The sequence below is a fragment of the Schistocerca americana genome, unplaced genomic scaffold, assembly GCF_021461395.2.
Source record: "Schistocerca americana isolate TAMUIC-IGC-003095 unplaced genomic scaffold, iqSchAmer2.1 HiC_scaffold_14, whole genome shotgun sequence".
In the NCBI taxonomy this organism is placed as follows: domain Eukaryota; kingdom Metazoa; phylum Arthropoda; class Insecta; order Orthoptera; family Acrididae; genus Schistocerca; species Schistocerca americana.
In genome coordinates, this window is record NW_025725481.1 from 1256401 (window position 1) to 1544758 (window position 288358).

Below are 288358 nucleotides of genomic sequence, written 5' to 3' on the forward strand. Positions count from 1 at the left end.
GTACTGTTGTGATTATGACGCTACTGTTTGTAGACTTCATCTTCCTATCTGTAAACCCACCCATAAGTGTGATCCACTGGTAGTATACATTCTCGTAGAATGGATCCCTGGGTCTCGAAGGTGAGTGCATGGGAAATATTGTACCGTGTGTGTTCATGAGGAATGTGTTAGGATAGAAGGCCCTGAGCATGCTGTGTGCTAAGGTGAAAGAATTGCCAAGGGCACAAGAAAAGCAGGATAATAAAAGTAGAATGTGATATGCGTTCCAAGAGATCCAGTGGCCTGTTAAGTCAAGAAGTAAATAAATAGTCTAAGAAGAAATATGATGAGTTATGATAACATGTTAAATGCAGTCTCTAAACCGTATCGTATAAGCCACCAGATACTCTTGTGATGGGATTTTTTTCTGAAAAATGTGATATGGTATTCGCTCGATGTCGTAATCTTAGATGTAAATCTCTTCCAAATGCGGGCCCAGAAGCTATGTCTGACTATTGCAGTGGGAAGTGTAGTGCCATTACTATTTTGAGGGCAAATCTGTGGGAGTCTGGTGGCAAAGCTTTGATGCAAATGATTGCTGCTGGCATGTGCGTGGTTTCGGCGTTTCATTTACAGTGACAGGGCTGTTTATCTGTTTATCCAACTTGAGACGGACCAGGCTTGGCGCTGAAAAATCTGCCAGCACAACCGTAACATAAGGTTCCTGCATATTGGCAAGGAATTTCCTCCACTGTCAGGCTTCAGTGGTGTCCAGAAAGCGAATGAAAACGGCGCATTGTGCATGACAGGCGCACTGCTGGCCTGTAGCACTAGCTGTCGTTTTGAAGCCAGCAGTGCCAGCAGAACACGCAGGCTTCACCCTCTGAGGGGACGATGTGGAGCCGTCAGCAGCAGCCACAAGTTGGGGCCTCTCTCTCTCTCTCTCTCTCTCTCTCTCTCTATATATATATGTATATATATATATATATATATATATATATATATATATATATACCTTGCTGCCACGACGGGGTGGGGCTATCCCAGGCTCATTTCGTCTTTGGGATTGGTGCCCGCCCAGGGCTCAACAATGGCAGCCGCTTTCGGCACTGTCTTAAGGGGAGTGGCCGCGGCGCCCACCATCATCCACGAGGACATAGCCGCCTGTTGAGGAAATGGCTATTGCTGGGAGTATGCCATCTGTCAGCGAGCGCAGCGGAGGCAGTGTGACTACGTCATAACTCACATAACGGTGCAGTAGGCACAGGCGTCATCAGTCCTGGGTACACGTCTCACAGCCAGCCAGCTGCCTCCACGCCGGCCACGCAACGCCCACCAGGATCTGAGTGAAGTAAATCGTTTTTTTTTATTTTTTCATAGCTGTGTTTCTCTGAGTTGCCGTTCGGTTCCCGGCTGGGGCGAGGATTTTCTCCGCTCATGGACTAGGTGTTGTGTTGTCTCCATCATCATTTCATCCCCATTCGGCGCGTAGTTCGCTCAATGTGGCGTCGAATATAATAAGACCTGCACCAAGGATGCCGGACCTGCCCCGTAAGGGGCCTCCCGGCCAATGACCCCAAACGCTCATTTCCATTTTTTCTGAGTTGCCACCCACCTGCAACTTCGCCACAACCCTGCACCACACACTTTCTCCCACTGAAGCCACCATATTCCTCCCGGGGTTTACTTCAGTATCTATAAGCATGGGATTTTACCTTGCTCGTACACTTGCTAATATTTTACAACACAATGCTCAGAACTATTTCTTTTTATAACCATTACGAATGGGTTAGTGAAATTCGTTATTTCACGGATATGTGGATGACATACTAATTTTACTTGGTGTATATATATATATATATATATATATATATATATATATATATATATATATATATATATATTGTTTTCTCTTTACATTTTACATTCTGCCCAAATTTCCCTTATTCGTATGCTGTGTTTCTGCTTCTGTTCTTCGGGCCATTTTAGGTCTTGTGTTCTCTTCGGCTTCTCTTTTTTCCTGTTCGCCCAGTGTTCCTTCATCCCTTGACTGTGTTCCTGTCGTCTCTGTTCAGTCCATTGTGTTCGTTTGTTGTGTACTGTCTCTTGTAATTTGTTTTTTCTGATTAAGTTCCTAAGGAGTGTTTTGTTTTGTATTGTTTCCTGTGTGATGTTGAGTTTCTCCATCCCATTTCCTACTTCATTCATCTTTTTGTTGTTTTTCCTTGTGCTAACCCAGTTAAAGATCCGTCTCGTTATCCTATGCGATGCTATTCTGCTGAGGTGTCCGTAAAACTGTAGTCTTCGTTTCACTCTTCTCTCTTCATTAGATACGTCATTTCTTCCTGTAATGTGTATTGTTTCTCCTAGGTCTTGAAGTTTTCTGTTCTGTGTATTGTCTCATATTTTGTGTGTCGTGATGAGTGGTTTTGGGTGCTCATTAACTAACTTTTCTGGTATGATACCTGTAGTCCGGCCTTGGCTTCGATTTCGTGTAGTTCCTCTATGGCTCATATTGTCTCTGTTTCTCGTACCGTTGCGATGGCTAAATCGTCTGCGAACGCCAGGCACTTGACTCTTACTTTTCCTAACAGGACTCCTTTCTGTGTCCTTTCCCATTCTTCCACTATTTTGTCCAGTACTACGTTGAACAGCAATGGCGAGAGGCCTGAGTCCTTTTCTGACTTCGAATTGTTCTGAGAGCTCTCAACAGAACTTCACTTTAGATGTCGCGTTTGTTAGTGTTTGCTGAATTGTGGTTAGTGTCTTCTTATCTACTCTGTATTCTTTCAGTATTTTAAAGAGGGTTTCTCTGTCTATTGAGTCGTACGCCTTCTTGAAGTCGACGGAGGTGATGATTATGTTCCGTTTGTGTTGCAGTATCACCTCAAGGTTCCATATCTGTTCAGCGCACGACATGTCTTTACGAAACCCAGCCTGGTATTCGCCAATCAGGAGGTCTGTTTGCTTCTCCAGTCTATTTGGCAGTGCTTTCGAAAGTTCTGTAAATGTCACAAAATATTTGGGAAAATTTTGGGATAAAATAAAAAACGCACATCATACAATCAACTTGCCAATAAGTGTCAAAGCAAAACAGAATGCTACCACGTATTTTTCACAAACTAGAACAATCCCACAAATTTACCCATTCCATTGTTTCTAAGTTAAAATGCGGTAGCCTAGAGAAAATATGTACAGGGCAGAGAGGAAGAAATTTCGAAGCAGTATTCACAGAAGTTCTGAATCACACAGACATCAAACTGTCTTCATTTTGCTCACACCTAAACCTCAGAAAATGACACAATATGATGTCTGTCAGTCCTCACAGCCGCCAAAAAAGGTAGTTTGCTAAATTTTTTAGAATAAGTATAGAGTTTCAAAATTATGAGGAATCACCCTGACATATTTAGAACGAAAAGACCGACTTAAAACGTAGAGACATTTATTGAAAATTGTAAATGTTGAATGTGGAAGTAAATACCTTGTGTTTAGAAATTCCATATACAAGAAATAAAGTGATGTTTTGGAATGGAGAGAGGAAAATTCCTTTCTTTCTTCTTCTCCTTTATTGAGGAATGAAAGAATGGTCACCAGTAATTTTTTTTATTTACCGCGTAACATAGAATATCAATACAGAACTACAATATTTAAATGAATAAATTATAATTAAAAACAATAAAAAATTTGTATTTGTGGTATGACAACGAAAAAGACTGAGTGGGAAGATAAATCTGCGGCTGTAATGTGCATGACGAGTTAGCTATCTCGTTGTTGGTCTTTGTGAGAGGCCCATAGGTGTTTTTGTATTACTCAGCTGATGTTCACATTTAAATATAAAGCAACGCTTGTTATCGTGCGAAATTCATCAGATGTAGCGGCAAGTAGCTCAGCAGTATTGCAATACAGTGTATCAGTTGTCACGCAAAATACAGATCGCTAGAATAGTAAGTCAGACGTATTGTATCATGAAAGGGTATTAGGCCACATAATAGCAGAACAAAAGATAACCACATTTATCCTGATTTGGCTACTTGGTTCATATGCGCAAACGAGAACATAGAATGTTCTGGATTCGACATAAGAACATCTACGACAGTGACCAAAGGTTGCCTCTCTCTCACACTCCGCAGCATGTGCATCTATCCATGTCCGCCCCCCCCCCCCCCTTCTTCCTTCATGTTTGCAGTGTCGTTATTAATTTTAGTTTAACTAAATATGCTGTATGGTTAATGCTATTACTTTTTATGAACTCAGTGTGTGAAAATAAAGTGATGGAAAGGGTTCAATACAAATAACTGAATCAGGTGCGTTATTCAACTTGGGATTAACATACGTAGCTCAACTGAAAATTCTATGACGTTCATTACGGCAGAGTTACGTGGAGAGATAATGATTCTCAAACCTACCCCAATTCTGTAAATGAGTGTTTTCACTTATTTGATGTCGATGTAATACGTCGTTTCAATTTAGGTAAACCACGTCCGTAATTTCAAGCTTGCACACACTAGAAAATACAGTGTAATTGTAATAGAAAAGCGGCAAAAGTTGATAGTAAATTGCGAGAGGGAGTACTTTAGTCTCTGAACACGTGTGTAGGCGAAATGGGGCAAGAGTTTCCGTTTCTCCCGATGATTTAGGTTTGTTTAGTTTATCTAGAAGACTGTCGAAATTACTCCTGCAACAGGCAACCGCCATTTCGTTCTCCAAGAGATTTAGCGCGCCATCTGTGTTGCTCCCGACCGTGAGTGTGTATGACTTCTCATGTCTTCTTATTTGCTATGCTACTTACCTTCATTTATTCTACTCATAATGTTTAGAGCTCTCAGGCTCTCTCTCTCTCATCTATCAAGGCTTCCACTGTGATACTCATTGTACTGAACGTTGGGAAGTGTTAAGTCAATGTCTTTTACGAAAGAATAATAATAATTCTCGCAGTTGATCACTGTATAATGGTAACGTCAGTGCTATTAATTGCGTGGAATGAGTATAGCTACTTACACACAAGATTACATACTCTCATACGCAATAATTTGTGTCTCATTAGACTTACCTCAGTTTTCTTCATTTGCGTTGTGAAGAGATCCAGCGGCATATACGGATAGTCGAGTTTCTGATTTGATTTAAATGGTCATATTTTCATACCGGCGTTCGTTGTTCTATAGTTATGATTACAGCTGCGTTATTAATCATGATCCATTACGCTCATAGTGGTTTGTGGCAACATGTGCTAAGAAAAACACATGCGTCAAGTAAATGCTACCTCATGGCTGTGTTAACACTGTTAATCAGTTACATATCGAGTATTCTATAATTGAAGATCTGTTTTCTTCCATCACAGGTACTGGAGATTCCTGCTGTGCTAGCCGATGCTGAAATGGAGAGTAGGAGAGACCTCTTAAGATCAATAGCACCATACCACGCCTTCTGCAAGGTTTTCGGGCTGACGCCGTTCACAGTGGACACTGAGAGGTGTGAGCTACGGAGGACACGTGCTGGTACACTGTACGCAGCGGTTGTTCTCCTTATGACCCTGGTATCATCAACACTTGTATGGTACTGGGTGCAAACTTTGCACGTCAGAAGAAAGGATTTCTTAAACTTTGTGTGGCTGGTTGCCTATGCTGCGACCCTCTACGTCACCATGATTACGGCGGTCGCTACAGACCTATTTCGAAACACCCGCAGGTATCAGAAGATCTTCACACTGTTGTCATATCGGGACGGCGGCGTCTTGGATTCTCATCGTTTCTCCAATGGGGCAGCAAAGACCTCCTATGTGGCAGCTTACGCCATGTCACTAGCTCTGCTCGTTGCTCTTGTTACATTGGATTGTTCGAGGAACGGCATGAGCTGGAAACTTATCCCCATACTCTTCGCAATTGTATTGTACCAACTGCTGTTTCCAAGTACGTGGCACTTGTTCTGGTGAGGGGTGACATACGACAACTCAACCAGTGTCTGGGAGCTTCGGAGCAAATGATCAGCCAGCGCCGACCACTTGCAGATCGGTACCGGAAACTGAGGAGAGTCTACTCGGCACTGTGGCACATGTCGCAGGAGGTTCTGTCGGCGCACGAGCCATTCTTAATTTCTTGCATGGCGACAGCACTGTGCAGCATTTCCTGGAACATTGCTGCAATAATTTTATTAGAGCGGGATAGATGGACACACGTGATATGTATTTTGTTTTTTCGTGGCAGTCGTCACAGGTGTTAATGGTAACGTCGGCCTCGCACGCGCTGTCCAGGGAATCTGCGCAGACAGCTCCTGTCCTGTGCCGGCTACTGGTGGGTTCGAATCTCAGCAGCACAGAAGCGGTGGAGCTGCGTCGCTTCTGGCGCCTGGCACGCAGCCAAAGTCCCGCTCATCAGCTGTACGGCGTCACTCCGTTGGATCTGCGGATGTTGGTGACGTCCTTGTCCTTCATCACAACCTGTATTGTCATACTGTCGACTTTCTGGGCAGTATTCTGAAGAATCACTAGTTCTAAGAATTAATAAGAGCAGTATTGCTAAAACAGTGATGCTATGACTACGGTTTTATAGAATATATCATGTGTTACATTAACTTGTACTTGAAGTGTAGGACACTATTTAATTTATTTATGTTACACGTCTAGTTCCGTTCAACAATTTTGAAAAACAGATCTCTGTGGTCATGGAATACCTCAGTTCATGATATTACAGTAGAAAAGGAGTATCAGAGAAAAGAAAATATTTGTGAATCCCAAAAATACGACAGAGTATGAGTTTATATAAACGTAATCAATAATGTAACACAGGAATTAGTTTATTTTGCAAGGAATTTCTCTGCTGAATAAAAGGTGTGACGCATGAGGAAACTCTTCAGCTTGGATTTGAAAACGCGTGGATTACTTCTAAGATTTTTGGATTTTTGTCGTGCTGCGCAATACTGCACCCCATTCTGTAGAAGAGTGAAGGCGGTACAATCCAAATGCAGGTTGGCTTTCTGCCTGGTATTAACTGAGTGAAAACTGCCAACTCTTGGGAAAAGGCTGCCATTTTTAAACAGAAACGAGATTAAAAGTCATGCTGGGTGGACCATTTCAATCTATAAATGTGAATAATGCGGGATAGAGATGAGATACAGCAAATTGTTTTAGGTGTAAATTACACGCACAAAATGATACATTATTCAAGATCATGGCTAGCTCAGTGACGGTAAATAAGCAAATATGTTTTTTGTTCTAGTAGAGATTATTCACATAAAATAGAGAAGGGCACAGCAAAATATAACGTTCGATACCAACTGGAAGGAGCATCCCGACCAATGAGAGGAGGGGACTCATTAAACGACTTGTAAATCAATGATCTACGTTTTATTTATGTTTATTCTGTTTTGCAAATGCCCCAATAAAACCTAGACACTGTGATACCTTTATTTTTACCAATAAATTTATTAATTAAATCTTAAAGACCAAATCTATGTTTGCTCTTTCCAATTGCAACAACACAAACAGCAGTTTCGGTGAAACAAAACTCAACCTTCGATAACTGCCTTTAAAATTATTGTTATGGTAATGATACCAACTCAACCTTCGATAACTGCCTTTAAAATTATTGTTATGGTAATGATACCTGACCCCTTGCACCCCTTCCAGTCTGTATCTAACAACGTAATTTACTGTATCCCTCCTCTATTCCGAGTTAATCGCTACTAGAATTATAAAAGTATTTGCTTATTTCATCTTAACTGAACCTTACCTTGACCATGAATAACGTATCATTTTGTATGTGAAATTTTTCGCTCTTTTCAAATCCTGAAGCAAAAATTAGTGTTACACTGCTGAAAAACTCACGTTAACCTCCAAACCACCAAGAAAATCGCTTTCAGGTCACGGTAATTAGTAGCAATACATGAACCTCTTTGCCACCTACGACTTCTATCTAAAACATTTTGCCGTATCTCATCTCTGTCCCGATTTATTCCTTGAGAGGCCAATACCAGAACATCCAGACTAACGAACAGAGGTAGACAATAGGTTCTCGAACATATGCCACTTATTGCCAGAACCGCCCGTTTCTGAGTCAAAAATGCCCTTTGCGAATGAGAAGAGCTACTCAAAAACTTAATATTATACATCATAAGCAAATGGAAATAAGCAAAGTAGCCAATTTTCGGTCGATCTGTCACTTACTTCAGATACTAGCAGCATTAAGTCTTTTAAGAAGATCTTGAACATCGGCTTTCCACGATAGTTTAGTATCTACCTAAACGTCTAGTAATCTGAACTGTTCAGTCTCACTAATCTTATGGCCATTCTGTGTAATTAGAACGTTAGGTTTTGTTGAACTCTATGTTAGAAACTGTTAAAACTGAGTTTTAATACTATAACGATTCTGCTGTGATGAGGTCATTATTTTTCAAAGTAATATCCTTACTTAACATTGCACACAGTAGCTACAGGGTAGGAAGGAGACGTATTCAAGTCTTTTGCGTAAAATAGCCAGAAATGGTGGTATGAGTTTCATTGAAAACCAATACCTAACATTCATCTTCGCTAACTGAAGAACTAGAGCAGCTCATGAGTCTCAGAGACGGTGGGCCTCTGGTGTACAAAATGCTCCCCAAATCTAAAAGCCATAGTGCTTACAAGCGGAATAGAGTCAGTCATGGTGCGAGAAATGCAAAATTCACGCATCCACGTACATTAACCGACAGCAGAAGTAGGTGACCTCTCCCATCGAAAAGCGTGCGCGTTTTTGGTATAGAAAAAGTGAATGCTACTGCTGACCACCATGTCCCAACCGAACAACTGAACCGATTCTTCACATTACCCTCAAACACAACTGATCCACAAACAAAATAGAGTCTCATTGTTATCTTCATGTCGGGTAAGCTACTGTAGCCACGAAAAATTCTTTTTAAAGCATGCTACTTTCAATACCGTCAAATAGGCCATCGTGCATATCAGATCAGCTATTACTGGACACGATGGTATCACGACACAAACGATGAAGCACGTAAGTGACCCACTAGTGGCCACTACAACAGATGTCTTCAAGCACTCCTCAACAACTGTTGTTCTCCCAGATATCAGATCAGCATCTAGTGGACACAATGGCATCACGGCACAAATGATGAAGCTAATAACTGACACAACACATGTCTTCAGCCACTCCTCAGCAACAAGTGTTCTCCCAGATGCCTCGAAACAAGGACTAGTTAAGCCCCTAACAGGGCGACTCTTATGTTCTTCTTATAGTCCAGCAAACTTTTGACACTGTCGACTTTGACGTTTTGCTTGTGAAACTTAGCATCCTCTCTCGTCAAGCACAGTGCAACGGTTTCCCTCACACCTGACATCTCGACAGCAATGCGTCATATCTGGCACCATACATTGACAATGGAGGCAGGTTGTATCACGTGTGCCCCAGAGTTCGGTATTAGGCAGTATACTCTTTTTACTGTGATGTGTCATTGGTTTTGTCTTCCTGCAAACACCACGTGTACGCTGATGACATCCAGCTGCATCTAAGTGCAAAACGAATAGACCTGAAAAACAGCTATCGGGAATCTCAATATCCATCTCTGCGCATTATCAAAATGGTCGCAGGATATAGGATTAAACTCAACCCAAACAAAACACAAGCCGTACTAGTAGATCATTCTAGGCTCATTAGCCCGAAATATCGGGAACCGCTACCATCTTTAACCCTGTATGGGAACGTATGAGCTTCTCTCCTTCGGCAAAGAGTCTGATAGTAACTTCCATGTGCCCTGCACAAATACTTCCATTTACTGATTACACTGATATTATACTGCAAGGGAATTCTCAGGAAATCTTATGCTCTTGGAAGTGGTTATGAACGCCTCTGTTCGTTATGTGTCGATGTTCGAGTCTCTGATCAGATTTCACCATCGTATGTGTAAATACACAGCTGGATGCAGACAAGCGCAGAGATTTCCATACCATTTGTTTTCTCTGCTGTTATATGAACGAACACTGTCCCTCATAACTCTCCTAAGCTTTAACACTGTTTTTTTGAAAAAAGTAACAGTAACACGCGTTCCCGTTAGAGCAAAATCCTTTTGGTCTCACTCCACCGTTCGGCCATTTTCTTGTGTCATTCTTAGTAGCAGTGACGCAACTGCGGAATAACGTCTCACGTCATATTAGAGAAGTGAACAATATCTCCAGTTTAAGAAGACAGTTAATGACATATCTAAAAGCAATACTGATTATTACTATTGTCCCTGTACACAAACGTTACCTTGCACATACTTCATTCGAACCAGATCTCTCTCATTTCCAAGTATTCTTCGATGGTCCAGTCTCCTTAAATTTCCTTTCCTAAGAACTCGCTATCTCAGAGCACGTATATTTTGTACACCTATAGTTTGCTAAATATCTTCCACTGTTATTATTGTGTTGTTATACTGTGCAGACTGAAGCGACGAGTGAAAATTCGTACTAAGGCCAGGATTCGTACAGAGACCTCTTACTCACTAGGCAGATCCGCTAACTGCTACGCCACCCTAGAATACTGGCACTGCACGACTGCATGGACTATCCTAGCAGGCTTCCAAAATTCCGTACAGGCCTCAGCCCACTTCAGATTCAGCCTACATATATACACCGTAGATGTTTGAGACTTGAAAAGGTCCCTGGAATCATATAGTTTCATTTGATTAAAGAACTTATGCCTCGGTTTGGTTCGACGCTGAGGTGATATTCCAGTACAGTCGGACAGCCTCTGCAGTGCTGCTGTTAGTGTCTAGGGGCAATAGCGTGAGGTCTGAGGGTGGATTGGCTTGAGTTTGGACAGAGGAGGGAAGTGCGCCAGGTTAGCCCGCGCAGATGTGCGAAACCACTGTGCCAGGGTGGCGCGGTGGTTGGCGCGTCTGCCTGGCGAGCAGGGGACTTGGGCTGGAACTTTCGTTTCTCGCTTTAGTCTGCATGAATACATCATAGATGCCTGAGACTTGGGAAAGTCTCTGAAGTCATACAGCTCTATCTGACCATCATTATTATTGTTATTATTACTAGGAATATTAGTAGCAGTAACAGTAGTAACATGCTGCCAGTATTCACTTTACTAGTTCATTATCAGTACTATTTCCTCACAATGCCACAACAGACATTCATATTATCTTAATATTATTTGCCTTATTAAAACTGTTATTTACTAGGTGACAGAGATGTAGAGAAGGCACTGAGTGTTTGAAACCCTGGTGTGATGTAACAGAGGGATTCACGGTCGTTATCAGATCAACCTAAAAAATTAATAAATAGAAAATAAAAGTAAAATAAATGAATAAATATCACTCGAAATATAACAGAGGGTTTGACAGTCGTCATCAGATCAAGCTTAACAAATGAATAAATTGAAAATAAAATAAAAAAGTAAAATAATAAATATCACTCTAAAACATAGGAGGCAAAGTAAAACTGCTGCTAGGTTAACAGTAACAAAAAACAGAAGGTATATTGCTGGTAGCAGAGTGGCGGAAGAGAGGCTGTAGAAGGCTGTTGTCAGACTGAGGCTGGAGTTTGCCAGTGAAGATGGATTGTTCAGCGGACCTACGGGAATGGCCAGGGGGATGCCGGTCCACCGGAGCAAAGAAAGAAGGCCGCGCGAAACATCTGACGTGGCTACGTGCAGGTACTTTTCCACCAGGCTATATCCTATTGGACGTTATCTCAAGTAACCAGTTTCTGTATCGCGAAACGTCTAGGGCTACAATAATTTGATGGACGTTTGTCTTGCTAGAGTCCACAGTCCTCTAAATAGTTAACAAAAATAAATTTCACAGAATCTGTGCTTCTGCACTTCAGAAACAAGACGGTGCAGGAATTTTAAAACACAGTACCAAGAATTCATCAGGAGTTGGAAAAATCAAACTAAATATTCCACTTGAGGAACACTTAAAACATCATACCCTTTATCCAACCAACTTAGAACGCGATATGAAAATAAGTATAGCAAACGTCCACAACAAACACAAGAACAGCATAATATTCAGAAAGCCTCAGGAGAGAAGAAAAACGTTTAAGGGACTAGACACACATCGGCACAAACAGCCTGCTAAACTTACTAGAAGAAATGAAATTGTAAATATAAAAATCTTAAAATGGTAGCCACCGAGGTGGCGGAGTGGTTAGGTTTACCGTAATTTCTCTAAATCGCCTGAAGCAATGCCGGGATGGTTCCTCTGAAAGGGCACGGCCGGCTTTCTTCCCCATCCTTCCTTCATCCAATGGGACCTATCACTTCCCTGTTTGGTCCCATTCCCCCTAACCAACCAACCAACCCGAAATGTACACAACCATGTTAAAACAGTACATACTACCATGTTAAAAAACGCATGCATTGCGACACAGGGATGGTTCACTGATAACACAAAGAGGTATTCAACAGTTCGTAATAACATTCAACAGGAGGAGACAGCATTCGAAACATCAAGTAAACAGATGTTCGTTTCCTAGCTTGCGAAAACGAAATATCGTATGGCAGAAAACAGAAGAACAGGTGTAAAAGAGGAGAAAGAATGAATGTTGACTAGCATGTACGGAATTTGTAACCAGAAATTTATACTTCACTATATCATAGATAAGAAGAAAGTGCTGGAACTGTTTATAACCTCAGTGCACAATGTCCAGAATGTAAATCAAAACAGCTTAAACGTAAATCCACATACATTCCAGGCCACTGAAGATGCCTTGCAGATAACAAAGGTGAAATGCATATGAAAAAAAAAAACATATATAATGTGACCTATGCACATCAGTGACAAGGGGACATTCTCAAGTATCAATAAACGAGCCTAATAAAACTTGGTGTGTGTAGAGGAGGCAAAATAATGCAGTATGTATTGCTTTTGTTTCTGTGTAGCGTCACTTTCGAGCGCTAAAACACATCCCGAAAAGTGATGTGGAATATTTATATAGAAATATTTCTCATATAAAAGTTCACATACAATTAGTGTTCATGAAACTGATTTTTGTAATAACTGTACTTTTCGCAAAATATACCAACACCATTAATGTATTTTGAGAAATGGAAACTTTTCTTACAGGATTCAATTAAAGAAGCTTTCAAGCGACATATGTCCCTATATAATAAAGCTTGGATCCGAAATACCATTTGTGCAAAATTACCTATACACAACATGCTGACAGAGTAGTTTCTATGTTCCTCATTAACATAGCGAAACATTCTCTATTAGTGATTTTATTTATTTTAATAGTATTTGTTTCATGTATTAAACTGATATTTTACATTTTACATTCTTTCCTTTGTTTCTTAGTTTACTCTTTTATGTATGCATATTTTGTTATTTGAAAATAATAAGTAATTCATTATTATGTTACAAATCATTTCATTAATGATATTTTGTAAATAAAGGCTTAAAATGTAACGTTTTCCTACACCATGCACATAAAATGAACGGAATTTCTTCATATAATTTACGTGACAGAGAACAGGAGAAAGTTGGTGATTGAAATGTCGTGAGTAGGTGCTGGCTCAGCGAAAGATATCTTCCTTTTAATGACCACCACCAGAATTCGTGTATCATATCCGTGACACTCCCTTCAACATTCGGCGATAATACGAAACGAGCTGCCCTTCTTTGAACTTTTTCGATATCTTCCTTCAATCCTACACTACTTGCCATTAAAACTGCTACACCATGAAGAGACGTGCTACAGACGCCAAATTGGACCGACAGAAAGAAGATGCTGTGATATGCAAATTATTAGCTTTTCAGAGCATTCACACAAGGTTGGAACCGGTGGCGACACCTACAACGTACTGACATGAGGAAAGTTCCCAACCGATTTCTCATACACAAACAGCAGTTGACCAGCGTTGCCTGGTGAAACGTTGTTGTGATGCCTCGTGTAAGGAGGAGAAATCCGTACCATCACGTTTCCGACTTTGATAAAGGTCGGACTGTAGCCTATCGTGATTGCGGTTTATCGTATCGCGACATTGCTGCTCGCGTTGGTCGATATCCAATGACTGTTAGCAGAATATGGAGTCGGTGGGTTCAGGAGCGTAATACGGATCGCCGTGCTGGATCCCAACGGCCTCGTATCACTAGCAGTCGAGATGACAGGCATTTTATACGCATGGCTGTAACGGATCGTTCAGCCACGTCTCTATCCCTGAGTCAACAGATGGGGACGTTTGCAAGACAACAACCATCTGCACGAACAGTTCGACGACGTTTGCAGCAGCATGGACTATCAATTCGGAGACCATGACTGCGGTTACCCTTGACGCTCCATCACAGACAGGAGCGCCTGCGATGGTGTACTCAACGACGAACCTGGGAGCACGAATGGCAAAACGTCATTTTTTCAGTTCAGTTTACAGCATCATGATGATCGCATCCGTGTTTGGCGACATCGCGTTGAACGCGCATTGAAAGCGTGTATTCGTCATCGCGATACTGGCGTATCACCCGGCGTGATGGTATGGGGTGCCATTGGTTACACGTCTCGGTCACCTCTTGCTCGCATTGTCGGCACTTTGAACAGTGGACGTTACATTTCACATTTGTTACGACCCGTGGCTCTACCCTTCAGTCGATCCCTGCGAAACCCTACATTTCAGCAGGATAATGCACGACCGCATGTTACAGGTCCTGTACGGGCCTTTCTGGATACAGAAAATGTTCGACTGTTGCCCTGGCCAGAACATTCTCCAGATCTCTCAGCAATTGAAAACGTCTCGTCAATGGTGGCCGAGCAACTGGCTCATCACAATACGGCAGTCACTACTCTTGATGAACTGTGGTATCGTGTTGAAGCTGCATGGGCAGTACCTGTACACTCCATCCAATCTCTGTTTGACTCAATGCCCAGGCGTATCAAGGCCGTTATTACGGCCACAGGTGGTTGTTCTAGGTACTGATTTCTCAGGATCTGTGCACCCAAATTGCGTGAAAATGTAATCACATTTCTAGTCACTTCTAGTATAATATATTTGTCCAATGAATACCCGTTTATCATCTACATTTCTTCTTGGTGTAGCAATTTTAATGGCCAGTAGTGTATTTGATGTGGATACTACACCACGCAGCAGTGCTCCAGAAGAGGCGGACAAATGTAGCGTAAGTAGTCGCTTTAGATTGGGTTGGTTGTTTGGGGGAAGAGACCAAACAGCGTGGTTCAAAAAATGTTCAAATATGTGTGAAATCTTATGGGACTTAACTGCTAAGGTCATCAGTCCCTAAGCTTACACACTACTTAACGTAAATTATCCTAAGGGCAAACACACACACCCATGCCCGAGGGAGGACTCGAACCTCCGCCGGGACCAGCCGCACAGTCCATGACTGCAGCGCCCTAGACCTCTCGGCTAACCCGGCGCGGCCAAACAGCGTGTTCATTGGTCTCATCGGATTAGGGAAGGATGGGTTGGGAGATCGGCCGTGCCTTTTCAAAGGAAGCATCGCGGAATTTTCCTGGAGCGATTTGGGGAAATGACGGAAAACCTAAATCAGGATGGCCGGACGCGGGATTGAACCGTCGTCCTCCCGAATGCGAGTCCAGTGTGCTAACCATTGCGCCACCTGCTTACATTACCTGTTATATGTTAAGTGTTTTACCAATGAATCGCAGTCCTTGGTCTGCATGATCGTTCCCTTTTATGTTATTCATAGTTGTAGCTCCAAAGTATTTATTTGAGTTTACAGCCTTAAGATATGTGTGATTTATCGTTTAACTGGAACTTAGCCGACTATTTTTAAAGCTCATGTGCATGACATCACAATTTTCATGAACTCTAGTCAATTGTCACTTGTTTCACCATGTAAATATCGTGTGTAAATCGTTTTGCTATTCCTTGTGATCATTTCATGGCATTATATGACGGTAAACGATAGCATCATCAGCAAAAAGTCTTATAGGACTGCTCAGATTGTCTCCTAATTCCCTTACGTAGACCAGAACAAAAAAAGGGCCAATAACACTTCCTTGGGGAACGCCAGATATTACTTCTCAATTACTCGATGAAGTTCCAGCAGATAAGAGGAAGTGTGACTTTCGTGAGAGGAAATCGAGAATCTTGTCAGACAATTTGGAATCAATTTGATTGCCCCTCTCGATAACACTCATTAGTTCATGTGAGTAAGAACCAAGTTGCGTTTCAGAACAACTCTTATTGCATGTTGGCTATGTGTTAATAAATCGTTTTCTCCAAAGTGATTCATTATGATCGAGCATACCTTACAGACTACATGCAGTCGCCATCTTCGCCTTCAGACTCGCTTGTTAAGTTCGTCACTGTCTTGTCGCGTACTCACCGTTATCAAGGTCTGTGGAATACGAGGTGCAGTGTAGCACGATCGGGCTCCTGACACCTGGCAAACTGAGCCTGCAGGTTCCGACTGGACTTGTAAGACTGGTTCAGGGTACGTTATGCCGCAGCCCTGCTGCTGGGAGCCCGCTGACCGCTGCTGTCACATCGCACCTCCCTGCCCGCCCGGAGCGTGCCTCGCTTCTCACTGGGACCTATTACATTGCATCTGTACACACCTCTAGGTGAGTGCATTAATGTAAGTGTGCGAGGTAAACTAAAAGCTAAACTCCATCCAAACAGGCCTTGATGGTCCAACGGTACCGACCGGCTGCCGTTTCATTCTCAGCTCATAGGCATCACTTGATGCGGATATGGAGTGGCATGTGGTCAACGCACCGCTTTCGTGTCCGTTGTCAGTTTTCATGACTGGAGGCGCTACTTCCCAATGAAGCAGCTCATCAATTGGCCTCACAAGGGCTGACCGCACACTGCTCGCTAGCAGCGCCTGGCAGACCAGTGCAGACAAGTGCTAGCTAAGCCCGACGTCACTTAGCTTCCGTGATCTGACAGCAACTCGTGTCACCACTGTGGCAAGGCTGTTGGATTCAGGGTGGGAAGCAATAACTACAACGGGATGCAAAAAGACAATGCCACCAAATTTCTTGCTCGGTTCTGATTATCGCTTCAGATATTACACGCTTTTCATGTTACTCAGTCCAGTTCGACCTTAACTGACGAAGGCTCTAAGCCTTTGCCGCTACAGTGATCAGAATTCTACTGTGTAACATGGTGCTGTGTAATGTAACTGTCTCGGTGTGTGAGAAACAGTGCCCGTAATCGAGTTTGCATGATGATTGCCTGAAATGCAGATCGGCCCTGGATGCACGATCACATAGCCAAATCAGTTAAGGCACTTTCGTAAACTGGGAAATACGGGCTCAAGTCCAGGTCTGGCACAACATTTCTTTTTGAGCGTGAGACTGATTGGCTCCTTAGCAGTATTGTGACAGGTGCCGAAAGCTACATTCACCATTTTGACTCCGAAAACAAGAGAGTATTAATCGAGTTCCACTACAAAAGATCACCAGCCATGCTGCCAGGAGGGAAAGTCACACACATAGTACTGTAAGATGTTCAAGTTCCGGTGCGTTTGGTATTCACTTCCAATGGCACCACCACTAGCTCTGGAACGGACTGCGAGACCCACAGGAAACTGAAAGCACGAATTCGAAGAGGTCGTCCATACATGGAGCATCTTCTCCTTCAACGTGACTACGCTAGAACACACATGAGCCCTGCGGCATTTGCAGCAATCCGACGCGATGCCTTCGCTGTCACTGATCATCATCTATGCTGCCCCACCTCGATCCGCCCCCCCCCTGCCCCCTGATTTTCGTCTGTTTCCAAAACATTTACTTCCAAACACTGTTGATGACTTCACTTTGATAGTGGTGAAGCGGTACAAGCAGTGGCGATATTGTCGCTCTGTCAACAACGTTAAACACTGCGACGGAATCAATGAATTCCGCTCTCCTCACGAGAAATGTGTTCGTCGCCAGTTGAGTAATAAATATTTTCACGTGAAGAATAAAAATGATCAATGTTAATAAACTTTATTTAAAGGGTTTTGATATCGCACATAAAAAATTCCTAGGCATCATTTTTCACAATACCCTCTTGTATTCCATACATCGTATAACTGCGTAGTACTGGTTTGTTCACATAAAAAATGCAGCTATTGACAACGAGAGAGGAGAAGAAGTAAGGATGTATCCTTTTCATGCAGACCATCCAACTTGCAGATACTTTCGCACGTTCTCACAACAGCTCAAAAATCATGCAGAGCACTTTTCTCTAGCAGTTACTAATATTGTAAATAATTTTTCATTTTATGGTAAATATCAGTGTACGGGAATAGTCTAAGATATGAAGATTCGAACAAAAATTATTATAATAATTTCTTGTAATGAGCATTCCGTAGGTCTACTCACTCTGAGGTAGCATGTCCTCTGGCATTGCCCACAACTGCTTCATATACTACATCTGACCCTTCTAGATTCTCGTGCTGATATTCCGATATAAACTCAAAAGAATAAATTCCGTGAAACAGGGGAAATAACTTCCCAAACTTATTAAACCTAATATCATCCATCATGAAGCCCATGTCATGTTCTTTATGCCTTGGCTCCAGATACCTTTCCGTCAAAAGCCGGCTGAAGTACACTGCCAGAAAAGAAGTACACCCTTCTACAGGTATCCAGTTCACTTTCGATTTATTATTGCAACAGTGCATATTAAGTACAAAAAATGATTACACTTACAGATCAGTAGCAGGAAGCATAAGTCGTTCTAAGGTACCAGGCATCGACCGTTGGTGTGACACCCGTATTACTTCGTAGTGCGGCGCCCACAGGCGGCAGCGTTGCGCTGACCCTGGCATGCAGTCGATCGTGCAGGTGGCGTGTACTGTCCTGGGATACGCCGTGCCTCGCCTGGTCGACCTGTTCACGCAGCTCTGCGAGAGTTGTCGGTTGACGAGTCGCACGAGTCACTTCTCGCCACGTCACACCGCACAGGTACTCGACTGCTGACGGGTCTGCTGATCGTGCTGGCCAGGGAAGTTGCTGCGCGGCATTCACAGAACGTCGACTTTCACGGGCACTGTGTTAGCGAGCATTTTCCTTTTGCAACAACACATCGCCCTCCCATTGCAAGAACGTCGAAAGAACGTGTTAACAACACTCTACATAAGCATCTCCTCCAGAACAAAAGGTGAATGAAAGTTATAGCTTATCGCACCCCAGACCATGGGGCCTCGAATTAGGCCAGTGCGTCTTCGACGAATGCACTCTACGAAACAGAGGTCAGCAGGTCAGCGCCATAAGCACGAACGACCATCGCTTGCATGCAGGCAGAATCAGCTTTCATCGCTGAAGAGCAGCTGCGTCATTCCACCTTCCAGGTGATCCTCTGACGTCACCAGTCGGGTCTTGCACGTCGATGTTGTGGTGTTGGAAGGGGATGATAAATAATAAAAAAGGATAACGAATTTTTGGCCGTATATGTACAAAATTTATTGTCAAAATCGATTTTTCATTAGTAAATTAAATTTTCGATTGATAGGAATGTCCTATGTCCTTAAAAATGTCCCTCAGTATGGCCTGGTGTTAATTGCACTGAACTTGCCTCTAAACGAGTGCCCCCTTCCTACTTCGAGTCATACAGCCTTCCGCCAACACGTGCTTCTCGACGTAGCAATTCAGTGGAAATTTCGAGCTAAACTCCTACTCCTGCCTAGTTTTTCAGAAGAGCCAAAAGCTGTTGGTTTCTCCAAATCCAAGCTGTGGCCGCTGGACTGCGGCTGGGCTGGACCTGCTTTGCAGCACCGGGCTTCACTTTCCACTCCTCCTTCTGTAGAGTCTCAACGGCCCGAGCCCCTACAGACGTGTACTGCTGAGAGACGGCTTTCAGCCGTCGGGCCCGCACCCCCTGCTGTGCCACTGACTCCGGAATGTGGCCGCCCCAGCGACGCAGGCCCTCAGGCAGCCCAGAAACGCTGATCTATCCGTGACACGCAGCACGGAATGGCCCGCTAGTTCACAACGTCCGTCCTTGTTCCGTGTCGTTTCTCAGCAAAAACATTGTGGCGTACTCTGCTTGCCAATTATACCTTGAGCAGGTAAACAGGCGATTAGTAACGTCATCCTCATTGCCTGCTTATGTTAAGGTTCTATATGTGGTGTCACCGACAGGCACCACACTTGCTAGGTGGTAGCCTTTAAATCGGCCTCGGTCCGTTAGTATATGTCGGACCCGCGTGTCACCACTATCAGTGATTGCAGACCGAGCGTCGCCACACGGCAGGTCTAGAGAGACTTCCTGCCACTAGCCCCAGTTGTACAGCCGACTTTGCTAGCGATGGTTCACTGACAAGATACGCTCTCATTTGCCGAGCCGATAGTTAGCATAGCCTTCAGCTACGTCATTTGCTACGACCTAGCAAGGCGCCTTTATCAGTTGCTATTGATCTTGTGATTCATGTGCCGTCAGACCGACGTTCACCATTAATGGATTAAAGTTAAGTATTCCACCAGCTACGTCCGTTTTTCTAAAGTTTAATTTCCCCGTCCTGTTCCAGACCTCACGCCAGCACGCGTGCCTTTCGGCTTCCTCTTGTAACCCGGTGTTGGCTCTCCCGCCAACCCACAACACTATATAACTTGAACTGGGTCTCTTACAGCTAGTAAAATACAAGTGCTGTACCTCTTTCACAGCTGCCACGACGATCTTGACGGGTGTCTGCGTTATGTGGACATCCAGAACCTTATCTGCACGTATGAGAATATTCGTGTGACCACTGATACTGGCACGGTTACGCAACTGACGCAGCACACTCATCCTGTGTGGAAATTCTCCGAAAGCACCATCCCACCACCCGGAAGGCCACAATCTGTCCCCTTTCAGACTCGCCCATTTGGCTGCAGGAAGCACGTGCAGCTGCCTGCGTGATCCCTACCTAAGCACCAAACTGAGCCTCCTTGCTCCTATCAGAGGGTAGACACAGATGGCTCTGTGGTAGCTGTGTCACTGCACTGTATGTCGGCGGACGACGTTTAAACCATTGTCAGTACATCTGCTGTCCGTCAGGTGGTGCATGTCGTCACTAGATGACATCTTCTTACATACCGAGTCAACTGTCCAAATAATTTCAGCTTGGCGCCAGTAAGGGTACGACCATCACAAAAAAATTCATTCCTCCTTTTTTGATTGCTCTCTACTTTCGAAAATATTGCTTTATTGTTTTAAAGAGGCTAGGTAAAAGCTTAGGGCATCTATTTGTCATAATAAATGTTTATTCGTGCCGTTTTTAATTTCTGAATGTGGGTCAAAGGGATGCTTCTGGTTATGAGGGTGACATTAAGCGCCAAAGTAGCATGTGACGAGTTCTTCGTATGTCATACTTTTAGGAATACTCAAAGAAGTCATGAAACAATTTCATAAATTGCGAATGATTAATAAAAGCACCAAAGCAGAAGTAAAAACACTGTCATGATGAAATAATGAATTCATTAAATGTGTGCTTGTCATACTTTTAGTTTTCATTGCAGGCCTTCCATACAACACTTTTCCGATTTCCCTTCCGCTACTAGGAGGACCGAGCAGCCCCACGCGTGAGCGCCTCAGCTGCAGCGCGAGTTTCTCGCAGCGCCGCCTCCGAGCAGCTGCCGCGGACACCAGCTGATCATTACGTGCGTGCCGACTGCCTCTGCCACAGGCAGTCACTTGCTCATCTGTCACTGCGGGAACTCGCCCTCGCTCCACGTACGGCCCCCGCCCTCAGCCACAACGACAAGTCGCCAGCTGCTCCCCCTCCCCCCCTCCCCACCACTCCACGCCACTCTTCTATGGAGAGACAACCGCCGCTAAGGTATAATACACGAATCAAAAAGGAGAAAAAACTAAATTGTTGTTACTATCGAGATCTTTTGCACAAGAGTAAACTTTACTGGTTGTAGCACTTCCACTATCAGTGAAAAATACACCAAAGAATCCATAACAGACTACACGAGAATCAGTTTAGGTATCGACGGCGAAATAAACTTACGTAGAAAAAGGAGACTGCACTTTGCCGAAGACCACAGGCATCGGTCGCTAATGCGCTGTTCTGCGACGAAAGCAGAGTGAACTTCCGTGGTATTTATGTTCGTACCGGGGTATGGAGAACTCGTGAGGAACGTAATAAGGAAGCTGCAGTGTCTCCAACAGTCAATTATGGACGGTACTCTATAAAGCTGTGGTAAGGAATTACCGCGTACACTGGAACAGAATTGGTTATGGTCCACAGGAGGCATAACACACGTGTAATAGGGGAGAAGTGTATCAACGAAATGCTTGATCCCTTGTACAACCTTCGGCACAAGATGTTGGGTAAAGATTTCTTCTAATGCACGACAACGCTCGTGACCATGTTGCAGCTCCAGCGCAAAATTTTCTTCGGCGACACAAGATCAGTGTTCTAGAGTGGCCAGCATGTAGTCCCGAGATAAACCCCATAGGACACGTATGGGATTTACTGAAGAAAGAGTCAGGACGCGTGCAAATCCTCCTGAACCGCTGCAGCGGTTGCAGGGAGCCTTACTAGTGGAGTGGCAAGGAACACCACAGGATTTCATTCGAAAGCTGATTCGAGGTGTGCCGAGACGCTGTGCTGCCATTATTGAGCAGCAGAGGTCAACACGGGCTACAAGTGTGCATCAAGGCAAACAAACCTGTTTTTAACAATATTTTGAGAAGTTAATGCTGCCACTCACCGTATAGCGGAGATGCTGAGTCGCAGATAGGCACAAAAAAAGACTCTCACAAATAAAGCTTTCAGCCATTAAGATCTTCGTCAACACTAGACACACATACGCACACACACACACTCATGCAAAGGCAACTCCCACACGCAACTGCAGTCTCACGCATCTGAAACCACACTTTTTTATGTGCAGTAAGATCTACTTCACTTTTGTGCTTCTTCACAGTTTTCTATACAAAAAATGAAGCATTTTCTTGTGATAAGACGTGGACTGTGGTGTAAACTAAGTTTTTTTTTTTTGTAAAATCTAATATATTGACGTGTCTGGGACACCTGCGCAATCTCGATACTTCACCAGAAGGGGATGAGAGTGACACTCATCGAAACGTCACGGAATTTCGACGCAGCCGCCAGGACTGGAACTAGAGAAGATTTTATCAGTACCAGTAACGTTCACCCACTAGCATGGCACGTTTAAAAGGCGGAGAGGGATACATGACAAGTGAGTATTGTTATTCTTAGCCAAATCTTTGACATCAGTAACCTTTTGCTGTAATATAAAAAGGGTTGATAGATACACACAAAAAGCCGGTCATGGATGGTTGGATGAAGAGGGTTGTACGGGCGCACGACGGCAAGGTCTTCAGCGCTCGCTCATTAACAGATTGAGACGGGTGTCATCAAAAGACTCAGAACAGAAGGTAAAACACAGGTAACAAGGTTGGAAAAATATGGGCCTACCCACATCGAAACGTGGGACGGAGCATGCCGTCAACAGTAAAACATGGACAACAGAAGACGAAAGTGGTAGAGGGATCTAAAACAATATATCAGATGGAAGTGGCCGGCTGATCGCAAGGAAAAAAGGGAGGAGCCAGCCACTTTGCAGTACAATAGAACCTCCAGCCTAAAAGTTTAGGCCAGAGTCCAGACACATCACAAAACTTTAGAAACCTAGACACACACGTCTTATCATTAGCTAAAACACGGGGCAGATCCCCATCAACTTGTGCTTCTGCCCTTGCATCACGGTATAAAATGCAGTCTGTTAAAATGTGGCGGACAGAGATCTGCACACGACAAGCATCACAAAACGGGGGATCCTCCCGCCGTAATAGAAAGCTATGTGTGAGGACAGTGTCCGATCCGAAGACGCGTGAGGGTCACTTCTTCCCGCCTGAGCAACCGACAGGAGGAACGCCATGGCCGAGTTGTTGAGTTCACCAACCGCAATTTATTGGCCGTCACCGCCAGCCATTCTTCCTCCCACAACTTCATGCACTTCTTGTGGAGTGCAGAAATGACAGACTGCAAGCGAATAGTACACTGGACCACATCCTGCTCTCTGTAGGCTTCCTTGGCAGCCCGATCTGCCTGTTCATTGCCCCATATTCCTACATGACCAGTCACCCAGCAGAAGGACACCTCCTTACCCCGCCTCTGGAGCAAGTACAGTTGGTCATATATCAGCTGGACCATCTCCTTAGTTGGGTACAGATTCTGTAATGATTGTAAGGCACTAAGGGAATCGGAGCAATCGATTGCCCCGAACAGGATTCATCTGCTCCAGTGCCTTCAGGATCCCGTGGAGTTCCGCTGCGAAAACAGTATATTCATCAGGGAGGCGAATCCGGGTAACATGACCATCGAACACTACAGAACAGCCAAGGAAATTCTCCTGTTTGTAGCCATCAGTGTAAACGACGGTGAAACCGTGATGCGCATCTAAAATGTTAAAAAACTGAGACTGGAATGTAAAATCTGGTGTACTATCTTTCATAAAATTAGTCAAATCTAAAATAAGTGTGTCTCCGGAGTAGCCAAGGGGGAAATTTGCTCCAACCACGACGGAAAACCTGAAGACCAGCCATATCCATCGCAGAGAGGCAATCCTGTGCGCGAATCCCATAGGGCTGCGTCGCTCGTTGCCGGTTATGAAATAGCCGTGCCAGAGGAAGCTGAGCAACGGTATGATATGCTGGTGTGTCAGGTGTGGACAAAGTTTTATCCGCCTGGCGCACCGTAAGTAGCCGTCGCCGCATATGAAGTGGCGGTTCACCAGCCTCTGCACACAGGCTTGGTATGGGACCAGTTCTGAATGCCCCAGTAGCCTACCGAAGCCCTTCATGGTGCACAACGTCCAACATGTTTAAGTGTGAAGGCCTCGCAGACCCATACACCGTGCACCCATAATCGAGCCGAGGTCGCACAAACGGCCTGTAAAACTGGAGCACACAAGTCCTGTCGGCTCCCCATGTACTGTGGCTAAGACATTTTAAAATACTTAAAGCGTGATGTGACCGTCGTTTCAGGTCTTTAAGATGAGGTAACCACGTAAGCTTCGAGTCAAAAACGAGACCCAGAAATCTCGCCGTGTCTTTAAAAGTAAGGACAGTGTCCCTCATCCTCAACTCAGGGATGGTTAAAATCGAACGAGAACGGTGAAAATGAACACATACGGACTTCTCGGTGGAAAACTTAAAAGCACTCTTCTGCGCCCAGTCATCCAAACGTCTGAGAGTAAGTTGCAACTGATGCGTTGTCGTTGGAAGGCTTGAAGAAAAACAAAACAAAGAGAAAACATTCACAAACAAGCACCACTGGACAGGACTTTGCACTATAGAGGTAGTGATATTAATAGCTATGACAAAAACAGTCACACTTAAAACGATACTCTGAGGGACACCGTTCTCCTGCTCAAAGCGGTCAGACAGGACGTCACCAATTCGGAATCTAAAATATCGTCACGAGAGGAAACACTGAATGAAATAGATAGAGAACCACGAAAACCCCATTCGTGAAGCTGCTCCAGAATGAGACACCTCCAAGTGGTATCGTAGGCCTTCTCGATGTCAAAAAATACAGTTGGTTACCAAAAAATTACAGGTCAGTGGATATGGAAACATATTAAGTAAGTGAGTATTGACGAAGAAACGTGACACAAAGAAGAAAATGTACAAGGATGTCAAAGCTTTTCCAGCAGTCAAGACAGGAAGACCTACATGGTTTACATGTTCGTCTTCAACAAGGTATGGCAATGTAAAGCGGTTATTCGGTGTCATGCGTAAATCATAGGAACCCACCAATTTCATATTTGATGGAGTGGAGGTGGAGCCCCTCCACCCCCACACCGGCAGGGTGGCCAACTCGAAAGGTCTATCGCCATCTGTGCATAAGGGTTAGTGATCACTAAAGTGAGGTGTCGCAGGATGTGGGTACTGCGATGTTTGCGTACGTCTGGTTAAGGTTAACCATTTATAGGTGCTCATCTGGAGATAGATTGGGTCGAAAGTCGAACGAAGGGAAGTGGTTTGGAGGGCAGAGGCAAAAAAGTGTGATAGTTAGGTCGGGTAGTAAGAGCAGTAGCGGATGCCTTGCTGACTGCGACAGTTCATGCAAGGGTAGATTTTTCGAAATATCGTGCACGAAGATATCGTGTCAGTGCCGTGGTCGTTATAATTAAAGGAGACCGGTGCGGCAGCGCAGTGCGTTGCCTCGAGGCCTCTGCTGCGCCGCTTCGTCAGTGACCTGGCACAGCATCACCGGGCTGGTGCTGAACAGCTGCAGCTCGCTGTCGGCCGGCGCCCCCTGCTGCTGCGTGGCGAAGTTCTGCCGCAGCCGCTCCTCCGGCAGCTCTGCTTGCTCGGCGGACTGCGCCGCGGTATCACCGGAGAGCTGCAGGCCGTTCTCTCGCGCATGCGCGACGTAGGCTGCCCTTTTGGCTTCTCGGTCCCTAGCGGGTCTGCCCCACGGCGGTCGGCGTCGCCGCCGCTACCGTTGGGGCGGCGTTCGTCTTCACGGCATCCTTCCCCTGCGGCGCTGCTGGGGCGGCCGGCGGGGGAGGCACCAGAACGCCCTTCTGCGAGGCTGCAGGAGCGTTCGCACGGGTTCGAACTTCTGCTGCACGGAGGCCTCGGGCGAGAACTGCACGCAGCTGCGTCAAGGCCCCTTCCTTCTCTGCAGCCAAAGCGGCTTTGAGGACTGCTGTGGCCGTCTCCACGGCGGTGCTGATGTCGACGCCGCTGCTCTTCACAGGGGCGCGGGCTGCCATTCGAACGTCTGCCTCCGGCAGGTCGTCCCCGATTTTGGCCGGAGGAGCTGCCCTCGGCTGAGCACGGCTGGTCTGCACCCGCCGTCGTCGCCGACGTCGTCGTCTCTTCCGCTGCGTCGGTGCGGCCGCGGTCGTCTCGCCGTCTTCGGCGCGACTGCGGACTGAAAAAGCCGGGCAGCCGAGCCAGCTGGCGACTTGCGGGCCGCCACACCGGGCGCAAGTCGGCGAAGCTTCTCTACCGCGGTCGCAGGCGCGGCTGTCGTGCTCTCCAGAGCACTTGACGCACCGCGCCGCGTTGCGGCAGTACTTCGCGACATGGCCGCACTGGCGCTGGGGGTCTGTGGCGGTGGGGAGAGCCTCCGTCGTAACCGGTAAACCCAGCAGCTTCCGCAAGTCGGTCACCCTCGTTGTTGGCCGTTTGGACGGTCACGGCACAGGGCGGCGCTCTCTCCTTATTGGTCTGGTTGTGTAGCCTTGCGGTTGTGTTAGCGAAACCTGCTCGCAGCAGCCCTTGCCGAACCGTTGCTTCGTCACAGCAGCAAGGCAGCCCCCTTAGGAGTGCCTCGGTCGTCTTCTTCCTTCCATCGGAAGGCGCCTTTTCACGCGTCGGCGGCGCGTCGATAGTGTGGGCGGCCACAGCACTTCTGATCGCCCTGTGGTCGGCCAGGTGTGCTGCCCGAACGCAGATCAGCGAGTCTGTGGCGACAGGCCCGTAAACCACCTCGTTCTTGGCGCAATTCGTCATTAAGTCGAACAGCGCCGTAAACCCGTCTTTGCACTTGACATACGAAGGGGGAACAGGCTGCGACTCATCTTCTCGGGTCTTCCTTGCTTGATCGGCAGACTGAGTGATACGCAAAACCGAAGGCCCCCTAGTGGCAGCAGGCTTCCTCTGCGCGTACGTCTTTCCCATGCTGTGGGGCGCAAGACAAGACAATTTGCTGGCGTTGTGAGAACTACACAAACGACAATTTGCTTTTCGCGGCGCCCACAGCACATAAGTGAATATGGAGCTGTCCTCGGCCGAGAAACCGTAGCCCGCAGCGGCACCGATGCGCGCGCCTCCCTGGCTCAGGCCGAACCGCCGCGCGAACCACTCCGCATCACTCCTGATCTTGTCACATGGTGCATTATCGTACTTAAAAATGTCTCTGGCGTCGGGAAACACGATCGTCATGAGGAGGTGTGCGATACTCCTTGGCGCGTCATGGCGTCTTGCTAGAGCTGCACTGGATCCACGGATGCCCACGAGAACGTTCCACAGCGCGTAAAGGAGCCGCCGCCAACTTACCGCCGTCCTGCAGTGTAGGTGTCAAAGAGGTGGTCCCCTGGAAGATGATGGATTCGCGCCTTCTCATCGGCACGATGAAGATGGTATCGGGATTCATCAGACCGTGCAACGCTCTGCCACTGCACCAACGGTTCAAATGGTTCAAGTGGCTCTGAGCACTATGCGACTTAACTTCTGAGGTCATCAGTCGCCTAGAACTTAGAACTAATTAAACCTAACTAACATAAGGACATCACACACATCCATGCCCGAGGCAGGATTCGAACCTGCGACCGTAGCGGTCGCTCGGCTCCAGACTGTTGCGCCTAGAACCGCACGGCCACTCCGGCCGGCACTGCACCAACGTCCAGTGCCGACGGTTACGTGCCAATTTCAGTCGTAGCTGCCGATGTCGTGGTGTTGAAATTGGCACATGCATGGGTCGTCGGCTGTGGAGGCCCACAGTTAGGAGTGTTCAGTTCTCTGTGTGTTCAGACACACTTGTACTCTGCCTGGCTTTAAAGTCTGATGTTACTTCCGCTGCAGTTCGCCGACTGTCCTGTCTTACAAGTCTGCACAGCCCACGACGTACAACATCCGTAATGAGATGTGGCCGCACACCCCCACGACGTTTGGACGTGGTTTCATTTTAGTTCCGCCACTTGTTGAAGACACCCACCGCAGCACTCCCCGAACGTCCGACAAGTCGTGGAGTTTCCGAAACGCTCCTGCTGAGCCTCAGGGCCGGCCATCACAATCTTCCCTCGATCAAACTCACACAGGTCGCGCGGCCTCCCCATTCCACACGCGGACAGCACGCCCACATATACTACGTGCGCCGTGCGTGTCTCTGACTACCACTCATTCCTAGCCAGTTGACGCTGGTGTCTTCTTGAGTCGTTTATATCGACAGTAGGCTGGTGATCACAATGTCCTGGCTCATCAGTGTATATCATTTATAAATGTATACGCTGTTGAGCGTGGCTACGAGACGATGCATTCGCCCGTACAATCTACTAACTTAAATATTTGTGTTTAATCCAGTATGGGGTTTTCTTATCAATGCTTCCGAATATTGCCTTTGTCGTATGATACCTTTTACAAGGAAAGAGAATCGACAGTAAACCAACACCGGCAACAACAGCTCAGGAATACATGCTGACGTCGCAAGTCGAATATAAAGAGATGAAGAACGTGTATGCGGATATTGAACGGGTAAGTCAGCATGTAAAGAGAAATGAAAATCTAATAGTCATGGGGGACTAGAATGCGGTTGTAGGGTAAGGAGTAGAAGAAAGGGTTATAGGAGAATGTGGGCTTGGTAATAGGAATGAGGAAGAAAGCTTAAATTGAGTTCTGCGATAAATTACAGCTACCAACAGAGAATAATATGTTCAGGAAACACAAGAGGATGACGTATACTTGCAAAAGACCTGGAGATACAGGAAAATTTCAGTTATATTATATCATGGGCAGACAGAGATTCCGAAATCAGATAATTGATTGAATGACATATCCAGGATCAGATATACACTCGAATCACAATTTAGCAGCGATGAAGAAGTTTAATGAGCCTAGTCAGGAAGAATCAACGCTCAAAGAAGATGGATACAGAAGAACTAAGGAATAAAGAGACACGCTTGAAGTTCTCAGAGTATAGATACTGCTATAAGGAAACGTTCAGTAGGCAGTTCAGTTGAAGAGGAATGGCTGTCTCCAAAAACGGCCATTATAGATGTTGGAAAGGAAACTGACGGTACAATGAAGATAACTGAGAAGAAACCGTGGCTGATAGTAGAAACACTTCGGCTGATCAGTTTATCGATGAAAGAAGGAAGTGCAAAAATATTCAGGGGAATTTAGGAATACAGAAACACAAATCTCTTAGGAACGGAATAAATAGGAAGTGCAGGAAAGCTAAGACGAAATGGCTGCACGAAAAATGTGAAGAAACCGAAAACGAAATGATTGTCGGAAGGACTGGCTCAGCATATAAGAAAGTCGGAACAGCCTTCGCTGAAACTAAAAGCAGGGACAGTAACATTAAGAGTGCAATCTATTCCTCCAAATGAATACATAACATTCTATGAAAAACCCACATTCACAAACCTAATCACAATATTCCTTAGGGGATGAAACTGATGGAATTCAGAAGTGGTAAATCTATCGAACAGGATCGGTTTCGCACTTAAGATTCGTCGATTTTCGCGCCGCCTAATTTTCTTCCACGTATTCCTGAAAACTTGCATAACGGTCTGGTGACAGTCGGGACTGCTGGGACCTGTGGGCCAGGAATCACGATGAGGAAACAGCTGGGAAGACTGTTGCTTGGAGAAAAATGTGCGATGTTTATGCTGGTAATAATTGGTATCTGGCATTTAGTAACTAGAAGCTACAAACCTGCCCAAATATCCGACCGCGTTCATGCACCACTTCAGGGATTCGAGAAGGTGAACCTGCCTCAGATTGAATCCCCCTAGTGGATTAACGACAAGCGCTCGTTAGCCAGTCATCCTATAGGTGGTTTTTACGTGGTTTTCCACAGACATCTAGGTAAATACTGGGGTGTAACTTCTGTCCCACGTCAGATAGTACTACAAAAATGTTTGGAAGAAAGTTATCGCACTCAAACATGAACAGTACACTACAAGCAGACAGATCTGCTGCACAGACTCTGTCCCACGGGGAGCGATGGCGTTAGGGAGGGAATCCGGTCGCTAGCAGTCACTATCATTACTTTAAACCATATAACAATATCGATCACGTAGGAAACTGGTAAAAGCAAAAGTGAAGGAGAAGAACCAGGAGATACATAGTACTTCACTTCTGTGGGAAGGGAATGAGCTGGGGCCTTCACTTCTGATGGGACGAGTGTGCTACATGAAAGCCAATAAGATGGTTTGCTCTCTGGAATTACTTTATGCTTTGTGGCGTGGAGATTGTTGAAAGGGAACTGGAAAAAAGTTGTTAAGCGTTGAAGTACAAAAGGTAGGTGGAAAGTGCTGATATAACATATGCAACAGATCAGAGCGGGAAAGGATTGGTGGTAGAATAAGGCTGACTGACAAATTATCCTCTAGATTATATTCTTATTTATTTCTATACGGAGTAGAATTGAGACATGTTGTATATATGGTTCTCGGGCGAGGCTTCTGATGTCATAGTGAAAACTCCACAATATTTCGTCAGCGCAACTGGCCGACATCTTCAGGTGCGACGAACACACTGCTAAGGCAGGACCAGACCCCTTATTTATGCCAGTCTTGGGCAGGAAGTGCGCATGCATGGAGGCGCCAAATTCGATGGCCAATAGCGACGATATCAACCGATAGCTGGAAGGACAGCAGCGCCACCTACAGGATGAAGAACCAAAGACTTCGGCGCACGCGCGGAGGCTGCCGCCGCTGCTCTGCGCTGCCATCGGCCGCCCCAGCGACCTCTGTCGGAAGCCGCAAGCAAAAATGCGCGTCCACGTAGGCGCCTTGATTATCCTCCCGTTGTCAACAGAATATTTATATTGCGGGCGAATCGTCATCCGTTTTATGACCAATAGCACTCCTGTCTGCTCGAAGCGACTTCAATTTGGCCAGTGCTGGATCCCAAGCTGTACTAAGCTGAAAGCCCGTGTCTCTGTTTACAAGATTCGTCGAGCTACGTACTTCCACTGCTTCCTTAATAACACTGTCCCAGTACGAACTCGTCGATGCGAGAATTTTGGTATGTTGATAATTCATAGAATGGCCTGTACTGAGACAATGCTCGGCCGCTGCAGACGTTACTGGTTGCTCCAGACGAGTGTAGCGTCTGTGTTCAGTGCATCTCTCTTCTACAGTGCGACAAGTTTGTCCGATGTACGACATGCCGCAGCTACAAGGAATCTCGTAAACACCGGGTTTTCTTAGGCCAAGGCTGTCCTTAGATGAGCCCAAGAGAGCTCTGAGTTTTGCCGGCGGACGAAAGACACATTTAACTTTATGACTCTTCAATAATCATCCTATTTTTGAAGAGACACCGACGGTGTATGGCAACACGACCATTCCCCTTTGTTCTTCGCCTTCTTCCACTTCCTCACGTTGGGTAACCCGCTTCGGTTGCAAGGCACGGCGAATCTCCCGTTCGGAGTATCCATTTTGTCGGAAAGTGGCACGTAGACTGGCATAAATAGGGGGCTCTGGTCCTGTCTTAGCAGTGTGTTCGTCGCCCCTGAATATGTCGGCCAGTTGCGCTCACGAAATGTTGTGGAGTTTTCACTATGACATCCGACGTCTCGCCCGAGAATCATATATTCAACATGACCGTCGGGAAAGCCTCAAGCAACACAGAATTGGGACATGTACCCATCATCAGCGGTACTTGCGCTACAGAGTACATTTACCTCAGGTGAAGAGTGTTCCATATCAGTTTTTTATAGTTCAACGTACAAGCTACGTGTACAGCTTTTAGGATTTGCGAACGATTTTTGCCAATAATTTACCCATTATTACCTCAGCATATACCAGTGATATTCAGCACATACAGTTGAGTCATAATTCGTGCACACTGTTTGACAGAAATTATTTACTCAGGGATGTCAATATATGGAGTCTCAACCTGACAACCAACACGATTGATGCACTCAAATCAACGTGCAACAGTACAGTTTTGTGATAATTGTCTGCTACTAATCGAGTTGACACAAACGTTCTGGTAAATGCGATAAATTGTTAAAAGAGTTGGCGGCCATCTGTAATGAAATCATTCTACAAAACTTCATCACACTTCTGTCGCCGACTGTACAACGTTCCTTAAGCTATCTCCATTCTTCCCTGTTCACATCTCTTTCATCTGTGAGTATCAACAACATGGAATAAAAAACTGTAAATTAAGATTGTTCATATTATTTTGAATCGCACTGTAGATTTTGTTAATGTTTAACTGTCAAATTTGATGTAATTTACATCCAAAGGTAATGATTACCTGGACTGATCTCAGACTATACAAATTCGTTTATATATTACATTATTTTTGTTAACATAATATCATACAAAAGAATGTATTGCAACAACAGACACAGAAACATGACTGCTAGCGGCGATTATAAGCTCAGCATTGATAAGCTTGAAGGACCTGACGACTGGGCCAAATGGAAATGGCATATTTCTATGGTGCTACGTTCATATGGACTAGAATATATTATTAACGGTACACGTGAACGTGTAGAGTTGCCGCAAGATGCGACAAGTGAACAAAAAGAAGCGTATGTGGAATGGCTCAAGGACGACGCAAAGGCAGCAAGTCTTATAGCAAGTGCTCTAAGTAAACCTGTTGCAGAACTCGTCTTAACGTGCAAGAATGCTAAAGAAATCTGGGACAAATTACGCTCCCGATTTGAACGTAGCAGTACTCAGCGTTTGAATATATTGATTGAAACATTTTTCCGTGTTAAACGTGATGAATCGGAAGATATTAGTGCACATGTGGCCAAACTGCAAAAGTTATTTGTGGACCTGAACGATGAATTATCAAAACATGAAGAAAATACGCTATCTGAAAGACTCTTAAATGGTCGAATTTGTCTACACTGGGAAAAGACTACGACAATTTTAAGGATCTCTGGGATACGATACCGACAGAAAAGCAAAGCTTGAATTTATTGATTGAAAAACTCTGTACTATTGAACTGCGTGAACAAAACGTTAATGGAAGTGCAGCTTTTGTCGTTTCTAAAACATGAAAACGGCAAACAAGTAATCAGCAAGTATAGATGACGAAGTCACAATTAAAACAGAAATAAATGCAAACAATTAGGTCACTGGGCAGCAGAGTGTCCACAGAACACTCGTGAAAGCAATAAAAGAAAAGAGAAGAAGCGAGACAGTGAACACGCTGCATTTACTTCATACGCTATGGGTGTGTGTACCAGTAATCACAGTGACCCAAATAAATGGTATTGCGACAGTGGCGCTACAAATCATATCACTCCCAACAAACAGTATTTTGTTTCGTATAGTGAATTTGATGTTCCTCAAGCAATTTCATTGGGAAAACAAGATGTGAAAATGTGTGCGTACGGTCAAGGAACAGTGATGAAAAATATTATTTAAAGGCAAGAAAACATTTTATTAGCTTTGTAATTACACCCTGGATACGAAAAAAACACATTTACTGTAAGAAAATACACAGAAGTTACACACAAGCCAAGAATAAAGATATTGACAGCAGAGTTATGGAGCAGCACATAAATATAGACGTCAAGGAATTTTTTCGTTTCTTTTAACACTTCCTCCAAAAGAAAAAATCATGAAATTATTGCTTTGTCTCTTGCATGCCAATTTCTGAACATAGAAAATTAAATCGAACTCGTTCAAGAGGTTTCGTCAAAATATCTGCCAACTGGTTGTGTCCATCAATGTGTTCCAAGAAAATCTCACCGTTCAGATATCTTTTACGAACATAGAAATGTCGGACCTCTATATGTTTAGAACGTCGATGATATTCTGGATTTTTTGCCAACTTCAATGCACTAGCATTGTCAATGTAAAGAACTGGAGGCTGCCCCGACATTTCCACTAATTCTGATAGCAGACGACGTAACCAAACTAACTCTTTTGCTCCTTCACTAGCTGCAATTATTTCCGCCTCGGTTGTGGATGTGGCCACTACTTTCTGCAACTGACTTGTCCATGACACTGCACCACCTGAGTACTTTGCAAGAATTCCAGTTGTTGAGCGCCTTGTCCGGTTATCACCTGCGAAATCTGTATCAGCGTAAATCTTTAACTATTCTTTTTTATTATATACAATTCCAAAATTTAAGGTCCCTTTCAAATATCGGAAAATGCGCTTTACTCTATTCCAGTCTTCAGTGGTTGGTTTCTCCACATCTCGAGCAGCTTTATTGACTGCAAAAGTGATGTCTGGACGAGTTACTGTTGGAAGGTACGTGAGACAACCAATTGCTTCACGGTGGGGTACAGATGACGAAACTTATTCGTTTTGATTATTGTCCTCACGTCCAATAGGAGTTGAGATTGTACTGCATTCTGCCATTCGAAATCTTTGCAGAATTTCTTCTGTGTATTTCTCTTGACTTATCATTATTGCTCCATCTTCATATTGCTTTATTTTTATGCCAAGAAAATTGTCAAGACTGCCAGTTGTTATTTCGAATTCATGTTGTAAAACATCCATAAAAAAAGCAATTTCTTTCTTGTTACTGCCGACAATCAGGCCATCATCAACGCAGATTGCCACATAAACGCTATTTCCATTTTGTCTACGATAAAATAGGCATGGGTCTGCATCACTGTTTGAAAAACCAGCTTTCTTCATGAACTCAACAAAACGTTTGTTCCAACAACGTGGCGCTTGCTTCAACCCACAAAGACCTTTTTTTAAGAAACATGCTCGGCCTGCACCGTCTTCGAAACCCTCTGGTTGTTCCATATATACTTCATCTTCAAGTATTCCATTCAAAAAAGCTGTCTTTACATCGAATTGTTCTAGCAGCATTTTCTTTGAAGCAGCTACAGCCAACAGAGTTCGTATGGTGTCATAACGTGCCACAGGGCTAAAGGCGACGCCATAATCAATTCCTGCTTTCTGAATACAGCCTTTTGCAACCAATCTGGCTTTAAAGCGAGTACCTCCATTGACTGCAACCTTTCGCCGTAGAACCCAGCGGTTTTGCAATACTTTGGCATTCTTCGGACGGTCAACCAGCACCCAGGTATTGTTTTCCTTAAGTGATTGAAGTTCTTCACTAATAGCTTGCATCCATTCTTCCTTCTCGTTTGACTGCAATATTTCTGAAAAACAGTTTGGATCTTTGTATCCAAGTGCATCAACTTCTGTTGCCATACAAAATTCACCACTTTCCATCCAGGTTGGTTTTCTTCGTTGTCTTTTATTCTTCTGTTTCTCTTCATTAGAAGATTCAGCAGCTTCTGCTTTTAGAAATTCTGTTAATTCTTTATTTTCTTCAGATTCACTCGGCTCTTGACTTTCTCTGGAATCGAGAGTGCCAATTTTTTCTTGAGTTTGGCTTCCTCCAGAAGTGTACAGCCTAGGAGATTTACATTGGTTATCTTTAGATGAATTCGGATCATTAAATTCTTCCCGAGGGACTTCAAATTCAACATGATCACTATGTAAATCACAAACAATTTCTGGCTTAAATTTTACATCGTGACTCAACACCACTTTCCTTTTAGATGGAATCCAAACTCTGAACCCATCTTTGTCATTAACATATCCAACAATTCGTCCAAAAAATGCCTAATCATCAAACTTGGAACGGAATTGTTTGTTAATGTGAACATAGCAGCCTGTACCAAAAATTCTGAGATGATCAAGTCGTCCTACTGGTCGATTAAACCATAGTTCATAAGGGGTTTTATTTTCAACTGAAGATTTTACAGTACGATTTATTACGTAGACTGCTGTGCTACATGCCTCTGCCCACAACCCTTTTGGTAATTTACTCGGATGTATCATTGACCGGGCAGCTTCAACAATGGTCCTATTTTCCCGTTCAGCCACACCATTTTGTTCAGGAGTGTAAGGAGGAGGAATCAGTAGCTCTATTCCCCTGTCTGCAAGCAGTTCACTGTTATTTTTATTGTTAAATTCGTTGCCACCATCACATCTAAATTGTTTCACAAGATGTTCATTAGTTCGTGATTCATTTAAAAACTGCTTAAGCACAGTACACACTTCACTTTTGTGTCTTAAAAATAAAATTCGACGAAATTTACTAAAATCGTCTTTGAAACATACATAATAATGCTTGCATCCAAAAGATTTCGTGGTCATTGGTCCATTTACATCCGCGTGGATTAATTCACCAGTACTGGTAGCGCGTATTGTTCGTGTTTTGAATGGCAGCCTATGCATCTTTCCAACCGCACAGCCGTCACAATATTCACTCTTGGCATCTTCCACATTAATGTTCATTTCTTTTAAAATATTCTTCACATGTCGTTTATTCTGATGACCAAACCTTTCATGGTACACTTGCAATGTTTCGGATGAAGTCATCAAGCTCCTACGATTCATTTTTGCATTTCTAACAACACGCATGTTCAACACATAAAGTCCATTTTTCACATAACCTGTCGTAACAATATTGCCACTGACTTGTTTTCGAACACAGACATTATTATAACTAAAATTAGTACTGTAGCCTCTGCAGGCAATGGCTCTCACAGATTAGCACTTGCATCAGGGACGTATAAAACATTGTCCATTCTAGCATTGTACCATTTATTGTTTCGTCGGATTTGGATGTAAACAATTCCTTGACGTCTATATTTATGTGCTGCTCCATGACTCTGCTGTCAATATCTTTATTCTTGGTTTGTGTGTAACTTCTGTATATTTTCTTACAGTAAATGTGTTTTTTTCGTATCCAGGGTGTAATTACAAAGCTAATAAAATGTTTTCTTGCCTTTAAATAATATTTTTCATCAGGTTATGGGCCCAGTACACGTGTAAAGGCAAACAACACAGTTTAATTAAAACAATATTTGAAATGAGCGTGTGTCTGTAAAGAAACATGACTGCTAGCGGCGATTATAAGGTCAGCATTGATAAGCTTGAAGGACCTGACGACTGGGCCAAATGGAAATGGCATATTTCTATGGTGCTACGTTCGTATGGCCTAGAAGATATTATTAACGGTACACGTGAACGTGTACCGTTGATAATATCTTCTAGGCCATACGAACGTAGCACCATAGAAATATGCCATTTCCATTTGGCCCAGTCGTCAGGTCCTTCAAGCTTATCAATGCTGACCTTATAATCGCCGCTAGCAGTCATGTTTCTTTACAGACATACGCTCATTTCAAATATTGTTTTAATTAAACTGTGTTGTTTGCCTTTACACGTGTACTGGGCCCATAACCTGATGAAAAATATTATTTGAAGGCAAGAAAACATTTTATTACCTTTGTAATTACACCCTGGATACGAAAAAAACACATTTACTGTAAGAAAATACACAGAAGTTACACACAAGCCAAGAATAAAGATATTGACAGCAGACTCATGGAGCAGCACATAAATATAGACGTCAAGGAATTTTTTCTTTTCTTTTAACATATTACATTATTTTTGTTAACATAATATCATACAAAAGAATGTATTGCAACAACAGACACTTACAACAACATGGGTGATATTTTCGACTATTTTTTGTTGTTTAACACTGTCTCTTCGTTGGAAACAATGACAGGATGTTTTGTCAAGCGTGTGAAACTTCGTGTTTTAACTAAAGTAGTTAGTTTGGTACGTTTTCCATCAGTTGCTGGGACTACCAGGCATTGTTTTATGTCACTAGCTGAATGTTTTTGTGTCTTTAGATGTAAACTAAATAAAGAAAGCAGAGGTTGAAAATACCGCTTCAGTTGTAAATTACTTTAGTTTCACACGACCAGTTTCGGACTGTTAAGAGCCCATCCTCAGGTGTCGTAGCTGTGCTGTGGTCCCCAATCACTGCGTGTACCAGACGCGGTGTGCTTCCTATGAGCGGAGAAGAGGGAGAACAGGGAGATAGGTTTCTGTCAGTGGCGTTCACATCTTCTACGGATATTGTTTTCATTTCTTCGTACCTTTGCCATGTATGTTATCTCAAGGCTATGCCTCTTTAACTTATAGACTCCCTAGTGAGTGAATTTATAGCACTATTCCATGGAATGACAACTTCGTGTTCTGGTGTGTGTTCTGATGTTTATTCTCAGCTTGGACATTTCAATTGAGCGTTTGATATCATTTGATAATCTTCTCAATAGGAAAATCTTCGTACTTTCTGTGAAATAAACACTAACAGTGTAATAGTAACTGATGAATGGAATACTGTAGGAGGCATGTTCAAAATAGTCTGCATAAAAAGAATCGACTGTCCAACAAAAATAACGTGATTTGTACAAAAGGACATCCAGCTACTTGATTTCTGTCCAAATTAAAAATTTTACTTGACAAAAGAGAAAGAAACATATTGTAACATGGTGAACCCATCTGCCAATAAACTGTAGTCACTGCCAAAAATTCATAAAGAGAGTAACCCTATCAATCCAGTAATAAACTGCAAAGTAGTTATTTATTCTGACTAAAACAAAGGTAATTTGTATACTTGCTCATGACTGTACATATGGAAATCAGTGTACAGTGAATAGTTCTAGTGGAGTGACACAACAAATTACAGACATCGATATCCCATCCTATTTAAAACATGTTTTGTTAGATAGAATCAACATGTACACCAACTCAATAGTCAATGAGACCATTGAAATTGCCGAAAAGAAGGTTCCCACACGTCGTACGTCGAACGCAGTATTTGTGGGGGAATTTTATTACTTTACTAAAACTGTAACTTTCCTACAACCATTCCAAGTTCAGTAACCAAATATATGTACTAGAATGCAGTTTAGTAATGGGAAACCAGCTTGCTGGAATACTCGCTAATATTTCACTACACCACACTGAGAACCAGTTCCCTTATATCCATCCTAAATGGATTAATATGATCCGTTACCTCTACAAATAGGTAGATGACACACTACTGTTACAAGACCGATCAGAAACGTAAATAGAGATGTTCCTCAGAATGGAATAAATTACACAAAAATATAATCAATACGGAATAATAGATTGATACTCATCACATGAGGAGGCGCTGAGTCACTAAGAGGCTCAATCAAAAAGACAGCTGAAGTATTGAGCAGTATAACAATATTCCTCTTCGGAAATAGAAAACACACACACACACACACATTCACTCGAGCACAACTCTCATAAAAATGGCCACTGTTTCTGGACGCTGGAGCCCGACTTATCATGAGCCAGGCTCCAGTGCCCATCGGCAGTGACCAGGTCTGTGTGAGTTTTTCTTGTGGGAATATCTGTTTGTTTTCTTTTTCTGAAGAAGCACTGTCTTAAAGCTCAGTATTTAGCCTGTTTTTTCATTGTGCCTGTCTGCAACTCAATGATTCCTTTATGCGGTGAGCGGCAATACACTCGTCCCACATTGCTGTTATTCCAGTATTTGATTTCACACAATAATATATTTATAATCGAACATGAACACCACGATAAAATAAACTTTCTAGATATAAGTCAAATAGCAAAGTATTAGGAGAAAACGATGGCTACGATCCCATGTTAGCCAACAAAATTTGTATTAAGAAGCTACACGTAAATGGAAACAAAATTAAGGACAGCATTACGCTAACAAGAAAACATAACAAAAATAGCTCATTTCACTGCCAAAGCACACTGGCAAAAAATTTCAGATCAAATATAAGTTGCTAAACATGTATATGAGAGAAATGGAGTATGAATTCCGATGTTTCCACATGAATTAGGTTTTCTTGGCTTATCTTGAAGATTGCCGACACTACTCCTTCAAGTCGAAATCGCCACTTCCATCTCGAACTGATTTAGTGTTCCGTCGACAATGTTCCCGGTTATGATAAAATATTGCCTCTTGACGTTCCTTCTTTTCAGTCTAATTTATTTTCATTTACTTACTTACTTTACTCAGAATTATTTAAATGTTTCAGGCTCTGTATGTGGTGTAACGAAGACTCACTAAAGACACTCATAACAGTAGATTTTGCAATGTGCTTGATGGGTGTTTTTTACGAAACAATAGTAGCACTTGTAGTAATTAATAAACATATTACAGGGAAGTCAGTCTTATTCGTTCTGTTAAGAGAACATAAAACAAACAGAACTTACCTACTCCTCATACTCAACAATTTATGAATGATTCGAATTGTCTTAGTTTTCACTATTTGCGGTTTGTAGGGAAGCGATAACTATACTGGACTGCAAGATTATGTTTTGTTTACCTATTTGACATGTCGAAAAATATTGATCATCCCTGTAGTTACTCCATTATTACCGAAATGGTTTTTGAAAACATACGTTAAGGAAAACTCATTTGTCATGAATGTGCTATCTCTGAGCTGAGTTTAGTCTGTTAATCATTTCTATGTCGATAATTTAAGATTTGTTCTCTATGTAATGCAAGCAACTTTCTTATTGTAACTGGGGACATGTTTTCTTTTATCACAGGTACTGATGGTGTCCTGTAGTGCTATCCGATATTGAAATGGCGAATAGAAGGGACTTCTTAAGATCTGTATACGATACCACGCCATCTGCAGGGTTTTCGGGCTGACGCCGTTCACAGTGGACACTGAGAGGTGTGAGCTATGGAGGACAAAATGGTTCAAATGGCTCTGAGCACTATGGGACTCAACTGCTGTGCTCATCAGTCCCCTAGAACTTAGAACTACTTAAACCTAACTAACCTAAGGACACCACACACATCCATGCCCGAGGCAGGATTCGAACCTGCGACCGTAGCAGCAGCGCGGCTCCGGACTGGAGCGCCTAGAACCGCACGGCCACCACGGTATGGAGGACACGTGCTGGTACACTGTACACAGCGGCTGTTCTCGTCATGAGCCTGATACTAGCAGCGATTATGATAAACTGGATGCAAGCAATGAACGCGATGAAAAATGATTCCATCACCTTTGTGTGGTCTGTGGCCTATGTGATGGCATCCCACGTCAACACGGTGGCGGCGGTAGCCATAGACCTGTTTCGAAATACCCACAAGTACCTGAGAATACTCACTCTATTGTCTTACCGGGACAGCGGTAAGTCGCAGTGTCGCCATTTCTCCAGCACGGCGGTGAGGATCTGCTACAAAGTGCTGTACGCAGGCTCTCTCGCGCTACGTGTAGTTGCTGTGACGTCAGTATATCTGATGGAAGGGATGAAATGGACGTATACGTTATCATTGTTCTCAAGTGGTATTCTACCTACAGCTGTTTGCAGGTATGTGGGGCTCGTTCTTCTTGTGAGGAGTGACTCGCGCCAGGTCAACCAGCGTCTGAGAGCTACAGCCCAAGTGAGATGCCAGCGGCGACCACTTGCAGACCGCTACCGCGATGAGAGTCTCTCCGCACTGTGCCACCTGTCCCAGGAGGTTCTTTCAGCCCACGAGATAGTCTTAATGGTGACTGCACTGTGCAGTATATCTTGGAATGTAGTTGCCGCAGTCTTAACACGTCAGCAGAAACAGCTAGTGGCGATACACATGTTGTTTCTGTCGTGGCAGTCGTCACTGGTGTTAATGGTGACAGTAGCCTCGCAACCGCTGTCCAGGGTGGCGGCGCAGACAGCTCCTGTCCTCTGTCGGCTACTCCTGGGTTGTCCGCAGCTCGTGGTCGTGTGGTAGCGTTCTCGCTTCCCGCGCCCGGGTTCCCGGGTTCGATTCCCGGCGGGGTCAGGGATTTTCTCTGCCTCGTGATGACTGGGTGTTGTGTGATGTCCTTAGGTTAGTTACGTTTAAGTAGTTCTAAGTTCTAGGGGACTGATGACCATAGATGTTAAGTCCCATAGCGCTCAGAGTCATTTGAACAATACTCCTGGGTTCGACTCTCCGCAGCTCAGAAACGTCAGAGCTGCGCCACTTCTGTCGCCTGGTCCGCAGCCAGAGTCCCACTCATCAACTTTACGGCGTCGTTTGCTTGGATTTGCAGATGTTGATTGCCTCCTTGTCTTTCTTTACAACTTGTACTGTGATTCTGTTAACTTTCTGGGAAGCGTTCTGAAAAAAGGACAGCCTGCTAAATATTGTTACAGCACTATTGGTGAACAGGGACTCTTCATCACTTAAATTCTATAACTGTGTTTCTATGATTAAGAGCTATTAAGAGTCTGCAGCATTTTAACAGATGAGACCATTCTTCTTCAAAGTGTTTCCTTGTTTAGCATTATACTAGTATAGCACAGCGAAGGGGTGCGCAGATGGACGTGTTCAACTCTATTGTGCAGTGTATCTAGTTACAGGGTCTAGTTTCGCTCAAAACCAACAGGAAATCTCCCATCGATTGAAACAGGGAACAAAACTGCTGCAGTTTCCACACTGAATTACATTTTCACACAATTGGTAATTATTAATAGCACGAGAGAAATGAATTACTTAAAATTATAAATCGTACGAATTTGTAATTCTTGGAACACACGTGAAGTTATTTCACGTAAAAGAAAGAGAAAAGTTCAGGAACAACAACTGGAATAATTTAGTGGGGACAGAAGCTGTGTTCCTCAGAAGGAGGCGGAAGGTTGACAAAGAGGTTCAGATGCGACACGGAGCCACAGTTACTAACAACAGGATGCGACAACAGAAGAAGACCAGAAACATTAGCTGACGCGGGTGAACGTTAACGGTGTTTCATCACTTTATGCAGTTGGACGTCAAACATGATTTATTGCAGCTGAAAAAACGTACCGCATCAAAAGTTACACTAGCCTTAATCTCGGACGTTAACGTAACTGCTACTTGCATTGTTGCATAGCGAAATCGCGGCACTACAGCCTTGAACACCACGACAGTCTCGAGAGACCATCATAAAACGTAATCAAGCATCAATGAAACGGAATCCATGTCGCGATCTCAATCACTGTTATTACTTGCCTTGACACAATCAGATATGTCTCAAGCAACCCGAGTGAATCATTTTTCTTTTACACCATATGGACATACATATTTTCTTTCAGCTGGCCAAGTTCTTCAAATAACTCTCACACCAATTCCATCGATAGTAATAGATCTACAAACACAGACACGGTGCAGAACAAGAGAAGAGTAGAAAACAACATATAGCATGAAAGACAAAATATGCACTGCCTTGGCAGGAAAGACTTTGAACTTTCTACAGTCTTCACAGACACGGTCAGTACAAGCCGCTGAGCATAAAGATGGTAACCTCACTACACATTATATTCACTTTAATGCTCACAGTGTACCCACTCTGGCTCAAATATCGAACAAACGAAACATCTGTCACATCATATACTCATCTTTACAGACCAGGACACAACAATTGCAAATCATAACTCACTTTTCAGTATACTAGGGCAGAATCGTCTCGTCATTTGGAACACAGTAGAATCATAAAGCCATATCTCAAACGTCCGCAAAATATAAATATCCACAACATATCAAATTGTGCCCACACTTGTCTTGCATACGAATTGCTCTCTATCAAAGACGAATGTTACTCATTCAAGGGAACTATCATCAAGTAAAATATCTAGTAAAGGCTAAACATAACTGGCATAAATCCACCTTTATATCATGCACAGTGTGTACTGAACCTCACTAGATAGATAATATCCACTTACAATCACACGTCACAGTTTCAGACTCACAACAAACAAACGAAAATTCCTAAGTAGTATCATCTCATTATATCATACATTATTCTGATAAACCCAATATCACTACATCAAAATATTCATAACAATGATTCGATGAAAATGGACGTTAATCAAATGCAGATCTGACACTCCAACAAGAAACTGCACAGTGCATGCAGAAAATTACATCATTAATGAATAAAACAAAAATAAGAAGGTGTTATGTATCTATGTGAGACATGGTAATCACATCTCTAATTAAATCATCATGTGTAAGAGCACTTCACTCTGTCTCACTCGTCCCCATAATCAAGAAAAGCACTATAAATTGTCTCATCAATAGTACTCCTCAAGAACATTAAATTGCTCATCACATGTTCCACTATAATAATAATAGTCATACTGCGCAACAGCAAATCTCTCAAATCCGATGGCACCTGGAATATCCAGAAGAAAATCCATCCAAGTACTAACCAAGCCTGACATTTTTTAACTTTTTTTAATCTGCGAGATCCAATGTGGCGAGCTCATTGGCTATATCACCACTCATACAGAAGAAATTATTTATACATCAGGCTAATGCCTCAGTCATGAAAAAAAATCTATGAAACGTGAAAATATACTGAAAAGAGAACACGTGGAATGGTCTCGATAGAAAAAGAAACTTAACTGGCACATAAGTAAAACACCAGACATTTTACACTAGATACCTTAACATCAGAAAATATGGTAGCTTCACACTATCACAAAGTAAGATTTCGACTTGACACTATATCAATTTTATATGTTCCTATTTGTTCTAAGACTATTGTTTAGCTTCTGATTGATACTGGGGTCATTAGAGATAGTTATCCAGTAACAGAAAGAAGTATGTGCTACATTTCAGGAAAAAAAATTTCATGTTTTGTTGTTTATATCCTTTGTTGGGGCAGCATTCACATAACCACTGTAGGTGTGAAGTAACTTCTCTTTAAACTTCAGTTTGCTATCTCATTATTTAATAATACAGGCCAAGGATGGAAAAACCTTTTTTGCTGAAAATACCTTATTCTTATGCTTTTAGGGTGGGAAATCTTAATAATATACTTAAAGAAACTGTTGTTGTTGTTGTTGTTGTTGTTGTGGTCTTCAGTCCTGAGACTGATTTGATGCAGCCCTCCATGCTACTCTATCCTGTGCAAGCTTCTTCATCTTCCAGTACGTACTGCAGCCTACATCCTTCCAGGCGCTTCAGTCAAGAACCGCGCTGCTCCTACGGTCGCAGGTTCGAATCCTGCCCCTGGCATGGATGTGTGTGATGTCCTTAGGTTAGTTAGGTTTAAGTAGTTCTGAGTCTAGGGGACTGATGACCTTAGATGTTAAGTCCCATAGTGCTTTTAGCACCTGCATCCTTCTGAATCTGCTTAGTGTATTCATCTCTTGGTCTCCCTGTACGATTTTTACCCTCCACGCTGCCCTCCAATACTATATTATTGAACCCTTTATGCCTCAGAACATGTCCTACCAACCGCGTTTTGTCAGGACTGGCTCTCCCAAGGCCGTCAGTAGTTCTACTGGAATGTTGTCTATTCCTGTGGCCTTGTTTCGACTTAGGTCTTTCAAGTGCTCTATCAAACTCTTCACGCAGTATCGTATATCCCATTTCATCTTCATCTACATCCTCTTCCCTTTCTATAACATTGCCCTCGGGTACATCACCCTGGTATAGACCCTCTATATACTCCTTTCACCTTTCTGCCTTCCCTTCTTTGCTTAGAACTGGGTTTCCGTTTGAGCTCTTGGTATTCATACAAGTGGTTCTCTTTTCTCCAAAGGTCTATTTAGTTTTCCTGTAGGCAGTATCTATCTTAACCCCTCTACATCCTTACATTTGTCTTCTAGCCATCGCTGCTTAGCCGTTTTGCACTTCCTGTCGATCTCATTTTTGAGTCGTTTGTATTCCTTTTTGCCTGCTTCATTTACTGCATTTTTATATTTCCTTCTTTCATCAATTAAATTCAATATTTCTTCCGTCATCCAAGGATTTCTACTAGTCCTCGTCTTTTTACCTACTTGATCCTCTGCTGCCTTCACTACTTCATCCCTCAAAGCTACCCATTCTTCTTTTACTGTATTTCTTTCCCCCATTCTTGTCAATTGTTCCCTTATGCTCTCCCTGAAACTTTGTACAACCTGTGGTTTATCAGTTTATCCAGGTCCCATCTCCTTAGATTCCCACCTTTTTTTAGTTTCTTCAGTTTTAATCTACAGTTCATAACCAATAGATTGTGGTCACAGTCCACATCTGCTCCCTGGAAATGCCTTACAATTTAAAACCTGGTTCGTAAATCTCTGTCTTACCATTATATAATCTATCTGAAACCTGTCAGTTGTATACATTGAAGTAGGTTGGAGATACCGACAAAAAACTGTATCCCCTACCATTTCTTCATCCTTTGCAGTTAAATTTATAAAGCAAAGCGATTTTTTAAAGAATTTGACAGCTTTTATATAGTTAAAATAATTTAAAAATGAGGTGTAATGTATGTAGATGACGTTGATAACACTGCCGAAAAACATTTTCTGGGAAAAAAAGGCCGATTCTATTTTTATTTTAACAGATGGTGTTTTGTTTACTGTCAACCTAACCTCACTTTACTGTTTCCTGTACATGTGCTCAGTGCAATATCTAATTGCCCTTGTAAAAGCTCTGCTGACAGTTGTTGTTATGTTCATGGTGAATTTTGATTAAAAAACACAGAAGAAACATTACAGACTTTGTGAGAAAGGTTTATCTATCATTCTTTGGATATAAACTTGGGGATGAAGACAAATCTTGGGTGCTGTACAAGGTATGTTATCTGTGTGTTGAAGATCGGAGAAAATGGCACAAAAAGGAGAAAAAAGCCTTTATATTTGCTGTTCCCATGATGTGGAGGGAGCAAAGAAATGATTCCGATGATTGCTACTCTTGCAGTGTTGATATTACTGGTCATAATTCGAAAAACATGAAGGTATTAAGCTATCCTAACCTTCTGTATGCCATCCAACAAATAGGGCATGGTGCAGTTTTGCCAGTTCCTGAACCACCATATGATTTAAATTTTATTCCAACAGAAGTATTTTCTGATGAACAATCTGATTTAGATGAAACAGGTGATGATGAATTCCATTGTAATACAGGAAATCTACAGCCCAAATTGTTCACTCAGACCGAGCTTAAGAATTTGGTTAGGGATCTGTGCTTCATGAAAGAAAAAGCTGTATTGCTTGGCTCTTGATTAAAAGAAAAGAACTTATTGGCAGTTGGAACCAGCATATACATGTATATATAGAGAGAGCAGCAATTTTCCAATTTTTTTTAACAAGAATGTGAATTAGAGTACTGCTCAGACATTCCCGGTTTAATGAATGAGTTTGGTATTGAATACAAAAATGAAGACTGAAGGCTGTATTCATCTCAAACTAGTTTAAAGTCAATTTTATTACACATTTGTAACATGTATGCATCTGTACCTGTTGGAGAAAGCTATGAAAACCTAGCAATAGTGCTAAATAAGACAGGATATTCTGCTCATGGTTGGATGATAACAGGCGATCTAAAAGTAATACACATGTTCCTTGGTCAGCAAGGTGGCTTTACCAAATTTCCCCATTTACCATGTAACTTCGAATTTTTGTACTGTATAATAAAAAGTATATTGCTCGAAAACTATAGGTGATACAAAAAAAACTAAGGCTATATATTGATTCAGCTCATAAAAATTTATCAAGAGCAGCTATCAAAGTAAAAAGCAGTTTTTCAAAAAAAGTTTTCGTTGGCCTTGTAATAGTTTCCCTTCAACAAGGCCCATGACAGGCTCTGTGCCAAGTTCATCACATTCTTCCACTACCATAATGACCCCTAACTCCTATTGTACACTTAATTTAAATAATTCTAACATAGATTCATCTCTCAATGCTGGTTTTACATGTACTGTGTGGTCAGCAGGTGCATCCACCAGCTCCACCTAACACGCTGTGAGCTCAGCCACAAACACTGGCTTGCACTGGGCTATCCGAGCTCTGCTTACCACTGACAGGCAGCTGGGCTACAGCAGTAGCCAGTTCATCAGCCTTGTATCTTTCCTGAAATACTATTTTCTCTCATCTGACCACTCAGTATAGCTACAAGTTCCTCTTGCACTAAAGCAAACGAACACAAGTAGAAAGCATAAAATATTGCAGTACACATTTATTACTTCAGTTCTATTTCCCAAAACCATGGTTTCATGAAATCAACCGAACCTATTAATACGTCAGGCTTCATAAATAATGATTTATCTACACACAAATAATGGCACCAGAAAAGAACAGGACAGTAGTTTAGTTTAGCAATAAGCAATGGAACTGCACTTGGCCACATGTTAATGTAACATTCCTCTTAGTGTGTACTCAATGGACTCTATTAACATCGTGAGAACAGGAGTGCATATACGTGTGTATCAGTTATTGTGTCAGTATTTAACAAGCAGTATAGAAAAAAATAAAAAATCACTGTCATGAGAAACTGTGTATCGTTAGAATTAAAATGCACGACTAAAACAGTTTTTCACTCGAGTATTTTGCAGAATATATAAATTACTGTTCATTAACCGAGACCAACTTAAAATGAAGTTTAAAGATCGAGTTAAAAAAGAAAGTACCGTCACAGCAACGGCACGTTTTAAAATATGCATTGCATTGAATAAAAGGGGCACATGCTGTGTGATCTTTTCGCAGATATTGTTGTTCTTGTAGGTACAGAACCCCTATATTTCCGAATATTATTACACATGTTTAGTGGATTAAAGTAGTTGTTTAGAAGTAGACGGACACGTACGCTGGAGTTTGCAATCGTCGGAATATTTGTTCGAATTCATCGTACGAAGCAAAATAAGTGAATAACAATGTTAATGGTCAGTTCAGCGAACTTGTAACACGGAGTGTAATCCACGTAAATAAATCGGCAACCGCAGAGACAAAGAAGAAAAAAATTAAAAGCCTATGTATGAAAGAAGAAGTAATCGTGTTACTAATAATCAGTTCAAAAGTATTCAAGTAATTTAATTATATTACAATAGTTCCCTCAGAGCAGGACTATAATAAGTTGTAGAAACTTTCTTTCTGTTATTGTATGGTTTTGACTCACACTGGAAATATTGAATGGAAGACAAAAATAACAGGTGGTGTATAATTAAAGTCCAGCTACCTACAGACGCCCACTGTGAACTGTAATTATCGTATGGCAGCGAAACGTCATAGATACGAGGGTTGGAACATTCATAGTGGCAAGTATTTGTTTACAACTCGTACAAAATAGATGCGTGTTTCAAAGTTTTACTCACCTTCAAAATGGTCACCACCGTCTTATATAACCCGTTGACAGCGATGTGGAAGTCGTAGGATACTCTTAGCAGTGCCAGTTGTGTTGACAGTTCGAGCGGCGCGGCCTGTTGCCCGACGAATTTGTAGCAGTTCTGAAGCGAATGCCTTGAAGTGTTTTCTTCAGTTCAGAAATCGAGTTGAACTTACGAGGGCTTAAGTCAGGGGAGTGCAGTAGGTGGTATAGCACTTAGCAGCACCATTAGCCAAACAAATCAGTACCAGCTTTCATTGTATGTGCTTTAGCATTGTCGTGCAAAATGATGTCAAGTCCTGTAGAAAGTGTTATCACTTTGTCTCTATGCTGTTCATTTTTGGAACACAACCTACGACCAGTTTAGTGGATGTGGTAAAAGAAATATATGATTAATTATGTTTTCAAATAATAACTAAACTGACATCTAAAATACGTAATAAAATGTTGGAGAGATTTCTACCAAGTTTTCTGCTGACATATGAACTAAATGTGATCAATTGTCCACTAAATTATTGGCGAAATTTCCACAAAGGATGAAGAGTCTTGTAATGATATTTTTACACAAATAGTGGATTTATCGGCGGGCGTATCAGAATTAAGATTAAAGTGTAATACCCCGATAACCGATGTTACAAATTTATCGCTGCAACAAACGATATGTTGTTCTGACAAAATGAAGTGAGTGCTGAAGTAACTACACTGAAAGATGTAATCAGTGATTGTCTGATAAATGAAACGATTGTCTGAAGAGATCAAACGTAATGGTAAGACTGTGCGTAAATTAAATCTTAAAGTAGAAAAATTTACTAGTGAACAACAGGATAACGTTAAACTGCTATTACAATCACAGCTACTCAGCTATGATAAAGGTAATTCTGAGTGGCATCCAAACAAAGATAAGTTTGTAAATGGACGTTTAGATTCTGAACTGTCACACGTAGTTCGGCAGTATGTGAATGAGCGATTGCCACAAGGAGGCAGTCCAGCCAAGGTCCTTAACTGAGAAAGTAAACAATTAAAGGTCTTAGCGGATAGAGACTTCCCACAGTGGCGAGAGAATTACAGGTCACAAGTCCAAGAAATGCAACAGGAATTACCCAACGTCAAGCAATATGTAAATAGTTTGTCGCATATTAGAACTAGAGCAGACGGCAGCTCTAGCCTTGTGCCTTGTGGGCATGAGCTAAATCATAGTGGTATGTCTCCTATCGATGTGTTGTATGGTATGCGGATAACGCCATAATTATCGTCTGTCCTACTGGATGAAGGCTTAATCAAACATAGGCAGTTTCAAACATTCATTCCTGAGAAAAAGTGTTTATGCTGTTGTATAGATTAAGGATTTTCAATGTGTACTGCCCAGGTCATTTACGGACAAACAGAACATACATTACCTTACAGGTTTCATACTGGAGGAAGACATCCCTTGGGCCACAACAACACCTGACAATTGGCAAGATTATGCTCATTTTGAGCAGGCATTTCTAGCAAAATATTTGTCTATTTCTGTGCAAGAGAGACTTACGAATGTCTTTAGCACAGAGCCGTTTAACAGCAAACAGGGCAGACTCCATAAATATTCTGAAAATTATATAAACAAGACCAGGTACTGGGACGACTTTTATGGATTTCCTTGGCCTGATACAAGAAGAGTCAAGAGCGGACAGCCACCGGAACGATGGTGTGGCTCAAGCTTCGCCATCGTAGACACAGTTGCGTCACCACAGACAACACAGTACATTGAGTGGCACAGTCGGGGCCGTCTCATATGCAAAATTCGCTGTAAACAGACACAGGCCCGCCAAGGAATAGTAAAAGAAAACGATGTGACACTCGATGCTCTCTGGCTTATTATGGGTATGGAACTGGGGACCGGCTGAATTATCATAATAACCTTGACAACAATGGAAACAACCCTAGGTGTATTTCCGCTACAGGAATTGATGAGCAACACTAAATACTCGATAAATATGATAGACACGAGATGTAGGAGTCAACGGTGGAACATATATTTACCGTTAAAGGAGACTGGCGGAATAGACATCTGACTGTAAACATAATTGTAGTGCAAACGAACCACATTTCTCAGACACTGGGTCAACAACCTAGACAAGGTTACATTAAGCCTTCAAATGCAGAGCATGGGTTGGTTCTGGAGGCATCGTAGGAAATACACCTAAGCTGCTACATTATAATGACGATAATGATATCAGGGAAGAATTAGTAATCAGTCACTTTAAAAGTCATGTGCAAAGCAAGAAATTGCACTGGTTACTGCACATGCGCTAGTAGGAAATATTGCAGCTGATACAGGGACAATGGTAAATATTAGCTCCATCAGTTTGAGTAATAACCCTCTCAAGAACTATTGACTTCTGGATGCTATTGGGGTTAAGTCACAGTATTTCAGCATCTAGGCACTACTAGAAGTAACGTTAGAAAATTGAGTAATATTATGTTTGTTCTTAATCACATATGGACTAATAGTCAAGTTTATTTCGGTCCCAGACGTTTTACATGCGAAGAACGCGGTAATAACCTTCTCCATGGGTAAATGCCATTTGAACGTCGACAACCTAAGAATCCAACAGATCTTGAAAAAGGCAAAAGTAAACCCTCGTAAGTACTGCCAAGAGATAAAAGTTCAATTAATTTAACCCAAAAGAGCACCACGTCTTCACACAGTGGTCAAGTTGATGATACAGGGAGTCAATAAAGTAATTCACTCTATCACTGTTGCCTCACGCATTGAGTTAGTAAGCTTAGTGCTGAAACATGTACACATATTTAGTGAGTGACCTGGTTTCAAAACCACTTACCGATATCGCATCAGTGTCCATTCGGAAGAGATTTGTTGCTACAGTACATATTCCATTCCATTGTCAAAGAAAACAGCAACTAGTAATGGAATGAAACACATGCTGTGCGGTACATAACGGAGCCACCAATTGCACCACAGAGTCCGTTGTTAGAGTTGCGAAACCTGAGGGCAATGTTCGTTTGTTTTAGGATGTGAGGCCAATTAACGAAACTATCTTTCCTGTACAAAATCATAGATACTGCAAGAGGAATTACACAATTTTTTGGAATTACATTCGTCACTAGTACTGGTTCCCGAAGTTCCTACAAGAAGATAAGACCAACCTAAGAATACAGGAAACACACGGCCATTATTTACGTTGTTAGAAGCTATCAGTTGTGTGTGCTGCCACTTGGCTTACATGTAAGCGCAGAAGTAATCGTAACTGCACTGCGCACAATATTGGATCCTGAACTACTTGACCATACACAGACGGGAGAAGAAGATACACAGTCACCCGAAAAGACACAACACAAGTTTTCAAAGGCAGAAGTAAAAGCTAAGTTACAAATATCAGAATTTGTCAGCGAAAAGATTAAATTTCTTGGTGATGTTATTACCTCAACTGGAATTACACCTGACTGTGATAAAAATCAATGCCACCAACAATTTTCCATATCCAAGTATTAAGATGCAACTTGAAACACCCTTGGCTTTATTCTAGTATTTCAGTAGATTTGTATGTGATAAGTTTTTGAATAGTTCAAACTTACTAGCTCTTTCAAACAAAAATGCGCTATGGATATAGACGACTGATTGTATGATCCACTAAGAAGAGTTAAAAGAAGCCTTAGCAAATTACTATATTCTGCATAAATCAGATTTCTGTCTAGTTATCGACATACGAAGTCACATGTGATCCCCACTCTACAGAGAGAGGTGCTTTGGAATCCACTGTTTTGGTGCATGGTGGAGCTCCACCTCACACTAGTCATGAGGTCAATCGCTTGCACAGCAACACATCTGGAGCAAACAAAATCATTAGCTGATCGTTCCAAATTGTGTGACCACAAGATAACCAGGTTTGTACACTTGTGATTTCTGACTATGTGGCTACTTGAAGGACAGAGTTTATCAATGGGACACAAACACATGTTGGAGGCTGAAGATGAGCATAGAGACGGAGGTAGTCGAATGCCGCATGAGAAGTTTCGGCACCAGTAGAGCTATAACTAGCGCTTCGTAATAAACCGTGACAGGCACGTTTATTAGAAGGTGACCAGTTTCGATCATCACACGACCATTTTCAGACCCACAGCCATATTGATGGACGATTCCTGTGTGTGGAGCAAGACCCGCTGAATGACGACAATCAGCAATTGCCTATCGTCAGTCAGTGCTTCCTGCTCCACAAGGAGATTGTCCATCAATATGGCTGTAGGTATGAAGACGATCACGTGATGATCTAGACTGGTCAACTTCTAATAAACGTGCCTTGGGATCTAGACTGTTAGGATTTATTCCAACGATTATATTTTGTTCGCTGATTTCACCGGTGATGTTTTCAAAACTTTTATCTCTAGTACAATCCTGCCTATCGTGGATGAATTTGGCTGTCGAAGTGGGCTACATTCTTAATCTGGGACATAACCACTGTTTGCCATTAACAAATGTTAGCGACTCATCTAGAAATAAAAATATGTTACTTTAAATGGTTTACTTGTTATTTCTCTTCCTCATGATCGTACGAGCAAGGAAGATTGGTGTTTGATCGAGTGATCGGAGATGTGGTGCGAGGTCGTACTAGGACAGGACAGGGGAACAAAACCGGCCACGGCCTTTCAGAAGTAAGATCGCAGCGTGTGTCTTAAGTAATTTAGGAAAGTCACAGAGATGCTCAGACGAAGATTTTGACCTTTGTCCTCCCGACTCCGAATCCAGTGCGCTAACCGCTGTGCAGCCTCGCTCACTTACACTGATGGACCATCAAAACAGGCTGACCAGATTTCCAAAATCAATATACTGGACACAGCTTAAAAGATGAAATGAATGGACATTTTGCGTATATTAGATTTTTGTCAAACTACTTGGTTTACGGAACAACTACACAGATCATCGAACAAAATACCTTGCATTACTAATCGAGTAAATACTTTACTGTTTTATCGTTGCGACATGCAAACACAGTATATCACTTTAATATAACTAAGTCCTTGACTAGGGTAGAAAATTAACTACATAGGATACTTATTTTGTCCTCGCAATTGGTCTGGAAGATCTTCAGTAGATAGTTTCTGAAAATGTTTCTTTCTTATATTTTGCAGAAGAATGTATGTCATTATGAAAGTAGCTAGGATGATTGCAGGTACTAGTAGATGGGAACAATGGCAGGAGGGTGTCCGCAATGAGGAAATCAAAGAAAAACTGGGAATGAACTCTATAAATGTAGCAGTCAGGGCGAACAGGCTTACATGGTGGGGTCGTGTTACACGCATGGGAGAAGCAAGGTTACCCAAGAGACTCATGGGTTCAGCAGTAGAGGGTAGGAGGAGTCGGGGCAGACCAAGGAGAAGGTACCTGGATTCAGTTAAGAATGATTTTGAAGTAATAGGTTTAACATCAGAAGAGGCACCAATGTTAGCACTGAATAGGGGATCATGGAGGAATTTTATAAGGGGGTTATGCTCCAAACTGAACGCTGAAAGGCATAATTAGTCTTAAGCAATGATGCTAATGATGATGATGATGTATGTCATTCATGAATTTTATACATTTTCAAGCAGAAATTTACAAAAATCAGCACATGAATAATCCTGAAAATGTATCTTACTTCTGTGATGTTTGAAGCTTTCCCAGCGTACTGATTATTCCATAAAAACACGGGAGAACTGCCGGATATCAGTAACGTCCTACCACGATATTTCGGCGCAAAGTCTTCTGGCCATCTTCAGGTGAGTACCACTGTAATAGTACTGGCGAGTACGCGCTGAGCTCCGCTATTTAAAGCCGTGCAGAGTGATGAAGACCTATAAAGGACGGAACAAGGAAGAGGCAGAGGCTTTCAGGTCGATTGCTTATCTGCCGTTTATTGCTAATATTTCTTCACATATAGGCAGAATATTGCGAAAGTATCAAGTGAGATTTATCTTCGCCCTCCTTCCAAAATTTCATCACTGGTGGGATCCGTTAATGACGACCAGGGTCTGCGTAAATCAGGTGTTTACAAAATTCCGTGTGAATGCGGCAAACAACACGAACTGTGCAGGAACGCATTGTGGAACACCAACGGCATACTCGCCTTCTCTAAACCACCAAGTCTGCAATCGCCGAACATTGTACTTCCATCGACTATTCCACGAACTACAATGACACAAAAGTTTTGGCTTATACATCAAACTTTTGGAGTTCGATTATCAGTGAATCTGTGGAAATAAGATTGTCTGACAACGAGACTCTCATCAATCGAGATAGCGGTTATCAGCTAAACTCTGCCTGGAATCCTGTTATAGAGATACTTCGCAGTCGACGTAGTTATCTGCATAAATATGAAAATCGACCTGATATCGACACGCCAAGCTTTCACCGTGGAGGGCGCGAGGCGCAGCGCACGGAGTTGTTATGAACGCGCACGCTGAGCAGCGCATGCGCAATGTCACCTCAGTGTGGCTTTAAATAGCGGAGCTCAGCGCGTACTCGGGACATCTCCGGCGGTACACCGAAAGGTTACCGCCCTTCGATAGTGCAATTTTCGCGCTAATCGAAGTGTTAGGGGTTACAGGTGCCCGCCAGCCAGCCAGCCAGCCAGCCCAGCAGCAGCAGCAGCAGCAGCAGCAGCAGTTTCCCGGTCCCGGCCTGCAGCAGTGGTCCCGCCGCCGCCAGCCAGCCAGCCAGCCAGCCGGCCAGCCAGCCAGCAGCAGTCCAGGCAGCAGCGGCAGCAGCAGTAGCAGCAGCAGCAGCAGCAGCCGCAGCCGCCCCGGCCCCGTCCGCGGCAGCAGCGTTCCTGCCGTTCGCCGTCGCCGTCGCCGTCGCCGTCGCCGTCGCCGTCGCCGTCGCCGTCGCCGTCGCCGTCGCCGTCGCCGTCGCCGTCGCCGTCCGTCGTCCCCCAGTGTGTGTCCTGTCCTTTTAGTGCTGTGTTTTTTCTTTCTTCTCCTTGTCGTCATGTCTGCCCCCACCACCACCGTCACAACCACCACCACCGCCATTGTGTATACGTCCCCTTCCGCCGCCTCCACCACTATCACTTGGTGTGCCCAGTCCCACCCCCCTCCTTCCATCCCTCCCCTCCTCTCTATCCCTTCGCCCTCGCCTTTTGTCGCCCCCTCTCCCGCCTCTTCCTCTCGTTCTGATCCCTTCCCCCCACTCCCCCAGCCTGTCACTGCCGCTCCGGCTCGGGTGGTGGCCCGTCGGGCCACTGCCCACGCCCAGCTCTCCCCGTCGCCATCGCCGTCGCCGCCGCCACCACCACCACCGCCATCTTCATCGACTTCACCGTCGCCGTCACTGCCACCTTCGCCTGCACCGTCACAGTCATTATCTCCGGCGCCGACTGCTGCGTCCGTGCCGGGACCTGCCCGTTCCCACCACCTCCCCATTGTTCCCGTCCCTCTTATCACCACCCGCCCATCTGCCGCTGTCAAACGCCCTAGTGCCGCCCCCACTCCCTCTGCTCCTAAAAAGGCTCCACCCCGCCCCCCATCCCCACCCCAAAATGCTATGGACGTCTCCCCTCCAGGCCCCGCTCCCTCCTCCTCCTCCTCCTCCTCCTCCTCCTCCTCCCCACCCGGTCTCTACAAATATCTCCTGTCCCGTCCCGATCCTTCATTCCTCGAGGCCCGGAATCTCTCCCTCCTCCTCCGCCAACATTTCCCTGGCGCCCCCATCTCTCTCCTTACGCCCAGACAGGATTCCGTTCTCATCTCCTCCCCCAGCCCAACCCTCCATACTGACATCCTCTCCCGCCTCCCCATCACCCGTTTTGGTCCTAACGCCTCCCTCACCCCTGCTCCCTCCCCATCTCCTACCCGCCAACCCCAACCCCCGCGTCGCCCGCCGACCCTCACCGCTGTGATCACTCGGCTTAGCCCGTCGATCACGGAGGAGGAGGTGTTGGCGGAGCTGAAGGCCCATCCCACCTTGGAGGTGCGGGCAGTCCGCCGCATTTTTAACGCGACTGGCCCCACCCGCCTTATGCGGGTGTTCTCTGAGGACGCCCCCTCCATTGACCGTCTCCTGAAGGAGGGTGCCCTCCTCTTCAATCAGCGGTACAAAGTCGACCCCTCCCGTTCCCCCCCTCAATCCCTGCGCTGCCAGAGATGTCTGCGCTACAATGCACACACAACAGCCGAGTGCCGCGAGGCCCCCACCTGCCCGCATTGTCGCCAAGCGCACTTCCTCCGGCAGTGCCCCAACCTCCAATCCCCTCCCTCCTGTAATACCTGCAGCCTCCCCCACCCTACCTACTCCCAAAAGTGTAAAGCCCGGCCCCCTCCCACCACCCCTGAACTCACCGTCCCTGTCCGTCCCCTGGACGCCCCCACCCCTCCTGGCAATTCCCTTCGTCCACCCCCCACTGCTGAGGACATCATCAGGTTCCTCACCATTGTCCTCCAAAACGTCCATCCCTTTCAGCGCCCCCACACCCTCCAACAGATCTCCCTCGCCGCCCGTTCCATATTCCACCTTAAAATGTACGCCACCTATTCCAATAACCAGGCCCATTTCACCTTCTCCCGCCTTGACACCCTCGTCTAAATCCTTATCATGGCGCGACAGCATCGTATCCTTTTCCACAATATCCGCTCCCTTCCCGCCAACAAGAACCTCTTCCTGCACACCCTTGCTACCCACCGTGTGGATGCCTTCCTCCTCAATGAAACCTTCCTCCAACCCCACCACTCCATCCACACCTCCCCCTATCTCCTCCACCGCTCCGATAATCCCCTCCCAGTTGCGCGTGGCGGAGTTGCCATTGGCCACCACCGCCAGATCCCCGTTCGGCTCCAACCTCTCCTTCCCGACCCCACCAAACACCTGATCCTCAGTCTCTTCTTCCCTGGCCTTACCGTTACCTGCGCCACCATCTATGTCCGCCCTAACGCCCCTCTTCCCTTCGACTTCCTCTCCCACATTGACCGTACCTTCTCCTCCTACGTGATCGCCGCCGACCTCAACATCCATAGTCGTTCCGCCGCCCAGTTACGGCGGTGGCATCGGTTCCTCTCCTCCCTTCAAGGCGACCTCATTCCCATCCCCCAGCACACCCGTCCCGAATCCAACTCCACTCCTGATGTTATCCTCTCCTCCCCCAACCTCCTTGGCCGCATAACGGTGGATGTCCTGGAACCTATTGGTAGCGACCATCTCCCTGTCCTCCTCACCGTATCGGACGGTCGTCGCCCTCGCCCCGACCCTCGTACTGATCCTCCCCCTAAGTATGTCCACGATTATTCCCGAGCCGACTGGAATGCCTACCGGGATACCCTCTCCACCCAGGTCGATAGCCATCCTCTCACCTACCACCACCCTGACGATGTCACCCATGCCGCCTCCTTTCTCCAGCAGACCTTGTCTGAGGCCGTGGAGGCCCACGTTCCTACTGTCGCCATCCACCCCCACCGTCCTACCTTACCCCCGCAGGCCGTTCTCCTCCTCCGTGAATCCCGTCGTCTCTACCGTGCCTTCCTCCGCACGCGTGACCCGGACACACTACGACGCCACCGGCAACTCCAGCGACACGTTCGTAATTTGCTCGCGGCTAAGAAACGCCGGGACTGGCGACAGACATGCACCCGTTTAAATGAAACCCTACCAATCAACTCGTCCAAGTTCTGGTCGGCCTTCCGTCGCCTTACCGGAACTAAACCCTCCCCCTACTATCCTCTTCTCCACGATGATCACCCCTTCCCTGACGCCCTTAGTAAGGCCAATCACTTTGCCTCCTACCTCTCCGATGTTTTCTCCATCCCCGATGATCCCCAGTTCGATTACTCCCTCTTCCCGGATATCCGCGATCGAACTGACACCTCTGTCCCTCCCCTCGCTCCTGGTTTCCAGTACTTGGACAACATTACACACACGGACCTCAATACCCCTATCACTACACAGGATCTCATTGATACACTCCGCACAAAACGCAACACCGCTCCTGGTCACGATCGTGCCACCTACCGTCACCTTCGTGAAGCTCCTGTCTCTTTCCTCTCCACCCTGGCCAGGCTCTACAATGTAGTCCTGTCCACCGGTTACTACCCCGACCTGTGGAAAACCTCCCGCATCCTCATGTTCCTTAAACCTGGAAAACCGCCGTCCGCCGTCTCCTCTTACCGTCCTATCAGCCTTACCTCGGTCTTCAGCAAGGTCCTGGAATCTATCCTCACCCGCCGCATCCACCAGCATCTCCGCCAGAACCGCCTCCTTCCCGTCACCCAGTGTGGCTTTCGGCCATCCTTCTCTTCCGACGATCTTCTCCTTCACCTCACTCATCTCCTTTCCGAACAGCTTAATTCCCGTCGCTCCGCCATCTTCCTCTCCCTTGACCTCGAACGCGCTTATGACCGCGTCTGGCATTCCGGTCTCCTCTTCAAGCTCCAAACCTTTGCCCTTCCCATTACCTACGTCCGTCTGATCGGTTCCTTTCTCTCCCGCCGTCCTTCCTATGTCACCATCCATAACACAGATTCCTACACTTTTTTTCCCTCCGCCGGTGTGCCCCAAGGCTCCGTCCTCTCCCCCCTTCTGTACCTTTTGTACACGGCGGACATGCCGCCGCCGTCACCCCCCGTCCACCTTCTCCAGTTTGCCGATGACACTGCCTTCCTTGCTCTTGCCCCCACCCTGCAACGCTCCCAACGCCTTCTCCAATCCCATCTTGACCGCTTCACTGCTTGGTGCAACCAGTGGTTGCTTAAGGTCAATCCCTCCAAAACCCAGGCGATCCTTATAGGCAAAACCACCCCTTCCTTCCGCCTCCTTGATTTTTATCTCACCGTCTATGGCCGTCCTATCGCCCTCACTCCCACCCTTCAGTACCTTGGCGTCACCCTCGACCGTCGACTCTCCTGGACTCCCCATCTCCGGACAATCCAAGCCAAGGCACGTTCCCGACTCCGTCTCCTCAAGCTCCTTTCCGGCCGAACGTGGGGTCTGGACCCCTCCACCATCCTCCACACCTATAAGTCCCTCATCCGCCCTATCCTTTGTTACGCCCATCCAGCCTGGATCTCCGCCCCCCCTTCCTTTTATAAATCCCTCCAAATCCTTGAACGCCATGCTCTCCGCCTTGCCTATCGCATCCGTCTCCCCTCCCCCACGCGGATCCTGTATGATCTTATCCCCTTCCCTCACCTCCTCCTCTTCCTCGAAAGGATACGAATCCTCTACACCTCCCGTAAACTCGATCCTCCTCACCCACTCGTCTCCCCGATCCTCTCCCACCCCCGCCCGCTGCCGCGCCTGTACTCTCATGTCCCACCCGGTCTCCATCTCTCCACCCTCCTTACCCTCTCCCAAGGTGGCTTCCGCCAGCTCCCCCTCCCTGATGGTGCCCTCCTCCCCTCCATCTACCCCTCCTACCAACTTTGATCCTCCCGCCCTCCTCCCGTGCTTGCTCCTCCAGGCACCCTCCCTCCCTTCTCTTCCTTTTTCCCTCCCTCCTCCTTTTCTCTCCCCTTCTCCCCCGGGCCTCCCCTCCCCTGTACCTCTCCCTCTTGCCCCCGTCTCCCCCGCCGTTGGCATCCTCTTCTCCCCTCTCCCCCCACCTCCCCCCTGTTCCACTCTTGGCAGGTCCCCGGACTCGCACACGCTACGTGGACTTTCGCGCGCCGGAGATCGCCGCCATCAGTGTCTTGTGTGTGCCGTCGTGTTTCGTGTTCAGTGTTTCCCGTCACGCTCCGTTGTTCACCAGTGCCATCGTCTTCTTCAGTGTCTGTGCGTCGTCTCAACAGGTTGCAGTGTGGTTTCTCGTCAAGTGTGAACGGCTCCGTGTTTGTCTCTCTGTGTCTCCTATTTTATCGCCCACCATTTTGTGACTTTTCTGTTTTTCTCCTGTTTCTTGTGCTTCTTTCGCATTTGGCTGAAGAGCAGCGTAGTGTGCTGCTGCCAGCCTGCTTATTGTATAGGCATTAAAATGACAATAAAGTAAAAAAAAAAAAAAAGCGTACTCGGCAGTACTACTACAGTGGTACTCACCTGAAGATGACCAGAAGACTCTGTGCCGAAGTATCGTGGCAGGATGTTACTGATTTCCGGCAGTTCTCCCATGTTTTTATGGAACTGTCTTACTTATAGTTATTTTCTTGACAGTTTCCACACTAAACCTCTTCTTTTGTCTGGTTCGTCAAGTGTTTGCGATCGAGAATACCATTTATGTAGTAGCGTTAGTGCCAGGTAGGGCTAGCAGAAATTCAGTAACGAGCTGGAAACTCCTGTTGAGATGCAAGGAAGTTGAAGATGAGAGACCTCCTCCAGTTTATTTTAATCAAGGAGTTCGTTTTCTTCGTCCCTTGGGTATGACCACATTTGTTCTCCATTTGGTTATGCTGCTCATTTCGTAATAACACAGTATTTCAAAATGTACGGGACGGTTAATGAAAAACGGGACAACATGCGTCCCATATGTATTTTGTGGCGCCAAAGGGACTCTCAAGCTAAACAGGGGACGATCCCGTAAAATACGGGACGTGTGGTCACCGTACATTAAAGGCAGTGCTGTACTGGAGGGCGATGAAACAGTGCGGCGCAGTAAGTGACCGGTCTGACGTCACACCTTTTACCAGCCGTCGAAGAAGGATGGCCTGCACGGTCCAGACCTGCCCTTTTCATGGCGGCCGGACTGTGGGTCGCTGATATATCATAGAGATCGCTGTCTAGAGCATGCTGATGACAAAGATCGCTACCGAATTTTGTGGATTGTGGCTACCTGTAAATCAAGTAGTGTGCAAAAAGTCACTCGGTAATTCAGTGATGGACAACACAAACCGGATTCTTTCAGGAGCCTTCCGGAACCACATCATACTTTTGGAGAAAGGAAGCCGCAGCGAACAACGTGTAACTCTGCCTCCTGTGCTTAGTGGACCGTCATAAGCGCAGGAACATCGCTGCCGTGTTGGTATGTGGTCACCTGGAGCGATAAGTATGCCTTGCTGCAGGACCACATCTCGTATTCAACCGAGACGCCAAGTAGGAGAGATTTATTAGCTTCATTATGAACCACCACAGACTGTGTGTGCACGAGGTGAGGCGTTGAAATAAACTTGTTGTTTAACTTCTAAACTCAGCCAACCACACGCTTCAAGTTTGCAAATTGCCATTGACGTACCGTCTGTAATCAACAAGGCTTCTTGATGTCTTCTTTATCTCATAAACGATGCCATTTGTAGTTTCTACTGCAATTATGTTTACGCGGTGACCACGACCTAGGCGAAGACACGGCGCAATATTTGTTTGTCTACATTATGTTACGAAAGACAGTGTCCAACTCTAAAATAATACACTGGTATAAAAGCCTTTGAGTAAATGTGCGTACGAGACTCACTACATGAATATAGATAAAGTATATGATGGAATGACATATAGAATTCTGGTACATCACACTAATGGTTGTTGTTTTCTGTTTCATCGTGGAGCTGGAATCAATAAGCGGCTCCAGATTCATTCTTAATATAGTGGAAGGCTAATAAATGACAGTCGCCTTTAATCATATAATCTTCCTGTTCCATCACAGTTTAATTTTGTATATATTTACGATGTACCATCTCTTGTCGTTCGTTCACAAAACGCAAAGTCAACTGCCCCAGTATTTCTGTGGCAATTTTAGCTATCACAGCGGCCGAATAGCGTTTCTTAAGGACTCAGAACAGGATCTGCGAACTCTCGGTAGAAAGGTTAGTGCTTGCTGGGCCAAATGATTTACAAAGCTAATCAATGACTGTGTAGCACGAAATTCTGAATGGGAGAAATGAAACTACGTATCGCTGCGCCTCGAAAAAGTTTTGTGTGGGAAATATAGTTTTTTTTTTTTTAAGTTTCACCCAGCCGTAGTCAGTTAGTAGCGATGAGCACAGCCGGTGTGCTAAAGAAGTAAGCTACAGGGCAGTATTGTTGACACTGCGAACGGAGGAGCTTTGCGGCACCTGTCACGGCTGAGGCACACGGGACCGCTAACACTGCAGCACAGTGTGGCCCAGAGTGTGGTGAGCAGCCCGGCTGTGCTTCATTCCCCAACCCCCCTTCCCCAACTTATTTCCCAAGAAATCGTAGGAAAGTATTAAATCAAGGCATCCTGTAATGGAAACTTAGAAAGACTGTCCTCCTCACCTCTTCCCTCCCCTCCGTATCTTCAACCATTCAGAGCAAAGTACTCTTTATGTCGATCACTATATTAAAAGTCTATGGTGATGGAAACAGACAAGTGCGTATTTTACTCCCCCTCATTTCTCTAGTCTTTCCAGTTCGTCACAGTGTAGTATGAGAACATAGCCTATTTGCATGAATGGGAAATTAAAAATATCTCCCCATCCTTTCCCCGAATCCTCCCAAGTCCATATTTCTAATGAATCATAACACAGGATTAAAAGTCCGTTATGACGGGAAGAGATCAATTGCGTGGTTTATACCGCATGACCCTCCTCTCTTTCAATAAATAACCATACTATAAAGACGGTGGCAAATTACGTTATTTCTGATGCATTCATGAAGTAAAAATTAAAGCCTCTTCCTCTCCTAATCTCCACTCAATTGTAATGACGGAAGCACATCGATTGTGTGCCTGAAACCCCCCTCCCGCGAATACCATTCATGTTTCTAACTCATCAGTGTAGTGTTTAAATGCTGTACCAGAGATGTAGTAAAATCTGTGGAACCTATACTTGAACGTGAAAAATATTCATTGTTTACTACGAAGTCAAAGATGTGCATTATTTCCAGCAAAAAAATTGTGTCAAATTACACAACTAACGTACAGAATGATTGTGTATTTTATAATATACCTCCTTGTGTTTTACTACCAATCCCAGGGAAGTAATAAAATTCCAAAATGATTGAAATTGATGAGTTTTATGTTTTATGCCCCACACAACGTACAGTAAATGCTAAACGGTAGACATTAAGCATATTATGGCAAACAGTAAATGCTACACAGCACAAACTGTGCAATAAATACTAAGTGGTAAACGTCAAACAGTGAACACTGAATGCTAATGGTACATACTAAATGCTAGACGGTAAATACTAAACCCTTAACTCAGACTGCTAAGTGGTAGACACTAAATTGTAAATGCTGTATGGTAAACAGTAAACCTTGAACACCTAACGGTAAACACACAACGCTTAATTGTAAACACTAAACGGTAAATGCCCAACAGTAAATCCTAAATGATGGACAATAAATGGTGAACTTTAAATGGTGAACATTAAATGCTTAGTGGTAAACGTTAAACACTGTTGAAATATCCGAGTGTAAGTACAGACCTCTACGAAATTTATCATGCGTAAAAATTGTGTTTAAATTATTTCTATGAAGTCAGTGCTGTATGTGTACATTAACACACCTCTGGAATAATATTAAAAAGTGACTCGAAGATCAAAGTTATGCATATTTATATACACACATATATCTGTATCTCTTATATAAAAAATGCTATACTCTTGTGTTGCCACTATTGCAAAGTAATAATTTCATGTCTTTCTCCGACTGGCTCTCTCCTCATCTCTCTCTCTCCCCCCCCCCCCCCTCTCTCTCTCTCTCTCTCTCTCTCTCTCTCTCTCTCTCTCTCTCTCTCTCTCTCTCTCTCTCCCTCCCTCTCTCTCTCTGTCACACACACACACACACACACACACACACACACACACACACACAAAGTGAGAGACAGAGAAACAGAGAGAGAGAGAGAGAGAGAGAGAGAGAGAGAGAGAGAGACAGAGATAGGAACAATACTGTATCATAATTACTTTATTATTTAATAACAGATTACTGAGGACGAAAGGGAAAGACAAACAATATACTGAAGAGCTAAGAATTTTTTTAGATAAAAATTTTCTCAGAGAACTGTTACAATCTATAATGTTGAAATATAGGAATTTCATGCACATTATTAATCGTTTTCCACACTTTTTTCGTATTGTCTATGGTAAGCAGCAATTTCTTTCGGTCTGAGATCGTATTTGAATTAACTCGAGTAGGCATCCAGAATTTCACTGCTGGATCTACGTTAACGAAATCGAAACAGTACTGAATGGCATTTTGCGTGCAATCTGTGCACATTACAAATAACATATTTCAAATATCGGTATCTGCTAGCTACTTGTACTGGAACAGAAACTTTACTGTCGTTTGTAACATCGTAGTCTTCTAGAACAGCGCCGTACTTGGAATCAGTAAACCACTGCCCCTGAAGCGACTGTCTTATGTGCTCAGTGACTACTATAAGGGCTTTTAACTCACCAATGACCTTTTCTGTGAGACAGCGTCTTGAATATAGCAAGGAGTCACGTCAGTCTTATCACAGATCTAATATTAACATGTCTTATAGAGGGTAGTACTTTGTGAATAGAAACTGATATTTTCTGATAAAAAATTACCTAATAAAATTTTCTAAATCGACTGTGCCTGTGTTTTTGTCTCTTCTACGATATATTATGCACAGTCTACCACTGTTGAGAAAGTATAGTTTAGTGAGACTGATGATCGAAAATTTTGATGGCAGATACACCTTGCAATCCTTAAGATGAACCAGCACCGTTGCTCCAAATTTGTGGGAAACATGTTCTGTGCTCACTATTTGATGGCCCCGCCCCTTCTCCAATGCCGATAGGGCATACCGCACTCCTCAGACACTTCCTGTTTTGTAATGTGTTACCCCTGTTTTCATGTATTACGATAAGTAGTCGATTAGCAAAGCGTATAAATTCTTATTAGTAGCAGGAAGGTTCAGCATCAGATGAAAACTTCCTAACGAATTTTTCCCGCATTTATCTTACGCCCTCCTCCTGAATCAGCATGAAAAGTATGTGAGTAAGAGGCATTAATCAGTCAGTTAATCACGATATCAAATAACGTTGCCATAGCTTCCGAACTGTTTGTGTTAGGACGTTAAAACTGCACGGTTGGCTGCGAGCCATGATTGGAATTAGTATGCGCTGTATGGTTTGCGTTAGTGACAAAGCCCGCTTTCATTTCGATGGGTTCGTCAATAAGCAAAAGTTGGCGCATTTGAGGAACTGAGAATCCGCATTTCGCGATCGAGAAATCTCGTCACGCTCAACGGGTGGCTGTGTGGTGTGCAATTTCCTGTCACGGAGTAGTCAGTGCGATATTCCTTGATCGTGCGGTAACTGCCGAAAGCTACGTGAAGGTTTTGGAAGATGATTTCATCCCCATTACATAAAGTGACCATGATTTCGACGAGATGTGTTTCACGCAAGAGGGAACTCGACCCCAGCGAAGTAGGAGAGCGTCTGATGTCCTGGAGGAGCACCTTGGGGACCGCGCTCTGCCTCTGGGGTACCCAGAGGCCACTGCGATGGGCCTCGATTGGCCGCCATATCCTTCGGATTTCAGCACATGCGACTCCTTTTTGCGGTGCTATATTAAAGACAAGGTGTACAGCAACAACCCTAATACCATTGCTGAGTTGAAAACAGCCATTGAGGAGGTCGTCGATAGCATAGATGTTCCGGCACTTCAGTGGGTCATGAAGGATCTCGCTATATGTCTATGACACATCATCGCGAATGATGGTAGGCATATCGAATGTCATAATCTGCTGGTATATCCAAATACCTGTAGTGACGTTTACATGTTGAATAAAGTGTGTATCTGCCGTAGCTTGTAGCTAATTTACGTTTCTTTCATACAGTTCGATAATTGTCTCCCTGTACCATTCCCGGAGACGGAGTCTCTCTCTCTCTCTCTCTCTCTCTCTCTCTCTCTCTGTGTGTGTGTGTGTGTGTGTGTGTGTGTGTGTGTGTGTGTGTGTGTGTGTGTGTGTGTGTTGGAAGGGAAACCTAGTTAAGCAGGCGGATTTTGATGGTCCAAAACAAAACCTATTGTTAACAAAGGTATTGCTGCAAAGCATATTTTTAATGAGTACGCCATAAAAATTGAAGTGGCAATGCACGTGTCATAGGTTCGATGGTAATGTGATCCTACTCAGCATTCACTGCAGCCATGTGGCTGATAATTCTGCGGCGTAATCTCTTACAATGACTGTAACCTCTTCTTGCTCACATATCTTGCCCTGTACAATGTAAACGTAATCCTGACTCAATTATTTGATTAACATTTTCAGTTCATTTGAGAAGCAAATATGACCTCTCACACATTATCCAATCTAAATCCACACCTGTAATCTGTCTGTGAACCACTTTCAAATGCATGGTAGAGAATACGTCCTATTGCAACGTTTATTACTGTTCGTTCCCATTCCATTCACATACGGAATGTGTTAATAATTATTCTTTAAATAACTCATAATGCCTATTGCAGAGGTATGTGGATATGCAGGTATCATTTAGTTTTTTATTATTTTTAAAATTAAATATCGAGTGTTTTTAGCGAGTTATAATTTTTTCGTTATTTAATGGTTGTGCTCTTTTTATAGATGTGGTAATAACCTCTTTTTTTCTATCCAGCCCAGTTTAAGTGGTATTTTTGCCAGCTATTATTCTTTCATTTGCTTTGCCATTGATTCTATAATCTGTGTTGAAAAACTTTCTCTGAAAGTATTTTTTCGGTGTCTCTAAAATCCACTGACTTTAATATTTCTTTTCTACTTGCAAATGTTGGAAAGGTTCCTATTTGAGCATCATAATGCTTTGGTAGAGTAGGTAAAAGCCATTCTAACCTTTTGTTATGCGTGGCAGTAATGTGATCAGATAACTGTTTAATTTTGTTCTGCATTATTCGTGGGACTCCTTTAAACTGTTTCTCGGTAATATGGTTTTGAAACTATTTTCTGTTCTTGTTACTTCTTCAGTCAGAAAACGATTTTTGTAAAGATTTGTTTTTAGCAATCTGACCCAAATTAATTCTAATTTACTTTTCACCTTTTCCGCAGAGTGAAACGTACTTTTAAGGTAAATTCTTGTTTAATTCGTCGTTACGTTGTGTTTAGTACATACCTTGTTAAAAATAATGTGTAGGATACACTCCTTTATTTTCTGTTTCGTATCCTGTAATATATAGGTTTCCTACAGTGCGTGATGGGGCATAACTTGATTGAATTTTCCTGCTTTGAGAATCCTGAAGGAGTGATCTGTTATACTTGCTAAAAGCATTCAACATCTTAGATCTCGTAAAACACTTCTTTATTTACGACGACCAGTTTCGACAGACTTGCTGTCATCTTCAGGTCTGTAAGAAAACACACATACATGGAATATGTTTCATAACATGAGTTGTGACGTAATATTTGACATAAAAGATTTAGTTTGGCATTACAGAAAACAGAAGTTGAACTGTACATTTACATACCTAAAACTCTTTTTGTTGTGCAACGTTTTCATTTTACATTGGACCTTACGCCAAGTTGTTATGTGGATAAAAATCAACGCCTCAGCAAGTTAGGAGTCAAACTTAGGCATAAAATAGAAGACCATGAGAATAAGTATAACTGCATAGGTGGCTATAAATTAAAATGTGGTAAATGCAAAAGATTTTGTGTCTTTGATATTTTACACAAGTTTGCGGAGCATAGTGGAAATTATAATACCACTAGCTTCAGTGAGCGCGTAAGAGAGTCCAAGCCCAGTATAGTTAATATAGAGCATGACATGAAAATTTTACGCTATTCCCCTAAGGCTGGAAAATTAGACATTGTTTTAAAATTACAAGTATATAGCCGAGGAAAAAGACAAGCAAGTGATGTTCTTAATGAGCAGTTCGAATTTGTAGATAACAATTTCTTCATCCTGTATAATAATGTATTCTAATACTTCCCTTTAACACCAGCAGTTTTATGCCTTTTCTTATATGAGAAATTAGTAACAGAGTATGATATAAATGACTAACCTGAAAGCGACTTTACATTATATGATAATATTCGTCAGCACTTTCGATAATGATTGCTCTACCATCTTCCATATGTTGGAAAAACCCTTATCTTTTATTTTATTCATGTCACATGGCACACAGAAACATAGCATAACGTAAGTACAGACTTTTAAAACTATGCTGTAATACAGGCATGCTGTATGTTGCACACTACTTAAACTATATATAACATATCTAAATAATATTAAATACTTCTGGCGCCTATAAAATATGTTGCACTTTCACATTTTTAGCCTTTACCTTGAAATGTTAATTGTGGTTTCTGTCCACCACCCACCACAACGCACTATTATGTTCAGTAACAGTTTCACACGAATTTCTTTGATATGGTCTCTCCTTACAAATATGTTACATCTTGAAGTCATCTATGTAACTAATTTACAATTGCTGTAAAATCATACTACTGTGTGAACCAGTGAGAAGCAAGATATATCGAAACAATTTTTAGCCTATGTACTAGCTTCACCTAACAACGGAATCTCCCTCTGACATCCCCCTCAGTTTTAGTGATAAGATGGTCCAGTGAAAAGTCTGTCAAAATCTGAACCTAGATCAAGCATTAAAATAAGAAGAAGGTATACTGAACTGTTAAGAAAAAGCGAAGTAGAAACAATGAGCTGTCCAAGCTTAACAAGTTCAATATTCAGCTAATATTTATAGCTGCGGCGTCGTGGTTAAGTGTTCAAGGGTTGGACTGTGTTCAAACCTCCATCAGCACAATTTTGTTCTCTGTATTCGCTGTATTCAAATTTGTGTACGTCTCGTGGTGTAACATCCATTTGCAACAGCGGGATGTAAGGAAGGATCCCATAACGTAAGGTGTTATTATTGTATATTTATGTCAGTAATTTGCCATGTTCTAAAAAAATTAAAAGAAAATTTGACTGCACATATGGAGACAAGCTATGTCAGCTGTTAGATTACACCATCTCCTAGTATCCATAATGTTACTATATGTACATTGATACTATGAGTACACCACATTTCTCACAATGTAAAGATCTACCAAGACTCTTTATCTTAAATGAGTGTAATCTTATGTTTTTAATGTTTGAGACTTTTTGCACAAATATAATGGCACTTCTTAGTTATACCTTTAATTACCCTTCTGCAGTTACCCACCGCAGAAATGATATGCACCCCAAGTTGTCACTATGCTAAGATCATTATTCTTAGAAATATTGTACTCCAAACACAGAAATAGGAAAGCAGCCATGTTGCTACCTGCATAACATAAATAACAGGTACTATTAGTTTTTGTCATGGTTGGTCACATACTGCTGTTTATGTGATAATTTCTCTGTCATACGTATCCATATACATTTTCCTACATTGCAGTACAACACCTAAGTGTGCACAGCCCCACATAGCAAAATATGACTGGCGCCTGTCTATAGCAACTTTTGTGAAGAAAAACTCTGTCCATCTAAAGGACGATTATCTATGTGGCATGCTTGAACTGTGGTTGTTTCTAGTCTCACCAGGCTCACAATATTGGTATTCTACGCTTTTACACATAGCTGTATGTGAATAATTATACTTCAAGGTCACAATAAACTAGTTGGAAAGATTTGTACATATTTTGTAGTTTGAGGGTATTTAATGAACCTATGCACTGCAAGTGCAACTCTATCATTGTTCAGGACGTATCCTACCAAACCCACTCTCGCCCCACTCCCTCACCATCACCTGCAGCAATGGACCTGTGCGCTTTCGCGACTGTTGCTTTGCGGTATGGATGCGCGACAACAAAAAAAAAAAGAAGTAAACTGTTGCAAAGTAAATACCTTAATTTTTCTATTATGCATGCAGTAGTAATAACATGCGAATTGGAAAATATGAATAAAAATGTGATTCAGTTGTAAGTAAAGTGCAGTTTTGTAACTGTTATTATTCGTAAAGGTCACTCATTAAAGTAGTTAAATCTAAATGTGAAAAGAATATTATTTACAGTCTCTTACACGGTGCTGATGTAAGAGTCACTTAGCGATTGTAGGACGCTTTACAAATGTTATCTTTTGCAATGTTACCGGTCAGGTGTACCTTATACACCGTTTCTAGCGGATTTTCACTGTTTAGATTACGTCAAGCTTACTTAAATAATGTGCTGCTGTGTTCTGCGTTCATGTGATGTAATATATTTGTTAGATCACATGAACGCAGAACACAGCAGCTCATTATTTAAGTAAGCTTGACGTAATCTAAACAGTGAAAAAAGCCCATGTTGCCATTATATATATATATATATATATATATATATATATATATATATATATAAGTAATGGCAACATGGCCATTTGTTAAAGATGCTCTATGTTTTTTTTAAATATTTTAGTTATGGCAAGCCTTTTATAATGTGCTGATTTTTATAAACATGACTACTTCGCGTGACACGCAACTTAAAATAAGCACGTTTCTAAACAAAAAAATTTAAGATATGTAAATTTACAGTTCCACTCCCGTTTATGTAATGCCAAACTCAAACGTTTATCACAAATGTTGTCTCTTAAATCATATTATGAGACTTTTTCCGTGTATATGCTCTTTCACACAGACCTGAAAACGATAGCAACGTCCGACGGAACCGATTGCCTTACATAAAGCGATGTTTTATATGGTTTGGGCTGTTGAGTGTTTTTAGGAAACAGATAATAAGTTACCATCTAAAAAGGTCACTGTGGTAAAAACGAATTACGTAGACTGTGAGATATTGCAAATAGAAGCAATAGCGAAAAGACCATGGTCGTAATGAGGGGAAGAGAGGGAAGGTGGGAAAGTTAGATGTTGAGTGGGGGAAAGGAAAAGGAAGGGGGGAGGGATAGTGATAGGGTGGTGAAGATGGTAAAACGAGTATAACACACAAAAATAACATAGCTGAAAAACTGTGAACAACAAACCTCTAGAAATATATTTACATCATAACGACGAAGAAACACAGTGCCACTAGCCTTAACTGACGGGGAAAATGATATATCCATTAGTCCTAAGCAAGCTCAAGCTACTTCTTTGTTACGTTAATGACAGTGGGAGTCTTCTGTAAAACACTACACAGAAGCTAGAAGACTTAAGACTTTTGCACAAAGGAGGTAGAGGTTATAGGCTTCATGTAGTAGATGAATTAGAGGAATTTTAAACATTGTACTTACAAAGACGGAGCCATTATAAATGAACTGGTGCAACTTAAACATAGACATTATATATCTGTCTGTGTGTGTGTGTGTGTGTGTGTGTGTGTGTGTTTTCACTGTTAACGTGTTTACATTCTCAATATTTGCTTCTAAAGAAGACGTTTTTATGAACGTTGAAACTGTGGTAAAGGGGTTTAAATAAATCTTCAATTTACCAACTGTTTCGATTATATATATATATATATATATATATATATATATATATATATATATATGTGTGTGTGTGTGTGTGTGTGTGTGTGTCCATTCATGACAGTTTACTCCTCTGCCCTCTGCAAGGAATGACACATCCTTTGAAGTACACCCAGTTGTTGTTCTACTTACTCACATGCATTGAAAATGCGACACTCTAATGTTCGTACGTCAAGTTTTCCCACAACCAAACGTCTAGGGGGTGGTGATGTGGGGGACAAGCAGGCCATGGTGTGGGGCTCCCCTGACCAATCCAGCGGTTCTGGAATGTCTGCGTCAGATGTCTGTGCTCATTGTGACTAAAGTGTGTTGGTGCGGCACCATGCATGAAGCACACTCATAATCGTTACTGCACTGGTACAGCTTCCAACAAGGTAGACAATACATTAATGAAAGGTTCTAGATAATGTGCCCCAGTTAACTTTCGTGGTCGCACATTAATCTATCGCCAACTATTTGAGCCCATACATTGTTTGAGAATCAGTGTTAATGTCCTCTTTCCTGAAATGCTTGCGGATTTACATCTGCACATATGCGACGGTTATGAAAATTCAAAACACCATCTCTTACGAACTGTGTCTCATTGGTAAATAAAATATTGGATGTGGACAGGGGATCTGTGGCACACTTCTGCAAAGCCATTTACAGAACCACCGTCTACTATGATGATCCTGTGGCCTTAGGTCCCGAACACGCTGTAGATGATAAGAGCATAGCAATTATTCATGAATTACCCCACAGATAGGAGAGTGAAACTCGCTTTCTGCTGTTGTCAATCGTCACACGCCGATAATATGGTGCTTTTTTGTTTTTCACCAAACACAGCACACATTCCTCCATAACAAGATATAAGGCGTTTGTACTGTGCAGCGCCTTCCACTATGAGTCTTCCGATGTGCAAGGGTACCTGAGTCCCTCAGACGTTTGAAATGTCTGATGAACAGAGTCTGCTGAACAGAGTTTCAGAGAGCACTCTGTACTATGGATTTTTTTTATTATTACTTCTTTAGCGTAGATGGCACAGGCTCGCACTCTACGTCCATTTGCTAAACCATAGCAGAATATCACATCCGCCATTTCATTTGTCGAGTAGTAGGCTTCCGTTGGTAAGAAGTGGTGGAAGAGAGAAAATGTAAATACACTACACCATTTGTACGTACAGTAACAGTAAACAATAAGTGAAGAAGATAAAACGCCATGATACCTACCCACGGTTGACAGTAGTGTACAATATGGCACAGAAACACGACGAAAACTAGCGTAGCCGACAACACGACTCGAACCGCACAACTGACAGCAGACCACCTAATGGTAGGTAGGATACTGTGAGTCAGACATCATAATACCCTGCCGACGCTTTTGATGGAGTGCCAATACAAGAACTGTGCTAATATCAGCAACCAACCGACATGCAGCCCTTCCTATAACAACGTGTTTATGTCGGAAAGTATGTATTTCTGGAGCCATGTTTATCGGACTTAGTATTCTTCTTTCGGTGAATACGACGACCTCTCGAAGTAATCGACATTTTTTGAACAACCTATATATCCTGATAACTCATACCTGTTTTTATTTTTATTTAATACGTATTTCACTATTAACAGTATTACTAATCACTCATGTGTGTTTCGTCATTTAATGTTATATTAATTATCGAGCAGCAACAGCATGAGAAGCTGCAATAGCAGAAGAACACTTGAAATTTTTTGGACATCGTCATCATTATCATGACCGCCGTTCTTAGTATCAGACCTAAGAAAGAAGTATATAACTATAAATAATGGGTAACTCATACATAAGGCGTATTGATACCAGAGATTATTGTCTAGAATGTGTTTGCAGGATTTCAGTTTTCAAAAATCGAATATTTATTGGCATAACGGTCAACCATGATGGGTTCAAAGATCCCAAACAGTTTCTTGTCGCATTACCTCTCACCACAGACGATGGAGTCGCCGATGGCCTTCACTTAACGTCCGAGATCAGCGGCGTTTGAGCAGAGTTGTCAGTGCTAACAGACAAGCAATGCTGAGTGAAATACCTGCAGAAATCAGTGTGGAACGTACGACGAACGTATCCATTAGTGCAGTGCCGCAAACTTGGCATTAATGGGCTTTGCATTAGACGACCAACACGAGTTCCTTCGCTAACAGCACGACAGCACGTGTAGCGCCTCTCCTGTGTTCATGGCCATACTGGTAGGACACTACAGTGGGACACCGTAGCCTGGTCAGATGAGTCCTGATTTCAGTTGGTAAGAATTGATGGTAGGTTTTGTGTGTCATGGAGACCCTATGATGCCACGGATACAAGTTGTCAACAAGGCACTGCTGTGCAAGATGATGGTGGCTCCATTACGGTGTGGACTGTGTTTACATGGAATCGATTGGGTCCTCTGATCGAATTGAACCGATAATTGACTGGAAATGGTTATGTTTGGCTTCTTGGAGACCAGTTTCTGACATTAATGGCTACATGTTCCCAAACATGTCACTGGGCCGCAATTGTTAGTGACTTGTTTGAAGAACATTATGGACAATTTGAGCGAATGATTTGGCCACCCACATCACCCGACGTGAATCACACTGAATAGTTATGGGACATAGTCTAGAGGTCAGTTCGCACACGAAGCCCTACACTTTCACAGTTATGGACTCCTACAGAAGCAGCACGGATGAATATATTTCAGCAGGCGACTCCCAGCGACTACTTGAGTCCAAGCCACGTCGAGTGGCTGCATTCCACTGGGAAAAAGGACGTCCGACAGAATGTTAGGAAGTATCCAATGAATTTTGTCACCTCAGTGTCACGTAAAACAAATCATGAAAGAGAATATATTGAATATAAGCACTGAGACTGTTGGTTTGGAAAGATTCGTATTTAAGCTGGACATAGCCTCATCCAACCAGGAGAGACCACCGTTTTCCAACTTTCTCTAGAGGTGTCAGTGGATTTTTCCCAGCCATGCTGTCTCAGTTATTCTCAGTTAGCGTTGCATTCGAAATTTCACTCAGTGCTCGGATGTCAAGGAGTAGCTGAGCATACAGCTTACGTGTTATGGCTACACGGCGCAAGGCGCACAGAATGAGCCGTTAGATGCTGTCTGCACCTCTTTATTACGACAAGGCTCGGTGTGGAGATGTACTATGAAGAGTGCTCTGCCTACTGCAACAGTGCACTCCTTGTGTCCCCTAGAGTCTGATTGTGACTCGCAGTGTGAGCCAGATCTGATTCTCTGGTGTTTGCGTCAGGTAATAGCTACAAAAATTTATACACGCATCCATGAATTGAGTACGGTGAGCAACACTCTTCGTTCTATGCACTGTTCCCATTAAACGTTAGTGACTGTCTCTGCCTCTCAGCTGGACTGTATCTTATCAGGATAGGTGAGACGTGCAGAGGCATCTCAGTGTGGGCTGTGTTGCTATCGCTGTGTGGCAGTGGCGGGCGAAGAGCTGAACTGACAGTAAGTAACACGTGTAATGTGGCTTGCTGATGAGCACAATGTTTCAGAGGTCTAGCATTTATATTGTTTTGCAGAAAAAAAAGATATCTAGAGATGATATTTAATGATGAGACAGATGCACACAAGCTATGTAAGAGAATTGATTTAATGAGGAAATTAAATTACAATGTAGTGCAGAGGGTAACTTCATGGAAAATTTATTGCAACTTCTGTAAAACCAACCAGAACTTATTACTGATCACATGTGTGTTTAAGGAGCCTAGTTGTGTTTGATATATGAAGTACCAAGATATGTGTGAGCAAGAAGGAGGCAGAGGGAGGGAAAGAGAAATGATTACCAGAGGTCGCAGCATTTGACATACTTAACACAGATATATATATATATATATATATATAATGTATACATTTGGCCTTGGAGACATTTTGATCTTTAACGAGAAGTAAATAATATATAACTTTGACATTTGTGGTATCGACAGTTCCGATGCCACAGTGTAGGTTGGCACTACGAGAGCGGACGATCTACACGGACGACGGCGCCATCTAGGAGACGCTGTGCAGCTCCTCGAGCGCCGCTCCACTTTCACCCAGTTCATGAAGAGCAGACGGCCGAGAACCATCGGTTCAGCTTAGCTTACTATGGAGATTTTCTTATCCGGACTTTGGCTTCGCACCTACGTGCTCATTTGTACCAAAGATACATATTCACTTGTATATTTTCATGCACCAGTGAAAACTTCTTTTACTTTACTTGCAGTACCGACGTACTTTACCACCCCTGCTCCTACTCGCTTCCTTTCATTCGGCCTCTTTGTCAGTTTTAAGGAGTAGAGCCACGCGCTGCCTTCCAAGCGGGATGCAAAAACAATGACATCACATTAATATTATGTCACAGATATAACTGCATATGTAAATAATGTAACATGGCACCACTTTTATGACGGAAATGATGAGTATTATGGACTCTGAAAGGATATGGTGAAAATCTTTATCTTTCAACACTAAACTGTAGCTGAATGTATGTAGGGAGGACAGTAGAAGGAAGTGTACTCATACGTCGGAAATATTATAATTTGACACCATTTTAAAATTGTTTAAATACTATGCTCCCATCCCTTGTTCGTCTGCAATATATTAAAAAATAAAGTAATTTTGATGTTGTTGTGTGTGAGAAAAGAAATGATTACTTTCAAAGAGAGACAACGGTAAAGTGTACAGCACTTAATGATGTGAGAAATACAGAGATATGTTTGTATGTCAATGATGCATAATGTAGTCCTTGGAATCACTTTTTAACATTATACCGGAGGTCTACTTGGATTGACAATCGTATTTCACTTTTCATAAACTGATACAGCTAAACAATATCTTTATCCGTCACCACTTTTCGTAGACATTTGTAATATATTTGCATGTTGCACTTGATATTAGCATTCACCATTAAACATCTCGTGTTTACCATTTAGCATTTCCCATTTAGCGTTTCTCATTAGACTCTTAGCGTTCATCATATAGCATTTTGGTTTACTGTTAAGTGGTTAGTATTTACCATTCACCATAAAGAATTGGGCTCTTGTTGTTTATCAGTTGCTGTTAGGCGATTAGCATTAGACATTTAGCGTTTATTGTTATCAACTACCTTCAGGCAGTCAGTGCTCACTTTATGGCATTCACCATTTTGCGTTCAGTGTGTGGCGTTTAGCTTTCACCATTAGGTAGTTGACGTTGACTGTCAACTGTTGAGCATTCACCGCTTAGAATTTAAAGTTTGCTGTTTAGCGTTTAGCATTTACCATTTAGTGTTCACTACTTAGCATCTACCGTTTAGTGTTTAGTGTGTCGTCGTATAGCGTTCCCCGTTTACTATTATGTTTAATGTACACTCTAGCTTTTACTGAAGGAGATGTGGGGTATAAGGCTCACAGGTGGTCTATTTTCATGATCTTGGGTTGTTAATATTGCACTATGAGTGGTTGAGAAGAAACGGACTCTGATTATAAACCACACAATTGGTCTTCTTAGATCATGTTGGACTTTTAATAAGGTGATATGATTGTATGGAAATACAGAAAAAGGGGAGGGGAAAAGTGTTTTAAATTTCCCGTTATCACAGCTGGGCTATTTGCTAATATTACACTCTCATTGCTTGGAAAGAGGAAAGGGAGGAGAGGGCATAAGCCAGATAATTACTCTGTTTTCGTCATCTTGGTATTTTAATATTGCACTGTACTGCACTTTGGTGAAGATGAGAACAGGAGGGCAGAGAGGTGGGTGGAGGTGTGGGGGAAGTGAAGAGGGGAGAGGGGAGGGGTGGGTATTTTAAAAACTACATTGACAGGATGCCTTCTTTCAATAATTCGCTGTGCTTAGTTTGGAAATGAAAGGAGGGGGGCTGCGGTATAATACTTAACTCAGCTAGTTGGATTTTTTAATTTCCCAGCAGTTCTTTTTAAATTTCCCAACATTGAAATCTTTAATTTACTTGAATTTACTGCCATCTGCAAACTTTGACTTCTAAATTTTCTGCATTACAGTACGCCGAGAAGCAGGTTTGTTTTGAATCTCCTTCTAACTTTTGTATTTGCTACTGCCTGCCAACTTGGACGTTTTTAAATTTCTCTCCGAACGCGACTATTGCGGCCCAACTATGGTGCCACCGAGCGGCAAAAACTGAAACAATGAGGCATAACATGCATAGAATCACTACTTGCAGATGCTCACTGTTGCCATTTTCTAATGTCAGGAAGATAGCAGCAGGTGCAGCATGGCCAGAGCACATAGTATTGGGCAAAACTGACCGTGACCAGCAGTATCAGCATTACAGAAGACAAACCATTTCTAAAATACATTTACGTCATCTTTTGAGTGTTTACTGTTAGTTAATGTGATTCATATTTTGTTCATACAGCTTACATACACAGTGAGCAGCAGTGCATGCAGCAGCTACAAACAATTGGACTCCCAGGAGAGGTGCAATACGGCAATCGCTGCCGCGATTTTCTCTTCGGAAAAAGACGGCATGCATCCTGTTGTTTTCAATTGCGACGCAATTTCTATGTCGCATCATTACTGGCCGTGTTCTAGGGTTACAGTAAACGGGCAGTGGTGCGTCGGATACAAACTACTGAACTTCCAAAAGAGGCTCCATGCGGTGACTGCACCCGCCTTAGTCTCTTGGTAAAAGTCGGCATGGAGCCTGTAGTTTTGAATCGCGACGCAATTTCTATGTCGCATCCTTACTGGGATGGTTTGAGGGTTACAGTGAGCAGCAGTGCTGCATCAGCTACAAACTGTTGGACTCCCAGGAGAGGTGCAATACAGCGAGTGCAGCAGGCGTGTAGCACGTTCGTTTCCATTGCGGCGAAATTTCTGTGTCGCGTGCTTGCTGGGAGTGTTCGAGGGTTACAGTAAGTGGGCAGTGGAGCATCGGATACAAACTACTGGACTCCCAACAGTGCTCCATGGGGTGATAGTAGCCGTGTTAGTCTCCCTGAGAAAGGCCTGCATGTGGCCTGTAGTTTTTAATCGCGACACAATTTCTATGTCCCATCCTTACTGAGATAGTTCGAGTGTCACAGGCAGACGCACGCTGTTTCAACTACAAACTATATGGATTTCCAGGAGTGGTTTAATACGGCGAAATCAGCCGAGTTTTTCTTTTCGGAAAAAGACCGAATGGATCTTGTTTTCCTCAATTGCGACCAAATTTCTCTTTCGCGTTCTTACTGGGAGTTATCGAGAGTTACAGTAAACACTGGTGCATCGGATACAAACTACTGGACTCCCAAGAGAGCTCCTTGCGGTGACCGCAGCTGTTGTAACTGCGACCGGGACGGTCGCGGGGTAGAAATGACGTAAAGCGCGGCGTGACCCGCGGACAACAGCACAACGGGAGAGGAGGGACACGACCAACGAAGGACAGAACAAACAACCATAAGATCGAACAACAGATTCACAAGAAAACCTAACAAACACGTCCAGTCGTACACAGATCAAGTCAGTAAGCTGCCTAACAAGAGGCGATGTGTCAACAGACGTACTCGAGATTAGACTTCTTGGCTCAGCGAAAGGCAAGCGATTAAGTACGCTATCGGGGGCGCCGCTTTTGGCCGCTGGAATCACATGTTCCACTGTAGCGCCCTCACACTAAAAGCGGGCCAGGAGGCGAGCGCCGCCACAGCTTACGGCGCGTCAGTGCAGAGACCTCTACGTGTCTTCGACGTCCACGACGTCTGGCGCGGATTCAAATTCCGCGGCGCGCGGTGCCAGATCCCTCCCCCCTGAAACTTGCACGTGGGGGCGGAAACGCCGCGGACGGTGCCGAGGTGGGCGGCAGTGGCAAGAGGAACTGGGCGTATCAACCGCAACTGGCGTGGAGGAAGGGACCCCCGAGGTATCCGTGACAGCCGATCCCGAGTCCAGGGCGGGGGATGGAGCCGCCGATCCACCCGGAGGCTGAGAGGGCCGGCGGCAGGTCCGCGGAGAGACGGCAACCGGGGGCTGGGACGGTGACCCGAGGTCTCTGTCCGTACCCAAAGGAGGTAGGGAAGGAGGCGGCGGCCCGAGTCCGTGGCAGCACAGGGCGGAGCTGATTATGATGGCGGCGCTCCAACCATTTCGACGTCTGCACTGACTTAACACGCCGCCCACGGGCCGCGACGACCGTGGCGGGTGTCCAATCCACCTTGCGCCCGTACTCGCGGGGCCACACGGCCGTGCCAGGGGTATACCGCTGCGAGGGCCGGCAGTGGGGGCGGGAGGAGGGCGGCAGCAGCAAATGGAGCAGGGGCCGCGGCTGTCGCCCACGGAGGAGCTCTGCCGGACTGCATCCGTCAATTGGCGTAGTGCGATAGGTTCTCAAAAACGGGGTGAGGGCCGACATGGTTGGCCTCTCTGCCTCGCCATTGGACGAAGGGTGGAAAGGGGGGCTACGGATATGTTTGATACCATTGGCCTCACCGAAGTCGTGGAAGGAGGACGCCGTGAATTGGGGACCATTTTGGAGACCGACATGTGTGGGTGGCCATCAGTGGCGAGAACCTGGGCCAGAGCCTCCGTGGTGGTGGATCTCATGCGGACAACATATGAGTGTTTGGAGTAGGCATCGACGATGAGTAACCACATGGACCCCAAAAACGGCCCGCAAAGTCCACATGGATGCGATCCCAGGGCCGGCGAGGCACAGGCCAGGGTGTAAACGACTGAGGGGTACTTGCTTGCCTGGTGATGCGCACAAACAGTGTACCCATGGACAAGGCGCTCAACATCGCCATCGATGCTGGGCCAATACACATGCCAGTGAGCCAAAACTTTAATACGGTACATACACCAGTACCTGCAGTGTGACAAACTGAGCACCCGAAGCTGTAATTCCGGAGGGATGATCACCAGATGGTATGATATTATGGTGAAAATGGGCATATCCTTGTAATCCCCGAGTCTGGAGATGTGAGTAGAAAAGCAAGGAAGCAGGGAAGCAGGTTCGGATTAGAAAGAGTAACGCATTTGTGTCGAGGGATAACGATCGCGAATTTGTAGAACAGTTCTGAGTGTGACTTTGGTCCACTGAGGGTGCTATGATGTAAAAGGGATGATTTTGTTTGGCAGAGGATATGAACTGTACGTTTACAACATCGACACAGTACACGGTGATATATTGCTGAGTTGGAGCTCGGTTTTGCGCACGAATATTCAAGCTCCTGTCCTGGGTGGGGGAGCACAGTAACTGAGTAGGATTCTTCACGTATTTGACGTTATGTAGGCTACGGAGTGATATATTGATGGGTCGTAGGTCGGTTTCACGTTCTAATATTCAAGCTCCTGTCCTCGGTGAGGGAGCAGTGTGATTGAGTAAGAGTCTTCCCGTGTTTGGCGATATGTATGGCGCTTTGCGACGTTTAGTTGTCGTTGTAATATGTTGATCTGTGTAAAATAACCGCTGAATGTCTCGTCCGCAGAAGGAAAAAAAGGCTGAGGAGCTTCGATAACGGTGGCATCAGTAATTCTACAGGTAAATTCGATAAGAGTGTATCATAATGCTCTATTCATTCACATCCTTTGTACTGGGATATAGGAACCTCTACATAGCGGTGAGAAAATTTGCATATGTTGAGAGCAAGAAGGGAATCACGTTTGGAGCGCTGGGAAGAGTGCATTAGGCATTATTTTCAAGAACAGGTTCTGTTAGTGCAAGAATTTCTGTACATACAAGCTGAGACGTGAAGAAAGCGAGTGTTAACTGTTTCTGGGACAGCCAAGCAAGTCCGCTATTGCTGAACATTGTATTTCTACTGGACATTCAATGGAGTATGAGAAAACAATGATTTTGTCTACAGCAACGTCTTTCTGGGACTCCATTATTAAAGAATCCGTAGAAATACGACTGGCGGAAAATCTGTTAAACCGTGACAGCGGCTACCAGCTGGACAGTGCATGGAATCCCATCATCTCCACGATTTGCTCAAATCGAAGACGACAGAGTGCGTCGATGGCCGTGGCAAACAGCAACGCAGAGGGCGACTGAGTTCCGCTATTCCACCAGCGAGGGCGCTGCCGGCGGGCAGTGTTGGTTCAACTATCAAGTTTTCGACGCATGCGCAGAATAGTTACAGTACGCTATATATTGCGGAGCGGAGATCTTTATCGCCAGTCTGCGACGGCTCACCTGAAGATGACTGGCAGGTGCCCAGTTGAAATATTGTGCGAAGTATTGAACGACGACCGGCTGCAAGCCCAAAATTTGTTTGAACAGTCAATTCGCCGGGAAAATTTTAAAATTCACAAATAAAGAATTATTTGCAAGTCCTTTCCCCGCAATTCCTTAGGAGTAGGTGGTGGTTAGGTGACTGATGTTACAGCAAGTGCCCTTTCTTTCCCGCCATTTTCTTAGCTTAGTAGAGATATGCATATTAACCTTTGTTTACTGCTAAAATTCAAACTTGGTGCCAGTTCATAGGAAGAGGTGGCAGTAGGATGACTTAGGTTAGTGGAGGTAGGCCAAGTGAGCTATGTTCCCGCGATTTTCTGACCTTAGTAGAGATAACCTTAGTGCGGTGCATTATCCTGTTGGAATTTGAACTTCCCGCCATTTTTCTTGGGGAGGGGGGTCAGGCACCAAAATTCAAACTTCCTGCCAAAATCCGTCATCTTGAATGACGTCATGGCTGCCATCTTGGATGAGGCGATGCGCTGTTGCCAAGTCTACATGACACCATATTGAATAATGTCACTGCTGGCATCTTGAATGCATCTGGCAACAATGCAGAGAGTCCTCGTGTCCCCCTTGCTCCAATACTTACACAAACTGCATAATTTTGAGATCGGTGATTGGCCTTTAAACAATGCCCTCAGTCAACGTTCTTGTCGGTCTGATTAGGGAATATGATGCTGGTTTGCGAAATATAATTCCATCATAAAGAAGTAAAAATTTTCTATGCACTATTTTCGCATTTCAGAAGAATTGCCAGCAGCAAAAGTGGTTAACATAATATAAATTTTTTTTAAATACCAGTAATATTATACTATGATTCGAGTCTTAACGACCACAAGTCTTATGTCAGGGTTAATCCTGTGGTTTGACTGCTCAATGAGCTCGAAAGACTTTCATCGGATGTTGATAAGCTTTACAGCGACAACGTTCCCCTTTACCCAATCGGAGGAGAATGATGATTTGTATAATAATGCAGTTGACTGCTATATCTGTGAGCTGCCGTTAGACAGAAAAATGGGAGCTCCTCATAAATACCACTGACAGTTCAGTGTGCAATTTGAAGTACCAGCTACCAAGGCACATACCCATTGTCTTCCATAATTTAAGTGGGTATGACGCTCACTGTCTAGTTGAGCACTTGTCTGGTTGTGGTTGGGAGAAGAATCAGATCAGTGTTGTACATGAGAACATCGAGAAATACATTTCATCTTCGAAATGAATGACGCCAAAAATTATGCTCCACTTCCTTGATAGGCTACGTTTCTTCAGGCAACACTCCTGAAAGTCATTGAATCTCTGCCTCAAGCTGCATTTCCCGACAGGGACACATTTCAGCTTGTGACTAGGAAGGGGTTTTGCCTTACGAGTATGTGGATAACATGGAGAAATTCAATGAAACCCAACTACCCAACATAACTGCATTCTCCAGAAATCTTACAGGCAACGCCATAATGGATGCAAGGTATGAGCTTGCCATAAAAGTCTGGTAAGAATTCAAAATGTCCACTTTAGGAGAGGACGTACAACTTTACGTGGACACAACTATGTGCTTTCTTGCAGAAGTTTTTGAGAAATTATGAAGTCTATGCATGGTCACATACTGTTTGAATCCCGTCTTTTATTACATGGCACCTGGGTCATCTTGGGCGCAGTGCTCAAGAAAACGAAGTGCAGTGTCGAATTATAGACCAATACTGACATGCTTCTTTTCTTTGAGCGTGGGATCCATGGGGGGACTTTGCCATTGTGTCCATAGGCACGTGAAGGCAAACAGCTCACGGATGAGTGACACGTTCAATGTATTCCTTGATTCAAGTTACATAATGTATCTGGGCATAATTAACTTATATGGACACGACAGCAGCAATCATGGGTGACCGAAGACGAATGCAAGGGATTACGTGGAAAAATCATGGGGGGGTGTGGCAGCTAATTCTGATGTAAGGCATGTGGTGGAGGGAGAACTCAAATACCCTATTAGTTTGCATGATGCACACGCCTATTTGGCGCTCTGTCTAGAGCGAGTTCCACAAGAAGGCTCCACCCCAAAACTGATGTCCCACAGAATAAGAAGGTTATCAGCCTTATGAAGGACGAGGCGAAAGGATTGCCAAATGTGGAGTTTGTAGGTCTGTGATCAAACATGCATGCACTCCCGCACTGGAAGTTTCCAAATGGTTCAAATGGCTCTGAGCACTATGGGACTTAACTTCTAAGGTCATCAGTCCCCTAGAACTCAGAACTACTTAAACCTAACTAACCTAAGGACTTCACACACATCCATGCCCGAGGCAGGATTCGAACCTGTGACCATAGCGGTCTCGCGGTTCCAGACAGTAGCGCCTTGAGCTGCTCGGCCACTCCGGCCAGCCCATTGGAAGGTGCCACCCAGAGGTGGGATAAGGATGCGCATCGTATGGCATTGAGAGTCCTATCTATCGAAGACTAGAAGCGGTGCCTGTGCAGTGGTGTTCATGGTGCTTCACTACAGCTGCCTGATATGGTACGACAGACCAGTATCCAGTCGAGAGCACATGAGGTATACACTGTGGTGTAGTCTAAAATCGGCCTGTCATATTATGATGATAAAAGGCTCATTTGTGACGAGGGGACTGAAACTCTCCGATACTCACATACTACTCATGTTTAGCAAGAGAAGAGATGGTAGACTCTGATTGAGTGAGAGTGAGAGAATGAGGGAGAGAGAGAGTGTGTCTGCAGAGCAGTAGTAGAACCCTATTTCATAGTGTAAGTGATTTTGTGTGTGTGTGTGTGTGTGGTGTAAATATATGTGTATACTGGATTCAAGTGTATATACGCACATGGGCCAAGTGTGGAAAAAAATATAAAAAAAGTAAAAGAAAAATTTATTTATATGTACACCATGTGTGTGAGAGAAAAATGTTAAAAAAGCCTACACAAAAATATTAAAAACCATAAACACAAAAAATATGTTTATATTTATTTATTTGTTCATATGCAATGCATGTGCAGACTGTCAACGTATATTTCTAAGCACCATGTGCGTCTGGTAAATGGAATAATTTTTTAGGTTTTTCACCTGCCGTTAGCCATCTAAGTTAGAATAGTTTTTAAGTGTATAAATACACTCCTGGAAATTGAAATAAGAACACCGTGAATTCATTGTCCCAGGAAGGGGAAACTTTATTGACACATTCCTGGGGTCAGATACATCACATGATCACACTGACAGAACCACAGGCACATAGACACAGGCAACAGAGCATGCACAATGTCGGCACTAGTACAGTGTATATCCACCTTTCGCAGCAATGCAGGCTGCTATTCTCCCATGGAGACGATCGTAGAGATGCTGGATGTAGTCCTGTGGAACGGCTTGCCATGCCATTTCCACCTGGCGCCTCAGTTGGACCAGCGTTCGTGCTGGACGTGCAGACCGCGTGAGACGACGCTTCATCCAGTCCCAAACATGCTCATTGGGGGACAGATCCGGAGATCTTGCTGGCCAGGGTAGTTGACGTACACCTTCTAGAGCACGTTGGGTGGCACGGGATACATGCGGACGTGCATTGTCCTGTTGGAACAGCACGTTCCCTTGCCGGTCTAGGAATGGTAGAACGATGGGTTCGATGACGGTTTGGATGTACCGTGCACTATTCAGTGTCCCCTCGACGATCACCAGTGGTGTACGGCCAGTGTAGGAGATCGCTCCCCACACCATGATGCCGGGTGTTGGCCCTGTGTGCCTCGGTCGTAAGCAGTCCTGATTGTGGCGCTCACCTGCACGGCGCCAAACACGCATACGACCATCATTGGCACCAAGGCAGAAGCGACTCTCATCGCTGAAGACGACACGTCTCCATTCGTCCCTCCATTCACGCCTGTCGCGACACCACTGGAGGCGGGCTGCACGATGTTAGGGCTTGAGCGGAAGACGACCTAACGGTGTGCGGGACCGTAGCCCAGCTTCATGGAGACGGTTGCGAATGGTCCTCGCCGATACCCCAGGAGCAACAGTGTCCCTAAATTGCTGGGAAGTCGCGGTGCGGTCCCCTACGGCACTGCGTAGGATCCTACGGTCTTGGCGTGCATCCGTGCGTCGCTGCGGTCCGGTCCCAGGTCGACGGGCACGTGCACCTTCCGCCGACCACTGGCGACAACATCGATGTACTGTGGAGACCTCACGCCCCACGTGTTGAGCAACTCGGCGGTACGTCCACCCGGCCTCTCGCATGCCCACTATACGCCCTCGCTCAAAGTCCGTCAACTGCACATACGGTTCACGTCCACGCTGTCGCGGCATGCTACCAGTGTTAAAGACTGCGATGGAGCTCCGTATGCCACGGCAAACTGGCTGACACTGACGGAGGCGGTGCACAAATGCTGCGCAGCTAGCGCCATTCGACGACCAACACCGCGGTTCCTGGTGTGTCCGCTGTGCCGTGCGTGTGATCATTGCTTGTACAGCCCTCTCGCAGTGTCCGGAGCAAGTATGGTGGGTCTGACACACCGGTGTCAATGTGTTCTTTTTTCCATTTCCAGGAGTGTATCTATGTAGCTCAGAGTCCATAAGAATTGTTATTGTAAAAATCTTTACTATTGGGGCTGTTCAATTTAGATTCTAAGTGAGCACAGTCGACCAGAATTACTGTAAAAGCTATGCTACTGGGACTGTGGAATTTAGCTGTAGTAAAGAAAGTATCTCCACATTAGTTTTTAGCGTAGATTTAAAAAAAAAATTCCAGTGTTATTGGAGAAAAAAACTGTAAAAAAATATTCTTGATTTTGTAGTATGTAAGGTAAAAGTATCTGAACTGGAATATAAGAGTGAAATTGTACCTCAAGAATACTATATCGTACCTCAAAAACTACATTGTGCCTCAAGAATTATATTGTACCTCAAGAAGTATGTTATATTTGTGTCAACTGAATAAACGAAAAAAATTTGTCACTATACGTCTTTGTCGTCAGTATTTACATGAATCCTGTCCCCAATAGCGTTATATATATATATATATATATATATATATATATATATATATATATATATATATATATATATATATATACAGGGTGAGTCACCTAACATTACCGCTGGATATATTTCGAAAACCACATCAAATACTGACGAATCGATTCCACAGACCGAACGTGAGGAGAGGGGCTGGTGTAATTGGTTAATACAAACCATTAAAAAAATGGACGGAAGCATGTTTTTTAACACAAACCTACGATTTTTTAAATGGAACCCCGTTAGTTTTGTTAGCACATTTGAACATATAAACAAACAAGTAATCAGTGCCGTTTGTTGCATTGTAAAATGTTAATTACATCCGGAGATATTCTAACCTAAATTTGACGCTTGAGTACCACTCCTCCGCTGTTCGATCGTGTGTATCGGAGAGCACCGAATTACGTACGGATCCAAAGGGAACGGTGATGGACATTAGGCACAGAAGAGACTGGAACAGCACATTACGTCCACATGATAACACTTTTTTATTGGTCTTTTTCACTGACGCACATGTACATTACCATGAGGGGTGAGGTACACGTACACACGTGGTTTCCGTTTTCAATTACGGAGTGGAATAGAGTGTGTCCCGACATGTCAGGCCAATAGATGTTCAATGTGGTGGCCATCATTTGCTGCACACAATTGCAATCTCTGGCGTAATGAATGTCGTACACGCCGCAGTACATCTGGTGTAATGTCACCGCAGGCTGCCACAATACGTTGTTTCATATTCTCTGGGGTTGTAGGCACATCACGGTACACATTCTCCTTTAACGTAACCCACAGAAAGAAGTCCAGAGGTGTAAGATCAGGAGAAAGTTCTGACCAATTTATGCGTCCTCCACGTCCTATGAAACGCCCGTCGAACATCCTGTCAAGGGTCAGCCTAGTGTTAATTGCGGAATGTGCAGGTGCACCATCATGCTGATACCACATACGTTGACGCGTTTCCAGTGGGACATTTTCGAGCAACGTTGGCAGGTCATTCTGTAGAAACGCGATGTATGTTGCAGCTGTTTGGGCCCCTGCAATGAAGTGAGGACCAATGAGGTGGTTGCCAATGATTCCGCACCATACATTTACAGTCCACGGTCGCTGTCGCTCTACCTGTCTGAGCCAGCGAGGATTGTCCACGGACCAGTAATGCATGTTCCGTAGATTCACTGCCCCGTGGTTTGTGAAACCCGCTTCATCGGTAAACAGGTAGAACTGCAACGCATTCTCTGTTAATGCCCATTGACAGAATTGCACTCGATGATTAAAGTCATCACCATGTAATTGCTGATGTAGCGACGCATGAAACGTGTGAAAGCGGTGACGATGCAGTATGCGCATGACACTACTTTGACTCAGTCCACCGGCTCTCGCAATGTCCCGTGTACTCATGTATGGGTTCATGGCAACAGCAGCTAACACACCAACTGCACCCGCTTCTCCTGTGACGGGCCTGTTACGGACCCGTTTGCGTGCTACGACCATACCTGTTGCATACAGTTGGCGGTAGATGTTGTGCAATGTGCGGCACGTTGGATGCTCTCTGTCCTGGTACCGTTCTGCATACACCCTGCAGGCTTCAGCTGCATTTCCTCGACACTCGCCATAGATGAGTATCATCTCCGCCTTTTCAGAGTTCGAATACACCATGGTCACAGTTCCTACAACACTACACTATCACAGACGTCTGGTAACACGGTGTACTACAGTTGGTCTGCGTGCGGAGACGAATGCAGAATAACAATAGCAGCAAGCGCTACATGCGGACACTGCGACAGCTAGACCAAATCACAACAGTGCACTACAGCCACACTCGTAAACACGGTCGTCATCGTAAACATGTCCCTGCAGATGCTGCTCGCCGACCGTGGCCCGTGTTTGTTACAACACGCAACTGAACGTCGGATGTTTCAAGCGTCAACTTTAGGTTACAATATCTCCGGGTGTAATTAACATTTTACAATGCAACAAACGGCACTGATTACGTATTTGTTTATATGTTCAGATGTGCTAACAAAACTATCGCGGTTCCATTTAAAAAAACGTAGGTTAGTGTTAAAAAACATACTTCCGTGCATTTTTCTATGGTTTGTATTAAACAATTACACTAGCCCCTCTCCTCACGTTCGGTATTTGAAATTGGTTCGTCAGTATTTGATTTGGTTTACGAAATACATCGAGCGGTAACGTTAGGTGACTCACCCTATATATATATATATATATATATATATATATATATATATATATATACATATATATAAGGCTGTCTGTTCATAAATGACATTAGTTTTGCTGAAGAGTGAGTGCTATAAAGGAGATCAAGTTTAAGATGGATGATAGCAAAATATACAGAATGGCTGCGTGGAATTATCCCTATCGTGCAGCCCGAATTGGGTTATGGGAGCAGGAGGCATGTGACAGTGTCCACTTCCAAAGACATACAGCACACATGTCTAAAATTATACCTCTGGTGCTTGAAGAAACTCACAGACGTAGTATCTGGTTAAAAATGAACACTGTCAAAGCTGGAACAGGGTTGAGAAAAGAACACAGAGGTTGTAAAGTAAAAAATTATTTATTTTTTGCCCAGCCTAAAAGTAAATTTACATCTTCTTCTTCTTCTTCTTCTTCTTCTTGAGTCAATGGAGAGCAGGGCACCCGTAGAATTACAAGTCTTGAACAGCAACAAACATGAGGATTCGATGCATTCACGAGATCTTCTCCTACCCCTTCACGTAGATAATGGTATCTGTGTGGTTGAATAGTAGACGCGACATCACCATATCGTTATATGGTATGCCAGTATAATCTCAGTGAATTCCAACGCACTTCACATCCTTAAAAGACCTCGGTGACGCTTTGTTTGCTGAGAATGTCTCTATTATTACGGCATCTTCTATGTACACTACGAATGCAACATCTTTAAATATGAACTGTCTACACTCACCATCATAGAAACCCTGAGCGTCTGCAATGATGTTTACACCTTGAGATGCCATTGTGGAATGCTCTAGGTATGGCACAGCACCTGTTCATTTATACAGCTCGTTGCACAACGCCTGTGAGCGGGCGGTAGTTGATCACACAGTCATGTGGAACTAGAGCATACATGGCAGTGTGTTCCAGGAAATTTGCAGAAGATTTAAATTCAATACGTACATCTGGTGCAGATGTAATTATCTCGTTGTGTTTCGAGCGGCCTATTACGATGATCGGTGATGGCTTCTGTGGACTGAGTAGACAACCCCTTCTTCAGCACTTTCACAGTAAGAAGCATGATACCTAGCATACATGTCATATGCTAGACTACAAATTTCATCCCACTGCAGGTGTAAATTGTCATATGGGCAGTGTGCGATTTGCAGGGGGGCGGGGGGGGATGGGGGGGGGGGGAGGTATGGGGGGGGGGATTTCCCCCAATCTGCATCAGACCATCCCCTCCTCTGGTTTTAGTTTATGCATCCCAACCTGGGATGTTTATTTCCCATGCACTGGAGTAAAACTTCAAATATAATTTAAATTTGTGGAGCCGAACACTGAAAGTTTTTAATACAGTCTTACTATTAATAATATTAATATTTTTGCTTATTAATTTTGAAAAAGTGTTATGTAGTAGTTAAGCATTTCAAAACATTTAGAACTAAATCATCATTAACATGTTGTCATTGTTGCTTTCGTCTAAGGTGCGTCATCCGTTTACTTGCGAGCTTGTGAGGGAAGTAGTGTGGCAGTGATACCGTATCAGTCGTACCGCAGAGTTGGGTGAGCTGGGGGGCTGAAATTCCCACCCCGGGCCCTGACACAGGGTGGCGATCGGCCCGGTACCTGTGCGAACATTTACCGTTAGGCCACCTTTTGGCAACGGTATGACGCGGACTAACAGGGACGAAAGCACAAAGTGGTGCGAAGTGAGCAACGGTACTGGTCAGACGGGATCGCGAACCACGTGGGTGCAGCTTAACACAGGCTCCCCAGCATCGCGTACTCCAAATTAATTGGTGCCGTTCGTTCTTTGCCGCGCGTCCGCCACACACACGGCGATCTTCACACGTTCCCGCTTCAGTAGCTTCATTAGTGAGTTGAGTGCGTCCGGGCCTGTAAGAACTACGGAATTTCAGGATGTCATTCAAACAAAGGAAAATTTCTGATTTCCTTAAGAGCAGTGCATTACCTGATACGTGTACAAACCGTGACAGTCAGGATACTAACAGTGGTGCTAAAAGAGTTAAAATAGACAGTGAATGTAAAAAAGAAAACGGTAATGATGGTGCTAATACAGGGGAAGAGACTGAATCTCCGGTGACTGAAAACTGTGACATGTCAAAGGTAGGAATGGAAGTAACAGTTCTCTTGGAATTATAGTAGGAAATTGTGTTACCTTATCACGTTTTCAGAACTGGCAAAAGACTAATGCGTGGCTGCCCGTAAATGACAAAAACTTAGTAATATGCACAGTGTGTTTTCAAGTTTGTGAACTTAAGGTGGAAAGCAGTGAACGTGTGCGCATCGATAACGCGTCTTTAGCTGGTGTTTCTGCTAATAACGCCAAAAAAATAAGTGATAAAATCGGGGATCATGCAAAGTGTAAATCACACATGAAGTGCGTAGAAAACACGAGTATAAAAGAGAAGAAAAGTTTACAAAAATGCGTCACTGAAATGCAAAGTTTTGGGGAAAGCAGCATCAAGAAAAAGTAATCGCAACTGCTTCGTTGTTCAAATCTGCATATGTAACAGCTAAACAGAAATTATCATTCAAATCGTATCCTGCAGTAATTGAACTACAAAAGCTTAATCGTTTATCAGTCGGTAATATGCCTCATTCTGACCATGCATGCCGAAATATCATTATGCTCGTAGGAGAAGAAATGAAAAAGAATCTTGCTCACTTCCTTGTAGAATCGGGTACAAACTTCAGTATCATGATGGACGAAAGTACAACGGTTTCCAATAAAACTTGTTTAATAATATATTTACGTTTGTCCTTTGAGGAAATTGCTTGCAGTTATTTTTTTGACATTGTTGAATTAGAAAGTGTGACAGGAGAATGCATTTTCAGCACACTGTTAGCAACTCTTGAAAAGTATGGCATTACAAATTATGTAATAAAGAAACACCTTGTAGGTATCACACCAGATGGTGCCTCAACAATACTCGCCCCTTAAAAAGGCGTAGCCGCTCTACTGCATAGTCATTCACATAACGATTTAACTGTCGTTCATTGTATGAACCACAAAATGGAATTAGCTGTCCACGATGTTATGAATGATGTAGCAGATGTATACCATGTTGTTTTTGTTGTGGTCTTCAGTCCCGAGACTGGTTAGATGCAGCTCTCCATGCTACTCTATCCTGTGCGAGCTTCTTCATCTCCCAGTACCTACTGCAACCTACATCCTTCTGAATCTGCTTAGTGTATTCATCTCTTGGTCTCCCCCTACGATTTTTACCCTCCACGCTGCCCTCCAATACTAAATTGGTGATCCCTTGACGCCTCAGAACATGTCCTACCAACCGATCCCTTCTTCTGGTCAAGTTGTGCCACAAACTTCTTTTCTACCCAATCCTATTCAATACTTCCTCATTAGTTATGTGATCTACCCATCTAATCTTCAGCATTCTTCTGTAGCATCACATTTCGAAAGCTTCTATTCTCTTCTTGTCCAAACTATTAACCGTCCACGTTTCACTTCCATACATGGCTACATTCCATACAAATAGTTTCAGAAATGACTTCCTGACACTTGAAGCTATACTCGATGTTAACAAATTTCTCTTCTTCAGAAACGATTTCCTTGCCATTGCCAGTCTACATTTTATATCCTCTCTACTTCGACCATCATCAGTTATTTTTCTCCCCAAATAGCAAAGCTCCTTTACTACTTTAAGCGTCTCATTTCCTAATCTAATACCCTCAACATCACCCGACTTAATTCGACTACATTCCATTATCCTCGTTTTGCTTTTGTTGATCTTCATCTTATATCCTCCCTTCAAGACACTATCCATTCCGTTCAACTGCTCTTCCAAGTCCTTTGCTGTCTCTGACAGAATTACAATGTCATCGGCGAACCTCAACGTTTTTAGTTCTTCTCCATGGATTTTAATACCTACTCCGAATTTCTCTTTTGTTTCCTTTACTGCTTGCTCAATATACAGATTGAATAGCATCGGGGAGAGGCTACAACCTTGTCTTACTCCCTTCCCAACCACTGCTTCTCTTTCATGCCCCTCGACTCTTATAACTGCCATCTGGTTTCTATACAAATTGTAAATAGCCTTTCGCTCCCTGTATTTTACCACTGCCACCTTTAGAATTTGAAAGAGAGTATTCCAGTCAACATTGTCAAAAGCTTTCTCTAAGTCTGCATATGCTAGAAACGTACGTTTGCCTTTCCTTAATCTTTCTTCTACGATGAGTCGTAAGGTCGGTATTGCCTCACGTGTTCCAGTATTTCTACGGAATCCAAACTGATCTTCCCCGAGGTCGGCTTCTACTAGTTTCTCCATTCGTCTGTAAAGAATTCGTGTTAGTATTTTGCAGCTGTGGCTTATTAACCTGATTGTTCGGTAATTTTCACATCTGTCGACACCTGCTTTCTTTGGGATTGGAATTATTAAATTCTTCTTGAAGTCTGAGGGTATTTCGCCTGTTTCATACATCTTGCTCACCAGATGGTAGAGTTTTGTCAGGACTGGCTATCGCAAGGCCGTCAGTAGTTCCAATGGAATGTTGTCTACTCCGGGGGCCTTGTTTCGACTCAGATCTTTCAGTGCTCTGTCAAACTCTTCACGCAGTATCGTATCTCCCATTTCATCTTCATCTACATCCTCTTCCATTTCCATAATATTGTCCTCAAGTACATCGCCCTTGTATAGACCCTCTATATACTCCTTCCACCTTTCGGCTTTCCCTTCTCTGCTTAGAACTGGGTTTCCATCTGAGCTCTTGATGTTCATACAAGTCTTTCTCTTATCTCCAAAGGTCTCTTTAATTTTCCTGTAGGCAGTAACTATCTTACCCCTAGTGAGGTAAGCCTCTACATCCTTACATTTGTCCTCTAGCCATCCCTGCATGTATACCGTATACAGGTTTTTTTAGATTCCTTATATTCTGTGTTTTTCGAAGTCCCAAAAATCAGAGACTACTACAAAGTGTTTCACTAGAATTATCCTCGCAGATATTAAAACTAGGCCGTATTTTTCGCGTACGTTAGGTTGCTTCCTCATTTAATGATGTTCGAGCTTTTATTGAAAGTAACAGTTCTCTTGTCCATCTTTTTGAAAAACTGAGACATGATGGTTAATGATCAACTCAGGAGAGATCTAAATTTGAAGGTTTACCAAAACATCTCACAAAGTGGTTGCTTGTAATGGAATTAGTTGTGCTTTATGAGGCCCTAGAAGTTCTGCAAGTATTAACATTCATTATGCAAAAGAGAAATTGTTCAGTCATTAAAGCAAAACAGGAAATTGAAGTGGCTATACGAACTCTTGAAACACTGAAAACGCCTCGAATTAGGATGATAGTACAAGAGATGGAGGAAAAGCGCACATTCAAAGGGGTATTAATTAAAGAAACAACTTGTGATGAATCTAACAGATTTAAGACATTTCGGAAGAAATTTTTTCAGTCTTTGGTTGTTGTGTTGTTGTTGTCCTCAGTCCTGAGACTGGTTTGATGCACCTCTCCATGCTACTCTATCCTGTGCAAGCTTCTTCATCTCCCAGTACTTACTGCAACCTACATCCTTCTGAATCTGCTTAGTGTATTCATCTCTTGGTCTCCCTCTACGATTTTTACCCTCCACGCTGCCCTCCAATGCTGAATTTGTGATCCTTTGATGCCTCAGAACATGTCCTACCAACCGGTCCCTTCTTCTTGTCAAGTTGTGCCACAAACTCCTCTTCTCCCCAATTCTATTCAATACCTCCTCATTAGTTATGTGATCCACCCATCTAATCTTCAGCATTCTTCTGTCGCACCACATTTCGAAAGCTGCTATTCTCTTCTTGTCCAAACTATTTATCGTCCATGTTTCACTTCCATACATAGCTACACTCCATACAAATACTTTCAGAAACGACTTCCTAACACTTAAATCTATACTCGATGTTAACAAATTTCTCTTCTTCAGAAACGCGTTCCTTGCCATTGCCAGTCTACATTTTATATCTTCTCTACTTCGACCATCATCAGTTATTTTGCTCCCCAAATAGCAAAACTCCTTTACTACTTTAAGTGTCTCATTTCCTAATCTAATTCCCTCAGCATCATCCGACTTAATTCGACTACATTCCATTATCGTCGTTTTGCTTTTGTTGATGTTCATCTTATATCCTCCTTTCAAGACACTGTCCATTCCGTTCAACTGCTCTTCCAAGTCCTTTGCTGTCTCTGACAGAATTACAATATCATCGGCGAACCTCAACGTTTTTATTTCTTCTCCATGGACTTTAATACCTACTCCGAATTTTTCTTTTGTTTCCTTTACTGCTTGCTCAATATACGGATTGAATAACATCGGGGACAGGCTACAACCCTGTCTCACTCCCTTCCCAACCGCTGCTACCCTTTCATGCCCCTCGACTCTTATAACTGCCATCTGGTTTCTGTACAAATTGTAAATAGCCTTTCGCTCCCTGTATTTTACCCCTGCCACCTTTCGAATTTGAAAGAGAGTATACCATTCTTTGGTAGACAATATAAAAAACCGCTTTGAGGACTTGGATTTCTTTTCGGGTGTAGCCGTTTTAAATTCAAATACATGGCCTTCAGATGATGGTGTATTATGGTGACATGTCAATTTCTCGCTTGTGTAAAAAGATGGATTTTAAATTACGTGAATGCTCGTGTGCGTCACTGGTTAAAGATTTTCGAATCCATAAAGAAAATCCTCAACACATGCCCACTTCTGTGAAGGAACTTTTGAAAGCAGTCGACGTTATACCTATATCTACGGCTGAATATGAACGCGGATTCAGTGACATGAATTTAACAGTGACTGATCAGAAAATCACTTACAAATTCTGACACTTTCAAATCTACTTCTCATTTCAATAAATGGACCTCCACTGCATTGCTTCGATGCAGAAAAATTTGCAGCTAGGTGGATAAGAAAAAGAAGCCTTGCTTCTCAGCACCATAGCGCCCTTGACAAACCAACAGGCAAACCCTCGAACCTTCAGGAGCAGTCTCATTCATCTCGTCTCTTCAACTAAACTCTGTAAGTTAAAATGACAATTATATGCTTTTGTACTAGCTGAACCGGCCACACTTTGCTGTGGCTTTGTCATAATACGATGATTTACAAATTAACATTCACTTATAATTTCAGAGTGTTAAAGTTAAGCACAAAACAAAACAAAAATTTTAATTTTACATTTTATTCATCACGTATTTTAGTATAGTTTGAGTATCGTATGTTACATGAATCATTTACAAAGTTGTTAATTAACTACATATGAAGATTTATTAATTTTGTAAATGAGGTAAGTAAACTCTGCATTGCCCGGATGTCTCTACCTTCCCCTTATGTCCATCTCCTTGTTTTCCCACTCCCCATCTTCTCTTGCCCTTCTCTTTGTCCATCTGCTTCTCTCCTCTATCACCTTCTACCCCTCCGTCACTCTCCCCTTCGCTAAGGTCAATTTCTCTCCCCCTCAAAGTCAATCTCCTCCTCCCCTCTCTTTCTGTCCCTGTGACATACAAAATATTGAAAGCAGTAATTTGCGTCTACAATTGCCATAAGGACAATGCTGAATGTTTTTTTGTAGTTGATATATTCACTTCCAGTATTCGGAGGACACATAATTTGCACATGTTTGCCATGTATGGCCCCTATACAGTGAGGGAAATTCCACTTCACTTCGAAATTTCTTGCTACCTTCTGCCATTCTTCAGTATCCTTTGGAATCTGAAAAGTAAAACATACTCATTACTTTCCCTACTTTTTCAGATTGATGACACAGAGGACACAGTATCAAAAGGTGACGGCGATGTAGCTCTTGAAGAACATGTACCTCCCACATATGTCAAGCACGTACTTTCAAATGTTCTTTTTAAAGCGCCCTTAGGGGAGTATGAACAGCAAATTCCGAGCATCGAAACATTGGTTGCAAAACCTAGGTGTGAAATTGTATATGTGGACAATAATAATTGTGACGAATTTGTTCAAACAGAAACAGAAGAGCTCAAATAATTCGATTTTAGAAATAAGTATTTTTAACAGTTCTTTAATATTCATTTTAATTTGCTTAAAAATGTCAATAAAACATTACTTAAATGAAATCAGTATTGAATGTTGCGTGCTTACCTTTATGTAATTCTTCAACACTAATGAAAAAGCTTCACATACCTCTGGCACTATGAGGGAAATAGCAGAATATGATACTTTAAATAAGTACATTAGTGACTTGCATAAATCGCCAGTGGCTAAAAATCGTGATGTGATGGCCCATCGAATTCTTGGTGAAATACTGTCTTGACAGTTGTTATCTTTCTTTACAATAAATGGTGTAGTTAACCGCATTAAGTAATTAAAGTCTTCAGTCGACATTCTCGTAAAATACTAAATAACGCACCATCTTCTGCTTCTAGTTCCTAGGATACTATTTCGTGGACCTTCTTTAAATACTCTTCCACCATCGTTTTCTTTCCCTTCGGTTTTCATTTCCGTTGTTAGCTGCATTTGCAAGTACCAAGTAGGCCGCCGCTGAGATCACTTTATCACCCATCATACTGCAAGACCGACACACGTGTAGCACAAATTCTGTTACTTCGGCATAAATTAACCTGCCGCATGCAACATACGCCGTAAGATGTTGCCTGTTGTAGCATGCTACAAGACGACGCACGCCAAATTTCCGTAGCATGCCACAAAGTTGCAAGACGTCGCCCCAGCGTAAACGAGGCTTTAGAGCCAGGTCTGTATTGTATGGTGGATGTGATGTGTTCCGTACGAAACTAAAACCTGCAATCAGATCCAAACGTCGTGGAAAACTGAAGAGGTGTCATCCTGCAGCAAGATAATGCTCGCCCACATTCTGCCAAACGGACAGCCGACGCAATAAAAGAGTTGATATTCGAGGTGCTGGAACATCCATGATATAGTCCAGACCTGGCTCCAAGCAATTTTCACATGTTTGGACCCTTAACGGAAGCACTAAAGGGAAAACGATTTGAAAGTGATGAAGACGTCATTGCTGCGGTGCAAAATTGGTTACAGATACAACCGAAAAACGTATTTTCCGATGAAATAAAAAAAAAATTCGTAAAACGTCGGGAAAACTGCATTAAAGTCCAGGGAGGTTACGTAGAAAAAAATGCATATTTCAAAAATGGTTCAAATGGCTCTGAGCACTATGGGACTCAACATCTTAGGTCATAAGTTCCCTAGAACTTAGAACTACTTAAACCTAACTAACCTAAGGACATCACACACACCCATGCCCGAGGCAGGATTCGAACCTGCGACCGTAGGAGCCTCGCGGTTCCGGACTGCAGCGCCAGAACCGCACGGCCACCGCGGCCGGCTGCATATTTCAGTTTTCTATCATCAGAATAAGTACAGCTTTTCACAAATGTGCCTTTACTTTTTGAATTCCCTTTGTATACCTGTATGTAGATGATTTTGTAAATAAGCTTTACCTATAATGTACTTTTAAAGATATAACTAGGGATGACTTTTCTGATAGTGCCTACGCGTGAATAGTGAGTTTCGGCATTAATTTCTATTTATAAATAACTGTTTAAACATGGGTAACGCCACGGTCCAAGCTACTAACAGATATAATTATACTAACCCCCTAAGGCGTCCCCTCCCCCCCTCTGCTAAAAGCGCAAATCGCACACTGCATATGGGTAGAATTCTGAATTCACGCAGACTCTGGCGTTAGTTAACTAGCAGTTGTCGAATGCAGAGGAATCATTTGATATATTCCCGCTTTTGTCAGTCTGAAAATTAAGTATGGTGAATGTAGATGTCTGCAGATGTGAACAGGTTTTAATACCACGTGTTTGTCTGCTTGCAGACGGTAACATTCGATACTCGAAAACCCCCCCAAGAGAGAAATGTTAGTGATAGAAATGTACCGGAATTCAGGTCTTTTAAAAGTTTCAAACGCTCCTCGTCTGATACAATGATGTGGGGTACATTCCATATTATCTTGCTAATTGTGATCATATTCTCCTCTTGAGCTCCTTTAATGTACGAGTAATTATCCGTTGCACTCCGTACCAGAGTGAGTTCCTGTTTAGCATTTATAGTAATCTGTCTCATGTCCTAAAAGTAAACCATAAGCATTTTTAGAGGAATGCATGCAGTAAATCGCTTGTACTCTGCAACAGCTCTATCCTCCGGATCGTCTATGAATCATCCCACATTTTCTAAGGCATTGAAATCCGTGGCTGATGTAGAGACATATGTTTTAAGGGTTGATGTTATGCCACATTGTGTGCACGGTCGATCTCAGACCAATTGCGTTCATAGCGTATCTCTTGATACAGGGATACTAAGGCGTTACGTGTAAGCTTGGCTCTCACTGTACCCGCCGTTGGTTTCGTTGAATGACTCCTCCAAATATATGAAACTCTTGCATGGAAGCGTCAGCGCTTCTTGGTGCTGGAGGAAAATCATAATTTCGTCATTCTTGTCAAATGTGGTTGAAATTTCAGGTTTATGCGAGAAGTATTTCTGACGTATAATTCGCTCATCATACTCTTCTGAACTGGTTATACTGAGTGAGGTCATCATTGCGAGGTTTCAAGCCAACTGATTTAAGAAACTCGTAGTTCACACGAAGTGACGTGCTATGGATTGCGTGCAGTGATTTTGTACTGTGCGCCGATCTTGGCTTAGATGTAATCGTACAATGATTTCCTCACCACGAAAGTCAACAACTTGATTATTCTGATCCACAATACGCTACTCCAACTGAACTGTCACTGGAAGGTATATTGCAATGGAAGGAGTTTCAACAATCTTGTACCGCGTTGCAACTCAAGGGAAGAATCCGTAAATAATGTGCATCAGACGGTCGTTGAGATAGGAGTTCGTTGCAACGTTACACTCGACTCCGATTGTGCTGACAGGCAGTATATCCACAGCCTGATCTGACTTGTAATATTTACTTGGATCTTTCTTCAAAACATGTCAGTTTGTGAAACCCCATAGGCCCTATTGAACCTTTCTGGTTAAAGTCAATTGCTGCATTTTCAGTCCTTATTTCATATTTAAGTGTATTGATGTTTGCATGCAGCTCAATAACTTTTCCAGACTGTTTTAAGACTTCGTTTAAATCGTGGATATCGTATGCGCCCGGTTCTATTTCCACAATGCCTTTTTTACCATTAATATCCAGATGTAGTTTGTTGTTAGTCTCAGTGATATTTGGGATGCCGTTGTACGGCTCCAGTCCAATCGATGCTATACTTCATACACCAATGCTCAAATCAACTGGAGGGAAGTAATTTGCACGCAATACAGATGATCGTTCTTTTAACGTCAAAGTGTACGACATTGCATCTGTACCTCAACTGATGAAGGAATGTTTTAAGCTCCTCCTTATATAGCATGCTTCTTTTTCTTTGTGAATGTCAAGAGAAACATGATGCCCAGATGTCCACAGAGGTATGTATTAAAGTCTTGATAGCTCCGATAATTGTAGAGCGCACGTCTTCTGTGAGTGAAGTATCGCTGTATTTATTCTGGCGGTTGCAGGTCTCCAAATGAGCCTAAATAGTAGACAATCCGCATTTATCATGACGTGTGACACCCAGTGGGTGCCAGGACCTTCAGCAACAACTAAATTTACGATGGCACATTCACCAGTTTTCCACATAGTCTTCGGTAATGTATCCCGCATAAACACATTATGAAATCTCGGAATGTTGAATTTTTTCTAACAAGCTCGAGAAGAGCAGCATTTGTGATCTGGTAGGACTGCTAAAGGGCTTTTCTTTAATTTATGGATACGCCAAGCCCTTTCCTGTAAGATTTCAAGTATAGTCCTTTCCCCAACGGCTGTGGCTTCCATCAAGTGGTTATGTCTTCTTGCCCCTTCTAACTGCGCTTCGGAGTTCTGCGCGTTCTTGACTGTTCCAGCAACAGTTGCAGCACCACCAGCGAGGGACCCTACCGCCGAGAATGCTGGGATGAGGAACAAGAAAACACAAGACATCTTTCGTATTGGTGAAATTAGAGGTGCTTTAAGGGATCTTCTTCTTCTTCTCGCGCCTTTCAGACCGTTTTTAGCTTCAGGATGCAGTTCTTCAAACAACTCTGCTTTCACCCTTCTTCTTTTTCTTGTTTAAGGCACAACGTGCAGCATTCATAACCCGCTTGAAGTTCATCACTCATAAACTTGAAATGCTGCACTGCATTGATCTACACCAATATTCTTTCTTTTCCGTATCGCCTTAGCCTTATCAGCTAAAATTACCTCCAATGTGATGACTTGAGAGATCTTTATTTGCAACATATGCAATGTCATGTTTCATACACGCTTCGTCTGCACTTATCACCTCCTGCCAAGCGTTTCAGAATCTTTGTTCCATGTCCGCAGTAGTTATACCCCGGAATGTGGAATACCTGTGGCAGTTTGTCTTGTCTAGAATACCACCCCTCCTATAAGGCTTTTCTTAGCACGCATGTTATGCTACTGCGGTGGTTATGGACTGTGCATGTGCAAATCGTTAGCATTAATCCATCTGTTTTGTGCTGCAGGAAACCCAAGCAATTTGAGTAGTGCTCTCTTTCCCCGACGTCGTATGACTCTCTCTACGAGAAACATATCCGGTTCTGAGCTTTTCTGCAACTCTTCGGAGTATATGCAACCTGCAGTTTCCTTGCCTTTACGATCCTTTAAGATATAAGTTCTAGGATTCGTTCTTTGCACTTTGCAAACTGTAAATATCTCTGTTGACGACTTCGGTAGATATGATTTCTCAAATGCTTTCTTATATTTTGAGATACCTAACAAATGATCTACATTAATTTTCTGTTTGCATGAATCCGGCATTTTAATGCGATAGTCCACCGTATCCATGAGTACATTATCATGAAAATCGCTTCGTCTGATTTTTATTGTGGTATGTATGGTTCGATTATACTGAGCAATTATTTCTTGGAGGATATCTGTCCATTTGTATGATACGCGAAGATTAAAACGCATCCACATTTGACCTTTTATTGTCCTTTTCAGACGCTCCACGAAACTTGCTTTCACGTGGGTGAATGTTGTAACGTATTCCTTACCGCTGCATCACGGTCTTGGAAAACCTATTGTAAAACTCTCCACTTTGATCGGTTTTGAGGTTGTCTTGGGATCGATTCGTCCCTGTATGCAGCAAGCACTCAAACACATTCGCGAGCTTTCTACCCGTTTTTGTTTTAACAGGTAATGCCCAGGAAGGTTAGGAGTATGTATGAATAACCATTTAAATATAATTTCATTCATTATTCCCATGTGAATATTACCTGATATCCATAAGATCAGCCTGCCGTAAGTCACCCAAACCTCCAGTCATAAACTGCTTACGAGGGTATGTTTTGAGTGCTGCTTTGTGAAGTTCTCGAACTACTGTCTCCACACTTATTCGATGATGGCTCTCTCTCTCTCTACGCTTAGAAATTATTGCAACGGCCTCATCCGAACGAGCTGTATTACCTGCAGCAGCTGATGCCATGAGCAGCCATAGTCGATCTATTCTCTCGTCGGGGTCGTCATAATATATATACTGTGGTATCACTGGTGTATGCACAATGTCAATACCATCGCCGCTACTGTTATTGTTCTTGTTTTCGTCATTAGGTATTGGTTTTATAATGGTTTTATATTTCTTGTTGCTCAGGATTTTTGCTGATCTTATGTACATCAGTCACATGCGGTATTTCTCGGTACACTTCCCTAACTGAATAATTTATAAAGCCAGGTGTCCTCTCAAAGTCGCTATCACCAATCTGTGTTGTGTCACCAGTTACGTTTATAGGCTGCGTGCCCAACACGTACAGTCTTCCCCTGCTAACGCCGAATGTTCTGTCTATCTAACCAGGGACGTGACGGATAAGGAATTCGTCAATGCAACACCATCGTCATCGCGTGTTTTTGCCAAGAGCTGCCTGTGAGGTACAGTAAATGGCTTACCTCCTCGACTGCTGGCACGCTGAGGCGCTGCGGCCTGCACGGTCACCCGTGTACCTGCGCTAGTGCGGCTGACCCTCAAGCTGCCGCCTGGGGCGGACCGCCCCTCGCTGCCCCACCCGCCCTGTGCTGAATATTTCTGCAGTGACTGCGACTCCACGCGAAATATTGTGTGCTCTCACGGCTGACACAGAATTATCGTAAATGCTCTCACTACGTAGTTCACCTGCAGGTGAATTACTACAGAATCAAACTGTCTGGTAAAACTATTTTCCTCCACCAAGAATGATATCTTTCTTGTAGTTTTCTTGCACTATTTTTGTAGATTATGCCGAAAGCGACGTGATTCGTTAGCTTTACATCAATAGTTTATTTTCTTGGATACCTGTTTATAATGTCTGCATTTATCTACGCGTTCCTCACCGTACTAACTCAAGAAAGAATAAAATAAGCCATAGATTATAGATTACTGTACGTCATTTTTGTTGTTCAGAACATCGTATTACGTCGTTTATAGGAGAAAGCGACTTACAGATCGTCTTTCATATCGCACTACACCATCGGAATTTACTGTGAGCAACGGTAAGAACAATTTTACTTTACGTCGTTAAATTTGTTCTGGTGTGATAAGAAATTTGTATCGCTGAATTGCCCGAATATTTGTTGCGCTTTGTAATTACCCGATTGTGCGTAAATTTGTTTCTTTGACCAAATACTTGTTGGAAAATCTGTTGAATACTTATGTTCAACAACCACATTTGAAAGCTGTGAAATCTCTGTCTTTTTGTTAGCACATGAAATTCACTTACAGAGAAAATTCAAAGTCATGAACTGTAAATTTAGGCGTTACTTTTACACTTTGTGAATATGTTTCCCATTCTTTTTGCTCCGGGCTTTGAACCGGCACTGACGAAGTTAATAAAAAAAATTTGTTTTTCCATTTTTATAATTTTTTTTTCGAAGGTTTTTCCCCATACCATTATTGTATTCGTTCTATGCTGCAATTAGTAATTCTGTTTTGTGTGGTATTTTCAAAACAGGATACGACACACAATGGTACCTTGCAAGTTTACATTCGTACCTGCTTTCTCGACTCACTTTTTATTTCCAGTAAACAATGCATCTACGCGTTAGCGCACTGTTCTTGGATTGCTCACTTGTTATAATGTCTGGAAAATGCCTTGCCACAAATCCTAGAGGATTATCATCAAAACACCTTCCACTGCCAGCTTTGCTGCGCTCTAACGCATACGTTTCTGTAAGTTTCCTTACCAGTGCAGATGAAACTGTGCTATCGTCATTTTACGACCTGTTAGCGATCTGTGTAGGACATGAGCATTTAAAACACACAGATCTAGAACGTGAAAAAAGAACTTTTTATACCACTTTATAGTTTTCCGTATATATCCGACAGAGCTAAGCAGCATATCAGAACGGTCAACTGCTCCCATATTCAAGTTATAATCTACAATGCTTTGTGGTTTCTTAATTTTTTCTCCAGTATTCCTGTCAATCTTTCCTGTGTCAACCATATCTATGGTGTTACATGTGGTCAACATCCACACTTCCCTTTTGTCACACCACTTTATAGCAAGCTTTGTATGAGTACATATAAATTGAATATCTCCACGTTCCAGTTTCTTTTGTGTCTGTTCTTACGGATAGTACCACATGCGTTCGTCCCATGCCTGTGAAGTCAAGCAAACAAGTCTGGGCTTGAGTACCAGTTATTGACGTAAAGGGTATGTCCACGCTCTAAATAGGGCTTCATAAGTGTAGTCAATATGTCACCACTCTTCCCCAAATTGTGGAACTCAGTTTCTGTCGATGCCCCTGTATAAACAATGAAATCCAAGACATAGCCAGTCTTACGATCACATAACACAAATATTTTTATACCGAATCTACTCCGTTTCGATGGAATGAATTGTCTGAAAAATAAGCATCCTCTGAATAATAACAAACTTTCATCAATGCAGAATTTCTGATATGGATTAAATGCACAACGGAAAGCTGTACGAACTTTATTGACAATGTTCCTAATTTTGAATAATCTGTCTCCTCCAGTACTGTCAAAGTCGTCACTGAAATGTAACATTCTCATAAGTAACAAAAAGCGGTCTCTTGTCATGAGTTCACTAAAAATTATTTAGAAGAACATCTCTGATCCAGTATTCGCTAATTTTCAGTTTTTTCACGCGAGGCATCAGAAGACAAACAGCTATGAAACAATACATTTCTTCATATCCAGTATCTTTCCACTGTGAGATTCGAGAATGCACTGATTCAGGAGTATTCTCCTTGGTGAATAAATAAAACCGATTCGTTTCGTCAGCTATATATTTCATCAGTTCTTGTGTAAAGAATATCATGAAAACTGACAGAACACTTGACTCATTCCCTATTTGACACACATGTCCCGACAGCGTATCATCAAATGCGTGGTTAACAGGCTGAAAGTCATTTTCTTTCCAGTCAAATATATCACTAAGGCGCGCTTCCTTTGTAGGCGTTTCACTGTCACTTTCGATTCTTCAGATTCAGAACAACCAACATCTCTCGTTGAAACATGAGACCACATTGACAGCCCTGCTGACGTGAACGGTTTATGAATAGAGCTTTCGGACTCTGTGAAAGAGCTATCACTTTCGTCACAATCTCCTCGTAAGAATCTCCACGATTTCTTCCTCAGTGCAACCACGACGTCTCGCCATTTTCCTTGTAAAATACAGGACGCGAAGAACACTGATGTAAATACCGATGAACAGTGAACTGTAGTGCGAAGCCTAGGCTGACGACAGACAAGCTAGCGGCCAGAACTGCGAAAGGCTACTGAGACATGGGACGGGAAGTCCGCTGTCCGAGTTATCTCGTCATCGGCACTCGGGTAGCGGCGCGCCTATACTCGTCATCAGAACTCAGGGGCCGGCAAGCGGCCGCGACTCAACTCGTCAACACCGCTGAGGGGAAAACCGGCGGCCGCGACTCAACTCGTCATTAGCACCCAGGGAGCGGCACACAGCATGACGAGTGAACTCGTCTACAGCAGTCAAAGGGTTAAAGGCCTCGTCTCTTGGTGTTTGCTGTCGATCCCTATGCCCTAACCTTAATAACCGTAATTTCTCTCGAATGGCCTTCCGCGCTTGAATGACTTTCTGCTTCGTTGACATCTCGGTGAATACTACTCAGACGTCTCTACAGCCTGAGACTTTACACATCCGCTCTTGTTCCTCTTATTATCTGCCTGCTCCCCTTATCAACAACAACGACCTCTACATCTATTTTCCCCTCAATAGCCTCGACCTTATCAGTTAAAACGGTTACTTTCTTTCCGACTTCATTAATTATCTCATTTAATGCAATGATCATTCTCAGAAGAGTCTGGCAACACGTCTCTAGCTCCTTGTGCATGCCTCAAACTTCGTACCCAATACCTTGAATCCATGTACAAGCTAGTGTTCTGTCTGTGTGCACCCATCCTCTCGGGTTGAGAGCTAGACATGTGCCCGAATTTGTCCATGGTGATGTACTCAACTCTCTTACCAGGTTATATACACAGAAACTCTTGGAAGTTTCGCTTGTACCAACCATCATTCAGTTTTCTTGTTTTATCAATAACGAGAAACCCATACTGCGAATGATTCCAGCAATCAGCACGTATTTTTACAGAATCATTGAACAACATGTCAGTTCCCACATGTGCATGGTAAATGTGTTTTAAATTCAGATTATCTTGTTTGAAGGTTATAATGAGGTTCGCATTATCCCTAACCAACTGTTTCCGGAATCTGGAATATGTTTTTCCTAGATAAAATATATCAGCACCCATATGACAACCGCAACAGAAATATTTTCGAGTTTGCTCTTGGTTTTCCACAGGAACATTTTCAAATACGAAGATTGACTTCAGGTGGGAGGATATCACTGCTTTCACTGAACGTCTTGTAGGTAACACCTTTTACACCGCGCAATGTCTCCTGTAATGGTTGAGACTTGGGCTGAAATACTGTTTTTGACAATACGGAAATACATTCAAATCGGACTCCATCTACATGTGTTAGCAGCGTCATGACATAAAATGGTGCAAATGGCTCTGAGCGCTATGGGACTTAACATCTGAGGCCATCAGTCCCCTAGAACTTAGAACTACTTAAACCTAACTAACCCAAGGACAACACACACATCCAAGCCCGAGGCAGGATTCGAACCTGCGACCGTAGCAGTCGCGTGGTTCCGGATTGAAGCCTCTAGAACCGCTCGGCCACCGCGACCGGCACCATGACGAAATAAGTCTTGTCAGACTTGGATGGATCCACAATGAGAAAGTCCTTGTGATGATATTTCACCCACCCTGCCATGATACTGACTGCGCCAGGTTCTGACTTGTAGTTGGCACATATTCACTTGTAAGGACGGTAATAGTATGTGTAACCACTATACCTGCATCACTTAACCAACTTAGCTACACTGGCTGCGTAGAGAAATCAGCTATATATTTTGCCCTTGAAGAGTCACTTCATCATTCATTTTGTCAATGACTGGTGAAGATATGTTTGGGGCATGATATAGGTGTAGAATAGAAAATAATGATATTAATAAGTGTAGAACTTGGACTATGATGAGAGAGGTATGAAACAAAACACGAACACTCTTTGAGATTCTATGTATATATATTATTTATTTAAATTTCATACATGAGGTGCAGTATTTAAAAAAAATCATCAGACTCTTTCTTTACCTTCTTCTTCTTCTTCTTCGCACCTGTGCAGTATTTCCCAAGCAAAGCTTTTTGACATGGAATAAATTACGCACAGACCTCCTTCAAGGCAATGGGTGCCTCACATTACTCTGGTTATTCACACAAACATTTAACCTGTTTCTCTTTTGGTTCTGCGTTCATGTGCAAATAAAGTTAATGCTCCAAATCATCACCATGTACACTATGCAGACGTGGGAAGTTTACATCATTGCATGCGGATTCTAGGCTCGACCACCAATGACTCAAGCTCTCCAATGCAAGGTGTAGCGCAGTATCCAGGTCGTGTAAGTTCATAACTGAGGCGTGCCGTAGATAGACACACTTGTCAGCCGATTTCACACATAGTGCAGAGTCACTCTGTTGTATGTTGCAACAGATAATGTCACACCACTAAGGCGAATGTCCGGGGGAGGGGGGGGGGGTGGGGGTATGAGTTGGATAATACTCTGTAGTCACTCAAAAATAGGCACTTTAACACCCTTCGATGCGTTTACAATTTATATTCCTACATGCAAGCCCCAGTCACGATGTGCTTCTATACCCACGTTTACATGTTTTGTTCCACTGGGAGTTAATCAGCATATTGAACTGAAATACATGGGTACACTCGATACCTTCTTATCCACAGCATCTGCCCTGTGTGCCAGTACTAGCAAAGGGATATTCTGCTGGCATGGGTAGTATATCAGTGACCAGTACTGTCTTGTATCTTGCTGTTGTTTAGGACCACCAGCAGCGTTCGATGTGTTGGGACGAGACTGCGCGTCCTCATCACACAAATCGATGAGTGGGACAGACAATAACAGCTCCTTGTCCTGCTCCAGCAAATGGGCTACGTGTGCTACAGGATCCCACGTGCTCGCTACGGGTCAGACGTTCTGTAGGCTGTTGCTGCCACAGGTTCAGAGGTCGGTGCAGGTCTCGACAAGATGGCAGCTGAGGTCGCTACAAGTCTGGCCACCGCAGAGATCAACATGTTGGCGCTCGCCCCTGCAAGCTTGGGCTTGTAAGACATCAGATCACTTGAAGTTTGTTCCTGTAGTTTATTCATTTATTTATTTATTTATTTTGTGCTCTCATGTTATCACCAGTCTGATTAAATTACTTCCCATTACATCGACTTTAACACGTGTAAACAAGAAAAAATTGCATCTCTGAGCAAAATGGACCTACTCCATATCTTTCCGCCAAGATCTTTGCTAGAATGAACAGCTGGACGCTGGCTAAGTTTCCTTGTCACAGTGTAAATAAATACAGACTGTTTAAAAATATGTCAAGTGATGTACCAACTGGCCAACAAAATGGAAGCCGACAGATGGCTACTAACGAAAAAAGCCGTCCACACTGTCCGAATAAGTAAGAAACAAAATTATGCATCCATATTGATAGGTAAACAATAGCCATGGCGATACTTTAAAGTGTGTTCCATCTTCTTGTCACAGAGCCTGCAACCAGCATTATGCTAGAAATAGTGAAGTAACTTCTAGAAAACCATCTGAAGATGAACCGGTTCATGCAATAATAAATAAATATTAAAAAAGTGACTGGGTGCAGTTTCATATATTTACGTCCAGTTAATGGTCACAGGTTCTAAAATGGCCATAATGGTTAAGCTTAATCTCCTTCCTGTTCTTCCTCTGCTGCTGCTGCTGCTGCTGCTGGCTGACTGAGCGAGGCTGGGGTCACAGAGCTGATGAGCCTGCCCCATACCCCCTCCAGTGACGTAGTCAGATACCACCATCCTACTGGCTGAAGTCTAACACATGACCAGATTTAGGGTTGCTATTGGTTCTTGCCCTTTTTTTTCTGGACCGCCATCTTGGACTACATCATGGGAGAGATGATGTTGGGGGGAGGGGGTGGGGACAGTACTCTCTGGTGGTTGTGTTGTGAAATAGTTCAGTCGGTCCCCAACCCTCAGGGTTAACACCTATAGCTCATGTGGAATAGGGCAAAGCTTATGTGGAGTGTTAGGCAATTTCAGAAAAGGCAGGCGGTCCCAGCACAAGCATCTATCTACACGAGTACTGAACTGAATGTTCGCCATGCCATTGCATTGCCTTTATTGGCCGAAAGGCATTATCTTTTCTTTCCAGTCATTGTGTAAGGGGCTATGGATACAGCCCTCAGCTGTGGGCTTGCATGTAGTACACATAAATTCATCCCTGCTCATCATCAGCATTTCCTCAACTGTTCACATGGATGCATGTGCCAGAGTGGGAGAACATCTCGCCTCTCGTGCTTCAGCTGGACTTTTATCGAACACTCTACATTTACAGCACACGCATTCATCAGTTTGAGCTGCGAAGCGTAACTTAGTCTGTATTTGTTTTCACCAAATATCAATGCTATCGACACAGTCCTCAGATGCTAATATACTACTCCTTCTCCAGCACAGACATCTCGTCCATTGAACATAGTAAACAGTTGCATCCATCCTCCCAGTCCAGCAGCTACACACAGACTTGAGTCCTTTCTCACCATTTTTCCTCAGATCACCATCTTTGATTACGTCATGGGTGGGGAGAGGGGGAGGGACGACTGTGGTCTACGGTGGCGATACTGTGAACTTGGTCAATTGGACCTGGACCTTATGGTGAACATACTGTGTGGAGCTACTGTCTGTAACAACTCATACTATTTAAATAAACAATGCAATGCAAAATAGAGGCTAAAGTCCATGCGATCCAGCAGCCCAGCATAGACTGAGTACTTCTCCTGCCAATTTCCAGATGGTGCAGGGGAATATAAGGCTGGTGAGGGGATTAGAGAGGGGAAAGGGGGCAGGGGGAGGGGAGGGAAAGTGAGTTAGGCTAGTGGAGATAGCCCAAATGTCCTATTTTCCCGTCAAAATTTGAATTTCCCGTCACAACGTCACTGCAACGTTGCCACAGCTATGGGTGTCATCTTGGATTCGCCATGTTGAATAAATTTGGCAACAATTCAGAGTGGGGTGACGCTGGCTTTGACCTACTACTACTACATGTTTTACTCTCACAAACAATTAAAATTTTAGTGATGTCTGATGACCTCTTCACACCAGTTTTTGTGCGAACAGTTTCCACAAGAAAATTAGATCTAGTAAAAGTATCACATTTAAGACACCCCTTGAAGTTTGATCTGTAGGTCTTATGAACAGTTGAATCCTCTCTTATACAAATAATGAAATTAATTTTGTTCTGCCGACTTCTGCGAACCACGAATTGCACAACCAATATATACTCCCTTCTTGTACTAAATTGTGCCTCCCTACTTTATCACATACATTTTAAATTCATGAATATATCTTACAAAACAGAAACTCTTAAAAACTATACATGGAAAGACCCTTATTTATACACAATGTTTTTCACACTACACTCTTCATCCATAAGGTACAATTCTGTTGCCGTTGACACACATAATATTTACCTCCCCAGTTTGGATATCTTTTGAATCTCACTTTTTCCGCTTTTCGCCTGCTGTAATTCGAGCCCTCTTACCACCGGACTTTTGCGTTTACAGACAAATTTTGTGACTACCGCTGGAACACCATTTTTAGTTACGAGAAATCTATTTCAGCTGAATATCATCATTAGTGGATAACCCAACACATTTTATCTCTCTTGCTCCGTTTTTGTGGTTACGCTGCTTAAAATTACTCAGCATTTTATCCATATTAGTGGCATTTTTTCTATTCAAACGTCGAGAAGTTCGCCGATTCGTGGAATCGACATGTACCCCGTTTGCAGTATTTGTCAGCTGCTCTCTAAAATTGCGCTTTTCCCAGAAGTTTACAATTTTGCATTGTCCGTCGATACGTGTATACATATAAATTTTTGACCAATTTGCATAAATCTTTCGTGATGCGTCGTTTTTTGTCTTAGAGTGTATTTATGTTTTTTGTACACTGAAGTACCAAAGAAACTGGTATAGGCATGCGTCTTCAAATACAGAGATATATAAACAGGCAGAATACTGCGCTGCGGTCAGCAACGCCTATATAAGGCAAAAAGTGTCTGGCATAGTTGTTAGATCGGTTACTGCTGCTACAATAACAGGTTATCGAGGTTTAAGTGGGTTTGAACGTAGTGTTATAGTCGGCGTGCGAGTGATAGGACACAGCGTCTCCGAGGTAGTGATGAAGTGGGGATTTTCCCATACGACCATTTCACGAGTGTACCCTGAATATCAGGGATCCGATGAAACATCAAATCTCCGACATCACTGGGGCCAGAAGAAGATACCGCTAGAACGGAACTAACGACGACTGAAGAGAATCGTTCAACGTGACAGAAGTGGAACCCTTCTACAAACTGCTGCAGATTTCAATGCCAGGCCATCATATCATCGATATGGGCTTTTGGAGCCGAAGGCCCACTCGTCTATCCTTGATGACTGCACGACACAAAGCTTTACACCTCGCTTTGGCCCGTCAGCATATACATTGGACTATTGATGAATGGAAACATGTTGCCTGGTCGGACGAGTCTCGTTTCAAATTGTATCGAGCGGATAGACACGTACGAATGTGCCGATAACCTCATGAATCCATCGACCATGCATGTCAGCAAGGGAGTGGAGGGTCTGTAATGGTGTGGGACGTGTGCAGCTGGGGTGATATGGGACGCCTGATACGTCCAGAAAGGAGTCTGACAGGTGACACGTACGTAAGCATCCTGTCTGATCACTTGCATCCATTCGTGTTCATTGTGCATTCCGACGGACTTGGGCAATTCCAGCAGGACAATGCGACACCCCACACGTCCAGAATTGCTTCATAGTGGCTCCGGGAACGGTCTTCTGAGTTTAAACACTTCCACTGGTCACCAAACTCCCCAGACACGTACATTACTGAGAATATCTCGGACGCCTTGCAACGTGCTGTTCAGAAGATGTTAAATCCAACCTTGTCGTCAAATATGGGTGTCTAGGAAACCTTCATTCTCGGATCGCTACACAACATTCAAAACAATCGTTTTAATAAGTTTTATTACAAGAGGAAAAGATTACAATACTTTGTCAGTTTCACAGATTTGTCGCAAGCAAAGGGTGACATGAAAAATAAGCAATGTTGTTCAGTATAAACAATTCCCAAGTCTGTGTTACATAGATTGTACAAGCAAAGTAAGTAGAGTCGATGCTGCTACAGAACTCGCTAATCTTGGACTCTTCAACTGGGCCGCGACCAGTCGGGAGCGTGGACGCCTTGACGTCCTGATGGGCTGGAAGCTGTGGCTGCAGGGAACCTCACTTTCAGTCGTACCCCACCACCCGGTTTTCGCTCTGTTGGAAACGTGCCTGGAAAACAACAAGAAGCGTACGCGTCCACCTCTTGAGGCCCATAGCTAGATGTAAAGGGCGTCGGTTGCTGCGGCATGGGCGGCTCCAGGTGCATCGGTAGGACGAGAGGAGGCGAAGGCTCCGTCTCCACGGGATCGTCCCGCGTTGTCGTGATGACACCGTCTGGCGGCTGCTGTGGCCGCGCCGTCTTCATAATACGTGAATCTGGGGGAAGAGACACAGGAGGATCACCGCACACATGACAGTGGCGAAACTGACTGTGATATCGGCGCTGCAATCCGTCTGGGCCTGAAATGAGGTACACGCATGCGCCAAGTTGACGAAGGATCTCGCCTCGCGCTCACCGTGTGCTGCGGCAAAGAACCCTGTAAAAGACAATAACACACGGCACGAAGCGGCACTTGCGACCTTCCTTCGGCGCCGGGCTCAGAGGAGAGTGGAACAGGTAGAGCGGTGTCCGATGGTGGCGGCTGTGACAATTCCGCCGGCGATGGTCCATCTCGTGGATGCGAACGATAAGAGGCGAGAAACAGTTGCAATGCTTGATCCCTAGTGTGTGCGGAGTGAAGCTTAGCAGTCTGCTGCTTGAGGGTTCTGACAAAACTTTCCGCTTCGCCGTTTGACTGTGGGTGGAACGGTGCACTAGTTAGATGCTGTATGCCATTGGGCTGCGTTCACAGAATGTTTCAGATTCATTTGACGTGAACCGAGTGTGCCGTGCGCGACTCGTGTTCGCTCCGTATCTTATTTTAAATCCTGTTTCTAACCATACTGACACCTCGTTATGTTAGTTTCAATTTCTGTTGTCACTGAGTTGTTGCTTTGCCTGCCCTTGAGCGGCAGCAGCAGTGCTTATCGATATAGGCCTGCCGTATTATCTTTGCTGTCTGCTACTACTTCCCAGTTGACGTCTGTCGTGCAGCGTGTACGAATGCGCCTGCAGTGCAGTCCGGACGTGGCAGCCGTAGAGTTGGGACGCGGTGGAAGTCAGTCGGGTTGGAGCAGTAGTGAGGCTTCGACAGCCGTGACTCACCCGGCCGTCGCCGGCACACGTGGCTTGAACTGGGGACGGTCTCGATTCATCGTCGGTTGGTCGTCTTACCAGACGACGTGTATTTGCTCTCTGCGGTTGGTTTGTGAGTTGGCGGTGTGTGTCTCAACTTGTGGGTCGACCGTGTCATTGCTCGGTCACTGCTTTTAGCATTGGTTGCGTTCTTCGTCCTAGTGTTTGTGAAATTGTGTGTAGCTTGTGATCTCAGCTGCTCTGTTAGTTTAGTGCTGTCTCCGTGCTGATGTGCGAGCAGTCGGTTGGTTGGTGTGGGTTAACCAGGAAATTCCGCGCGCCACAGTGGGCAGGGCCCGCTGGCGGTCTACACGCAGTGTCGGAGTGTGTGGGAGCTGTTCCGATTGCTACGAGGTTCGTGGCTCACATCGAAGCCAGTCTGCTCACATTGAGCCGTTGGTTTTCATGGTTGCCTGTTCCAGACTGAAGCGAGGGGCCGGTCAAAGTCTGTGTCACGGCTAATCGGAAGACGTGAAAGTGCGTCCGCATTACCATGTTTAGCTGTCGGCCGATACACAATCTCGTACTCGGATTGAGACAACAACTAAGCCTATCTTTGCAGTTTTTGGGCGGTTCGCGCTGGATGCAACAAGGACTGCAATGGCTTGTGATCCGTTACTAAGCAGAATTTTCTGCCATACACAATAGCCAATGCCTCTTTCTCTACTTGTGAATAGTTACACTGAGCCTTGGAGAACACTTATGGTGCGAAAGGAATACGCCTATCTTAATCACCAGTTCTGTGCGACAGCACTGTTCCTATTCCGTAAGAGGAAGCGTCGTCTTGCAACACAACTGCTTTGTCAGAATCGGAGTGAACCAAGCATCGATCACTGAGCAATGCTTCTTTAAGTTTTGAGAAAGCTTCTTGGCACTCATCTGTCCAAACAAAGGCGATGTTCTTTCGACGCAAGCGATGCAAAGGAGCTGCGATTTGAGCAGCATTCGGTATGAACCGAATATTATAGTTCATTTCTCCTAAAACTAACTGCAATTGTGACATTGCGCGGAACTGGCAGGTCACGTATGGCTAACAAATGTGATTGTAGAAAATGTACACCGTGACTGTTTATGACATGACCAAGATACTGCAACACTTGTCCAGTCTACATTTTAGTCCTGCATCAGGTAGCACTCGAAACAAAGCAAGTAAACTTTCAATACGATCTTCAGGTGTACGACCTGCTACGACAATATCGTCCAAGTAGTTTGAACAGTTGGGCTCTTGTGCAGTCAGCTGTTCCAAATACCGTTGGAAAATGGTATGTGTGGAAGTACTGTCAAAGGCAAATACTGAAATAAGCGCAAATGAGTGTTCACAATACACACTTTTTGACATTCTTCATCTAGTGATATTTGAAGATAAACGTCGTGCCAATCAATTTTTAAAAAGTAGCGACCAGCACTTAAGCTGTCCATGAGATCCTCTGGGCGTGGCAATGTATAAGTATCATTGACAGTTAGTGGGCTGACTGTTTACTTAGGCAACACAGAGGTGAATGCGACCTAAAGATTTTGGGAGCAAAACCAGTGGACTTGCCCATCGACTAGCTTGTGCAGGCGCAGTAGCTTCACTGCCTTCCAATTCTTTGAGTTCCGCAGCGACTTCATCACGCAATGCAATTGGAACAGTTCTGGCCCGATAACATTTCGGCTGCACATTGTCTTTCTTACAAGGGAACCTCCCCATCGCACCACCCTCAGATTTAATTGCAAGTTGGCACAGTGAATAGGCCTTGAAAAACTGAACACAGATCAATCGAGAAAACAGGAAGAAGTTGTGTGGAACTATGAAAAAAAAGCAAAATATACAAACTGAGTAGTCGATGTGTAAGATAGGCAGCATCAAGGGCACTATAAACTCTGAAGCGCCGTGGTCCAGTTGTTAGCGTGAGCAGCTGGGAAACGAAAGGTCTTTGATTCAAGCCTCCCTCGAGTGAAAAATTTTTTATTTTCAGACTATTATCAAAGTTAAGGCACTCAAACATAATCAACTTCGCCCCCCAAAATTCCAGGACATGTTCAGATTTACTTGGACACATGCAGGATTTGACGGTCTACACACGGAAAAATTTGAAAACAAAAAACATATGTTTTGACATAGCACAGGGAAAATTGTGCGACTGTGCGACTGTGAAACTGTTGCATTCATTTGTTGCAGTTCATGCGACAAACTTTTTTGTTTGTTTTGGTTTTAGGGCTCAAAACTGCTATGGTCATTAGCGCCCGGTCAATGACTTAGGAAACCGTAAAAAACCGAAATTGAAAACCAGCAGCAATGGGAACGAAAGTCAAAAAATTATAGAAACTAAAAGCAGAAGGAAGGCTTAAAAATCCACTACAGAAAGGGGTTGGTTGTCCCCAAAAAAAGCTTCAAATGACTGACGTCATTTCACTGGCACTAATAAACTGGAGAACGCGGTCGGCTGAGCGCGTGTCATCTGCTAAAATCGACGATATATCAGGCGATAGCTGTAGACGGGAGCGTAACGGATTAAAATAGGGGCACTCAATTGAAAGGTGTCTTACCGTCCACAGCTGTGAGCAGTGGGGGCAGAGTGGGGGAGGATCGCCGCTTAAAAGATGTTGATGGCTAAAAAGACAGTGCCCTATCCGGAGACTAGTTAAAATTACCTCCTCCCGACGACGCGTTCGGGAGGAAGAGGTCCAAGCACAAGGAAGAGCTTTCACGTCTCGCAATTTATTATGGGGAAGTGTCGACCAATGCGCGTGCCATAAATGAACAACATGACGACATAAAACGCTCCGTAGATCGGCGAAGGGAATCGATTGAATAGCTGGCCGAAGAAGAGAGACTGCAGCCTTGGCTGCAATATCGGCCGCCTCATTTCCACAGATACCAACGTGTCCTGGGAGGCAGAGGAACGCCACTGAGACCCCCCCCCCCCCCCCAGGTGGAGCAAGCGCAGACAGTCCTGAATCCGGTGGACCAGAGGGTGCACAGGATAAAGAGCTTGGAGACTGAGGAGAGAGCTGAGAGAATCTGAGCAGATAACATACTGTATCCGCTGATGGCGGCGGATGTAGTGGACAGCCTGGAGAACAGCGTAAAGCTCCGCAGTATACACCGAACACTGGTCGGGAAGCCGAAAGTGATTTGGGGTGTCGCCAACAATATAGGCACTCCCTACACCTAACGATGTTTTCGAGCCGTCGGTGTAAATAAATGTGGCGTCCGTCATTTGTGCACATAGAGCAGCAAATGCCCGACGATAAACAAGTGAAGGGGTACCATCCATGGGAAATCGACAAAGGTCACGGAGCAGGCAAATCCGGGGCTGGAACCAAGGCGGTGCTGTACCCCAAGTTGTCAAGAAGGTTTTAGGAAAGCGGAAGGAAAGAGAATGGAGCAGTTGACGGAAGCGGACTCCCGGTGGTAGTAGGGAGGAGGGGCGGCCTGCATACTCTACATCAAAGGAGGCGTCGAAAAAAAGGTCATGGGCTGGATTAGCAGGCATGGAAGACAGATGGCTAGCATAACGACTCAGAAGGACTGCTCGCCGATTGGACAGCGGAGGTTCAGCAGTCTCAGCATAAAGGCTTTCCACAGGGCTGGTGTAAAAAGCTCCAGACACTAAACGTAATCCACGGTGGTGGATAGAGTCGAGACGCCGAAGAATAGACGGCCGAGCAGAGGAGTAGACTATGCTTCCATAGTCCAATTTCGAGCGCACTAAGGCGCGATAGATGCGGAGAAGGACCACTCGGTCCGCTCCCCAGGAGGTACCATTCAGGACACGGAGGGTGTTAAGGGATCGCAGACAGCGAGCCGAAAGGTAGGAAACTTGGGAAGACCAGCACAGTTTTCTGTCAAACATAAGACCCAAGAATTTAGCGACGTTTGAAAACGGAAGGTTGACAAGACCTAGATGTAAGGAGGGCGGAAGAAACTCCTTACGTCGCCAAAGATTAACACAAACGGTCTTACTGGGAGAAAAACGGAAGCCGGTTTCGATGCTCCAAGTGTGGAGGCGATCGAGACATCCTTGAAGACGTCGTTCAAGAGGGCTGGTCCGTTGAGAGCTGTAGTAGATCGCAAAATCGTCCCCAAAGAGAGAGCCCGAGACATCAGGAAGGAGACAATCCATAATTGGATTTATGGCAATGGCAAACAGTACAACACTCAGCACGGAGCCCTGGGGTACCCCGTTTTCTTGGGAGAAAGTACGGGAGAGAGTAGTGTTCACCCGCACCCTAAATGTGCGCTCTGCCATAAATTCGCGAAGAAACAGGGGCAGCCGACCTCGAAAGCCCCAAGTGAACAGTGTGCGGAGGATGCCTGTCCTCCAACAGGTATCGTATACAATCTCCAGATCAAAAAATATTGCTACTGTTTGGCCTTTACGGAGAAAATTGTTCATCATATAAGTGGAGAGAGCAACAAGATGGTCAACTGCAGAACGATGCTTTCGGAAATCGCATTGGGCAGGTGTTAGAAGACTTCGGGACTCCAGCCACCAATCTAAACGGCAATTCACCATACGCTCCAAAACCTTACGTACACTGCTCGTGAGAGCAATGGGGCGATAGCTAGAGGGGAGATGTTTGTCCTTTCCAGGTTTCGGAACAGGAACGACGATAGCTTGCCGCCATCGTCTGAGAAAAGTACTGTCGGTCCAAATTCGATTATAAAGGCGAAGGAGGTAACGCAGACTATGGGGTGGTAAATGCAGCAACATTTGGACGCGGATACCATCCGGTCCTGGGGCAGAGGAGCGAGAAGAAGAGAGTGCATGTTGGAGTTCCCGCATGGAGAAAACAGTATTGTAGCTTTCGCGATTTTGAGAGGAGAAAGCCAGATGTCGCACTTCCGCTGCACGTTTCTTCGGGAGAAACGCTGGCTTGTAATTTGAAGAGCTCGAAATCTCAGCAAAGTGCTGACCCAGTGAGTTAGAAATTGCGACGGGGTCCACTAATGTATCATGCGCGACAGTGAGCCCAGAAACCGGGGAGAAACTAGGCGTGCCTGAGAACCGTCGAAGCCGACTCCAAACTTCCGAGGAGGGAGTGATGGTGTTAAATGAGCTAATAGAGAATTTCCAGCTTGCCTTCTTGCTATCGCGGATGACACGTCGGCATCGCGCTCGGAACTGCTTATAGCGGATACAGTTGGCCAAAGTAGGATGGTGGCGGAAAACGCAGAGAGCACGTCGCCGCTCACGTATTGCATCACGGCATGCCTCGTTCCACCAAGGAACTGGGGGGCGCCGGGGCAATTCGGAGGTGCGTGGTATTGAATGTTCCGCGGCTGTAAGAATAACGTCGGTAATATGTGTGACCTCATCGTCGACGCTGGGAAAGTGACGGTCATCGAATGTCGCTAGAGACGAAAAAAGTGTCCAATCGGCTTGAGCAAACTTCCAGCGTCGCGGCCGCATATATGGCAGTTGAGTCTGCAGTCTAAGGACACATGGAAAGTGGTCACTTGAGTGTGTATCATCAAGGGCGAACCATTCGAAGCGCCGAGCTAGCGGAACAGTACCGACCGCAAGGTCCAAATGAGATAAATTTGTCGTGGAGGCAGACAAAAATGTAGGGACCCCAGTGTTGAGGCAAACTAGATCCGCTTGGTGGAAGATGTCTAGCAATAGTGAGCCACGTGGACAAGGATGTGGAGATCCCCAAAGCGGGTGGTGGGCATTGAAGTCCCCAACCAGCAAATAGGGGGGTGGAGGCTGACCATGAAGATGAAGGAGATCAGCTCGTGCCATTGGTGTAGACGATGGAATGTATACAGTACAAAGAGAGAATGTGTATCCGGAAAGGGAAAGACGGATGGCGACAGCTTGGAAGGAAGTGTTTAAATGGATTGGGTGATAATGGAGAGTTTCATGGAGAAGAATCATGAGTCCCATGTGCTGTAGTGCCTTCAGCAGAGGGGAGATCGTATCGGATGGACTGAAAATGAGGGAGAACAAAGCAGTCATGGGGACGCAGCTTTGTTTCCTGAAGACAGAAGATGACCGGCGAATAGGATCGCAAGAGGATCGACAATTCATCCCGATTGGCTCGAATACCGCGGATATTCCAGTGGATAATGGACATAGGGTGAACAGAAAATGGAGGAATGTGACCAAGGTCGCTGCCAACTCAACGACTGCTCAGAGCTTGCGACCGATAGCATGGAATGGCATTCAGCCGAAGGCAGAAGATCCTGATCCATAGGTTGGTCAGGAGCAGCTCCTGCCACAAGCGATCGGCCGGTTGATCGGCCGCTAGCAGTGCGCCTCGGCAACACAGAAGACGACCGAGGGCGATATCCGCCAGGTGGTGCTGTAGATGGGACACGCCTTGGCGGAGAAGGAGATGAACTGGGTTTCTTTGTAGCCTTCTTGGAAGTATGATGTTTAGATAAAGGAGGAACCGATGGTTGGGAAGTTGCGGTACGTAAAAGCTCGCCACGAGTATGCTCTTTTTTCGAAGTCTTGGTGTCTGACTTTTGGGCTCGAGATTTAGCAGAACCTGACGAAGAGTGAGCCAGAGAGTGGGCAGGCGAAAGTGGTGAGGCTGAACGGGCGATCTTTGCGCTGGCTGATCTGACGACCGTGGTACTAAAGGTGAGGTCGCAAGAGAAGCAAGGACAGTGCTGTATTTTCCTGTCTGAGGCACGGTGGGCTGTCGACTGGCGAATAATTTTCGAGCATCAAAGGTCGACACCTTTTCCTTCACTCCAATTTCCTGGATGAGCTTTTCATCCTTAAAAATGGGGCAATCTCGAGAGGAAGCAGCGTGGTCACCCATACAGTTGATGCAGCGAGGGGATGGAGGTGGACAAGCACCCTCATGGGCATCCTTGCCACACATAACACATTTGGCGAGATTGGAACAGGACTGGCTGGTGTGATTGAACCGCTGACACCGACAGCAACGCGTAGGGTTTGGGACGTAAGGGCGAACGGAAATTATCTCATAGCCTGCTTTGATTTTCGATGGGAGTTGAACTGTGTCAAATGTCAAGAAGACAGTGCTGGTTGGAATGATGTTCGTGTCAACCCTTTTCATAAACCTATGAACAGCCGTTACGCCCTGATCAGACAGGTAGTGCTGAATTTCTTCATCAGACAATCCATCGAGGGAGCGTGTGTGAACGACTCCACGCGAGGAATTTAAAGTACGGTGCAGTTCCACCCGGACAGGGAAGGTGTGTAGTAGTGAGGTACGCAGCAATTTTTGTGCCTGGAGGGCACTGACTGTTTCTAACAACAGGGTGCCATTCCGTAATCGGGAACAAGACTTTACAGGACCTGCAATTGCGTCGACACCTTTCCGAATAATGAAAGGGTTGACCGTGGAGAAGTCGTGACCTTCGTCAGACCGAGAAACAACAAGGAACTGTGGCAACGATGGAAGAACTGTCTGTGGCTGAGACTCAGTGAACTTACGCTTGTGAGCAGACATAGTGGAAGGTGAGGAAACCATTGCAGAAGAATCCCGCATGATTACCGGCGTCTCCGATGGCGCGCTCCTCCCTTGTGGGGGCCCTCTCTGAGGGAACACCCGCCTTAGGTGATTGTTCACACCTGAGGTCACACCTCCCGACAAACGGACGGAGGGACCAATCGGCACTTTCGGAAGGTATCAGCTCGGGTGATCACCCCTCCCTGGGCCTGGCCGTTACCAGGGGGTATGTACGTGTCCTACCTGTCTACCCGGGGCGGGGAATTACGCGTTACCCCGTCACCGGCTACGCATGGAAGTGCGTCGGTCGGCCTTCAGACACGCACAGGGAGGAAAAAAGAGAAAGGGAAAGGAAAGAAGAGGGGTCTCAAACGCCGCAGCGGAGAAAAGTGCAAAGAGAAGAGGGAAGGAAAAGCGAAGGACAGAGGAAGGACAAAGACTTGCTAGTATAGAAAGCAAGGAATTTGTAACAGTTTCGAGCGTCCTTCTCCAGACGTAGGCACAAACCATACTCCCAGAGGGGGAGGAAGGGAAGGAAAGAGCCAGAGGTGAGGGGTGGGGGGAAGATGGGGGACAGGGAAGGATGCGGAAAGGGAGGGTATGCAGCCTGAAAAGGAAGGAGGACCACATTAGCTCGGGGTCCCGTGCTCGCTACGCACGTATCCACAAAAGAGTTGTGGACCCCCTGGGGGGATTACAAAATCTGAGGGGGGGGGGGGGGTGCGATGGGGAGGTTCCCTTGTTAGTAGTATGTGCAACAAAACTTTCAGCCTTGCCTAAAACTTCAGGAAAGAGTTCAGGGAACTCTTTCAGTAACTGAGCTACACTCTTTGGCATTGAGTGCAGTCACTGACAACACATTGTCCTGAATTTGAAAACAAAACAAAACAAATCAAATGCATCAAGGCGAAATACATTCTCATAATCGCGTGATTGTAGCACAGTGAAAGTCACAGTTCGCGTATGCGAGTGATACACGGCAGGCAAAGTACATTTTCCGAGAAAGAGAATGTCTTGTCCATTCTGAGCCATCAGTTGCGTGCTAGTTTTAGACAGGCGTGGGGAGCCTAACAGTTCGTGTGTGTTCAAATGGCTCTGAGCACTATGGGACTTAACATCTGAAGTCATCAGTCTCCTAGAACTTAGAACTACTTAAACCTAACTAACCGAAAGACATCACACACATCCATGCCCGAGGCAGGATTCGAACCTGCGACCGTAGCAGTCGCCCGTTTCCAGACTGAAGCGCCTAGAACCGCTCGACCACTGCGGCTCATCTATGTTACACAATTCAGCAATGTAACAGAGACACCCGTGTCCAACTAAAATTTCACACATTTTCCACTAATATGCAAATAAACAAAGAGTTTGTTGAACTGGCGTAGCTTTGAAGAAACTGTTTCCTGGCTAGTTTTTATGAATACACTTTGAATACACTGCATTGATCACATCGGCCTTGTGACGAGATTTTTGTGAGTGAGCAGAATTCTTGTTTGTTCCGTTGCAAACATGCGGATTTACGTAACCTTGCTTGCCACAAGCCTAACGCTGTGCTTGCCTGGATGGGAGATTTTGGCGTTTGTGCCGTGAATAGCACCGAGCGCACGATCTAATTCTGTTCACCTGTGTAGGGAAGTGTTTAGGTGGGGTGGCTCAGGTGGGCTGTTGCTATCTAATGGGCAGGTCGTAAGCAAGGGATGACAAATTGGTGGCTGCTCAAATTTATCGGCTGCTGCTGCTGTTGCTGCATCTCAATCACTCATCTACAGATTGTGCAAAGTGCTGAAATGATGGATCTGACTGTTTCACAACTTGTTCTCTAATCCTGATTTAAGTTACATTGTACATGATCGCATCACGCAGCATTTCATCCCAATATAAAGCACGACATGTACATCTGATTTTGCATTTCCTCGTCACACCGTGTAAATCTGTTACCCACTCGCGATGAGTTTGTTCTGACCTTTTCTTGCAATTAAAGAATTGGTACCTAGCTGTCACCACATTCACTTGTTGGTCATAATAGCTAGTTAGGGAATCTTCAAACTGATCATAGGAAAGTTCACTCGGAGTGGCGTTAGGGAATCAATTCTGTATGAGGCGAAAGACTGATCTTCCTATCATGGGCAAAAACTAATGTAGGTTCACAGCACCTGGTACATTATGAACTATTACGTGGGCTCCGTCTGCCCCCGGTAGCTGAGCATGTTCGGTCAGAGAGCTGGTTGGCCTCTGTAATAAAAAACTACGTGGAAGGATCAACAAACGAACATGAACGGATGTCATGTGACGTCCGCAACAACCAAACAACGAAAAAAAAAAAAAAAAAAAAAAAGCGGTCACCGCGACAGAATGCCAGAATGTCAATCCTAAGGGCCCGGGTTAGATTTCCGGGAGGGTCGGCGATTTTCTCCGCTCAGGGACTGGGTGTTGTCTTGTCCTAATCGTCATCATTTCATCCCCATTGCCCGCAAGTCGCCGAAATGGCGTCAAATGGAGACTTGCACCCGGCGAACGGTCTACCCGACGGGAAGCCATAGTCACACGACATTTATTTTGCGGGGCTTCATATTATTGCTACCACTGGAGCCAGTCCTCGAATTTTTTGTTAGACTGGTGTAAAGGTGGAATGACCGTCGGAGCCACAATTGTTGCCTGTTGCTCTGTACTGGCGGCCTGATTGGTGAGCAGCTGCTATACCATGTTTAGCAGCGTGGCGACCTGCTGTGTCTGCATTGTATCTGTCGGTTGCAGCTGGGGCACCTGAGCAGGGGGTGGGAGGTGTGGGTTGTTCATACTGCAATAGACAAATGCAATAAACAAACAATGTAAACAAGGAAAAGAAGCACACAAGCAAAGAAAATTTCTGCAACGCCCACCTGAAAACACTGACTAGCAAAGACACTATAAATACTGCAAAGAAAAGACCAGGTTAGAATTAAAGCACAAGCAAAACACCAAAGCCCACAACAAAAGAAAATTCATGGTAGCCAGGCTCTGGGATCTTCTTACGCCTCGTCGCCAATGGTTAAATCAAGCTTAGTCGTGAAATATGCCAGCGGCCTTGTCGCAGTGGTAACACCGGTTCCCGACAGATCACCGACGTTAACCGCTGTCGGGCTGGGCTAACACTTGAATGGGTGACGGAGCGAAGAGGGTGCACTCAGTCCTTGTGAGGCAAAGTGAGGAGCAGTACTTGATGGAGACGTAGTGGCTCTGGTCTCGTAAACTGACATACGGCGGAGCGGTGTGCTGACCACATGCCCCTCCGTATGCGCATCCAGCGACGCCTGTGAGATGAGGACGACACGGCGGCCGGTCGATACCGTTGTGTCTTCGTGGCGTGTTCGGGCGGAATTTAGTTCGTTTTAGTCGTCAAACACTGTGTGTCGAGGAAACCTGCTTTCTTGGATCTCCAGACAACATTCAAACAAATCATATTAATGAGTTCTATTACAAAAAGAAAAGATCACAATACAAACTTTGTCAATTACACAGATGTGTCGCAAGCAAAGGGCGGCGTGCAAAATAAGAAATGTTCTTAAGTATAAACAATTCTCAAGTCCGTGTTATATAGATCCTACAAACAAAGTAACTAGTGTCGATGCAGCAATAGAACTCGCTAATTTTGTAGCTACTCTCCAACTGGGCCGCGACCTGTCGGGCACGACGCTTATGTCCTTTTCCCATAGGGACCGCTGCTGTCGCATTGTCGTCCTGGAGAGGGGTCGGTCAGCGTGCTATTAGCTGACCTCTTCTCACAGCCATCTCTTCTCTGTCGTTCCCGACTGGCTCTCCGGCGCTTGACTATACGCCGCAACAGAAGAGATCTCCATCGCCTCGTGCTTTTACTGATTTATGGCTAGCCCTACAGGATTCATAGTGCCAGTTTCCTCCGGAAATACTTCAGACATAAGTCGAGTCCATGTCACGTCGTGTTGCGGTATTTCTGCGCGCCCGCTTGGACCCTACACGATATTTGCCAGGTGAACCAGTTTCTTTGGCTCTTCAGTGTTATAACTTATGTTTTTCTCGTACTAATTTGACAAACACTATATCACCATGAGACGGCACTTGCATGATAAATTTCTTATCCTAATATTAGTGGCATGGCTTTTAACTCCTAACCATTAATAGACTTCGTAATTATGTTCATCGTTTCTAGCTTCGTTTCGTAACGTTACCCTGCAGTGCCTAAGTGGTGTGAACGACTACAGAATAGGTCTATCAGTACATCAAGTTGGAGATCTCCGTCGCCATTTTACACATTGCGGTAGTCATCAAGGCATGGAATCGCTTGTGTGCAACAGCGTCCCCCGAGAAACGATTCACGTGACCTGAATACATGTGAGGTCTTCTAACAGTTGCTCACTGTCGATGCAATGTTAGCTTTGCTTCTGTCCAGCGTTTCTTGTCGCGTGCATTTAACCGTGATCTTCCTTTGTGGTCACTATCCCCCAGTGCAACAGTATTCAGTTATGGCTTTTCTTTCTGGGATATCTTTTGTAAAAAAAAAAAAAAAAATGTACAAACATAGCTGTCGATAACCACTCTTCCATCGTCGCACCCGTAAATACTACATCAACACATGCATCTACATAGATACTTCGTAATCCACCATACAGTGCGTGGCGGGAGATACCTTGTTCCACTACTATTTTCCTTTCCTGTTCTACTAGCAGACAGAGTGAGCGAAAAACGACAGTCTACATGTCTCTGTACGATCAGTCATTTCTCTTACCTTCGTGACCCTTACGTGAAATATATGTTGGCGACAGAAGAATCGTTCTACAGTCAGCTACAAATGTCGCTTCTCTAAACTTTCTCGATATTATTCCTTGAAAGAAAGAACGCCATCTTCCCTCCAGCGATTCCCATTTGAGCCCAAGAATCATTCTCCTAACACACTATGTGATCTAAAGTATCCAGACACATGGCTGAAAGTGACTTACAAGTTCGTGGCGTCCTCCATGGGTAATGCTGGAATCCAATATTGTGTTGGCCTACCCTTAGTCTTGATGAGAGCTTCCACTCTCGCAGGCATACGTTCAATCAAGTGCTGGAAGATTTCGTGGGGAATGGCAGCCCATTTTGACAGAGTGCTGCACTGAGGAGAGGTATCGATGTTTGGTCGGTGAGGCATGGCACGAAGTAGGCGTTCCAAAACATCCCAAAGGCGTTCTCTAGGATTCAGGTCAGGACTCTGTGCAGGCCAGTCCATTATAGGGATGGTTCAAATGGTTCGAATGGTTCGAATGGCTCTGAGCACTATGGGACTTAATATCTGAGGTCATTAGTCCCCTAGAACTTGGAACTGCTTAAACCTAACTAACCTAAGGGCATCAAACATCCATTCCCGAGGCAGGATTTGAACCTGCGACCGTAGCGGTCGTGCGGTTCCGGATTGAAGCGCCTAGAACCGCTCGGCCACAGCGGCCGGCTACAGGGATGTTAGTGTCGTGTAACCACTCCGCCACATGCCGAGCATTATGAACAGGTGCTCCATCGTTTTGAAAGATGCAATCGCTATACCCCAAGTGCTCTTCAACAGTGGGAAACATCAATGTAGGACTCTGCAGTGATTCTGCCACGCAAAACCAAAAGGGGTGCAAGCAAGGTGTGGGTGATTCGTCACTCCACACAACGTTTTTCCACTGTTCAATCGTCCATTGTTTACGCTCTTTACACCAAGCGAGCCGTCGTTTGGCATTTACTGGCGTGATGTGTGACTTATGAGCAGCCGCTCGACCAGGAAATCCAAGTATTCTCACCTCCCGCCTAACAGTCATAGTACTTGCAGTGGATCCTCATGCAGTTTGGAATTCCTGTGTGATGATCTGGATAGATGTCTGCGTATTACACATTACGACCCTCTTCAACTGTCAGCGGTCTATGTCTGTCAATAAATGAGGTCAGCCTGTACGCTTTTGTAACACCATATCTCTCATACTCTACTGATTTATTTTGCTTTTGTTTTATTTAATGTCACATCGTTGAGCTTCTGTAAATGTTTATTGATTGAATTTATAACACGAAACTGTATACTCCTTCCTTTGTAAGAACTTTGATGTCATGGTTTGATTCTATGCAATGTAGTGTATCTGTCATTTAAATTGTTTGTCCTATTTGGAGGGAACAAAACGTACTATATATAATTGTAATTTCTGTGTGAATAATTTTTTGTAGAAATGTCGATATGTGCAAATGTTCTGGTTTATTTAAAATGTTTGTTTGCTGTTATGTAAACTGCTAACCTTCACTTTGGATTCTTAGTTAGTCTGTATGTAAAAGGTGTAGTGGTTCCCCTCCGGAACGGAACAGTGTAGCGCGCGCAAATTGTGGCTGGCCTAGGTAGAAAAGGTGGAACCAAGAGTCAGTCGGGGACGAGCTACCAAACTGTGCACTGCCTAAGTAAAGGTTGCATATTGTGGTGGTTCCGAGAGAGGCTTTTTCTGCTACTTTCCAATGCCTCGTATGGATGGATAAATAGCTGGAACGATTCTAGAATTGGTATTCATCATCGCCACCAAGAAGGGCCAGAGTCCAGCAATTCTGTCTGCAAATCCGCCTACCAACATACAGTTGCCACCACATTGCGCAATCACTGTAAAGGAGTGCTATAATAATGTACAGTGAAGGATCAGCTTATTGGGCGGTTTAGTGTGCACAAATATAAGGTAACGTATAACAATTTATGTACCTACCTTGATTTTTTCCCTATTACAATAGCTCTGAGGCTCCTCTCCATTTGAACTATGATTACCGAGTGTCCTAGTTTGTGTAAAAAATGAAAGCCTAAAAAAATTAAATGATGTTTGATCTTTGGTAATAAGAGAGTATTCAGGTTTACTGTGGATTTCATGAAATTATGGGAGGTAGTAAATGTAGTTTTGTGAAAGCCTCCCAGTGATGGAAATACACTCCTGGAAATGGAAAAAAGAACACATTGATACCGGTGTGTCAGACCCACCATACTTGCTCCGGACACTGCGAGAGGGCTGTACAAGCAATGATCACACGCACGGCACAGCGGACACACCAGGAACCGCGGTGTTGGCCGTCGAATGGCGCTAGCTGCGCAGCATTTGTGCACCGCCGCCGTCAGTGTCAGCCAGTTTGCCGTGGCATACGGAGCTCCATCGCAGTCTTTAATACTGGTAGCATGCCGCGACAGCGTGGACGTGAACCGTATGTGCAGTTGACGGACTTTGAGCGAGGGCGTATAGTGGGCATGCGGGAGGCCGGGTGGACGTACCGCCGAATTGCTCAACACGTGGGGCGTGAGGTCTCCACAGTACATCGATGTTGTCGCCAGTGGTCGGCGGAAGGTGCACGTGCCCGTCGACCTGGGACCGGACCGCAGCGACGCACGGATGCGCGCCAAGACCGTAGGATCCTACGCGGTACCGTAGGATCCTACGCAATGCCGTAGGGGACCGCACCGCCACTTCCCAGCAAATTAGGGACACTGTTGCTCCTGGGGTATCGGCGAGGACCATTCGCAACCGTCTCCATGAAGCTGGGCTACGGTCCCGCACACCGTTAGGCCGTCTTCCGCTCACGCCCCAACATCGTGCAGCCCGCCTCCAGTGGTGTCGCGACAGGCGTGAATGGAGGGACGAATGGAGACGTGTCGTCTTCAGCGATGAGAGTCGCTTCTGCCTTGGTGCCAATGATGGTCGTATGCGTGTTTGGCGCCGTGCAGGTGAGCGCCACAATCAGGACTGCATACGACCGAGGCACACAGGGCCAACACGTGGCATCATGGTGTGGGGAGCGATCTCCTACACTGGCCGTACACCACTGGTGATCGTCGAGGGGACACTGAATAGTGCACGGTACATCCAAACCGTCATCGAACCCATAGTTCTACCATTCCTAGACCGGCAAGGGAACTTGTTGTTCCAACAGGACAATGCACGTCCGCTTGTATCCCGTGCCACCCAACGTGCTCTAGAAGGTGTAAGTCAACTACCCTGGCCAGCAAGATCTCCGGATCTGTCCCCCATTGAGCATGTTTGGGACTGGATGAAGCGTCGTCTCACGCGGTCTGCACGTCCAGCACGAACACTGGTCCAACTGAGGCGCCAGGTGGAAATGGCATGGCAAGCCGTTCCACAGGACTACATCCAGCATCTCTACGATCGTCTCCATGGGAGAATAGCAGCCTGCATTGCTGCGAAAGGTGGATATACACTGTACTAGTGCCGACATTGTGCATGCTCTGTTGCCTGTGTCTATGTGCGTGTGGTTCTGTCAGTGTGATCATGTGATGTATCTGACCCCAGGAATGTGCCAATAAAGTTTCCCCTTCCTGGGACAATGAATTCACGGTGTTCTTATTTCAATTTCCAGGGGTGTAGTACAATTTACAGTTTTGTGGAGTTTCAAAGTCACCTATTTAATCATTTATTTGCAAGTAGAAGACATTGGTAATAAAGACAATTTGCTGTTTCTTTTAAAGATTAGAAGTTCATAAAACTGAGGCTTATAAAGTTTTTCTAAGCAAATGATCAGATTGCTGCCTGTAGTAAATTTTAAAGGGTGAGTCAGTTTCTTGCAATTTTGTCAACATTGTGTTTCACTGTAGTAAAAGTGGAAAACTGCAATAGTAGAAAATTATATGTTAATGATTGCTAAGTGTTTGTCTCTCTTGTGTATTGGAAGTGCATATTAATAGTATAACAGGATCCACAGTTTGTCTATTGTACTAATGCTAGGTAACAAATAACGGGAAGACCACTATTAATGAAAACCATAATTTCTTTATTCGAAAGAAAGTGAGAAGCAACCTGTTAGTAGATCCCAATTAATTTTCATTTTAAATAGTAAAGTATTTAACTGAGAGAGACTTAACCTATGTCCAATTTATGGTCCTGCAGTGAACGTTAATAGTAATGTTATAAAGACCATTCACTTTGAACAAGCTCTGAAAGTAATAGTGTGTTTCGGTATCTGTTATATTTTCGCAAATAATCTGTGCTGCTCTAGCTGTTAGTTTCAATCTTATCGTACACATATGTATGTGTCAGGGTTCATTGCACTCGCGTGTGGCCAAGTATAGGTTGTGTTTGTCCGTTAAAGTTGCTCACACCTACTTTCTTAAACGAGAACGTTCATCTTTCTCTTGCCTAATTAGGCTGGCGACCGTTTTCCTTATTCTTTAAACAGTATTGCTAGGCAAAAATATTGTTTGTTACTGTTCAAATATTTACGTAATTCTGACTTTCACTTGCGATGTCTTCCTTCAGTCCGACCTGGCGACAATACCAAACGCTCTAGCAGTTCTCAAGAATGAGTCACACTAGTGCCATGCCGGCAGCTGTGGCCGAGCGGTTCTAGGCGCTTCAGTCTGGAACTGCGTGGCCGCTACGGTCGCAGGTTCGAATCCTGCCGCGGGCATGGATGTGTGTGATGTCCTTAGGTTAGTTAGGTTTAGGTAGTTCTAAGTTGTTAAGTCCCATAGCGCTCAGAGGCATTTGAACTAGTGCCATATATGCGCCCTCCTTTACAGACGAACGACACATTCCTAAGATTCTCCCAATAAACTGAAGTCGGCCATTCGCGTTCTTCATGCCGTCCTTACACGCTCGCTCCATTTCATATTTCTTTGCAACGTTATGTGTAGGTTTTTAATCGACGTGACTGTCAAGCAGCACACCACTAGCGCTGTATTCAAACATTACGGGTTCGTTTCTCCTACTCATCTATATTCTATTTCTTTAGATTTAGAGCTAGCTGCCATCATCACACCGATCGGAAATTCTGTCTTATCTTGCATCGACTCACAGTCACTCAACCACGACACGTCCCTGTACACCGCAGCGTCATCAGCAAACAGCTACAGATTGCTGCCCGTCCGTTCCGCCAGGTCGTTTACGTAGACAGAAAGTGACAGACGTCCTATCACACTTCTCTGGGGCAATCCTGACGATATCCCCGTCTCTGATGAACGCCCGCGGTCAGAGAACTACGTAATGGATTCTGTCACTTTATAAGGCTTCGAGCCACTCACGTCTCTGGGAACGTATTCCGTATACTCGTACTCTTCGTTAACAGTCTGCAGCGGGGCAGCGTGTCGAACGCTTTTCGGAAAGCTAGGAACATCGAATCCACCTGTTGCCCTTCGTCCATTGTTCACAGGATGTCACGTGAGAAGATGGCACGCTGAGTTTCGCAGGAGCGAAGGGCTCTAAAATCCTACTGATTCGTGGACAGAAGCGTTTCCATCTCAAGTAAATTTATTATATTCGAACTTAGAATATGTCAAGAATTCTGCAGAAAACCGATGCTAGAGTAATGATCTGTAATTTTGCGGGTCCGTTCTTTTACCCTTGTCATACACGGGAAACACATACTGTGTTTTCCTTCGCTGGGCGAGAGATCCGCGATAAATGCAGGCTAAGTAAGGAATCATTACCGTAGAGTACTTTGTACAAACGGACTGGATATCCATCCGGACTTGGCAACTTATTTGCTTTCAACTCTTCTAGATACTTTGCCACGCCGCGGATGCGCATTACTACGTACTCCAAGACCGTCAAACAGCGGTATGTTTGTACGATTCTGCTACCTGAACGATATCCTAAATGTGAAATTTAAAACTCGGGTTTTCCTTATGCTATCTTCTACTGCCCCACCAGATTGGTCAACGAGTGACTGGATAGAAGCGTTGGACCCGCTTAGCGAGTTTACTTACGAACAGATTTTTCTCGGTTTCTCGATAAGATCTTTTGCTAAGGTATGACGGTGGTAGTTGGCTTATGCTTGGAGCATCGATCTTTTTACAGCCGCAAGAATTTCTACAAACTATTGTCCCTCTGTTCTATGCGAGGGTAAATGTTGTCGGTATTTAAATATTTGAACTACTGGGTTAGTTACTTAATTTCTTTGTTCACTTGTAACTAGTTTTAATGCACAACTACGTTCCCTTTAATGATGCTGATCGGTCATAGCGTGTAATTTAAGGACCGATGTCATCAGCACCTCATGCATAATTAAGTTTGGTTTCTTATGTGTTATACATTTCTAAACAGGCGTGAATACAAAACTCCTGCATCACGTCACCAGTAATAAAAGCTTCCGGGTGAGGTCTGTGTAACTCAGGATATTTTTCTGCAGTGACGATCCCTGGGAAAGTTCGCAACAATGCACAGTCGGTGTAAGGGGTGTGTGTCGTTGATTAGCAATACTGCGATTTCAGCAGAGGCTGTAACAGCGGCGTTGCGAAATCGTGCGCTTACTGAAACCGAGAAGAAGCTGTCGATGTTGCTCACTGAAGTGATACAGCTTATCTCACAGCACGAGAGCCGCTCTCTTAAAAACTCTTTTCGGGCTTGGGAGCTTTTCAGGAAGTCTTAGCTCCACCTTTTGGGGCGCGGGACACATCAGTGCTGATAGGTACGACCCAAGAAGCTTGCTGTCAGCCTGTTATTCTTCTTACAACACGAGTTATAAACAGGGTGGTCCATTGATAGTGACCGTGCCAAATATCTCACGAAATGAGCGTCAAATGACAAAACTACAAAGAACGAAACTTTTCTAGCTTGAAGGCGGAAACCAGATGGCGCTATGGTTGGCCCGCTAGATGGCGCTGCCATAGGTCAAACGGATATCAACTGCGTTTTTTTAAAATAGGAACCCCCACTTTTTATTACATATTCGTGTAGTACGTAAAGAAATATGAATGTTTTAGTTGGACAACTTTTTTCGCTTTGTGATAAATGGCGCTGTAGTAGTCACAAACATATGGCTCACAATTTTAGACGAACAGTTGGTAACAGGTAGGTTTTTTAAGTTAAAATACAGAACATAGGTACGTTTGAACATTTTATTTCGGTTGTTCCAATGTGATACATGTACCTTCGTGAACTTATTTCTGACAACACATGCTGTTACAGCGTGATTACCTGTAAATACCACATTAATGCAATAAATGCTCAAAATGGTGTCCGTCGACCTCAATGCATCTGGCAATACGTGTAACGACATTCCTCTCGACAGCGAGTACTTCGCCTTCCGTAATGTTCGCACATGCATTGACAATGCGCTAACGCATGTTGTCAGGCGTTGTCGGTGGATCACGATAGCAAACATCCTTCAACTTTCCCCACAGAAAGAAATTCCGTTGCCCAATAGTGCATATTATGCCGGTTTACGTTACCGCTGTTGGTGAATGACGCTTCGTCGCTAAATAGAACGCGTGCAAAAAATCTGTCACGTCCCGTAATTCGTAATTTCTCTTGTGCCCAGTGGCAGAGCTGCGCACGACGTTCAAAGTCGTCGCCATGCAATTCCTGGTGCACAGAAATATGGTACGGTTGCAATCGATGTTGATGTAGCATTCTCAACAGCGACGTTTTTGAGATTCCCGATTCTTGAGCAGTTTGTCTGCTACTGATGTGCAGATTAGCCGCGACAGCAGCTAAAACACCTACTTGGGTATCGTCATTTATTGCAGGTCGTGGTTGACGTTTCACATGTGGCTGAACACTTACCGTTTCCCTAAATAACCTAACTATCCGGCGAACGTTCCGGACACTTGGATGATGTCCAGGATACCGAGCAGTAAACATAGCACACGCCCGTTGGGCATTTTGATCAGAATAGCCATATATCAACCCGATATAGACCATTTCCGCAATTGGTAAACGGTCAATTTTAACACGGGTAATGTATCACGAAGCAAATACCGTCCGCACTGGCGGAATGTTACGTGATATCACGTACGTATACCTTTGTGGCTATTACAGCACCATCTATCACAAAGCGAAAAAAGTGGTCCAACTGAAGCATTCATATTTCTTTACGTACTACACGAATATGTAATAAAAGTCGAGGGTTCCTATTTTAAAAAACGCAGTTGATATCCGTTTGACCTATGGCAGCGCCATCTAGCGGGCCAACCATAGCGCCATCTGGTTTCCCTCTTCAAGCTAGCAAAGTTTCGTTCTGTGTAGTTTTCTCGTTTGACGCTTATTACGTGAGATATTTGGTCCGGTCACGATCAATGGACCACCCTGTATTTGCAGTCGTCACAACGTAGATGCTTCTCTTTGACTATGTGTATAGAAAGTTACTATTGGTAAACTAAAGGTTTGTTTTCGGATGCAGATGAAAGTTCCAGACACCTATTGGTAACTTGATTTCGTATGATAAACTTTTAAGTCAGTTTTGTACATTGCAGCACTTGTTGGTAGCTCGTGACTCAGTTGGAAAACTTCGTTGTTTGAATTTGTGTGACCTGCTTACTAAATTTGTGACTGTATATATGTAATGTATTCGATTATCATCAAATTGTGTCAGACGTTTAATGGCATAAAGTGGGAATTGAGACACTGTATGTCTACTCGTATATGGTCAGCGATGTAATCAGCAAGGTGACTGTGCATCAGACTATGTATACAACGCGATAACAAATTTCTGGCAATCTTTTGGACTGTTAATGAAACGTTGAGTTTTCATTACAGGAATTATATCAAGACGTGAATGAGAATATTAGATACAAATACGGTATTCAGTCTTAGATTAATAGTACGAGACAGAGAAGACGAATCGAGTACAGCGAAGAAAGCTGCACAGCGGTGCAAATTTTTATTTTTACCACAGAACACTATCGTTCCTAACACATTGCCAAGACAAAACAATTTATCTCGACATCAGCAAAAATGTGGAGTCGAACAACGCCATAGAGCATTTCAGTTCTAAGTGTACTACGCGAGGTGACGTCACAAGAAGTCAATAATATTCTGTCACAGGTCAAAACTGTGTATTTAGTAGTATCGCAAATTGCTCTTTAATCTTTTCAAGTTGTCATACTGCCATTAGCCGTTTCCCCTGGTCGATGACATACGGATAATCCATGTGACCATTCTTGCACCGCGATACTGCCGTTTTCTTACATCTGTCAAGTGGTAGCCATTACAGCTGGATAGCGCCATGTCGAGTTGAACCGAAGTGTTTTCAGCTGCAGTCAAATAGGCGGCGAGAACATTTGCCACAAAGTTATCGGGGCTACAACAGCGGTGGTGAGCACTGTGCCAGGTAAATGTTCTTTATTGCCACTTTACTGGGCGTTTTCTCACTGCAAAATTCAAGTATTTTGTCGCGTGTGTAGATGTTGTGCCTGCACGGTGGCGAACGTTTCACTCGGACATAGGGTCGACACTGTGTTCTTTGGGAGTACCCTGGGAGACAGAGCAGGGTGGGGTGTAGGGGCCGGCCATCGGCAGTGCCGCGAGTGCCCAGCCAGGCCCTCCAGACGCCGTGGAGACGTCCGTGGCTCGACTCGCTGACCTGTGAGCCCACGTCCCCTGGAACACGCTGCCAGCGGTTCTGTCAAGTCGCGGCACCGCTCTTGACTCGGCGGCGCTATGATGAGCGGTGGCACGTTAACGCACGTCTCTAGGGAAGTTAGACGACTGTGGCGTTATGCTAAGGTTTCGCTTTTGGAAACAGATGCAGCTCCAGTTGTAGACGTCTTTGCGTACCAGCTATAACTACTCGGGGACCTCCAAATAATATGGAGTCTATAGATGCGTAATAAATTTTAAAGTGTGCTCACGAGAAATATGTGCAGTTTCTTCGTGATACATAAATTAAATGGGGTTGGTGGTAAGGGGTATCGTCATCTAAATCTCTGTTTTATTTCAGTTTCCATCAACACCGAATAATTTTGACACAATCGCTTCTGCCGTTCATTGCATAACTCTTATGAATCTGTGTGAAAGATCTTTACCCGTAACAGATGGGGTGATTTCTGTCTGGTTTCCTTGGAAGAAGCTGTTCCATAGCCATTTAAGGCAATTTTTATGTTATTCTTTAGCTTATTACACATACATTTTTATATACCACCGTATCCTGACGCTTTTTTTTCTTAATGTTGATCAGTTCATGTGTTCAGAATGAGATTTTCACTCTGCAGCGGAGTGTGCGCTGGTATGAGACTTCCTGGCAGATTGAGATGTGTGCTGGACCGAGACTCGAACTCAGGACCTGTGCCTTTTGCGGGCATGTGCTCTACCAACTGAGCTACTCAAGCATGACTCACGCCCCAGCATCACAGCTTTACTTCTGCCAGTACCTCGTGTCCCTCCTTCCAAACTTTACAGAAGCTCTCCTGTGAACCTTGCAGAACTAGCACTCCTGAAAGAAAGGATATAACCTCTAGTGGCAGTACTGTGTGCTAGGCCAGCTGGACTCAAGACCTTATAACGAACACACTGGATAGAGCTGCAGCCTATGAAAACTCAAATTGTTTAAATGTATACTTCATGCAAAGTGAACACTTACAGCCATCCTATCCAGCAGTCCAGCACAGGCTGAGTCCTTTCAATGCCAATTTCAAGGAAGAGGTGGTGGGTGGATGACTTATGTTAGTGGAGGTAGCCCAACTGACCTCTTTTTAGCGTCAAAATTTGAACTTCCCGCCATTTTGTTTGTGAACAGAGTGGTGGGACGGGAGGAGATGGATAGGTTAGTGGAGGTAGCCCGGTTGACCTGTTTCCGCGCAAAAATTTGAACTTATATCATGACATCATTGTGAATTTGCCACGTCCGTCGCCGCCATCTTGGAACCGCGATCTTGAATAAATTTGACAACAGTGCAGAGTGGGGTGATGCCCCTCTTGTCCCACTACTTGGGTATCTGAGAAGTGACAGGTAGGAGTTTATTTTCTCAAAATTATACACACCAGAAGGCAGCCCATTGGATAACTTGTAAAACACTTGCAAAATGGTGTGTTGGACTAGCTGGCCAATATTTAGTAGAGCCTTCTCATTGGTGTACTATACTTTTGCACTGGTTTTGTGCAGAACCTAGAGGAACAAAGAATTTTTTTTGGATGGATGGAGACAGGGAAGCAGATGTTCGATGCTTCGAGATGGGCAAAAGCAGACGTTCTGACTCTGCTGGCACTGCAGAGGCCGGACTCGCTTTTCTGGGGGTCAGCCGATCACACGGCGGGCGGTGACCAGCGGCTAGCAGCAGGCTCCGCTGTGTGACGAGCTCGACGCTCCGACACGTCGCCTGCAGTGGGAATATCTCCCAGCGCAGCCTGACTGGGAAGGAAAGCAGCATCGCGCTTTTCGGTCTTGCTTCTGAACCTGATTAGGTTCCGTCATTCAACGCTAGATCAAGAATTCGAGTGCTCCTACGTGACTGACCAGCTTTTGTCAGTTGCATGCACGGAACATCTTTCTTGCACGATCAGCGCGCGGTGTAGCTGCGCGGTTTGCTGCGCCATGTCACGGATTGCGCGGTCTCCCCCGCCGGAGGTTCGAGTTCTCCCTCTGGAATGGGCGTATGTGTTGTTCTTAGCGTAAGTTAGTTTAAGTTACTTTAAGTAGTGTTTAAGTTTAGGGACCAATGACCTCAGCAGTTTGGTCCCTTAGGAATTCACACACATTTGAACATTTTTCTTTTTCTTGCACGATGGAGCCAATCATTGCACAGACATATGTTTTATATTTTAGAGAATGATCTATTTCGACGATGGTCACTCCCAAACAACTTGTTTCTTACGGACGTTGCCAAAGCAATCCACCTCTGGTTCAAGTGCGCCTCGTTGTTCGTAATTCGTAGTCCCTCTAACCTCGTAATTCGTTGCTCACATCAATATATAATTATTGCTTTCTTGCTTGTCTATGTACTTACATGGAATGATTGTAACATATTGGGGTTAATTCGGTAGTTCGATAAATCCTCTTGTAATTAATTACACGTTTACTTATCTGTGGAAGAACTGACATCCAAAAGTCATTTACGAGGGCCATTCCATTCACAAAATTCAGGCCGTTGTGTGACAGTCATTCCCATTTCCGAGTTCGTGGGGAGTGATTTTCTCTCGGTCGTCACAGCAGCCAATACGGCTTGGTAGTTCGGTTGGCATCTTAAAGCTGCGAAAGCTTCATCTTGACACAATTTTTGAGACCGCTCACCTATTCGTTACATTAAATTGCGAAGTTTTACTAACTGGTACAGAACATAAGTGGCTAGAAAACATGATTCTACCAACATACTGTCAATCTCATGTGAACCTACTGCATCTCATACAAAACGAACAGTGAGCGAGACACAATTATCTATGAGCATTACAGCTAGTAGTAACAACTCTGTTAGCGAAGTGCACTTTTTCCTGTTGTATGGAAAGAACCTCGCTGAGGGAATTTAAATTTTTTTTTACAGTTAACTCCCCTGCCCCGTTTTAAGCTCGTCATGGCTGATATGTTCTTTTCTTTAAACACAGCAATTACCGTTACGTTTGTGACACATTTGAATGGAGGATGTGTTTACATCACTTGGATTTCCGTGAATTTGATTGCGGGAAGCAGAGTACCTATCGCATCTAGTACTTAAGGCAACAGTTAAAGTAGTAAGCATGGAACAGGGAACCTCACGCATACTTAGCAAGAACAAATCCGCCAGAGCATTCGCAGCCCGATATACAATGCGGAGAACTCAGTCCTCACGACGATCGTCATGTACTCACATCACGCATCTTTTCCAAAAATCAGGCACTGATTTGAGAAGTGCGAACAACAAAACCAAGGATGCTGTGTAGCATGTAGGAAGTAACATTTCGTGCTCAGTATTCGAATCATCGACTTTCTTAACTTAGTCGCAATCGTAACGTGTGGAAAAAAAGAGAGTTGAATGATTCGCACGCTGATCTCTTAGATTCGGAATGTGAGACTTAGTCTACTGCACACGCTTATATACGAGGGGTCTCAGGAAGTACGTAGAAACCAAAACCAAGATTTCTTGTCAGCGGTCAAAGGTTAAGTCGTTTCGGATGGCGTATGTCACTTCTGGATAAATGATATCTTCCTCCATTCGCTCACGCATTCGATTCACTTTTAAATATACTTCAAGTTCATGGCCTAGACTTGAAAATAGGTAGAAGCATAAAGCACAATTTTGTATCAGTCTCGAGAAAATCTCATTAAAAATTATTGATGCTGTTCGTAACAGATAATACTTTAAGATTATGTTTGGAGATTTGGTGGCGCGGATATGAATGTATCTATGTGTAAAGCAAGGTCCTAGGATCGAGCCCGACCACCGGTAGGTTCTTCTTAAAATGTGGACACATTTATTCGAGTAAAATATTTTCACTCCATATATTTGATATTTAAAATACATAACCATATGTCCAATAACCACTTTTTAAGTTCACACAATGGATCACGTAATCAAATATTGGACTAATAACCGAAATACGTTTTTCAATGCTAGATGAAAATAGTGTTGTTACTTCACTCTCCACTGCGTATGCAAAATCTGTTTGTGGGCGGATGTTCTGAGCAGATCACCACCACAGAAGAAATGGAACGGAGATACTATGATTCATAGTATGAATAAATAGATAAATAATATATATCACTTTCTAAGAAATATTTATAAATCATATACACAAACCTACCCCGTGAACCAATCTATTAACTAAAGCCATACCAAAATCCTTACAGTGGTCCCTGAGAATTGCCTGAAAATAGACATAAGCTGCAGTGGTTGACTTTAATTTATTATTAAAAGAAATAGATCGTATCCGTACGGAACTAACTTTTGGCATGTGTTTATTCCATGTCGTTATGTATAAAAAATAAATAATGGGAGTTAGATCGTCACAAAATGGATCATTCGCTTGTATGCAAAATTACAGATTATAAGTTGTTGTTATACCCAATAACGTGGTTACAGGTTTGAGGGTCCTTGCTGCTGTTGGCAGTTTCCACGAGAACATTGCAGTCGTGCAGTTGAGCGACTGAGAATCGAACAAGTGTGTCTCCCTGTGACAGTGCATTCGCAGCAGATAGTGTTGACTGAATCCTCCAGTGCATTTAATAAGCGCCTTATTTGGCTGAGGCAGCAAGGGTGCTGTGACAGCACTACAGGAGTAACGGTTTCCGTTCGAATGGCTGTAGGTCAGTGACTGTGGACAAGTCTGTACTTAGGATTCATGAGACGCCCCTGAGCAAAAACATCTCTGCTGCCGCCGCCCACCACCACCACCACCACCACCACCACCAACCCACCGATATGAAACACAGATAATTATTTAAGATTGACTTTCGAACTTAAAAGAGTGATTTTAATAAAAATACGAACAGAAAAAATTAATAAACATTCACACAATACATATAAATGTAAACATTGAAATTGTGCTTTTACTCAAATTAAACAGAAACAATACAAACAATTTGCATTACATTTAGGAAGGTATCAGGACGCAAAACACTGACTACTGAAATAAGAAGGGATTTTGTCCTGCCGGCCGTTGTGGCTGAGCGGTTCTAGGCGCTTCAGTCTGGAACCGCGCGACCGCTACGGTCGCAGGTTCGAATCCTGCCTCGGGCATGGATGCGTGTGATGTCCTTAGGTTAGTTAGGTTTAAGAAGTTCTAAGTTCTAGGGGACTGATGACCTCAGATGTTAAGTCCCATAGTACTCAGAGCCATTTGAACCATTTGATTTTGTCCTTGCTCTGTCATTGGAAAACAAATTTACGATTTTCGCTTACTTCAGTTTCACTGTCAAATCTGACTCGACAGTAAAGCCACCGAAATAATTAAGACGATCCTGTTTTTGTGATTTTCTTAAATAATTATTTGTGTATTTTACAGTGGAAGAAGACCTTACTGTGGAGTGTGCCAGAGTGTATTTGAAGAGCAATGTTCAGTTTTGGCTAAAGATTCGCCAAGTTGCTACCTTTTGGCATCTCGCAGAATCCTGAAAGAGTTTGACTCACCTTCATTCTTTACTTGAGAGGTGTCGTGTATGAAGTGCAGTATCTCGAGTACAAATGCTTGTGGGGACGACGGCGTCGCTGACCAGTGAAGGCAGCTGTGTGGACTCGCTCTGACTGTTTAGTTCGCGCAATCCTCGGTCGTGTCAACATGTCCCGTGACACTTGTGTCGACAACATCATTATTACTACATGTACGGGGTGTGTACCGCGTGTATTGTGTATTAAACTGCGGTCCTAGAAACGACGGAGACGGTTCTTCCCGCCGTAACACCCAGTGGTCCACAACCCCACAGCAGTCCACCCCTCCGCCGCCCCACACTTAACCCAGGGTTATTGTGTGATTCGGCCCCCAGTGGACCCTGCCCCCCCCCCTTTCCCAGGAACATCTCGTACCACAAAAGTGGAACCCGAAATGTCTGTGTGGTAGTGTAATGATGGTGTACGCGTACGTGGAGACAGTGTTGGCGCAGCAGTCGCCGACATAGTGTAAGTGAGGCGGAATAAGGGCAACCAGCCCGCAATCGCCGCGGTAGATGGAGAACCGCCTTAAAAACCATCCACAGGCCGGCCAGCAAACCGGACGTGACACGAATCGGCCGGACTGATTCGTGCCGGGGACCGGCACGCCTTCCCGCTCGGGAAGCACGGCGTCAGACCGCGCGGCTAGCCGGGCAGGCATGTACCTCCTACTCTACACCCGTCCTCCACTGGTGGCCCGCAACGCAACACTCGAGCCGCCACGGCAGCCACTGTGACCCTCCCACACCTCCGACGTCACGGACCAGAGGAGCGCCCCCTTGACACGCCTACAGGACCTGCAGCGCCACTTGTTCCTCCTCCTCCTCCACCTCTGCTGGTCGCCTCACCGCACAGTGCTCCGGCCTCCAGGCAGGCGGCTCTGTGCAGACACCCGTCCCAGAGCGACCCGACATCTTTGTACGAGGGCCGGTGTGGAAGCTCGACGAGACAGCGCGACGCGACAGGGCTGCGAGCTGGGCAGTGCGGTGGACCAGACGCTGTGTACCAGTGCTCGGTTTAGTTTTCCTTCCAGTAACTCGTACTGGCTCCATGTGGGTAAAGAGACCGACTTATGTTGTTGGTGGCTCAGGCCGAAAGTGGTTCATTTGCTAAACAGAAGGTGTATATACGTTTCTTTCCCATAATTCTGTAAACATGTTTAGGTGGTTGTGTTTTTTTTTAAGTCAATTGAATTGTTGTTCAGAGGTTACTATGTATGGCCATTAACTTATGCAGACATTTAATAGCAATGAAGTGCACTCATTTCTGGTTTCAAGTTGTGGATTATGTGGGAAAATTGCTTTGAACAGATATTAATTAGTAAACAACTGAATGCTATTTGTGAGTTGAAGTTTATTGTGTTTCAAAACATATTAACGATTATTTTTAGTAGTTCACTTATGCAGTTGGGCGATTTAGAAGGCGCTACGGTCGCAGGTTCGAATCCTGCCTCGGGCATGGATGTGTGTGATGTCCTTAGGTTAGTTAGGTTTAAGTAGTTCTACGTTGTAGGGGACTGGTGACCTCAGAAGATAAGTCCCATAGTGCTCATAGCCATATTAATTTACAAGGCCTGTTGTGTTGTTTCCTTTTAAAAGTATTATCAATGTTATTAATAAAGAAGTGTGTTGTAAAAAAAATAAACAGTGAAGGAAGTACCTCAAATGTCCTTGGTCCACACCTTCCGTCATTCACCCTTGGGTGGTATTAACAAACCATGGAACCCCATTTCAGTTCGCAAATCTTGTTTCTTCTCCGTGGATTTTAATTCCTACTGCAAATTTTTCTTTTATTTCCTTTACCGCTTGTTCAATATACATATTGAATAACATCGGTGATAGGTACAACCCTGTCTCACTCCTTTCCCAACCACTGCTTCCCTTTCATGCCCCTCGACTCTTATAACTGCCATCTGGTTTCTGTACAAATTGTAAATAGCCTTTCGCTCCCTGTATTTTACCCTTGCCCCCTTTAGAATGTGGAAGAGAGTATTCCAGTCAACATTGTCAAAAGCTTTCTCTAAGTCTACAAATGCTAGGAACGTAGGTTTGCCTTTTCTTAATCTTTCTTCTAAGATAAGTCGTAAGGTTAGTATTGCCTCACGTGTTCCAACATTTCTACGGAATCCAAACTGATCTTCCCCGAGGTCCGCTTCTACCAGTTTTCCATTCGTCTGTAAAGAATTCACGTTAGTGTTTTGCCGCTGTGACTTATTAAACTGATAGTTCGGTAATTTTCACATCTGTCAACACCTGCTTTCTTTGGGATTGGAATTATTATATTCTTCTTGATGTCTGAAGGTATTTCACCTGTCTCATACATCTTGCTCACCAGATGGTAGAGTTTTGTCAGGACTTGCTCTCCCAAGGCCGTCAGTAGTACTAATAGAATGTTGTCTACTCCCGGGGCCTTGTTTCGACTCAGGTCTTTCAGTGCTCTGTCAAACTCTTCACGCAGTATCTTATCTCCCATTTCATCTTCATCTACATCCTCTTCCATTTCCATAATATTGTCCTCAAGTACATCGCCCTTGTATAAATCCTCTATATACTCCTTACACCTTTCTGCCTTCCCTTCTTTGCTTAGAACTGGGTTTCCATCTGAGCCCTTGATATTCATACAAGTGGTTCTTTTCTCTCCAAAGGTCTCTTTAATTTTCCTGTAGGCAGTATCTATCTTACCCCTAGTGAGAAAAGCCTCTACATCCTTACATTTGTCCTCTAGGCATCCCTGCTTAGCCATTTTGCACTTCCTGTCGATCTCATTTTTGAGACGTTTGTATTACTTTTTGCCTGCTTCATTTACTGCATTTTTATATTTTCTCCTTTCATCAATTAAATTCAATATTTCTTCTGTTACCCAAGGATTTCTATTAGCCCCCGTCTTTTTACCTACTTGATCGTCTGCTGCTTTCACTACTTCATCCCTCAGAGCTACCCATTCTTCTTCTACTGTATTTCTTTCCCCCATTCCTGTCAATTGTTCCCTTATGCTCTCTCTGAAACACTCTACAACCTCTCGTTCTTTCAGTTTATCCAGGTCCCATCTCCTTAAATTCCCACCTTTTTGCAGTTTCTTCAGTTTCAATCTGCAGTTCATAACCAAGAGATTGTGGTCAGAGTCCACATCTGCCCTGGAAATGTCTTACAATTTAAAACCTGGTTCCTAAATCTCTGTCATACCATTATATAATCTATCTTATACCTTTTAGTATCTCCAGGATTCTTCCAGGTATACAACCTTTTATTATGAATCTTGAACCCAGTGTTAGCTATGATTAAGTTATGCTCTGTGCAAAATTCTACAAGGCGGCTTCCTCTTTCATTTCTTCCCCCCAATCCATATTCACCTACTATGTTTCCTTCTCTCCATTTTCCTACTGACTAATTCCAGTCACCCATGACTATTAAATTTTCGTCTCAATTCACTACCTGAATAATTTCTTTTCTATCGTCATACATTTCATCAATTTCTTCATCATCTGCGGAGCTAGTTGGCATATAAACTTGTACTACTGTAGTAGGCATGGGCTTTGTGTCTATCTTGGCCACAATAATGCGTTCACTATGCTGTTTGTAGTAGCTAACCCGCACTCCTATTTTTTTATTCATTATTAAACCTACTCCTGCATTACCCCTATTTGATTTTGTATTTATAACCCTGTAATCACCTGACCAAAAGTCTTGTTCCTCCTGCCATCGAACTTCACTAATTCCCACTATATCTAACTTTAACCTACCCATTTCCCTTTTTAAATTTTCTAACCTACCTGCCCGATTAAGGGATCTGACATTCCACGCTCCGATCCGTAGAACGCCAGTTTTCTTTCTCCTGATAACGACGTCCTCTTGAGTAGTCCTCGCCCGGAGATCCGAATGGGGGGACTATTTTACCTCCGGAATATTTTACTCAAGAGGACGCCATCATCATTTAATCATACAGTAAAGCTGCATGTCCTCGGGAAAAGTTACGGCTGTAGTTTCCCCTTGATTTCAGTCGTTCGCAGTACCAGCACAGCAAGGCCGTTTTGGTTAGTGTTACAAGGCCAGATCAGTCAATCATCCAGACTGTTGCCCTTGCAACTACTGAAAAGGCTGCTGCCCCTCTTCAGGAACCACATGTTTGTCTGGCCTCTCAACAGATACCCCTCCGTTGTGGTTGCACCTATGGTACGGCCATCTGTATCGCTGAGGCACACAAGCCTCCCCACCAACGGCAAGGTCCATGGTTCATGGGGGGAAATTGTTGAATGGTTCAGGATTCGATCCGGCGACCTTCGGATTACGAACCCCAGCGCTTACCGCTGCACCACGACGCTGCGGAATACATATAGCTCACTGAAATCCTTATAAGACTAAAAATTCTTGTTCTGTTCTTCAGCCAGTTTATCCAAAATCAAAAGGATATCCGCACCTCATCTAATCCATTAGCTTCTTTGATATCCGAATCATATTCGTCGAACAATTTCTTCGTTTTTCTTATCGTGTTTCTTGTCCTGACTTCACTTTCTCGAACTTCGAGCAATTTTACGAAGTGATTCAAATTTCTTCTGACATTGATTCTTGAAAAATTGGTATCCCATTTTAATTTCTTCCGAGAGACTAACTACGGAACTGTGCAACTGCGGAACACTGGCTGACTTACAACACTGAACCTTTCGAGAATTGTACCCCAACTCGCAATCGCAAAGGATGTTTCAAAACTACACAATTTCTCCGTTATGCCTTTAGCTTCAGAGTTCAACAAAGGCTACACACTTTAATTCCCAATAATTGACTGTGATGCTCTGACCACTGCCTCGCTATCTATGTTCGAAGTTTTGCAAACTTTTTCTCTTGCAGCCAGCCTGTCCAGTTGTAGAGAGGGATTTAACAGTCAAACTGTATTTGACGAAAAATGTGCTTAAGTATTCGATCGCTGACTACAACCACTGAAAGAATTAAATACAGCGTGTCCATAAGTTTTTACCCCACTTTGTATATTAAATATCTATGATGGTATTTTTTTGCTACAGGTCTGCTAGGGAACCCATTAAATTTCTATAGCACTGTGTCTCATTCGACACTTTTGCGAAAAGTAGCGCCTTGTGAGCTACAATGTAAAAACGGTTCCCCCCGCCACCACAGAAAACAGTGTGTTGTGTGGCTAGAAGAAACTAAATCATCGAACACAGTGAAGCGAAACTGTGTCCCATTTCAAAAAAAAAAAAAAAATCACCTCAAGCTGCGGCAGACCACTTGTTTCGGGTGATTCTGGGCAGGTAGCTCAAACTGCATTCACGAGGTCGCCACCGAAACCGATTAGACAAGCTTCGCTCGCCCAAGAATACAGTTCATAAAGCTGTTCGCAAACGTCTTAATCTGTATGTATACAAGGTCCCAATTTTTCACGCAATATAAGCAGATGATGGCCCAAAACATGAACGATTTGCAGTGTAGATGCTGAACGGTTTGGATGAGGACAATGATATCTTGAAGCGTGTGTGTTTTTCCGATGAAACTACATTTCACGTTTGTGACAGAGGTAACAAATGTAATGCCCGGATCTGGGGATCAGAAGATCCTCATATTGTACGAAAACAGCTTTGGGACATTGGAAACGTTATTTTGTGGTGTGGGTTGTGTGTGATCGAGTGACTGGCTTAATTTTCTTCCTCGAAATCAATATAAGTGAATATGTGAACCCCTAGACATGTTGGTGAATTATGCCGTACCCCATCCATGGGATATACAAGACACTGTCATCTATCAAGGAGATGTCGCTCCCCATCACTGGGCTCCAGGGATCCCTTAATGAAAGCCTCCCAACAGGTGGACAGGCAGAGGGAGCCCAGTTCCGTGGCCTCCGCCGTCACCTCATCACATCACCATCCCCTTAGATTTCTTTCTTTGGGGATGTGTGTACAAAACAGCAGTTCGTGATATTGTGACAATGTAACACCGCATCAGAGAAGCCATTAGTACAATCACACCACACGTGGTGTAGAATGTGTGGCAAAAGATAGAATACTGTCTCGATATTTTGCGTTTACCAGTAGTGCACACGGTGAAGTTATTTCAGTGTTGAAGTGAATACCTATATTAAATGTCTATGTAATGTTCGAACCTTGATGAGTAGACACCCATGTGGATACCAAATCTTTCATTTGTCGTATTCAGTGAAGAGTTACACTGTTTGTTATCAGGGTAAACGATGTATTTATCACAAAATGTCAAAAAAAGAAGTGGAATGATAGCAACATTTTACTGTACTTCAGCCCACTAAACAGAATGTGTGTGCTGAATAAGGAATATAGTGAGTGTACAGAGAGACAGTTTTAACTGTCGCTTCCAAGACAGGGTAAATACAGGGTGGTTTTAATTAAAGTGCAATTACTGCTGGAGGTCCAGTGCGGGCTGTAATTATCGCATGACAACGAAACTTGTACATATTCTAATGCGTTAATGCGAAACTGATTTACACGGGAAAAAATATTTGTTTTTTCCTTCAGGTGCAAATCTGGTGCTGCAAACTGTTTGTATGACAGTATGACAACCACGCTCTCATCTGGCTAGCCATAACGTGAGTGAACAGTGTGGCTATGGAGACGAGAAACAGTGCACTGTTAGTGAAAGTGGAATTTGCTGCCGCTCGCATAAAACAGTGTTGCATTGAGAGAGCATCGCTGACGGAAAGGTCTGGGGGACAGGCCTGATGTCATTACATCGTATAATGAAGGTGGTAATAAAATTCGGAAACACGGCTGAGCTTGATGTGGCATCTGGAAGGAGAAGGCCTCCTACCACAGTGGAAGTTACTGATGAGGTTGTTGCTGCTGCTGCTGCTGCTGCTGCTGCTGCTGTAACTGACCACGCAGTGTGTCTGGGAAGTGCTAGTGCATGTGTAGTGTCACGAGAATCATCCATATCATGGTTAACAGTACGGAAAGTTTTGCGATACGTTTTCCCTCTAATTCTCTCCCACGACCCCAGAGACCTTGGACTTGGTGCGGAGGCTTACGTGCGTCAGGGATAAAGATAGCCGTACCGTATTTGCAGCCACAACGAAAGGGTATCTGTTGAGAGGCCAGACAAACTTGTGGTTCTTGAAGAGGGGCAGCAGCCTTTTCAGTAGTTGCAGGGGCAACAGTCACGATGATTGATCTGGCCTTGTAACATCAAGCAAAACGGCCTTTCTGTGCTGGTGCTGAGAACGGCTGAAAGCAAGGGACTACAGCCATAATTTGTCCCGAGGGCATGCAGTTTTACTGCATGGTTAAATGATTGCGTCCTCTTGGGTAAAATACTCCAGAAGTCAATCAGTCCCCCGTTCGGATCTCTGGGCGGGGACTGCTCAACAGGATGTCGTTATCAGGAGAAAGGAAACTGGCGTTCTACGAATTGGAGCGTGGAATGTCAGATCCTTTAATCAGGCATGCAAGTTAAAAAATTTAGAAAGGGAAATGGATAAGTTAGAGGTAGATATGTTACAGTGAAAACCCGTTGTTAGTTAGAACGCGTTCTTACTAGTTAAAACTAGTGCATACTGAGCCACTTCATCAAAACGCGTTTTGCCTAGTTAAAACTAGGCTTAACTGACTTTCGCTTTTGACCAGCAGTAAGTTCTAGAGGTACCTAAGGCTATCAGTACCAACTAGTTTCACCTAGTAAGAACGCTTCCTAACTAAACTAGACAGAACTAGTTTTCATTAAATTTATTCAGGGGCAAATATTACAAGTAAGAGTAACTACTTGTTCGTCGAAATAAAAAAATAAAAACATTTTTGTATTGTGCAATGCAATATTTATTGAGAATATTGATAATATATCTAAGTCGTTAATATTAACTACAGCAATACAAAAATAACCACACACTGAAGAAACATTTGAAGGAAAATTACAGCCATTTTAACAATATTAGTTACGAAAGTGGAAACAAAATAATCATACAGTGAAAGTATATAAATTACTGATACATTTGACAAAAGTTGCCACAGTCTTAATAAAGGAGAAACGTGCCAAAAAATTTTACAATTAAATTTTGATTATATGTTATTGCAAGGCAAACTGTCTTGACATTTTGAGTTACAAAGTTTTCCTTTTTCCCAAGAAAAGCACCTTTTTTAAATACATGCCTTCTTACACACACACAGCGAACAAATTCTTGTCCTGATCCTAAGGCTGCCATCTTGGCAGCAGTTCTTAATGATACCTTTGTCTGTGGCACGTCTTCCAGCAGCAAGAATTTCTCTTTGGACACATCGAATTCGGATCTGGAAGAGAACTTTTAATTAGTTTGTTTGAAAGGCGATTAGGTACGTAATACATATAGAATATATTACAATGTAAGTATTCAATCTTAAAATATGAATGAATTACTTGAATAGTTAGCGACGTTTTCGGAGCATTAAATCAATTAAGTAATGACTGTCTAACATTTGTCCTTAATTATTGAAATCAATTCAGAAATACATACCTGCAATACAATTTGTCGAGTATCCCATATATCTTTCTAATCTTGTGCAAGCCCTGTTCATCATTCTGAAGAACAACTTCAATAAGATTGGGGAGATCTGCTTTTGCGCTGTCGATAACAGGAATCGGTATAATTATATTGTCACAGATTTCTAGAGTAGCGTGTATTCATTGTGAAGCCATCTTCATCCTTTTGGCCTGTTTCGTCAGGTTTTCATGAGCGTTTTCTCTAGCTGTTCGTATTTGAGATTGTCGTTTCGTAATAGCTTCAGCTTCTGGTTCTTTGTGACAAGCTGGAGTTATCTGAGGCTCCGCACTCTTACTAGCTACGGCTTCTGGATCCTCTTGCTTGGCTACTGCTGTTGTTGGAGACTGTATACGTGTACTGGGCAAAGCTGCTGCATCATCTTGTCTGGCTGCAGCTGTAATCCGTCCATTGCCACTAACCATAACCGCTATCTCCTCTGAGTCGTGTGAGGGTTCCAGTTCGTCAGGTGTCTCATTTTCTGCGTCTACCACATTAATTTTATTTAAAGCCTCTTTAAGATCATCTTCATCTTTTATCTCCTTAATAACATCTAGAGCCAAACTCGAAGTCATAAACCCTACTCGTGGTTCTGTGCCAAACACAGATTTGTAATGTGTTTGTTTGATACCAGAATGATATGCCCGATTTTTCATAAACTGTACAAAGCGAAGACCGTTTGACCAGTTGGTGGTAATGTTGTCTTTCATACATGAAGAAAATATTTTTTTTCAACGTCTTGGTTGGCGCGTTCAACAATACCTTGCCTTTGGCTGTGCGTCTGTGGTTTACACTCAGGCCAAAATACAGCCAGCTCGTTTATGACAGAATTAACATATTCTCTGCCGTTGTCAGAGTGGAAAATACAAGGAGCAACAAATGTCAAAAATATATCTGCTAAATGATGTGCTATTTCCTCTGCCCTCTTGCTTTGCAGTGCACGTAACGAAACAAATTTTGTCAAGTGGTCCTGATACATCATTATATACTTAAATCCGCGACCTTCTTGAGTCTGCATGTCTTTTTTTGTGGTTTTAGGGCGCACAACGTCAATGGTCATTAGCGCCCAGACTACGTTAGGAATGCACCGCGAGGCACAAGTATAAAACAGCAACTAAAAGGGAAAAAGATAAAAGACAGACTGACAGGCACTGCATTAAAAAAAAAAAAAAACAGCATAATCAAATGTCCTTAGAGAGGTTGGTCAAGTTGATAAAACGAAGAACGCGAGCAGCTGCTCGTGGGTCATCCGCTAAAATGGCATCTAGACTACATGGCAGGCCAAGATCAAGACGCAGTGTGTTAAAATCCGGACAGGACGTTAAAATGTGGCGGACCGTCAGCAGTTGCCCACATGGGCAGAACCAGCACCCCCTGTAGAGGAAAGCCTGCGCGTCCGCTCAGTGACGTCACGCACATAGTCTGGTGCCGATGCTCGCAGTCCGTTTGGCCACAGCAATAGACTGTTGCGGGAACCGCACGAGGAAAATTCGTAAAGAAATCTGACATACCTCTCTCATGAATTACAAGATTTCCTTTCTCAAATGACCCAGTTCTTTTGTGTGTAACTTATTTCTGCATACCTTTTAGCCCCGATGTAAAAAGTGGCTGTAATAACTTTCATTATCTGAGGCATCAAAACTCCCAAATGAATGGACCCATTTCATTGTAGTTTATTTTAAAGTTGCTTTAATGCGGATTGTCACGACTTGTTTGATGGCAGTCTGGTTAGCCGTTCAAAGATCGTCAGCTACAAAAAGTGCAAGTGTTTGCCACCAGTGTGCTCTTTCCCAATACCATTCCTAAACTGTAAGTGCTGTAGTATAAATTGTAAATCTCGAGAAGGCCAATCTAAACGTCTGCAACGGTATACATTTATCTTTTATGGCTGACCACCATTCACCATTCTTCCGTTTTGCAGTTCCTGTGTAAGACGATTTTGAATGACAAAAATTTTGATTGAAAGCCACCCGCGAAAGATTCTCGTATACTCTCGCGGACTTTCTTTTAGGGGTTTTGTTCTGTTTTTTAAGTTAAATATTGCATCACTTTGACGCAGGTCTAATAATGTGGACGGCACTTTGCAAAGTAGCACACTGGCAGCTAACATTTTACGGACACTGTTATTGCCGCTGTTTATTCCTTATGTAGCAAAATCCATTTTAAAACCTGATTGGATGATATACCTGTGAATTAAAAAAAGAAACACGAAAATTGGGCAAATAGTGTTCGAATTATAACACCCCCTACAGAGAGGCACTGGTAATAAGCAATAGTATGAGTCGTTTCAAAAACTAACACTGCCCTGAAAGACATGTTCTACATACGTTTTAGTCCACCATTTCAGCAACCTCGTATTCATGCTTTTTTTTTTTTTATTTAAAGAAATTTCTCCTGTTAATATTTTTAAGTTAAATGCAGTTCTAATGAATGATATGATATCTCTTCTCAGTTTGTGCACCTTCCCCTAAGAAACTTTCTTTCCATTAAGAAAATCTCACTGACCTGAGATGAGTATGTAATGGTATTGCCATAAAGTTTTGGTATGCCAATACAAATTTCAATGAATTCTCTTTTCCCAGTAAGTTAACTAAATTTCCATTACGTATTGAAATTACAAGAGGTCTCAAAATACAGATTACCAGGTTAGAATTGCGCTGCTCTAAACTGAATACCTTTGAAGAAAGAATGTTTCTGTACTAAGAAGTGTATACTTTGAAACAAACTGTTTGCATGAATTGCACATAAATAAATTTCAACTACAAAGTAAACTTTCATTTCATCTGTTGAGAAGTTTTATGACGTGATGTGACCTGTGATGAAATAATTGTGAAAAATGAACACTTACCTGCATTTGGCATCACATTTGGGCTGCACTCACCAGTGGCTTAGATACTTCATCCTTCCGTAAGTTTGGGGAAAGGGGTGGGGGTGGTGGTTCAGCTCTATTTAGTTGCAATACTTTAACAGATCATCATTCCAAAATATATATACTGGTAATTGTTTAAAAGTGGAAAACAAGTTTCATCTACTGACCATGCTGATATGAATGAATGCAAATTAAGTAAAAAAATTCTGTGTATGAATGAATTTATTTATTTCTTTTGTTCATCTTCCATACACTCTTGTCAATAATCACTAACACATGGAATGAGAAAAATTTTAGATTATAGTGGTTCACAATAGAAAATTATAGATGTACAGCATGAATACTATGTAGGGACAAAATAATTAAGACTTAGGGACACCAAGGCCAAACATTAACAATAACCACATTCTTGAGACTTAAGTTTCATAATTTTAGGAATAATAATGATAAATTTTGAACAACATTAATTATTAAATTGCTATTTTATAATCTCCAGGGTAGTAATGGAAGGTCTTTAAGTGGGACACTAAAAGAATGCAAATAAAACACTGCACCATAAAGTTTTGTGCAGGAAGAATGCATATGAAAGCACTGTAGTAGAAAAATGGCGATGCATATAGACATTATATTAGGTCACCCCGTAAATTGCAAGTAATTACGAACTGTAAGTGTATGTTATGTGGCAAAAATGTGTCAGGTGTTGTTGGAATATGATCTGGTTACATTAATTAGATTAGGTGAGTGAAAAGCAATTGTGACAGGCTTAAGCTTTTTTAATATTCTTTTATAAACAAATATATTCAAAAAGCCAACAGAAGGGCATACCTGAGAGTCCACCTCAGATATTTTTCTCCTCAGCAAGGATGAGCTAACAAGAAGGCACTTTATGGCACAGAGCAAGCATCTATTTAAAGAGCTCAGTAATTAGTCAACCTGAGAATTACTGGCACTCAATAGTGCTTGTAACAGAAGTGAGAGCTGTTCCAAAATTACATTACTATTAGATGAGGAGACCTGCCAATCATACACAAAGAAGGCCATGAAAGTACTGCAAAGCCCTCCCCTACCAGCTTCTCCATTTGTATTGGTAGTAAAATATATGCAAACATGATCTACATAAGAAAATGTTGAGAAAACAACAGTTATAACAGCTGCAGAGAAAGTAGTAAACTCAGAAAAAGAGAGGCAATTGTCACAGCATGCACATCTGCACTCATAACAGTGACAGTAGTAGAAGACAGAGGAACACCACAAACACTACGTGAAATCGAAATTTGTCTACCTAAAGAATGCATAAATACTATAGTAGCTTTTTCAACAGTAACAATTAATGAATCATTACAAATCGGCAGATTTCTCACATGTATCACAAGCTGAAGTAATAACTTCAGTATACAAAGAAAACTGTTGCAGAGAATGTAGAGAACTATAGAGCAATTTTGCTCTTGTCTCCCATTTATCACCAAGACAAACTAACCTTGTTTGCAAAAAAAGTGGAGTCTGCTATAGCACAGTTTGTGTAAGTTTTTCTCAAAATAATAAAGGAAGGTGATCAAAATGGCGTTGTCTTGTCATTGTCAAAGGCATGTGCCATGTTGGGCCACATAACTTTATTACACAAATTAGAAATACTATGAATAAGGCATGCAGCAAAGAAGTGGTTTAAGTCATACTCGGAAAAGCAAGCGAATTGATTTCTAGGTTTCACATACTATAAAAAGATTACTATTGGTCCTCCCTCCTGTATATATCATTTACCACCCAACTTCAACTGAGAAAAAATTAGTGTAAGATTCTTTATATTAAAGATTTATTTCTTTGATAAAAATTTCACGTTAAGCTATTAGTGTTGATAGCTGTTAACAGCTGTATATTAAAATATTTATACAAACTCTCAGCCATAAGTTGCAATTTGGTAAGTTTGACTAGTTTCAGATTAACCTGACTAGTTCAGCTTAAGAGGCATTTGTTGATGTAGCAATATTACTGATGACAGATTTTGTATTAATGATTTAAAAAGAACCTAAGACAAAGATTTCAAAGTTATGTTGTAAGAGTTTGCAGTTTTCGCTGAGTGTTTTTTGAAATTTTTTTTCCATTAACCTTTTTACAGTAGTTGTTTAAAAATATATTGACACCAACCCAAACAACACTTTTGATTATTGCCTGGGATGAATGTCCATTGCAGCATACCCCATCAAATAATAAAAAGTCATTTTCGTGAAGAGTAGCAGGTGCTACTGCACAGGCAATAGCACGTTGATTCGTACAGGCAAGAAAATCTCTTTCATGATCTTTGAGAAGTTTGCTGATGACAATATAAGTGTAGACAATCATATTTAAAATAGTGTCTGATGGGTATTTTAGTCCTCCATGATCAAGTCTCTGTATCAAACTAAAATATTCGTTTATTGGCAACTCCTTTTCAATCACAATTTCATTAAGGCAACTCTCACATTTCAACTTCTTAATCACTGCATGAGCACAGTAGCCTGCAATGAAAGTTAAAGACGTTGCAATATCTTTCACTGAAAGAACATTGTCTTGAGTTACACTGACTTCTATGTCTAATGTGTCTATTTCTTCAACTTCAGAAAACATAAAAATTCTTATCGCCCCTACTGTGATATTGCCATAGGAAGGAGAACATAAAACTAAAGGCATTACGCTTTGAATTCGAAGCTTCTTTTCTGCTTCATAGACTTGTGTCACTGAAACATTGTATTGGGAACCTGCAAGCGGTCTATACTTTCCAAAACGCCGCTCAAGCACATCTGTTTGTAGCTTGGCTGTCAGTAAATAGCTCATACCTAGCTCTTCAGTACAGTATCGAGCAATCTCTACAACGGCATATGTTGTATGCTGAATAGCAAAAAATGTTTCTTTTGTCAGAAACCCACTTGACAAACCTTTTGCTTTCCACACATCAAGCCAGTCTAGAAAATCTAGCAAAAATTGCATAGAAACGCTATCAGTTGTCAACGGATCCATATAAGGATCCTGTTTGTGTTTCCCTTTAAACACTGATTTCACATTCATGACATCAAACCCCCCCCCCCCCCCCCCCCATGAACCATGGACCTTGCCGTTGGTGGGGAGGCTTGTGTGCCTCAGCGATACAGATAGCCATACCGTAGGTACAACCACAATGGAGGGGTATCTGTTGAGAGGCCAGACAAACGTGTGGTTCCTGAAGAGGGGCAGCAGCCTTTTCAGTATTTGCAAGGGCAACAGTCTGGATGATTGACTGATCTGGCCTTGTAACAATAACCAAAACAGCCTTGCTGTGCTGGTACTGCGAATGGCTGAAAGCAAGGGGGAAACTACGGCCGTAATTTTTCCTGAGGGCATGCAGCTTCGCTGTATGATTAAATGATGATGGCGTCCTCTTGGGTAAAATATTCCGGAGGTAAAATAGTCCCCCATTCGGATCTCCGGGTGGGGAGTACTCAAGAGGATGTCGTTATCAGGAGACAGAAAACTGGCGTTCTATGGATCAGAGCGTGGAACGTCAGATCCCTTAATCGGGCAGTTAGGTTAGAAAATTTAAAAAGGGAAATGGATAGGTTAAAGTTAGATATAGTGGGAATTAGTGAAGTTCGGTGGCAGGAGGAACAAGACTTCTGGTCAGGTGACTACAGGGTTATAAACACAAAGTCAAATAGGGGTAATGCAGGAGTAGGTTTAATAATGAATAGGAAAATAGGAATGCGGGTAAGCTACTACAAACAGCATAGTGAATGCACTATTGTGGCCAAGATAGATACGAAGCCCACACCTACTACAGTAGTACGAGTTTATATGCCAACTAGCTCTGCAGATGACGAAGAAATTGAAGAAATGTATGATGAAATAAAAGAAATTATTCAGATAGTGAAGGGAGACGCAAATTTAATAGTCATGGGTGACTGGAATTCGAGTGTAGGAAAAGGGAGAGAAGGAAACGTAGTAGGTGAATATGGATTGGGGCTAAGAAATGAAAGAGGAAGCCGCCTGGTAGAATTTTGCACAGAGCATAACTTAATCATAGCTAACACTTGGTTTAAGAAGCATGATAGAAGGTTGTATACATGGAAGAACCCTGGAGATACTAAAAGGTATCAGATAGATTATATAATGGTATGACAGAGATTTAGGAACCAGGTTTTAAACTGTAAGATATTTCCAGGGGCAGATGTGGACTCTGACCACAATTTATTGGTTATGACCTGTAGATTAAAACTGAAGAAACTGCAAAAAGGTGGGAATTTAAGGAGATGGGACCTGGATAAACTGAAAGAACCAGAGGTTGTAGAGCGTTTCAGGGAGAGCATAAGGGAACAATTGACAGGAATGGGGGAAAGAAATACAGTAGTAGAAGAATGGGTAGCTTTGAGGGATGAAGTAGTGAAGGCAGCAGAGGATCAAGTAGGTAAAAAGAAGAGGGCTAGTAGAAATCCTTGGGTAACAGAAGAAATATTGGATTTAATTGATGAAAGGAGAAAATATAAAAATGCAGTAAGTGAAGCAGGCAAAAAGGAATACAAACGTCTCCAAAATGAGATCGACAGGAAGTGCAAAATGGCTAAGCAGGCATTGCTAGAGGACAAATGTAAGGATGTGGAGGCTTATCTCACTAGGGGTAAGATAGATACTCCCTACAGGAAAATTAAAGAGACCTTTAGAGATAAGAGAACCACTTGTATGAACATCAAGAGCTCAGATGGAAACCCAGTTATAAGCAAAGAAGGGAAAGCAGAAAGGTGGAAGGAGTATATAGAGGGTCTATACAAGGGCGATGCGCTTGAGGACAATATTATGGAAATGGAAGAGGATGTAGATGAAGATGAAATGGGAGATAAGATACTGCGTGAAGAGTTTGACAGAGCATTGAAAGACCTGAGTCGAAACAAGGCCCCCGGAGTAGACAACATTCCATTGGAACTACTGACGGCCTTGGGAGAGCCAGTCCTGACAAAACTCTACCATCTGGTGAGCAAGATGTATGAGACAGGTGAAATACCCTCAGACTTCAAGAAGAATATAATAATTCCAATCCCAAAGAAAGCAGGTGTGGACAGATGTGAAAATTACCGAACAATCAGTTTAATAAGCCACAGCTGCAAAATACTAACACGAATTCTTTACAGACGAATGGAAAAACTAGTAGAAGCCGACCTCGGGGAAGATCAGTTTGGTTTCCGTAGAAATACTGGAACACATGAGGCAATACTGACCTTACGACTTATCTTAGAAGAAAGATTAAGGAAAGGCAAACCTACGTTCCTAGCATTTGTAGACTTAGAGAAAGCTTTTGACAATGTTGACTGGAATACTCTCTTTCAAATTCTAAAGGTGGCAGTGGTAAAATACAGGGAGCGAAAGGCTATTTACAATTTGTATAGAAACCAGATGGCAGTTATAAGAGTCGAGGGGCATGAAAGAGAAGCAGTGGTTGGGAAGGGAGTAAGACAAGGTTGTAGCCTCTCCCCGATGCTATTCAATCTGTATATTGAGCAAGCAGTAAAGGAAACAAAAGAGAAATTCGGAGTAGGTATTAAAATCCATGGAGAAGAACTAAAAACGTTGAGGTTCGCCGATGACATTGTAATTCTGTCAGAGACAGCAAAGGACTTGGAAGAGCAGTTGAACGGAATGGATAGTGTCTTGAAGGGAGGATATAAGATGAAGATCAACAAAAGCAAAACGAGGATAATGGAATGTAGTCGAATTAAGTCGGGTGATGTTGAGGGTATTAGATTAGGAAATGAGACACTTAAAGTAGTAAAGGAGTTTTGCTATTTGGGGAGCAAAATAACTGATGATGGTCGAAGTAGAGAGGATATAAAATGTAGACTGGCAATGGCAAGGAAAGCGTTTCTGAAGAAGAGAAATTTGTTAACATCGAGTATAGATTTAAATGTCAGGAAGTCATTTCTGAAAGTATTTGTATGGAGTGTAGCCATGTATGGAAGCGAAACATGGACGGTAAATAGTTTGGACAAGAGAATAGAAGCTTTCGAAATGTGGTGCTGCAGAAGAATGCTGAAGATTAGATGGCTAGATCACATAACTAATGCGGAAGTATTGAATAGGATTGGGGAGAAGAGAAGTTTGTGGCACAACTTGACCAGAAGAAGGGATCGGTTGGTAGGACATGTTCTGAGGCATCAAGGGATCACCAATTTAGTATTGGAGGGCAGCGTGGACGGTAAAAATCGTAGTGGGAGACCAAGAGATGAATACACTAAGCAGATTCAGAAAGATGTAGGTTGCAGTAGGTACTGGGAGATGAAGAAGCTTGCACAGGATAGAGTAGCATGGAGAGCTGCATCAAACCAGTCTCAGGACTGAAGACCACAACAACAACAACATCAAACCATTTTGTTATTATTCGAATGTATTCGGCTGTTGATGGTGCATGTCTCAAATCAAATTTATCACTAGCTACCTCAAGGCCTTCTGACATGTCGATTGAATATCTGCAGCACTAGTTTCATGCTGTTTTTCTAATGATGTAGGGCAAAGTGATTTGAGAGACAATGTGCGACAATATTTTACTAAACAACTGGAATGTATGTCATAAATCTGTTTCAGTGTTTTAAAAGAAGCTACAGAAAACTTATTTTCTTCCACTTCTTTTCTAACTGGAAACTGAGGATAAAACGTATCTTTACCATAATTTTTTTGGTTCAGCCACACATTTCTTATTCATTTAACAATGTGTATGACATCAATTAAAAAGAAAAGTGGGCGATTAGGATCAGATGGATGTTTAAAAACTATATTAATAGCTTTATCCAGAGAAAACATTGACATGGTTTTGCTATTGATTTTGTTGTTGTCAGTTACCACACAAAAAACCCTATAGCCTATTAGTTCAAGGCCATTTATTACGGCCAGTAGCACATCGTATAATGCATTAGATGAAATGGTTTTCACCGGTAAAATGTGAACAACATCCCTGTACAAAGACTTGACACTCTGCAACATAAATACAAATGCTGAATTTGCAGCACATTCAGAGTTATATGACATGCCCAAAACACTACCTCCTTTATATTCCAAATAAGAATTTAGATGAATTTCATCTACACTCAAAACAACATTGACATCATCGCTGTTCAAGTATTGAAATTTCTGTCTTGCATAGGACAGGAAATTACTTCCCCCAAGCCTTTCGTGAGATGGATTCACATTAAATTTGCTGCAGATACTACGCAGAGTGCTTGGATGTGGCATTTTCATTAATGAGCTGCTACGTAAAAAATTGTAAGCATGAGATGAAATTGAAAATAGCAAACAACACAGTATGATAAATGTAGAACTAAACCTATGATTAAATTTCTTTACATTTATGAGACTAACTTGTTCATATATAAAGTCTACCATCTCCTTTTCACTCTCCTGTAAACTGTCTTTCAGCACTCCTACTCTGTCTTTCACTATCTCTACAATACTATCTATAGAAGTTTCTGAGTGCCCACAATCTGTGCCTGAAAACTCCTGCAGTACACTGACAATTTCAATTTCATGGATATTGGTTACAATTACAGGAAAAGATCTTTTTCCTAATGTCTTAATTTGTACATCTTTCTTAAACAATGAAACATTTAAATTACTATCTATAACGACAGAATGTGTGATTAATGGTGCTGGATTTCTTATATTTAAAAAACAAACAAAATCACTGTGTTTTTCGATCACACTCCACTCGTTGGGCAAATCCACTTCCTTCGTACGCAACATCAACTCTTCTAAAGAACTGAAGCTGAAATTGTTTTCATAGTCCTTCTGTGATGCTAAACTATATTGTAACGCTGCAGCTAACTGCTCATTTTCAAGCCTTTGCTTTTTCTCCTATGGCCCTTCACGTCTACTTTCTTCCTTTGAAAGGTACGAAGGACAGTTTGGGAGTAGTGATGGAACTGCATCTGGTATCAAACGTGGTTTGAGTAGGGGGGCTCTTAATAACTGAACAGTCCTTTCATCCAAAATTTGTGTGTCCCAAATAACATCATCCTTGTGGAAGTGAACATGACATACCTGTAATTAAAAATGAATAAAAAATGAAAAAGGTGCTTACAACTGAATGTGATGACAATATTAATAGTGTGAAAATAATTTATGAATATAAAGTTAGTTTCTAGTTCTAAAATACAAATAGAATTCCAACTAAAATGCAGAAGAATACTCAAGCGATAAATGTGGCCATGGCATAGTAACTCTATAAAACAATAACACTACAATATCAAAACACATGCAGTTACATCTCATGGCAACAAGCTCTTAAAGAGATGGTGAAATGAAGAAAGTACTTTCCCCATCAAAAATTACAAACATTGACTAATGTTTGTAGCATAATTCAATAACAGTGACAATTTTTTTATAATTTAGCCTTGAAGCTCATATATTCACAAGAGGGGTGGGATTTTTGCATAATGTCTTGCTCTATTCCCCCCCCACCCCCCACCCCCGCCCCACACACACACACACACCTCAGGCACAAGAAAGCATGATGACACCAAACTCACACAGGTGTAATCCATAGAAGCAACTGTGACACAGTAACAGAATAATACAAAGTAATTGTCAACACTGTGTAACCTTTAGAACTATGAAATACTTAAAGGTAGTGCTTTTTATCAGACACTGTTTTGCTTTTGATATCAGTTCATAACTTACATAAAAACTGACAGTATGATGAACTAATACATTGCCACTTATGTGCTACCTATTAGGCTAAACATGAGCACACAATTGCTTTCAAGTACTTTAGCTGTGTATCTATAAGACAGCTGTGTAGGCCACTGGCATGTATCTGAAATTCCAGACCCAAAAAGTAAGAATTTGTAAAATCAACAAGTATTTTTATATGTTTTCACAGTTTCTCCCTTTGCATTTTGTGATGGCCTGTTAATCCATTTATGTACTCATTCATTTTTCCTGTCTATGGTTCACTGTTAAGTCTAAAGCCTACTATATTCCCTAATAGTAACATTCCTTGCAATGACTTCAAATTCCCACCAATAATTTATTAACAACAAGCGACTGAGACACTGTTTTTACTTCATTTTCAATTTCTGGGTACACCACATTACTTGTATTTGAACAGGCAACTTCCTAAAGACTTTTACAGCAAAAAGAAACACTAAATACAGAAGCAGAATACATCGAAAGTCGTCTGTATCTTAAGTGCACGTACTTAATTATAAACCGACTTTTATTCCTAACAGGCAGCATAAACAGTAAGTATAAAGATATACTGAGATATTTAACTACGTAAGTATGACTGTGCTTAGGCTATACTGGTTGAACTTGCAGAATACAGAATTCATATAACCTATACCAGCTAAACTGTAGAATTACCAGCAAGAAAACGAAACGCTATTTTCTTCGGCACTTCTTCAGTTAAGATCTGATATATTAGTCAAAATGTCGCTGACCTTCCTTACTGCATAAGTGCCTATTCTTTGTTAGCACACTTAACCTCTTATGAAATAAAGAAAATAAATACTTACTCTTGAACTTGAAGGAGTGAAGTTATCTCTGCGAATACTTGACAACCATTTCTTCCTCGTTGCTTCATCCTCCGGAAATTTAAACACGGTTACTTTTGGTCCACCGTCGTAATTTCCACTACAATTCGGCACACAACAACGATACGGCATTTTGCAGGCAACGAAATTTTCACAGGCAAGAAAAACAGATCACCAGTTTAGTGCACAGAAACTAAACAACCAAATCACGTACACTAACGCAGGAACACCATTCACTATAATAGTAAACTGACGCGAAACTCGCCGAACGACTATTCACAAGCACTGTTCCGTGAAACTGTTGAAGAAGGGACTATGTGTGTAGCCATCTTGCGACGTCACGCACTACGTAGACAGGCTATCTTTTACAGGGTTTTTTTTTGTGGTTTTAGGGCGCACAACTTCAATGGTCATTAGCGCCCTGACGACGTTAAGAATGCACCGCGAGGCACAAGTTTAAAACAACAACTAAAAGGGAAAACACAATAAAAGACAGACTGACAGGCATAGGATTAAAAAACGGCATCAAATGTCCTTAGTGAGGTTTGTCAAATTGATAAAACGAAGAACACGAGCAGCTGCTCGTGGGTCATCCGCTAAAACGGCATCTAAAGTACATGGCAGGTTAAGATCGAGACGCAGGGCGTTAAAATCCGGACAGGACAGTAAAATGTGGCGGACCGTCAGCAATTGCCCACATGGGCAGAACGGCGCCGGCGCAGCCGTCAGCAGATGGCGATGGCTGAACCGGCAGTGTTCAATTCTTGACCGGGCCAAAACTACCTCCTCCCGCCGAGAAGGGCTTGAGGAGGACGTCCAAGTGAGGGGAAGTGGTTTCAAGGCCCGAAGCTTGTTGGCTGGAAGGGCAGCCCAATCGGCATGCCACAGCGATAAAATGCGCCGACAAATAACCCTGCTAAAATCTGACGAAGGGACACAACAAGAAGCTGTCTGAGGCTGGAGGACCGCAGCCTTGGGCGCGGCATCTGCAGCTTCGTTCCCAGGGATACCGACATGGTCAGGGACCCACATAAAGCTAACCGGAGAACCGACGTCCACCAGCTGCCGAAGAGAGCGTTGGATCCGGTGCACGAAAGGGTGAACCGGATACAGATCACTGAGGCTCTGGATGGCGCTCAGGGAGTCGGAGCAGATGACATAAGCAGAATGTCGGTGGTGGCAGATGTAAAGAACAGCCTGGTAGAGGGCAAAGAGCTCAGCTGTGAAGACCGAACAATGGCCATGGAGCTGGTATTTGAAACTTTGTGCCCCGACAATAAAAGAACACCCAACCCCGTCATTGGTCTTAGAGCCATCTGTATAAATGAAAGTCATATTGATAAACTTCGAACGAAGTTCCACAAAACGGGAGTGGTAGACCGAACCGGGGGTAACCTCTTTTGGGAGCGAGCTGAGGTCAAGGTGAACACGGACCTGAGCCTGGAGCCAAGGTGGCGTGTGGCTCTCGCCCACTTGAAAGGTTGCAGGGAGTGAAAAATTAAGGTGTTGGAGGCGACGAAAGCGAACTCCAGGTGGTAGCAGGGCAGAGACATACAACCGGTATTGACGGTCGAGAGAGTCGTCAAAACAGGAACGATAAGACGGATGGTTGGGCATTGACAGTAGCCAACAGGCATACCGACAAAGCAGTATATCGCGCCGGTAGGTGACTGGCAATTCGCCAGCGTCAGCATGAAGACTCTCTACGGGACTAGTATAAAATGCTCTGATCGCAAGTCGTAAACCCCGATGTTGTATGGAGTTGAGGTGGCTTAAGATGGATGGCCGTGCAGAGGAGTATACGAAGCTCCCATAATCCAGCTTGGAGCGGACGATCGACCGATATAGACGAAGTAGGACGGTTCGATCCGCTCCCCACGACATACCACTGAGAACACGGAGGACATTTAAAGAACGGGTACAACGTGCGGCCAAATATGACACATGTGGAGACCAGCTAAGGTTCCTGTCAAATGTAAGGCCTAATAATTTGGTTGTCTCCATGACTGGGAGAGCAACGGGACCGAGTCGTAAGGACGGTGGGAGAAACTCTTTGTAGCGCCATAAGTTAATACAGACCGTCTTCTCGGCAGAAAAACGGAAGCCATTGGCGACACTCCAGGAGTAAAGACGGTCAAGAGAACGCTGAAGACAGCGCTCCAGAACACGTGTACACTGTGCGCTGCAATAGATGGTAAAATCGTCCACAAAAAGGGAGCCTGATACATCAGCTGGGAGGCAATCCATTACTGGATTGATCGCGATGGCGAAGAGAGCGACGCTCAAAACTGAGCCCTGTGGCACCCCATTCTCCTGGCGAAAGGTGTCTGACAGGACAGAACCCACACGTACCCTGAACTGTCAATCCATTAAAAAGGAAAGAATAAAAAGAGGGAGGCGACCACGAAGGTACCATGCATACATGGTGCGGAGAATGCCCGCCCTCCAACAGGTGTCGTAAGCCTTTTCCAAATAAAAGAACACAGCCGCGGTCGGGCGCTTCCGCAAGAAGTTATTCATAATGAAGGTCGACAAGGTAACCAGATGGTCAACAGCAGAGAGGCGCCTACGAAATCCACATTGTACATTGGTAAGTAGGCGTCGAGACTCGAGCAGTCAAACCAAATGAGAGTTAACCATTCGCTCCGTCACTTTACAGACACAGCTGGTAAGCGAGAGAGGTCGATTACTGGAAGGCAAGTGCTTGTCCTTCCCCGGCTTAGGAATCGGGACAACAATAGACTCGTGCCAGCATGCGGGAACATGTCCCTCAATCCAGATGCGATTGTATGTACGAAGAAGAAAACCTTTACCCGCAGGAGAAAGGTTCTTCAGCATCTGAATACGAATAGAATCAGGCCCTGGAGCGGAGGACCGTGATCGGCCAAGTGCGTTTTCGAGTTCCCGCATGGTGAATGGGGCATTATAACTTTCACGATTTGAGGAGCGGAAGTAAGGTGGCCTAGCCTCCTCTGCCCGTTTGCGGGGGAAGAAGGCAGGGTGGTAATGATCGGAGCTCGAAACCTCTGCGAAAAAGCGCCCGAAGGCATTGGAGACATCCTCAGGGGCCACAAGGACGTCATTCGCGACCTTCAAGCCAGGAACTGGTGAGTGGACCTTAGTGCCAGATAGCCGGCGCAGGCTACCCCAGACAACAGAAGAAGGAGTAAAACTGTTGAAGATGCTTGTGAAAGCAGCCCAGCTGGCTTTCTTGCTTTCTTTAATAATACCACGACACTGAGCACGTAATCGTTTATAATTGATACAATTCGCCACTGTGGGGTGACATTTAAAGGTACGTAAAGCACGTCGACGAGCACGTAAAGCGTCTCTACATGGTGCGGTCCACCAGGGGACCGGCACGCGACGTGGAGAAGAAGTAGGATGAGGGATGGAATATTCAGCAGCAGCGAGAATGACTTCCGTGAGGTGTGCGACCTGACGATCGCAGCTTGTGAAGCTTTGATCCTGAAAGGTCGCCCTGGAAGAGAAGAGCCCCCAGTCTGCCTTGGAGATGGTCCAACTAGAGGAGCACGGAGAGGGGGTATGCTGCAGGAGATGGATAACACACGGGAAGTGGTCGCTCGAATATGTATCAGAAAGGGCGTACCACTCAAACCGGCGTGCAAGTTGGGGAGTACATATAGAGAGGTCTAAATAGGAATAGGTGTGAGATGTGTCCGAAAGAAAAGTAGGGGCGCCAGTATTGAGGCAGACAAGATTGAGCTGGTTGAAAAGGTCTGCTAACAGGAAGCCCCTCGGGCAGGATGCTGGAGAGCCCCAAAGGGGATGGTGGGCATTGAAGTCTCCAGTTAACAAAGATGGTGCAGGTAGCTGAGAAATAAGTTGCATCATGTCTGCCCTGGTAACGGCAGATGACGATGGAGTGTAAACGGTACAAATGGAGAATGTAAAAGTGGGGAGAGTAATGCGGATGGCAACTGCCTGCAGGCCGGTGTGCAACGTGATGCGATCGTAGTAAATATCCCGGACCAGCAACATAACCCCTCCATGAGCTGGGATACCTACCACAGGGGGTAGGTCAAAACGCACAGAGGTGTAGTGTGCCAAGGCAATTTGATCGCATGGGCGTAGCTTCGTTTCCTGGGGGGCTACGACGAGCAGACGGTGCAAGTGGAGCAGCAACTTCAAGTCCTCTCGGTTGGAGCGAAAGCTGCGAATATTCCAGTGAATAAGTGCCATCGTAAGAAGAAAAGGAAGATGAAAGAAGGGGTCACCTCGAAGGCTGCTGAGGGCCTGGCTTCGAGCGAGCACTGCCGCCGCTATCAGTAGGCGGACAGTCATCGTCCATTGGTTCTATAGGTTCATCGGCCATTTTGGTAAGATAGCCGGGAGGGGGAGCTTCCTCCGCTGGTGAACGGCCAGATGTTTGGCTACCAGCGGTGCGGCCAGGCGAAATGGATGACGGCCTGGGGCGGCAACCGCTGGGTGGTGCAGGAGAAGAAATGCGCCGCGGCGGAGAAGGAGAACTGTGCTTCCTATGAGCCTTCTTGGAAGGTCGTTTGGTGGAAGTACTGGTCGATGGCTGGGAGGTCGAGGTACGTAGGAAGTCTGCACGTGACGGTTCCTTCTTGAAGGCCCATGCATCTGACTTCTGGGTCTTCGCCTTGGCAGAAGCTGATGAAAGGGCTGGTGTCTGTGGGGTGATGGGAGGAAGAGGAGACGTCGACCGCGCGATCTTAGCACTGGCCGAACGGACGACCGTGGTGCTGAAGGTCAGATCGCATGTCTGGGTTGCCACCTCCCTGGTAGTCCAAGGAGAGGCGAGGACTGTACTGTATTTACCCGCTGGGAGCAGCGTGGGCTTCCTACTAGCAAATAGCTTGCGAGCAGCTGAGGTGGACACTGTCTCTTTGACCCGAATTTCTTACATACATTGTTCTTCCTTATAGATGGGACAGTCACGGGAGGACGCTGCATGGTCACCCTGACACTTCACACAATGAGGAGACGGAGGTGGACAGTCACCCTCATGGGCATCCCTGCCACAAGTGACATTTAGCCGCATTGGAACAAGACTGGCGAGTGTGATTGAAACGCTGACACTGGTAGCAGCGCGTAGGTGTCGGGACATAGGGGCGAACAGAAATAACCTCGTAGCCCGCTTTGATGCGCGATGGCAGCTGAACACTGTCAAAGGTCAAGAAATGTGTCCGGGTCGGTACAAGGTCTTTGTTGACCCTTTTCATGACCCTATGGACAGCCGTCACGCCCTGCTCAGCGGGGAAAGACTGAATCTCCTCGTCAGTCAATCCCTCAAGAGATCTAGTATAGACCACACCACAAGACGAATTCAAAGTTCGGTGAGCCTCCACCCGGACAGGGAACGTGTACAGGAGTGTGGCTCGAAGCAATTTCTGTGCCTGAAAGGCGCTCTCAGTTTCTAGTAGCAAGGTACCATTACACAAACTTGTACAAGACTTAACAGTACCGGCTATGGCATCTACGACCTTCTGGATAACGAAAGGGTTGACAGAGGAAAAATCCTTTCCATCCTCAGATCGAGAAACGACGAGGAACTGTGGGGCAGGCGGTAGCACTTTTGTCACTGTTGGCTGGTCATGTTTCCGTTTGTGGGCAGAAGTCGAGAGAGAAAAAGAGAAATCCATTGCGGAGGAATCCCCCATGATTGCCAGCGTCTCCGATGGTGCGCTCCTTCCTTATGGGGACCCTCTCAGAGGGCACTCCCGCCTTAGGTGAATGTTTACACCTCAGGTCACACCTCCCGAGAAACAGACGGATGGACCAATCGGCATGGTCAGAAGGTATCAGATCAGGCAATCAAACCTCCCTTGGCCTGGTCTTTACCAGGGGGTACGTGCGTGCCTTACTTGTCTACCCAGGGTGGGTAATTACGCGTTACCCCGTCACCGGCTACGCGTGCGAACGCGTGGGACGGCCATCAGGCGCGCACAGGGAGGAAGGAAGAAGAGAAAAGGGAAGAGAGAGAGAGGACAGACTGTCTCAAACGAGGGGGCGAGGAGAAGGAGGCGAGGGCTAAAGAGGCGAGGGCTAAAGAGGCCAGGGCTAAAGAGGCAAGGGAGAAGGAGGCAAGGGAGAAGGAGGCAAGGGAGAAGGAGGCAAGGGAGAAGGAGGCAAGGGAGAAGGAGGCAAGGGAGAAGGAGGCAAGGGAGAAGGAGGCAAGGGAGAAGGAGGCAAGGGAGAAGGAGGCAAGGGAGAAGGAGGCAAGGGAGAAGGAGGCAAGGGAGAAGGAGGCAAGGGAGAAGGAGGCAAGGGAGAAGGAGGCAAGGCAGAAGGAGGCAAGGCAGAAGGAGGCAAGGCAGAAGGAGGCAAGGCAGAAGGAGGCAAGGCAGAAGGAGGCAAGGCAGAAGGAGGCAAGGGAGAAGAAGGCAAGGGAGAAGAAGGCAAGGGAGAAGAAGGCAAGGGAGAAGAAGGCAAGGGAGAAGAAGGCAAGGGAGAAGAAGGCAAGGGAGAAGAAGGCAAGGGAGAAGAAGGCAAGGGAGAAGAAGGCAAGGGAGAAGAAGGCAAGGGAGAGAGTAAGGAAGACAGTGAGATGGAGAAGAGCAAAGAAAGGAACCAACCAAAGGAAGGAAGAACTGAGAAGTGAAATACCGAAAATACCACAATTATAGGTCGTGGAACCGTCGTCTCTGGACGCAGGCGCTAACTGCCCCCTTGAGGGCGATGGACTCCTTTTAGTCGCATCTTACGACAGGCATGAATACCGCGGGCCTATTCTAACCCCCGAACCCGCAGGGGGGAGTCTGCATGTCGATCAGATCAACTTGGCAACGACTGTTCATTTCTGAATGAAGTATGGGTTTCGACATGTGCCCCCTTTCCTTAATGCTCCTATTGCGCTGACAAGTTTCACACATAGACAGATAAATGTGTATCGTGTCCACTGTTACGCTTTCGTATTTTCTTGAGGTTTCAATGTTTAATCTGTCTCTACCTCCATGACCGACGGCCTGATGTGCTGCTTCAATAATGTCGAAAATTTCTTCGACACGTAAGTAGTACTCCACAGGCTCTCTTCTTGTCACTGACTTGCTGGTCCCACAAATATTAATAACCTTGAATCGATTTAATCTTATGTACTGCTTCTGTGTCTTTTTCTTATCTTATTGTGGTTCTTCAGTTCCGTCCACTAATTTATCGTAAGATCCTTTTGTCGTAACATTGTAATGGTTTCCTCTTTTGTCGTGTTCTTCAGTCTGTAACATCCTTCTCACAAATTATTCTTTCCATCGCCATTCTTGATATAGATCTGACATGATAAATACGTAAAAACTGATCTGCACGTGCTTGGCCCCTCTACCGTGTTGTTTGTTGTGGCGAAAAGCGCCCACTGGCGGGCTGGGCTATTGTCGGCCGCTGAAGCGCTGCCCAGGCGGGGGGTTTTGGCGCCTGGAACTGTCCGTGTCGGCGCCTTCTTGTTTTCACTATCTGGAAGTGTTTGGATGTATGATCAATATTCCAATAAATATTACTTTGCACAATACAAAAAAGGTGTTTTTATTTCAATCAGTTGCTCTTTATTTTAATATTTGACCCTAAATAAATTTAGTGAAAACTAGTTCTGTATACCAGTAGCTTAATTAGAACGCGTTCTTACTAGTTGAAACTAGTTGATACTGATACTCTTAGTTACAACTTGAATTTACTGCTGGTCAAAAGCGAAAGCCAGTTAAAACTAGTTTTTACTAGGCAAAACGCGTTTTGACCAAGTGGCACAGTAAAAACTAGTTTTAACTAATAAGAACGCATTCTAACTAAAAACGGGTTTTGACTGGAACAGATATATTGTGGATTAGTGAAGTTCAGTGGCAGGAGGAACAAGACTTCTGGTCTCGTGAATACGGGTTATAAATACAAAATCAAATCGTGGTAATGCAGGAGTAGGTTTAATAATGAATAAAAAAGTAGGAACGCGGATAAGCTACTACGAAGAACATAGTGAACCTATTATTGTAGCCGAGATGGACATGAAGCCCACACCTACCACAGTACAAGGTTATATGCCAACTACCACTGCAGATGATTAAGAGCATGAAGAAATGTATAATGCGATAAAAGGAATTATTCAGCTAGTCAAGGGAGACGAAAATTTAATAGTCATTGGGGAAAGGAATTCGTTGGTAAGAAAAGGAAGAGAAGGAGAAGCAGTCGGTGAATGTGGGTTGGGGGTCAGGAATGAAAGGGGAAGCCACCTGGCAGAATTTTGCACAAAGCATAACTTGATCGTAGCTAACATTTGGTTTAAGTATCATGAAAGAAGGTGCTATACATGGAAGAGGCCTGGAGACACTGGAAGGTTTCAGATAGATTATGTAATGGTACGACAGTGATTCAGCAACCAGATTTTAAATTTTAAGACAATTCCAGGGACAGATGTGGTCTCTGACCACAATATATTGGTTATGAACTGTAGATTAAAATTGAAGAAACTGCAAAAAGGTAGGAATTTATGGAGATGGAACCAGCATAAACTAAACGAGACAGAGGTTATAGAGAGTTTCAGAGTGAGTATTAGTGAGCCATTGACAATAACAGAGAAAAGAAATACAGTGGAAGAAGAATGAGTAGCTTTGAAAGAAGGAATAGTGAAGGCACCGGGTAAAAATACGAGGGCTAGTAGAAATTCTTGGATAATAAAAGATATTGAATGTAATTGATAATAGGAGAGAATACAAATATGCAGTAAATGAAGCAGGCAAAAAGGAATACAAAGTCTCAAAAGCGATATCGACAGGAAGTGCAAAATGGCTAAGCAGGGATGGCTAGACGACAAATGTAAGAAGCATGTAGAAGCATGCATCACTATGAGTAAGATAGATACTGCCAACAGGATAATTAAGGAGCCCTTTTTAGGAAAGAGAACCACCTGTATGATAATCATGATTGCTGAGATGGAAAACCCATCCTAAGCAAAGAAGGGAAAACATTAACGGGGAAGGAGTATATAGAGGGTCTTTAAAGGGGCGGTGTACTTGAGGACAGTATTGTGGAAACGAAAGAGGACGTAGAAGAAGATGAAATGGGAGATATGATACTGCGTGAAGAATTTGACAGAGCACTAAAAGACCTAAATCGAAACGAGACCCCTACTGATAGCCTTGGGGGAACCAGCCATGATAAAAACTCATCTACAAGGGTTGCAACTTTAATAGTGGTAACTATTTATTTACAGCTCCTGTGTTTCAAAGTTTGACTGACCTTCAAAGTAGTCACCAGCATTGTGTATGACCCGTTTGCCAGCGATGTGGAAATCGCTTGAATACTCTTAGCAGTGCCAGTTGTGTTGACAGTTCGAGCGGCGCGGTCTATTGCTGGACGAATTTGTAGCAGTTCTGAAGCGAATGACGTTAAGTGTTTCTTTCAGTTTAGAAATCGAGTTGAACTCACAAGGGCTTAAATTAGCGGAGTGCAGTAGGTGACATAGCACTTAGCAGCGCCATCAGTCAAACAAATCAGTAACATCTTGCACTGTACGTGCTTTAGCATTGTCCTGCAAAATGATGGTCAGGTCCTGCAGAAAGTGTCATCACTTCTGTCTCTAAGCTGGTTGTAGGTTGTGTTCCAAATTGAACAGCAGAACAAAAGAAAAATTTGGAGTAAGAATTAAAACCCATGGAGAAGAAACAAAAACTTTGAGATTTGCCAACGACATTTTAATTCTGTCAGGGACAGCAAAGGACCTGGAAGAGCAGTTGAACGGAATGGACAGTGTCTTGAAAGGAGTATATAAGATGAACATCAACAAAAGCAAAACGAGGATAATGGAATGTAGTCGAATTAAGTCGGATGATGCTGAGGGAATTAGATTAGGAAATGAGACACTTAAAGTAGTAAAAGAGTTTTGCTATTTATGGAGTAAAATAACCGATGATGGTCGAAGTAGAGAGGATATAAAATGTAGACTGGCAATGGCAAGGAAAGCGTTTCTCAAGAAGAGGAATTTGTTAACATCGAGTATAGATTTAAGTGTCAGGAAGTCGTTTCTGAAAGTATTTGTATGGAGTGTAGCCATGTATGGAAGTGAAACATGGACGATAACTAGTTTGGACAAGAAGAGAATAGAAGCTTTCGAAATGTGGTGCTACAGAAGAATGCTGAAGATAAGGTGGGTAGATCACGTAACTAATGAGGAGGTATTGAATAGGATTGGGGAGAAGAGAAGTTTGTGGCACAACTTGACTAGAAGAAGGGATCGGTTGGTAGGACATGTTTTGAGGCATCAAGGGATCACAAATTTAGCGTTGGAGGGCAGTGTGGTTGGTAAAAATCGTAGAGGGAGACCAAGAGATGAATACGCTAAGCAGATTCAGAAGGATGTAGGTTGCAGTAGGTACTGGGAGATAAAGGAGCTTGCACAGGATAGATTAGCATGAAGAGCTGCATCCAACCAGTCTCAGGACTGAAGACCACAACAACAACAGGTACAGCTGAACTGCATGAGCCCAGTCAGTTGTACTCTGTACTGAAAGGATTTCTGATTTATAAAATTCTTCGGCAATTTTCCTTAATTTCCCATATTTTTGGTATCTTCCCAATTTTACGCATTTTTCGCCCATTTTCGTAATTTTTCGGGCTTCCCTAAATTATAATTATTGCGTCGAATCACACAAGATCCACCCCACTGTTTCGACGTCTGGTCAATTTCTTGATGCCCTCAGGCAATCACAACGAAACATAGGTCTTATTTATTTATCATTGCTAAGTCACCACTCCATCACTAGTGTGTGTGTGTGTGTGTGTGTGTGTGTGTGTGTGTGTGTGTGTGTGTGTGTGTGTGTTTTTGGGACGTCATCGTGTATGTGTTAGAAACTAATGTATTGGTAGAAATTATGTCATAGCAATTTCTATAAGCGCTACAGATGTCTAACCAAGTATGTAACATAAGAAATACCACACTCCAATAGACAAACCCCTTCCAAACCACCACTACATTACTATATTGTGTGACGACATAATAAAATACCGATGCCTCCAACGGAAGATACTGTTTCAGATGCTGTACAGCGCTATAAAATACGCACCTAGAGATACAACCGTCCAATAACTGAAACCACCTCAGCGAACATCAGTTCGCTGACGGTAGCTTACCCCTTTGACTGCAAACTGTGGATGGATAGCCGCGGAAACTGCTGTTTGGAATATGACCGCGAACATGCGGAGCAACTGCTGAGAACGTTGGGGTGTGGTCATCTCCAGCCTGGTGGCTGACACTGCTGCCGTATCAGTTTTGGCCGAAAAGTCTCCTGCCCGCTGTAATATAAAAGCAAACAGATCCCAACACGTCCGTGTAAATTCAAAGAACGCTACTAATACATATCTGGATGACGAGGATCTCCTCCCCTGTGTTCACTGGATAATGCCAGCAGGGTACCGAACTCCCTGTGCGGTCGCGGCCACAGAGTCACGAATGGGAGAACACTGCATGTCTGCCTAACACTACACCAGACCGTCTCCCCAGGTGTGGAGCAGAAATTTGCGTTATTTAAACAATACGTATCTGTGCACACGCAAGAGACCTAGTGGCTGCCACAAATAGCACTCAGTCACTGGGGGAGAGGACAGTCCGCCACAGCAAACCTGTCGTAATGTACCGACGACCTTGCAGATAAATGTTGCTAACAAATTTAGCGCCGAGTACTCCCTTTCCCAACCCCTTTTCTCTAGACCAATCAGAAACAGGCTTGCTCTGCTACCGCCTACCATCATTCTTTTAAAACATCTGTGGGCTACTGCCATTGTTGTGTCCATTTTCCATTTTATATGGCTTTATGGCAGATGGATTACATATACAGGTTCTTTTACACAATCTGGTGATGCCACAAAGCGGTGAAATGCATCGTCGATGTTAAATAATTTCGCAATCCAGTTTGTTATGCTGAAATTCTATAGGTGACTTCATTTTCAGCCAGGTGGACTCCCATGTTGAGTGAAGACAAGTGATTACGATGTATAAACAAAGTAAACTCTGCAATATTGTTTCTATATGCGAGATCACTGTAAGTCTCGTATATTTACCAGTGGAAAACCAGAGTTTGATCATTGCTACTAACATTATTTGACTGATCCATAGAAATACAAAGACACACGCTGGAAAGCTAGTACATTGTAGTATTTAAACAATTATTGAACGTAACTTCTACAATACAATAGCTGGCTGTATAATAGATGTAGACGTCAAACGATCTAGTCAGATGTGGTTCCTCTCGGTCGACTGGTACTTCGATCGGCGGTGCAGTACAGCGGCTCTGGTGATATCTTCTCACAGACTCTGCTATAGCGGTTGCCATTAGATGCGGACGAAGACTGATCTTCCTTCGACTGGCCGGGCCTATATAGTGAGCTGGAGCCAATAGAAACCCAGTGTAGGAATCTGTGGCTGGCTATCTCGCGGTGACCTCTGCAAGGAAAGGTTCCTATTAATCGACTGGAATCTTTGACGTGTTTACCTGATGTCTTCGCCTGTTGGTTTGTTTCCCCTCATAGCGTGGCTGTTATGCGGTGCTGCCTGCCATTTAGGGGAACCCGATGGCAGACAGTACACACCTCCCTTCCTGGGGGGGGGGGGGGGGGGGGAGAGAGGAGGGCGACGTCGTCCTACTCAGTCTTGGCGGCCTCGTGTAGGAGGCGGTGAAAACTCGGCCCCGCAGAGTAGGGCGCGGCGTGGCAGGCCAGACGGGTAGAGCTGCGTTGTGGAAGAGGCGGGGAAGCCTGCCGCGATGGTTCCAGGGGCATAGGTTCATCGACGTCCGCGGGATGCTGCCCGAAAAGTGGACTGCGTGGGCGTCACTGGCTAGGCTGCGACACCGGCGGCGGCGGTACCAAGGTCACGGGGGCATCGTCAACGCTGGCGGATGGCGCAGCCGGTCGGACCGGCGGAGGAGCCGGTGGAGCCTGCAGCCGCTGTGGAGATGACTGCTGTTGCTGCTAGATGGGGTCTGGCACCCCTGCACGCCAACCACAGGCGGAAGAGATCACATCCGGGCGGCCGGAAGAAGGCGGCAGAGCGGTTTGCTGGGAAGACCCTGATATCAGCGCTGGAGTTGGTTGCGGTGCCGGCAGACCACTTTGTCGGCAATGCGGACATCAAAGAGCTGACGGCCTTGCGGCTGGACGATCACCCCCTCAATCCATCCGGCTCTCGGGCCGAAACCTCGCGCCTAGATAAGGGATCCCGGAACAAAGGGAGCCTGTGCAGTCGGAACCCATTGTTTGGGTCCGGGCCGGAGGAGGTGCCAAAGGGTACGAGGTTGCCGGCCATGCAGAAGTTCAGCCGGACTACGGGAGCCGATGGGCCTCGACCGATAGGAACTGAGGAACAATGTCCGCGACTCGTCCAAAGTGTGGGTGGAGGCATATTTTGACATTTGGGCCTTAAATGTCCGGACGAGGCGTTCGGCCTTGCCGTTCGATTGCGGGTGAAAGAGCGGAGTGAGGACATGTTGGATGCCGTTGGCAGAACAAAACGTCGCGAATATCTGGCTCTGGAATTGAGGGCCGTTATCGGTAACAATTGTTAGCGGCAACCCTTCCAAGGAAAAATCTTTCTTGAGAGCAGCGAGGGTCGCTTCCGCAGTGGTGCTGGTACGACGGATAACGAACGGAAAACGTGAAAAGGCATCGGTGACGAGAAGCCATTGGTAGCTGAAGAAGGGGCCGGCGAAGTGCAAATAAATGCGATCCCATGGACCCGCCGGCTTAGGCCAAGAGAGGAAGGTTTGAGGGGCGTTATTTGTAATTGTAATCCTTAAGTATTTAGTTGAATTTACAGCCTTCAGATTTGTGCGACTTTTGGCGCAATCGAAACTCAGCGGATTTTGAGAGCTCGTTTCTCAGAATGGAGCAGGATAAGGTTACGATTGTGGATGGAGCCGTAATCAGTTACTCTCAGTTGCACAACAAATACGTAAACTTTATTTATAGAAATTAAAATTTTAAAACGATCTCTTAAAAAGACGACTGACTGTGTGATAGCACAGAAAAAAATATCCACAATTTTAGGGCCGAAGGCCACCAACAATAACCTCAAACAACAAACGGCTGAAGGCCTGAATTAGAAGTCAAAAGAACAATTCCAAATTGCACTTTTAAAATAAATACGTTGCTTTTAAAACAAGTTTGCTTAAAAAACTTATTGTAACACGGCTGAAGGCCTTATCACCAAAGAAGTTGCTGAGGCCTTCTCCACCCGACATAACGGCGCCTAGAGCATCAGCAACGAAACTGACAGCCTGCAGCCGCGGGTTGACCGCGTCGCGGGCACACCGAAGCACTACACGACCGGCAGGCAGTATTGATGAATGGCCACAGCAAACAACCACAACACCAACACCACAGCAAAGACACCAGCAGCCACCAGGGGCCACTACCGGCCCACATAAACATAAGGAAGAGGTCGCTGCAGATCCCGGAACTATTTTCACACGTCAAACCACGTGACAGAAAATAGTTCCGAGGTACTCATCCGCCGAAGCGCTATAAAGGCCGGCGCTCGGCCACACACCGGCAGTTCATCGACCGCCAGCAGACGTGGATGGCTGCCGCCGCGGCAGCCCAGCTTTGATCTTCTCGCTGATCTCTGGATTAGGCTCGGTATATCGGTGAAGTCTCTGGCGGAGACTAGGAGGATATTATTTCAGTTGTTTTCTATCTTATTGTTGTATGTAGTTGTGATTCGAAGACGGATCACTTTTGTGTGTTGGTGTTATACTTGGAGAATTTGTTTTGGTTAATTGAACAGCCCAATAAATTCTTTTCGGACTTTGATCGTTAGTTTCTTCTGCTTACGCAGACATATCAGAAGTGAAATTATTGCTCGGCTGAAGGCCACACATCAACAATAATTAGTGAATTACAAATATCCTTAAAACAAAGACCACAATCTAAGGAATCAGGACAAGCAGTTCTCAGCAAGTGTTCCAAGGGTCGGCCTGGGAAAGTAATTCAAACATAAGGTAGGGTGAGACAGGCAGTGAAGAGTAGTAGCGACGCAAGAGGATAGCAACTAAAACTACTCAAACTAGGGGCAGTTAAGCGTAGACCGACCGACTAACCAATGCGCCTAACGTCCAATCACTGGTACAACGATGGAATATTTTTAGGCAAGGGCGAAGACAGACAGCACTACGTCTTCACAAAACACCCAAGGGCGAAGGAAACACTAGGACCGACGTAAACCCCCCAAATTTATATATATATATATATATATATATATATATATATATATGCGCACAGTACAATACAAGAGGTTGTCAAACTACACGCCGTGTCGGACAGCATCAACACGACGAGGAAAGGTACACTGCCGGAAAGGTACCCTAACCTCCAGGGCAGGTAACTGGGGCGTTAGCGGCCACAAGGCAGAAGATGCCACTGCTTGTACTTCACTAATAAGAGTAATACTAAATTCAGTGATGAATAACAAATAGAGAAAGACGGCTGCAATATTTCACCGCCTCTAAACACTTCACTCGTTGCCGCCAGGCTCAGCGGCCCTGGGAGCAACAACCCGCCTGCCAAAGTCGAGATCTCAGAATAGTCAAGGTTGCATTAGCAGTTAACTCTTCACTCAAACGTCCAGGGTTCGGTGTACATCGAAGTCGTCGCTCTCACAGCCGCCCCTCCTCGATCCGGCAGTGGCAGCACGCCGCCAGCAACCCCGGCTCGCCCCCGCGCTGCACGCACCTGCTCGCTGCTGCGCCCCCTAACGACCTCATGTCCGTTCACCCTCCCACTGACACCAAATCCAGTACGCAGACAGCATTAAAACAACTGCTCATTCAAAACCACAAGATACACACGGAGCCCGGAAAACAATTCCGACAACAACTCACAATACAAAAACCAGTCACAAAGAAACATGGACGAATTACAAGTCGGCACAGAAGTGGTTGGAACACCTAATGTACGTCGTCCGCTGCGACGACCGAACGACCAACCAACGGTCGTCTCCACTCAAGTCAGGTACAGGAAAGATCCCAGTATAAATCATCGACTGGCAACTTATTTCCATGAGATCACACACACACACACACACACACACACACACACACACACACACACACACACACACACACACACACAAATAAAATATCACGGTCCATTCAACTAAACCTCGCTGGATCCGGTCCTTGACGTGGCCGTGCACTCTCGCGACCACATCCTTCCGCCGGACAGTGGATGTGTGTCGCGAGCGGTCGGGCGAGTACTGGCTGTCCAGACCTCACTGCTGCTCTCTCCCAACTCCTCTTGTTCGACACACGACGACCCGGAAATAATAAAGGCTGCTCCAAAGATGGTACCACAGTAAGCGCTATCGATAAGCGCTGCTGCTGCTGCCACTCACGGACAGACAACGCGAGCAAACGTAGCGGCGACAGTGAACACACTAAGAAAACTAGGCGCCACTCGCTATTACAAGATGCCAAGCTATGATCCTGATCAGTTACCGCTTAGCAGCCAGCTATTGTTGCCCGAACATCAGATTAGCGAAGCTGTTACTTCACGTCATCAAGAGAAACAAGGATATTCCTATCTTCAGTATCATTGTCGTCCAATTGTTTTTATTGTGATTATTGCGTCTGCTGAATCATCAAGTAAATATAGTAGTCGTAGTGATGGGAGTGCAATAAAAATGAAGGTAATCGCGGGTAATGCTGTTCAGATAGTTTCAATTAAATGTACAAGCTGTATATTTCGGTTTGTATAGCTCTCTATGGATCGGAGTGTGGAAACAGATCCCTTAATCTGGGAGGTAGGTTAGAAAATTTAAAAAAGGAAATGGACAGGTTGAGGATAGATATGGTAGAAATTAGTGAGGTTTGGTGGCAGGAGGAAGAGGGCTTCTGGTCCGGTGAATAAAGGGTTATAAATACAAAGGCAAATATGGGTAAAGCAGGAATGGTTTAATAATGAATAACAAAATAGGAATTCGGGTACACTACTGTGAACAGCATAGTAATGCATTGTCGCTGATAAGATACATTGAGGTAAAAAAAAAGTCATGGATAGCAATGTCAACATATAGAGGTGGATGTAGTATCGCGTACATGAAGTATAAAAGGACAGTGCATGGATGGAGCAGTCACTTGTAGCCAGGTGATTCATGTGAGAAGGTTACAGATTTCATAATGGTCACACGACGGGAATTAACTGACACTGGAGCGTAATTTGAGCTAGACGCTTGGGATATCCACTCCGAAAAGCGTTAGGAAATTCAATATTCCGCGATTCACGGTGTCAAGAGTGTGCCGAGAACACCACATTTCAGGCATTACCTCTCATCACGCACAGTGCAATGGCGACAGCCTTCACTTAACGACAGAGAGCAGCACTATTTGCGTACAGTTGTCAGTGCCAACAGACAACCAACATTCCGTGAAATAAGCGCAGAAATCAATGTGGGACGTAGGACGAATGTATCCGCTAGACACAGTGCGGAGAAATTTGGAGTTAATGGTTTACAGCAGCAGACGACCGATGCGGGTGCCTTTTCTGACAGCACAACATCGCCTGCAGCGCCTCTCCTGGACTCTTGACCATTTGGGTTGGATTCTAAAGGACTGGAAAACTGTGTCGTGGTCAAATGAGTCCCAATTTCAGTTGGTAAGAGCTGATGGTGGGACTCGACTATGGAACAGGCCCCACGGACCCAAGTTGTCAACAAGGCGTTGTGCAAGCTGGTGTAACGGTGTAGGCTGTGTTTACATGGACGGACTGGGTCCTCAGGACCAACTGAACCTATCAGTGACTGGAAATGGAGATGTTTGGCTGCTTGCAGATCATCAGCAGCCACTGACTGACTTCATGTTCCAAATAACGGTAAAATTTCTATGGATGACAATGCGCCACGTTATTGGGCCACAACTATTCGTGACTCGTTTGAAGAACATTCAGGACAATTCGATCGAATGATTCGATTGCCCAGATCGCCTGACACGAATCCCATTTAGGGGACAAATAGATCAGTTCGTGCACAAAATCCTGCACTGGCAACACTCCCGCAATTATGGGCGTCTATAGAGGCAGCATGGCTAATTATTTCTGCAGGGGACTTCGAACATCGTGTTGAGTCCATGTCACATCCAATAGCTGCATTACGTCAGGCGGAAGGAGATCCGAGACAATATTAGGAGGTATCCCATGACTTTTGCGACCTCCGAGTAGTGACGAAACCCACACCTCTCTCTCTGAATTTATAGTGAATGAGAATATTCTGGGAGAAAACTGGTAAGCATAGTTTTCCCAGTATGTCACGGTAAGAAAATTGTTGGCTGTTTTACCCGTCTGCGACGGGCGGGAGGAAACCATAGACGACAAACGTAAGCAAAAAATATGAGAAAATGAAATTAATTACACTACTGGCCATTAAAATTGCTACACGACGAAAATGACGTGCTACAGACGCGAAATATAACCGACAGGAAAAAGATGCTGTGATATGCAAATGATTAGCTTTTCAGAGCATTCACACAAAGTTGGCGCCGGTGGCGACACCTACAACGGGCTGACATGAGGAAAGTTTCCAACCGATTTCTCATACACAAACAACGGTTAACCGGCGTTGCCTCGTGAAACGTTGTTGTGATGCCTCGTGTCAGGAGGAGAAATGTGTACCATCACGTTTCCGACTTTGATAAAGGTCAAACTGTAGCCTATAGCGATTGCGGTTTCTCGTATCGCAACATTGCTGCTCGCGTTGGTCGAGATCCAATGGCTGTTAGCAGAATATGGAATCGGTGGGTTCAGGAGTGTAATACGGAACGCCGTGCTGGATCCCAACGGCCTCGTATCACTAGCAGTCGACATGACAGGCATCTTACCCGCATGACAGGGATCGAGATGTGGCTGCACCATCCGTTACAGAGTCAACAGATGGGTACGTTTGCAAGACAACAACCTCCTCCACGAACAGTTCGACGACGTTTGAAGCAGCATGGACTATCAGCTCGGAGACCATGGCTACGGTTACCCTTGACGCTGCATCACAGACAGGAGCGCCTGCGATGGTGTACTCAACGACGAACCTGGGTGCACGAATGGCAATACGTCATTTTTTCGGGTGAATCCAGGTTCTGTTTACAGCATCATGATGGCCGCATCCCTGTTTGGCGACATCGTAGTGAACGCACATTGGAAGCGTGTATTCGTCATCGCCATACTGGCGTATCACCCGGCGTGATGGTATGGGGTGCCATTGGTTACACGTCTCTGTCACCTCTAGTTCGCATTGACGGCACTTTGGACAGTGGACGTTACATTTCAGATGTGTTACGACCCGTAGCTGTACCCTTCATTCGATCCCTATGAAACCCTACATTTCAGCATTATAATGCACGACAGCTTGTTGCAGGTCCTGTAAGGGCGTCTCTGGGTACAGGAAATGTTCGACTGCTGCCCGGCCAGCACATTCTCCAGATGTCTCACCAATTGAAAACGTCTGGTCAATGGTGGCCGAGCAACTGGCTCGCCACAATACGCCAGTCACTACGCTTGATCAACTGTGGTACCGTGTTGAAGCTGCATGGGCAGCTGTACCTGTACACGCCATCCAAGCTCTGTTTGACTCAATTCCCAGGCCTATCAAGGCCGTTGTTACGGCCAGAGGTGGTTGTGTTCTCACTTTGAAATGAACGAACAGTAGAAACTGCGTAGAAACTGCGTATAAACTACATTAAACAACTGACCAGACAAATATGCCAAGGAAAACTCTATTCAGCGCCGTGTAGTGGATAACAAATGTTTTGTCTCTGTGATGCTGCACTTAATTTGTTTTGTATAAACGATGCTATGTTGCACATAGTTCAGCTCTTAGCTGATCATATTACAAAACTGTCTACGACAAACGGTAGTTTAGCGTTCTCGTAGGGCACAAGTTATTTATTCAGTCTTTAAAGTTTTTGTACTTTAAAGAAGTACAACCGTACGTGACAATAGTGGACTTGTTAAGCACTGTGTCTATCCAAACGATTTTAATTACAAAACATTTCTTTGTATAAAAAAACAGAAAACATTTTTCGGTACTATAAAGTTCAGTATTAATAGACTTCTATAAATACGTTTTCGAAATCACTTTGGGGGCATGGCCTAAACGTCTTTCACAGATAATGAGGATATATAATGTGTTGTAAGCCGAATGAATGAATGATGTTATACGATGAACAGAACATACTTCATGCATTCGATCAGTTACCAGCTAGTATTTAATTGTTCTCTAAATATTTTTCAAAAGAATTTTACTCTTTTTTAATGTATTGGTTACGATTTTCTGATGGCAAATTATTTTCAGAAATATTCTCATTTGCTATAGTTATATAATAACCAAATAAAGTTTACTTGCACACTGATCAATAAACTCATTATTATAAGGCTTAGTTTTCAGGATTGCATGAGAACTTTTTTTTCAATATTTACATTTGACTGAGGCAAAAGTGAATAGTTGTGTTTACGTGGCATTATACTTTGTTTCCAATCCTCCCAACTTCGGCGTAGCCGACGGGAAAACATGCCTCCGCAAAAAAAACGCAGCGAGGGATAAAATTTCCATCCACTTTTGTTTAACATAAAGTTCGCTTCATTTTTACAACCGCTACGTAACAGAATTACACACAAAATTGTTTTGTTTTAATTATGTTATCAAAATTATTGTACTGATTGTTTTCAAGTCCGAGCTATTTTTGGCTCAACAGTTTACAAATTGTAGTAAAGTTCTTAAACTTAGTGTGACACACGTCAGCGTTAAAGTCTTCATCGTAAATTTCATTTGATACGACTATGTAATTGATACGGAGCTCACATCACACGGTCGGCGGCTCCTATCACCTTTTCTGTTGCGGTTCTGCCGCCACACCAACTGCGTCATAGGAACAAATGCCTGCTGCTGGTACCAAGGTTAGCACGATGTGTCGCGGGCTGCGCTTCTGCTTTTCACCTCAGCATCGTTTATACAAAACAAATTAAGTGCAGCATCACAAAGACAAAACATTTGTTATCCACTAGACGGCGCTGAATAGAGTTTTGCTTAGCATATTTGTCTGGTCAGTTGTTTAATGTAGTTTATACGCAGTTTCTACTGTTCGTTCATTTCAAAGTCAGAACACGTTTCCTTGTTTTACGTTGGCAACACTGTCACCGGTCAGAGCGCGGCATGACATCCACTGTAGAATTACTGTTAACCTGTTGCACATAGTTCAGCTCTTAGCTAATCATATTACAAAACTGTCTACGACAAACGGTAGTTTAGCGTTCTCGTAGGGCACAGGTTATTTATTCAGTCTTTAAAGTTTTTGTACTTTAAACAAGCACATCCATACGTGACAATAGTGGACTTGTTAAGCACTGTTACTGAATACCACAATGGCAGACATCAGTTCGCTTTGTTAGTACCACGTTTACCAGACGCGTTTATTTGTTGTCCCGTGCGAGAACACTTATGAAGATACACTTGGTTAAAAGCGTTCGTGCATACTTCATCCGATTACCTCCATAATCCGACGCAGCAGAGGTGAGTACAGATTAACGTACTACTATGGGCTTTCACATGTTTTATTTGCTTATGCTTGCACAGCCTTTCAGTATCACTTAAATAAGTGTGCTGAGTTCCACAGTGGGTTTTAAACTGCAATGAATACAGAATCGTTGTGTCTCTTTTCTCAGGAGTTTCTGTGTATATTGACAATCAAATAGTTGCTGTGCAAGTATTTTGTTCTCACGCAAGGTGAAGCGTAATACAACACTAGAATTATTTGTATATTAATATCTCTCTTGCGATTTTAGCAGTGGAGCTATGTCACAAGATTTATATATTCTGATAGTATTCGGTCATGTACTTAGTTACTTGGTTGATGTTTACATGTGAAATATCTTACATAAAAGAAGAACTTGTTTCCTTTCGTACAGGGCACCGCTATACGACCTTTACTTGCATAGAAATTACGGTGTCTACGAAATAAGCTAAAATTACCAGAGCAAAAAGTGGGTAAATAAACCGTTCGCCGCGTGCGCGAATCAAACGTGGGCATCCAGACACACACAAAGAGAAATTTTGTGTAACTACGAGATAGACAAGATTCAATAAGGAACTCATTTCCTAGATTTTTCTGTTAATAGTATGGGCTTACTTTATTCATATAGAAAAATTCACTAGAAAAATAATTACTGGTTCCTGCCAAAACTTAGCAACTAAGCTTGTAAAAATAAGCTAAACATAAGCCATACGCATTTACAGGTTTGTGCCTTGCTTGCATAGCTAAAGATTTTTATTTCTCTTGCTTGCTGGTATATCTTACCCATACTGGCTGTGCTTACAGTAAAAGTGTGATTTTATGGTGTACATTTTAATATTCATTCCCATACCATGTATCTCTGTCATACATTAGTACTTTCCCAAATTATTTTGAATTAACTATTGTACTGTTCAGAACATATTTAAAATTCCTAGCTTTACACGCCACTGTGGTTAGTCCATGAAACAAAGCGTACTTCTACTGCTTCAAAGCTTGTGTCCAAATCTTGATGAGTTGTTATACAAATATATTTTCATATATACATTATTCCACGAGATTAGTACAGCCGATCATCTGTCTGAGACTCATGAATTAAACAGAAATATTTACTATCTATAATTACAAGAAGTTCACTTAACTTTGAAGAATCATGCTTTAAAGTCAGAAAAGTTTTTTTTTTCATTTTTAGAAGAGAAATTTGCCGGACTGACTACAAAATGCCATCATAACTATTAATACTATATATGAAGCTAAATTAAGTAGAAATTCCACCGCCTCTCCTTAGGCCCAGGGAAAGCAATACGTCACATGACAGTACTGTATATGCAGACGAAGTTGGTAGTCGGCGCAGTGACTGGTGTGAGTGACCTAAAGGCATTTCCCATTTACAGTTGCCACTGCGCGCTATGTGAACTTACTTTGCGCCTAGGATACATCTGATAAGGGACTACCTGCGCATGATATTCGTACCCCTTGATGATGCCAGGCTTATGTGGTAAGACATTTGAATATTTATTTAGCAAATCAGCTAGGTCAGCCTTTTGTTGTTATGTTAAATGCTCTGATTCGCCTATTTTCGTTTGAATGTGGGATAAAATATCCATGGCATCTCCTGTATTCTGACATTATAGTGCATTATGAACACAGTACTGCCCATCACTAGTGGACAGAGCCTTAGTTTTTATAGATTTGAGACTTTGACCTTCACTTTTTCGCTATACCTACCATGACATGAGGTTTTCCTCAAGAAACTTACAACTTGTTCCGTTCAGAAGGTCGATCTTTGCGTCCCCTCTTCGCAGAAATCCCATGCCTACCAGACAGGAAACAGACAAATTCTTGACACAGAGAAACGTTGAGCCCGGGCCGAATAACGCTGCGAGAACGGCTGGGCACGTTTGGGGAGAGTGGTGGTGGTGGTGGTGGTGGTGGTGGTGGTGTGGGTTACGGGCACGCCCTGTAGAGGAACTTTAGAGCGTTGGAGGTATAGTACGTTCTAAAGTGAAGCGTACGTTCAAAATTTTCGTTTAGTATTAAGTGGAGCCCTCACTTGTATGGTGACCATTCGAAAAGTTCTGCCACCTCTGCTTTCGTCAATATCAAAAAAGAATTCCGCTGAATTGGTTTTCGTCTGGTTTATTAACCATTTGTAATTTTCAGAGAAGCATCATGAGTGCCGAATTTTAATAAAACCTGTACTTTTAACTTGTTGCCCTGTTAAAACTTGCTTCTTTTGCCAGAGCACAGCAGAGTTTACAGTTTCATCTCACAAACATGTTGTGCAGAGAGAATTCCGAAACAGTAGCTTATGAAGTTTAAGTAAGGAACTGAGGAAAAGTAAGATCGGTAGCTTATGGAAAAGCACATCCGCGGTACAAAAATAAACGTGTAATATCTTCACTTATGTTGTTCTGAAACCTATAGCATGTGCTTTCTTCGAAAAATTCTGTAGTTCGTGGAATAACACCGTAAATGAAGACGTTCTGCATAATAAACATAAGGAAAAATAGTCTCTTTGCGTTTTATCATTTGCCATAATCTCATTTCGATATCTCAAACAGTTGTGGAAATATAAGAGATGATGTAGATATTACACTGTGGCTTCATTGATTCGTCAGAGCAGTTTTTTTCGAGATCGATGACAGGCACCAAGTCCCAAGTCTAAAGAAAAATTCAGTATGTTAGCTAAATTTAATACACCGCTATAATATAATGTAGTATGCACCGACTCGTGTTTTTCAACAAAGAAGTGTATAATACGCGTAAGCTGTGTGGGTGCATCGTAATAATTCCCGATTATCGGCCAGGAAATCAATTCATTAACTAATACATGAATTGAACATACATGGTCTTTTACATTTTTCCGAAAAACTAAAAAAGGCGCGAAAACTGCCACTTACATAATAATGTGAAATGCAAACTTTTTTGAAACTCGTGCAGCGCCTTACTTCCATGCAAATATGCAACTATGACTATTAAGGAAATTACGTGCACACATTATCATGTAGCTGATACTACTGTTCGGACCTCTCATTCCACACTCACCTAATTGTCCCTTGACGCCAGTAGCACCGGAGACTACACAGTTTTGGAATGGCATTATCGGTAGAGGAGTTTTACTAGTTACACTTTGGAAAATTTCACGTCACGGAAGTTAATACCTGCTCCTCTGTCCAGTACAACTGCCGTGGGTATGCTCTCCACTACAGAATTCACGGCTGCCTGAACTAGTTCTTTAAGTTTCATGCACGATTTAAAATCTCCTCACAGTTCTTCTCTAATATCTGTATCCTCTTTATATCGTAGCATATGAAACTTTTCATCAGGTTTGCTCATAGGTTTATATTCTGGGTCTTCACAAATTTTTGAATTCAGGTAAATATGTCAGTAATTAATAGCATCTACTGTAAAACAGTTATGCTTATCAAGATATTTGTACAACTTCCGCCACTGTCTATAATAATAATAATAATAATAATAATAATAATTTTCAACTTGTCTGAAAAAAGTTGTGTATGTGGTATTTTGTTATTCTGTATATTATTTAGTGCAGTCGATGGCAAGAATGAAACAATGTTTAGGGTTTCACTACTCTCCATTTCACATTTTTATGTAAGTGGCAGTTTTCGCGCCTTTTTTAGTTTTTCGGAAAAATGTACAAGATCATGTATGTACAATTCGTGTATTAGTTAATAAATTGATTTCCTGGCCGATAATCGGGAATTATTACGATGCACCCACACAGCTTACGCGTATTATACAGTTCTTTGTTGAATGTTCGCTTCTAGTCACGCTTATTTGATTTCCTCACTTTCTCAGACAACGAATGTCGTCTGAGAGGCCCTGCTTCCTTTTCCTGGTGATTCTGTTTTCTGTTAGCGTTTAATACAGGTTCAAGGGGCCCAGGTTGGATTCCCAGCTCGAGCAGAAACTTATTTTCCGTTAGGGACTGGGTATTGTGTTTTCATTTCATCCCAATCTCCGACGCGCAAGTCGCCCAATGTGGCGTCGAATGCAGTAAGTACTTGCCCTCGCCGGCCGAACTTCCCCAAATGGGGGACTCCCGGCTCACAATGCTGTACGCTCATTAAGACAGGTTCAACACAGCTGATGTTGACACTGCACAAGAAAGCCGATTCATGCGCAGTAAACAGCGAACTCCAAACACACACTGCCTTTCATGGAAATTATTAAATTCAAATAGTGCTATCTACCAACGAGTTCACTTGACCAGAATACAAATGAGGCGCTGAGAGCCACGAGGGCCAAAAGCACACTGTCCTTGACCCCCAAATTTAAGTGAATACTAGAGAAACCAGTGAGACAGCTTTTCTTGGATGTTAAGATATACATGTAATGTGGGCCCACAGTGCAGATATACCTGACCCACCGTAAGCTCAACAGACTTCAGAAGCATTGAATAAATGCTCCACTCTCACAATTGACAATCATGTGCTTTATGGTTCTGAGTGCCTCAAACGGATTACTGCTGGATAAAATCCAAAACTTATTGTACTATATCTCATTCAGAATCTCTCAAAATAGGTGTTTTTGTCAGTATGAAATATACTAACGTCCGATCTAATGTTACCATATAACGAGTGAATTGGCGTATCTGCGCAGTGTGCTAACTGCCTCGTGGGATTTATGCCACGCAAACGACTGCTGCAGTGCGCTGTCACCTGGTGGTATTGATGTAAACTTTTAGTTGAGTGCTGTAAACCGTTTACATTGCTCATCAAATCCGTATGTATTTGGCCCGTGAATGTGCGCCCGTGATCGTGATCCCAAGTTTCAGTTTCACTGAGTCGGGGAACAATGTAGCGCAGCGCGGTAGGTGCCATTTACACTTCTGGAAATGGAAAAAAGAACACATTGACACCGGTGTGTCAGACCCACCATACTTGCTCCGGACACTGCGAGAGGGCGGTACAAGCAATGATCACACGCACGGCACAGCGGACACACCAGGAACCGCGGTGTTGGCCGTCGAATGGCGCTAGCTGCGCAGCATTTGTGCACCGCCGCCGTCAGTGTCAGCCAGTTTGCCGTGGCATATGGAGCTCCATCGCAGTCTTTAACACTGGTAGCATGCCGCGACAGTGTGGACGTGAACCGTATGTGCAGTTGACGGACTATGAGCGAGGGCGTATAGTGGGCATGCGGGAGGCCGGGTGGACGTACTGCCGAATTGCTCAACACGTGGGGCGTGAGGTCTCCACAGTACATCGATGTTGTCGCCAGTGGTCGGCGGAATGTGCACGTGCCCGTCGACCTGGGACCGGACCGCAGCGACGCACGGATGGACGCCAAGACCGTAGGATCCTACGCAGTGCCGTAGGGGACCGCACCGCCACTTCCCAGCAAATTAGGGACACTGTTGCTCCTGGGGTATCGGCGAGGACCATTCGCAACCGTCTCCATGAAGCTGGGCTACGGTCCCGCACACCGTTAGGCCGTCTTCCACTCACGCCCCAACATCGTGCAGCCCGCCTCCAGTGGTGTCGCGACAGGCGTGAATGGAGGGACGAATGGAGACGTGTCGTCTTCAGCGATGAGAGTCGCTTCTGCCTTGGTGCCAATGATGGTCGTATGCGTGTTTGGCGCCGTGCAGGTGAGCGCCACAATCAGGACTGCATACGACCAAGGCACACAGTGCCAACACCCGGCATCATGGTGTGGGGAGCGATCTCCTACACTGACCGTACACCACTGGTGATCGTCGAGGGGACACTGAATAGTGCACGGTACATCCAAACCGTCATCGAACCCATCGTTCTACCATTCCTAGACCGGCAAGGGAACTTGCTGTTCCAACAGGACAATGCACGTCCGCATGTATCCCGTGCCACCCAACGTGCTCTAGAAGGTGTAAGTCAACTACCCTGGCCAGCAAGATCTCCGGATCTGTCCCCCATTGAGCATGTTTGGGACTGGATGAAGCGTCGTCTCACACGGTCTGCACGTCCAGCACGAACGCTGGTCCAACCGAGGCGCCAGGTATAAATGGCATGGCAAGCCGTTCCACAGGACTACATCCAGCATCTCTACGATCGTCTCCATGGGAGAATAGCAGCCTGCATTGTTGCGAAAGGTGGATATACACTGTACTAGTGCCGACATTGTGCATGCTCTGTTGCCTGTGTCTATGTGCCTGTGGTTCTGTCAGTGTGATCATGTGATGTATCTGACTCCAGGAATGTGTCAATAAAGTTTCCCCTTCCTGGGACAATGAATTCACGGTGTTCTTATTTCAATTTCCAGGAGTGTATTTAGGGTTACCCCATCTACATTATGTTTAAAGCCTTCAAAGAAAAATAAGGAATAAATCAGCAAGGTGCCAAAAGTTACGGTGTTCACGTGCTCTTGGGCTCTTACCCAACAGCTGCCACTGCTCTTCATGCCGTCTATCACTTCCAATTCCCCCCCCCCCCCCCTTTCTACATCTACATCTACATCTATACTCCGCGAGCCACCTTACGGTGTGTGGCGGAGGGTACTTATTGTACCACTATCTGATCTCCCCTTCCCTGTTCCATTCACGAATTGTGCGTGGGAAGAACGACTGCTTGTAAGTCTCCGTATTTGCTCTAATTTCTCGGATCTTTTCGTTGTGATCATTACGCGAGATATATGTGGGCGGTAGTAATATGTTGCCCATCTCTTCCCGGAATGTGCTCTCTCGTAATTTCGATAATAAACCTCTCCGTATTGCGTAACGCCTTTCTTGAAGTGTCCGCCACTGGAGCTTGTTCAGCATCTCCGTAACGCTCTCGCGCTGACTAAATGTCCCCATGACGAATCGCGCTGCTTTTCGCTGGATCATGACTATCTCTTCTATTAATCCAACCTGGTAAGGATCCCATACTGATGAGCAATACTCAAGAATCGGACGAACAAGCGTTTTGTAAGCTACTTCTTTCGTCGATGAGTCACATTTTCTTAGAATTCTTCCTATGAATCTCAACCTGGCGCCTGCTTTTCCCACTATTTGTTTTATGTGATCATTCCACTTCAGATCGCTCCGGATAGTAACTCCTAAGTATTTTACGGTCGTTACCGCTTCCAATGATTTACCACCTATGGCATAATCGTACTGGAATGGATTTCTGCCCCTATGTATGCGCATTATATTACATTTATCTACGTTTAGGGAAAGCTGCCAGCTGTCGCACCATGCATTAATCCTCTGCAGGTCTTCCTGGAGTACGTACGAGTCTTCTGATGTTGCTACTTTCTTGTAGACAACCGTGTCATCTGCAAATAGCCTCACGGAGCTACCGATGTTAACTAAGTCATTTATGTATATTGTAAACAATAAAGGTCCTATCACGCTTCCTTGCGGTACTCCCGAAATTACCTCTACATCTGCAGATTTTGAACCGTTAAGAATGACATGTTGTGTTCTTTCTTCTAGGAAATCCTGAATCCAATCACAAACCTGGTCCGATATTCCGTAAGCTCGTATTTTTTTCACTAAACGTAAGTGCGGAACCGTATCAAATGCCTTCCTGAAGTCCAGGAATACGGCATCAATCTGCTCGCCAGTGTCTACGGCACTGTGAATTTCTTGGGCAAATAGGGCGAGCTGAGTTTCACATGATCTCTGTTTGCGGAATCCATGTTGGTTATGATGAAGGAGATTTGTATTATCTAAGAACGTCATAATACGAGAACACAAAACATGTTCCATTATTCTACAACAGATTGACGTAAGCGAAATAGGCCTATAATTATTCGCATCTGATTTATGACCCTTCTTGAAAATGGGAACGACCTGCGCTTTCTTCCAGTCGCTAGGTACTTTACGTTCTTCCAGCGATCTACGATAAATTGCTGATAGAAAGGGGGAAAGTTCTTTAGCATAATCACTGTAGAATCTTAAGGGTATCTCGTCTGGTCCGGATGCTTTTCCGCTACTAAGTGATAGCAGTTGTTTTTCAATTCCGATATCGTTTATTTCAATATTTTCCATTTTGGCGTCCGTGCGACGGCTGAAGTCAGGGACCGTGTTACGATTTTCCGCAGTGAAACAGTTTCGGAACACTGAATTCAGTATTTCTGCCTTTCTTCGGTCGTCCTCTGTTTCGGTGCCATCGTGGTCAACGAGTGACTGAATAGGGGATTTAGATCCGCATACCGATTTTACATATGACCAAAACTTTTTAGGGTTCTTGTTTAGATTGTTTGCCAATGTTTTATGTTCGAATTCGTTGAATGCTTCTCTCATTGCTCTCTTTACGCTCTTTTTCGCTTCGTTCAGCTTTTCCTTATCAGCTATGATTCGACTACTCTTAAACCTATGATGAAGCTTTCTTTGTTTCCGTAGTACCTTTCGTACATGATTGTTATACCACGGTGGATCTTTCCCCTCGCTTTGGACCTTAGTCGGTACGAACTTATCTAAGGCGTACTGGACGATGTTTCTGAATTTTTTCCATTTTTGTTCCACATCCTCTTCCTCAGAAATGAACGTTTGATGGTGGTCACTCAGATATTCTGCGATTTGTGCCCTATCACTCTTGTTAAGCAAATATATTTTCCTTCCTTTCTTGGCATTTCTTATTACACTTGTAGTCATTGATGCAACCACTGACTTATGATCACTGATACCCTCTTCTACATTCACGGAGTCGAAAAGTTCCGGTCTATTTGTTGCTATGAGGTCTAAAACGTTAGCTTCACGAGTTGGTTCTCTAACTATCTGCTCGAAGTAATTCTCGGACAAGGCAGTCAGGATAATGTCACAAGAGTCTCTGTCCCTGGCTCCAGTTCTGATTGTGTGACTATCCCATTCTATACCTGGTAGATTGAAGTCTCCCCCTATTACAATAGTATGATCACGAAACTTCTTCACGACGTTCTGCAGGTTCTCTCTGAGGCGCTCAACTACTACGGTTGCTGATGCAGGTGGTCTATAGAAGCATCCGACTATCATATCTGACCCACCTTTGATACTTAACTTAACCCAGATTATTTCACATTCGCATTCGCTAGTAACTTCACTGGATATTATTGAATTCTTTACTGCTATAAATACTCCTCCACCATTGGCGTTTATCCTATCCTTGCGGTATATATTCCATTCTGTGTCTAGGATTTCGTTACTGTTCACTTCCGGTTTTAACCAACTTTCCGTTCCTAATACTATATGCGCACTATTTCCTTCAATAAGAGATACTAATTCAGGAACCTTGCCCTGGATACTCCTGCAGTTTACCAATATTACGTTGACTTTTCCTGTTTTTGGTCTCTGAGGACGGACGTTCTTTATCAACGATGATAATGTCCTCTCTGGTAAGCCGTCAGGTATTTTATCGTTTCGCCCAAGGGGGGGTCCCTCTAACCTAAAAAACCCCCGTGTGCACGCCACACGTACTCTGCTACCCTAGTAGCTGCTGCTTCCGGTGTGTAGTGCACGCCTGACCTGTCTAGGGGGGCCCTACAGTTCTCCACCCAATAACGGAGGTCGATGAATTTGCAGCCATTATAGTCGCAGAGTCGTCTGAGCCTCTGGTTTAGACCCTCCACACGGCTCCAAACCAGAGGACCGCGATCGACTCTGGGCACTATGCTGCAGATATTAAGCTCAGCTTGCACTCCGCGTGCGATGCTGGTTGTCTTCACCAAATCAGCCAGCCGCCGGAAGGAACCAAGGATGGCCTCAGAACCCAAGCGGCAGGCGTCATTCGTTCCGACATGTGCTACTATCTGCAGCCGGTCACACCCAGTGCGTTCAATAGCTGCCGGTAGGGCCGCCTCCACATTACGGACGAGACCCCCCGGCAAGCACACCGAGTGCACACTGGCATTCTTCCCCGACCTACCCGCTATTTTCCTGAGGGGCTCCATAACCCGCCTAACGTTGGAGCTCCCTATAACTAATAGGCCCGCCCTCTGTGACTGTCGGGACCTTGCCGGAGAATCGGCCACTGGCCCAACAGGCGAGGCATCCTGTGGTGGCTCGGAAACGATGTCATCACCACTAGGAAGCACCCCGTACCTGTTGGAAAGAGGTAAGGCAGCTGCCACGCGGCCAGATCCCACCTTCGCCTTTCGGCCAGGCACGCGCGAGCCCACCACTGTCCGCCATTCACCCTGGAGTGATGGCTGACCGGTAAGATGCTCACTGCCGGAAGACGCAGCGACATCAGGGGTTCCATGTGATTCCAAGGCCACCGAAGTAGGCATAGGTCTCACCACAGTTGCCCCAACGCCACTACGAGCCGACGCCTGCGCCTCGAGCTCGATGAGCCTAACAGACAAAGCCTCCACCTGCCCCCGAAGAGTGGCCAATTCTCCTTGCGTCCGCTCACAACAACCACAGTCCCTACACATGACTATGTTTACCCTACTCTATACGGTGACAAATTCCCAAGATAATCTTCTGATGAGCTACTCTGATAATCAAGAAACACTCACTGAAATACGAAGCGCGAAAACTACGCTAGGTTTTCCCAGAAAAACTATTTAAAAGCTAAGCGCAGCAAATAAGTACAAAAACGCTTTATACAAACAGTACTCGCTGCTGCTGGTGCTCTCGCTGTCACAAGACAACTGCTGATTCAAGTGACTAGTGGCAAACGGCCGCGAAACAAACAAAAGACGGTTTTAGGGCGCTTTCTGTTCTAAACGATCAAGAAAACACTAAGAAATCTAACACGAAAACTACGTAAAGTTTTATCAAGAACTGTTAGTTACGATGCAGAGCAGATAAACACAAATAGAATCCCTTCCTTAGTGGATGGTCGTAAACAACATGCAAAATAAACGCTTTATACAAACAGTACTCGCTGCTGCTGGTGCTCTCGCTCTGGCTGTCACAAGACAGACCGTCGCAGTGAGTACGATGGGGGCGGTTTTAGTATGACCCGCCGGCGTTGCTAGAGGACCATTCCTCGGACACCTCTAAAGTGCTCACGGTAGGATTTTGCGGGGTTGGCGTCCAGTTAGGCGCAGGCCCCGTGTTTTGTCCCGATATACTGCGTCCATTATTTCTGTCATTGTTATTCAGCGACAGTTTCCTGGAATGTGACTGCAACCTATGAATTCTGTTCCGAGAGCAGCCATATCCTGGAGTAAAACAATGTCCAATACTTTGGTTACGATGTCGGCCGTTGCCACACTCACCCTAACAAACAGTATTTACAATTAGTCCAGTAGATTTAGCATTCCAATCGGAAATAATTGCTACAAAAATTTTACTGTTTTAATGGCTTTGTTTGTGTCCCAGTATGACTATCCTACGTTTTCCCCCACGGCGGAGTTGTGGAAAAGTGCTGGGGGGCAAAAATGTACCCGAAAGAGGGGTATTTTTCGCTTTCGAGATTATCTCTTAAATGACTTACAAATCGAAAACATAGCGCAATTAAAAATTGTAGGGCATGAAATTCAGCATTGAACGAGACCATCCGTATATTTCTTGGACCACCCGTTTCCATACTAGTGTTCTTCAAAATTAGACCAATTTCACATGCTCATAAAAAATTTTCGTTTTAACCTCTTTTTTTGTAATATCGTAGAAACTAACCCACCTATCAATAATGTCGTTCGTAAAAGAGATATGGTGAGAGAAATTTGGCATTCGATGAAACCAGAAGTGAATTTTTTGAACCACCCATTTGTGTACTGCTCCTCATTAAAGTTGGACCATTTCTCATCATACTTTTCAAATGTAGTTCTTCAGTAATTCTTATGTACACTCTTTTAAACACAGAACTATAGCAACCAATTGCCTTGCACTTATTTAATATAGTAATAGAAAAATTCTAAAATTTTGTAAAATTTGAAACATATTAAAAAAGTTTTTCATCTGTCGAGGGTTAAGAACTGAGACCTCGTATCTGACAGATGTCAGAAAGTTCTGATTCAAAAAAACTTGTGAGTGTAAAAAATACATGTTATAACAAAATGATGCAAAAAAGACAATGCACAACCTGTGAGTAATAAGTGTTTATCTCTAAATAAAAAATCAAAACAATCAAAATTTTTATTAAAGGTTATTTTTTCAGCTCCCTTGTGAAATTTGTCTTGTCAGGTACGTGGTCTCCGTTCATAACCCTCAATATACACTCCTGGAAATTGAAATAAGAACACCGTGAATTCATTGTCCCAGGAAGGGGAAACTTTATTGACACATTCCTGGGGTCAGATACATCACATGATCACACTGACAGAACCACACGCACATAGACACAGGCAACAGAGCATGCACAATGTCGGCACTAGTACAGTGTATATCCACCTTTCGCAGCAATGCAGGCTGCTATTCTCCCATGGAGACGATCGTAGAGATGCTGGATGTAGTCCTGTGAAACGGCTTGCCATGCCATTTCCACCTGGCGCCTCAGTTGGACCAGCGTTCGTGCTGGACGTGCAGACCGCGTGAGACGACGCTTCATCCAGTCCCAAACATGCTCAATGGGGGACAGATCCGGAGATCTTGCTGGCCAGGGTAGTTGACTTACACCTTCTAGAGCACGTTGGGTGGCACGGGATACATGCGGACGTGCATTGTCCTGTTGGAACAGCAAGTTCCCTTGCCGGTCTAGGAATGGTAGAACGATGGGTTCGATGACGGTTTGGATGTACCGTGCACTATTCAGTGTCCCCCGAACGATCACCAGTGGTGTACGGCCAGTGTAGGAGATCGCTCCCCACACCATGATGCCGGGTGTTGGCCCTGTGAGCCTCGGTCGTATGCAGTCCTGATTGTGGCGCTCACCTGCACGGCGCCAAACACGCATACGACCATCATTGGCACCAAGGCAGAAGCGACTCTCATCGCTGAAGACGACACGTCTCCATTCGTCCCTCCATTCACGCCTGTCGCGACACCACTGGAGGCGGGCTGCACGATGTTGGGGCGTGAGCGGAAGACGGCCTAACGGTGTGCGGGACCGTAGCCCAGCTTCATGGAGACGGCTGAGAATGGTCCTCGCCGATACCCCAGGAGCAACAGTGTCCCTAATTTGCTGGGAAGTGGCGGTGCGGTCCCCTACGGCACTGCGTAGGATCCTACGGTCTTGGCGTGCATCCGTGCGTCGCTGCGGTCCGGTCCCAGGTCGACGGGCACGTGCACCTTCCGCCGACCAATGGCGACAACATCGATGTACTGTGGAGACCTCACGCCCTACGTGTTGAGCAATTCGGCGGTACGTCCACCCGGCCTCCCGCATGCCCACTATACGCCCTCGCTCAAAGTCCGTCAACTGCACATACGGTTCACGTCCACGCTGTCGCGGCATGCTACCAGTGTTAAAGACTGCGATGGAGCTCCGTATGCCACGGCAAACTGGCTGACACTGACGGCGGCGGTGCACAAGTGCTGCGCAGCTAGCGCCATTCGACGGCCAACACCGCGGTTCCTGGTGTGTCCGCTGTGCCGTGCGTGTGATCATTGCTTGTACAGCCCTCTCGCAGTGTCCGGAGCAAGTATGGTGGGTCTGACACACCGGTGTCAATGTGTTCTTTTTTCCATTTCCAGGAGTGTAATATAGTGATACCCATTCAACTGATATGAAGGACGCAGGAAGAGACACTCCTTGAAATTAAGTAGTGATTATTATATTTCGTAATTACAGAATTTTACATAAATGTATGAGATGAAAAGGTAAAAGTAGGTACGTACACAAATTTCACATACGTCAACGTTTGACTGTCATTGCACCATTCAGCTTCTCAAAGTCTGAAATTTCCGAGTCCGACGCCCCGTCACTCGGCTCCTCAAAGTCAGTAATTTTCGTCACCTCATATATACAATCCAGGTCTTCGTTAACATCTTGTTCGTCGGTTTCGTCTGGTTGGAGGGAGCTAGTTCATGAGATCCCCTTGCAGTTTACACAAATTAATGAGCACTTAATACCAGCCTTCCGACACCCACAACTACCTACACAGCACTTGTTGCATTTGCAGGAAATTGTTGAGAGAAGAGACTGTGGAGCTGGTTCTTTGGAGGTAGGAATGAGGCAAAGACAAAACTCTGAAGCCTGCCATCCCCAGAGGAGCGGATCCATCTGGTGTCCTATCCACATTTGTACTTTTAAGTAGGTCCACAAGCAACGCTGGCGAACTGCTTCCGACGTTGGTGGTAGGGATGCTAGGGTGAATCTAAATTTCACAATCGCTTTGGAAAACAGGTCGAATCGCAAGTTGTCTGAAGTCTCTCCTGCCATACCTCCGTAAATCGGAGGTCAGCTTCGACAATAGCTTCAGCTTGAGTGTCATGCTGTAAGAATGATTTGATATCTTCCAGAAGACATTTATTTTTGACCAGTAGATTGACCACCTTCTTGCCCTGACCGAAGAGTGCTGAAGTTGTGTCATACACACTTATGGCGTAAAGAAATACGAGTGACCTGATCTTTGCCAGTTTGGAACTGTTAGAAACAAATACTTCTGATGAGGTCTTTTCTCTTCCAAATTTCAAGAAATTTATATTTGCTGATGGTGTGGCTAGGGCATTGAGCATGATGAGAAGGTCCGTATCCTCACCAACAACCACAACCTTCTCATGCTCCTGTGAAACCTCAAGCACTGTGGTAACAATTAAGACAATTAAGTGGTCTGCGTCTTCAGTGGCTTGCCTTACTAAGAAGCCTTCATCTTCGAGCCTCGAAATAAGCAAGCTAATGAGATGTGCTTCATTTCTGGAAAGGAATTGCTCCTGAGTCAATCACCATCATTAGCTCGGTAAATATGACCTCAGGAGTAGTGTGTCTTTTGCTTCGGCAGAGGTGCTCAGCATATTTGATTCTCTTGGTGGGCAGGTCTTCTGGGTAGCCATCTACCACCACACTTGTCGCACTTCCGCTGTAGTGTCTTCTTAAGTATTCAACGTATTTGGTTAGCATTAACTTAAGTGTTTCACCATTCTTCCATACAACGCACTGGAGAAGAAATCCACCATCGATGACAAGTGCTTCTTCCAGGTTTACATCATTCTTTGGTGTGAACAAGTCGTAACACTGACTTGGGAGTCTCCCTCATTCCAGACGCATTGAACAGACAGAGAGAGAGAGAGAGAGAGAGAGAGAGAGAGAGAGAGGGAGAGAGAGAGAGAGAGAGAGAGAGAGAGAGAGAGAGAGAGAGAGAGAGAGAGGATAGGGTGCCATCTCATATTGGAAGAATTCATTAATAAAATGAACAAACCGCCTTCAGTCACAACTTGCGTTTATTTACTGCACTATGCATTTCGAGCACTGGAGGCTCATCTTCAGGTGCTTGTTAGTGATTTGCATCAGGTTTTTTAGTTGTTTGCCTGTTATTACATTTTTCTGTTACAACATCGTATATTCTAGATGTAAGTTTAACAGCGTTAATAATGTGAAAATAAGTTACAGTTTAACATTGTATGATGTCTGCTTCTGTTGTGCAGTTGGTATACACAGTATACATCTTTACTTTTGCAGTACACACTGGGATACACACAGTCACACACTTTTTCGCACATTGTAGTAGCAGAACGTAAACATGCCACAGATTCTCGTTCATACAGATGTTCTACTTCTAAATATAATCGATTTTCTTGTTTCACAGAAGATAATATGATAGTATTATTAGTACACAGGTATCATTAAAATAATTATTTGGCACCATGTTGCAGGTTGTCGACTGTTCGTACTCTTATGGATTTGATTTCTTAGGAAAAAATAAACTTTTGAAGGCGTAAAAAAATGTGGCTGTTAAACTTGTTCATTCAACAAGTTTTCGGAATATTTTTCTTTGTGTAGCATTATTTCTAACTGTTCTAGTAGATTAAATTTTTTACTGTTGGGTCCTGTGTGAAGCACAGTTAGGCTGTTGTGGATGCCGTCAAGTGTGTTTATTAATATACATGTGGTTAGTTATTGTAGATTTTTCAAAATGGTTTAGTCGAAAGGCGTCGGTGTGTTCTTTATACCGTGTGCGGAAGGTTCTTCCAATTTTTCCTATGTAAAATGCAGGGCAACTGTTACATTGTAATTTACATATTCCACTGTGTTATGTTATTGGCTTGTTTGTGTTCCCTGCGTGAGGTAAGTAGTATCCAAGTTTGCTGTTAGTGGAGAAAGATATTTTAATATTTTTTTTAATAAGTTAGCTACTTTTTGTGATACTGTGCCCAAGTATGGGATGCTTGTGAAGATTTATTTTTGTTGGTAGTTTATCTGCGCCTAAACTTACTTGCATCTGTGAAGGATGACAGAAAGCGGATGGAGTGATCGGTTGAGATGAGGTTGTAACGAAATATGATCTAATGGTAGATGCATTCTAGAGAGAGGAAGATGTTGCGTCAGATCATTTAACAATTTTTTCCGTTCTGTTGGGGTGCATCAGTTGTGTGGCATAACCTGTGTTCGACTCTTATACAACTGTATGTTATGTCTGTGGCCTAGAGCACTGTCTACTCGTGATCGTTAACAGCAGATCTGTCATCAGAGGAGTTCCATCTCATGTGTGTGATTATGACGACGACGACGAAACATGCCCATCTTGTGTCGGCACTTTCCTCTGTATGAACGTAGATATTTGCAAGGTACTCAATTAACCTGCTGCATCTTTGGCATAAAATCGAGTCTTCAGTTTCAAAATTACGTTATTTCTATGTTACTGACAGTTTGTGAGATACTGAATTCCCATGCATACATCTGCTTGACAGATGTTCTGTTTACGGATTTAGTGATGGCATGTCTCGTAATTTCACATGTGGAACATCGTTGCTATGCGTTGGTCCGTTTCCTTGTGAGAGGTATTCTCCATTACTAACGATCATTTTGTATAGGACTGATGCAGGCATAGTATAATTTCTAAACCGTGATCGGATATGAACAGTGGATGCCATACACCTCCGCCAAGCTATATTGTGCATGTATCACAGGGAATCTATGTTTTAAGGAAGTAGTTTTTTCATTTTACAGTTTATCTTGTTACAGTTTTAGGGCGCAAAATTGCTACGATCATTAGCGCCCATTCTGGGACTTAGGGAAGCTTACAAAAACCAAATGGGAAATCTGCAGAAATGGGAGCTAAACTCAAAAAGAGGGGAAACTAAAAAACCCAAGGAAAACTTAGAAAACCACTGTAGGAGAGGGGGTTGTTTTTCCCAAAAAGAGCTTCAAATGGCCGACGTGATCACACTGACACTGATAAACTCGAGGGCGCGATCAGCTGAGCGCGTGTCATCTAAAATGGAAGGTATATCAGGCGACAGCTGTAGATGGGCTCGTAGCGGAGTAAAATAGGGGCACTCAAGAAAAGTGTGTCTCACCATCCACAGTTGAGAGCAGTGGGGATAAAGTGGGAGAGCATCGCCACTTAAAAGATGTCAATGGCTAAAAAGAAAGTGCCCTATCCAGCGTCTAGTTAAAATTACCCCTCCCGATGACAAGTTCGGGAGGAAGAGGTCTGAGCACTGAGAAGAGGTTTCACATCCCGCAATTTATTAGCGGGAAGTTTAGACCAATGTGCTTGCCATAAAACAGCAACACGACGACATAAGACACTCTGCAGATCGGTGAAGGGAACCATGCAAACAGCGGGCCAAGGAAGGGAGTCTGTAGCATTGGCTGCTATATCGGCTGCCTCGTTTACATGGATACCAACAGTAGGGGGACAAGGTATGTTCTATCCCACATTCCATTGTTGCCAAATTTATTCAAAATGACGGAAGATGGCGGAATTTGGTGGGAAGTTTGAATTTTGGCTGGAAGATAGGTCAATTGGGCTACCTCCACTAACCTAACCCTCCAGAAAAAAATTGGGTGGGAAATTCAAATTCCAGCAGGATAATGCATCACACCACGAAAATGGCGGGAAAATAGACCAATTGGGCTACGTCCACTAACCTATCCCCCCAAGCCCCTAGAAAATGGCGGCAAGCTTAAATTCCAGCACAATAATGGCACTAAAACCTGACTTGTCTTTATTATTACTTCAACAATATCTTGCAGGTGTGTTCGCCACGAGATCCATAGTCCAACTGGATAAGTTACATTGCCACCAGCAGAGGATGTCATTCAAGATGTCGGATTTTGGCGGGAAGAAGGCCAACTGGACCACATCCACTTAACTACCGTTATCCAGGACGGCGACATTTTGTTTCGCCACTCAGATGACCTGATTGGCGGTGCACATTTAGTCTTTGCTCTGTTGTCATCATCAAAGCATCGTCACATGTTCGATCATCGAGATGAATGCAGATGATGCAGACATTCAAAGGAGGACTAGCCACATTTCACTACATCATTTATAGAAGAGTGTGATATTGCAGATGGCAGTTATAAGAGTCGAGGGGCATGAAAAGGAAGCAGTGGTTGGGAAGGGAGTGAGACAGGGTTGTATCCTATCCCTGATGTTATTCAATCTGTATATTGAGCAAGCAGTGAAGGAAACAGAAGAAAAATTAGGAGTAGGTATTAAAATCCATGGAGAAATAAAAACTTTGAGGTTTGCCGATGACATTGTAATTCTGTCAGACAGCAAACGATTTGGAAGAGCAGTTGAACGGAATAGACAGTGTCATGAAAGGAGGGTATAAGATGAACATCAACAAAAGCAAAACGAGGATAATGGAATGTAGTCGAATTAAGTCGGGTGATGCTGACAGAATTAGATTAGGAAAAGAGACACTTAAAGTAGTAAAGGCGTTTTGCTATCTGGGGAGCAAAATAACTGATGACGGTCGAAGTAGAGAGTATATCAAATGTGCTGGGGGTCATAGTATTTTCATGCAGCACTCGACTGTTGATAACTTATTCAATCTACACATGGCAGTAACTAGTACTAAATAGATGGCGCCAGTGTGTTCAAGGTGTATACAGTAACATCATTAACTGGCTTCAGACATTTAGCATTCACATAGAAGATATAGACCATTGTCTTAGCACCTGTATAACTGCAGTGCCGAAGTCTTGTGCTATTCCTCAAATAAGTGTTGAGAATGTTGAACTCAAATTTACTGATGGGATACCCAACTATTTCAATGGGTCTATAACATGAGATACACGTGTTGAATTTGAGGGACATAAGAAACAGCTATTTTCGAAATACTATACTTCTGCTGCACCATTTGAAAAAGAATGAACCTTTTGTTTTCCATGCTGATCATAATTTTATGTCTCGAGTAAATAAATGTATTTATAATATCAAATTTCTCTGTCTTTTTCATTTCTCTAGACAAAAATGTCACATGTTATTGCACGTTAGTACACCTTTATGTACGTTAATCTATGTGACACACTTCCCTTTAAATATACCACGTGGAATTCATTCTGTCGTGTAGCTGTTGTAGCTCAGCTGATAAGGTGATTGCACTATAGTGGCTACACACACACACACACACACACACACACACACACACACACACACACACACACACACACACACACACACAATCATATAAAAGCCTATTGCACGCCAGTACATAGCACAGTAGGTATCATGGCAGGCTGGGTGATGCACACTTGCTGCAAGGACTTTGTTGTTGGTGACCGGTCCTGTGATGATCAAGACCAGAAGACCAAGAAGAAGAAGAAGAAGAAGAAGAATGGAGCACTCCTTCCCAACAGCATACAAGCTATAATTGTAGGTCCTTCCAACTGTGGTTAGATAATGTCTTGATGGCTGTGTCAACACACACAGACTGAGTCCGCTTCAAGCACTTTTTCATCTACTCTGAAGCACTGCTTCAACCCAAATACCAGTTACTGCATAAAATATTAGATGGGGTAGATGGTGTAATGTACAGAGCATTTAGTGAAAGCGACGTCATCCCCCCTTAACCTGAAAAGGTAAAGCCTAACACCGTCTTCATATTTGACTATGTGGCTGTTGAAAAGCAGGATCAAATTCGTAGATATTTCTGCTTTGGTCGTCATATGGGTGTTGACGTATTTTGTCTGAGACATATTCCAGCATCCCAACACAGTTGGTGAGGGATAACGCCAACCTCATAGCCTTCAAACAAGACAATCTCAATTTAATATACATTTACCACGCTCATGTAGGGACTGTCATGTCATACAATGAATTTGGAAACATATGTGCTGATTGTTGGAATCACTCACAATCCCGTTTCCTCGTTATTGATAAAAGGCGGAAACTGAATGATGGTAGTTATAGCCGGAACTTCCAGGAGTTTCTGTTGTGTCTAGACAAGACAGTCTAGACACAGGGTGAAGTTACCGAAAGGGCACGCGTCAACTCACGCCGACTGGCGTGAAGTCTGGAACAGGATAAGTTGTGAATGCTAATAAGAAAAGTATGCAGCTAAGTTAATACTCATCTTTAATCCATCATTGTGGTACATCGCTCTTTTTTTTGTGGTTTTAGGGCGCACTACTTCAATGGTCATTAGCACCCTGACGACGTTAAGAATGCACCGCGAGGCACAAGTTTAAAACAACAACTAAAAGGGAAAACACGATAAAAGAAAGACTGACAGGCATAGGATTAAAAACAGCATAATCAAATGCCCTTAGTGAGGTTTGTCAAATGGATAAAACGAAGAACACGAGCAGCTGCTCGTGGGTCATCCGCTAAAATGGCATCTAAAGTACATGGCAGGTTAAGATCGAGACGCAGTGCGTTACAATCCGGACAAGACATTAAAATGTGGCGGACCGTCAGCAATTGCCCACAGGGGCAAAACGGCGCCGGCGCAGCCGTAGGCAGATGGCGATGGCTGAACCGGCAGTGTCCAACTCTTAACCGGGCCAAAACTACCTCCTCCCGCCGAGAAGGGCGTGAGGAGGACGTCCAAGCCACGGGAAGAGGTTTCAAGGCCCGAAGCTTGTTGGCTGTAAGAGCAGCCCAATCGGCATGCCACAGCGATAAAATGCGCCGACAAATAACCCTGCTAAAATCTGACGAAGGGACACAACAAGAAGCTGTCCGAAGCTGGAGGACCGCAGCCTTGGCCGCGGCATCTGCAGCTTCGTTCCCAGGGATACCGACATGGCCAGGGACCCACAAAGCTAACCGGAGACCCGACGTCCGCCAGCTGCCGAAGAGAGCGTTGGATCCGGTGCACGAAAGGGTGAACCGGATACGGATCACTGAGGCTCTGGATGGCGCTCAGGGAATCGGAGCAGATGGCATAAGCAGAATGTCGGTGGCGGCAGATGTAAAGAACAGCCTGGTAGAGGGCAAAGAGCTCAGCTGTGAAGACCGAACAATGGCCATGGAGCCGGTATTTGAAACTTTGTGCCCCGACAATAAAAGAACACCCGACCCCGTCATTGGTCTTAGAGCCATCTGTATAAATGAAAGTCATATTGATGAACTTCGAATGAAGTTCCAAAAAACGGGAGTGGTGGACCGAACCGGGGGTAACCTCTTTTGGGAGCGAGCTGAGGTCAAGGTGAACGCGGACCTGAGCCAGGAGCCAAGGTGGCGTGTGGCTCTCGCCCACTCGAAAGGTTGCAGGGAGTGAAAAATTAAGGTGTTGAAGGAGGCGACGAAAGCGATCTCCAGGGGGTAGCAGGGCAGAGACATACAACCCATATTGACGGTCGAGAGAGTCGTCAAAAAAGGAACGATAAGACGGATGGTCGGGCATTGACAGTAGCCGACAGGCATACCGACAAAGCAGTATATCGCGCCGGTAGGTGAGTGGCAATTCGACAGCGTCAGCATGAAGACGCTCTACGGGACTAGTATAAAATGCTCCGATCGCAAGTCGTAAACCCCGATGTTGTATGGAGTTGAGGCGGCGTAAGATGGATGGCCGTGCAGAGGAGTATACGAAGCTCCCATAATCCAGCTTGGAGCGGACGATCGACCGATATAGACGAAGTAGGACGGTTCGATCCGCTCCCCACGACATACCACTGAGAACACGGAGGACATTTAAAGAACGGGTACAACGGGCGGCCAAATATGACACATGTGGAGACCAGCTAAGTTTCCTGTCAAATGTAAGGCCTAAAAATTTGGTCGTCTCCACGATTGGGAGAGCAACGGGACCGAGTCGTAAGGACGGTGGGAGAAACTCTTTGTAGCGCCATAAGTTAATACAGACCGTCTTCTCGGCAGAAAAACGGAAGCCATTGGCGACACTCCAGGAGTAAAGACGGTCAAGAGAACGCTGAAGACAGCGCTCCAGGACACGTGTACACTGCGCGCTGCAATAGATGGTAAAATCGTCCACGAAAAGGGAGCCTGATACATCAGCTGGGAGGCAATCCATTATAGGAATGATCGCGATGGCGAAGAGAGCGACGCTCAAAACTGAGCCCTGTGGCACCCCATTCTCCTGGCGAAAGGTGTCTGACAGGACAGAACCCACACGTACCCTGAACTGTCGACCCATTAAAAAGGAACGAATAAAAAGATGGAGGCGACCGCGAAGGCCCCATGTATACATGGTGTGGAGAATGCCCGCCCTCCAACAGGTGTCGTAAGCCTTCTCCAAATCAAAGAACACTGCCGCGGTCGGGCGCTTCCGCAAGAAGTTATTCATAATGAAGGTCGACAAGGTAACCAGATGGTCAACAGCAGAGCGGCGCCTACGAAATCCACATTGTACATTGGTAAGTAGGCGTCGAGACTCGAGCAGCCAAACCAATCGGGAGTTAACCATTCGCTCCATCACTTTACAGACACAGCTGGTAAGCGAGAGAGGTCGATAACTGGAAGGCAAGTGCTTGTCCTTCCCCGGCTTAGGAATCGGGACAACAATAGACTCGCGCCAGCATGCGGGAACATGTCCCTCAATCCAGATGCGATTGTATGTACGAAGAAGAAAACCTTTACCCGCAGGAGAAAGGTTCTTCAGCATCTGAATATGAATAGAATCAGGCCCTGGAGCGGAGGACCGTGATCGGCCAAGTGCGTTTTCGAGTTCCCGCATGGTGAATGGGGCATTATAACTTTCACAATTCGAGGAGCGGAAGTTAGGTGGCCTAGCCTCCTCTGCCTGTTTGCGGGGGAGGAAGGCAGGGTGGTAATGATCGGAGCTCGAAACCTCTGCGAAAAAGCGGCCGAAGGCATTGGAGACAGCCTCAGGGGCCACAAGGACGTCATTCGCGACCTTCAAGCCAGAAACTGGTGAGTGGACCTTAGTGCCAGATAGCTGGCGCAGGCTACCCCAGACAACAGAAGGAGTAAAACTGTTGAAGGTGCTTGTGAAAGCAGCCCAGCTGGCTTTCTTGCTTTCTTTAATAATACGACGACACTGAGCACGTAATCGTTTATAATTGATACAATTCGCCACTGTAGGGTGGCGTTTGAAGGTGCGTAAAACACGTCGACGAGCACGTAAAGCATCTCTACATGCTGCGCACCACCAGGGGACTGGTACGCGACGTGGAGAAGAAGTAGGGTGAGGGATGGAATATTCAGCAGCAGCGAGAATGACTTCCGTGAGGTGTGCGACCTGACGATCGCAGCTTGTGAAGGTTTGATCCTGAAAGGTCGCCCTGGAAGAGAAGAGCCCCCAGTCTGCCTTGGAGATGGTCCAACTAGAGGAGCACGGAGAGGGGGTATGCTGCAGGAGATGGATAACACACGGGAAGTGGTCGCTCAAATACGTATCAGAAAGTGCATACCACTCAAACCGGCGTGCAAGTTGGGGAGTACATATAGAGGTCTAAATGGGAATAGGTGTGAGATGTGTCCGAAAGAAAAGTAGGGGCGCCAGTATTGCGGCAGACAAGATTGAGCTGGTTGAAAAGGTCTGCTAACAAGGGGCCCCTCGGGCAGGATGCTGGAGAGCCCCAAAGGGGATGGTGGGCATTGAAGTCTCCAGTTAACAAAAATGGTGCAGGTAGCTGAGCAATAAGTTGCATCATGTCTGCCCTGGTAACGGCAGATGACGATGGAGTGTAAACGGTACAAATGGAAACTGTAAAAGTGGGGAGAGTAATGCGGATGGCAACTGCCTGCAGGCCGGTGTGCAACGTGATGGGATTGTAGTAAATATCATCCCGGACCAGCAACATAACCCCTCCATGAGCTGGGATACCTACCACAGGGGGTAGGTCAAAACGCACAGAGGTGTAGTGTGCCAAGGCAATTTGATCGCATGGGCGTAGCTTTGTTTCCTGGAGGGCTACGACGAGCGGACGGTGCAAGCGGAGCAGCAACTTCAAGTCCTCTCGGTTGGAGTGAATGCTGCGAATATTCCAGTGAATAAGTGCCATCGTAAGAAAAGGAAGATGAAAGAAGGGGTCACCTCGAAGGCCGCTGAGGGCCTGGCTTCGAGCGAGCACTGCCGCTGCTATCAGTAAGCGGACAGTCATCGTCCATTGGGTCTATAGGTTAATCGGCCATCTTGGGAGGATGGCCGGGAGGGGGAGCTTCCTCCGCCGGTGAACGGCCAGATATTCTGCTACCAGCGGTGCGGCCAGGCGCGGCAACCGCTGGGTGGCGCAGGAGAAGAAATGCGCCGGGGCGGAGAAGGAGAACTGTGCTTCCTATGAGCCTTCTTGGAAGGACGTTTGGTGGAAGTACCGGTAGAAGGCTGGGAGGTTGAGGTACGTAGGAAGTCTGCACGGGATCGTTCCTTCTTGAAGGCCCGTGCATCTGACTTCGGGGTCTTCGTCTTAACAGAAGCTGATGAAGGGGCTGGTGTCTGTGGGGTGATGGGAGGAAGAGGAGACGTCGACCGCGCGATCTTAGCACTGGCCGAACGGACGACCGTGGTGCTGAAGGTCAGATCCCATGTCTGGGTTGCCACCTCCCTTGTAGTCCGAGGAGAGGCGAGGACAGTACTGTATTTCCCCGCTGGGAGCAGCGCGGGCTTCCTACTAGCCAATAGCTTGCGAGCAGCCGAGGTGGACACTTTCTCTTTGACCCGAATTTCTTGGATACAGCGTTCTTCCTTATAGACAGGACAGTCGCGGGAGGATGCGGCATGGTCACCCTGACAGTTCACACAACAAGGAGACTGAGGTGGACAGTGACCCTCATGGGCATCCCTGCCACAAGTGACACATTTAGCCGCATTGGAACAAGACTGTCGAGTGTGATTGAAGCGCTGACACTGGTAGCAGCGCGTAGGTGTCGGGACATAGGGGCGAACAGAAATAACCTCATAGCCCGCCTTGATGCGCGATGGCAGCTTAACACTTTCGAAGGTCAAGAAAAGTGTCCGGGTCGGTACAAGGTCATTGTTGACCTTTTTCATGACCCTATGGACAGCCGTCACGCCCTGCTCAGCGAGGAAAGATTGAATCTCCTCGTCAGTCAATCCATCCATCGAGGGAGCTAGTATAGACCACACCACGAGACGAATTCAAAGTTCGGTGGGCCTCCACCCGGGCAGGGAACATGTACAGGAGTGTGGCCCGAAGCAGTTTTTCTGCCTGAAAGGCACTCTCAGTTTCTAGTAATAAGGTACCGTTACGCAACCTGGTACAAGATTTGACAGATCCGGCTATGGCATCTACGCCCTTCTGGATAACGAAAGGGTTGACAGAGGAAAAATCCTTTCCGTCCTCAGATCGAGAAACGACGAGGAACTGTGGGGCAGGCGGTAGTATTTTTGTGGCTGGTCACGTTTCCGTTTTTGGGCAAAAGTCGAGAGAGATGGAGTAGAATCCATTGCGGAGGAATCCCCCATGATTGCCAGCGTCTCCGATGGCGCGCTCCTTCCTTGTGGGGACCCTCTCAGAGGGCACTCCCGCCTTAGGTGAATGTTTACACCTCAGGTCACACCTCCCGAGAAACAGACGGAGGGACCAATCGGCATGGTGAGAAGGTATCAGCTCAGGCAATCACCCCTCCCCAGGCCTGGCCTTTACCAGGTTGTACGCGCGTGCCTTACATGTCTACCCAGGGCGGGGAATTACGCATTACCCCGTCACCGGCTACGCGTGCGAACGCGTGGGTCGGCCTTCAGGCACGCATAGGGAGGAAGGAAGAAGAGGAAAAAGGAGAGAGGGAGAAGGAGGACAGACTGTCTCAAACGCCGAGGCGGAGACCAGAAAAGGCAAGGAGAAGGAGGCAATGAGAAGGCAAGGAGAAGGAGGCAATGAGAAGGCAAGGAGAAGAAGGCAATGAGGATGCAAGGAGAAGAAGTCAAGGGAAAGAGTAAGGAAGACAGTGAGGTGGAGAAGAGCAAAGAAAGGAACCAACCAAAGGAAGGAAGGAAGAAACAAGTGAAAAACCAAAAAGACCACAATTATAGGTTGCGGAACCGTCCGTCTCCGGACGCAGGCGCTAACTACCCCCGTGAGGAGGATGGACTCCTTTTAGTCGCCTCTTACGACAGGGAGGAATACCTCAGGCCTATTCTAATCCCCGGACCCGCAGGGGGGGACATCGCTCTTGACGATACAAATGAGACTTTGATTAAAATCACTGTAAGGCTAATGGCGCCTTGCTAGGTCGTAGTCATTGACTGAGCTGAAGGCTATTCTAACTGTCTCTCGGCAAATGAGAGAAAGGCTTCGTCAGTGTAGTCGCTAGCAAAGTCGTCGTACAACTGGGGCGAGTGCTAGTCCGTCTTTCTAGACCTGCAATGTGGTGGCGCTAGGTCTGCAAGTACTGACAGTGGCGACACGCGGGTCCGACATGTACTAATGGACCGCGGCCGCTTTAAAGCTACCACCTAGCAAGTGTGGTGTCTGGCGGTGACACCACAGTTTCTCCATATATAAATGTACAAAATAGCTGAGTGCGTCAGTAGACACTACACCATGGACAAATTCGCACGCTTGGCGGACGCTCAATCTGAGAGGTTAGGTGTGCATAGAATGCTCACATGTATACCGATATGAAATTTACGAATCTTGAGGCAAGACTCGGTAAGCTTGTAAGGGAATTAAAGGACACTCCTAAACTTCTTGCACTTAACCAAAATTGGCTAGAGAATAGATTTAGCGCAATTGGAGTGAAGATAGAAGCTGAGGTGGTTGTTATTGAAGGAGGTGGTGTAGGGAAGAAGAAGAACGACAAAGCATATATAAAACCACGTGATATGCACAGCTCTGATTACTATGCTCCGAGATGTCGACAAAGCATTAAGTCATTCAGGCACACAAAGCAGTTCCAGAGAAATTGGGGCATATGAGTTGCGAGCAAACATTAAGAGAAACTTTTAAACCTGTTACCGAATCTATCAGTAAGATGGCTTCGCGTGATAATGATTCAATCGCAGAATTCACCAACCAGTATTGGGCGGGTAAGATAGAACATTCGGTGTCAGCAGGGAGAGACCATACATGCTAGGCTCTCAAACTAAGTTTGTCCAATAGCACGACACGCCTCGGGGATACAGAGTTTAGAAGAACACCTGGCTTAATGAATCTAATGTTCCTAAGGCCCTCAAAAAACTTAAAATACTCTACCAATAATCGCAAAGTGTATGGTGAAATACTGCAATTGACTGAGCTGTATTAAATTCCTGACAGAACACTGAGAAACCTGCAAAACTAAATACAGAGCCATTATACAACCTTTAGTGAATGAGCATCCTAAAAGCATTGGTGAGGGTGTAGACTTTCAGCATAAAGGCGTGAGCAATCAACTCCCACAGTATATATATTACGATGAGCCGGATGAACTAATAGGCTTCGACTGTTGATGGCTTCGGCTGCTGCAGGCAGTACAGCTCATTCGAATGAGGTTGTTTCGATAATCTCTGAGCTTTGAGAGAGAGGTATTATTTAATAAGTATGAAGACGGTAGTTCGAGAATTGCACAAGCCACCACGCAAAACATATGCTCCGAGGCATGTCATGATTAAGCGGCTGGATGACTTGTGGCAGGCCAATCTTGTATATATGAGTCAATATTCACACGAGAATAATGGATTCAAATACATTTTAATGGTTATTGATACATACTCTAAATTCGCATGGGCATTACCTGTCAAAACTAAAACCGGTATAGATGTTGCTGTAGTGTTTGAGCGTTTGCTGCAGACAGGATCGAATCGATGCCCAGACAATCTTCAAACCGATCATGGTGGTGAGTTTTACTATGAACATTTCAAGACTGTGATGGAGCGGTACGGGATACACGACTACTCGACGTTTACCCACCTGAAAGCTAGCTTCGTGGACAGTTTGAACAGAATGGTGAAAGCTCAAATGTGAATACCGTTTAATCTTCGCGGTTCTTACAAGTGGCTAGATATCATCCCACAAATAATTGCGCGGTATTATCGAACCAAACATAGTACAATAAAAATGAGACCGACCGATGTTCGCTATAATTCACTCATGGACGAAGTATATTTCCACATTAAATGCTGGACCCGCGCAAACAGAGGTTCAATGTAGGCGACTTAGTACATATTTCAAAATACAAGACAGCGTTCGAGAAATCTTACTTACCAAACTGGTCAGCGGAGATATTCACAGTATCCAGAGTGCACAGAACGAACCCTAGGACATATATCCTAAAGGATGGCAAGGGTGAAGAAATTGCTGGATGCTTTTACACAGAAGAATTGCAGAAGAGTTCTGAAGCAGATGTATTTCTCATCGAACGCGTGATAAGACGTTGCGGGAATAGAGCGCTAGATAAATTGTTAGTATTTCCATCATCAGAAAATAATTGGATTGACGCTGACGAGTTAGTGTATAACAGGAAGCGTAGACCTCTGTCTCCTCAGTAGCGTACCATGCATGATAGGCAGCACACCATAAGAGGTGGAGGTGGTATTTTTGAAAAATTGCCTTTTGAATTGCACATTCCGGGGTACAACTTCTGTGGGCCTGAGACAAAGCTTCAGAAACGCCTGGCACGCGGTGTTAGCAGTATTAACCTACTAGACGAAGTCTGCCTTGAACACGACCTCGCATTCGCTGCTAATAAAGATCTCCCAGAATGCCACGTTGCCGATCGAATATTAGCCGATAGACCTAAGCAAATAAGACGAAGAAAAGATCTCTGAATATGTCAACACGTTGCTGCATTCGTAGTTGATAAAACCATGCGTGGAAAAATTAAATTGGACATGGGGGTTATGAATTACAAACTAACTATGAATGCAGCGCGAACAGCTTTGGGGGCGAAGAAGGAGGAACCAGGTGATGTGTCGACAGAAGTGCCGACACAGTGTTATTTTGAGGGGGCCGATAGGCACGCTATCTAACGCAGACGGGCGTGAATTCTGGAACAGGATAACTATTGAATGGTAGCAAGAAAAGTACGTAGCTGCTTTATACTTAACTTTATTCGTGGATGAATACAGCGTTCTCCTGGAGACATTTATACTATAGCTCTCAATCTATGTAAGGCTAATGGCGCCTTGCTAGGTCGTAGCCATGGACTTAGCAGAAGGCTATTCTAACTGTCTCTCGGCAAATGAGAGGAAGGCTTCGTCCGTATTGTCGCTAGCAATGTCGTCGTACAACTGGGGCGAGTGCTCATCCGTATCTCGAGACCTGCCTTGTGGTGGCGCTAGGTCTGCGATCACACAGTGGCGACACGGGGGTCCGACATGTACTAAATGGACCGCGGCCGATTTAAGCTACCACCTAGCAAGTGTGGTGTCTGGCGGTGACACCACATTCCTCCCCCGCAAATCGGCGAACGGTCGTGAGATAAGGCTTCCGCCCGCCGTGAGGAGGACCCCATGTTGACGTATGCGATGAGGTGGGGAGCCTAACAGGCGAGGCTGTGCCACCCGCACCCGGCCATTCGGTCCGAGGGGAGCTAGGAAACGCCTGAAAACCTAGTCCAGGGTGCACGTCAACATGCGGTGTATGCGCCCGTAAAGAGACAGGAGGGGCCGAAGGGTCGACCTCAATTGCGTCGGGGTAGCCGACGCGCGATGACGTCATGTGGTCCGGAGCGGGCGGGAGTTCCATGGCGGAGGACAGCTGGTCACGGGAAGCGATCGGCGGCGCGTGACCCTGGGAGGCGCTTGGCGGCTGCAGCGAAGCGTCGAATGCGGGCGGCGCCGGCGGGAGAACAGGCGACGGCGGCGGCTGCGGCGGCGCGTCGCCATGGGGCAAAATGGAAGGCATCGTCGGTAACACCTGGGGATGAGGCGAGCCAGTAGATGGGTCCCCAGGGCGCTGACCGGACGGCACCGTCGCTGAAAGCAGACGGGGAGCGGCAGAACCCGTGCGACGACAGAGGCGCAGCTGATTGAGATGCCGACGCACCTCACCAGAGGCCCCCAAAACCAAATACATCGCGCGGCCGAGGCAGCGAAGAATGCGCCCTGCGAGCCAACGCCGTGAACCTCGATAGTTACGATAAAATACAACGTCGCCTGGAGCAAAAGCAGGAGTCTGCCGCTGCACAGGAACCTGATGCGGCGGATGCAGCAAAGACATCAAGGTGCGATGAGAACGACCGTGGAGCAACTCAGCCGGCGAGCGACCCTCTCGGGGCTGAGAGCGATACGAAAACAAAAAGAGCAACAACGCGTCCTCCCGAGAATGCAACTCTTTCAACTTCAACATCTGTGACTTGAAAGTCCGGAGCAATCGTTCAGCGGCACCGTTTGACTGAGGCGAAAACGGCGCGGATGTCAGATGTTGAATACCATTGGCCTGGCAGAATGACAAATTCTGCGGACATGAATTGAGGGCCATTGTCGGAAACAATAGTCTGCGGAAGACCTTCAATGCAAAAGATAGCAGACAACGCTTGGATGGTGGCGGAGGACGTCGTGGAAGACATCCGGACAACGAAAGGAAAATTACTGAAGGCGTCGACCAGAACCAACCATCGAGCATTCCAGAATGGACCAGCAAAATCAATGTGCAAGCGTTGCCAAGGGGAAGTGGCTTTTGGCCATGCAAAGACTTTCCGCGGCGGTGCGGATTGTTGTTCGGCACACGCCATACAAGAAGAACACATATTCGTAATCGCAGCATCGATTCCGAACCAAGTACAGTGCTGACGAGCAAGTTGTTTCGTTCGCACTATACCCCAATGTCCTTGGTGAAGAAGCCGTAAAACAGAGGACTGTAACGAACGTGGGACCACGACTCTGGACTGATTATCAGAACGCAACAACAAAACACCACGTCGAACAAAAAGTCTCTCCTTGTGAGCAAAAAATCGGCGAACCAACGGATCCTCGATCCGAGACTTTGACAAAGGCCATTGCGTAGCAACAAAACGCAAAACGGTAGCAAGGACAGGGTCAGCAGCTGTGGCTGTAGCTACACGACGAAAATCAATCGGAAACGATTCGACCACTTCATCTGTTTCCGAATCAATGAACATGCAAGCAAGATCGGAAGAATCGAATGCTTTATCCTCAGCAACAGGCAAACGGGACAACGCATCAGCGTTGCCGTGCCTAGCAGTGGACCGATAGAAGGTATCGTAGCGGTACTGCGAGAGAAAAATAGACCAGCGAATGAATTTCTGCGCTGTACGCGGAGGTACAGGCTTGTTCGGATGAAAAAGCGATGTCAAAGGTTTGTGGTCTGTGATGATGGTAAAGTGACGACCATACAAGAAATCATGGAACTTAGTAACACCAAACACGAGAGCCAAAGCTTCTTTAACTGTGAGTAATGTCTTTGCGCAGATGAGAGCAATTTTGACGCAAAGGCAATAGGGCGATCATGCGAGCCAACTTTTTGCGCAAGCACAGCACCGATCCCGAAATCCAATGCATCTACCATCAACAAAAGGGGTTACTGGGGATCGAAAGGCGTGAGGCAAGTATTAGAAAGCAACGCCGATTTCAACTGGCGAAAGGCGCGTTCGCATTCCGTCGTCCAGACGAACGGAACACCTGTACGGCGTAAGCGATGAAGCGGAGCTGAAAGAGAAGAGGCATTGCGCACATTCACTCACACCTTGTGATTCTAAATCGTGGAATGTTCGTGCGACCTCATCACGCAATGCGTGAGTAACATTGCGCGCTCTGAAAAATTTCGGTTGCGCGTTTACTTTCAGTTCCAAACGTGCTGCATAGATTTTAGCGCAACCTAAGCCCGGTGCAAAAATGTCTGCAAATTCGTCACACAGACGAGAAACACTGTCTGAAGGCACAGGTTGATTCACTGATAGGACATGATTTACTATAGAAATGTTAAACAATTGAAATAAATCTAAACCAAACAAGTTCACTGCAGAAGAAGAACGAAGAACGTGAAACGACACAAGTTTTATTTGTCCCTTGTATGTGGCAAGAAGGCTGCACTGTCCTAACACAGGTATATTCTGTCCTGAATAACCATGTAACTGAACATTTGCGGCACGCAATGGAGGTGTGCCGAGTTGTTTGTACGTGTCGTGATTGAGCAATGAAACTGCAGCTCCGGTATCGAGCTGGAACGGTATGACCTTGCCATTAAAGTCCAAATCTACAAAAAGTTTATTGTCCTGCTGACGACAAGAGCGACTGTCTTGTGCAATTTGAACAGACACTTGTACAGAATCACTTGCTAATTGACGTGATTTCCGGCGACGTCGACGCACAGTTTTTGTGGGACGAACACAGTCACTGTTAGAGAAAGTGGCACTGGACGAATCAGAATTAACTACATGAATGTCCATGGGCGAAGGTCCACGATCCTGAGTGTCCTTGGTTCGATTCCGGCGCAAAGCAAAGTGCCTGGAATGATTGTGATTGTCGGATCGGAGCTTTTTCTGGCAAACACTTTGAACATGTCCTTTCCTATTACAGAAAAAGCAAGTAGCTTGGCGCGATGGGCAATGTTCACGCGAATGTCTAGTAGCACACCGCGGGCATGATTTCACTGCATTTGTTGGCTGGCGCGGCACACCTGGTTTAGAGCGCGGCGGCAGCTGCGTTTGTGTGCGCGAGGGCAGTTGACCGGGCCGCGCAGCTCACCCGGCGGGCCGGTTAATCTTACACACGGCTGGCGAAGTTTCAAAAGATTCCTGAACACAGTCAAGTGTGTCTTGTCTATCCAATATGTCTATCACTTGTTGAAGGGAGGGATTAACTAGTTTCAAAATGTGCTCCCGTATGCGAACATCAGAAACGTTCTGTGCAATAGCATCAGGTACCATTGTATCTGAATAAGAAGGCCACAGTCACAGGCACAGTCCCTAGTAAGTCCTTGCAATGTTGCTACCCACTCCCTATTCGTTTGACCGGCCGTACGTTTTGTACGAAAAAACGTATACCGTTTTGCAACCACATTAACTGTGTCTTTGAAATAGGCATCTAAAGCAGACAAAATTTCCTCGTAGGACAGAGTTGCTACGTCGCGTCGGGGAAACAATTTCACTATCACACGGTAGGTGGACACACCGACACAAGAAAGCAATAACGGATGCCGCTCATTACCTTGAGTTCTGTAGACGGCGAGATGGAAGGCGAACTGTCGGGACCATTCTGTCCACGACTCGTGCGCCGCATTAAAACTGCGAAACGGCGGTGCAACAGCATGTTGTGGCTGCGGTAGCAGTGAAGCGGCGGCTGGCGCATCGGTTTGAATGGCACGTTGACCCTGGACGAGCTGTCCAAGGGCATCCAATAACACCTGCGTCTGCTGATTCTGCAAGCGATAAAATTCAGACAGTACATCTGGAGATTGTGGCGAAGCGATGACAAATAAATCAGAGCAAAGCAATGAGTAAGAACACGATCCGTTAAGCCTCGGCGCCAAATGATGTGTGGACAGAAGTGCCGACACAGTGTTACTTTGAGGGGGCCGATAGGCACGCTATCTAACGCAGACAGGCGTGAATTCTGGAACGGGATAACTATTGAATGGTAGCAAGAAAAGTACGTAGCTGCTTTATACTTAACTTTATTCGTGGATGAATACAGCGTTCTTCTGGAGACATTTATACTATAACTCTCAAACTATGTAAGGCTAATGGCGCCTTGCTAGGTCGTAGCCATGGACTTAGCAGAAGGCTATTCTAACTGTCTCTTGGCAAATGAGAGGAAGGCTTCGTCCGTATTGTCGCTAGCAATGTCGTCGTACAACTGGGGCGAGTGCTCGTCCGTATCTCGAGACCTGCCTTGTGGTGGCGCTAGGTCTGCGATCACACAGTGGCGACACGCGGGTCCGACATGTACTAAATGGACCGCGGCCGATTTAAGCTACCACCTAGCAAGTGTGGTGTCTGGCGGTGACACCACACCAGGTTCTTTGAAAAACTGTATTCTCACTTCGATGTGTACAGCTAAACGTGTGTTGAAGGGGGGGGGGGGGGGGGGGCGGGGGCGGGGAGTCGAAGAAGACTGCAATTAAACCACCTAGAGTCCTACCACTACCAAACACATCAGGTGGAATTATTCCGTTCCTCGTTCCAGCCCTTGCAGCTCTGTCGGCGGTAGGTTCACTCACACGTGGGGCTGCAGCTGTAGCCAGAGCGTCAAAAATGCACAGGCGCATCTAGAGGAAGCCAGAAGACTTAATCGGGCCACGGAAGCAGCAGCTATCGGAAAGGGTCTCTACTTTAAACCATACAGAAAAGGACTAGGTCTCTTCATAAATAAAAAAAGTTCGTTAGTTATCCTACCTGATCGAGCACTCACGAATAAAGATATTATTAATATTGTTAAAGAGAAACATCACATTCCTGGACTCCGTGGCGTCTTTATGCGGGATACATTACCGGAGACTATGTGGCGGACTAATGAGTGCGGAATTGTAAATTTAGATGTTGCTGGGGGTCCAGGGATCCATTGGGAGGCGTATGTCAAGAAAAGTATAAATACAGTACAATATTTCGATTCATTTGGGGATTTACAACCGCCTGAAGATTCACAACGCTACTTCACCAGCAAAAGTTGTGTTTCCTACAATTTACGGCGATGTCAGGACTAACACATACCTGTGCGGGCATCTCCGCATTATGTTCCTCATCACAGCCATGGCAAATTAGCCTTCGCCTGCGTCAGCGAACTTCTGGAATGCGCGCTATATTTAGACAGAACGGTGAGAAGTCGAATGCGCGCTTTCTCCTCTCCTTGTCAGAGCCGGTGTGCGAACATCCACACATATGAAAGAGCCATAACTGAACGCACGCCCATCATTTGAGGTTTAGATGCAATGCCATACACTCTGACTTTAAAAGAGCGAGTATCAGCATTACGTGCAGATTACTTTCCGCCGATTTAAGTGCAGGGGACTGGCGTATTGCTCTGATTGGTCTGGAGGCGTGTAACAGCATTCCAAATTTCACGAAGAGCATCTGGAAATTGACGGTCGGAAGGAGAGTCTACAAATACAACTTGGTGCCTACGATATTGATGATTTAAACGAAGTGTTAAAACAGTCAGGAAAAGGTATTGAACTGCGGGCAAACATTAATATCCGTAAATCAAATACGGGCAGAGAGCTACGATCGACTTTAGACAGATTCAATAGGTCCACTGCTAGGTTTTGCAAATGATCGTGTTTTGGTGAGGGACGCCAGTAAATTTTATGCATCGGATCAAGCTGTAGATATACTACCAGTCAGCACAATCCACGTTGAGAGCAATATTGCCACAAACTCATACCTCAACGATAAGTTGATTCATCCCTACAGTCGGCACTGGGTATAAAATAGTTCAAGCCCACACAAACTATATGTGTCCCAGTAACAGTTCAGATATTGGATTACCTAGAATTGCGTGTTGTTGACCAGAGTAATCAGCTTGTTAGCTTTCGAGGAGAAGAGATCATTGTACGCTTGCTCAATTATTGGAAGTATCACAACACAAGGTGCAGAGTTGTGGGAACTAACTCAGAGGCAGAAAGATCGCCTGATGGCTGTCGAGATGGATTTCTGGAGGCGAAGTTGTGGATACTCCAGACTTGACCATATTACAAGTGATAGGACCAGAGAGGTTATGAATGTCAAAAGCACAATCCTAGACTAGATAGAAAGGAAGCGCCTACTCTGGTATAGTCACTTACAGCGTATTCCAGACACAAGATGGCCAAAACGGGTATGGTAATGGACTCCACATCAAAGAAGAAGGCGCGGTAGACCTGCGAGATGTTGGAAAGACGACGTCAACGAAGCAACGGCGGCAAGAAGTCTTAATGAAGGAGACTGGATAGACCGTGAACGATGGTGATTGGGATAAGAGAGGGGGCAGCAGCCGTAGAAACCTCGCTCATCTATATATGAACACCTAATAATGCCTAACCGGAGAATAAACGCGGGATAACTAAACCGTTGATTGTGGCAGGGTTAGTGAAGCTAACCGGAGAATAAGTTACGTAATTAGTCACGACAAGAATGTTTATTAGAACGAAGAAGCAGAAACGGGGACATCACACAAATTATGTAAGAATAAGACGATTCCAAAAAAATGTTGAAGTATGTGTGAAATCTTATGGAACTTAACTGCTAAGGTCATCAGTCCCTAAGCTTACACACTACTTAACCCAAATTTAGCCTAAGGACACACACACACACACACACACACACACACACACACACACACACACACACACACGCGGAGGAGGACTAACCTCCGCCGGGACCAGCCACACAGTCCATGATTGCAGCGCCCATAGACCGCTCGGTTACTCCCGAGCAGCGACGATTCCAATTTTATACAAAAATTTCGTACTACTACTTTCGATCTCATGCTTGGGAAGCTGGAGCATATGAATGAAATGTGAAACTACTTCCGAACATGAAGCTTTTTGCTTGTAGTAGGCTTGATAAGCATTTGATATTGGTGCTTCGTGAATTATATTTTCTCGTGTTATAAAAATGACCATTTGCGCCAAAACTGTCTCGTTTATTTGGTGTTTGTTAAGATAGCTACAATATTAGACAGGCTTATTTTGTTTTATCTAGTAGTGACAAACACGTTATCAGATTGAGAAATCACCAAGTCTTGGGTATTGTATGTACTAACGGCTTTTTCAGTATTAGCCAAATAATTTCTTTTTTCATGTAGCAAAACATTTGACGATCTTTGATGAGGTAATAGATTCTTTCCCAGAAAGGAAAGCACGTCATCTGTAACAAAGTTAGAGAGTAAAAATGCTAGGTTTAATGTCTGACGAAATGTACTGTCTTGCTTGTCTCTTCTACTGGTTTCATGTATCCTATATTTAATTTTATATCACACAAAAAAACGAGTTATTAGCTATAGGCAATAAATAATGCAAATTTTCTGAAGAGTTCTTGTTCTCCCGGTTACAAATTATCCCATCCAATATTGATTGCGAGTTTTTTTCTGATGCGCAAAGCAGTCTCAGTTATAGTGGGAAAGGTGATAATCTTCACACGACCGACGTTTACGTTCAGTGATTTTGCTGTTTTCTCTTCGTTTATTGCTCTCACGTCAAGTGAAAACAAAATGGATTTCTGTGGCTGAGAGCTATCAAGTGAATTAAAATACATTGACAGGAGTACGGAAGGCTAAGTTATGTTATTAGTTTCAGATTTTATTTTATTTCCATCTTTCTGACAGTCAAGCATTAATAGCCTTACAGAACAATGAAGTTATATTTGTCGAAGAGATTTGGCTTTCATTAATCTTTTCCACTGAGGCAGTCAATTTATTTGAAACGAAGTGTTTAATTCCACACTACTGGCTGGTTTCAACGGTTTGCTGCATTTAGAAAGTGCATGTTTTCATCTTCTAGCACGTATGAAATTATGTCATAATGAAGAACCAAAGATGAAATAATACATTACTGGTACTCCAAGAAAATTTACATCCGAATCTGGACATAGGAATGTGCACATCAAGCCGAATTACGCGTTTTAGTGTGGTTCACGAAATTCCGATGCACTTTGAGTATACTCTGATGTCTTTCTTTTATGACAATGTAAGATCGTTTAATGTCTTACACCTACGAACATACGAGCTTCCAGAATCCTAGTAGCTGCGCAAGCGCGGTGACGCCTGTTATCTGGCGCTCTGGCAACTACTGAGGCGAACCTATTTATAACAGGTCGCGGGAAAATATTGCGAATGGTTGTTTGAAAATCGTTACTTTCAAAGTAAATTTCCTTTTATGTAAGATGTACCATGTGCGAGAATTTACGATGAACTCCTTAAATCACAGAGTGTTTGACTCATTTAAAAATCAAGTCTGGTACGAACATTTAGAAAAATTTCGAGCTCAGAAGATCAGTCATGTCCTTTGTGGGAAGTGTGTAAGTGTAACGCGCAAAAATCAATATGGTATGTGAAAGCTTAGCTTCTCTTGCAGCTTATTAATCTTAGAGACCAAGATTATATGTGAAAACTTTGCTTTTTTTGTAGTAACAAGATGTATATTAATTTGAACCATTATTAACGTTTCCTATCTGTGAACCCGCTACTGAACAGTGGTATTGCTATCACGTGTCATATGCTCGAATATCCGCTGTCATCGCCTGGCGAGATCACGTGACATGAGCTATGACTGGTTACAAAAGCGCATTGCACTCTTTATTTCAATGCTTCAGAAAGTGACATGCGGCGTTTGGTGGAATTTAAATTTACACTTCCGTAATACGAAAATATGTAGCGTACACGTTTCCAAATTCATGTATTTTTTTTACTGAATGTGGCTTTCTAAAGGGCCGAGAAGTACTACGCTGATGTATAAAGCCATAACCATTCAAAGGATTGATAAATTTTACAGGTTTGAGGAAAAGTACCCTGTCACTTAACAAGGAAAAAGTGTATTTTCACCCAGGAGAAAGTCTAATTTTCACCGAGAAATCCTGGAATTTTTTTTCTCATCCTCGTATGCACCCTGTATTTACTCCTGTCAGCTTAACGTCTGGGAATTCGGTTATAAATTGAATGTTATTCACAAGAGACCAATATGTGCTTATGTGCTGTGTCAAATAATGCGCCTTTTATACGAATCAGTCCACATATATCAACCGTCGTAGAGAATTTTGTATTAATAATTTTATAACAGAAGATTATAATACGGTTTCGGACTGCAAGAAGCCTCTTCTTTGACATGCATACTTACAGTAGAAATATTTGACGTAACATCTGAAACGCCGACTTCTTGATAATTTGCACCTAGATGAATTAATTCTTAGCCTATTTCTTTGGAACTGTCATCAGAAACACCTCACCTCTAAAACGTGTCACCTTTTTAGCACACATTGCAACAAACTTCGCTGTTTTTTATTACAACCTAAATTCCTGAAGGAGATAGTGGGGGATTTCATACAACTGTATTTCTTTAAATGAGTGTTCGCAACTGGAAACACAAACGATCAGTTTACGCGTGACATGCTGTAGAATTTGTTTCAGTTTACAACAAATATTTATTCCTTACTTCGCTTTTTGGACTATCCCGCTTCCTCTACGTTTACGCATTGGTTTCAGTTTTACTTGTTACTGCAAATACTTCCTCACTCTGCATGATTACAAATACATCACGAATGAGAATCCTGTGGTGGATGTAGTTGCGCAGGGGTGAAGGTACGTTTGACGTTTTTGGAGTCTAACATTACGTATGACTTGGCCATGGCCTCTACGCTCGGCCACTGGTGCGGGCAGGCTGTCTAGGTAGGCTGTGCTCAGCACACCTCTCATTTTGTGCTCTATTACTCCGTCATGCAAAACTAGCCCGCCCCAACATCAACCGCTCTACTACACACAGTTTATTGACCGACCGACAAATTTCGTAACAGTCTACACAACACACGTCCCGACCGACTACATGATTTCAGCGCTCCCCTGCTCCTAGAGCTGGTTATGACGTTCTGTTCTACGCGATACCGCTTAGTATTCCACAAGTAAATAATTGGGATTTGGCTTGGCTGTTCGAACTAACAAGGCCAGAAAAAGCCGTGGTAAAGCTGTGGGTAAAGAAATGGCTATTGCAATGGACCAAATGCACCTACGCTTTGTTACTTACGGAGCTGAGACCCGAGGATTTTCGGAATTATTTAAGAATGGATGTAAAATGCTTTTCGGAGCTCCTGAACGTCGTCATACGATAGCTAATACGATTTCTAGCCACTGGCGGAATTTACGAGGACCTCAGATTCAGCGCAATTAATCCCCAAAATTATCTAAAAGGATTCATGAAATCTGCAAGGTGATTAATAGTTGCTTGAGGAAATACTCGTGATAAAGCAGAAGCGAAACGATAATTAAAATATATTTAAGTAAACTTTATGAATTTATGTTCGAATGTAATAATATCCCCTGTAAGTTCAAGAAATTCATTTCAGATTAGAAGGACGACTGCAAATGGCGGCGGCGCGTATTATGTAATAAATTCAGCAACATATTCATAAGAAATGAAGCACTTAACAGTTGTTAGAACTTGAGAAAAGCTCTTCACTTTGCTCTTCATAGCAGGAGGGGTGACGATAGGTTGAATTTTTGTAACACTTCTAATAATGAACCAAGTGTGTCTGTAATTCGGCTTTTAGTTTTTATTTTCGCTACGTATCGGAAATTAAATAAAAATCCAATCTGTCTGTATTTAAGATTATCAGACTTCCTTTCCGATGAGTATAGGAAATAAAATCGAGAAACAGACAGATGATTAACAGTTATTCACAAAAATGTGCATTTTAATTTCTCTGTTTGCCACATGAAACTACTATAGATTCGTTAAAAATGAAAGAAGCACTTCACTTCTTACCCTCTATTGCTATACTGCTCGCACGGCATGTCCCACAGACGTCTGAAGACTCGAAAACTTTCCAGGAACTCTCTCATACAAATTTCGTCTGCCTCGCACACTGCCGTGTTAGCCACATTCGGAGTGCACTGAACCCCGCGCGTGGTGACTGAAAACGAACTGTTGTGGGCGGCTTGCACGACAGACTACACAATTTGTACGGTGAATGGGGTTGCGGGCAGGCAGGTGCGGCTGTCTGCTAGTCTTAGCCAACCAACCCACCGCAAAGAAAAATCTCTCTTCAGACCAACAAGCCTACAGGCGTACTGTTAGTCGGTCGGTCGGTCAACAAGCTACACGCGCACAATTTACCAGTCGGTCGGTAAACCGGCGCATGTGTAGGGTAGGGTCCTTTACTGACAGTGAGACACTGATAGTAACTGAATGAGAGAAAGAGCTCGAAAATATAAATTTCGCAATAGCAGATTCCGATGTCTCATAACAGGCTTCCGACTTCAGCGTTGAAGGATTTCAATACTATATGTAGTATACCGAAGCAACATTACGACAGATCACTAGCGACACACTATGGGGAGTTACTGGCAATGCTTGAGGAAAGTTCGGTTGAGTGGCTGACCACGATTTCTCGCGGAGGTTTGCTTGTAACCTCAGAATCGCTCCTTCAAACTACTATGAAATTATCGAGTGAGGTAACGCAGTGGTTAGAACACTGGACTAGCATTCGGCAGGTTTACAGTGCAAACCTGCGTCCGGTCATTTAGGTATGGGATTTCCGTGATTTCCCTAAATTTCTTACTGCAAATGTCGGGATGGTTCCTGTGAAAGGGCACGGCCGACTTCCTAGTCCACCCTTCAACAGTCCGAGCTTGTGCTCCGTCTCTAATGGCTTCGCTGTCGACAGCACGTTAAACTCTAACCTCCACCTCCCAGCTACGAAATTTTTTTTGTCCAGATCTATGGAACCACAATTTCTCCACGGAAATTGGTGTCACTAAGAACCTGTGCTCCATACTTTGGGAACAATTGTCCATTTTTCATCCGGAAGTAATTAAAATTTGCGCCAGAGCGAAAACATCTATCCAGCTGCGCTGGCTATCATCAAAGACCAGGCAAAGGAAACAGAGGCAGCTCAGCGTCGAGAAGCAGAAAATACGGATTTGTCATCGGTTTAAGGTCTCAATGAACAGTATTTGCGTATACAAGGCTCCTACACACACACAAATTTATCGGATGACAGAATGACCAAATTGGTCGCAGCCTACACACGTCCGAACCGACTGTACTCGGCGATTATAGTGCCGCCCTCTTGTTTGTTTTATCTTCAGTTAATTCCGTTTTTGTTCTACGAGATCTCGCCTGGTTTTTCAGAAAAATAATAACGCGGTTTGCTTTGTCTGTTTTAAAGATGAGAAGGGAAAAAACAGAGAGAAAGCTGTGGGCAAAGAAGTGGCCAACGGAAGGGAAGAAATTCACCCATGTTCAGGCTGCGAGCTTATAATTTTCCTGATTATTTAAGAAGGGGTGAATCATGCATTTCGGGGCTGCTGGACTTAAAGGAGAAATAATGCAGTCCTGAGAGAGGTGCTAAACTCCGAGGAGAGACTGTTAGTTGCATTACGATTTCTCGTCACTGGCGGCAGACCTAAGATTCAGTACTGTCATACCGCTGCAATTATTACCTAAAATTATTCCTGAAACGTGCAACGTGATCTATAGTTGACAGAGGTAATAAATCATGATAAAATAAATAAAACAAAAGTTATTAATTTATTTACGGATGCTATACAAAAGATGATCTGCAAATTTCAGAAACTCATATCATATTTGAACAAGAAAGACTACACATGACGGTGGCGCGCATCATCTACTAAATACAATGGATACGTAAGAAATGAAACATTTAGCGACTGTTAGAATTGTACGGTTGGGTTGTTTGGGGGAAGAGACCAAACAGCGAGGTCATCGATCTCATCGGATTAAGGAAGGACGGGGAAGGAAGTCGGCCGAAGTCGGCCGTGCCCTTTCAAAGGAACCATCCCGGAATATGCCTGGAGCGATTTAGGGAAATCACGGAAAACCTAAATCAGGATGGCCGGACGCGGGATTGAACCGTCGTCCTTCCGAATGCGAGTCCAGTGTGCTAACCACTGCAACAACTCGCTCAGCGTTAGAATTGCAATAAATAAATAAATAAAAATTAAAGATGCCACATTTGGTCTACAGGGAAATTAAAATCTAAAAACATAAATAAAGAAGATCAACAGACTTAATCTCGTGTTGCACATAGAGAAACCATTATGGATTCGTTAAAAAATGAAATAAGTGCTTCATTTCTTGCACCTCTATTGTTATACTCCTCACACTATGTGTCGCGAAAAGATGTACAGTCTTTGAATTTCTCTAAAAACTCTGTCCTTAAAGTTTCGTCCGCCTCGGACGTAGAAATGTATATTACAACAGTATTTAATTCTGAGAGCTGTGTCAGAACTGGAGTTTTAGTCATGCGTTTGTCACGATCGCGATACACACGACACAATTTCTTGGGTCAGTTGTCGACTGGTCGGACGCGCCCGACAACCCGACAATAAAAATTCGTCGGTCGGTCAGTCAAAACGCCGACACACAGCCAATTTGCCAGACGGATGGTTGGTGGGGTGCCACGAGAGGCGCTGCTATCGAGTCATGTGATCTGCCTGACGGCTGCAACGGATGATACGAACAGCTGAGGGTTATTCGTCTTACTTGGTTACATTTGATCACATCGAGTATTGAGCACGGAGTTGGCAGGAGTTGTTTTGTTGTTGTTGCTGTTTGGAGTGGAGTTTTGTTGTTGCTTTGGGAGGAGAGTTGTTTTGTTTCGAGGGGAGTTGTTTTGTTTCGAGGGGAGTTGTTTTGTTTCGAGGGGAGTTGTTTTGTTTCGAGGGGAGTTGTTTTGTTTCGAGGGGAGTTGTTTTGTTTCGAGGAGAGTGAGAGTGGTGCTGAGGAGGGTGAGAGTGGTGCTGAGGAGGGTGAGAGTGGTGCTGAGAAGGGTGAGAGTGGTGCTGAGGAGGGTGAGAGTGGTGCTGAGGAGGGTGAGAGTGGTGCTGAGGAGGGTGAGAGTGGTGCTGAGGAGGGTGAGAGTGGTGCTGAGGAGGGTGAGAGTGGTGCTGAGGAGGGTGAGAGTGGTGCTGAGGAGGGTGAGAGTGGTGCTGAGGAGGGTGAGAGTGGTGCTGAGGAGGGTGAGAGTGGTGCTGAGGAGGGTGAGAGTGGTGCTGAGGAGGGTGAGAGTGGTGCTGAGGAGGGTGAGAGTGGTGCTGAGGAGGGTGAGAGTGGTGCTGAGGAGGGTGAGAGTGGTGCTGAGGAGAGAGTTTTTGCTTTGGGAGGAGAGTGCCATCAAGATAACAGCCATGGTAAGTGAACTCTGATATTTTTTGTAAATTGTATTTTGCTGGGATGTTAAGTTTTAAGAAAATGACAGTGTTCATATTTTATTTGATGTTCTTATTAACATGTTATGCATGTGAAATGAAAGTCCCCTATATTTATATATATCTCTCTCATTAAAACTTCCCTCTGATACAATTTGTATAATTGCATGCTCATTGCGATTATTTGTTTTACAGTAAACATCAAAAACAGACTTTTTACATTATTATTTTGCCTGTTTTGACTCTATACATGGTTGATTTTTTAATCTGCAGTGGCTGCGCTGTTTACTTTCGCATTAGTGGATTTCCTTCAGTCATCTGATTTCATATTTCGTATCCATCCAACTCGAAAAGCTCTGGGTGAAGGGTGTGAGAAGATAAGTTTAGAAACCCACCAAACGTTGCATAATACGTTTTCAGAATTGTCAGGAAGAGGACAGGTAATACATATAAATTTCGTTGTCTGTGATAAGGAAATTTACGAGTAGGTCATTGCTTCCTGCAGTGGGAGAAGTTGTCTGTGATAAGTTTCCAGCAGCTGTTTCGACCAATAACGAACGATTCTTTCCATTAATTTAAGGTTGTTTTCTTGTTAGTGTTTGGCAAGAATTTCTACTTCTCGTGGTTGGCCCGTTAATTTGAGTTTTTAGTAGTGATTATTACGCATGTTAAGTTTGTTCGCGGATGCAATGAGTGGCACTATGAGGGACATATTCTTTATGCTTGAAACCCAGATGGCCGGTATTTTCATATCATGAGTCAAAGCAGACATGTGGGATCGCAACCTATTGGAAATCCCGTAAACAGTGCTGTGCAATGAACATTAAAACTATACTGGTACATGTTTACATCCTGTTACTTTAAGCACAAGGTTTGCAATTGTAGTTCAGGGATTATACGCTCTCGTGTTCTATAAATTGCAAGTAATAGGTTGGAGTGAATGTAACGGTTGCTGCTCTAGTGGATCAAAGATACGTTCTAGACGTTCAAGAAAACGGAGGGGGGATGGAAGAGACTGCCGATTTACTTCGATACACAGCTCTCAAGGGACTTGTACGAAGAGTTCATAGTGAGTAGAAAGATGTGCAAATCAGAAATTTTTTCCCTTCATTGGAACTTTGAAGGAAGGATCTGTCTTAGGAAAAACGTGAACCTAAACGGGAAAAATGAACACCTCAACATACACCAAATATAATTCTTAGAACCTTAGAATGTGCTAGAATGCCTCACATGAAGTGAAAGAAGCCCAGTATTTTGTTCTAATGTTTGAAGAGTCAAAAGGGTTTTCGAAAACTGAGAAAATATAGTCATTCGGTGCTATTTAGGTGGTAACGTATACGAAACGTCCCTAGTCTTCGAACCTGTAAAAACTTGGTCGCCTACATTAAGAAAAAACTACCAACCGTAATTTAAATTTCTGTTGCACAATCACATGACGGAGCTGCACCTACGAGTGATTTTTATGGACGTATTCAAGCTGTTTTAAGCAAACAAATCCCACAAGCCACCTACACACACTATCATCGTCCTTTAAAGGATGAGGCTGTTGCCTGTTACGACCTTTGAAACAAACTCATACCCATCTTTATCCAGGCCTTCCAATATCTCCCATTTCTGCTTGTAGTCCTCAATCGTATGAGGAATTCTGTGACCTGGAATTATCATGAGGTGTTTGCTCCCAATCTTCACGATATTTCTTTTAACTTTTTCATTCATGATGGAAATATTTCTCTTCTAATTCTTCGTTTTCAATCATATCTTCTTGTGCAGCTCTTTGTCTTTCTCAGGAACCCCATTTCTTCTGTTTGAATTTTATTTTCTTGTGGTAAACAAACTTTCGATTGTGTAAGATAACACCGGAACAGCCGTTACTTTATAGAATATGACGACTATTTGTTTTTGTGCTTTATAAGCCAGTGTTCTGCTAGTGGTGCCACAGAGAGCTTGAAATTTCTGTATTTAATTTTCAATATCAGGGTCCAAATCAAAACTTCCAGCGGATCCTAAATAAGAGTTGAGACACTTGTTCTAAAACTCAATTATCCAAAACAATTTTTGACCTGACTGGAGATTTTCCTCAGAATGCCATTATTTTTGTTTTGTTACTAGAAATTCTAAAGATGTACTTCCGTTCTGCTGATATATTGATCTTTGTTAGCTGGTACACTGATCTTTGGAGGTCAGTCTGAAATACATTCAGATATTGCTCATTAGTTATGTTAATTCCTTTGTTTACTTTACATTTGCATTTGAGGTAATGTCATTGTAGCATTAAAAAGGATAGGTGACAGTCCACATCCTTATCTAACCCGTTGGTTAATAATTATTTCATCTAATCGATTCCTACCTGTGTTTACTGCATTGCATGTGCTATTGTAAAGACTTTTCACTACCTCAGTTAGGTAGTACGTATATCAATATTTGGACATAATCTTCCATAGGCTCTCACGGCTCACGCGTCCAAAAGCCTTGTGAAGATCGGTAAGGCCATATGGGTTTGTACATTAAACTCTGTCTTTTTCCTATCATGTTTTTAAGTACAACCACAATGACTGTGCATAAACGACCTAAAACCATTATGTTCCTCTGAAATAATAGTTTCTGTAATATTCTGCATGTCATTATTGTTCTATCTATATAGTATGTAGCCAGTGTTTGGAAGACTTACGCCGCGATAGCTCCTACAATCACTGTGTTTCCCTTTCCTGGAGAGAGATCACTTCTGCTATGTACCAATGGTCTGGGATCTGACATTTCGACCAACATTCATTTGTTAATTGTAAAGTCTTATTTAGTGGTAACCCTCCATATTTAATTAGCTCTGCATGTATTCCATCTATTCTTTTTTTTCCTGTATTTCATGCCTTTCAAAGCGTATTGTAGTTCGTCCGTAGTAATTGCGCTACTGATTCATTGTTCATACTTTCTCGAGTGTCATTTTCAGCATTCAGTGTAATTTATCCATTGCTTATAATGTTTAGTAAGGCAGCGTCTTTTTCTTTCTTGTTGAGCGCTTTCATGACCTCGTATGCACATTGCTGTCTGCCATGTACATCGTGTTCTAAGACGCTTATGAATGTAGAAGACTGTTGGTGAGATTTGCACAGTAATTGTTGGGCAGCATTCCGCTTTATTCCGTACGTCTGCAAACTTTCTGACGTTTTCATCTGTAGAAACTTCGACAAGCTACGTATTGTTCTTTAATCACTTCTTTAATTTCTGTGTTCCAAATTGAGTATTTTCCCCATCTGTTTTCTTCCTTCTACCAAGTGCTTGTAGGGCTTCTTCAATTATGCCGGTTTTGATATTCAATTCTATATTGATGTCTTTATTGACTGGTAATAAAACAAGCTTTCCTTGGAGTCAGTACTGATGAAGTTTCCTAATACTGTATTCCGACAGAAGATATATTTTGAACAACTCGTGGTGTGGTTTCTTTAGGAGTTTGTCTCCTTTCATTTTGGCAGTAGCCTTATCTTACTGCGTAGAGGGAAGTGGTCACTACCTATGTCTCGTCCTCTACAAACAAATATATCTTACATCAGATTATTCATTTTATCATTAATCAGTGTGTACTCAATCACAAACATTAATCTTCGTGCACTCCACGTAAACTTGTTACTGTCTTTGTCTGCAAAATGTGGTAGTAATTTTAAAATTGTTGGAGACAACTGTGCGTAGTTCATTTCCATTATTATCAAGGATCTTTCCTCCAAATAAGCCTGATATTACTGGTGTAGGTAGATTTCCAGCTCTGCATTACAATCACCAGCGATGACAACACGGTCTGTCGTGTTGATTTTTATTCACTTTCTGAGGATCATCCTTTCCTCCTCTGGGCTGTAGACAGCTTTTAGATAATCTCTTGGAATTTGAAATGGGTCATTATTCATAAGGTTGAATTGACGAACCTGCCCTCTCCATTTATCATTGACTGAAATTGACACTCCAGCACTAGCTCGTTTTCTTTGTGGGAACCCACTGTAAGCTATCGTGTAGTCCGTCACATCTTTTGTTTCTCTTGGTTTTTCCTAGTTTCTGTTAAGTGTATACTTCCCTCTCCTTGCGTACTTAGTTTAACTCGTTTTCTGTGTTGGTTAGTCGTCTAACATTCCACATTGCCAAAGACACACAACCTGCGCACGTGATGGGGCTGCCGCCTCTTGCTTGATTTTCTGTCGGGGTTGTCTGGCTTGGGAAGCTGGATGCACAGCGCCTCTAGAGCCCTCCCTTCCCTATGTATGAACCATGACTTGGTATGGTGACATGTAGACGGATCAAGTCGGCTGTAGATATTTGACACTGCAGTACTGTTTTTACAAGTGATTCGGCAGCGCATTTAATTTTGATTAAAAAATGAGAATAAAGACTTCTGAAAGACATTAAAAAGGGACACTAAATAGGTCTGTCAGTATGGTTCACGAATGGCTTTGAAGTTGACAGTTTAACTCTGCTGAACATTCAGGCAGAAAATTCGGAACGAGCTGCAGAAGCATCAACATTTAGTGCAGAATTTTTCATTTATGTCTGTTCACAAGTTTTCTAGAAATGTGTAAGTTAATACTAAATTCCATTCAGGGGCTCGACTGTTACATTGTTGCTATAATCTTATTAGTAGGAGTAAATGAGATTATTTTTAACCAAATGTGTGGGTCAGACTCAGGTTTCATTTATGAATTGAAAGGAAATGGTGGGTAGATGTGGCAACAAAGTAGGTGCTGATATTCCCACAGCTTCGTGTTCTTTTCAAGGGTTCCGAAGTTGCCAAAATGTCTTGGGTAATATGTAGGTGAAATGGCGAATAAAAATGACCTTTCAAGATTTCGCTGTCAGTAGGGTGTGTGCGTGGATACTAGAAGGCACGGCAGGGATCACGAGGGGTGTCCACAGTAGCGAGCCCGGACAGCGCCTAGCAGCCCGGGACTGCCACTATGTTGTAATTGCGTTTCCGAGCGAAAACAAGATTGCTTGCGTCAATGTGAATTTTTATTACTGACTGGTGATTGAATACAGAGTTACGGCGTAATTATCGGCATGTTGAGGGATTTTTAGAGAAAGTTCTTAAGTGAAAAATAATGATTTGCTACGAGCCCTAGAAGCGGTGAGACAAAAAGAAAATAGACAAGTGTTTGAGACTTGCAGATTCGCTTCCAGTTGAAAATGCTCTTGTGGGTTGCGATTACGGAAGAGATTTGAAAAGAACTGTTGACTACTCGTTCTAAATGCAGGTAGTGATGCTGTTCCAATTCTAAATCCATCCACTGCTGATTCAGGCCGTAGTAATGAGCCTAATAATGAGAGAAATATTCGGGCACGAAAATGGAGCTATCGCAAGGAATTAGAAAATATTTTCCAGGAAAATAGAAGTAAATTAACGACTATGGAAGAAATTGCTACTAGACAAAACGTTAACGACGAAAACCCACTGCTATGTGACTGTCAATGCGTGCCTGCGCAAGTAAATAGAAATTATGAAAATAGAAACAAAGGATCTTCAGACAAAAGAATACAGGATATAGCACTGAGTTACGGAAATTAAAATATGTTCAAAAAGTGATTCAGGGCTCTTTCTGTATCAACAACTGTTTATGGAGGGACAGCATACTAACTGGTCACTTTAAGATATTCCATAGTATGCGAATTTACGTTGTCTATCATATAAGGCGTTACCTTTTCTCTGATCTTTCCTGGAATGTTTCACAAGGGCACGCATTTTCTTCAGAATTAGAGCTATCAACAAGGAAGAAAATGTAATGATAAGTGAACTGAGAGGAGACAAACTGAAAAATGAAAGGTTATGTTATAACCTTCCAGAATAGCAAAGAAAACTTAATACAGTTATGGTTTAAAATGAGAATATAGGGGGTTTCTCCGTACCACAGATTTGGGGTCTAAGGCTGTGTGAGCCTTTTTTAAAAATCTTTATTCACCAAAACAATTATTATACATAATAAACCACCAACTAAAACATTAGTGGGTCCTAAGTACATACAATGTACTGATTACCAATCAGCATTTACTATTCTTTTATCTACTAAATATTAACTACAGGATGGAGAGCTAGCTACTGTATGGGAAAGCCTACTATTCAACCTACTACTCTACCAAGCTACGTCCTGCAGCGTTAAAAGTGTGCCAGCAAAATACAAACCTCTTTCTTGGCCGTGCCCACTGAGCTAATCCCAGTGGGCGTACCCCTGACACTGGGCTGGCCTTAACTGGAAATCGCTGCAGGTCTTTCTAAATTATCCAGAAAAACTATATTCTACCAATGAATCCTAACTACTAGGGTCATAAACAGTGTGCAGTGTCTAATTTTGGTAAGTTCACACCATCCCCATAATCCAGGACGTGGCGGATTCCAATCGTCACGGCGGTCGGCCAGTCCGCGCGCCGTCGATGTGGGATGGCTGTGGGATGTTGATTCATTGCTCGCCACTCTCTCTCTCTTCGGTATACATGCAGGACGTTGGTGGATACCTCGCTGGCAAGTCTGTCAATGATGTTAAAGGTGACCGGATTCCTGATCAAGTGAAATGTCTGTCTTGGGTAGTTGGTTCCTTAATTCCGTGGCAACATCATCAAACAAGGGGCACTTGTGGACGACGTGGTCCGGTGTACCTATCCCGGCACCACAGTCACACGAAGGAATTGCCCTTTTCCCAAACCGGCAGAGATATGCCGGATACGGACAATGCCCAATGAGGAAGTGCAGTAGTCCCTTACTAGGTTGAAAACGTTTAATTTGAAGACATTCCCTGATGTTTGGAAGTAACTGGTAGGTTCTTCTGCCTGTCTCGTCCCTATCTCAGAAGTACTGCCATAATTCTTCCCCTTCTTCTAATCGACGGTTTGTCCCCCACTCGCATCCCCAAAATGCCCTCCATCTTTTCAACTTGTCCCCTTTTTGCCCAATAGCACGCAGCCTGCTCTCTGATTGTAACGTCTAGGGGGTACAGCCTCATGAAAATCAGCAATGCTCCCCCTGGGGATGTGCGGTAGGCTCCAATCGATCGCAGTAGCATGTTGCGCTGCACCCTCCTCACGGCCAAAGCAGGAACGACCCATGTGAGCCCAGACTCCACACCTGTAGCCCACGATGAAAGCAAGGATAGTGTTTGATGAGTTGTGGGGAAAGATGAAATCGCCTGTGCCCAATCATTATAAGGTTGTTAAAGACCTCTAGCGACCTATGAGTTGCCACTTCAGTGTGTTGGGCGAAGCTCCATCTCTCATCCAGAATAACACCCAGGTATCGTGCCTCTCGATGGTGCATAACTGGTGTGCCCTCAATCCTGACGGTTGGGTTCCTGGTCAATTGGCATTTTAAAAGCAAGCAAGTAAATTGACTAGTTTGGCGCCATTTTAACTTTGATCCTGTAGCACCATTGCGACAATATGGTCATAGTTCTCCCGATGTTGGGTTCTAGTTCCTCTCGGCTTCAGCTGCCAACCAACAGGAGGTGGTCGTCAGTGTAGGCTATCACCTCTAGCACATCAGCGCTGCTCTCAAAGTTGTCTAGGAGAGGCTCCATATTGATGTCCCGAAAGAGTGACCCCAGGACAGAGACCTGTGGATACTCCTTCGTTATCCACTTACCCACTCTCCCACTAGGGGATGATAGCCAGACCTCCCTTTCCACAAAATTGCTCCTAAGACACCCATAAAGAGACCCTTGGCACTCTTCCTCCCACAAGCGGCAGAAGAGCGAAGGCCACCACAGGTTGTCGAAGGTGCCACTGATATCTATCGTGATGCCAACTAACAAGGGAACCTCCCCATCGCACCCCCCTCAGATTTAGTTATAAGTTGGCACAGTGGATAGGCCTTGATAAACTGAACACAGATCAATTGAGAAAACAGGAAGAAGTTGTGTGGAACTGTGAAAAAATAAGCAAAATATACAAACTGAGTAGCCCATGGGCGACATAGGCAATATCATGGAGACAATTTGCACACGAGCGCCGTGGTCTCGTGGTAGCGTGAGGAGCTGCAGAAGGAGAGGTGCTTGGTTCAAGTCTTCCCATCAAGTGAGTATTTTACTTTCTTTATTTTTGCATAGTGTTTATCTGTCCGTTCGTTCATTGACGTCTCTGTTCACTGTAATAAATTTAGTGCCTGTGTTTTGCGGCCGCATCGCAAAACCGTGCGATTAGTAGACGAAAGGATGTGCCTCTCCAATGGGAACCGAAAACATTTGATCGCAAGGTCATAGGTCAACCGATTCCTCCGCAGGAAAACACATCTGATATACTCTATACGACACTGGTGACGGCATGTGCGTCACATGACAGGAATATGTTGTCGACCCACCTAACTTGTACACTTGGCGAATGGGTAAAAAGATTCTTCTACCTTGCCCGATTTAGGTTTTCTTGTGAATGTGATAATCACTCCCAAAAAAGTGATGAAAACATAAGAGTTTGTCACATAAACTGAAAATAAAAAATTAAACTTTTCACTCGATGGAAGATTTGAACCAAGGACCTTTCGTTCCGCAGCTGCTCACGTTACCACGCGACCACGGCGCTCATGCGTTTCCGGCGTCCTTGATGTAGCCTATCTTCCCATGAACTACTCAGTTTGTATTTTTGGTTATTTTTTCACAGTTCTATACAACTTCTTCCTGTTTTCTCAATTGATCTGTGTTCAGTTTTTCAAGACCTATCCACTGTGTCAACTTATAACTAAATCTGAGGGGGGTGCGATGGGGAGGTTCCCTTGTAAGTACTTCTGTGTGGATGACCTGCAGGCCTCAGCCGCCATGGCGATTGCGTCAGAGGCATATCGCCCTGGCCAGAAGCCGAATTGCCTATTGCTCATCCCACAGAGCACCCGGTGTGCCATCTGCCTGTCAGCTAGTAACCACTCCAACAATTTCCCAAGCAGATCCAACACACAGCTCGATCAGTAGGACTTGACTTCCTTAGGATCTTTATCCTGCTTTTCTTGATAATTACTACGTAGGCTTCTTTCTAGATTGAGGGAAACATTCTGAGCCTCAACCCCTTATTGTATATTCTTGTTAGAGGTGTTACCAGTTGAGGAGCGATGTATTGCACCACCTCCGCTACAATGCCGTCTGGTCCTGGGGCTTTACCTCTTTTAAGTGATTTAATGTGCGTCGCCACCTCGTTCTCGAAGAATAGATACACTATGTTGTTGTTCGGATATTCTTCCCTGCCTAATTAAGCCTTGTTCTTCAGTATCCTCCTTTTCCTTGTCGTCCTGGAGCAGGGATCGGCAATTTCCTGCCAAGACCCTGTCATCCGGTTCCCATCCTTAATAGTTGAAAGTACCATTGGTGACCGTATCTTTTCCCCTGTTATTTTTTAGGGTGTGCCCCAAGGGTCAATAGCCAATTGTGTTTGGACATACTTTTCCCAGTTTAGGAGTCTGACGTTTTTTAGTTCGCTTTGGAATTCTTCCTTGGTGTCCCTGTAAGTTTGCAGCCATCTCTGTTTCTCTTTTCAGACGACACTCACTGGTAGTACCTCCTCGGCCTCCTGGCAGACTGATGCGTCTGCCCTAGTTCAGTGGACCATGGAGAGGCAGTCACAGCCCTCCTCCTGGTTGGTACGGCTGCCTTAACTGCTCTAGTAAGCGTCCCACTAGCTCTTCTGGATGCTTATTGACTTCGTCACCATCTGGCCTTGTCAGGACGTCAAACTCTCTTGCTAGGCGCTCCCAGACTGTTGTAGTTGAGCTGAACATCCCAACCTATGTCCCAGTGGCATAATGTCAGAAAGCGTGAAGGTAATTAAGTTGCGATCACTAGTAGTCACCTGGTCTCTGACCATCCAGTTTTGCAAGTGGCCGGCAACGTTAGCTGACACTTACGTTATGTGTATGTTAGTAGCTTCACCTCCCCCGCCAGTATAGTATGCTCCGTGAACTTACATTGGATATTTTGATGGAAAGAAGGTGATGTTTTCACGAAACACTCTTGATATCTCCAGCTCTGTTGGCTATGATATACTGTGGAGACATGATCGTTTCCTTCATTTTTTTTCCCTCTTACATCCAGAGTGCCACTGTGCCACAGGCGGATTTCGCATTTACGTCTGCCACCACCACTATCCTTCGACCTTGCAGCGCCGTGGTTATTTGCACAAGTTGGTCGAGTTACTCTTCTATATCGTCACCATACTGAAAGTACATGTTCACTAGGTGTATGACTCCCATGGGCGTCTGGAGCTCAAAGACAGTACAATGGTCATGTGAGAGATATGCATGCACTGTGACTTTTAAGGCTATGTTTATTATGCTGGTGGCCTCGGGATCATTGCGGAAGCTTATTATTTGACAGTCTACCGCAGTGAAAGCTATATTTCCCGCAGGAGAGTATGAAGCTTGTAGACAGAGTACGTCAAGACTCATCTCCTCCACCACCCTCTGGAGCTCCTGCATGACCAGTCTACTCTTACGTGCGTTCAGCTGCCCCAACTGAGTCGTAGCAGTCATGGAAAATATGTATGAACGTATGAATCAGGGACGGTCTTCCTCCAGTCATATGTTATCCTCCCGTTTGCTAAGACAGCCTGATTGTAGATATCATCAAGATCAAATGTTTAATTCCTTCTTCCAAATTCCTTTTTGACGAGGTCACGCAGGGCACCAAAGTTGGTGGGGAGATTCATGGTTCTTAACTGTATTCTGTCAACAGCCTCCGTGGTCGAGAAGGTGACTTTACGTCCGTACTTACGTCCTACCACACTATGTGCCTCAATGCTGTTTTCAGGACAGCCAGATCCTCCAGACAACTGCAAAGAATGTGCAAAATTGGGATAAATTCTTATGGGGTCAACTTCCAAGCGTTAGACCGAGGGCTGCTCTAGGATAGCAATGGCATTCGTGCTACTAACTGCATTCATTTGCACTGGTTCTTCAGGTGTGAGCAATAGCCCAGGTGGCGAGTTCATTTTTCAGTGCCAATATAGCAATTTGGCTAATCTTGCCATTTTTAACATTGGACTCCAGTAACCGTGTGATCCATATATGCCTGTCGCTAACACTCCTGGATCTGCTCCATGTCCCCTGATGGTGCGGGAGCAGGAGGCATTGAGGCCCTCGCAGACGCACACGAGTCGCTTGTCTCTTCGTCAGCCATGTTTAGACAAGCGAAAACATGGGTTGGGAGCCCGTCTCTAACCCCGGACCGGCTCCTCCGGCATGGGGGGGGGGGGGGGGACTACTGCAGCTCACCCACCGACCGCGTCGCTAGGTTAAGGGCACCCCTGAGCTACCGGGTTCAGCACACCGTTGCCAACGTACTCGTCCCCTTCAGTGGCTCCCTCATCGACGATTTCATGTGAGCTCGATGTATGAGCCTCTTCCCACAGGGAAAAAAGCCATGCCATCTGAGATTGAGAGAGTTTACGTCCTTCTGATACTTGACAACAGCAATTCACCGACCGTGGAAGAAAATAGTTCAGCATAAAGTGGAATAATAATAAACTAAAAGGAAAATCTCGATTACATTGATACCTGCATACGAGTTAAACATGTGTGCGCCGTTTTCCTAAAGCTTCAACGCAGCGCGGCGTGGCGAGAGGGTTTAGGGCGACGTGGCAGCTCGCAGCCCACCCTCGTGTGATCCCTTCGTCTATTCTTGTATCGTCGGTGTATGGGTACCGGAAAAAGTGACTAATGTATATAGGCGTACTTCCATTTCCAAAAAAAAGAATGGAAATCTTTTCAGATATTCTGCTTCTGCTAGGAGCGCGTGTATTGGAAAATTTTATGTATGTACGTGTGCTGTAGTTTCTGGTGCTGTCTTTTTTTATCTTGCCCCGCTTTGAAATCCCCATAATGTCGCTGGTCTCACGATAATTTGACTGGAATGGAAACAAATTTACATTTAGGGGAGAGTGACAAGAAGTGATGAAAGTAAGGTAGAGAAGACCCTGTCTATGGCCATAACAATTAAGAGAAATTGGAAATGTTGTAGAAATGACACATTGTTAAATTTTATTTCCATTTAAGTTGTTTTTATTAAAATTCTTATACAGTGCCACGTGTTACATTCTCGTCCAAGGTGGAATGGATTTTGAGTGGGTAACAGTACAGACATAAAACCCGGCAGCCGGGCGGCTGCCGTAGAGTCAGTAGAGTCGTTCACTCAAGCTGCCAAGTATAACTCTCCGTACCTCAGAATTCTAAATGCGGCCGTCTGCACAATCTGGCAATACTGCAGGATGCGCAAGTGTATGGAGTAATTTCTATCATACTACACCAGCCATTTCAGGGGTATATCATGTGTTCTTCGTCTTGTGGTAAACGTCGCGCGATGTAAATACATAGTCGCGAGATAAACTCCTTGATGTTTTACTTTTAAATCATATTCGTGTCTGCTGATGTTACATCTGATGGAGTCACAAAGATAATCCTCTTCATTACATAGCCAACCAGTAATACCACAGTCTGGACTCTCGTGACAGCAGAAACTTCCAGAAACCATTCGCCCCGAACAGGTGGTGGCTGCGTAAACGTCGGAACAGATCACGCCCGAGACTTCCTCGCCGTGTATAGACTACCTGCCGCGTTCCAGGCGCCGTCCGCCAGGTTAACGCTGCGCGGGGCTGTGAGTGTATTTACCACCTGTCACTTCCTTACTTGAAGTTCTAGTGTTTATCTTGAAGTTGTGTGTTGGATTTTGCATGTTTGCAACTTAATCCATTATGCCAAAACTTTATTCTTCAATTTATTTCACTTTAAAGTGATACGTTCGTGATAAATGAAAAACTTTTCTGAAAATTTTTAATAGATGAGAATAGAACAAAAACTGTAGGCCGTCCCATTTCTGGGACGTTGGCAAAATTAGCCATAAAAAGGCGCGATATTACCACCTAAGCAGAAAACAAGAAACATAGTGAACAAAATACACACACTGTGATATTAGTGTGTCTATTCAGTGTGTAATGAAACAAAACACTTGGCATGTACACCAACAGAGTAGCTATGACACAGTTGTCATCTTTATGCAGTATGAAGACGTTTCCTATATTTTACTTAGCAGCTAAAGTGCTCACCTGTCCTCTCGTCAATTTTCGTCCTTGTGGTCTTCTGCATTTCGGTGTTGATCGTATGTTCTTTGAAACGCGCAACACCACTATTCCCCTTCAGTGAGAGCTTTTCATTTGGCTTAGAGATTTGGAACGTCCACCGTTGTGTTTACCATACAGATATGTCACCTGAGTGAATAGTGGCCACCACCGGTTTTATTTTTTTATCTTATCGTCCTATAAAGTGATATCTGCTTGTCCAGTACATCAATGCCACACATATAGGCGTTGTATTCTTCAAACAGATGTGGCACTGCAATAGACGTTTCCTTTCCCTTTGCCTGTGAGTAGCTTGCATCAGAGCTCAAAGCAGTAGTAGTACTGTTGTTTGTGGCTACACATACTGGTTTGCTATCCCTCAATTTCATTATCAGAACTTCATTCTCTTTGTCAGACTTGTAGCCATAGAACACTCATTTTCCTTCTCCTTTTTTTTCATATCGACCTCGGGCATCTCTCATTTTCTAATTTTTCTGTGTAAGGCGTGTGTATGGCACATCGACGTAGGAATGCTAATGTAACACTTCGTTCTATTATTAGGATGGTAAGATGAACCGCTATTGCAGTTACTTCAGGAAATCTGAAATATACGGATTGTTAGAAGGGCATCCATACGTTCATAACACACCCAGGCAACTAAATCGCAATTGATTGTTGTGCAGAAACTACTAGCAGGCATAGAGTGCAGCCAAGTGCGAAACTAAAGAATAGGAAAACTGATCTCTTTCCAGAAAAGAAAGGTTTATTTTTTCAATTTTCAGCCATTATAGAGCTCCGTCAGTTTAAACTTTTAGAAATAGCAATCAAGGCTAAAAGTTTCATTGATTGTGTAGAAATAATTATAACATTTGGGTGCTAAAAATGGGTTGAGAACGTTGTTAAATAGTTGTAAAATATTTTCAAGTGGAAAACGTTCTAACATTTGTGACACATTATTCGCTTTGGGTTTAATAGAGGGATGAATGCAGCATAGACAGCTCTGAATCTTTGTATTGCGTGTGGGCGAGTGTCTTTGAGCGAAAGATTCCAGAAAAGGATATTGTTATTTCAAGAACGATCGTTCTCGCATGAATGATTTTCCACAGGATTAGAAGCCTGGCATAGGATTACTCCATGCTAAAATTGAAAGCAATATTTTACCCGAACGCGATCAATAAATACATTCAACATTCCTATACAGCACTCAGTGTGAACATAATTTGCATCTATGGAGGGTGGGAGGGGTGCTGTGCACTAGGACATAACGCATACTGCTGATTTGAAAAACAAAACTATCCAGGAGGTGGTTTGGAAAATCATACCACACATACTTATTTTTCTGGTTTTGTAACGTCAAATGTTTACCTTTCCCACTCTTTATCAAACAACCGTTAAGAAAATTCGTTTCCAGACTAAAACGCGCTTCAGGCCTGGTTTGACAACATCCTTAACTTAGAATCAGAAGGTTTCTACAGGCGTGGAATTGAAGTACCTGAGCATTGTCAGATGGTTTCAGATAATGTTGTGGCTAGGAGAGGTACATCGCATTGTGAAGGAAGAGATTACTTACAGTTTCCACGTGGAATTATCATCCGGGATTGAAAACCATAAATTGATAGCCTTATGTGAAAATCGCAAAGATTATTCAATGGAAATGACACGTGAAATAGTGAATTTAGCGGTATAGGTCTGTGCCGACCAGAAAGTAACTAGTCGCTCACAGTTGCCAAACTTGTATGCTTCTTCTATGTTATACTAGCAGCAGGAAGAAAACTAGTTAATATGTGCATTGAGGGGGCTCGGAAGTAACAACTTGCCTCTCAAAGACGTCGCTTCCTAGGGTCGGAATACCAATAGTATATGTCCCTGAATTTTGTCATTTCCGTAAGTAGTGTATTTATTTATAATACTTACTGTAGGTGCACCAACTGCAAATTAAATGCGGTAAATAAATATAGCAATTGTTGGTATTTTTGTCACAAGGTCCTCCCCCCCGGTCGGTGGTTCGAGTCCTTCCTCCGGTGTGTGTGTGTGTGTGTGTGTGTGTGTGTGTGTGTGTGTGTGTGTGTGCGTGTGTGTTTCTTTTGCCCATAGCGTAAGTTAAAGTTAGATTAAGTAGTGTTTAGGCTTAGGGACCGATGACCTGAGCAATTTGGTCCCGTAAGACCGTACCACGAATTTCCAATTGCCGAAAGGACACTGAATACTGAAAGATCATTCACCACAAAAGATTCACATTTTTTGGAGCGTATCAGTGGTTATACTGCAGGCATTGCGTACACAACATGTCTTGAACATTATTAACTTTCAAAATATTTTTGAGAGAACGCTTGCATTGACTCTATCCTCAAAACAGAGGAATGCAGATGAATAGATAACAGAATTGATGGCAGAACGTTAACTTGAACACACACTTTAAGCTATGACTAACATAAAGTTGCAGAAGTAGTGGTCTACTGTTCACAAAAACCATGTGCCATGTTCAAAACAGCGATCTCGAAAACAAGTGGAGAAAATTGAATTAGCTAATACGAAAAGAGTAGTTGTCAGCAGAAATTAAACAAGGAACACAGAACATTGGCACGTCTAGAATAGTCATTCAGAAGCAAAACAGTCATTTCGTCTATAAATACCGAAAGAAAGAAAATGATCATATGATTACAGCATTACTACTTTTTATACATTGTCAGTAAAAGCCAAAAGCGCTTGTTTTGAAGAGCTTTTAAAGTTGCAGTACGCTTAAGACAGAGAACTCGAAATAACTGGTTACAAATCTGAGCGTGGTGCTAGGTTCTATATAGCATCTGCGCAGTGTGTTATAATTTAGCCCGTCATCCGAGGGACGAGTGTAGCGTACTGCGATATTCATATGAGAATTTTCGAGTTGTAATGCGACGGTGTAGGTGGGCAGACGGTTGTAGAATTTGCCGAAACTGTCCATTAGGGTGTTCCAGAGAAACTGATGTCCTTTGTTTCTAACGCATACCCTCTTATTTGTACAATGTCAAAACAGATGTAAATAAAATTTCAGAAACGTTGGACGCCGGCAACCCGTGCCGAGTTGTAAGTGGAACATGTCAGGTTGTCAGTATTTGCTAAGGCGGAAGCGCACTTCCGCGTCTGTGTTTTCGTAAATTGTTAGTAAACATATTGCTGTTAGTCGGTGAACATGTTGAGTGGCGTAGTGTTACGAAAAGTGAATATTGCAATGAAATGTTCAGAACCGCCCTCCGATGGAATGGTTGTGGCAGTTTGATTTTATAATATCCGTGAGATGAATTTAACTGTCAACGAACGTGCAAATCTCACTATTCACGAATGCCTTGTCCTTAGCGTAAAGGTGCGTGTACCTGCCAGATCTTTGCATAAGTGTGAAGAAACTAGCAGCCTACTCAAATACTGGAAAGAGTTAAAAAATGCACAAGAAACTTTAACGTATTTGAACAGCGCCGATGAGTTTGCCAACAAGTTAGGTGATTTGTTTGACATTGCATACGGCGACGCATCTCAATTGATGAAAAGAAATATAGACAGAAATGTCTTACAGCGACAGAGATTGAGGCAGTCTGATCTTCTGATGGTAATGAAAAGTACATGCATTTGCAAGATTATTTCCCGTCTGTGATTGAGAATATACAATTTGAAACCAGTGAAACAATTCTGCGAAAAAATCTCATTACTCCAAAATTAATAACAGCCCTGTATCTGTGTCAGTTAAGTATGAGAGATTCAAAGTTTATTCTAGAAACTGCCATTGAGACACTTGGATGCAATACTGAAGAACTTGGTGCAACTAAGAGCTCGATTCAAAGAATTCGTACGGGAGGAGAGTGTGGAAGCTATGAAAGCTAATTTAAAAGACAGGGTGTGGGGTGTTGCGCAATCACTGGAATGGCGAACTGCTGCCTGCTTTACATGATCAGAAATCAAAGGAACATCTTCCGATAGTTATTGCTCATGGAAATGAGAAACAAGCTATTGCTGGCAAACATAAGAAAGTTCCTCAGTATGCCAACAGATGGAGGGTGTTGGGAACGCGATTGTAGACTGGAATCTCGAAGCTAAGGCGCAGTTTGTTGCAACGCTGCGGCTCCGAATACAGGTCGTATCACTGGCGCCTGCGTGCTTCTCGAACAAAAACGTAATACAAATCTGCTTATTGTCTTCTTGCTGCCATCAAGTTTATGAACTGGTGTTAAAATACATGATCGAAGTAAGTTAGTCAAAACAAATCCTGATGTTCAACTCAACTTTTTGAAAAGTTCCGGTATTACTGGAAAAGTGTCGATCCACATAAAACAGTGGTATAAAGGAAACCTTGCTCTACACTCGACTGTCTCCGAGATGGACAATCTGCTCTCGTCTTACCGAACTGAACGGGCCAAAGTAGTTGTCAGAGATGGCTATTGCGACTTGACAGTTTTTTGTGATACTCGGAGAAGACACAGAAAGAACTCCAGGTGCCATGTACAAGCGTAAAATAGATGGTAGCTGTTTTTAGTTCGCAAAAGAATCTACCCTATTTCTTGGGACACGCAGCTGTCCGTGCCCTGCTGATACTTAATGCCACTACGTCGGCTTATAGCACAGACGTAATTTCTGCCTGTGGAAGAACTGCTGAACAGTGGCTGAATGGCATCAGCCGTGTGCGGCCCACCCGCAACAGACCCGTTATATGCCAGTGAATCGCAGCAAAATACTCTGTGGTTGTATCTTTGTGCCAATGACTTTCTTTTGCAGCAGACTGTCGCCCCATTGTGGAGGTGAGAAGTACGTTCTACAGTATGTTAGACAGTTTTGTACACCCACTCCCTTCCTCTATCCGTCACACACACTGTGGATGTCTTAACTTGCGACAGTGAGATGTAGATATATGTAGTTACAGCATAATTCCACGATGATCGTGCAAATTTTCAGGGATGGTGGAGAACAGTAATCGTATGAATTTGAAGTAAATGACCCTAGTCAGGAAAAAGAGTAGAGAGTTATAAGCGAAAATCTTTCATACCTCTGACTGGACCTGTCAGCTCTTAAGTTTCTATATTTTGTGAATGTGTAGTATGGACTAAAACGAGAAAAAGTCTAGTGAACATGGACAGCCAAATGCACATCTGAAAAGCTTCGATCCCACGGTCACTGGAAGACTTCGTTCCACAATAGCAGAGATGAGCAATTGCTCATACGGCTGACTTCGCAACCCATGTTTACTACTACCACCTCTCATAAATTTGGAAAGCAAAGAGCTTGCAGCAGCAAAGGTCCACTGGTAGAGGTATCGAAACGGTTTTCGCCTGTAACTGATGACCTGGTTGTTTCCAGACCAGGCTCCCTTTCCTTAAATTAAAAAAAAATTACTCTCCTCCATCATCCCTGAAGGTTTGTACTGCCATCACGAAATCGGCCAATAGGTATAAATCTGCGTTCATTGTCATAAGTTGTGAAACATCCACATTGAATGTGGTAGGTAGCGGAGGGTGTGGGCGTGAACGATTGCGGGTTAGGTGGCAGCACCTGTTTCTCGCCTCCACGACGGGGTGATACTCTGCTGTGGAAGAATTATGTCTGTGGCAGAAAGATACAAAGATACATTTTGCTGCGATTAATTGGGACGTAATGAGTCCGTGTTGTATGTGGGGCGCAGGTTTGTCGATACTATTCATCCACTGTTTAGCAATTTCTTCACAGGCAGAAGGTCTGTGCTAAAATCGGACGTAGTCGCAGTTTGGCGTTACAAATAAGCAGTGTACGGATAGTCTCGGCAAGTTTTACAACCATCTGGCCATTTGTGCCGTCGCAGTACAGCTCGACAGTTCTAACATGGATACTGCGGTAGCCTAGGGGCGTCGCTCACATGAAAGCGTCGGGCTAAATGAGAAAGCTGCTTAGAATCTCAGCATCACGTCCAGCTTGGTGTTGTTTCGGGTACTCCCTGTCTCAGTTGTCCTAAAATACGCGCTTTTCACTTTATTGGAAATTCATGTACTCGTGGCGAGTAGATGATACAAGTCGTTCTTCCACTGTTCATAGACTGAACGGCAGGTTTGCTTAAGGACGACTTCTTATAGTTATTTCCGTCAGCGTTTTAGGTATGCTTCTTCCGCCTTCTGATAACTTCTTGTTTGCAAAAGCTAGAATCGAACATGGAGTGCATGCATTCGCTGGTTATATTTTCAAAAGATTCTTGAGCCCACATTTTCTGCTATTGCGTACGGTTTCCTGCACAGTAGCATTTCTTGATTTACAACTTTGTTGATCCTAGTTTACGAAGTCTCCCTGTGGATGGGCATGTTTTAGATTCATTTCTGTATTATTGTATCTTTATTAGTGTGGTTATCTCTTGGGAAGAGTCACAGTGGCGTCTTAAGTACTTATTTTCTGGGTCTACAACTATAATAAAGATGTACTGCCTGCTCATAATGTTTACAGTATAACCACTGGAAGCAGTATAATCACTGGGGATGCTCCAGATACGTGAATCGCGTCTGGTGAATGACGTTCTCAGTAGGCTTAAGACAGACAAACACAAATAATTGTGACATTTCTTCATTTGAGATGTTTAATTGACAGTCGATGCATCTGAGCATTATTAGTAACCATGTTCCATCTTGTTGAGATCAGCTGTCTTGCCATTGGTCTGCATCTTCCCCACACGATACTTTGACGCCATGTCAGGGAACACCTAATGAGGACGTAGTTACGGCGAGTTGGGAAGAAACGGACCTTTGGCAGAACACCCAATCTGAACGAGGTGACAACGAATCACTGGGAATATTAAGATATTAAAACTACGCTCTAGTCTCCAGACCTGGTTACTGATATGCAAATATGGCTCGATCACGTATCGAGTGTGTATTCCAGCCCTCAGCAGCTGCGTCCTCGAGACACCAGCTGTGCTCACTTCCCAGCATGTTACAGGAATCCATTGCCTGGTATTCTTCATACTAGTAGTGTAACTGAATCTTGGGACCAACGCAAGATATGTTTGGCAACTCTGTGACCGACGAGTTACTTCCACGATGTAGCAGAATTATCCTGCTAAATTCACATGATATTTGTATAATTTCCATGGAAAACGCTGAGTGGTATTTACACAAGGTGTGAAATAAGGCGATTAATATATGGTTTCGAGCTCAGGAAAGTTGTTACAGACGATAGTCGCAACTATATCGTCGTTTACATTGTGATTTAACTGTCCTAGCCACCTCTAGGGAAATAAGGGATAGAAAAATGTATGACGCTTTGCTAGCTCTGTGGTAATGTGGTCGCCTTTAAAACGAAGGCTGCTTTGGTGTGTGGTTTCAGGCTCACTGAAAACTGGATTTTTAGCTGTTTCGTGATACAGCTACAGGGAGCCAAATCGAAAATCAATAATAGTCTTATTTGTTTATGACATGCCACATTTTCATACTACTTGAGTGACCCACGTCGGCAAGTACACACTGATCGTTTTGAAGTCTGGAGTGAATAATTCGTGTTAATATAGGCACATTCTAGTTGCAGACACCTTAAATTTTATTGAAATAGACTTTCGTCCTAAGGTTATTTTGGTATTCTGTATTCCACTTATTTTAGTACAGTGCATATTTTAAGTGTTCCTTTAGTTTCTTGGAAAAAAAAAACAGTGAACGTCAGAGGGAAATAAAGAGTCACAATACATCTACGTTTATCTAAAACGGTCTGACAGTGCTCAGATATTTTACTGATTCCACTGGATCTGAGTTAAACATGCTTAAAAATCAGGTGGGAAGAGTATTTTCGCAGTGAAATGGATTTTCGTGACCGTTTTTCGTTACGGAAGGAGATTGAAACCATTTGAGGGCCTAACACGAGAAGACTAAATACATGAGTTACTAGCCAAATAATTTCTGGATAGTTTTGTTTGTGAAATAAGCAGAGTCCGTTTACGTGTAGCAATAACACGTGATGTAGTTTTATCGGTCGTTTTGTTTAACACTGCGACCATAAAGTGTCAAAGGTAGTTGTTAATAAATACCAGCTGAGATGGACACACCCCTGGGGAGGGATTTGTAGCACACAGAACCCTATTTTAGTCGTACGATGCAAAATTCTCTCATTGCCCTCCGCTGGAGTATGTATTTCGTTGGGACAGCTAATTAATTTCTTCATAAAAAGGTAACAAAGACGTAGTAACTCGCCACTAGTAACAATTTGCAAACGAATGCTCAGTGAGCTATCTAAGGATATTCGAGGAACAATGCAGTAACAGTCACCCCTTCGATTTTTGTTGCTCTGAATTAGAGCCTGCGGTACTCCTACTCGCAACTCCTGAACTTGGCTTATTCAATGCAAATGTCGCACAACACTTAAATGGTCGCAAGTAGTCACGTGTCAGTTGTTATGTTCGTGAATGTTTAAAATCATTCGTGCTAGAAAGATTCTTTTTTGTTAAGAAGAAAATGCTTTTCTGACGTATTTTGTACAAAAGCACTCGCCTCGTTCAGACAATACAAGTTTAGCGCTCCCGCCGCTGCCTTCTGTGGTACCCAAAGTGAGTAATATGTTGCAAGCGTTGGACCTTTCTGCGCATGAGACTATTTTAAAAGCTCGAACAACATGGAGTTTGTGTTACAGGGAGGTTCTTGTAAAATACAGATACTTGAAATTAATAATTTAGATTAAAGGTGACTCCCTCACAGAAAAGCAGGCACACACGAAAGGGGCAAAACTTGCTAGCTTCAGGATTTTATCCTTTGACGAGCTAGAGCAATAAAAGTAAAACAGAGTAAATAAAATCCGAAAGTTAGCAACTTTTCGGCCTTTAATGTGTGCCTAGCAACAAGTCAACACTTTCGCTTTCCGCGGAGTGGTCTCCTTTAATCATGAAGAGTTTACATTCGTAAGTTTCAAGTACGCAAACTCCAACACGCAACTGGAAGACAAATACTCCAAGCTGAAATAACGAGGTGGCAGTTGCTAAACACACTCCTCGGAAGGCGAGTGACGTCAGCGGTGAGCTGCGGCTGGCCGCTGCCACAAGCTGTTTCTGCACGTATTCGCTGGAAGGTGAAGCGACAGGCGGAAGTATGGAATGGAGTGAACGCTAAACTCCATATCCACATTGCGCGACGCCTACCACTTTTTTTCTACCAGCGATGGGAGCGGAATCTGGATTTTATTGTTTTTATTTCTAAACCATTTGCACGTATCGACACTTCCCACTTTTTTAAACGGGTGGGGACCGAGTGGGCAGGAGGCTTTCCCTCCTGTCAGAATTCTTAGTATGTTGCTCATGGCGCCCCCTTTTACCACTGCTCAAAAATTTGAGACTTCACCAATTATTTCCATTTTCGACCGGCTCCATGGACTATTTAATTATTATTATTAATTTATGGACTTCATGTAAGCACATCCCTTAAATTTACGAACGTTTATAGAATTTGTTGGTGGTGTTTTGCAATACAATTGTTCAGTAATAATTCAATATGGCGATTAATAACACAGTGGTTGTGCAAGTAGTGTTAAAATTTATTGTTACGTAAAGGGTGCTTTACTCTGTCTGGTCGATATTTCTTCGTTCTCTCGGATGTTTTCTTTCTTCTTACGAGACGACTCTTCCTGTAGTTCTTCCCCTGATCTTCGTTTGGGGTCTGGTTTGCCTGTCTTCCAGTATTTTGGTTTTTTAATTATCCTCTATAATTTGGAGTTCTTATGTGTTCCTAAATTTCTGTGACGCATTTAATGTTGCTCTTACTATTCAACAACTTTTCTATTACTCTTGTACTAATTCTTTTCTCTGGTGTTCTCATAATGTCTAAAGAACGATTCGCGATTCTTCCTGATGGTGTTCTTTATTAGTTCTGTTTTCTTGCGTATTGTTTACTTTGGAGTTACTATCAAATGATATTATGTATGCCTATGTACATTCTTCGATGCCCATTTAATGAGATATTGTTGGTCTCCTAATTCTTCTTTCTGTCTTTGGTCCATTTCTGCTGTAGTAGTTTTGAAGATTTTTCAGCTGCATATGTTATTTCTGGTCTTGTAACTGTTTCATAGTTCTTTAATTTAGCATCTATAGACACGCTTTTTTGTTCTTTAATAATGTATTTTTCTTTCTTCAATTGTCGTATTTTGCCATTTTCGGTTCTCATTTAGATTGTTTGTTACGATTTCACCTAAATATTCAAATTTATTAACAGTTTTGGGTAAAAGCTGCGTATTGGACACCCCCCGCCCCCCATCCGTTTTTCAATATGGCACAGACGTAGATATTACTCTCCGCTACTAGTTAATTTGTTACCTCGACCATACTTTCTACTGTCACATTAGTTGGCTTTGCCACCTTGTAACATAACCTAGACACAGGGCTGTTCTACAGATCTTTGTCGCCACGGCCACAAATTCAGGGGGGAGAGGAGGTGTCCAATACGTAACTCAGTTTCTATTCCCTGTTATATTGTAATTTAATTTGCAAGTCAGATAAGACAACGTAATCTTGTTTTCCAAATGATATTTTAAGGCCAATTTGCTGTGCTGTTTCTTGTAGCGATTTAACTTGCATTATTTCTTGAGTATTGTTGGCTAGGTGAGCAAGAGCATCAGCAAATCCCAAGAAGTTGAAACTTCGTTTGTCGCACACACAATTCTTATTTTCTTTTGATTATCTTCTTACCATTCGCTCATTACATATTCCAGTGCACAGTTGAAGAGTAGTAGTGTTAGCCTGTCACTTTGTCTGAAGCCAGTTTTTATATGGGATGCTTCAGAAGTCACCCCTGTGAACTACTTTCGATGTGGTGTTGGGTAGAGTAAGTTCTGTTACTGTCATTAAGCTGGTCGCTTTTCCAAACGTCATTAGTTAGTTGGGTGATCAGTTAATTTAAATAATACATTCAGTAGTGATACACAATACATTCATCTTTACATATTACAATCGTGCCTTCAGCTTGGAATCCATTTAGTGCAAACACGTATTTACTAGGAAAGCTAACTCCCCTGTTTCACAAATTTTTAAAGTATGTGGCAGCTTGTTGAACCATACATACCTATTAAAACATGGACTATTCTTATATTTAATTTTGTCCTCTGCATGATCTTGTTATCCCACTTCTAGTGTCATAGTTGTGTGTATCACATTTGCTTGTTTTGTTTTTACCGTTCACAAAAAACTATAGTAAGTTAATACAAATATAAGGAATATATTGTTAAATATGTCAAACAAGGATTTCACACGAGGACTCTCCGGACCTTAGCCTGTGCGATAACCCCATTGACCTTGTTTACAGTACCAACTGTGTATTCAGGTGTAGTCCTGCCACGCAGCCGCACACTTCAGTATCGTGATCAACAAATTATCCCATGTTTAAGGATCGAGCTGGAACTGTTTTTGCCACTTCGCGTATCAGGTGGAACCTACCGCTTATTTTCTCGCACACAGAATATATGTGGTTTACGTGACGAAAACTTTAGTCCAGAAGGACACAAAGAAATTTGTTACCTATTTCTTCCTATGTAATATCACATATTAAAGCTAGGGGACAATGATACTGAGCTGTAGTTTGAAGCCTCTATTGTAGGTTACTTCGCTTCTTAGCACTGGTTTAACAGTGTTTACTTTTAGATTACTGTTTTTCTTAATACTGCAGATTGAGGCCAGTTGTGGTTCCTTCTATGCACTTTCTTCAGGGCTCGACATAACAGCTGAGTATTTGTCCATTAATGTTAGGATTACCTTGCTTATTTCGTTTCCCTTAACCTCCTCTGGTTGAAATTTCACGGTTTTGAGTGGTGTGATTTGGTATCTGATGGTAGATGCCCATAAGAAGTATTGTATTTTCTGCTGGTGATACGAAATTCTTATTAAAAAGAATACATACTGCTTTGGATTCTTTTACGATATTACCGTACTGCACTATGCATAAAGGCTAGTTGACTCCAGATGCCTCAATCAGTTTTCAGAAGGCTTTGCTGACGTTAGTAGATTGCAATATTTCGGCACTGTTAATGTTTCCCAACGTTAGAAAGTTCTGCTTTAAACGTTTTGTACTGTTACATTTTATTGGAAAATATGTAGTTTTTTGTTTTGTACAGGACACCCTATGTTTAACAAGTTTGGCTGGATGTCTGTTTGTCATTCCTTCTACTCCGTGTGTGTTGGCTCTTATTTCTGTAATGGAGCATCAGCAGTCAGCATGCCGGTAAAATGGCGAAAGCTGATTCCGTTTATCTGACGCTTCCGCCTGGAATAGTGTATCCAATCCCTCCTTAGCTACCTTATTTTTAAAGAAATTTGAGCTTGCTGTTATTCAAAGCTCGTTCTTTTCAACACTTTTTGTTGTTTTGTAAGAACTGTTATTTATTGTGTGTGTTGTGGAAGGTCGTTTGAGTAATGGGAGGTCCACGTTACTTAAGCAGTCTCACCAGCAATTTTGAGAATTGTTGCGTGATTTATCCAGGTAGATCTAGAAGCTGAGACCTTGGTGTCAAAGTATATTTTACGATTGTATGTTCTTAATATAGCTGAGTTTCATGACAGCTAATTTGCTGAAGCTGACATCAATGTTTGTCTCAAAGTACATTGTCATTGGAACCAGTCTGCTTAATTTCGTCACTGAAACTGTAGAATCTTCACAAGGTCGGTCTTGCCACAGAATCGGGGGTTTCATGCCAAAGGGACAGGTACTAAAAAACAATTCGTAAAACGCTGGTTTCAGGTTGAAATGACTGGTCTTTGTCGCTATGCCAGCCAAAAGCACATTAAAATCCGTTAGCTCGCATTTCAAATAAAATTGCACATGACACTGTCAACGTTTTAAAATTAAATGACTCATTTCAGCGAATTCAACTGCACGAGTGTTTCGTCAGAGATATAAAAAGCTTAAACAAAAGAAATAAACCCTTGGCCAAAGGCTCATTACTACGTATGCCTGAACTAAGTTAGGCAGAAAATCTAATGATTAAAATGTTTGAGAGATATGCGAAGCTTCTAGACAAAATACTGCCTTGAACTACGGATGGAGGTACGACTACGTTCTAAAGAAAAAATTCTCACGTCTGCTAATCATATACTGCATGTGGTAGAAACATTCATAAAGTTTCGTCTTATTGTTGGGAGGATCTGAAGTGCGAGCCAACGGATTTTAATGCGTTTTATGGTGGAACAGCGACAGAGACCCTTACAAGGGTTGCAATTAATCACTTGACATACAGAATTGGCATCTGTGAAAGCTGTAACGTCATTTAACGGTGATACCAAAGTTAATTCATGGTTTTACATTTTATGTGGAGTGTGCTGTCTAGTGATATCTGTAGGTTGTGACAGTTACCACCGCTTTCATAAGTGACTTCTTGAAGCTGCTGCAACTTTCGTCATGTGACAATCAGGTAGCTTGAATATGAACAATGTGGCAAAATTAGCTAATAGCGAAAAATCATGAAATAAGTGTTCGTTTCAAAATTAAAAATCGCATACTCAGGACAATTACTTGCTCAAGAAACTAACATGTTCGGAAATACATCTGAGGACAACTTAAACATTCAGCAGATTGCCTAAGAATCACCTAAAAAAATTTATTATGCTATATAGTACGCGGGTAAGTCCATAATTGTTTTGCTTTAGTTTGCGGTTCTGTTATTGACTGTGCAGAAGGAAGGAAATGAAGCTCAGGGGGTAGTTGAAGATGAATTTTTATTTTCCGCAGGGTATTTCAGAGGCAGGTGCACAGTTCGTGAATTATTCGATTCAATTTTAAGTTTATTTAAACTACACTGAAAGCAGGCATGGGATTGGTAGTAAATACGCTTACCCTCATTTTGCTCTCATTATGAGATTGACGAAGAACTAGGTAGTATGAGAAACCGAGAAAGTAGGTACAGACAAGACGAAAATCACAGTAGTATTTGGCCTTATTTGTCTCCCGAAAGCCATTATTCCCAGAAAGCTTGCAGCTCTTGGTTCGCTGACAGCTCCGTTCACTTTCAATAGCTGTAGTCCCTAAACGCGTCTCTCGCATCTTTTCGCGATACTGGCGCGTTTTTTAGTTTCCCTCGTTGCAGTGGAAAAGCAATTTTCTTTATTACATCCATCACGCTTGTGATTTGGCACGAGATCTCTGTTTATGGAATCCACAGTCACGCATCCCATTACCCATACAAGAGGACACGTTTTGAAACAGTAAGAAGTTATGGACTGAACACTTAGTGAGGACTGTTTGATACTGTGTTTGGGTTAAAGTACAATGGCTTTCTTAATACTCTAAAACTGATAACTAAAATGCCGAAACTTTTTGTAGAGTCGGCGGTTAAAAACACGCTCTGGTGCTGGTTGACGTCTAATAGGGCCTGGATTCAGCAAGAAAGAAAAAGCCGGAACTTCTTTGTATTTTGAGCATAGTTGAAAAAATAATGAACACGTATTACGCTACAAAGCAAATACAGAACCAGAACTTTCAAAAATATCAATGAAAAATTAGCAGTGTTGGAATTCATTACAAATAATGAGATTTATTTCTTTTCCAGTCAGATTGTTTGCTTAGATGTTCACATTCCTACATGGAGATATTTAGCTTTCAGAGCACCGTAGTTGCTTCTTTAATGATCCTGCCGATTCTGCAAACAGGGTCGCGAAAGGGATACTGTAGGCTGCCGCACGAATCACATGAAAAATGCTAATTGGTATTGGAACGCAGTACATTTAAATGTACGGTTTTTGTGAAATAAAATATTTTAAGGTAAGGTTGTCCCAGCTTTTGCAGTGAAGCGGAAGGTATTACTGTGGTGCAATCTTACTACTTGTCTCACTTTTCTCCCTTTATGAACGGAGTCTAGAAGAAATGCCACCTCGCCGCTCGTCAATCGGAGAAATGGCCCGGCTTCGTGCTCATCCTCAATCCGTAGTTCCCGAACTAGCGTATGGGCTGCGCCCTATCCTGTTCATCCAGTTTCACTCACAATCTTTCACGTGTACCGTGATGAGAAATATGAATCGTTTATGTACACGTTAGTATCATTTCTAACTCTGACTAAAAAATATACGTATACGTATTCAGTAAATTAACACGTCACAAAACCTTTTGCATCACCCCGGTTTCCAGAACTTCTGAAGATAAATGTTGACTGTGGATATTATATCACAGACACAGTCCTTTGACTGTTCAGAGATGTCACTAAACCCACGCAGAGATGTAAACAACCATTCAGGAGCAGCGCCTATTAAACAAGGGGGTCCGACAGTCGATCAGTTCCAGTCATTCCACCAGGAAGCAGGTACAGGACTAGTGTTTTCTGTAGTTCAACCATGCCTACACGGTCAATACTGGGGTTCCATCGCGTCCGCATTGTTACTTTACGCTAGGAAGGGCTCTCAACAAGGGAAGTGTCTGGGCGTCTCGGAGTGAACCAAAGGGATGTTCGGACATGGAGATACAGAGACAGGAACTGCCGATGGCACGCATCGCTCCCCCCCCCCCCCCTCCCCCCCCAAGGGCTGTTACTGCAGTGGATGACCGCCACCGACGGATTATGGCTCGAAGGAACCCTGACAGCAACGCTTTTGTGCAGCCACAGAACATAGAGTTAAGACTCAAACTGACCAATAGGCTGCATGATGCGCAACTTCACTCCCGACGTCCATGGCGAGGTCCATTTTTGCAAACACGACACCATGCAGCGCGGAACAAATGGGCCCAACATGATGCCGAATGTACCGCTCGTGATTGGCTTCACGTTCTCTTCACCGATGGGTGTCGCATATGCCTTCGAGACAATCGTTGGAGACTCACTGTCCAGTGAGTGCAGCAAGGTCGAGGTTCCCAGCTGTTTTGGGGTGGCGTTATGTGGGGTCGACGTACACCGCTGGTTGTCATGGAAGGCGCCATAACGGCTGTACGATACGAGAATGCCATCCTCCGAGCGATAGTGCAACCATATCGGCAGCGTATTGGCAAGGAATTTGTCTTCATGGAAGACGATTCGCGCCCCCATCGTGCACATCTTGTGAATGGCTTCCTTCAGGGTAACGTCACTGGACTAGTGGCCAGCATGTCCTCCAGACAAGAACCCTATCGTACCTGCCTGGGATAGTTTGGAAAGGGTTGTTTATGGACGACACCCACCAACTCCTCTGAGGGATCTGCGCCGAATCTACTATTCACACAGACGTAGACAGCAAACAGTCTGCATCCCTGATTTGGAACGATCATTATAGTTTCAGCAGTTGCAGACGTTGTTTCGCGTGCAGAGGAACTGTCACAATATTGTGATGGTATCGATGAAAGGCCACTCTTGGATACCTGGAATTAAACAAGTAGACGGCCGTGCAAAGCAAGTATCTTTACATGCAGCTCATGGAGCTAGTGTATATATATATATATATATATATATATATATATATATATATATATATATATATGTATATGTACTTACTTATCGCGAATGGACCCAGAAGGATCACGCAAAGCTTTCTGACGTCGTTTCTTCCATACCTCTTTCATTCGTTCTCCATGTTTTCTTTTTCTTTCTTCTGTCCATTTTGTTCCTGGTCTCTTTAGTGCTTCCTTCTCCGACAATACAATCCACTTTTCCACCTTATTTCTAAAAGTTTTTCTATCTTTGACATCTTTAAGTTCAATATTTGCTTTTTGTAAATCTAATTTTACTTGGCTAATCCATGGTGTTGTTGATTTGGCTTTTTCTATGTAAGTGAGAATTCTGTTGGTGAGTCGTGTGGGGGGAAGTCTAGTGACATGTCCATAAAATTTTAATCTTCGCCTTCTTATGTCTGCTGCCAGGTTTGATATAGTTTCTGTGGTTCTTCTTGATTGTATCCGGTATTCTTCTTCTGTTAATTTTGGACCTAAAATCTTTCTCATAATTTTGCGTTCTTCTTTTAGTATTTTTTCTAAATCACATTTTGTGTGGAGTGTGAGCGTTTCACTAGCATATAGTGCTGCTGGCTTAATTACTGCGCAGTAGTGTCTGATTTTTGTGTTCGAGGAGATGCATTTTTTATTGTATATTTCATGTGTCATACCATATGCTCTCTTCATTTTCTGTTGTCTGATCTTCTGTGCAACTTTCTCTCCTCCGGTTGGCTCCAAAATTTCACCTAGGTATTTAAAATGTTTTACTCTATTTATTTTTCCATATTTTGTGTTCAAACTGTGTATATGGAATTTCGTACAGAAAAATTCTGTCTTTTGAAACGAAATTTGTAAACCTACTTTATCCGCGCATTCCTTTAGGATCTCTCTTTGTTTGGTGGCGATTTCTTCATCATCTGCAAGTATGGCCAAGTCGTCCGCGAATGCTAAACAAGATATCTCCACGTTGTCTTTGGTTCTACCAAGATGGATTGGTTTCCAGTAGGATTGATTTTTTAATTCTTTTTCCCATTCCTTAATGACTTTATCCAGGACTATATTAAACAGAAGTGGAGATAGCCCGTCACCTTGACGTACTCCAGTTTTTACGAGAAAAGGTTCAGAGATTTCTCCCCTGAATTTAACTTTAGATACAGTGTCTGTCAGTGATTCTTTGATAAGCCTTAGTGTTTTGGAGTCAAGTCCAAGTTCCTCTAAAATGTTAAACAAAGATTGCCGGTCAATTGAGTCATAGGCTTTCTTAAAATCTACAAATGTACAAATTATGGGGGCATTTCTAATTGCTTTGTGTTTTAATATTGTCTTTAAATTAAATATTTGTTCTATGCATGAGCGACCGGGGCCGAAGCCTGCTTGATAATCACCAATTTGGCGTTCCAGCTGCTCTTGTGTTCTTTTCAGCAGGCATGTTGAGAGAATTTTGTAGGTGACTTGTAAAAGTGAGATTCCCCTGTAATTATTGACATTTGTTCTGTCTCCTTTTTTATGTAACGGGTGAATAAGGGCATATTTCCAATCCTCTGGTAATTTTTCTGTTTCCCATATTTTTGTTATTATTTTTGTAAGCTCTTGCAACGTCTTTGGTCCTAGGTTTTTTAATAGATCTGCAACAATGCCATCTTCGCCAGATGTTCTATTATTTTTTAAGTTTTTAATGTGACATTTGATTTCTTCCTGTGTTGGTGGTAATGAATCCGGTTGAGCGTTGGCACTGATTTCTTTGGGAAACCTTAAACTAGGTTCTGGGCAATTTAGTAGGTTAGAAAAATATTGAGCCAATACTTGACAGTTTTCCTGGTTTGTTAGGGCTAATTTACCATCTAGTTTTCTGAAACATAAATTTTGAGGGATATATCCTCGTATTTTATCTGCGAAAGTTCTGTAGAAGTCTCTTGTATTATAGTTTTGGAAATTTTCTTCTATGGCATCCAGTTGTGCCTTTGTGTAATTCCTTTTTGCTTGCCTAATAGATTTTGAAACCTGCTTTCTAACCTCCTTAAATAAATGTAGACTTTCTTGTGATTTTTTACTGTTATATTCTTGAAATGCCTTTCTCCTTTCCAATGCATTTTCACAGTCTGAATCCCACCAAGGGTGTTTGAATATCTTTTTCAAGGGAATAGTTTCCTTAGCTATTCGCGTGATTTTAGAATGAAATTCTTCCCATGTGTTTGCCTTTTTCTTCTCCCATTCTTCTTTTACTTAATCTTCTTGGTGTCATATTTCTGTATTTCCGTTTTCTTCTGATGACTTCTTCGTGCTGTAAACTTGATTTTAATTCTAGTTAGGTAATGGTCTGAATCAATGTTTGCTCCTCTGCGTACTTGGACGTCGGAAATTTCTTTTTGTACTGGGTATGAAATCGCCACATGATCTATTTGAAACTCGCCAATTTGTTGTATACGAGATCTCCATGTCTTTTGTTTTCTTGGACATTTTCTTAGAGATGTTGACATTATCTTCAGGTTATGCTGCTTACATAGTTCGACGAGCCTTGTACCATTTTTATTGGTAAATTTATGTACAGGATATTTGCCTACGGTTTTTTGGTGGATTTTCTCTCTACCAATTTTGGCATTAAAATCGCCGAGTAGAACTTTTGTATCATCTTTTGGAATCTTGACCATTATATTCTCCAAATTTTCCCAGAACTTTTCTGTTTCTATGGGGTTTTTCTTGTTGTCTCCGTTTGTGGGAGCATGAACATTAACCATTGTGTATGTTTTGTTGGCACATTGTAAGCGCATCGTCATTATCCTATTATTTACGGGAGTAACTTCCTTGATGGAGCTGAGCACGCTCTTGTGTATGATAAACGCCATCCCGAGATGGGGGGCTCCTCTTCCGATTCGTTTATCCGGGAGCTTATATATATATATATACATATATATATATATATATATATATATATATATATATATATATATATATATATATATATATATAAGAAGCTCCCTGTCAAATATGATATCCATGCTCACGAAGCAGTTGTCTTTGGACTGGTAAGAGGAATGGTCGCAGACCTCTAAAGTCGAAGGCGATCACTACACGTTATTTCGTCCGACATTTCCGAGAGTTCGAGTATCATACGAAACAAACATCAATGAGCTTCACAAAAATTTCAGTACGGCTGAAATTTCACCATCGGAAGTTCAAAACAAACACTTTCATCGACTCGACATAAGCGTCATCCAACCACATATTTATGCAATGTCTTCGGGGCACGTATCACATCAACGTCCTTAAAAGTAATCTTAGTGCTCTTTGTCGTGTGTTCCCAAGCAGCCACCGACGCTTGTTGACACCGAACGCTGTAGCAACATATAAGCTACCATACGAATTCGACAACAGTGCCAACATCAGGACATAGCTCCCAGTTGCTAATTAACGCTTAATGTACTTACAATTCCAGAGGAAGACCAAAGCTCAATTGACAGTATCTGCCACTCTGCAGAATATGGAATGCTCAGTCTCTAAATTTATGCCGCTGTGTACTTGCCCATGTACTGGTGTATCAATGCGTGTGGCTGTAATGCACAACTTTAGTTCTTGTGAACTGTTCTGCTGTTCTGTTCTGTGTAGATGGAACTTACAGACCTGTACAATCATTCGATTCTCTATCCGAAGCTTTTGAAACAATTCTCAGAGAACATACAAAGAAAATTTTATTGTTAATTTAGATATATAGTCATCAATGTGGATTGACCTGGGAATATCCCAATTGTGAACCAACGGCGAGTTATCATTTCTTGTTGTGTTACCAGTAGAATTTTTATAGTATACTAGCACTGTGTATCTTGTTCCATTTTCGTCCTGTTCACTCGTTTTCGTGTACTCTGATTGTAAATCTTGTTTTATGTCGGATCTGACCTTTCTTGATCCTATGTTACATCATACCAGGAAAAGAATTCAAATAATGTCTTGCATGAACTGTCGAAACCAACTGTAATAACATTTCCTGTGTTTGGTTGGCTGTAAGTGCACGTTCCGAAAGCCAAGAAATTAAAAAAAAATAAAAATTACGCCTCTTACAGTTTCTGCTGTATTCATACACTTGCTGCAGGGACGTGCAAGGATCAGGTAATGTGCTATCATTCGACAATGCACTTCCACAAGCCTAACACTTCTACTGCTCTGCTGGTCATTCCTGAACGAAGTATAGCACTTGCCAAATCCAACGTTTAGGAATTTTATTGGGCCTTTAAGGATTTCATTTGTCAGCTTCGTACAACATGACTTTACGAAAGATCTTCGGCAAATTTATGGTGTAATGCAGGTGCAAGGGTGGCACACAATGCGAGAGTAGCCTGACCACAGTGTGTCTGGAAACCCAAGAGCGACCACCTGAGTCCCACCTATCAATCTCTATCCAGTTATGTCAAACGCACCCACTAACGGCTGATAAACATTCCTTTAAATGAAGACTCTACCTTCCAGGAAACACTGAGGACACATTTTACATTAAAGACTGTGGAACACGAATATTGTACTTCAGGAATAGAAAAGCAGTTTCAAATTAAGACACTTGAATATGTCGTAAAAGCAGCTGGTACGAGGATTGGCGATACCAGTCCTAAGACATGACTGTACCAGTTTACAATTGGGTTACTGATCATCCATTGGGGCTTGGCTACAGACGATTCATACAGAAGTTTGACACACTTCTAGTCAACGATAAATTATGCCTCTAGGTACGAAACTCTTGCAACAATTGTGCAAGGGCTCATGCAATTCATTAATATGATTTGAAATACCAATTAAATTTTTATGTAGATGCTTTATTGCGGTTCACAAGTAGAGTGAGCCAACTATAACTTCATAAATGCGATTCGTCTACAAGATTTGTAGGACGTGGAAAGTAATTTACAAAAAGCCCGGGATAAAAGAACAATTGGCAAGCTGGTGTATATGAAGAAGAAAACATATGAAGAAAATTCAGGAAAATTCAGAAATCTAAAGATCCTATGCAAAATACATTTATGGCTCACTACTGCAGATAAGTAGCAATTGTAGCAGCGGGACTGTCCTTTCTCAGACTAAAGTCTTTAGGTGTAATACTTTATGTATCTGGACGCAGATGTACCAATCACATTCATGAAATTCGTGGATATCACTGGTTTGCCCTCATCTACGTTCCTGTACGTAAACAAATCAAGTGGGTCTACAACATGCGCCATTTTTTTCTACCTGACACGAAATAATACCTGTGTCAGCGCTCCGATTACCTGGCCAGGCATAGCATAGCAGCGCTGTGTTGGGCCACAACAGGTATTCTCCACCGTTGTTGGGTGATAGCGGTAACGGCTTGGAAACTGCCTGCATCATCGCCTTCACACAGAAATGTTGCGAAGCCATACCGTAAAAATGCCACGTGTTGCATCCACACTGCTGCACTCTTACAGGGAACACTCTTTCGGACACACACTGTCGTGAAATATGGGCCATGTAAACGTCCTTTGAATACCAAACGTTGCCCAGGGATTATCCTGATACAACGTATCACGACAGTCACACGTCCGCAACGTCGTGCCCATTCGCTCTACAGAAACCGGCGCAAATGTTCCAAGAAACTGGATGTAACTGGGATTAAACGGCAAGTAAAAATAAACAATAATTGTTATATGCGCACAAGAGTAATACACACATCAAAGAAAGTTTTGCATCACCACAACCTGTACAGAAAATTTGAACAGAGATCAACATAAACATCTTTTCCGCCAGAATGAGATTTTCACTCTGCAGCGGAGTGTGCGCTGATAAGAAACTTCCTGGCATATTAAAACTGTGTGCCGTACCGAGACTCGAACTGGGGACCTTTGCCTTTCGCGGGCAGGTGCTCTACCGAATGAGCTACCCAAGCACGACTCACGTCCCGTCCTCACAGCTATACTTCTACCAGTACCTCGTCTCCTACCTTCCAAACTTCACAGAAGCTCTCCTGCGACGGGGCGTAAGTCGTGCTTGTGTAGCTCAGTTGGTAGATGACCTACCCGCGAAAGGCAAAGGTCCCGAGTTTGAGTCTCGGTCCGGCACACAGTTTTAATCTGCCAGGAAGTTTCTTTTCCGCCATTTATATTGCTCATGAATACGACACATTTCAAGTTGTACCACCATACAGCGAGACCTTCAGAGGTAGTCGTCCAGATTGCTGTACACACTGGTACCTCTAATACCCAGTAGCAGTCCTCATGCATTGATGCAGCCTGTATTCCTCGTGGCATACTATCCACAAGTTCATCAATTCACGATTGGTTCAGATTGTTCCACTCCTCAACAGCTTATCATATATATATATATACTAGCTCCATGAGCAGCATGTAGAGATACTTGCTTTGCACGGCCGTCTACTTGTTTAATTCCAGGTATCCAAGAGTGGCCTTTCATCGATACCATCACAATGTTGTGACAGTTCCTCTGCACACGAAACAACGTCTGCAACTGCTGCAACTATAATGATTGTTTCAAATCAGGGATGCAGACTATGTTTGCTGTCTACGTCTGTGTGAATTGTAGGGCTTCCAAAATAGCATTCAGCTCGGCTGCCATAATCGTGTAGTGTGGACCCAGCTTGTGTAGGCTGTGTTGTTTGCTTTGGGGTACCCAATAAGCACTAGCAGCGCCTTCTTTAGACTTGGACCGACGGCCGGTGTGACCGAGCAGTTCTAGACGCTTCAGTCTGGAACCGCCCGACCGCTACGGTCGCAGGTTCGAATCCTGCCTCGGGCATGGATATGTGTGATATCCTTAGGTTAGTTATGTTTAAGTAGTTCTAATTTCTAGGTTGACTGATCACCTCAGCTGTTAAGTCCCATAGTGCTCAAAGCCATTTGAACCATTTTTAGACTTGGACCCATTCTGTATACACCACGCACGCGCCGTGGTGGTGAGACAGGAATTCCATTGCCGTTGCATTTGATGGGTCCTGGTTTTGACATGTTGAACTGGACCTGACGTCAATCTGCAAAGTCGGCGTTAATGCGGTAGAAGACAACTTTCCCATGCCTGGTAACTTAAACTGCGTAAATTCAAGTGCGGCCGGTGGAAACTGATATTTATCCAACATCTTACACACACACACACACACACACACACACACACACACACACACACACACACACAAAATGTTTCGTCAAAGTGCTAATATTCGTCCAAACAGTCGCAGAGAAATATTCGCCGCAACCTTAACGGTGGTTCATTACTTTGAACCAGTAATGCTCTCGTAGAGTTTAACATAAACGCCCCATTAACTGTTCAAAAATGGTTCAAATGGCTCTGAGCACTATGGGACTTAACATCTGAGGTCATCAGTCCGCTAGACTTCGAACTACTTAAACCTAACCAACCTACGGACATCACACACATCCATGCCCGGGGCAGGATTCGAACCTGCGACCGTACCAGCCGCGTGGGTACGGACTGACGCGCCTAGAACCCCTCCGCCACCGCGGCCGGCTCCATTAACTGTACGCGGGGCTTTATACTCCACAGTGTCTAGTGTTTGGAGCGTGCTGTCTGATGCTCATTCATGGCATCAAATCACTATGTCCTTAGTAGGGACCGGTATAAAGACGTTGCTCTCCACCGATCACAGGCCCACCATAGTCCAGTTGTAGGCGTTTTCACATCTGGTAATTACACGTCAGATACGAAGAGCCCATATAAACTTATCAACAACAATCATCCCAAGGTATTTAGTTGTTTTGGCTGCTGTTGCATCGTTAGGGGAAGTGGAATCCTAAGTCGAGTAAAAATCGAAAGAGACGACTATCGAAAGAGAGGACTTGCTATCATATTCCGAAGGCACTTCCTACAATTCACTCATGCAGACGTACTATCACAGCGTGCTTTTCAGATGTCAGGACTAAAGAGTACTGGCTTCAAAATATATGCATACGTCATCTGCGTACTGTAATATTGTATGTCACTGGCAAAGAGGTCATTAAGGTCTGCTGTATAGAGACTGAATAAAAAGATGAGCCAAGACTCATCCCTGTGGGGAGTCCTCTGCTAGTTTTTTTGGATCCCAAAGTAATTCCGTGTTGCAGAATGATTGGCTTCCTGTTGCACAGGAAGCATACAACGTTGCGCACGAGTGGTTTTGATATCTGGAGTTTCTTCAGTTTTTTCACAAAGATTGACTAGAACACGTTGTTGTATGTTCTAATGAAATCTATGAATGCGCAACTATCATATAATTCGACAGAGAGAAATTTAGCTGTATGTCGATAACCATCAGTGAAAGTGTCAGTTGTCTCTTTTGCTTTTCAAAATCAAAGTATTTTTTCCGGTAATAGCTTGTTTTTACATCGCCATTCTAAGCGCCATATTAATCCTTTCCATTACCTTCGCCGAACACAGTAGTGTGATGAAAAGCCGATATCACTCACGTTTATCAGATCTTTTTCCCGACTTGTGGATGGCGACGGCACGACGTGTTTTCAGCGAGTCGATTTTGATCTTTTGTGTCCATAAACAATTGCAAAATTTGAGTAGCAGCAGTTTTCCCTTGTGTGGGATGTGCCGTAACCTGGGTAGTCGGTATAATCCGGATCCGTATCAGGAGCAGTAACCTTCCCTTGCGAGCTCGCAGTCTGGAGTTCCTCCAGCGAAAAGGGTTGTGTAATGCCACTTCTCCTCTCTTCTTTCCACCTCGCCCCTTGTCTGTTACGCCAGGTGGAGCTATCATACACAAGAACGATTCTAAAAGTCGGATGTCTCTTGTCTGATAGGTTTTATTGTTCTGTATTACATTCCAGATCCAGGTTAATACAGTTTCTTCGCCGACCGGAGTGCAGAAATTGTCAAGATTTTTAGTTTTTCCTACGTGAATATTTTCTTGGCTACAGCTTATGCTTTCTCAATGGCAAGAAAGCTTGTGTCATTAGAGATACTTCTGTATTTTCTTAATGTCTCCTTGCGTTCCTAGAGGACTGTATCACATTCTGAACCCCACAATCAGGGTGATTGGCGAGTAGTTGTCCGCATATGTCGCTTTTCAGGTGTTGAGACTACCGCTGCTTCATCGATAAGCGACACAAACACGTCATAGACTCTTTCATGATTCTCAGTAGAGGCTATAGATTAGTTTTTCTTCCAGTAGTATTTCGAATAGGTTCCAGTTCGCTTTGTTTGTGTTAAATTTCCGTCTGATTGCGCGGTTGACAGTCTCCATAAATTGTACGTTTTTCATAATTTGAGTTGGCAATGGATCCGCACCGAAAGTATCCGCTATTACTTTCCATGTTGTTCTGGTACAGAGTGCAGTTAATGCTATGCTAAAACCCACTGCCGTCAGAGCTTCATTTGGTCGGACTACTCGTGTGCATGATAACTATCCTGTCAGTGAAGATAAAAAAACATCGAAATTGGAAATTCTTCGTGTAGCCGCAAATCTTTGTTCAGTGGTAGCACGTTGTAAAAGATTACACAGGCCAACGAAAAAATTTTTAAAAAGTTCCTTTCTTTGAGAGCTGATCTTTACACGAGATTTTTATGAGCTGAATTCAAATCTAGCCTTAGTTTTTTGTGTCAGCCATAGTTTTCGAGCAGTATGCTTTTTACTATGTAGTATAAAAATCGTATTCTATACGGTGACGGGGAAATTAATGAAACGCTTTGCTACAACATAAGCATGGTTTATATTTACAGTAAGCTACTTAAAACAATGATACGTGTTAATAGAAGTTTCACTTGTCAGCTGGAATTGGTTTGTATTTTCTTTCTCTTTTTCCTTCGAAGCTTCTTGTGTAGCATTTTCTGCGATGAGTCGCTTGCTGAACTTCTCGGTGAAGTGACAGAGTAGTCCTCCATAATGTTGGCCTTGGTAGCGTTTTCCCATCACTTTAATGTCCTGGTGAAAACGCTATCGTTGCTCCTCACTAACATCTCCAACATTGTCCGGGAAGTATTCAAGGTGACTGTTCAAAAAGTGAATTTTCAGGCTCATTAAACATCCTAAAATTTTAGACCTCTTTAACATTGTAGCTATAATAGAAACATATTCTGGAACTTTTCATGCCCTAAGAACTTTGTAACGACTTGCTTGAATGATACCCATGCTTCTTTCTCATTTAAGGTCATTGTGGATTCAAAGTTAACATCAGACATCAATTTTCTAATGTCAGGTCCGACAAAGACTTCTTCTTTCAGTTTAGCTTCTGAAAGGTGTGGAAACTTTTGGCAGAGATACTTAAAACGTGGTCCATCTTTAGGCAAAGCCTTTACAAACTGTTTCATTAGGCCCAACTTTATATGTAAAGGTGGAAGGAGAACTATGGATCTAAAAGATTTTTGCGTAGAATGTCCTTCACACCAGGTTTTACAGACTCCCTCACAGGCCAGTTCTTTCGGCACCAGTGTTGATCCCTAACCCTACTATCTCATTCACACAAGAAACATGTAAATTTGGTAAAGCCACCTTGCTGACTAAGGGGCATGCATGTTACTTCGTCACATATCATCCAACCACGAGCAGAATAGCCTATTTTATTTAGCACTATTTCTAGGTTTTCGTAGCTTTCTTTCATATGCACAAAATGTCAAACAGGTATACATGTTACCATTGTGTAATAAAACAGCCTCCAGTCTTCCTTTTTGTATTCAATACCAAACTCATTCATTAGACTGGGAATGTCTGAGCAGTACACTAAATCACGTTCTTGTTAAAAAAAAAACTTGGGAAATTGCTGCTCTTTCTTTCTATAAATGTATATGCTAGTTCCATCTGCCAATAAGTTCTTTTATTTAATCTAGAGCCCAACAATTCAGCTTTTTCTTTCGTTAAGCCCAGATCCCGAACCAAATCGTTAATCTCTAGACTTTGTGTATTACAGTGGAATTAATCGTCATCTGGTTCATGTAAATCAGATTGTACATCAGAAAATACTTATGTTGGAATAGAATTTAAATCTGGTGGTTCAGGAACCGGCAAATCGACAAAATGCCGTACTGGTCGGATGGCGGACGGAAGGTTAGGGTAGCTTATAACCTTGTTTTTCGAATTATGACCAGTAATATCAACACTGCAAAAGTAGCAGTTATCGGAATGATTTCTTGGCTCCCTCGATATCATAGAAAGAATAAATCTAAAGGCTTTTCCCTCCTTTTTGGACCATTTTCTCAGATCTTCAAAACCGCACGCACGCCCCCCCCCCCCCCCCCCCCCCCCAAGATTTGTTTTGATCACAAAGTTTAGATCCAGAGTATAATAGAAAAAACATTTTCACAGAGTCTGTAACGTGTCTTTGGTGTTTTTAAGTCACAAATTCGACACGAATATAACAAACTGTCGACAGAGTTTTTACAACCACGATTAGACATTGTACTGAGCACATGTACAGGAAACGGGAAAGTTCGGTTGACAGTTAACAAAACATCATCTGTTAACATAAAAACAGAATCGACGGTTTTTTGTCAGCAAATGTTTTTCACCAGTGTTACCAACGTCATATACATTCATTATACCTCATTTTAAAATTATTTTAACTATAATTCTTTAAAAATCGCTTAAAATAATAAATTTAACAGAAAAATGATTATTCCTTGGGATTCACAAAAGAACAATGGCCATCACCTTACCAACTGACCAAATGGTCTTTGACTTCTGTGGTGCACTTTCAGCAGCCTTTTTCCATTCTTTTGACTGCTGTTTCGACTCTGGAGTATAATGGTCTGATCGTTTCAGGTTTGATCAATAGTCACAAGTCGGCGTAAAAAGTCTAGCGGATTCTGATCAAACATCGCCAGACATTATGTTGAAATGCTGTGCCGGATGTGCTTTTGGTCAACAGTGAGCAATCGAGACACCCATCTCATACAGTTTCTTCGTAGTCAACTCTCAGTGCAGAATACAATGCACTCGCTCAGTTCAGACGTCTACAGTCTCAACAATCTCAGGAATTTTAATTCGACTGTCTTGCATTACCGTATCGTGGATTTGTCAGCGGTTTACTCTGTGGTGACCTCAGTTTGCTGATGGAGCGCACTTCGTCTTCGGTACTTGTACGACCGCGTTTAAATTAATTAATCCAAAATAAATCGTTTTATATGATAGTGGATGCATTCTTGAAATTCTTCGTACGGTTCTTGGAATAATAAAGCGTACCGACAGTGAAGGCGTAACAAAAGTTTTCACTTCTTTACGCTGTTTGCTAAATCTCAATTTTTGTTGTTTATTTGTTCGAAGGATTTGTAATTTTTCAGATGACGCAATCTGACGGTAATAAAATCTTATCAGGGGACCGCCCCTACTCATCACAGATTCCGTCCAAATTTATGGTATATACAGTGCTTCACAATGAAAGAAGGAAACAGGAGCTCCCAGTGGACAAGCGTTTAGAAAAAAATTGCATTTTTAGCGCAGGTCGGCGGATGCATGGGCCGTCTGCAACGATTGGCATAGCGGAAGGGATACACAACGGTGATCAGAGGGTCGCAGGGTCGAGTCTCTGTGTGAAAACTATGTCTTCCTTTCCAGTGTTTGTTTACGCAAGTGGCACTGCAAAGCAACCGAAACAATGCACAATGAATAACGTTTATTAATAATCTCATGGAAGGCATGAAAAAGAAAGACAAAGGAAAATTTGATACTGCAAATAAGTTTCCGAGAAAGGACTGTAATTGAAATGTACAGGACTTGTTACTCCATTAGTTTCATTCTGGCGTTTAATAGTGCTCAGCAGCTAAACGCAAACACTATGGTCTCAGTGAACTAAAATCGACCAATCCAGAGTGAAAAAGAAATCATAGACCGAGAAGACATCATCACAGGAAATTTTATTTCAACAACACCGGCGCTTATGACCTCAGTTGCTTCTGTGCACTCTAACAAATCCAAAAACAAAATTCCACATCACCAACTATCCTCATCAAAATTGGGCGAAATAATGGGTATCACTTTGTTTACATTCATCGTACAGTTTGCAAACAAAGTTCGTTTCTCTACAGAAACTTCAAGGCAATCATGTCGCCCAAGTCGAAAGAATGTGGTGTGTACGACACGTGCAAGATGCAGAGACAATTACTGCGTCCCTCTTTTCACTTCGAATATTACCACAGCACGTGTAAATGAACTATAAAATAATATAAGTATCCAATTGCATATACCTCCCCGGAAATTTATTTCCTATTCCTAATTTTCCTTTGCCCTGCCTTTTCATACCGTTACCAAAATATTAATACTCGTAAATATGATGTATTGAGAATTATTTCAGCCTATCTGCAAAATATAAAAAAATGCTGCGAAGGGATCAGACAACCTTCGAACCACCGCTCTGTACTAGATCTGCTGCCTCGTAACTGAGCTAACATAAATAGTTAATGACTCGTCCGACCAGCGCCAAAATACGTACTTTTTTCCAAGCGCATGGCCATATTTATTCTTAAGCACTGAAAGTTTAGAGAGTTGTGATAATGTATCTTCTTCTTTCGAAGAACTAGACCCCTTTATGAGGTTTGATAAGAAAATAACGAACTTTCTGATTTCGCCGGCTTTATGGATTCGGTTTTCAAACTCTTTCATCTTGTTGTTACACATGCTTCTTACGTATGTCCGTATTTTCAGCTGTTCTGAATGTTTTGTTTGGCAATCGAAAAGGTTAAAAGTGTTGTAGAATGCTGGGGAATTTTTACTTTTCAAGATGATGTATCAAACAATTTGAATTAAATTTTGCTTGAAAAGAGGAATAACGTGCAGCACCGCAATCGAAACGTTGACTGCGGATCTTCTATAAATAAGACAAGTGTGTACGGTGGTATAAGCGTTCAAAAGGGCTTGGAGGAGACATTGAAGACGAATACCGTTCTGCACTACCTAGCACATATATTGGACATGTGGAAGAAGCAAAGAAAACGGTTCTGGAAAACCGCCGAATTACCAACAGAGAGGTTTCTGACGACGTCGGCATATCGTTCGGCTCATGCCAAGTATTATTGTTTCCGGATATTTTGGGCTTGAAACGTCTAGCAGAAAAGTTTTTCCAAAATTGTTGAACTTCCGCCAAAAGCAACGTCACTTAGACGTCGCTCAGAAATTGGTGAATGAAGTCAGCGATACATAATTTCTAAATAAAGATTAACAGGTAACAAATGATGGGTATAGGAGCTAAACTGTCCTGTTTTTTTGCCAAAAACATCACGTATTCCTTACTGACCGTACGACTCATGATGCACTACCCCATTGTAATCGAAGAAATCAGTGGAAACTGCCTGAAGAACAAACACCGAAAAAATTCGACAATCGCGATCAGATGTGAGGTTTCATCTCACTGAGTTCTTCGATTACAATGAGATAGCGCATCAAGAGTCGTACGGTCAGTAAGGAATACGTGATGTTTTTGGCAAAAAAGAGATCATTTATGTGGCCCCAGCCAACGTTTTCGCCGGGCATGACCCCCCCCCCCCCTGTACCCCGTGACTTCAACGACGTTTTGCCACCACTGATGAGGTAGAAACAAAATCGTTGTCGGAGTTGAACGGCATAACGGAAAGCGGGTTGCAGAAGTGCTTCCAAGATCGGTAAAAGGGCTGGCGCATGAAGGGGAGTAATCTGAAGGGCACAAGGTTGTGTTGATTAACAACAGTTTTTTCAAGCGAACCAAAAATTACCGTTACTTTTTGACCACACGTCGTACAAGCGAATGGTACGGTGTTCCGCACCTGCGAGATGCTAAGTTCTGGTTAGGTCGATCTTCCCTTGTTCACGATTCGTTGTAAATCCAGTAAATTACAGAAGAGACCTACAATCATTCACTTTCGAATTATAACGTACAATGAGTTTCTTAGCGCCTTCGTAGTTTTTTAAGAGAATGTTGCCAATGCGAGACTTTTTTACTCCAGATAGATGGAGCGAATTACGGAAAAATTTCGAAGTTGTCACTGGTTCAACATTATCGTAAGCAAACAATCGGTCACTTAAATCAACGAGAAATTCTGTGCTGAACCTGGAGCTCCTTCAGCGATGCGCGCCCTGCCGGTAGTCGTGTGGTCGTCTGACCACCTTGACCTCAGCACCCGCGAGTGGCCGAGTAGTGGGCAGCAGCAGCGGGCGCCCACACAGCCCTCGCTCCTGTCTTCTGCGGCAGATCAGTGCGACCAGCATTTTGAGACACTGCGGCGGCGGGAGGCAGTCTGCTTCCCTGTCAGCAACGTGGTAGGCTGCGAGCGCAGTCAAGCTCCAGCGCGCGCGATGCTGACCTGCGCACGGTGAACCTTGTCAGCATCGCCACTTTGTGTTGGCCAGCCTTCGTGATCGCACGTGTTGCGAATGTTCTCCGTGTAAATTTGACAAGATTCAACATGAGCGAGTGTTTGCGCCGGATAATTATGCCTGCCATTTGTAAACTGACCGGCTGACTGCTTGTAATGCCATTTGGTTGAGACAACATAGCTATGTTTGTTGTGTGCATGTAGATGGTGAGAAACTGGTGGAAGACACATGTGCTGGTTCTCTAGTCACAAGTGTTAAAACCTTAGTCGACTTCGTAAAGTGCAAAGATGATCTGGAATCTGTTAAATCACTGACATAGGTATTCGTTAAAAAATAAGAGTGGAACTACCAGTTTACTCTAGTTTAGAGTTTACATGTAAAGATCTTCACAGATGAGGTACGTTTCTAGTTACTCAGTGGTTTGCAGCGCGTCCCACATAACGACCTTTGTTATGTTACGGTTTCTACAAATATAATTTCAACTCTCTATTTTAGATATTACACTGTGCAAGCGATCTGTAGCAAAGTGCTATGTGGTCGGTATCGAGAACAGTCGCATAAATGGTATACTCTTGCAAACTTCGTGAAAATACATGACATTCCGGAAATTTATCGTATGCTTCTCGACGGTTTCAGCACAAAAGTGTCACAAGTACGTAGTTTTTTCTTTTTTGTGTAAAATCGTATGTTGCAGCTGATATCGGTTTCGAGATGGGTGAATTAATTCGGGATTGACGAAGCATTTCTTATCGACAGTGTTCAGAAATTAAATGTTCTTGTGATCCGAGAGTTCAGAGATGATCGCACGCAACTCGTTCAGAAACCACAGCAGCAAGCCGGCCAGATCTGAAACAGTACCGTCAGCGGACGTCTTTGTGCCAGGGAAACCAGCCCTGCCTGTGTACACGATGTACACCTGTTCAGAGAGCGACCGCTGTCCGTGGAAGATGCTGGCATCAGGCCAGTGTGTGTGCGTGCGGTGGGGGGGGCGGGCGGTTGACTCGTGTTCATTGGCCGGCCGCTCCGCTGTGGACGACCGATCGACCTCGTGCTGAGACTACTAAATACGGTGCCTGTGGTTTTCTTCCGATCTGTCTTCGCGGTACGTGTGTGTCTGGTGGTAGGTAGTTCTGTGCAGGATGCTCAAATGATGGTGTCTGGCGCAGGACACGATTTAATACAACGGTATGGTGTGGTGGTACAGTCGCTTGTGGTGATATAGCCTGGTTGCATCTACATCTACATCCATGCTCCGCAAGCCACCTGACAGCGTGTGGCGGTGTGTACCCTGAGTACCTCTATCGGTTGTCCCTTCTATTCCAGTCTCGTATTGTTCGTGGAAAGAAAGATTGTCGGTATGGGCTCTAATCTCTCTTATTTTATCCTCGTGGTCTCTTCGCAAGATATACGTAGGAGGGAGCAATATACTGCTTGACTCCTCGGTGAAGGTATGTTCTCGAAACTACAACAAAACCCGTCTTCCACTGCAGTTTACCTATCATCTCTGTAACGCTTTCGCGATTATTACATGATCCTGTAACGAAGCGCGTTGCTCTCCGTTCGATCTTCTCTTCTCTCTCTCTCTCTCTCTCTCTCTCTCTCTCTCTCTCTCTCTCTCTCTCTCCTGTCAACCCTGTCTTGAGCGGAGCCCACACTGGTGAGCAATATTCGAGCAGTGGGCGAACAAGTGTACTGTAACCTACTTCCTTCGTTTACAGATTGCATTTCCTTAGGATTCTTCCAATGAATCTGTCTGGCATCTGCTTTGCCGACGATTAATTTTATATGGTCATTCCATTTTAAACCACTCCTAATGCCTACTCCCAGATGCGATTGGATGCAGACGACTCCAGTAATATACTACGCCACCCGATCAGAAGAAAACAGTGCATTTGCGCTAGGTGTTGCAGGTGTTTCACATTTACGAGCAATTTTAGAAGTGATGTCATGATCGCATGGGTAGAATTGACATAAAATCGATAGAATTACGAAAATGACGGAAAATACATATAAATTGAGGAAAAATACACTGAAATGTGGGGAAATTGACGAAGTACTTCCGTGTCTTTTGGCTGGTGCAGAACAATTCTTGTATGTAGGAACGAGTATGTGACAGCAAGAGGAATCGGAGATACGTTGACATGGAAGCACCAGGAACTAGGGAACAGTCACTTCTTTTTCTGTGGAGGCATCTTTCTAATGTATGTATACTGAAGTAACAGTGATACACCCGAGCTGACCGCTGTATTTGACGCTTTCCAAGAAAACACCATCTGCCTCTAAACTTACATGCATCTGCTTTAAGGGATAACAAAGTGGATGCGTGATTGAGATGGAGCTGTAACGAGGTATGATTTAATGGCTGACTGATGATGCATTCTAGAGGGGGGAGGGGGGGTAGAGATGCTGCTGCAGGTCAGTTGATCATTTTTTTCCGTTGTTCTGTCAGGATGAATCAGTTGTGACATAGAGCACTGTCTACTTGCGATCGTTAACAGCGAACCTGTCTGTCACCAGAGGACTTCCATCTCATGTATGATGAAACGTGACCACTCTGTTTCGACACTTCCCTATACACATACGAAGATTTACGTGACACTCCATTCCCTTGTCGCATCTTGAGTGAAAAATCGAGACTTCAATTTCGTGACAAGAATGATTACAAGTTAGCAACAAGTGTTCGTAAGGCGCTGCAATCCTTTAACCATCTTCTTCACGAATGTCCTGTTTACAGAGTTAGTGGCGGCATGACGTATTATTTCACATGTCAGACACCGCTGCTATGCGTTTATCTGTTTCCTTGTAAGAGGTATTCTCCATTATTAATGATCATTCTACACAGGTCTGATGCGAGCATAGTATAATTTCGGAACCATGATCGGATGTGAACACAGGACGCTAAACGACTCTGGAAAGCTAGACTGTGCGTATATCACACAGAGCTGATGTTTTAATGCAGTAGTGTTTCCATTTTACAGTTTGTTACCATAGTTAATTGTAGGGAAACCTGCAGGTGTGCCATGTGCAGGAAATATATTTCTTACATTAGAATATTAACAGTGCTTCATTCCACACAACTGATAGGTCGGAAACTCTAGCGATCTAACATTATAACCTACTTAAAGTGCAGAACCGTGTAGCCATAGGAGTGCATGTGTTCGTTCTCTCAAACGAATAACCTCCTGGTACTGACCACAGACACTAGGACAATACTTCAGAATTGATAGCGCAGTTGATTTACGTAAAATGCTTCAAACTCCATCTGTCTGGATCTTGACCATGCATAATAACGGCCCGGTTCTTGTTCTTCTTAAAAGTCTATTACATCACAACACTTTCAAATCTACTACTATATATCTATAAGGGGTGCTAACCACCTCGACATAGGGGGAATCTAGAGAAATCTTAGCACTTGGATGGGTGCGGACTTTGCAAGCTCCATTGATCCACAAGATGCGGGATGTACTGTTCTACCCCTGGTCATTTGCAGGTTTAATCAGTAACGGTGCTGCAGGATGGGTTAGTCGAAGAAAGTGCGAGGGATCTTTCAAACTTTATTCTAAGATTGCGAGAATGCCCTGTGACACCCATCCGCATAGAGACAGATCGTAAATTAGAAACTATGCTCAAAGTGCTAGAAATATGTAGATCGCTGTCTGGTATACATAGATGATGTATATGTTCGAGAATTAACAAAAGAATGAAGTACTGCAGTCATCTATCTACATTCGCAATGGTACCTGGAAAGTACAGAAGGGGCGGTTTAGCAGTGATACTGAAACTGCGAAGCATACTGTCCCAAAATTGGTAGGTGTCTAGATGACTGTAAAATTGTTCACACTATCTGTGTTGCCTATTATTCCAGTGCATCGACGGTGTCTTCTCCATCCCACCCGTCCACCGGTAAACTGTTGATTGCCATATATTGATTGACTGATGTCCCTTGTTTGAGATGGAGCAAGAGTCTTGGTGGAGGGGCGGCAGCTAGCACCGAAACAGTGATCACATACATAACTGCAACATGAGGAATCAATCGAAACGGAACACAGTATCACCAGCTATCCCATCACTGTGACAGATGAGTTTAAATGTAGAGGTTGTCAGTCACCTTGGGACAGCAGTTTGGAAAGGCTCCACAACACTGTGAAACTCTACCAGTTTTCTTACTTTGTGACTGTCTTCAGTAGTAACAACATGACTTACACCAAGCAATGTCTAGTTTTCTGTGAGAGACAACGAATCAGAACATGTTAACGTCAGTTTAGAAACTGACACAGACCTCGAACTTGTGGCAGTAAAAACGGAATGTATGGCAGTGTACAAAGCCGGTTACAGTGGAAAAAGAACGTTTCAAACGACGACACAGGAAGCCTCTCTTGCGACTGACGGTATAGTCTGTGGGATATGGTTATCCTCCTATAGTACGGGCGTTGACACTTCACACTGGTCTGTGGATCAATACCTGTGTTTTTATAGGATCACCACGTGCACTCGATGGCATCACGCAGATGGTATTTGTTTCCGATATATGGGAAGAGAGATGTGGTAAAACTCTTATCGAGTTCTTAATCGGATGAAGTTAGCAGAGGTTTTACAGTTCCTAATTTTTCTCTGTTGGGTGGTACAGAACAACGATGATAAAATGCTGGGGTGATAGGCGTGAAAGGACCCTGAGGTACACGGATCTGCTTCAGAGTGCAGCACCTGTATGTAGTTTGGAGACGCACCACAATACAGTAGCAAAATCCTCGTCCTTCTCCCAGTTCCCATTCTATCTTTTATACGACAACATATTCCCATCCCCATCAAAAGGTCAAAACACAATGCTGTTGCACTAACTCAGCTTAGCCTGTTTGTACATGGGCTGCAGAATGTTGTAGATATAGCTCTCTCCAACTTCTGCTCAGTTCTGACTTAAATTGGAACGATCACATGCACAAAGCTGCAGGGTGGCAGTGCAGAGTCTGATGGGGCAGTTGCAGGATGCATAGGGACAATCTAAAATTTTACTGGAGCAGGTTCGAAAAGGTGACTCGTTTCGAGATATGAAAGTGCCAGAAATATGATTAAAAGACTCGTCCATAGGATGCAACGTAGGAATGTGATTGAATCGAATGACTTGACTCCAATTCATAGACAGAATTTCTACCGGAAAACGTAGCACTAGTGATCTGAAAAGCTAGTGTACATTTCTTACGACCTCAATCAGCACACCATCTACTGTTTGTGATCCTTCGCAGTCAACCAACACTATAACCCAGTGGATATATCGCAGAAACCCTGACGTGGCAATGAGACAGAATGCGTTACAAATACTGGCTGCAAGGGCGATCAGCAAATATCGGGTTCATACGTCGTTCCTTAGCTGAATCGCTTTCAAAAATCGGCGTTTTTATTAAGAGCTTAAACCAATCGGCGACGTGTAACCACACTGTTGGTCTGATAATATACACTCTGGCAATCACCGTCTATATTCAGTGTTGCGGTGTTTGTCTGGAAAAACCACATTATTCGGAGGTAATGCCATACCTCGATTTATAAGGCTTGTATAGTTTTTAACACAGATATCATTACCGATGCTTGTGCGCACCTGTAGAACCCCTTGTGACAGTAACATGGTCGTTGCGAAAGTGTTGTTAACATCTGGCGGCTTGTAAGGCGATTACATCTCTCCTTTCAGTCCGGAACCGCGCGACTGCTACGGTCGCAGGTTCGAATCCTGCCTCGGGCATGGATGTGTGTGATGTCCTTAGGTTAGTTAGGTTTAAGTAGTTCTAAATTCTAGGGGACTGATGACCACAGATGTTAAGTCCCATAGTGCTCAGAGCCATTTGAACCATTTGAACATGTCTCCTTCTAAGACACAATGGTACCACTCACAAGAAAAACTTATGATACATGTCCACTCATCGCTGATTTTCGGTCAGCATTATTTTGTGTCGGAAGCCATCAGTTAATTGACAGAGTATTGTACAGGGTATTTATCAATGAATATTGGGGTTTTAACGCTTTATAATATTTATTATATTAAACTTAGTTATAAATGCTATGCCAAATGAAAGAGCAACTCAGTTATACCAAGAACTTGTCATGCAGCACACATCCAGCGCTCGTCTAGCGGATTGCAGCGGAAGCATTGCGCGCTGCGCATGCACACTGGTGCCAAACACAACTGTTTGAGTTGCTCTTTCATTTGACATGTCATTTATAACCGTAAGTTAAATATAGTAAATATTTTAAAGCGTTAAAACCCCAATATTTACTTATAAACCCCCTGTACGTAGTAGCAGGGAATGCATGATAGGTGAACTTTGAGCATCAGGCTTATAAAGAGAGGGCACGCGTGCGCGCGCGCAAAGAAAATGAATATGACCTGTCGTAAGGGAAGGTATGGATTCGTAAGCCACAAAGGGAATGGAAGATTTTATTTATTTTTTACTTGGAGAAGTACGTAAAGTCATCAGTGGCACAGATATTTCTATTTCCATAGCCACAGCCGTCAGAAGGGGTATTTCTGATACTTCGCTCTTTGTCGAATGTTGTCGTATTGAGACCATAATCGTAATATTTAATTCTAAATATAGTGATGAGATACGTACGAGTGTGTGGTCGGTTTCCTGGGATGATTCTGTGCGGGGGTGCGTGGCCTGTGGCGGGAATTACTCACATGTCCAGCAGACAGCAGGAGCCGTCCAAAGTGAGAGACCGGTTGGGGTACAGGAATGTAGTTGACCTGTCCGTATCGCCCTCTAGACGGCTAAATAGCGAACTAATACCCTGTACATGTTGGGCAGCCTTCGTGATCACATGTTTCTTCGTGGAAATTAGATTATTTTATATGGACGTGTATTTGCGCCGGACCATTATTCACTCCCATGTAATTGTCCGGTAACTGCTTCTGCATATTTCCTATCTTTATTTTGTTGAGAAAACATCGATTGTGTTGTGTGCATCTAGCAGGTGAAAGACGGGTGGAAGACCCGTTTGCTGCTTCTTTAGATGTGAGGAACATCTTAGTTGACTTTGTAAATTATAAGGATGATTTGGAATCTGTTAGCTCAGCAACATTGGTATTCGGGAGTGGAAACATCAGTTTTTTTTTTTTTAGTTCTCATGTAACGGTATTTGCAGACGGGATATGTTTAAAGTTACTCAGTTGCTTACAGTATGCTCCACCTTGCTAAAGTTTCAGGTTTCTAGAGAAACAATTTCCAGTCCATATCTTCGGAATTGTTGCGTGCAAGCGATCGGTAGAATACTGCTGTGCTTGATGTGGAGAATTATCGTGAAAATGGTATGATATTCTGGAAAACTATGGTCCTGTAATCCCAGAGTCTGGAGATGGGTATAGCAGGCAAGCAGGTAGGGGCCAGAAACAGTAACGCCTTTGTGATGAGGGGAACCGACCCAGCCTTTCTACACCAGTTCAGAGTCCGAGAAAGCTTCCGGATTACGACGATTTGGCTTGCGGCTCCACCTGGTTGGGTGGACTAAAACCCAGTTTGCGTTGAGTCGCCTTCAGGAGTGTGTGTGTGTGTGTGTGTGTGTGTGTGTGTGTGTGTGTGTGTGTGTGTGTGTGTGTGTGTGTGTGCCGCATGTACACTCTGCAGGAATTTGAAAAGATTCAACATAACGAGTGTTTGTGCTGGGGATGTTGATAGCATTCGGACTGCTACCACTGCGGTCCTCGTCGACGGCCGGCTGGCCTCTCTCTAGCTGACGAGCCCTTCCGCGGCTGCAGTCATGGGCCGCGTTTACAGCGGCAGTTTCCTCCGCTGGTGCTGCACTGTGGCGCGGTGAGTATGTGGGATGTATTTGACGATCTGTAGACCACTTTTGCGTGGTTGAACGGTCAGTGCAATATAGCGATCCGTACAAAATAGTTCTGCCGCTGAAAGTCTCATCTGCAGTGGTAGTTTCTTGGCGGAACGGATCACCCCCCTGTTTGTAGGGGTTCCTTGTACGTTTGGAACTAGACTACAGGTGTTTCGTTCATGAATCTCCATGTCCGTCTCTCTTACACTGTCTCAGTACTATCCACCACCGTGGCACCCGCTTCGCCAGTGGCACCTTTTCCACTAGCCAGACTGAGATGGTTTGCCGAAGCAACTGAACTACCTGTGTCATACCGCCGTGACTTTCTCCCCGGAAAATACGCCTGCCGTTTCTCTGCCATGGCGCGGCCATCCATCCTATGCCACCTTCTTCGGTGACTCCTTTGATCGCCAGTAAGGGACACATCCCTCTTCTGTTGCCTCCTTGAGTCTGTTTTGGCTATTGCTCCGTCAACATAACTTCATGCCACTTGCTACTTTCCCAGTGGGTGTTAAGTATTCATCGCCTTGGCTTTGTGCAGTTGCCCGTGTTCAACTCGCAGTTCATTCTCTTCCAAAGGACACTACTCCAGACTCCCTCTACTCTCATAAGTAGGACACTACTCCAGACCCTCTATATTCTCAAAAGTTTATCGTCACAGAACTTCGCTTTGGTACCTTAAAGTATACTGATGGTTCTCAGACTGACCTTTGTGTCGAGTGTGCCATCGTCACTGGAGCTGACGTTTTTCAGTATCGGCTTCTAGAACACTGCGCAGTATTTACAGTAGAGCTCTTCAGCCAGTATCAGTACATGCAGCGATGTAGGCTTTTGAATAACGTCATGTGCTCCTATCCTCTGTGCCCTACAGAGCCTCTATGTGCTGTACACCATCCATCCCTTATTGCAATGAGTCCAGGAATGGTTTCACTTGATGGAGCCACTATGATGTTTATGTGGGTCCCTGGGTACATCGGTCTGATGGGAAACGAGGTGCTGACGCTGCTGTGCCACAGCTTCAGTCCTCATTCCTTGGCCTGCTAGTTCTTCCAGTTCCTCATATGATCTTTTATCTATATCATACTCCACAAGCCATGTAATGGTGTGCGGTGGAGGGTACTTTCTGTACCACTATCTGATCCATACAGCCCTGTTCCACTCGCGAATAGTCTATGGTTCCAATTTCTCGAATTTTCTCCTCATAATCCATACGAGACATGGATGTGGGGGCAGTGAAATGTTGTCTGACTTGTCCTGAAAAGTGCTGTCCCGAAATTTAAATAGTAACTCTATCCGTGATTCACAACGCCTCTCTTCTGACATCTGCCGGTGGAGTTTGTTTAGCATCTCCGCAATGCGCCCTCGCTATTTAAACGATCCGGTGACGAAACGTGCCGCTCTTCGTTGGATCTTCGCTATCTCCTCTATCATTCCTACCTGGTAGGGATCCCAGATAGATGAACAATACTCAGGAATCGGGAGAAGAAGCGGCTTATAAGTCACTTCTTTCGGGGATCCGTTATATTTCATTAAGATTCTTCGGGTGAAACGGAGTCTGGTGTCTGCTTTTTTTCCCCATATCTTTTTTTATATGGTCATTCCACTTAACGTCCCTCTGGATAGTTACGACTAGTTATTTTACGGCAGATGCTGTCTCGTGCTGTTTGTCATCAATAGTGTAGTTGTACAGCAGTGGATTCTTTTCCTATGTATGCGCAACATGTTACATTCATTTATGTTCAACTGCCAGAGCCTGCACCAATCATCAGTTCTCTGCAGGTCGTTGTGCAAATTCTTACCGTCCTCTGGCGTTGCTGTCTGTCTGCAGTTGGTGTCACTTTAGCATCTCCACTGGTCATGGGGAATTAAACATGCCCCAGCAGCTAGGACTTCCTCTCGGCTTTCTCGCCAGAAAGAGATCATCTTCTGTAAGTTGCGTATTGGGCACTATATTTTTAGCCATCGCAAATTAAGTGGTGATCCCACTACTGTGCTGATTGCCCTAAACCTTTCACGGTTCAACATTTCCTGATAGAATGCCCTTTTTTTTAAAAACTGCCAGCATTCTCATTTATATTTGCCGTCTGAGCTATCGGCCGTTTTAGCGAACGACTTATGGGTTGGCAACCGCGTTTTGTTTTTCTGTCGTAGATATATGGAGAAGAAAATTTAATCTTCAGTTCAGAAATTTAGTTCAGGACCTCCTTTGTCTCTAGGGCGTATTTTATGGACCTTTCTCGAAGTCCATGTTTATAGCTGTCTTTCCTTCCGTTGATTGGGCTTAACGTTTAGTCGTTTTTAACTCCTTTTTCGTCTTCGTGTTTTACAGTTCTGATACGGGCGCATATAATCCTAGGTGTTTTTCTTCCCTAAAACAAAACAAACTGAAACTGTGCCCACAAACACCACTACCGCCAGGTCCATCATCATCGTGGTACTAACTGGTGATACCAACTCGTTCGACAATGCAGCTGTACCCTGGACTGTCGCATTCCCTATCATTGACCTACACTGCATTGGACCTGGCTTCGACATTATTCTGTATGTAGCAACAGTTATACCCCTGCCCACCCTGTAACAGATTACCAAATACGCCCTGCAACTGCATTTAAATATTATGGTTGTTATCACTTCTGGGACAGAATTTCACAAAGGTTCATTGATAACTCGAATGTGGACTGCTAATACCCTGCAACTTCCCACAATGCTTGTGAAGCCATTGTGGAAAGGATGCTCTCTTAAATGGTAACTACATGTGGTATACTTCCATGAAGTGTAACACAGTTCTGAACTCTGCTCGAGCACCCTACAAAGGACAGTAGTGATGCTGAACAGAAGACCATCAACCAAATTTGGGTGAGAAATGGCTGCCAAATAGCAGGCGGGTTTGGAAGTTTATCAAGAGTCATACTCAATCACTATTTTCAGCGTTCAGGAAGGGGGGTTAGGTAATGCATTCAGCCATGTACACCTCGGTACATGCTTATATATCTCTGATCTACTTAATGGAGGTGAGGTCCAGTTTCATCCTCCTTCTGAAAGATATTGCCAGTAAAAGAAAAAGGACACATTAATGTCCAGACTCAAGATGAGAGGGATGAATATTACTTTCCAAGGTCACTTTTGGCTGGCAATAGAAATTACCCAACAAATGCAGTCCTTTGTAATAATTAAAATATGTCTAATGGCCATGGCCATTATAATTTCTAAGCCATTTCGTTCTTAATAAAACTCCAGGACATTTCAAATGCACACTGGACTCGCATTTACGACGACGATGCCGGGATGGTTCCTCTGAAAGGTCATGGCCGACTACCTTCCCTACTCCGATGAAACCGATGACCTCGCTGTCTAGTCTCCTCCCCCAAACAAACTAACCCCAACATTTCAAAATTCGTCAGGGAGTACACTTAACATTCGGTTTATATTTACAGACTTGGAGTTAATAGAAAGCCAGAAGATGACCATGAACACACATTGCAAAAAAAGGTAGTAAAGCATAAAGTAGTTGGACCACTCTACTTTTCAATATTTGCTCCCTTGGCACCCCAAACATGTAGATTTCTTGCAACTATTAAATATTGGGAAGCAACACTGCTTGTGAATCAAAAGAATGTCGCTCCTGATTTATCAAAACATTTCGGTACAAGACATTTGTCACAGATGCGTCAAATCTTTCACAAAGAGATATTATCTAGGAGGACACCTCATAGTTTGCTCGAGCCAGGAACAGCCTTGTGTGGAATTGCCTGCTGTCCTTAAAGGTCAAGAACATCCACTACCAGATCCAATGTTCCTTCATTGCGTATACAAACTTAGTGCCTCCTAGCTCCTGTGACACGTTTGTGATTATGACCCCACTGCCACCCATACAGTCGTCACAGAACATTTACCACCATACTCAGCAGAATATGAACTTGTATACTCGTATGACTCATATCACCAGTTTGATTCACATGTCGGGAATAATCCTGTGAGACGGTGGTTGGCTTAGCTCGAGAACCTGGTATGGAAGTTGATGGGATTTATCGCAACAACATTTTCGTGACTGACTCGTAGAACAATGATGCCCTGTATGAGCAGGCAGCCGATCGTCGTGTCGGTGGGCTGCCATTGCATAGAGAAGACGAAAGTCCTTGTAGAGACCATAGTGATATATGGGGGATGTTCCACAGTGCATCTCACAACTAATGCAACTTAGAGCCAACTATCAAGCTCGTCTCCATCCTCTTTCACATTTTGAGTAGGCGTGATGCCCACTTACTCGTTCAACACTTGGTTGATTCTGGGTTGAAACGTGATAGGGTTACTCATTCCTGCTACCATTGGAAAGAATATTTCATCTTCCAAGAGAACCACATCAAATATATTGCTTTAATTCGTGGAACCGCTTTGCCTCGTGAACGTCTCTCTTCAGAGTCTTCGCCTCAGGAAGTCATGCATATCACCAGACTACATATTCCGATGATGCAAGGTTTCAGTTTGTGATAAAGAAGGGGGTCTGTCCACATGAAATCCTGTATTTGTTGGAGACACTCTATGAAACGGCATTGCCTGACATAACCACACTGTCCGGTATACTAATGGGCACTGCAATAATGGAAGTGGAGGATGAGCAAGATCGGAATCTTCGTCTGGAGTTTAGCGTCCATTGTTTAGGAGAATATGCTAGATTATAGACTAATAGCAATGTACGCTTCCTCACGTACATTTTAGAGTAGTTCTGCTTTCTATTTCTTCATGCCAGGTCTTTCGTGGGATTCGGTACACGCAATATGTCAGCATTGAACGGAATATGTCAGCATTGAACAGTTGACTGGTGTTGACATCTTGCTCTTCTATGAACGCAGAATTCATGGAAAACTTTCCCAGTGACTGCACAGTACGCCAAGATGAGTAACTCATGGATGAGTGACGAGTAGTACAGGCGATATAATGATTTATCTAAAATCATTTACCTAGATGTAAACCACCTCTGTGGGTTCGCCGCACAACAGAGCCAGCCATTTCCAGGGTCCCGATGAATGTGTGAAGGAGAAACTGCCAGACTAAAGGATAAGATCCGTGAACCAGGTGGGGATGCTGGTGAAAGAAAGATCTTGACCTTAGAACTGGCGTATCTCGCCCATTTGCATGATGAAGTCAGGTGCCAATACATTAACTTTGGGATGGAGCCCTTTTGTGGGAGTGGGCTCTCTGGACACGGCCAGGGAACAAAGAGCGTTATACGAGGTCCATTCAAGTTCTAAGACCTCCGATTTTTTTTCTGATGAAACTGGCGTTACTTCTCGACGTAATCGCCCTGCAGACGTACACATTTTTCACAATGCTGACGCCAGGATTCCATGGCATCGGCGAATGCTTCTTTAGGAGTCTGTTTTGACCACTGGAAAATCGCTGAGGCAATAGCAGCACAGCTGGTGAATGTGCGGCCATGGAGAGTGTCTTTCATTGTTGGAAAAAGCCAAAAGTCACTAGGAGCCAAGTCAGGTGAGTAGGGAGCATGAGGAATCACTTCAAAGTTGTTATCACGAAGAAACTGTTGCGTAACGTTAGCTCGATGTGCGGGTGCGTTGTCTTGGTGAAACAGCACACGTGCAGCCCTTCCCGGACGTTTTTGTTGCAGTGCATGAAGGAATTTCTTCTTCAAAACATTTTCGTAGGATGCACCTGTTACTGTAGTGCCCTTTGGAACGTAATGGGTAAGGATTACGCCCTCGCTGTCCCAGAACATGGACACCATCATTTTTTCAGCACTGGCGGTTACCCGAAATTTTTTTGGTGGCGGTGAATCTGTGTGCTTCCATTGAGCTGACTGGCGCTTTGTTTCTGGATTGAAAAATGCCATCCACGTCTCATCCATTGTCACAACCGACGAAAAGAAAGTCCCATTCATGCTGTCGTTGCGCGTCAACATTGCTTGGCAACATGCCACACGGGCAGCCATGTGGTCGTCCATCAGCATTCGTGGCACCCACCTGGATGACACTTTTCGCATTTTCAGGTCATCATGCAGGATTGTGTGCACAGAACCCACAGAAATGCCACCTCTGGAGGCGATCTGTTCAACAGTCATTCGGCGATCCCCCAAAACAATTCTCTCCACTTTCTTGATCATGTCGTCAGACCGGCTTGTGCGAGCCCAAGGCTGTTTCGGTTTGTTGTCACATGATGTTCTGCCTTCATTAAACTGTCGCACCCATGACCGCACTTTCAACACGTCCATAACTCCATCACCACATGTCTCCTTCAACTGTCGATGAATTTCAGTTGGTTTCACACCACCAAATTCTGAAAACGAATGATTGCACGCTGTTAAAGTAAGGAGAAGTCACCATTTTAAGTATTTAAAACAGTTCTCATTCTCGCCGCTGGCGATAAAATTCTATCTGCCGTACGGTGCTGCCATCTCTGGGACGTATTGACAATGAACGCTGCCTCATTTTAAAACAATGCGCATGTTTCTATCTCTTTCCAGTCTGGAGAAAAAAAATCGGAGGCCTTAGAACTTGAATGCACCTCGTATTCTGCCCTGTAGAAACATTAAGTAATGCCACAGATTTGGTATGGAATGTTAGAATCACGCGCAAAAACTACTCCGAGCAATGTTGTCATGGATTTCCATGTTAATGAAAGACTGTAGAGATGTCCTAGATTCCAGTGCAGTCCATGAAGGCTGTCTAGATTGGTATGTGTGTTGTGGACCTCTCCAAACTCCACATGTACCGCTTTCAGTATGAGTTTGCGAAGCCAAACTTCGTCAATCCCAAGTTACATTGTATGGATGTAGTCAGTTTAATCTACTGGGTTAAAGGCAGGGATCCATGTGAAACAATTAGATACTCCTGAAGAACTGAACACTTCCGGACACGCAGCTAATAATCCTTTTGAAATAATACCAGAAAACAAGTAGGTTATTGGCGTAATCAATGATGAAGTGAATGGATCACAGAATGTGGAGTTTGTTGGCACTCATATCAAACATATGCGAGTACTGTGTAGATGCAGATGGCGCCCAGTGGCGGGCTAATGGTGTGCATAGTGTGGTCTCAAATGTTATCTCGATAGAGAATTAGTGTGCCTGCTTTATGGCATTGGTGCGGCTCCATAAACTGTCAGTATATAGAGATTTGATGAGGGCTGCTGCATCATAACATACGGTTCATCTGTGCAGATTAACAAATGACACTATGTGATCAAAAGTATCCAGACATCTGGCTGAAACTCACGTGAAAGTTCTTGGCGCCCTCGATTGGCAATGCTGGAATTTAATATGGTGTTGGCCCACCCTTAGCCTTGATGAGAGCTTCTCCATTCAGTCGCTGGAAGGTTTCTTGGGAAATGGGAGCCCGTTATTCATGGAGTGCTGCACTGAGGAGAGGCATCGATGTCGATCGGTGAGGCCTGGCACGAGGTCGGCGTTCCAAAATATCCCAAAGGTTTCTATAGGATTCAGGTCAGGTCTCTGTGCAGAACAGTCCATTACAGGGACTTTGTTGTCGTGTAACCACTG

At 43.9% G+C, this 288358-nt stretch overlaps 1 protein-coding gene across 1 annotated transcript; it reads left to right on the forward strand.

The window, feature by feature from the left end:
- The first annotated feature begins 80560 nt into the window (after positions 1–80560).
- Positions 80561–228431, forward strand: LOC124567769 (stress response protein nst1-like). Its single transcript, XM_047131038.1, has 5 exons — positions 80561–80671; positions 97791–97874; positions 169185–169619; positions 175926–176273; positions 228000–228431. The coding sequence occupies exons 1-5, from the start codon at positions 80561–80563 to the stop codon at positions 228429–228431; spliced, it is 1410 nt and encodes a 469-aa protein (XP_046986994.1).
- Positions 228432–288358: the final 59927 nt, after the last annotated feature.

Bases quoted from the DNA above. Each gene is read 5' to 3' on its own strand.
- LOC124567769 (XM_047131038.1), top strand. From the start codon at position 80,561: ATGGAGCCGCCGATCCACCCGGAGGCTGAGAGGGCCGGCGGCAGGTCC. The intron at 97,875-169,184 runs GTACTTTCAAAT...AGGGCTAAAGAG, and splicing joins CTCCCACATATGTCAAGCAC to GCAAGGGAGAAGGAGGCAAG. The intron at 169,620-175,925 runs GCAAGGGAGAAG...GTCACTGGCTAG, and splicing joins AGAAGGCAAGGGAGAAGAAG to GCTGCGACACCGGCGGCGGC.